This window comes from Pseudophryne corroboree, chromosome 2 (genome assembly GCF_028390025.1).
Source record: "Pseudophryne corroboree isolate aPseCor3 chromosome 2, aPseCor3.hap2, whole genome shotgun sequence".
NCBI classification, from domain to species: Eukaryota; Metazoa; Chordata; class Amphibia; order Anura; family Myobatrachidae; genus Pseudophryne; species Pseudophryne corroboree.
The window spans coordinates 1,802,641-2,090,998 of NC_086445.1; the positions used below are offsets into that span (position 1 = coordinate 1,802,641).

General features: G+C 48.2%; 1 protein-coding gene and 1 long non-coding RNA gene across 2 annotated transcripts; one reads left to right on the forward strand and one right to left on the reverse strand.

Annotated features, from left to right (window-relative positions):
• Window positions 1-16,796: 16,796 nt before the first annotated feature.
• LOC135050437 (uncharacterized) lies at window positions 16,797-17,254 on the reverse strand. Its single transcript, XR_010241611.1, has 2 exons — window positions 17,110-17,254; window positions 16,797-17,000 (listed from the first exon to the last, which is right to left on the reverse strand). It is a non-coding gene; the product is annotated as an uncharacterized LOC135050437 (long non-coding RNA).
• A 24,082-nt stretch (window positions 17,255-41,336) lies between these two features.
• On the forward strand, window positions 41,337-135,834 carry ILK (integrin linked kinase). Its single transcript, XM_063950783.1, has 13 exons — window positions 41,337-41,511; window positions 64,327-64,434; window positions 70,627-70,792; window positions 106,070-106,165; window positions 106,337-106,433; window positions 110,927-111,010; window positions 114,587-114,672; window positions 114,751-114,860; window positions 115,870-115,997; window positions 119,676-119,797; window positions 119,891-119,990; window positions 132,040-132,170; window positions 134,281-135,834. The coding sequence occupies exons 2-13, from the start codon at window positions 64,346-64,348 to the stop codon at window positions 134,428-134,430; spliced, it is 1,359 nt and encodes a 452-aa protein (XP_063806853.1). The 5' UTR covers window positions 41,337-41,511; window positions 64,327-64,345; the 3' UTR covers window positions 134,431-135,834.
• Window positions 135,835-288,358: the final 152,524 nt, after the last annotated feature.

A 288,358-nucleotide genomic window follows, 5' to 3' on the forward strand; every position in this document is an offset into this window, starting at 1 on the left:
CATCCTTAGCCACCGAGGGCCACCACACCGCCCTAGATAGCAACTCCCGAGTTCTGGCAATACCCGGGTGACCTGCCGACTTCTTGGCATGGAATTCCAGGAACACTCGCTGTCTTAACCTAGGAGGCACAAACAAAAGACCTACCGGAAGGTCTGGAGGAGCCTGCTCCTGTGCTCTAAGGACTAATGATAAGAGGTCCTGGGTAATGCCCACTTTAATACATGATGGGGACACAATGGGCAACGGCTCCTCGGTGGTCTCCTGGATTGGAGCAAAACTCCGCGAGAGCGCATCAGCCTTGATGTTTTTTGACCCAGAGCGATATGTTATCAAAAAATTAAAGCGAGCAAAAAACAAAGCCCATCGTGCCTGCCTGGCATTGAGACGCTTCGCTGACTCTAAATATGCCAGATTCTTATGGTCGGTGAGAATTGAGACCACAAACTTAGCCCCCTCAAGCCAGTGTCTCCACTCCTCGAGTGCATCCTTAATAGCCAACAATTCCCGGTTACCCACGTCATAATTCATCTCGGCAGGCGAAAATTTACGGGAAAAGTAAGCACAGGGATGAAGGCGATTATCAGACACTCCCATCTGAGAAAGCACTGCCCCAATACCCATCTCAGAGGCATCCACCTCCACCACAAAAGGACGCTCTGGATCTGGGTGTCGCAGCACCTTGGCCGATACAAATGCCCTTTTGAGATGAGCAAAAGCCGCTTTAGCCTCACAAGACCAGTGAGCAACATCCGCCCCTTTCTTAGTGAGTGCCACCAAGGGCGCCACTATAGACGAAAATCCAGCGATAAATCGTCTATAAAAATTTGCAAAGCCCAGGAAACACTGAAGCGCCTTCAAACTAGTGGGCTGCACCCAATCCAGGACTGCCTGCACCTTGGAACCCTCCATTTGGAAACCTTCTGGGGAGATAATATATCCTAGAAATGCAATTTGCTGAACTTCAAATTCGCACTTCTCCAGCTTCGCCCCAAGCCGGTGGTCTCTGAGTTTCTGGAGGACTAAGCGTACATGCTTCCGATGTTCCTCCAGGGAATGGGAGAAGATTAGGATGTCATCTAAGTATACAACTAAGAATCTATCCAAATATTCCCTGAGCACATCATTCATGAAATCCTGGAAGACTGCCGGGGCATTACAGAGCCCAAAAGGCATCACCAAATATTCATAATGCCCTGAGTGGGTATTAAAGGCAGTCTTCCATTCATCCCCCTCTCTTATTCGGATTAGATTGTACGCACCGCGTAGGTCAATCTTAGAAAAAATGGTGGCAGTACGAAGCTGGTCAAACAAGACCGAAATGAGGGGCAGTGGGTATGAGTTTTTAATCGTGATACGGTTCAATTGCCTGAAGTCGATGCAGGGTCGCAACGAACCGTCCTTTTTACCCACGAAGAAGAACCCCGACCCAACTGGAGACTGTGAAGGTCTGATAAATCCCTTAGCCAAGTTCTCCTGAATGTACTCTGCCATAGCCTGAGTCTCAGGACGTGACAGGGAGTACAACCTGCTTTTGGGAAGCTTAGCATTTGGCAACAAATCAATGGCACAGTCATAGGGGCGATGGGGAGGTAGTACCTCTGCAACTTTTTTGGAGAACACGTCCGCAAAATCTGCATAACACCCTGGCAATCCTGGCAAACTTAGCTGCGAGAGCCTGACTGGAAGGCTCAAGCAACTCCTGAAACAATCAGCACCCCAACTAAGAATCTCCCCAGAGACCCAGTCAAATTGAGGATTGTGGGCCCTTAACCAGGGTAACCCCAACACCAATGGGGCAAAAGTACAGACAGTCACATAAAAGGACAATTTTTCAGAGTGTGTGGCTCCAATAAACAAAGAAATCTGGCTAGTGCAAGAGGTAATTTTACCTTGGGATAATGGTTCCCCGTTTAACCCACAAATCTCAATTTCCGATGCCAAGGGTACTAAGGGAACAGAGTGTTTCAGGGCGAATTGGCGGTCCATAAAAACCCCGTCGGCCCCACTGTCCACAAAGGCCTCAGTCTTGACAGTTTGACCGAGGATCTTCAAGGTCACCGGAATGATAAAAGTCTTCTTGGGAAATTCTGACTTCTGGCCTGACAGGATATTTCCCATCACCCTCAGGCCCTGAAGTTTTCCGGCTTTTCTGGGCATGATACTACCACATGACCTTTATTCCCACAGTACAAACACAACCCCTGCTGTCTCCTCCGCGTCTTCTCACGCGAGGAGAGGCGGGTAGCCCCAATCTGCATAGGCTCCTCGGAAAATTCCTCAGAGTCTGAGGTTCCCTTGGGAAAGAAGGAAACCTCAGTCTCCCTTTCAAGCCTACGCTCTCTCAGCCATCTATCCACCCGGATGGATAACTGCATTAGCTGATCCAAGCTATCAGGCAAGGGATATTGTACCAGTTGGTCCTTTATCTGGTTAGAAAGACCTCTTCGGTACTGGTGTCTCAGGGCTGGGTCATTCCACTGGGTATCATGGGCCAACCTCCGAAACTCCGTACAGTAAACCTCAACTGGACTTCGCCCTTGCTTAAGGATCGAAATCTGAGCCTTGGCTGAGGCCGTCTTGTCAGGGTCATCATACAACATGCCCAGTGCCGTAAAAAAAGCATCAACACTTTTAAGCGACGGACAGTCAGGCTGCAACCCATATGCCCAGACCTGTGGGTCTCCTTGTAGCAAGGAAATCACTATGCCCACCCGCTGAATCTCCGACCCAGAAGACTGAGGCCTAAGCCGGAAGTATAGCTTGCAGCTCTCCTTGAAACAAAAGAACTGCGAGCGATCTCCAGAAAAACGATCCGGGAGATTTACTTTCGGCTCCTTAACCCCTGAAGGTGCTGCTGCTGCGGGAGCTCCGCCAGCGGCCTGGGAGGTGTGCATTTTAATGGACAAATCATTAAATTGTCGAGTCAGGACCTGCACCTGATCGACCACCTGTTGCAACGTATTTTGAGGGGTATGCTCCATATTCCCACAAAATTTCAACAGGAGTATTAGGCTGCTGAATATGTTATGCACACCAGTGACTGCAGGAATGTACTGGTGTCAGAACTGTTATGCACTCCAGTGCCTGCAGGAATGTACTGGTGTTTGAACTGTTATGCACACCAGTGCCTGCAGGAATGTACTGGTGTCTGAACGGATAGGTATGCAAAACAAATGAACTCACAGACAGACTGGGGAATATGACATTACGTACACGGAAGGTGATAGGGTAACAAAATACACACAAAGTGAACAGAGAAGCCCAGAGGCTAAGGAACTGGGTGTCTCCCTAGTATTAGTAATGCTCAGATGGGAAAAGCAAGATGTTGTGTTTTAATACGTAGAGAACCCGAAATGCTGTTGCTAAGGGCAATAGCAAAACCCTAAAGGGTTACCAACGGGTGTGGCAGTAAACTCCTTGGTCAGAGATGGAATGATAGACACAAGGAGAGTCTCCACAATCCTAATTCTCACTTGCAGTGCACAGGTTCAGCTTACTGCCACTAAGCTGACACCTGAACACCTTGCACAGTGAGATATGATTTAGGCAGGCAAGTTTTAGAATACAGCCGCAAACTTGCTAAGTTCACAGAGTAGTAAAAGAACCCCAGCAAGCTAAACGACTGACTCCAGTCTTACTGCTAGGTCTGGATTGGCAGAGTGTAGTACCAAATCCCCAGGCCTATTTGCAGTAAGCAACAACAAATACAAAGCTACACAGTACTGGCTAACTTTCAGAAACTGACTAACCAACAAAGATTCAGCAGCATCTGCTTACCCTGAGAAGAGGCCTTATAAAGCAGGTGCTGTCCACGCCCCACTCAGACCTCACAGACTGTGAGCACAAAAACCAGCACCGGATCCCCTGCCGTGCACAGAGCCTGTAACCACTGCACAGCAAAAGACCCGAACCGGAGTATCAGCTGCGCTCAGGTTACTCCGCTAGCACTTGTCTCCCGGTTGCCATGACGACGTGGCAGCACAGGGCAGGAGACCCTAACAATATCTCCCTCCACATCACACATATCTCCCCCCACATCGCTCATATCTCCCCTCACATCGCTCATATCTCCCCCCACATCGCACATATTTCCCTCCACATCGCACATATCTCCCCTCACATCGCACATATCTCCCCCACATCGCTCATATCTCCCCCCACATCGCACATATTTCCCTCCACATCGCACATATCTCCCCTCACATCGCACACATCTCCCCCATATCGCTCATATCTACCCTCACATCGCTCATATCTCCCCACACATCACACATATCTCCCCTCATATCGCTCATATCTACCCTCACATCGCACATATCTCCCCCACATCGCTCATATCTCCCCCCACATCGCACATATTTCCCTCCACATCGCACATATCTCCCCCATATCGCTCATATCTACCCTCACATCACACATATCTCCCCTCATATCGCTCATATCTACCCTCACATCGCACATATCTCCCCCACATCGCTCATATCTCCCCCCACATCGCACATATTTCCCTCCACATCGCACACATCTCCCCCATATCGCTCATATCTACCCTCACATCACACATATCTCCCCTCATATCGCTCATATCTACCTTCACATCGCGCATATCTCCCCCCACATCGCTCATATCTCCCCTCACATATCTCCCCCCACATCACACATATCTCCCCTCACATCGTTTATATCTCCCCTCAAATCGCACATATCTCCCCTCACATCGTTTATATCTCCCCTCACATCACACATATCTCCCCCCACATCGCTCATATCTCCCCTCACATATCTCCCCCCACATCACACATATCTCCCCTCACATCGTTTATATCTCCCCTCACATAGCACATATCTCCCCCCACATCCTCATACTGTATCTCCCCCAAACATCACGCAGATCCATTGATGACCATCTGAGTAACCTAATGGCTGTGGAGCTGCTTCTGGCGCCATGTCGGTATTGTGAAATGTCTGCACAATTAATGCATAATGAATGTCGGTATTTTGACCGTGTCGGTATTGTGTCCATCTGTAAATCATACTGAACCCCTCTCTAATTTCTCAGTTCTTTCACAGTAGATCTACACCCTGGCACATAATAACCTCTTCCACATGCTGATGGTGCCAGAAGCGGGAGGCAATCAGGATACCGACGCTGGAATCCCAACAGCCGACAATGCCGACAGCCGGAATACCGGCGCACATTGTCAATTCCCACTCGTGGGTGTCCACTACACCAATAGGGTGGGAATAGATCCTGTAACGAGCGCAGCGAGCCGGCAAGGGGACTCATAGCACTCACCCCACTGCTGGCATGGAGGGGGGGATACATATGTATTCCCCAGAAGCAGCTCCTCCCCACCTCCATCACCAGTACGTGGGGCAGCCATATCTACTGTGTAAATAGGATTTTAATTACCTATCAGTAAATCCTTTTGTCGTAGTCCGTAGAGGATGCTGGGGTCCAATTTAGTACCATGGGGTATAGACTGGTCCACTAGGAGCCATGTGCACTTCAAGAGTTTAATAGTGTGGGCTGGCTCCTCCCTCTATGCCCCTCCTACCAGACTCAGTCTAGAAACTGTGCCCGAGGAGACGGACATACATCAAGAGAAGGAAATACACAGATAGTGGTGAGATTCACACCAGCTCAGACATAACAAAAAGGAAAGCCAAGCTAACCAACTTGGAACAATTCAGCAACGGCTGAACCACCAAACTTAACCAAGTAACAATGCAGGAATACAAAGCACTGGGCGGGCTCCCAGCATCCTCTACGGACTACGAGAAAAGGATTTACTGGTAGGTAATTAAAATCCTATTTTCTCTTACGTCCTAGAGGATGCTGGGGTTCCATTTAGTACCATGGGGATGTACCAAAGGTCCCAGAACTAATTGACCAAACTTTAGGTCCTCAGTGGCCAAAGTATCAAACTTGTAGAACTTAGCAAACGTGTTCGACCCTGACCAAGTAGCTGCTCGGCAAAGCTGTAAAGCCGAGACACCCCGGGCAGCCACCCAGGAAGAACCCACTTTACGAGTAGAGTGGACCTTAACAGACTTTGGACACGGCAAGCCTGCCGTAGAACAAGCATGCTGGATAGTAAACCTGATCCAGCGAGAAATTGTCTGCTTAGAAGCAGGAAACCCAACCTTGTTGGGATCATAAAGGACAAACAGTGCGTCCGACTTCCTGTGACGAGAAGTTCTCTTCACATATATTTTCAAAGCCCTCACAACGGACCTTGAGGTAATGAAGGAGTCAGTAGCCACTGGCACCACGATAGGTTGATTGATATGAAAAGCTTACACAACCGTTGGAAGAAACTGCTGATGCGTACGGAGCTCAGCTCTATCTTCATTGAAAATCAAATAGGGGCTCTTACATGACAGTGCCCCCAGTTCAGACACACGTCTAGTAGATACCAATGGCAATAGTGTGACCGCCTTCCAAGTAAGAAACTTGACATCCACCTCCTGTAAAGGCTCGAACCAATCCGAATACAGGAACTGCAGCACCACATTAAGATCCCACGGTGCCGTAGGAGGCACAAAAAAATGGACAAGGACGAAATCTGGACCTTGATGGAGCCCAAGCGTAGGCCCACATCCACACCTGCTTGCAGAAAGAGGAAAAACCGTCCCAGTTGAAACTCCACTGTAGGAAACCTCTTGGATTCACACTAAGACACATACTTTTTCCAAATTTGATGGTAATGTTTAGATGTTACTCCCTTCCAAACCTGTATCAGACTAAGATCTGGGGTTCAACCTTCATACCGTCAAACGTAGCCGCGGTAAGTCTTGGTAGGCGAACGACCCATGTTGAAAAAGGTCCTCGCGAAGAGGAAGAGGCCTCGGATCCTACAACAGTAATTCCAGAAGATCCAAGCCCTTCGTGGCCAGTACGGAGCAATGAGGATCGCCTGAACTCTTGTTCTTTTATTAGCTTGAGAATCCTTAGGATGATTGGAAGTGGAGGGAACACATCAGTGGTGGATCTAGACTTAACTTTTAGGTGGGGCGGTTTAAGAATGATGACTCCTCCCCCTAATCATAGCCCCTCCCACTTAGTAATGCCCTTCCCGTTTGCTTCTAAAAATTTCCTATTGTTGCCATTACTAACAAAATGTTGCCAGTTAGTGGAGAGAACCCTGCGCACTGGTGATACAGACTGGCGAATCGCCATTCCTTCCATCAGGGGTGGTAGAGGCTAAGACAGTACGGCAATTTAAACATGCATGGGATAGACATAAGGATATTCTTACAAAGAAATAAGGATCAGATAAGGTTAGAGATAAAAATAATGTAAAAAAAAAAAAGGGGCAGACTAGATGGGCCAAGTGGTTCTTATCTGCCGACAAATTTTATGTTTCTATAGCACACAGAATGAGCCGAAATTCACATTATAGCACACTGAATGAGCCAAAATTCACATTATAGCACACTGTATGAACCAAAATTCACATTATAGCACACTGAATGAGCCGAAATTCACATTATAGCACACTGAATGAGCCGAAATTCACATTATAGCACACTGAATGAGCCGAAATTCACATTATAGCACACTGTATGAGCTGAAATTCACATTGTAGAACACTGAATGTGCCGAAATTCACATTGTAGCACACTGAATGAGCCGAAACTCACATTGTAGCACACTAAATGTGCCGAAATTCACATTGTAGCACACTGAATGAGCCGAAACTCACATTGTAGCACACTAAATGAGCCGAAACTCCCATTGTGGCACACTGAATGAGCCGAAATTCACATTATAGCACACTGTATGAGCTGAAATTCACATTGTAGAACACTGTATGAGCTGAAATTCACATTATAGCACACTGTATGAGCTGAAATTCACATTATAGCACACTGTATGAGCTGAAATTCACATTGTAGCACACTGAATGATCCGAAATTCACCTTATAGCACACCAAATGAGCCAACATTCACATTGTAGCACACTGAATGAGACGAAATTCACATTATAGCACACTGAATGAGCCGAAATTCACATTATAGCACACCGAATGAGCCAACATTCACATTGTAGCACACTGAATGAGCCGACATTCACATTATAGCACACTGAATGAGCCGAAATACACATTACACCACACTGAATGAGCCGACATTCACATTGTAGCACACTGAATGAGCCGAAAATCACATTATAGCACACCGAATGAGCCGAAATTCACATTATAGCACACCGAATGAGCCGAAATTCACATTACAGTACACTGAATGAGCCAAAATAATGCAGGCACTAGGGGCAAGGGGAATCCTACCCCCATATTAACTTACACTGGGGCAGCGAGGAAAAAAAACACAGGGGGGACACGTGGCACACACACACTTTAGCTAAGAGGGGGGACATATCATACACTTTAGTTAGGAGAAGAGGGGGGAGAAATGGCACACAGACACTTTAGCTAGGAGGGGAGGGGGGAGACATGGAACACAGACGCTTTAGTTAGGAGGGGAGACATGGCACACACACTTTAGCTAGCAAGCTAGGAGGAGAAGGGGGGGTGGAAGATATGACACACACACACACACACACACACACACACTCACACACTTTAGCTAGCAAGCTAGGAGGAGAAGGGGGGGTGGAAGATATGACACACACACACACACACACACACACACACACACACACACACACACACACACACACACACTTTAGCTTGGAGGGGAGGAGACGTGGCATACACTGACACCTACTCATATTTTGTCCGCAGCAGCATGAGGAGTCGGGATGGAGGCCGGGTCCCGCCGCGGTGTTGGGAACGGGGTGGAGACTGGAGAGCGGTGCAGCGTGGCGGGGGAAGGGGAGAGAAAAAGAGCGTCCTGACGCACGTACAGGGAGGAGGGGGCGTGGTCAGAACGGACGGCAGAGGCAGCAGTGTATACAATCACTGTAGCCTGTCCCCGCCGGCCTCTGTTCTGACCACGCCCCCTCCTCCCTGTACGCGCGTCAGGACGCTCTCTCTCTCCCCTTTCCCCGCCGCGATGCACCACTCTCCACCCCGTTCCCAACACCGCGGCGGGACCCAGCCTCTATCCCGGTGCCGGTACGTGTAGGGGGGCGTTCGCCTAAATCGCCACCCGCTAAATTCGCCACTGGAACACATACACTGACTGGAACACCCACGGAGTTACCAGGTCGTCCACCGCCACTGCTTGTGAGTCTCGTGACCTGGAATAGTACCTCCGAAGCTTCTTGTTGAGGCGAGAGGCTATCATGTCTATCTGAGAGACATCCCATTGGCTTGTCACGTCTGCGAACACCTCCGGGTGTAGGACCCATTCTCCCGGGTGGAGATCATGTCTGCTGAGGAAGTCCGCTTCCCAGTTGTTCACTCCGAGAATGAAGCTCGCTGACAACGCCACCGCGTGTTTTTCTGCCCAGAGAAGGATTCTTGTTATCTCTGACGTTGCCGCTCTGCTCTTTGTTCCGCCCTGTCGGTTTATGTAGGACACTGCCCTTACATTGTCCGACTGAACCTGAATGGCCTGATCTTGGAGAAGATGTGCCGCTTGTAGAAGGCCGTTGTATATGGCCCTTAGTTCCAGAATGTTTATCGGAAGGACGGATTTCAGACTTGACCACTTTCCTTGGACGTTTTCCCCTTGGTTGACTGCTCCCCAACCTCTGAGACTTGCATCTGTGGTTAGAAGGATCAAATTCTGAATCCCAAACCTGCGGCCCTCTAGAAGGTGAGAAGTTTGCAGCCACCAGAGGAGTGAAATTCTGGCTTTCGGCGACAGGCGTATCCGCTGGTGCATGTGAAGATGTGATCCCGACCATTTGTCCAGGAGATCCAGTTGGAAGGACCGTGCATGGAATCTTCCGTACTGTAGAGTCTCGTAGGAGGCTACCATATTCCACAGAAGGCGAATGCACTGATGAACCGATACCCGGGCTGGCTTCAGGACATCCCGGACCATTGATTGGATCACCAACGCTTTCTCCACCGGTAGAAACACCCTCTGCACTTCCATGTCGAGTATCATCCCCAGGTAGGGCAGTCTCCTTGTCGGCTACAAATATGACTTTGGAAGGTTTAGGATCCACCCATGATTTTGGAGTAGTCGAGTTGAGAGAGCAATGTTCTGTAACAGCTTCTTCCTGGAAGGTGCTTTTATCAGCAGATCGTCCAGATATGGAATTATGTTCACTCCCCGCCTGCAGAGGAGTAGCATCATCTCTGCCATGACCTTGGTGAACACCCTCGGTGCCATGGAGAGGCCAAATGGCAGTGCCTGTAACTGATAGTGATAGCCCAGCAGCGCAAATCTGAGATAAGCCTGGTGAGGCGGCCATATCGGAAAGTGAAGGTATGCATCCTTGATATCCAGGGATACCAGAAATTTCCCCTCCTCCAGACCTGAGATCACCACTCTCAGAGAGTCCATGTTGAATTTGTATTCCCTCAAGTAGGGGTTCAATGACTTTAGGTTTAATATTGGTCTTACCGAACCGTCCGGTTTCGGTACCACAAACAGGTTTGAGTAATAACCCTTGTGTTATAGGTGAGGTGGAACAGGAACAATGACATTTGTTTGAACCAATTTTTGAATGGCATCCTGTAGCATAGCACTTTCCTGTCAGCGAAGCTGTTAAGCCTGATCTGAAGAGTTTGTGAGGTGGGAGTTCTTGAGACTCCTGTCTGTACCCCTGGACAACAATATCTGTTACCCAGGGGGCCTAGGCATGATGACGTCCAGATGTGACTGAAATCTTTCAGTCCTGCAGATGATTTTGAGGAAGCAGAACTTTCCCTGACCTCTTCTAAAGAAGGTGGAGGGGGGTTTGGATTTTTTAAATTTAGCGGCCCGAAAGGACTGCAGTGTAGATGTAGGATAAGATTTCCTAGTCAGTGGTGCTGCTGAGGGAAGAAAGGTCGACTTACCCGCAGTTGCCGTGGAAATCCACGCATCGACTGCGTCCCCAAACAGAGCCTGACCTGTGAAGTGTAGGTTCTCCACACTTTTCTTGAATCCTGTATCCGCAGTCCATTGACGTAGCCAGAGTCCCCTGCGTGCCGAGATTGCCATGGACGTAGCCCTCGCATTCAGCATGCCAATGTCCTTCATGGCCACCACCATGAAACCTGCAGAATCCTGTATGTGACGCAAAAACACTTCAATGTCACACCTATCCATAGAATCTAATGCTTCTAGTAATGTACCTGACCACTTTACTATGGTTCTATATATCCACGCACAAGCAATGGTGGGCTTTAATGCTACGCCATTAGCTGTGTATAGTGATTTGAGCATAGTCTCAATCTTGCGATCAGCCGGCTCTTTCAAAGCGGTTGAGCCAGGGACAGGTAAAACCACCTTTTTAGACAACCTAGATACAGAAGGGGGTTTTCTCACTTTTTTCGGTCCTCTTCAGGGAAAGGAAAAGCAATAAGTACCCGTTTTGGGATCTGGAATTTTTTCTCTGGGCTTTCCCAGGATTCTTCAAACAAAGAGTTTAACTACTTAAAAGCCGGGAAGGTAAGCGAGGATTTCTTACTGTAAAATAAGATTCCTCTACCTGCTCAGGTACCTTCTCAGTAATATGTAAAATATCCCTAATGGCTTCAATCATTAGTTGCACCCCCTTAGCAAGTGATGCCTCACCCCCCTGCATATCCCCGTCACCGTCCCCTGTATCAGAGTCTGTATCAGTGTCAACTTGCATTATCTGGGCAAGTGTACGTTTTTGTGGGTATGTAGGGGGGGTCTTAGACGAAACAGTGGGGACTGAGTATATCAAACCCTCCACAGATTTTTTCAAAACCTGCGTCTCTTTTTCATTATGTGACATCCTTGATGAAATCTGTGATATCATTCCCCTTAAAGAATCCACCCATGGGGGTTCGGATTCGGAAGGCTGAGAAAGCATATTGCAGTCCTGAGTATATGGAATACAGATGTAGCCTCCGTTATGTTGACTGTTTCTCCACCTAGACGGACGTTTAGTCACACTAAGGTGATAGCTTAGCTTGCTGAGTTTAATCACGGGCAGGCGCGTTGAGGCGATACTAGATACTCAGCATGCATTACACATCTCCACCACTGGGTGGCTAATGCTCCACCAATCCAGTACTTTCGATCGTATAGCGGCAGACTTATCTACAGCTCTGGCAAATGGTCAGTGACGACTGTAATGTTAATAGATGGTGACCAATAGTCAGATGGTGAGAGTTCTCAATATACTGTACTGTATATAGTTTATACAGACACAAACGAACATGTTAAAACACTTGTGTATGCAGACGCAAGTTTGTGTATGGAGACGCAACTAATTGTGTAAAAGGAAGAATGTACAACGCATAAACACTGTGCTTTTGAAATACATGTACATGAGCGTCCAAGTTCCCTAAGGCATAATGGGGAGGGGTCGCTATTTGCAGTACTTTTACACATGAACATGTAAAGCTCTCATCAGGCGTCGTGGGCTAGCAATGAAGGCTTCCACCTTGCACGCTGAGGGTCCAGGGTTCGAGTCCTAAAATTCCAACTTTTTTTTTTGTATGTGTTCCCGTGACATTTACTTACTGTACATATTATTTTTTTTTCTGTGTAAGATAGTCAATGAAAGGGTGCACACAGGTTTCACATAAATCAGAGTAAATCTGCAGGAGCGATTCTTTACGCTAAATGCTGTCAAAGTCGAAAAATATTGCAGTACACACATCAAGTACAAACTACACACAGATGGTCTCCGTGCACATACTTATTCTGCCGTGCGTGCACATATCCGCAATTTGCGTATGGTCAATCCCGCGGTCCTGCGCATTAGCGCATGGTATGGGTATTTACGGTAGAGTTTGTGAACGCATGGAATGCTATCAAAACACATTACATATTTAATCCAAATAGTGCGCAATGTACACATAGTCTCCCTGCACCACATCAGGAAGTTAAAGCAGTTTAAATGGTAACAGAACAAAGGGATTCACCTTTACATGATAGGAGGGGACAGAACAAGGTTATAAGGTGGTGTTTGGTATCCAGATTTAGGGTATTTTAAAGGTAACATTACGGTGTTGGTCTGCAGCAGATCGCCTGTTCCTGCGGATAGTTATGTGCAGGAGCAGAATATAGATATAAACGGTATTTACTGTACATTATGTATGCGGCGGGAATCCAGAGGAGACCACCCACAAGAGCAGTTGGAACAGACATCGCCCACCTATTCAAACCGACCTATGACCTCTCCTGTACTGTAAATGACCATCCCTGTGTCCAATGGACAAAGAGATTACAGTATCCATTGTGTTAGGTTTTGGAAGAATTGTATAAAAAGAGCCTGCTGCAGGCCTGGTCAGACACAAAGACTCACAAAGTTATCTATCTAGATGACGGAGGACCAGACTGGGTAGCGCGGCGAAATCCAAACAAGTATGTAACACTGACTGTAGCCATTATTCTGTTGTATTGTATTATATTGTATTGTATATATTGTAACCCCCTTTCAGTAATAATATGCTGTGGTGTCGGAACCCAGCAGTTTAATTACAATCTGGTGTCATGTCTTCCTTTCCCTGCTAAGGTTTAAAGTGTATTATTATCGCATTGCATAGCTGTTAAGGGTTTGCGGTGTATCTCTGGGTGTGTACTTTGTACCGTCAGTGCGGCGTTTGTGCGCAAAGTCCGTACACAGTACGGGACTCTTTACGCTAATAGCGTAAAGAGTACATAGAGTGTGTATTAAGTATAGCGGCCGCAGCGGCTCCATGGTAAAGTGTATTTAAAGTGGGTTTAAGATATAGCTTTCATCCCTGTATATAAATCAACATTCTCAATTGGGGGCTTTGTCAGGGATTCCACATACACACAGCCTAACAGGTCACAGCAGACTTAATCTATCAGCAAAAGGGTGGACAGAAAGTATCCTACGTAACCTTTTCTTGGTCGGTAGATACACTAAAAACCCTACTTGTATGCTGATTAGATGACGTCTGCTCTGTATGGTTTGTAGAGATTCTGGTAGAACCCGTAAAGTAAACAGGAAAAAAGCTATTTAAAAATCTGTGAATTTTTTTTTGGTGCCAAAAGCGTACACAAAAAAAGGCACCCATACCCTTTGTATACCCTCTCACATTGTTGCCATAAGACTCAAATTGTTAGATTCATTTAGATCTATGTGAAACCATTTTGTTGCTATAAAGTTAAAACTAAAATAAATGTTTAAGGAAGTAAGTGTAAAGCACAAATGCAGTTCTGGCCCAGTCGTAATAGGGTTAAACGGAACAAGTGTGTGTTGTGTTTAGTGGGCAATAGTAGTTTTTATTGCTCACATTTATAGAAATTGTGTGATTTGTTTTATTGCGTACGCACATTGGTACACGTTCTCAGGAAGGGAAATTAGATGCGTAGCGTCTAGTTTTCCTTTACAGCGGGCAGCGGTAACGGGGGGCACCACAGCAGCAGCGGATCTTGCCATGGTGCGGCGCCCTCCAGAAGGCGGCGCCCCAGGCAAAAGTCCTGCTTGCCCGTGGCAAGATCCGCTACTGAATGCACCATATATGCTGTACTATTTGCGTCTGTACTGTATATACCGTATTAAATAATGCAGCGTAATGAGACACTGTATTTACTGTACGCAGCGTAATGAGACGCCTTAGTAAAGTAGTCCTTACTATATATTTCAGTATTGTATTTTACGGGAGACCACACGCATGCGCAGTGGTGATTGCAAAAAGCGACATCTGGTGGATGATCGCAGGTATTACACACAAAGGTAACGCCAAACGCTCTGTCTGCCTCCATGCGATTGGGCACGCCTCTCTGTGATTAGGCGCGCCCCCCTGCGCCCCGGTACGCTGCATATGCTCGATCGGGACTAACGCCTCAGCCAGTCAAGATAACAGAGGCTACATCTGTAGACTCCTCAGGAGAAGATAAACACTCTGCAGCACAGGACACAGCGCCCTTAGACATGGTAATGTGGACACACACACGCGCACACACACACACACGCACACACACACACACACACACACACGAAAATGTCAGACATAGGGGTAAATTTACTAAGATTCGTAATTCTCCCGATTTGGTGGGAGAATAATCACGAATGACATCGAAAGTGTAAAACTGCAACTTTTTGAATTTGTTACGACGGATTTACTAAGCTGTCGTATTCGTATTTTTTATTTTGTCCGATGTCGATGTCATTCGTGGTTTTCTGGTGTAGAATGCGGCCGATTTGGGTGTTTTGCGGCCGTGTTTTTAGTTTATTTTACGACTGCGTCACATGTCTGTTACGGCAGTGATTTTGATGTTGCGGCCGCGTTTTTAGTCCTAAGTTTCGTTTTTGTCACGCGTCCGTGATTGGTTGTATTCGTGATGGAGGAGTGTCTGTGCACATTACTATAAAACCGCCCCAAACACACCGCACCTTGGTGGGTTTAGCTAGTGGAGAGGAGAGAGGAAGGTGTATTTGGAGTTGGTGAGTTTGGTGGAGTTTTTGGTGGATTTGGTGCGGAGTTTTGTGATTGTTGAGTGCTGTACTGTGTGTGTAAGTAGTCTTGTCATATTTGTAGTATTGTTTTTTCACAGTTTGTAAACTTTTTTGTCCTTGTTTTTTTTTTATAGTCTTTTGTCATTGTTTGTGAGTGAGTGAGCGTGTGTGTTGGCTGTGTGGTGTGTAGTAGTAGTAGTGGAGGAGTGTGTTTTCTGTATTGTTTTTTCTGTGTTTTGTGTTGTTTGTCCTCATGTCTGACTCAGAGGTCAGTGTGGTGGAGGAGGTTAGTGAGAGGGAGGCGGTTAGTGAGGTGGAGGCTGTTAGTGAGGTGGAGGAGGTGAGTGAGGTGGAGGGGGTTAGTGAGAGGGAGGAGGTTAGTGAGGAGGAGGAGGAGGAGGGGGTGCCTGTTGCTGCATTCTCCAGTGAGAGTGATGGTGCTGTGGCTCCGCAGCCACGCACCACTACCAAGACTGGCAGGAATATTAAGTTCAGCTATGCTGAAAACATGGCGTTGGTGCGTGAGCTGATGAAGCACCATCGGCAATTGTTTGGGCAGGATGCTGCCAAGGTGTCCTCCCGCAGGAAGTCTGTCCTGTGGGGGAAAGTAATAGTTGCCGTAAATAGTGAGGGTGTGGTGAGGCGGACTGGGGACACGTGTCGCAAGAGGTTCTATGACATAAAGCGCCGTGTCAAGGCCAAGATGGCCAAAGAGGCTAAATCAGCACGCAAAACCGGGGGTGGCCCCCCTTTCCGGGCAACCTATCGGGAGTGGGAGGAGCCTGTGCGGGCACTGATTCCAGCAGAAGTGGTGTCTGCAACTCATGTCCGGGATTCGGACCGACCCATGCAGGATGGTGAGTTTGATAAATCGAAATTATATTTTAAAGTGTGCCAAATGATAATGGTGGTGAAATTATTTTTAAAAAGTATGCATACATTGTTGGTCATGTATTGCAGGCCTATGCACCCTTATGCTGTTTTTGTGTTTTTAAACTGCATTTCCCATCTTGCCTTGGCTGTATTTTTTTAAATTTATAATGCAAAATCAGGTGCAGTGCATGCTGGTATGTGGAGTTGCAATAATTAATATGAGATCTTGCTTGGACATAGCTGTTGTATCTAATAGCAGCTTGTTCTGATGTTTTTTAAAAAAAATCAATTTTTAAATAAACTTTTAATTTACATTTTGGCTCAAGTTGCAAGTAATCAATCTATGCAATATCTGACACATAATTCATCAATGTAACATTTTTTTTGTGTGCAACACCATGTACATTTTTATATACATAACAAATTAAGGAATCACGGAGATCTTAAGCAGAAATTAGTTTAATTTACAATACGTACAAGATGGTTACAGTACACTAAGGCTTTGCAGTTAGCATTTTTTTACAAAGTATGGTCATAATGTTTTTACAACTTTTTCAACAGTCCGACAGACCAGCCGGCCAGACAGGCCACAGACAACTCAGGATGATGCTGGGATTGCAGGTAAGAATTCACTGTAGTCACATATTCTGCAAACACATAGAAGTACAAAATATTAATGTTTATATATTCTCATAGGTTCTGCTTCTGTAAGCCGCCCTCCTCTAAGGCGCCCATCACAGGGCTCGGGGCACTTACCCAGGAGGCCAAGTAAGACACGGCGTCTTGTCTCTGAATCTGCGGCTCCATCTTCCCCACCCAGGCGGCGCGTTTCTGCAGTCTCACCCCAGCCACCACAGGCACTATTGGCGAGTCCACAGAGTGATGAGCCCAGATCACCTCAGTTATCTGGTGAGTCAAAACAAAAACTAAACACATAGCAAATCATCTACACAGTACAGTTACTATGATGTGAGTTGTAGTTGAGCTTACATGTTTGCCATAACAAACAATGTGATGTAACGTCTTAAATTTTTAAAGGTGCAAAAGCAGAATTTATCAATATCTTAGTGGTTGCTATCGCCAACATCAAATTTAAAAATGAACAGACATTTGTTAAAATTTAGGCCACACACGTGCACATAAAAATAACAACACATTACTGGCTTAAAATAAAAAAACAACACCCCCTCCACACCATTATAGTGTTCACACACCTCCCCTGTCCTGTATGTAGACTGCTTACTTGCTCCGCTCCTCGGGAATATCCAGGTAAGCAGTCTATATCCTGGACAGGGGAGGTGACAGAACACTGTAATGCTGTGGAGGGGAGGTAGTTAGGTGAGGATTCCGCAAGTCAGTCTATGTGCACGCCTGTGATGGTATATATGTGTTTGTAAACCAAATAAATTATAAGTTTAAAAACACAACTCAAAATACAAAAATAATGGAGTATTATGAATGTAGAAATGTTTAGAACTAGCAAAAATATTATTTGTAAAGTAAACAGTGCATGTTGTCCACCCCATACAGAGCCAAGCTTGATGCCCGACGTGGACCAGCAGGGACAAGACCAACAGGCAACATTCACACTGCAACTAACATCTGTTGACCCGAGCCAGCCAATACAGCCGCAGGAAATCCCCCAAGCCTCCATGAGTCCCCAACTGGTACAAGCTCCACCCCAGCCACAAATTCCAGATGACTTTTGGTCCAGTTGGACAAGCCAACAGACCCAAAGCAATGCCAGCCTGACCGCACATACCCAACACCTTGCCAGTCTGCCCCATCATCTACTGCGCATTAGTCGCAACTCGGGCAGACTGATTGTCCAAGTAGGCCGAATCGCAACATCGATGGAGCAAATACGGGCAGACAACAACCAAATGCTGGCTCATTTAACGCGCATCATTGATGAGCAACAGCGCCAGCACCAAACACTCATACAACTAATACAGCACAACCAGGTTGTGAATGAATCTTTATCCAGGATTGTAGCCAGCCACACTGCAACCAACACACAACTGAATGCCAGCATAAATAATTTGAGCAACAACATAACATTGATGGCAGCACAACAAGTGACCTCCAGCTCTGGAACCACGACCCCTAGCCAAACGCCAGTAACCTCCCCTGTTCGGCGATCCTCCCGAGCACGTGCCAGTGAGCCAGCACAAAGCACAGCACCCAGCACACACAAGCGCAAAAAATAATACATCAAAAACTTTTGAGTAACGCAATAAAAAACTTGTTTTGACAAACACACAACTTCCTGTGTCCGTCTCAAACATTGTAGAAGCTGCTATGTATGTATGTATGTTTTTATGGGGTAATGAATGACAATGTATTGATAACATAAACTAACTACAATGTACACACCACTATAAACAACAAACAGTAAGTAACAAAACACACAAGTGTTTGTATTGCAAAGTGTTTAGTCAAGGATAATTACATCCAACAAAAACTTACCCGAAAAATACAGATGAATCACTTCTTGCCGTACCTGCCTCCCTACATATGTACTCACACTGTCACCAGATGTTTCTAACTCCTCTGCTTGCTGACTGCTTTCTCCCTCATCATGTGCCAGATGTTGACTTAAACACAGATTATGGAGAAAACAGCAGCAGAACACAATTCTAGTCACCTTTGAGGGACTATACAACAAAAGGCCTGCAGATTTATCCAGACACCGAAACCGTGATTTCAGCAGACCAAAACATCTTTCTATCACATTCCGCGTAGCCTTATGTGCATGATTGTAACTGTGTTCAGCAGGAGAATCAGGTTGGGACAATGGAGTAAGGAGCCAAGAGTAGCAGCCGTAACCACCATCACCTGAAAAACAGATATAGTCAACATTAGTACATGTGTAAGATTATTCATTACCCTAGTCAAAAATAGAGTTTGTTGTTAAAAGACATACACACAACACATTTTAAACATACCCAGCAGCCAGCCATCAGGCATTTGTCCGTCCTCAAATTTATCGAAGAGCGATGACTGACTGAGGATGAAGGAGTCATGGCAGCCACCAGGGTAACCTGCAACAACACTCATAATTTTTAATTTTGCATCACAGACCACCTGGACATTAGTGGATTGGGCCATATGTCTATTAGTATATATATATTGACGGCCCCTAGGTGATCTCAGCTGAACGTGTGTGCAATCTATGGCCCCCAGCACATTGGGCATGCGAGCAAGCTCATAGAAAGCTACCCTGACAGCACGCCACTCCGACTCCTGGGTAGGGAAGCAGATTGAGGCATTAATATGTGGATCCAAGACATCCAAAACCTGAGTGGACATTAAACAATCTAAGGTGAGTGTCATGTTAGGTATTCTATACAATACTGTGTTGTAAGAGCTTACAGAAGCAACACTTAGACATAACCGGCTATGTATTTTTTGACTCACCTGATTCAAATATTTTGAAAAGGTTGGCTGTGAGATACCAATAACGTCGCCTGCCACAGCCTGGAAGCTCCCAGTAGCCATAAAGTGTAACACAGCCAGGAGTTTGTGCAAGCCTGAGACAGAGCGAGAGCGTGCTGTCTCAGGGTCTAGTCCCAGTTTGACAAGGTCATACAGGCGGAAAATGTTGGTTCTATTTAGGCGGAACATCTGTATGACCCTATCATCGGACAATGCGTTTAAGTTTAAACGACCCCTAAAAAAACGTGGCTGGCGCAGCCTCCGCGGCACCTGGACAACCTGCTGACCATGTTCACTTACCTGGCCCTGATTTCTGGAAGCCTCATGGAGCAGTCTAAGGTATCCCACAGCAAACAGAAACTCATTGGCACACACCACAGCAGCCATTTCAGAGTGATAGAATTTCAAAATGTGCCTGGAACACTTTTATAGGGCCAAACATTCAGGTGTGAGTAATGGATAATTGAGTACACATGTAAACACGCTTTTCAAAAGCAGGTGTGTTTTTTTTTTGGACTTTTTTACGATTTGTAGTTTTTCACGGCCGCAAATGCATTTTCACGGCAGACATTACAATTACGAATGGTTAGTAAATGACCGAGATTCATATCTAAACAGACGTATTTTGACCGATGGTGTATTCATTCGTAAATTTTTACAACTACTTCCAAAAAATTACGAATGCCCTCATCTCTGCCGTGATTATTGCTTAGTAAATTACCGAGATGACACTTTGATGAAAAAACGGCATCTCGGTCAAAATCGGGAGCTTAGTAAATTTACCCCATAGTTTCCCCCAGAGTACCTTCAGAGAGTCACAGAGTATAAGGAGCCAGCCACACAGCGCCCCTGTGAGCAGTTATTACAATAAAAGCCCGGTGCTGACTAACCAACCTTAATTAGCACTACCAACACTCTCCCCCTGTCTATAACACCCTGGTACCGCAGAGGATAACTGGAGTTATGTGGAGGGCAGCGTCTTGTTCCTATGATCTGCAGGGAGAAAATGGCGCTGGTGAGTGCTGGATCCGCTCTGTGGAGAAGACCCGCCCCCTGTAATGGCGCACGGCTTCCCGCACACTGGCCTGAGGATTTTGTTGCTAACAGCGGGATTAGCCTCTGTTAGCTGACTGACCAGTGTAGGGTAATAGCGCTGGCTCAGGACGCCTCTCAAGCGCTCACAGCATGTGTTGCTGAGCCTGCACTGGAGCGCAGCCTCAGAGCTGCACTCCCACTTTTGTGCCGCCATTCCACTCCATCTTCTGGCTCTGTTAGGGGGTGGCGGGAGTGAGTGGTTGCCTTGTGGGCTTGCGATCAGCACCCTCAGGAGCTCAGTGTCCTGTCAGCGGAGATAGAGAACCATTCACTTCTAGAGTTGGACACTACTCCCCCCCTAAGTCCCACGAAGCAGGGAGGCTGTAATCTAATAACTCTATTAAAATAAAAAAACTCAGAAAACTCCTAGGAGCTCCCCTGGCTGTGGCCGGTTCCACCGGGCACATTTTGTAAACTGAGTCTGGTAGGAGGAGCATAGAGGGAGGAGCCAGCCCACACTATAAAGTGCCCAGGGCTCCTAGTGGACCCGTCTGCATACCATGGTACTAAATTGGACCCCAGCATCCTCTAGGACATAAAAGAAAATTACTTTGTTATCACCCTTATAAACCCTTATGTTTTTCACATCTTGGAAGCATTGGCCTTGTGTATATACAGTATGTAGCACAGGAGATATCGGTCTCCGTTCCCTCACCCCTGAGTATCCATCTCCCTGGCCCCTCGGTCTCCGCTCCCCCGCCCCTCTGTCTACCCCACCCCTGAGTATCCTTTTCCCCGACCCCTCGGTCTCCACTCCCCTACCCCTGAGTATCCTTCGTCCCGTCCCCTCGGTCTCCGCTCCCCTGCTCCTCTGTCTCCCCCACCCCTGAGTATCCTTCTCCTCGATCTCCATTCCCCCACCCCCTTCTCCCCCACCACGGAGAATCCATCTCCCCGGCCCCTCGGTCTCCGCTCCTCTGTCTCCCCCACCCCTGAGTATCCTTCTCCTCGATCTCCATTCCCCCACCCCCTTCTCCCCCACCACTGAGAATCCTTCTCGCCGGCCCATCGGTTTCCGCTCCCCCACCCCTCTGTCTCCCCTACATCTGAGTATCCTTTTCCCCGGCCCCTCGGTCTCCGCTTTTCTGCCCTTCTGTCTCTCCCACCCCTGAGTATCCTTCTCCCCGGCTACTCGGTCTCCGCTCCCCCGCCCCTGTCTCCCCCATCCCTGAGTATCCTTCTCCCCGACCCCTCGTTCTCCGCTCCCTTGCCCCTCTGTCTTCCCCACCCCTGAGTATCCTTCTCCACGGCCCCTCTGTCTCTCCCATCCCTGAGTATCTTTCTCACCAGCCCCTCGGTCTCCATTCCCCCGCCCCTGTCTCCCCCACCCCTGAGTATCCTTCTCCCCGGGACCCTCGGTTTCCGCTCCCCTTCCCCTCTGTTTCCCCCCACCCCTGAGTATCCTCGCCGGCCCCTCGGTCTCCATTCCCCTGCCTCCCACACCCGAGTATCCTACTCCCCGGCCCTTCGGTCTCCCCCACCCGAGTATCCTTCTCCCCGGGCCTCGGTCTACGCTCCCCTACCCCTGAGTATCCTTCTCCCCTGCCCTGTCTCCCCCACCCTTGAGTATCCATCTCCACGGCCCCTCGGTCTCCACTCCCCTGCCCATCTGTCTCCCCCACCCGAGTATGCTTCTCCCTGGCTCCTCTGTCTCCCCCACCCCTGATTATCCATCTCCCCGGCCCCTCTGTCTTCACTACCCTTGAGAATCCTTCTCCCCGGCCCCTCAGTCTCCACTCCCCCGCCCCTCTGTCTCCCCCACCCCTGAGTATCCATCTCCCCGGCCCCTCTGTCTCCACTCCCCCGCCCATCTGTCTCCCCACCCGAGTATGCTTCTCCCTGGCTCCTCTGTCTCCCCCACACTTGATTATCCATCTCCCCGGCCCCTCTGTCTCCACTACCCCTGAGAATCCTTCTCCCCGGCCCCTCAGTCTCCACTCCCCTGCCCCTCTGTCTCCCCCACCCCTGAGTATTCTTCTGCCTAGCCCCTCAGTCACCGATCCTCCACCCCTCTGTCTCCCCCACCCCTGAGCATCCATTTCCCCGGCCCCTCTGTGTCCCCCACCCCTGAGTATCCTTCTCCCCAGCCCCTTGGTCTCTGCTCCCCCACCCCTGAGTATCTATCTCCCCGGCCCCTAAGTCTCCGTTCCCCTGCCCCTCTGTCTTCCCCACCCCTGAGTATCATCCTCCCTGGCCCCTCGGTCTTCGATCCCCCACCCCTGTCTCCCCCACCCCTGAGTTTCCATCTCCCTGTTCCCTCGGTCTCCGATCCCCGGCCCCTCTGCGTCTCTCACCCCTGAGTATCCTTCTTCCCGGCCCCACTGTCTCCCCCACCCATGAGTATCCTTATTCCCGGCCCCTCTGTCTCCCCCACCCATGAGTATCCTTATTCCCGGCCCCTCTGTCTCCCCCACCCTTGAGTATCCATCTCCCGCGGCCCCTCGGTCTCCACTCCTCCGCCCATCTGTCCTCCCCCACCCGAGTATGCTTCTCCCTGGCCCCTCTGTCTCCCCCACACTTGATTATCAATCTCCCCGGCCCCTCTGTCTCCCTTACCCCAGAGAATCCTTCCTGGCCCCTCAGTCTCCACTCCCCCGCCCCTCTGTCTCCCCCACCCCTGAGTATTCTTCCCGACACCTCTGTCTTCCCCAGCCCTGAGTATGCTTCTTCCCGGTCCCGCTGTCTCCCCCACCCCTGAGTATCCTTCTCCCCGGCCCCTCAGTCTCCGCTCTCCCACCCCTCTGTCACCCCCACCCCTCAGCATCCATTTCCCCGACCTCTCTGTCTCCCCCACCCGAGTATCCTTATTCCTGGCCCCTCGGTCTCCACTCCCCCGCCCATCTGTCTCCCCCTCCCGAGTATGCTTCTCCCCTCGCCCCTCTGTCTCCCCCACACTTGATTATCCATCTCCCCGGCCCCTCTGTCTCCCCTACCCCAGAGAATCCTTCCTGGCCCCTCAGTCTCCACTCCCCCGCCCCTCTGTCTCCCCCACCCCTGAGTATTCTTCCCGACCCCTCTGTCTTCCCCACCCATGAGTATGCTTCTTCCCGGTCCTGCTGTCTCCCCCACCCCTGAGTATCCTTCTCCCTGGCCCCTCAGTCTCCGCTCCCCCACCCCTCTGTCACCCCCACCCCTCAGCATCCATTTCCCAGACCTCTCTGTCTCCCCCACCCGAGTATCCTTATTCCTGGCCCCTCGGTCTCCGCTCCCCCGCCCCTCTGTCTCCCTCACCCCTGAGTATCTATCTCCCCGGCCCTCTGTCTCCGTTCACCCGCCCCTCTGTCTTCCCCACCCCTGAGTATACATCACCCCGGACCCTCGGTCTCCGTTCCCCTGCCCCTCTGTCTTCCCCACCCAAGAGTATCCTTCTTCCCGGCCCCACTGTCAACCCCCCCACCCCTGAGTATCCTTATTCCCGGACCCTCTGTCTCCCCCACCCCTGAGTATCCATCTCTTTGGCCCCTCGTCTCCGTTCCCCGGCCCCTCTGTCTCCATTGCCCCGCCCCTCTGTCTTCCCCACCACAGAATGTATCCTACTCCCCGGCCCCACTGTCTCCCCTACCCCAGAGAATCCTTCTCCCCGGCCCCTCAGTCTCTGCTCCCCCGCCCCTCTGTCCCCCCCCCCCCGAGTATCCATCTCCCTGGCCCCTCGTTCTCCGTTCCCCCACCCCTCTGTCTCCACCTCCCCCACGAGTATCCATCTCCCCGGCCTCTCGGTCTCCGCTCCCCCGCCCCTCTGTCTCCCCCACCCCTGAGTATCCTTCTCCTCGATCTCCATTCCCCCACCCCCTTCTCCCCCACCACTGAGAATCCTTCTCGCCGGCCCATCGGTTTCCGCTCCCCCACCCCTCTGTCTCCCCTACATCTGAGTATCCTTTTCCCCGGCCCCTCGGTCTCCGCTTTTCTGCCCCTCTGTCTCTCCCACCCCCGAGTATCCTTCTCCCCGGCTACTCGGTCTCCGCTCCCCCGCCCCTGTCTCCCCCATCCCTGAGTATCCTTCTCCCCGACCCCTCGTTCTCTGCTCCCTTGCCCCTCTGTCTTCCCCACCCCTGAGTATCCTTCTCCCCCACCCCTCTGTCACCCCCACCCCTCAGCATCCATTTCCCCGACCTCTCTGTCTCCCCCACCCGAGTATCCTTATTCCTGGCCCCTCGGTCTCCACTCCCCCGCCCATCTGTCTCCCCCTCCCGAGTATGCTTCTCCCTGGCCCCTCTGTCTCCCCCACACTTGATTATCCATCTCCCCGGCCCCTCTGTCTCCCCTACCCCAGAGAATCCTTCCTGGCCCCTCAGTCTCCACTCCCCCGCCCCTCTGTCTCCCCCACCCCTGAGTATTCTTCCCGACCCCTCTGTCTTCCCCACCCCTGTGTATGCTTCTTCCCGGTCCCGCTGTCTCCCCCACCCCTGACTATCCTTCTCCCTGGCCCCTCAGTCTCCGCTCCCCCACCCCTCTGTCACCCCCACCCCTCAGCATCCATTTCCCCGACCTCTCTGTCTCCCCCACCCGAGTATCCTTATTCCTGGCCCCTCGGTCTCCGCTCCCCCGCCCCTCTGTCTCCCACACCCCTGAGTATCTATCTCCCCGGCCCTCTGTCTCCGTTCACCCGCCCCTCTGTCTTCCCCACCCCTGAGTATACATCACCCCGGACCCTCGGTCTCCGTTCCCCTGCCCCTCTGTCTTCCCCACCCCTGAGTATCCTTCTTCCCGGCCCCACTGTCAACCCCCCCACCCCTGAGTATCCTTATTCCCGGACCCCCTGTCTCCCCCACCCCTGAGTATCCATCTCTTTGGCCCCTCGTCTCCGTTCCCCGGCCCCTCTGTCTCCATTGCCCCGCCCCTCTGTCTTCCCCACCCCAGAGTATCCTTCTCCCCGGCCCCACTGTCTCCCCTACCCCAGAGAATCCTTCTCCCCGGCCCCTCAGTCTCTGCTCCCCCGCCCCTCTGTCCCCCCCCCCCCCGAGTATCCATCTCCCTGGCCCCTCGTTCTCCGTTCCCCCACCCCTCTGTCTCCACCTCCCCCACGAGTATCCATCTCCCCGGCCTCTCGGTCTCCGCTCCCCCGCCCCTCTGTCTCCCCCACCCCTGAGTATCCTTCTCCTCAATCTCCATTCCCCCACCCCCTTCTCCCCCACCACTGAGAATCCTTCTCGCCGGCCCATCGGTTTCCGCTCCCCCACCCCTCTGTCTCCCCTACATCTGAGTATCCTTTTCCCCGGCCCCTCGGTTTCCGCTTTTCTGCCCCTCTGTCTCTCCCACCCCCGAGTATCCTTCTCCCCGGCTACTCGGTCTCCGCTCCCCCTCCCCTGTCTCCCCCATCCCTGAGTATCCTTCTCCCCAACCCCTCGTTCTCTGCTCCCTTGCCCCTCTGTCTTCCCCACCCCTGAGTATCCTTCTCCACGGCCCCTCTGTCTCTCCCATCCCTGAGTATCTTTCTCACCAGCCCCTCGGTCTCCGTTCCCCCGCCCCTGTCTCCCCCACCCCTGAGTATCCTTCTCCACGGCCCCTCTGTCTCTCCCATCCCTGAGTATTTTTCTCACCAGCCCCTCTGTCTCCACCTCCCCCACGGAAATCAATCTCCCCGGCCTCTTGGTCTCCGCTCCCCCGCCCCTCTGTCTGCCCCACCCCTGAGTATCCATCTCCCCGGCCCCTCAGTCTCTGCTCCCCCGCCCCTCTGCCCCCCCCCCCCGAGTATCCATCTCCCTGGCCCCTCGTTCTCCGTTCCCCCACCCCTCTGTCTCCACCTCCCCCACGAGTATCCATCTCCCCGGCCTCTCGGTCTCCGCTCCCCCACCCCTCTGTCTCCCCCACCCCTGAGTATCCATCTCCCCGGCCTCTCGGTCTCCGCTCCCCCACCCCTCTGTCTCCCCCGCCCCTGAGTATCCATCTCCCCGGCCTCTTGGTCTCCGCTCCCCTACCCCTCTGTCTCCCCCACCCCTGAGTATCCATCTCCCCGGCCTCTCGGTCTCCGCTCCCCCACCCCTCTGTCTCCCCCACCCCTGAGTATTCATCTCCCCGGCCTCTCGGTCTCCGTTCCCTTGTCATGCGGTCTCCATTCCCCCGCGGTATAAACGATTAGTTGGTCAGGAGAGCCAGTCTGAGGGTGGTATTCAGTTCTTTCCACCCCCTCTCACACCTGTTCTGTTTCTGCTGACGGGAGTGGTATCACCATCTCAGCTCGCAGCGCCGACCCTTTACGCAGCTAGACCTGGTTACTATGGGCGCAATAATAAGAATTTACTCACCGGTAATTCTATTTCTCATAGTCCGTAGTGGATGCTGGGAACTCCGTAAGGACCATGGGGAATAGCGGGCTCCGAAGGAGGCTGGGCACTCTAGAAAGATCTTAGACTACCTGGTGTGCACTGGCTCCTCCCACTATGACCCTCCTCCAAGCCTCAGTTAGGATACTGTGCCCGGACGAGCGTACACAATAAGGAAGGATTTTGAATCCCGGGTAAGACTCATACCAGCCACACCAATCACACCGTACAACTCGTGATATGAAACCCAGTTAACAGTATGAAACAACAGAGCCTCTCAACAGATGGCTCAACAATAACCCGATTTAGTTAACAGTAACTATGTACAAGTATTGCAGATAAACCGCACTTGGGATGGGCGCCCAGCATCCACTACGGACTACGAGAAATAGAATTACCGGTGAGTAAATTCTTATTTTCTCTGACGTCCTAGTGGATGCTGGGAACTCCGTAAGGACCATGGGGATTATACCAAAGCTCCCAAACGGGCGGGAGAGTGCGGATGACTCTGCAACACCGAATGAGAGAACGCCAGGTCCTCCTCAGCCAGGGTATCAAATTTATAGAATTTTGCAAATGTGTTTGCCCCTGACCAAGTAGCAGCTCGGCAAAGTTGTAAAGCCGAGACCCCTCGGGCAGCCGCCCAAGATGAGCCCACCTTCCTTGTGGAATGGGCATTGACAGATTTTGGCTGTGGCAGGCCTGCCACAGGATGTGCAAGCTGAATTGTATTACAAATCCAACGAGCAATAGTCTGCTTAGAAGCAGGAGCACCCAGCTTGTTGGGTGCATATAGGATAAACAGCGAGTCAGATTTTCTGACTCTAGCCGTTCTGGAAACATATATTTTCAGTGCCCTGACAACGTCTAGCAACTTGGAGTCCTCCAAGTCCCTAGTAGCCGCAGGCACCACAATAGGCTGGTTCAGGTGAAACGCTGACACCACCTTTGGGAGAAACTGGGGACGAGTCCTCAATTCTGCCCTATCCATATGGAAAATCAGATAAGGGCTTTTACAGGACAAAGCCGCCAATTCTGATACTCGCCTGGCAGAAGCCAAGGCCAATAACATAACCACCTTCCACGTGAGATATTTCAGATCCACGGTTTTTAGTGGTTCAAACCAATGTGATTTTAAGAAACTCAACACCACGTTGAGATCCCAAGGTGCCACAGGGGGCACAAACGGGGGCTGAATATGCAGCACTCCTTTAACAAATGTCTGAACTTCAGGTACTGAAGCTAGTTCTTTTTGAAAGAAAATCGACAGAGCCGAGATCTGTACCTTAATGGAGCCCAGTTTTAGGCCCATATTTACTCCTGCTTGCAGGAAATGCAGAAATCGACCTAGTTGAAATTCCTCTGTTGGGGCCTTTTCGGCCTCACACCATGCAACATACTTCCGCCATATGCGGTGATAATGAGTTGCTGTGACCTCTTTCCTGGCTTTAATAAGCGTAGGAATGACTTCCTCCGGAATGCCCTTTTCCTTCAGGATCCGGCGTTCAACCGCCATGCCGTCAAACGCAGCCGCGGTAAGTCTTGGAACAGACAGGGCCCCTGCTGTAGCAGGTCTTGTCTGAGCGGCAGAGACCACGGGTCCTCTGAGATCATCTCTTGAAGTTCCGGGTACCACGCTCTTCTTGGCCAATCCGGAACCACGAGAATTGTGTTTACTCCTTGCTTTCTTATTATTCTCAATACCTTTGGTATGAGAGGTAGAGGAGGGAACACATAAACTGACCGGTACACCCACGGTGTCACTAGAGCGTCCACAGCTATCGCCTGAGGGTCTCTTGACCTGGCGCAATACCTCTCTAGTTTTTTGTTTAGGCGGGACGCCATCATGTCCACCTGTGGACGACCCCATTGATTTACAATAATTTGGAAGACTTCTGGATGAAGTCCCCACTCTCCCGGGTGGAGGTCGTGCCTGCTGAGAAAGTCTGCTTCCCAGTTGTCCACTCCCGGGATGAACACTGCTGACAGTGCTAGTACATGATTCTCCGCCCATCTGAGAATTCTTGTGGCTTCTGCCATTGCCATCCTGCTTCTTGTGCCGCCCTGTCGATTCACATGGGCGACTGCCGTGATGTTGTCTGACTGGATCAGCACCGGCTGGTGTAGGAGCAGGGATTTTGCTTGACTTAGGGCATTGTAAATGGCCCTTAGTTCCAGAATATTTATGTGAAGGGCAGTCTCCTGACTTGACCATAGTCCTTGGAAGTTTCTTCCCTTTGTGACTGCCCCCCAGCCTCGTAGGCTGGCATCCGTGGTCACCAGGACCCAGTCCTGTATGCCGAATCTGCGGCCCTCCAGAAGATGAGCACTCTGCAGCCACCACAGAAGAGACACCCTGGTTCTTGGGGACAGGGTTATCAAGCGATGCATCTGAAGGTGCGATCCGGACCACTTGTCCAACAGGTCCCACTGAAAAATTCTGGCATGGAACCTGCCGAATGGAATTGCTTCGTAAGAAGCTACCATCTTTCCCAGGACCCGCGTGCAGTGATGCACCGATACCTGTTTTGGTTTTAGGAGGTCTCTGACTAGAGAAGACAACTCCCTGGCTTTCTCCTCCGGGAGAAACACTTTTTTCTGGACTGTGTCCAGAATCATTCCCAGGAACATTAGACGTGTCGTGGGGACCAGCTGTGACTTTGGGATATTCAGAATCCAGCCGTGCTGGCGCAGCACTTCCTGAGATAGTGCTACTCCCACTAACAACTGTTCCTTGGATCGTGCCTTTATTAGGAGATCGTCCAAGTATGGGATAATTAAAACTCCCTTTTTTCGAAGGAGTATCATCATTTCCGCCATAACCTTGGTAAATACCCTCGGTGCCGTGGAGAGTCCAAACGGCAGCGTCTGGAATTGGTAATGGCAATCCTGTACCACAAATCTGAGGTACTCCTGGTGAGGATGGTAAATGGGGACATGCAGGTAAGCATCCTTGATGTCCAGGGATACCATGTAATCCCCCTCGTCCAGGCTTGCAATAACCGCCCTGAGCGATTCCATCTTGAACTTGAATTTTTTTATGTATGTGTTCAAGGATTTCAAATTTAAAATGGGTCTCACCGAACCGTCCGGTTTCGGCACCACAAATAGTGTGGAATAGTAACCCCGGCCTTGTTGAAGTAGGGGTACCCTGCTTATCACCTGCTGGGAATACAGCTTGTGAATCGCTGCTAGCACCGCCTCCCTGTCTGAGGGAGCAATCGGCAAGGCAGATTTTAGGAACCGGTGGGGTGGAGCCGCCTCGAATTCCAGCTTGTATCCCTGAGATACTATTTGAAGGATCCAGGGATCCACCTGTGAGCGAGCCCACTGATCGCTGAAATTCATGAGGCGGGCCCCCACCGTACCTGGCTCCGCCTGTGGAGCCCCACCGTCATGCGGCGGACTTGGAAGAGGAAGCGGGGGAGGACTTTTGTTCCTGGGAACCTGCTGTTTGCTGCAGTCTTTTTCCCCTACCTCTGCCTCTAGACAGAAAAGACCCTCCTTTTCCCCGCTTGTTTTTCTGGGTCCGAAAGGACTGAACCTGATAAAATGGCGCCTTCTTAGGCTGTGAGGGGACATGGGGTAAAAATGCTGACTTCCCAGACGTTGCTGTGGAAACTAGGTCGGAGAGACCATCCCCAAATAATTCCTCCCCTTTATAAGGCAAAACTTCCATGTGCCTTTTGGAATCTGCATCTCCAGTCCACTGGCGAGTCCATAAGCATCTCCTAGCAGAGATGGATAATGCACTTACTTTAGATGCCAGCCGGCAGATTTCCCTCTGTGCATCTCTCATGTATAAGACTGAGTCTTTGATATGGTCAATTGTTAGCAGAATCGTGTCTCTGTCTAATGTGTCAATATTTTCTGACAGTTTATCTGACCATGCAGCGGCAGCACTGCACATCCATGCTGACGCAATAGCTGGTCTAAGTATAATGCCTGAGTGTGTATATACAGACTTCAGGATCGCCTCCTGCTTTCTATCAGCAGGTTCCTTAAGAGCGGCCGTATCCTGGGACGGTAGTGCCACCTTTTTAGACAAACGTGTGAGCGCTTTATCCACCCTAGGGGGTGTTTCCCAACGTAACCTATCCTCTGGCGGGAAAGGGAACGCCATTAGTATCTTCTTAGGAATTACCAATTTCTTATCAGGGGAAGCCCACGCTTCTTCACACACTTCATTTAATTCATCTGACGGGGGAAAAACTACAGGTAGTTTTTTCTCCCCAAACATAATACCCTTTTTTGTGGTACCTGGATGTAAATCAGAAATATTTAACACCTCTTTCATTGCCTCAATCATGCAGTAAATGGCCTTAACGGGTGTGGCCGGAGAGCCCCAGCCACGAGGCAAATGGCCGCTTTGGCACTGAAGGGGTTAAACCCCTAGTACCCGGCACCATTTTGAGGGACAAAGGGCGCTTGGCGCCAGATTTAAAAATGTATGTTGGGCGCTAGGCGCCGTGATGTATAAAATGTGTGCACATGTATTTTTAAACTGTGCCGTGGTCCCGGACCCCTCCGGAGACCACGGCAGGGAGGACAGCCCCCCGGCGCGCTCAGCAGAGTGTGCACGCCGGGGGAGAGGAGGCAGCCGCTGACCGCCGGAGTCCGGGAGCTCCGCTCCCGGCAGCGGTCAGTGTAGCCCCGGGCGCACTGGAGTGTGCGCGCCGGGGAGAAGGGTGAGCGCTGCGGCTGGGAGCTCGGCTCCCGCTGCAGTGCTCTATGTGAGAGCCGCCGCTGGGGGCCGGGAGCTCTGCTCCCAGCGCCTCAGCCCAGCACAGGTGGCCAGCCGCAGCAGCCGGGACGGACGTCCCGGGCTGCTAGCCGGCGAGGGGGGTGCGCTGCAGCCCGGCTCCCCGCCGGACGCTGCAGCGAGGCCACAAGACAGTCAGCGCCGCTCATGGGAGACCGGGCTAGCCGGCTCCCTAGCGGCGTGGGTGAATTAGGCGGGCGAGCAGGATGGTGAGCGCTGGGGTCCGGGAGCTATGCTCCCGGCGCCCCAGCGCTACAACAAAGCCAGAGTCACGGCGGCCGGGACAAGTGTCCCGGGCCGCCGGGCTTAGGTACAGGGGGGTGCGCCGCTGCGTGCGGCGAGGCCACTGGTTAGTGCCACCCTGGGGGGACAGGGAGAGCCAGCTCCCTGGAACCCCAGAGGCAGGAAGGCAGGCTGGAGGATGGGGGAAGCCAGCCCCATACCTCCAGCACTGAGAGGGAGAGCCCTAGCAGCCAGGCTGCAGGGCTAGGGAAGGCACTGCAGTGCCTGAGTATGTAGAGTCTGTGCAGGGCACAGGCTCAGTGTATAGTTACAGGGAAATGTACAGTGTGATTTAAAATGTAATGTATTTAAAGAGAAATTGCACTTACTTGATTGTGTGTCCCAGGAGGGGGGAATCCATGGCTGTGCAGGCTGATGGATTCTCCCAGACCTTTTCCCCAAAAACGGAATGTTTTCCCATCCAGCCTCATAGTTCCCAGGGGTACAGGAAGAGAGAGGAGCAGCTTAGCTGTGAAGCAAGCTGAGTGGTTTCTTGGAGCTCCATGGAGATCAGCCGTAGTGGACCAGAGACCTGGACCGGGGAGCCAGGCTGCCCAGCTCTGGAGCCCAAATCCAGGCTGCAGGCAGTGAGAGGGGTCCCGGGCAGGTTTCTGGAAGTCAGTTTAGGAGGGAAAAACTTCCCCCCAGCCAGACTGAACGGCACCGTGGGAGTATCCTGAATCTCCAAGATAGGGGGGTCAAAGGAGACCGACCACTCCCCACTGTCCATAGGGAACAATGTAAAGGTGTGCATGAGACCAGAGCATGCACAGCTCATGGGTAAACATTGATTGGTTGTACACCACAGGGCGGGCTTACCCCCTGTGGTAAGGGGTCTTGGAGAGGGATAAAAGAAGGGCAGTTGGCCCATAGGATTGTGTATTGTAACATCTTCTTCTGCTGAAACATCTTAATTGTATGCTGTTGCCCCTAGCAATAGGGAGGAGCCTTTTTAAAGGTTATTTGAGCAATAAACACCTTTGCCTCAAGAAGACTGCTTCATCTTGTGACCAACAGGGTTAGGCCAAACCTAGCCCCGTCCTCCGGCTGTCCAGGGAAGCACCTGACGTCTCCAAGCTCCGCCTTCCGCCAGCTACCGGTAGAGGCCTAGCAAGTGGCTAGTGGGGATTCGTCGACACCACACAGGTGTGGTAAAGCAGTGCGTCGGCACATACAGAGCAGAACCGTGGTTCCAAACGCCACGGCAGGTTAGGAGTTTGGTGGTGGCAGCGAGAACCCGCCCACAGCGCAGTGGGTGGAGTCAGTAACAGGCGGTTACTGACGGTAAGCGGGAATCCCCTATGTGGTCAGGCCTCGTGCGGCTTGACCTTCCATTCTGTGCGCAGTCAACGGGACGCGGAAGCTGCGAGTGCTTCCGTACGGTATCGTCCTGTCACAGAAATTGGTGGCATAGTGGTGGGATAATCCCAGGCGGCTTTTCATCACCCGATTGGAGAAGCCGAGTTACTCAGGAGAGGAGTAACTGCAGCGCAGGAGGACGCACAAGATGGCGGAATTCAGCGGAATGTCCAAGGAGGATCTGGAGATCGTATGCCAGGGGAAGGGTGTGGAAATCCCTTCCAACGCGTCCAGGAGCGTCATGCAGGCGGCGCTCAGGAGCTGGGAGGAGTCTCATCGGGCGGAGGTGGAAAGCACTGACGGCGTCAGCATCGCAGAGGACGGCCCAACAGTGGACCTTCGTAAGGAACCGGTGAGAACCACAAGCCCCGCCCTCTCTCACAGCAGCAATGTTTCCCAGCAATCCCTAGCAGGGCCAGGATCCCAACGTCCCAGGGGGGGCGGCCCGGATACCCTAGCAGATCGGCTAGCGGAATTGGGGGAAAGGGCAACGGAGCAAGAGCGCTTGATCATCATCCAGATGTGGCGTGATGAGCGGGCACCACAGGCCGTGGTACCCCGGGAGCCGTTGTCAGCTGTTGTTCACAGATCAGGACGTATTCAGTTTGCCAAGTTTGCAGACAGTGATGGGGACATTGATGGACATTTGCAAGTTTTTGAAAGGACTTGTAAACTACACGATCTACCCAAGTCAGAGTGGGTGAGACACCTTGTGCCCACTCTGCATGGAGAGGCCTTGGAGGCCTATCGAGGAGTGGCGACGGAGGACTGTGGGAACTACGACGAAGTCGCGAAGGCCCTCCTCCAGCGATTCTTCATCACTCCAGAGTCTTACAGGAAGAAGTTCAGAGACTTGCCCAAGAATCCTAGCAGCACCCATGAGCAGTTCGCCACCCAGCTGCGGCAGTACGTGGTGAAGTGGGTGAAGGATTCAGAAGCCACTACATGGGACGCACTGATCGACCTGATCTGCAGGGAGCAGTTCTACCGCCGGTGCGCCCAAGAAGTGAAGGAGTGGGTGCTAGATCGGGAGCCACCCAGCTTAAAGATGGCTGCCCAATTAGCCGACAAGTATGTGGCAATTCGGCCACAGGGGCAGAAGCGCCCCGCCAGCAGCCAGCTCCAACAGACTGTACCACCAAGGGGACCACCCTCTTCAGCTCATCAACCCCAAAGACAAGCATCTTCCAACCCGGGTGCTCTTGGCCAGCAACCGCACCGCAGCGTCCCTGCAACTGATCAGAGATCATCGGTGCCACGACTGGAGAAGAAGTGCTACGGCTGTGGGAAAATCGGACATCTGAGGATGAACTGTCCTGCATCCCAAGCACCCCAGACTCGTGCTCCAAATCCGAGTGCTGGAGCCCGGATCGCTTGTTTGACGAGAGGAGATGAGCCTACAGAGACTGTTCCCCCTCCAGTCAGTCCGATGGAGTGTGGCGAGAGACAGGTGCACTCTGCGGAGAGAGTCACCTGCATGGCCAAACAGCCCCTACACAACATGTGGAGGCACCTGCAGCCAGTCCATGTGGGACCCCTGCAGGGAGAAGGCCTAAGAGACTCTGGGGCCTCAATCACTGTGGTGAGCCCCCACCTTATAGATCCTGCTGCAGTATTGCAGGGTCGCACTGCCACGATCACCCTGGCAGAAGGAACAGAAAAAGCGGTTCCCATGGCAAGAGTCTACCTGGACTGGGGAGCTGGACCCGAGTTGCGAGAAGTTGCCGTCATGGATGGTCTCCCAACTGATGTGGTCCTAGGAAATGATCTGGGTGGTGGGATCGTCACTATGTTTGTTGGCGCCATTCCCCGGAGTCAAGTTCCAAAACCACCATTGACATCAGCTACTCCAGCACCGCCCAGCCCAGAGGAAAAGACTACAGCTGCTAGACAACTGCCAGCACAGCCAACCACAGCATCAACCAGCCCAGAGGAAAAGATTACAGCGGCTAGATCAGCACATCTACCCCGCATGCCTTTTGCCTCTGGTATGCCCACGTCCACTAGCAACGCAGAGGATGTCGGTTCCAGCTCGTTTGATCCTGTGGGGGTGCCCAATGATGCTCCTGACCCAAGTGGTTTGCCAACTCCGGCGGTGAGTATGAGAAACCACATTGACTTTTCCATGACTGACCCCTACCAGACTGACCCTAGTAGTCCCCACCTAGATCCCCCTGTAGAGTGTCCCAATTTAGGAGAGATTGAGGGCCACAGGCAGGAGTTTAGGGAGGCTCAACTCTCTGACCCATCCCCGAAAGGCATGAGGCGCCACTCTGGCAGCGGCCTTGACAGGGTTGGGGCGGGGAGGTTGACCTGGCGGGAAGGGTTAAGGTACAGGGTAGCCAGGAAAGTGGGAGGGGATAGACCAGATAGGGAATGTGTCCAACTGGTCCCCTCAGGGTACGTTCCTGTGCAACCGGTGTCTGTTGCCAGCGAAACCCCTTTGGACAGTAACCCGGAGACAGACCGTACCCTGAAGTGCCTGACACAGAGCTTACCCTGGTCTGGAATGTCGGATGACGCCCAGACCAACTGTAAGGCTGGTGCCATGCGTTGGCAGCCGGGGCACTCCCGCGGTTGTGTTGTCTCTGGGCCTCTGCCCATAGGAGAACCCTTGCAGCAAGTTGCTGTGGACATAGCAGGTCCCCTGCCTGTGCGCAGTAGATCGGGGAAGACACGCAGCCTCACTGTAGTGGTTGCCACACAGGATCCAGAGGCTGGTGGTCTGGCCGCCATCACTGCGGCACAGGTAGCGGACGAGGAGGAAAGAGTAGGCCTAGGTGACAGGGTAGGTTTCCCGAGTCATAGGTCGACAGAAGAGGATTGGAGGGCAGGTCTGACAGTTAGGGCAGACAGTTGCCAGATAGGTATGACGGAGGTGCAGTGCCTGGGGCACCATGTGGGAGGAGACAGGGGTAGGCCCAACCCAGAGGGGGTGGAGGCAACCAGAGGCTGTCCCCGACCTACATCACCCAGACTGGTACTGACCTTAGAACCTGTAAGGCCCTACGGACATGTTGTCATTGACTTTAGTCCTGTAGTGAACCCCTTGACAGAGATGGCTAGGAAGGGCATTCCCAAGTCAGTGGACTTTGCACCCGCTTGCGAGTTGGCATTCCAGTCATTGAAGGAGGCTCGGGTACCCGCTCCAGTGCTGATGGCGCACATTCTTGACCAGGACTGTGTGTTACGAACTATTGCGCCACTGCACGGACTGGGAGCAGTACCGAGCCAGAAAGAGCCATATGGGCAGGAGCACCCTGTGGCCTGTTTGAGCAGAAAACTGCTATTGTGGGAGGTGGGGTATGCCACAGTTGGGACACCGTGGGTGGCACTTGTTTGTAACCGGCCCCCCACCGTGGTGACTTACCACCTACCTGTTAGGTGGCTGCAACCTACCTTGGGGGAATTGGACAGACTTTTGTGGTGGAGCCTTGAACTTGGACTTCAGGTGGACTATTTGAACATTGTGCACCCACGAAGAGAGGCCCACTACACTATGGATGAACTGTCTAGGCCAGAGCCTACACCCCCCAGGTAGCGTCCCCTTCACCCCAACGGACTGCGGGACCAGGACCCAAATCGTTGGGACATGGGTCCCTGGTTGACCCGCTTGAATGGGGGGGGAGGAGTGTGGCCGGAGAGCCCCAGCCACGAGGCAAATGGCCGCTTTGGCACTGAAGGGGTTAAACCCCTAGTGCCCGGCGCCATTTTGAGGGACAAAGGGCGCTTGGCGCCAGATTTAAAAATGTATGTTGGGCGCTAGGCGCCGTGATGTATAAAATGTGTGCACATGTAATTTTAAACTGTGCCGTGGTCCCGGACCCCTCCGGAGACCACGGCAGGGAGGACAGCCCCCCGGCGCGCTCAGCAGAGTGTGCACGCCGGGGGAGAGGAGGCAGCCGCTGACCGCCGGAGTCCGGGAGCTCCGCTCCCGGCAGCGGTCAGTGTAGCCCCGGGCGCACTGGAGTGTGCGCGCCGGGGAGAAGGGTGAGCGCTGCGGCTGGGAGCTCGGCTCCCGCTGCAGTGCTCTATGTGAGAGCCGCCGCTGGGGGCCGGGAGCTCTGCTCCCAGCGCCTCAGCCCAGCACAGGTGGCCAGCCGCAGCAGCCGGGACGGACGTCCCGGGCTGCTAGCCGGCGAGGGGGGTGCGCTGCAGCCCGGCTCCCCGCCGGACGCTGCAGCGAGGCCACAAGACAGTCAGCGCCGCTCATGGGAGACCGGGCTAGCCGGCTCCCTAGCGGCATGGGTGAATTAGGCGGGCGAGCAGGATGGTGAGCGCTGGGGTCCGGGAGCTATGCTCCCGGCGCCCCAGCGCTACAACAAAGCCAGAGTCACGGCGGCCGGGACAAGTGTCCCGGGCCGCCGGGCTTAGGTACAGGGGGGTGCGCCGCTGCGTGCGGCGAGGCCACTGGTTAGTGCCACCCTGGGGGGACAGGGAGAGCCAGCTCCCTGGAACCCCAGAGGCAGGAAGGCAGGCTGGAGGATGGGGGAAGCCAGCCCCATACCTCCAGCACTGAGAGGGAGAGCCCTAGCAGCCAGGCTGCAGGGCTAGGGAAGGCACTGCAGTGCCTGAGTATGTAGAGTCTGTGCAGGGCACAGGCTCAGTGTATAGTTACAGGGAAGTGTACAGTGTGATTTAAAATGTAATGTATTTAAAGAGAAATTGCACTTACTTGATTGTGTGTCCCAGGAGGGGGGAATCCATGGCTGTGCAGGCTGATGGATTCTCCCAGACCTTTTCCCCAAAAACGGAATGTTTTCCCATCCAGCCTCATAGTTCCCAGGGGTACAGGAAGAGAGAGGAGCAGCTTAGCTGTGAAGCAAGCTGAGTGGTTTCTTGGAGCTCCATGGAGATCAGCCGTAGTGGACCAGAGACCTGGACCGGGGAGCCAGGCTGCCCAGCTCTGGAGCCCAAATCCAGGCTGCAGGCAGTGAGAGGGGTCCCGGGCAGGTTTCTGGAAGTCAGTTTAGGAGGGAAAAACTTCCCCCCAGCCAGACTGAACGGCACCGTGGGAGTATCCTGAATCTCCAAGATAGGGGGGTCAAAGGAGACCGACCACTCCCCACTGTCCATAGGGAACAATGTAAAGGTGTGCATGAGACCAGAGCATGCACAGCTCATGGGTAAACATTGATTGGTTGTACACCACAGGGCGGGCTTACCCCCTGTGGTAAGGGGTCTTGGAGAGGGATAAAAGAAGGGCAGTTGGCCCATAGGATTGTGTATTGTAACATCTTCTTCTGCTGAAACATCTTAATTGTATGCTGTTGCCCCTAGCAATAGGGAGGAGCCTTTTTAAAGGTTATTTGAGCAATAAACACCTTTGCCTCAAGAAGACTGCTTCATCTTGTGACCAACAGGGTTAGGCCAAACCTAGCCCCGTCCTCCGGCTGTCCAGGGAAGCACCTGACGTCTCCAAGCTCCGCCTTCCGCCAGCTACCGGTAGAGGCCTAGCAAGTGGCTAGTGGGGATTCGTCGACACCACACAGGTGTGGTAAAGCAGTGCGTCGGCACATACAGAGCAGAACCGTGGTTCCAAACGCCACGGCAGGTTAGGAGTTTGGTGGTGGCAGCGAGAACCCGCCCACAGCGCAGTGGGTGGAGTCAGTAACAGGCGGTTACTGACGGTAAGCGGGAATCCCCTATGTGGTCAGGCCTCGTGCGGCTTGACCTTCCATTCTGTGCGCAGTCAACGGGACGCGGAAGCTGCGAGTGCTTCCGTACGGTATCGTCCTGTCACAACGGGCATTAAATTTGACTCATCGTCGTCGACACTGGTGTCAGTATCCGTGTCGACATCTACTTGTGCCATCTGAGATAGCGGGCGTTTCAGAGCCCCTGATGACTTTTGAGACACCTGGACAGGCACGAGCTGAAGACTCGGCTGTCCCACAGTCGGCATGTCGTCAAATTTTTTATGTAAGGAGTCTATACGTGCACTCATTTCCTGCCATAAACTCATCCACTCAGGTGTCTGCCCCCCAGGGGGTGACATCCCTGCTAAAGGCATCTGCTCCCCCTCCATCATCATTATCCTCCTCAAACATGTCGACACAGCCGTACCGACACACTCCACACACACAGGGAATGCTCAAACAGAGGACAGGACCCACAAAAAGCCCTTTGGGGGGACAGAGTAAGAGTATGCCAGCACACACCAGAGCGCTATATATATACAGGGACTAACTGAGTTATGTCCCTAATAGCTGCTTTTCAATAAAATATAATATATATACTGCCAAATTTAATGCCCCCCCCCTCTCTTTTCCCTCTTACTGGTACTGTAGATTGCAGGGAAGAGCCAGGGAGCTTCCTTCCAGCGGAGCTGTGAGGGAAAAATGGCGCCAGTGTGCTGAGGAGATAGGCTCCGCCCCTTTTTTGCGGCCTATTCTCCCGCTTTTTATGGAATTCTGGCAGGGGTATTTACCTCATATATAGCCCCTGGGGCTATATATTGAGGTATTTTAGCCAGCCAAGGTGTTTTATTGCTGCCTCAGGGCGCCCCCCCCCCAGCGCCCTGCACCCTCAGTGACCGGAGTGTGAAGTGTGAGAGGAGCAATGGTGCACAGCTGCAGTGCTGTGCGCTACCTTGGTGAAGACAGAGTCTTCATGCCGCCGATTTTCCGGACCATCTTCTTGCTTCTGGCTCTGTAAGGGGGACGGCGGCGCGGCTCCGGGACCGAACATCAAGGCTGGGCCTGCGGTCGATCCCTCTGGAGCTAATGGTGTCCAGTAGCCTAAGAAGCCCAATCCGGCTGCAAGCAGGCGAGTTCGCTTCTTCTCCCCTTAGTCCCTCGCTGCAGTGAGCCTGTTGCCAGCAGGTCTCACTGAAAATAATAAACCTAAGACTATCTTTCTTCTAAGAGCTCAGGAGAGCCCCAAGTGTGCATCCAACCTCGGCCGGGCACAAAATCTAACTGAGGCCTGGAGGAGGGTCATAGTGGGAGGAGCCAGTGCACACCAGGTAGTCCTAAATCTTTCTAGAGTGCCCAGCCTCCTTCAGAGCCCGCTATTCCCCATGGTCCTTACGGAGTTCCCAGCATCCACTAGGACGTCAGAGAAATGCGTGATAACGGGGGTCACTTTAGATGGAATGTGCGTGATATATCATTTGAATACCACCATGCGTCTGCGCCTACACGTGGTGCACACGCCATACACACGTAATACACATGGGCGCGCCGTGGTGCCCGCAGACTCCGGCGCTGTGCCTTACACTGGGGAGAGGGCAGTAATAAGAGAGCTAGGAGGGTAAGGGACATCTCCATACCTCCAACATTACCCTCTCCAAGAGGGACAGAATGCTCTGGCTCTGGACTTCCCTCTAACTGTATGATTGCCATCACCTGTAGTGAAACACCTTTCTTATCCATTACCTGTTCAACACAGGTGCTGGCAATCATACATTAAGAGAAAAATCCAGAAGCAGAGCATAGTGTCCCTCCTGGAGAGGGTCATGTTGGGAGGTATGCATCTCTATGACACACACACACCTACTGACATGTTATTTCCATGTCTCATACATGTGCAGTCACTGTGACAGGAATGTCCCACACAGGACGCCGTACTCCCCCACGCCGGGTCACATGGTACCACCCCCCGCCCCCGCTCTCACTGACATGGTATCCCCCGCCTGGTGACGTCACGCGGTCCCTTGGTCCCTCGCCACCTCCCTATATATGGTCAATGAGCTCAGCCGCAGCAGAGGGCGGGGATACAGCTGCGCTCAGCGCCAATTGGCTGACGGCTCGGTAGTGCCCGCCTTGTCATTCATCCTTGCTGCGCCTCGCCTAAAGCCTCATCCTCCTCTTATTGGCTGGTCGTAGCGAAACCACACCTACTGGAGCCAGCTATTGGACCGGAGCCCCCAGTCACCGCCCAACAGAGACACCCAGCTTCGGAATGTGACGTGTCTGCGGGGGCGAGCACGTCACAGGGGCTGCGGGAGCGCGCACTGAGGTGTGTGTAGTATAAGTCTGTGTATGTGTACTGTCTATAGAGGAGTAATAGTGTATATGGGGAATTAATGCTGTATATAGGGGAGTAATACCGTGTATATATCATGTGTATGGGGTAGGGCACTGCCTGTAGGTGGTGTACTGCTGTGTATGGGGGCGTAATAATGTATATAGGGGAGTAATGCTGTGTATGGGGGTGTAATACTGTATATAGGGGAGTAATGCTGTGTATGGGGGTATAATACTGTATATAGAGGAGTATTACTGTATATAGGGGAGTAATGCTGTGTGTTTGGGGGAGTAATACTGTATATAGGGGAGTAATGCTGTGTATAGAGGAGTATTACTGTATATAGGGGAGTAATGCTGTGTGTGTGTGGGGGAGTAATACTGTATATAGGGGAGTAATGCTGTGTATAGAGGAGTATTACTGTATATAGGGGAGTAATGCTGTGTGTGTGTGGGGGAGTAATACTGTATATAGGGGAGTAATGCTGTGTATAGAGGAGTATTACTGTATATAGGGGAGTAATGCTTGTGTGTGTGTGTGGGAGTAATACTGTATATAGGGGAGCAATGCTGTGTATAGAGGAGTATTACTGTATATAGGGGAGTAATGCTGTGTGTGTGGGGGAGTAATACTGTATATAGGGGAGTAATGCTGTGTATAGAGGAGTATTACTGTATATAGGGGAGCAATGCTGTGTATGGGGTGTAATACTATATATAGGGGCGTAATGCTGTGTATAGAGGAGTAATACTGTATATAGGGGAGTAATGCTGTGTATAGAGGAGTAATACTGTATATAGGGGAGTAATGCTGTGTATGGGGACGTAATACTATATATAGGGGTGTAATGCTGTGTATAGAGGAGTAACACTGTATATAGGGGAGTAATGCTGTGTATGGGGGCGTAATACTGTATATAGGGGAGAAATGCTGTGTATGGGGGAGTAATGCTATGTATGGGGGCGTAATACTGGATATAGAGGAGTTATGCTGTGTATGGGTCCGTATTACTGTATATAGGGGTATAATGCTGTGTATGGGGGCGTAATCCTGTGTATAGGGGCGTACTACTGTATATAGGGGAGTAATGCTGTGTATGGGGGTGTAATACTGTATATTGGGGAGTAATGCTATGTATGGGTGTAATACTGTATATAGGGGTGTAATACTGTATATAGGGGAGTAATGCTGCGTATGGGGGCGTAATACTGTATATAGTGGAGTAATGCTGTGTATGGGGGCGTAATGCTGTGTATGGGGGAGTAACACTGTGTGCATATCATGTGTATGGGGTAGGGTGCTGCCTGTAGGGGATGCACGTGGTGTCGTGCTGTGTATGGGGGCGTAATACTGTATATAGGGGAGTAATGCTGTGATTAGGGGGCGTAATGCTGTGTATAGGATATGATATTGTGTATGGGGAAGTAGTATGCACAATATATCATGTGTATGGGGTAGGATACTTCATATAGGGGGTGCATGTAGTGTAATCCTGTATATAGGGTCTAATGCTGTATATAGGACAGTAGTTCAGTGTATATGGGGGTGTAATACCATGTATGTATAATGTGTATAGGGTAGGATACTGCATATTGGGGGTGCACGTGGTGTACTGTTCTATATGGGGGAGTTATACTGTGTATAGGGCAGTAGTTCAGTGTATATGGGGTGTACTGTATATAGGGGTGTAATACCATGTATGTATAATGTGTATAGGGTAGGATACTGCATGTTGGGGGGCATGTGGTGTACTGTTGTATATGGGGGAGTTATGCGGTATATAGGGGTGTTTAGGTTAGTGTGGCTGGAGAGACTAACCAGCCACACGTGTAATGGCGGCTGCGGCACTGAAGGGGTTAACCCTCGTGCCCGGCGCCATGTTGCGGACAATAGGCGCTTTACGTCACTGTTAAATGTACTTACGGCGCTGGGTGCAGACTGTTTACAAATATGTTTAATGATGTGTCTTAACATGTCATATGTAGTGCTCTGTGCACAATTGCAGGAATGCATGTTTAAATGTATTTATATTTAAGATGTGGTCACCTGTATATTTAAAGGAAAAATGCACTGACTATAGATGTTTGAATAATCATCTCCTGTCAGTAGGAAGTGGCATGCTAATGGCCCTGTCCTAGCAGAGAGGTGTGAATGACAAAACCTTTTGATGTGTAAATTCCTTAGAGAGAGATGTTACTCACAGAAATCTCCTTATACCATATTTAAAGTAGTTCTGGCCTTGGAACCTGTTTCATGTAATGATTTAATTGATATATGAACCCTGAATGGCAGATGCAGGAAGGAAGACTGATTGTTGTGTTGCAGCCTTTCCTGTTGTAATCCCAAACACTGGGTTTGCCTGGAGATGTGAATGAGACAGAAACATTTGTATTTTGAAGCTATGTGATAAATTTATCAATAGTGAATGTTAAACTGATACCAAACGTTGTCTGTGTCACAGGAAGGAGGATATTGTTTTATTGCACTTAGCTCCTTTTGAAATGTAATTTATTTACTTGTATTTTCTAAGATATCCTGATTGGATAGAAAGGGCTCAGGGAGGGCATGACCCCCCCCTGTTGTACTGTGTTGAAAATTGACATAAAAAGGAGGTTTGCGTGCCTCCAGAGTGTAATTGTACCATCTTCATTCTGCTGGAACATCTTGCTGTATGCTGTTGCCCCTAGCAATAGGGAAGAGTCTTTTTTAAGACTATTTTTGAGCAAATAAACATCATCTGTCTCAAGAAGATTGCTTCATCTTGTGACCTACAGGGTTATGCCAAACATAGTTCCGTCCTCCGGCTGTCCAGGGAAGCACCTAACGTCTCCAAGTTCCGCCTTCCGCCAGCTACTGGTGGAGGCCTAGCAAGTGGTTAGTGGGGATTTGTCAACACCACACAGGTGTGGAAAGGAAGCGTGTCGACACATACAGAGCAGAACCGTGGTTCCAAACGCCACGGCAGGTTAGGAGTTTGGTGGTGGCAGCATAAACCCGCCCACAGCGCAGTGGGTGGAGTCAGTAACAGGCGGTTACTGACGGTAAGCGGGAATCCCCTATGTGGTCAGGTCCCGTGTGAGCTAACCTTCCATTCTGTGCACAGGTGGCGGGACGCGAGAGCGGCGAGTGCTTTCGTACGGAACCGTCCTGTCACAGGTAGGATATTGCATATAGGGTGTCATGTACTGTTGTATATTGGGGAGTTATACTGTATATAGGGCAGTAGTTCTGTGTATATGGTGTGTACTGTATATAAGTGAGTAATGTTTATATACTGTATAGATGGTGTGCATGGTGAGTAATACTGTATATATAGGGTGTGCATGGTGGGTAATACTGTGTATAGAGTGTAATATTATTATTTTCTCTATCGTCCTAGTGGATGCTGGGGTTCCTGAAAGGACCATGGGGAATAGCGGCTCCGCAGGAGACGGGGCACAAAAGTAAAGCTTTCCGATCAGGTGGTGTGCACTGGCTCCTCCCCCTATGACCCTCCTCCAAGCCAGTTAGATTTTTGTGCCCGGCCGAGAAGGGTGCAATCTAGGTGGCTCTCCTAAAGAGCTGCTTAGAAAAGTTTAGCTTAGGTTTTTTATTTTACAGTGAGTCCTGCTGGCAACAGGATCACTGCAACGAGGGACTTAGGGGAGAAGAAGTGAACTCACCTGCGTGCAGGATGGATTGGCTTCTTGGCTACTGGACATCAGCTCCAGAGGGACGATCACAGGTACAGCCTGGATGGTCACCGGAGCCTTGCCGCCGGCCCCCTTGCAGATGCTGAAGTAAGAAGAGGTCCAGAATCGGCGGCAGAAGACTCCTCAGTCTTCTAAAGGTAGCGCACAGCACTGCAGCTGTGCGCCATTTTCCTCTCAGCACACTTCACACGGCAGTCACTGAGGGTGCAGGGCGCTGGGAGGGGGGCGCCCTGGGAGGCAAATGAATACCTATTTTGGCTAAAAATACCTCACATATAGCCTCCGGAGGCTATATGGAGATATTTAACCCCTGCCAGAATCCGTTAAGAGCGGGAGACGAGGCCGCCGAAAAAGGGGCGGGGCCTATCTCCTCAGCACACAGCACCATTTTCCCTCACAGAAAGGCTGGAGGGAAGGCTCCCAGGCTCTCCCCTGCACTGCACTACAGAAACAGGGTTAAAACAGAGAGGGGGGGCACTAATTTGGCGTTATATAAATATATAAAAAAGATGCTATAAGGGAAAACACTTATATAAGGTTGTCCCTATATAATTATAGCGTTTTTGGTGTGTGCTGGCAAACTCTCCCTCTGTCTCTCCAAAGGGCTAGTGGGTCCTGTCCTCTATCAGAGCATTCCCTGTGTGTGTGCTGTGTGTCGGTACGTGTGTGTCGACATGTAGGAGGACGATGTTGGTGAGGAGGCGGAGCAATTGCCTGTAATGGTGATGTCACTCTCTAGGGAGTCGACACCGGAATGGATGGCTTATTTAGGGAATTACGTGATAATGTCAACACGCTGCAAGGTCGGTTGACGACATGAGACGGCCGACAAACAATTAGTACCGGTCCAGACGTCTCAAAAACACCGTCAGGGGTTTTAAAACGCCCATTTACTTTAGTCGGTCGACACAGACACAGACAGGGACACTGAATCCAGTGTCGACGGTGAATAAACAAACGTATTCCTTATTAGGGCCACACGTTAAAGGCAATGAAGGAGGTGTTACATATTTCTGATACTACAAGTACCACAAAAGAGGGTATTATGTGGGATGTGAAAAAACTACCATAGTTTTTCCTGAATCAGATAAATTAAATAAAGTGTGTGATGATGCGTGGGTTCCCCCCGATAGAAAATTATGGGCGGTATACCCTTTCCCGCCAGAAGTTAGGGCGCGTTGGGAAACACCCCTTAGGGTGGATAAGGCGCTCACACGCTTATCAAAACAAGTGACGGTACCGTCTATAGATAGGGCCGTCCTCAAGGACCAGCTGACAGGAGGCTGGAAAATATCATAAAAAGTATATACACACATACTGGTGTTATACTGCGACCAGCGATCGCCTCAGCCTGGATGTGCAGAGCTGGGGTGGCTTGGTCGGATTCCCTGACTAAAAATATTGATACCCTTGACAGGGACAGTATTTTATTGACTATAGAGCATTTAAAGGATGCATTTCTATATATGCGAGATGCACAGAGGGATATTTGCACTCTGGCATCAAGAGTAAGTGCGATGTCCATAACTGCCAGAAGATGTTATGGACACGACAGTGGTCAGGTGATGCAGATTCCAAACGGCACAAAGGTGTATTGCCGTATAAAGGAAGAGGAGTTATTTGGGGTCGGTCCATCGGACCTGGTGGCCACGGCAACTGCTGGAAAATCCACCGTTTTTTACCCTAAGTCACATCTCTGCAGAAAAAGACACCGTCTTTTCAGCCTCAGTCCTTTCGTCCCTATAAGATCATATCTGCCCAGGGATAGAGGAAAAGGAAGAAGACTGCAGCAGGCAGCCCATTCCCAGGAACAGAAGCGTTCCACCGCTTCTGACAAGTTCTCAGCATGGCGCTGAGACAGTACAGGACCCCTGGATCCTACAAGTAGTATCCCAGGGGTACAGATTGGAATGTCGAGACGTTTCCCCTTCGCAGGCTCCTGAAGTCTGCTTTACCAAGGTCTCCCTCCGACAAGGAGGCAGTATGGGAAAAAATTCACAAGCTGTATTCCCAGCAGGTGATAATTAAATTCCCCTCCTACTACAAGAAAAGGGGTATTATTCCACACTATATTGTGGTACTGAAGCCAGAAGGCTAGGTGAGACTTATTCTAAAAAAAAAAAAAAAAAAATTTTTTTTGAACACTTACAAAGGTTCAAATCAAGATGGAGTCACTCAGAGCAGTGATAACGAACCAGGAAGAAGGGGACTATATAGTGTCCCGGGACATCAGGGATGCTTACCTCTATGTCCCAAATTTGCCCTTCTCACTAAGGGTACCTCAGGTTCGTGGTGCAGAACTGTCACTATGAGTTTCAGACGCTGCCGTTTGGATTGTCCACGGCACCCCGGGTCTTTACCAAGGTAATGGCCGAAATGATGATTCTTCTTCGAAGAAAAGGCGTCTTAATTATCCCTTACTTGGACGATCTCCTGATAAGGGCATAGTCCAGGGAACAGTTGGAGGTCGGAGTAGCACTATCTCGGATACTGCTACAACAGCACGGGTGGATTCTAAATATTCCAAAATCGCAGCTGATCCCGACGACACGTCTGCTGTGCCTAGGGATGATTCTGGACACAGTCCAGAAAAAGGTGTTTCTCCCGGAAGAGAAAGCCAGGGAGTTATCCGAGCTAGTCAGGAACCTCCTAAAAACAGTGCATCATTGCACAAGGGTCCTGGTAAAAAATGGTGGCTTCCTACGAAGCAATTCCATTCGGCAGATTTCACGCAAGAACTTTTCAGTGGGATCTGCTGGACAAATGGTCCGGATCGCATCTTCAGATGCATCAGCGGATAACCCTATATCCAAGAACAAGGGTGTCTCTCCTGTGGTGGTTATAGAGTGCTCATCTTCTAGAGGGCCGCAGATTCGGCATTCAGGATTGGATGCTGGTGACCACGGAGCCCAGCCCGAGAGGCTGGGGAGCAGTCACACAAGGAAAAAATTTCCAGGGAGTGTGATCAAGTCTGGAGACTTTTCTCCACATAAATATACTGGAGCTAAGGGTAAATTTATAATGCTCTAAGCTTAGCAAGACCTCTGCTTCAAGGTCAGCCGGTATTGATCCAGTGGGAAAAACATCACGGCAGTCGCCCACGTAAACAGACAGGGCGACACAAGAAGCAGGAGGGCAATGGCAGAAACTGCAAGGACTTTTCGCTGGGCGGAAAATCATGTGATAGCACTGTCAGCAGTGTTTCATCCCGGGAATGGAAACTGGGAAGCAGACTTCCTCAGCAGGCACGACCTCCACCCGGGAGAGTGGAAACTTCATCGGGAAGTTTTTTTCCACATGATTGTAAACCGTTGGGAAATACCAAAGGTGGACATGATGGCGTCCCGTCTGAACAAAAAACGGGACAGGTATTGCGCCAGGTCAAGAGACCCTCAGGCAATAGCTGTGGACGTTCTGGTAACACCGTGGGTGTACCAGTCGGTGTATGTGTTCCCTCCTCTGCTTCTCATACCTAAGGTGCTGAGAATTATAAGACGTAGAGGAGTAAGAACTATACTCATGGCTCCGGATTGGCCAAGAAGGACTTGGTACCCGGAACTTCAAGAGATGCTTACAGAGGTCTTATGGCCTCTGCCGCTAAGAAGGGACTTGCTTCAGCAAGTACCATGTCTGTTCCAAGACTTACCGCAGCTGCGTTTGTCGGCATGGCGGTGGAAAGCCGGATCCTAAGGGAAAAAGGCATTCCGGAAGAGGTCATTCCTACCCTGGTCAAAGCCAGAAAGGAGGTGACCGCACAACATTATCACCACATGTGGCGAAAATATGTTGCGTGGTGTGAGGCCAGGAAGGCCCCACAAAGAAATTTCAACTCGGTCGTTTCCTGCATTTCCTGCAAACAGGAGTGTCTATGGGCCTCAAATTGGGGTCCATTAAGGTTCAAATTTCGGCCCTGTCGATTTTCTTCCAGAAATAATTGGCTTCAGTTCCTGAAGTCCAGAAGTTTGTCAAGGGAGTATTGCATATACAACCCCCTTTTGTGCCTCCAGTGGCACTGTGGGATCTCAACGTAGTTCTGGGATTCCTCAAATCACATTGGTTTAAAACCAGTCAAATCTGTGGATTTGAAGCATCTCACATGAAAAGTGACCATGCTCTTGGCCCTGGCCTGGACCAGGCGAGTGTCAATTTGGTGGCTTTTTCTCAAAAAAGCCCATATCTGTTTGTCCATTCGGACAGGGCAGAGCTGCGGACTCGTCCCCAGTTCTCTCCCTAAGGTGGTGTCAGTGTTTCACCTGAACCAGCTTATTGTGGTGCCTTGCACCTACTAGGGACTTGGAGGACTCCAAGTTGCTAGATGTTGTCAGGGCCCTGAAAATATGTTCCAGGACGGCTGGAGTCAGGAAAACTGACTTGCTGTTATCCTGTATGCACCCAACAAACTGGGTGCTCTTGCTTCTAAGCAGACTATTGCTAGTTGGATGTGTAATACAATTCAGCTTGCACATTCTGTGGCAGGCCTGCCACAGCCAAAATATGTAAATGCCCATTCCACAAGGAAGGTGGGCTCATCTTGGGCGGCTGCCCGAGGGGTCTCGGCTTTACAACTTTGCCGAGCAGCTACTTGGTCAGGGGCAAACACGTTTGCTAAATTCTACAAATTTGATACCCTGGCTAAGGAGGACCTGGAGTTCTCTCATTCGGTGCTGCAGAGTCATCCGCACTCTCCCGCCCGTTTGGGAGCTTTGGTATAATCCCCATGGTCCTTTCAGGAACCCCAGCATCCACTAGGACGATAGAGAAAATAAGAATTTACTTACCGATAATTCTATTTCTCGGAGTCCGTAGTGGATGCTGGGCGCCCATCCCAAGTGCGGATTATCTGCAATACTTGTACATAGTTACAAAAATCGGGTTATTATTGTTGTGAGCCATCTTTTCAGAGGCTCCGCTGTTATCATACTGTTAACTGGGTTTAGATCACAAGTTGTACGGTGTGATTGGTGTGGCTGGTATGAGCCTTACCCGGGATTCAAAATTCCTCCCTTATTGTGTACGCTCGTCCGGGCACAGTACCTAACTGGCTTGGAGGAGGGTCATAGGGGGAGGAGCCAGTGCACACCACCTGATCGGAAAGCTTTACTTTTGTGCCCTGTCTCCTGCGGAGCCGCTATTCCCCATGGTCCTTTCAGGAACCCCAGCATCCACTACGGACTCCGAGAAATAGAATTATCGGTAAGTAAATTCTTATTATCCTTTATTAATATGGCGCCACAAGGGTTCCACAGCGCCTAATTACAGAGTACTTAAATAATCAAAATGGAAAACTGACTAAAGGTGCCCATACACTAGACGACCTGTTAACGATTTCTCTTGAACTCCCTCGGTAGCTCCCTGACAAACGATCTAGTGCAATACACATAAGCTATATCTTACGATCTGGAAGTGGCTACATCCATGAACATGCTCTTGTGGACTATACAGTAGCTTCAGATCTTCTCTGCAGTAGGGAAGATCAGTAGCTCCGACCAACGACCAGCAGGACTGCGCATTGTGATCGTTCACAGACACTGAACGATCTGCACTATTACGAATGTTTTTTAGTTCCGATCCGTTGGAAATGCCCAAATCGCTCATAATATTGTCTAGTGTATGGGCATCTTTAAAATTGAAGACGGTATAGGACAAGTACAGGGTGAATAAACATAGCTACATCAGCAGATGACACTGGAATAAGTATCAGGTGGCAGAAGACTGCTGGATTTGGTGCTGTTGAAGATTATGTAAGTAAGAAAAGGATAAGCACGTGAGGGAAGAGGGCCCAACTCATGAGAGCTTACAGTCTATAGGGGAGGGGCAAAAAGACAGGGGTGACACAGATGGGGTAGACAGAAAACGTAGGACAGAGGGTTAGGATGAGATTAGGTTTGGTGAAGAAGTGGGTCTTAAAAGCCCATTTGAAGTTTTGTGGAGAGTCTGAGGGGGATAGGTAGAGAATTCCAGAGTAAGGGAGCAGCACGTGAGAAATCTTGGAGATAGGAGTGGGAGGTAGTAATCCGTAGGCAGGAGAGTCAGCGTGCAGAGGGAAGAGGATGGGTGGGAGTGTAAAGGGAGATAAGGTCAGAGATGTAACTGGGAGAGGAATGGGTGAGGGCTTTGTAGGTGAGTGTGAGAAGTTTGAAATGGATTCTGAAATGGAAGGAGAGCCAGTAAAGGGCTTTTAGGAGAGGGGAGGTGGATGTAGTACGTTTGGTGAGGAAAATGAGCCGGGCAGCAGCATTGAGGATAGATTGGAGTGGAGAGATGTATTTGTCAGGGAGGCCAGTCAGGAGGAGATTACAGTAGTCCAGTCTGGAGATGACCAGTGAGTGGATGAGGGTCTTAGTAGTGTCCTGGGTTAGAAAGGGTCTGATCCTGGAAATGTTTTTTAGATGAAAACAGCAGGTTTGTGAGAGGTGCTGAATGTGTGGTGTGAAGGAGAGGGAGGAGTCAAGGATTACTCCAAGACAGCGCACTTGGGGACTAGAGGAGATAGTAGTGCCATCAATAATGATATTGTAGGAGGTGAGGTTATGTGGGAGGAAGGGAAGATGATCAGCTCAGTCTTAGACATGTTAACTTTTAGAAAGGGTTTTGACATCCAAACACAGATAGCAGAAAGACAGTTGGAGATACAAGTGAGGAGAGCTGGGGAGAGGTCCGGAGAGGAAAGGTAGATTTAAGTGTCATCAGCATAGAGATGATATTGGAAGTCAAAAGAACTAATGAGCTCAACTAAAGAGGACGTATAGAGCGAGAAAAGGAGAGGACCAAGTACCGAGCCTTGGGGTACACCTACAGTTAGTGGAAGTGAGGTGGAGCCATGAGAGGAGACAGAGAAGGAAAGTTCAGAGAGGTAGGAAGACAGCCAAGAGAGGGCAGTATCACGCAGACTAATGGAGTGAAGGATTTGCAGAAGGAGAGGGTGGTCCACAGTGTCAGAAGCAGCAGAGAGGTCAAGCAGAATAAGCAGAGAGTAGTGGTCCTTAGATTTGGCAGCATGGAGGTCATTGCAGACTTTTATGAGGGCAGTTTCAATGGAGTGGAGAGGACGGAAGCCAGACTGGAATGGGTCAAGCAGTGAGTGGGAGAAAAGAAAGGAAGTAAGATGGTTGTAGACAATACGCTCAAGGAGTTTGGAGGCAAAAGGGAGGAGAGGATGGTTTGGTAGTTGGAGAGAGTGTTTGGATCAAGGGTAGGTTTTTTAAGAATAGGAGAGACGAGTGCATGCTTGAAGGCAGAAGGGACTGATGAGAGGGAGAGATTGAGGATGGGAACAGGCAAGAGACAGGTAGCGGAGGAGGCGGGAGGGAATAGGGTCAAGTGGGGAGGTGGTGGGGGTGGGAACAGATGAGGGCCACGACTTCCTCATCAGGTACATGGGAGAACGATGTTAGAGTTGGTAAAAAGGGAAGGGTGGCAAGGGATAGGAGGTGGCTGGTTGCTGATGGTCTGGTGGGATGTGATGTCCTGACGAATGGAGTCAATTTTGGATGTGAAGTAAGTGGCAAAGTCAAGAGCAGAGAGCGAGGAGGGGAGACGAGGTGTGGGTGGGCAGAGGAGTGAGGAGGGGAGATGAGGTATGGGTGGGCAGAGGAGTGAGGAGGGGAGACGAGGTGTGGGTGGGCAGAGGAGTGAGGAGGGGAGACGAGGTGTGGGTGGGCAGAGGAGTGAGGAGGGGAGACGAGGTGTGGGTGGGCAGAGGAGTGAGGAGGGGAGACGAGGTGTGGGTGGGCAGAGGAGGGGAGACGAGGTGTGGGTGGGCAGAGGAGGGGAGACGAGGTGTGGGTGGGCAGAGGAGGGGGGAGACGAGGTGTGGGTGGGCAGAGGAGTGAGGAGGGGAGACGAGGTGTGGGTGGGCAGAGGAGTGAGGAGGGGAGACTAGGTGTGGGTGGGCAGAGGAGTGAGGAGGGGAGACGAGGTGTGGGTGGGCAGAGGAGTGAGGAGGGGAGACGAGGTGTGGGTGGGCAGAGGAGTGAGGAGGGGAGACGAGGTGTGGGTGGGCAGAGGAGTGAGGAGGGGAGACGAGGTGTGGGTGGGCAGAGGAGTGAGGAGGGGAGACGAGGTGTGGGTGGGCAGAGGAGGGGAGACGAGGTGTGGGTGGGCAGAGGAGTGATGAGGGGAGACGAGGTGTGGGTGGGCAGAGGGGTGATGAGGGGAGACGAGGTGTGGGTGGGCAGAGGAGTGAGGAGGGGAGACGAGGTGTGGGTGGGCAGAGGAGTGAGGAGGGGAGACGAGGTGTGGGTGGGCAGAGGAGTGAGGAGGGGAGACGAGGTGTGGGTGGGCAGAGGAGGGGAGACGAGGTGTGGGTGGGCAGAGGAGGGGAGACGAGGTGTGGGTGGGCAGAGGAGGGGGGAGACGAGGTGTGGGTGGGCAGAGGAGGGGGGAGACGAGGTGTGGGTGGGCAGAGGAGTGAGGAGGGGAGACGAGGTGTGGGTGGGCAGAGGAGTGAGGAGGGGAGACGAGGTGTGGGTGGGCAGAGGAGTGAGGAGGGGAGACGAGGTGTGGGTGGGCAGAGGAGTGAGGAGGGGAGACTAGGTGTGGGTGGGCAGAGGAGTGAGGAGGGGAGACGAGGTGTGGGTGGGCAGAGGAGTGAGGAGGGGAGACGAGGTGTGGGTGGGCAGAGGAGTGAGGAGGGGAGACGAGGTGTGGGTGGGCAGAGGAGTGAGGAGGGGAGACGAGGTGTGGGTGGGCAGAGGAGTGAGGAGGGGAGACTAGGTGTGGGTGGGCAGAGGAGTGAGGAGGGGAGACTAGGTGTGGGTGGGCAGAGGAGTGAGGAGGGGAGACGAGGTGTGGGTGGGCAGAGGAGTGAGGAGGGGAGACGAGGTGTGGGTGGGCAGAGGAGTGAGGAGGGGAGACGAGGTGTGGGGGGGGCAGAGGAGGGGAGACTAGGTGTGGGTGGGCAGAAGAGGGGAGATGAGGTGTGGGTGGTTAGAGGAGGGGAGACGAGGTGTGGGTGGGCAGAGGAGGGGAGACGAGGTGTGGGTGGGCAGAGGAGTGAGGAGGGGAGACGAGGTGTGGGTGGGCAGAGGAGTGAGGAGGGGAGACGAGGTGGGCAGTAGAGGGAGTTGAGAGTGGCAAAGAGGCGCCGGGTTTGGAAGATTGGGAGGTTATGAGGTTCTTGAAGTAAGACTGTTTAGCGAAGGAAAGGGCAGCACTGAAGGTCCAGAACAAGTTTGAAATGGAGGAAGTCTGCCTTAGATACTTATTATATATTAATACTTAATATAGGGGAGTAATGCTGTATATATACTGTATAAGGGGAAGATAAACTGTGTATATAGAGTGGGATACTACATATAGGGTGTTCATGGGATGTAATACTGCATATAGGGGAGTGATACTGTATATAGGCTGCAGTGCTGTATATAGGGGAGTAATGTGTGTGTGTGTATATATACTTCACATAGGGTAGTATATTGTTTACAGGTGACTAATGCTGTATATAAGGTGTAATGCTGTATAATGTATAGGGGAATAATGTGCATATATATTATATATAGGGTGTGGTACTGTGTATAGGTATAATGTACATGGGATGGGATACTGTATATAATGGAGCAGGGTTGACTGGTTTAAATCAAATTATTATTATTGTTTTTTTTTTTTTTACTATGCTCTGTCTACTGGCATGGTGCCATGACTTCTTAAAAAAAGCCTATTATAAGGCAATCCCGTATTATTCCACATTCTTGTTGCTTATGGTCTTCACACACACACACAACAGAGATATAGGGAGGATGGGAGGGTGATCAATTCAGATAGGTACTAAATGTATTTTTGGTTATTAACAGCTTCCTATATAGCGCAGCATATTCCATTGCTCTTTACAATTGGAACATCATTGATAGAGCAAAACTGGGTAATAACAGACCTAGAGATAGGAAGGCCTAGCATTAGCTAAAACTACACAAACTCCTAGGACAGGAGAAAACCACAACTAAAATTCTCAAACTTATGGTGGTATCCTACGAGCTGTGGTAAATTACACCGGCTAATTAACTTACCCGTGGCTATCTAAATAGCCCGGATGCCGGCACTTATCAGGGATCTGGTATGTAGGAGAAACCAAGTCCGCTATAAGAAGCGCTTTTTCTCCTTCAGGGTCCACAGGTTATCCACAGGATAACATTGGGATATGGATGTAGCGACAGCAGATTGGCACCAACGATTAAAGCTTTCGGCCTCCCAGAATGCACCAGGCCAGTCCCCTATATCCCCGCCTCCTGGCTCAGGCAAATCAGTTTTTTGTTTGGTGCGGCAGGAGCCGGCTGAGCTGGATGCACACTAGGGGCTCTCCTGAGCTCCTAGAAAAGAAAGTATACTTTTAGGTTTTTTATTTTCAGTGAGATCTGCTGGCAACAGACTCACTGCTACGAGGGACTAAGGGGAGAAGAAGCGAACCTACCTGCTTGCAGCTAGCTTGGGCTTCTTAGGCTACTGGACACCATTAGCTCCAGAGGGATCGAACACAGGCCCAGCCTCGGTCGTCCGGTCCCGGAGCCGCGCCGCCGTCCCCCTTACAGAGCCAGAAGCAAGAAGATGGTCCTGGAAATCGGCGGCAGAAGACTTCGGTCTTCAACAAGGTAGCGCACAGCACTGCAGCTGTGCGCCATTGATCCTCATGCACACCTCACACTCCGGTCACTGATGGGTGCAGGGCGCTGGGGGGGGGCGCCCTGAGCAGCAATATTAAACACCTTGCTGGCATAAAACTCACATAATATAGTCTTCGAGGCTATATATGTGAAAAATACCCCTGCCAGATGTCCATAAAAAAGCGGGAGAAGTCTGCCGGAAAAAGGGGCGGAGCTATCTCCCTCAGCAAACTGGCGCCATTTTTCCCTCATAGCTCCGCTGAAAGGATCGCTCCCAGGCACCCTGAGCAGCAATATTAAACAACTTGCTGGCATAAAACTCACATAATATAGTCTTAGAGGCTATATATGTGAAAAATACCCCTGCCAGATATCCATAAAAAAGCGGGAGAAGTCTGCCGAAAAAGGGGCGGAGCTATCTCCCTCAGCACACTGGCGCCATTTTTCCCTCACAGCTCCACTGGAAGGATCGCTCCCAGGCTCTCCCCTGCAGTTTCAAGACTACAAAGGGTAAAAAAGAGAGGGGGGGGGGGCAGTAAATTTAGGCGCAGTAGTATACATATAAGCAGCTATAAGGGAAAATCACTCAGTTATAGTGTTAATCCCTGTGTTATATAGCGCTCTGGTGTGTGCTGGCATACTCTCTCTCTGTCTCCCCAAAGGGCTTTGTGGGGTCCTGTCCTCAGTCAGAGCATTCCCTGTGTGTGTGCGGTGTGTCGGTACGGCTGTGTCGACATGTTTGATGAGGAGGCTTATGTGGAGGCGGAGCAGATGCCGATAAATGTGATGTCACCCCCTGCGGGGCCGACACCTGAGTGGATGGACTTGTGGAAGGAATTACGTGAAAGTGTCAACTCCTTACATAAAAGGTTTGACGACATAGCAGATGTGGGACAGCTGGCTTCTCAGCTCGTGCCTGCCCAACTGTCTCAAAAGCCATCAGGGGCTCTAAAACGCCCGCTACCTCAGATGGCAGACACAGATGTCGACACGGATACTGTATCCAGTGTCGACGACGATGAGACTAATGTAACTTCCAATAGGGCCACACATTACATGATTGAGGCAATGAAAAATGTGTTGCACATTTCTGATGTTACCCCAGGTACCACAAAAAAGGGTATTATGTTTGGGGAGAAAAAACTAGCAGTGGTTTTTTCCCCCATCTGATGAATTAAATGAGGTGTGTGAAGAAGCGTGGGTTTCCCCCGATAAGAAACTGGTAATTTCTAAAAAGTTACTAATGGCGTACCCTTTCCCGCCAGAGGATAGGTCACGTTGGGAAACATTCCCTAGGGTGGATAAAGCGCTCACACGCCTGTCAAAGAAGGTGGCACTACCGTCTCCGGATACGGCCGCCCTAAAGGAGCCTGCTGATAGGAAGCAGGAGGCTATCCTGAAGTCTGTATATACACACTCAGGTATTATTTTAAGACCGGCTATTGCTTCAGCATGGATGTGCAGTGCTGCAGCTGCGTGGTCAGATTCCCTGTCGGAAAATATTGATACCCTTGACAGGGACACTGTATTGCTAACTATAGAGCATATCAAAGACGCAGTCTTATACATGAGAGATGCACAGAGGGATATTTGCCGGCTGGCATCTAAAATAAGTGCAATGTCCATTTTTGCCAGGAGAGGGTTATGGACTCGGCAGTGGACAGGGGATGCAGATTCTAAAAGGCATATGGAAGTTTTGCCTTATAAAGGTAAGGAGTTGTTTGGGGGTGGTCTCTCGGACCTCGTTTCCACAGCGACAGCTGGGAAGTCCGCTTTTCTACCCCATGTTCCCTCACAGCCAAAGAAAGCACCGTATTATCAGGTACAGTCATTTCGGTCCCAAAAAGGCAAGCGGGTTAAAGGCGCGTCCTTTCTGCCCAGAGGCAGAGGTAGAGGGAAAAAGCTGCAGCATACAGCCAGTTCCCAGGAACAAAAGTCCTTCCCCGTTTCCTCTAAGTCCACCGCATGACGCTGGGACTCCACAGGCGGAGCCAGGTACGGTGGGGGCCCGTCTCAAGAACTTCAGCAGTCAGTGGGCTCGCTCACGGGTAGATCCCTGGATTCTTCAAGTGGTATCTCAGGGGTACAAGCTGGAATTCGAGATGTCTCCCCCTCGCCGTTTCCTCAAATCTGCCTTGCCAACAACTCCCTCAGACAGGGAGGCTGTGCTAGAGGCAATTCACAAGCTGTATTCCCAGCAGGTGATAGTCAAGGTGCCCCTCCTTCAACAAGGACAGGGTTACTATTCCACAATGTTTGTGGTACCGAAACCGGACGGTTCGGTGAGACCCATTTTAAATTTGAAATCCTTGAACACATATATAAAAAAATTCAAGTTCAAGATGGAATCGCTCAGGGCGGTTATTTCAAGCCTGGACGAGGGGGATTACATGGTATCACTGGACATCAAGGATGCTTACCTGCATGTCCCCATTTACCATCCTCACCAGGAGTACCTCAGATTTGTGGTACAGGATTGTCATTACCAATTCCAGACGTTGCCGTTTGGTCTGTCCACGGCACCGAGGGTATTTACCAAGGTAATGGCCGAAATGATGATACTCCTTCGAAAAAAGGGAGTTTTAATTATCCCGTACTTGGACGATCTCCTGATAAAGGCGAGGTCCAGGGAGCAGTTGTTGGTCGGGGTAGCACTATCTCGGGAGGTGCTACAACAGCACGGTTGGATTCTAAATATTCCAAAGTCACAGCTGGTCCCTACGACACGTCTACTGTTCCTGGGGATGGTTCTGGACACAGAACAGAAAAAAGTGTTTCTCCCGGAGGAGAAAGCCAAGGAGCTGTCATCTCTAGTCAGAGGCCTCCTGAAACCAAAACAGGTGTCGGTGCATCACTGCACGCGAGTCCTGGGAAAAATAGTAGCTTCCTACGAAGCAATTCCATTCGGCAGGTTCCATGCAAGGACCTTTCAGTGGGACCTGTTGGACAAGTGGTCCGGATCGCATCTTCAGATGCATCGGCTGATAACCCTGTCTCCAAGGACCAGGGTGTCTATGCTGTGGTGGCTGCAGAGTGCTCATCTTCAAGAGGGCCGCAGATTCGGCATACAGGACTGGCTCCTGGTGACCACGGATGCCAGCCTTCGAGGCTGGGGGGCAGTCACACAGGGAAGAAACTTCCAGGGACTATGGTTTCCTCTCATACCCAAGGTACTGAGGATAATAAGAAAAAGAGGAGTAAGAACTATACTCATTGTTCCGGATTGGCCAAGAAGAGTTTGGTACCCGGAACTTCAAGAACTGATCTCAGAGGACCCATGGCCTCTGCCGCTCAGACAGGACCTGCTGCAGCAGGGGCCCTGTCTGTTCCAAGACTTACCGCGGCTGCGTTTGACGGCATGGCGGTTGAACGCCGGATCCTGAAGGAAAAGGGCATTCCGGAGGAAGTCATCCCTACGCTGATTAAAGCTAGGAAAGAAGTGACCGCAAACCATTATCACCGCATATGGCGAAAATATGTTGCGTGGTGTGAGGACACGAAGGCCCCAACGGAGGAATTTCAGCTGGGCCGTTTTCTGCACTTCCTACTGTCAGGGGTGACTATGGGCCTAAAATTGGGTTCCATTAAGGTCCAGATTTCGGCTCTGTCGATTTTCTTCCAGAAAGAACTGGCTTCACTGCATGAAGTTCAGACATTTGTTAAGGGAGTGCTGCATATTCAGCCCCCTTTTGTGCCTCCAGTGGCACCTTGGGATCTCAACGTGGTGTTGGATTTCCTAAAGTCGCATTGGTTTGAGCCACTTAAAACCGTGGATTTGAAATATCTCACGTGGAAAGTGGTCATGCTGTTGGCCTTGGCTTCGGCCAGGCGTGTGTCAGAATTGGCGGCTTTGTCATGTAAAAGCCCTTATCTGATTTTCCATATGGATAGGGCAGAATTGAGGACTCGTCCCCAGTTTCTCCCTAAGGTGGTATCAGCTTTTCATTTGAACCAACCTATTGTAGTGCCTGCGGCTACTAAAGACTTGGAGGATTCCAAGTTGTTGGACGTAGTCAGGGCCCTGAAAATGTATGTTTCCAGGACAGCTAGTGTCAGGAAAACTGACTCGCTATTTATCCTGTATGCACCCAACAAGCTGGGTGCTCCTGCTTCAAAGCAGACTATTGCTCGCTGGATCTGTAGTACGATTCAGCTTGCACATTCTGCGGCTGGACTGCCGCATCCTAGATCAGTGAAAGCCCATTCCACGAGGAAGGTGGGCTCTTCTTGGGCGGCTGCCCGAGGGGTCTCGGCTTTACAACTTTGCCGAGCAGCTACTTGGTCGGGGTCAAACACATTTGCAAAATTCTACAAGTTTGATACCCTGGCTGAGGAGGACCTAGAGTTTGCTCATTCGGTGCTGCAGAGTCATCTGCACTCTCCCGCCCGTTTGGGAGCTTTGGTATAATCCCCATGGTCCTTACGGAGTCCCAGCATCCACTTAGGACGTCAGAGAAAATAAGATTTTACTCACCGGTAAATCTATTTCTCGTAGTTCGTAGTGGATGCTGGGCGCCCATCCCAAGTGCGGTTTGTCTGCAATACTTGTACATAGTTATTGTTTAACTAAAGGGTTATTGTTGAGCCATCCGTTGAGAGGCTCAGTTATATTTCATACTGTTAACTGGGTATAGTATCACGAGTTATACGGTGTGATTGGTGTGGCTGGTATGAGTCTTACCCGGGATTCAAAATCCTTCCTTATTGTGTCAGCTCTTCCGGGCACAGTATCCTAACTGAGGTCTGGAGGAGGGTCATAGTGGGAGGAGCCAGTGCACACCAGGTAGTCCTAAAGCTTTCTTTAGTTGTGCCCAGTCTCCTGCGGAGCCGCTATTCCCCATGGTCCTTACGGAGTCCCAGCATCCACTACGGACTACGAGAAATAGATTTACCAGTGAGTAAAATCTTATTTTTTTCCCCCGAATATTTTTTTCACCGATACTGGGCTGAGGGAAGGAATGTACGCATGATTCCACATTTTTACCCACGTTACACTTCATATCTCATCATATTTTTTTACACTGACTACAATAATGGAGCCTTTTTCTGACCAGATTGTGATGTTCATGAAGTCGAATCCCGGCCGCCCACAATCCGACCATTGGGCCGTTTCCGACCAGAGGCGTGTCTAATCCATTTCAAATTGAATATGTCGAATTCAGTGTCCAGGAATTAAGGTTTTGACAGTCGAATCGGAAAACTGTTGAATCCACTGTGGGATTCGACTCCAATTGAATATACCCCATAACATGTGAGAGTTAGATTTGGGTGGGGTGTGTTCAAACTGAAATCTAACTTGCAGTGTAAAAATAAAGCAGCCAGTATTTACCCTGCACAGAAACAATATAACCCACCCAAATCTAACTCTCTCTGCACATGTTACATCTGCCCCCCCTGCAGTGCACATGGTTTTGTCCAACAGCTACCAAGTTTGCTGCTGCGATCAACTCTGTATTACCCCCTAAGTCTTCATCTACCTTTGAGTACGAATAGTTAGATAAGTGCCTGATGCATATGCGTCTGTAAACTATAGCTGCTGTTTTCTTTCGCTGTGCGACTGAATACGGTTAAGGTCCTATATAAGGTAATGCAGTAATATGTTTCTCCTACATACTTGAAATGTATCTGTAGTTGATGTGTGCTCATATTGCTTATTATACTAATGTATAAAATGTGACTGATTGCTGACTACTATAATTCTGTCTGTTTCTGTGTTTCCGATCCTCAATGCTGGTGCAAAGCAGGGAGGGATCGGATTGTATGTCACTTTAACAAATTTTAAAGTGATTGCAGTCACAAATTGTGTAGTTAACACTGTACATGTGTGATTTATTTATCATGTCTATGAGAGGCAAGGGTGAGGGGGGGAACATTTTGTGTTTGTCTTGCAAAGCTGGGTTAACCTCTCAGGATCTGGTTCAAAATGGATTATGTGTAAATTGTTTTAGCTTCCATCAAAGCCTCCTGAATAATTCAAGGCAGGCTCAGGTTCAAGTTGAACCCCCATGGGCTATTTTTGCAAAGACATTATCTAGTATAGCTGAGCGGATAATGCCAGCTCCGATACCAGGAATAGGTTGCCCTATTAACCCAGACATGCAACATTCCACCTGGGGTTTATCACATCCAGTACAGGAAACGGCAGCCTCTCAACAAAAACAAGCTGAAAGGCCGGTGGTAAGTAAATCACATAGACATGAAACAGCATCTTCACAGTCTACTCATGTTTCCGATGAGGACTCGTCAGAGGATGAGGACTCATCCCACTCCGGGTCTGCAATCAGAGGCGAGGATGAAAGCCTCAGCTCAGTGGACATACCTGAGCTAATTAGTGCTAGGAATGGTATTCTATCCTTAGAGGAGGCAGAAGAGCCTTTGTTAAAATCTAAGGCACCTGTGTTTAAACGTCCCAAAACAGTTAGGGTTAAGTTTCTCGAGTCAGAACAAATGACATAAATTATGCAAGAGGCTTGGGTTACACCCAGTAAGAAGTTTAGATTTCCAAAGAAATGGAATTCCAATTATCCTATTCCAGCTGGGGACTGTTTAAAAAGGGAGGTGGCTCCCAAAGTAGATATGCTCGTCATTCGATTGGTGCGAAAATCTACATTACCTCTGCCTTCAACATCATTAAATTAGGTCACGGATAGGAAGATGGTTTTTTAAAAAACATTTCTGCAGCGGGGTACACTGGTATTCCACAGGGAATAACATTGGGGTGTAGAGTTGGATCTTGATCCAAGGCACCAACAGGCCAAAGCTTTGACTGTTCCCAGGATGCACTGCACTGCCTCCTCTATAGCCCCGCCTCCAGGCACTGGAGCTCAGTTTGTAAGTTGGTGCCTGCAGTGCAGGCAGCTAACAGGTGGGGCTGCGCTAGGCAGCCCTGAAAAGAGCTTTTTAGAAGACTTCAAGGGCCGCAGCACTTTATATGTCTTTATGACATACTGTGCTGCTGCTCCATCACCTCCCTCAGCGGCGCTGCATACTCCGGCGGCTGGGTTCCCGGGTACTTGCAGCAGAGACGCACCGGCTTTAAGGCACACCACCGCTTCCCTCTCCAGAATCGCGTGGCTGCACTACGGGGAGGAGGTAAGAGGGTCTCCCAGGTGGGACTCGCCGATAAATCGTAATCCAGCGCGGTCTCAGGAGACGGACAGCGCCGCTGGTATGACACTGCGACGCACAGGGACCCACTATATCCACCAGGGCAAGGGAGCACAGGTCGGATTTACTAAAACCCGTTTACAATAGGCTCCACAGTACCCGGTGGTGAAGTCCAGCATAGGGGATAAGGCACTGACCTGTAGCCCCTCCTCCAGCCCCAGGCGCCATTTACTGCTGGTGTTCCCGCCCTGGAGCTGCATTTCTCTTTCCCTCACTCCCTGAAGAGATTTTTGCTCCATCTTCACTACTATCTGGGCTGATCTCCGGGACTGCAGGGCTCGGTCTCCTCTGTAAAGCCACCTGTCTCCTCAGCGCTGTGCATTTACAGGCACGTAAGTATTCTACATGTTATTTTAGACAGTGTTAGTTAAGAACAAGTGTACTGCTATCTGAATGTTTAGTACAAGTATTCTGTGATATACATCCAGTAGTTACCGTGCATTGTTATATCTATATACATACATATCTATATGTAGTGGTACTAGTCCAGTGCAATTTTATTGTTTATCTGTAATAACTTCTGCATTGTACCTGTGACTGAGTGTGCCTGTAGCTGCTGTGTGGATTTCATTCTTGTGTATCACACGTATTGCTATCACTATATTCTGTACCCTGGGGGGCCAAGTGCGTCAGGGTCTAATGTAATATATAGTGCTACACAGGATATAGTGTTTTTTATTTTTCACTGTTTCACTGTTTTTCACTCAGTCACCTCACACCGCTTAAATCGTCTGTTTGTGCTCTGTATTTACTGTCACATTAGACAGGGTTATTTGCAGGTTTTGTATTTGTATGGCTATAGTGTACTGTTACGCCCTAATGCTACATTCCCTATAATGTCTGCTACACAGGGCGGGAAATCCGCAGACGCTCCTGCATCATGCAGTGCTGGCTCCACGGATTTACCTGAGGGGGAAGTTTTAGCTGAGGGTTCAGGCACTGGATGCCATACATCTCCCAGTCAGCCAGCAGCACCTGTGGCCAATCAGGACCCACCTTGGGCAGCGTTTTCAAGTTTGCTGACTACGCTTGTAACACGCCTTTCACCCCCAGTGGGACCTTCTGTGCCATTACAGCCACATATTGTCCCTGTAGTTAATCCGCCCCCGACGGATACTCTGTCTAACCAGTTATAGCAATTAAATCAATCTGTGGTTTAACAAAAGTCCACCCCATGCCCTTCTGGGGCCAAGGGGTCATCTGAGCAGGCCATTTCCAAAATCAACCTTTACCCAGCCCAATCCACCATCATCCATCCTTATATCCTGTCTTGTTCCCCTTTTATATGAGTTCTTGTGTGTATATTCTGCATACAATGTGTTACGTATAATCCGTACTTATAAACTCTGCAGGACCTCAACACAAGTCATCATGGATGACATCTTTACCCAGTGCCGCGAAGGTAACGCCGTGGCTGTTCGATTGTGGCTGGATAATACAGAGAATGACTTGAACCAGGGGTGAGTGGTTCCTTGTCCTTTTGTTTCATTCCTTCCACCTGCTCTATCAATAGCCCCCTATGTTCCATCGAGGACCATTCCTTCCCCCCTTGTATAATTCTATCCTCCTATGCTCTAGCACTGGCGATGCCTCCCCACCCTGTATGACCCTTTCCTCCTACGGTTTAGCGTTGGCCATGCCTCCTACCCCTGCATAACCCTGTCTGCCTGTGTTCTAGCCATGACCATGCCTCCACCCGCCGTGTAATTCTGTCTTCCTACATTCTAGTGCTGACCATGCCTTTTCCTCCTCCTGTATAACCCTGTCCTCTGTTCTAGTGCTGACCATGCCTCCTCCTATATAACCCTGTCCTCTGTTCTAGTGCTGACCATTCTTCCTCCTCCTCCTCCATAACCCTGTCCTAGTGCTGACCATGCCGCCTACTCCTCCTGTATAACCCTGTCCTCTGTTCTAGTGCTGACCATGCCGCCTCCTCCTTCTCCTGTATAACCCTTTCCTCTGGTATAGTGCTTACCATGTCTGACTACGATCTAGCCATGCGGCCTCCACCCCATATATGAACCTGTCCCCCCTATGCTCTAGCACTTACCATACCTCCTCCCCCTCTATAACTCTGTCCTCCTACATTCTAGCGATGACCATGCCTCCGCTTCCTGTATTACTCTGTCCCCCTCTGTTCGAGCGCTGGCCATGACTCCACCCCCTGTATTGCCCTGTCCTCCAACATTCTAGCGCTGACCATGCCTCCACCCCCCTGTATTACCCTGTCCCCTTCTGTTCTAGTAATTACCATGCCTTCACCCCATCTATAACTCTGTCCTCATATGTTCTAGCGCTGGCCATGCATGACCCTGTCCTCCCACTGTACATTCTGGCAATGATTATACCTTCACCCCCTATATGACCCTACCCCCCTATGTTCTAGCGATGACTATGCCTCCTCAACCTGTGTGACTATGTCCTATGTTCTAGTGATGACCATGCCTTCACCCCATCTATAACACTGACACCCTCTGTTCTAGCGCTGGTCATGCGTCCTCCCCCTGCATGACCCTGGCCTCCTACTGTACGTTCTAGCAATGGTCGTACCTTCACCCCTGTATGACCCTGTCCTCCTCTGATCTAGCGATGACCATGTCTCCTCCCCCTGTATGACCCTGTCCTCGTCTGTTCTAGTGCTGACCATGTCTCCTCCCCCTGTATGACCCTGTCCACCTCTGTTCTAGCGATGACCATGTCTCCTCCCCCTGTATGACCCTGCCCTCCTCGGTTCTAGCGATGACCCTGTCCTCCTCTGTTCTAGCGATGACCATGTCTCCTCCCCCTGTATGACCCTGTCCTCCTCTGTTCTCGCGATGACCCTGTCCTCCTCTGTTCTAGCGATGACCCTATCCTCCTCTGTTCTAGCGATGACCATGTCTCCTCCCCCTGTATGACCCTGTCCTCCTCGGTTCTAGCGATGACCGTGTCTCCTCCCCCTGTATGACCCTGTCCTCCTCTATTCTAGCGATGACCATGTCTCCTCCCCCTGTATGACCCTGTCCTCCTGTTCTCGCGATGACCCTGTCCTCCTCTGTTCTAGCGATGACCCTATCCTCCTCTGTTCTAGCGATGACCATGTCTCCTCCCCTTGTATGACCCTGTCCTCCTCGGTTCTAGCGATGACCCTGTCCTCCTCGGTTCTAGCGATGACCGTGTCTCCTCCCCCTGTATGACCCTGTCCTCCTTGGTTCTAGCGATGACCCTGTCCTCCTCTTGTTCTAGCGATGACCATGTCTCCTCCCCCTGTATGACCCTGTCCTCCTCTGTTCTAGCAATGACCCTGTCCTCCTCTGTTTTAGCGATGACCATGTCTCCTCCCTCTGTATGATCCTGTCCTCCTCTGTTCTAGCGATGACCATGTCTCCTCCCCCTGTATGACCCTGTCCTCCTCTGTTCTAGCGATGACCCTGTCCTCCTCTGTTCTAGCGATGACCCTGTCTCCTCCCCCTATATGATCCTGTCCGCCTCTGTTCTTGTGATGACCCTGTCCTCCTCTGTTCTAGCGATTACCATGTCTCCTCCGCCTGTATGACCCTGTCCTCCTCCTCTGTTCTAGCCATGACCATGTCTCCTCCTCCTGTATGACCCTGTCCTCCTCCTCTGTTCTAGCGATGACCATGTCTCCTCCTCTGTTCTAGCGATGACCATGTCTCCTCCTCTGTTCTAGCGATGACCCTGTCCTCCTCTGTTCTAGCGATGACCCTGTCCTCCTCTGTTCTAGCGATGACCCTGTCCTCCTCTGTTCTAGCGATGACCCTGTCCTCCTCTGTTCTAGCGATGACCATGTCTCCTCCCCCTGTATGACCCTGTCCTCCTCTGTTCTAGCGATGACCCTGTCCTCCTCTGTTCTAGCGATGACCCTGTCTCCTACCCCTATATGATCCTGTCCGCCTCTGTTCTTGTGATGACCCTGTCCTCCTCTGTTCTAGCGATGACCATGTCTCCTCCGCCTGTATGACCCTGTCCTCCTCCTCTGTTCTAGCCATGACCATGTCTCCTCCTCCTGTATGACCCTGTCCTCCTCCTCTGTTCTAGCGATGACCATGTCTCCTCCTCTGTTCTAGCGATGACCCTGTCCTCCTCTGTTCTAGCGATGACCCTGTCCTCCTCTGTTCTAGCGATGACCCTGTCCTCCTCTGTTCTAGCGATGACCCTGTCCTCCTCTGTTCTAGCGATGACCCTGTCTCGTCCCCCTGTATGATCCTGTCCTCCTCTGTTCTAGCGATGACCATGTCTCCTCCCCCTGTATGACCCTGTCCTCCTCTGTTCTAGCGATGACCCTGTCCTCCTCTGTTCTAGCGATGACCTTGTCCTCCTCTGTTCTAGCGATGACCCTGTCCTCCTCTGTTTTTAGCGATGACCCTGTCCTCCTCTGTTTTTAGCGATGACCGTGTCCTCCTCTGTTGTAGCGATGACCCTGTCCTCCTCTGTTGTAGCGATGACCCTGTCCTCCTCTGTTGTAGCGATGACCCTGTCCTCCTCTGTTGTAGCGATGACCCTGTCCTCCTCCCCCTGTATGATCCTGTCCTCCTCTGTTCTAGTGATGACCATGTCTCCTCCCCCTGTATGACCCTGCCCTCCTCGGTTCTAGCGATGACCATGTCTCCTCTCCCTGTATGACCCTGTCCTCCTCCTCTGTTCTAGCGATGACCATGTCTCCGCCCCCTGTATGACCCTGTTCTCCTCCTCCTCCTCCTCCTCCTCCTCCTCCTCCTCTGTTCTAGCGATGACCATGTCTCCTCCTCTGTTCTAGAGATGACCATGTCTCCTCCTCTGTTCTAGCGATGACCCTGTCCTCCTCTGTTCTAGTGATGACCATGTCTCCTTCCCCTGTATGACCCTGTCCTCCTCTGATCTAGCGATGACCATGTCTCCTCCCCCTGTATGACCCTGTCCTCCTCTGTTCTGGCGATGACCATGTCTCCTCCCTCTGTATGACCCTGTCCTCCACCTCTATTCTAGCGATGACCATGTCTCCTCTCCCTGTATGACCCTGTCCTCCTCTGATCTAGCGATGACCATGTCTCCTCCCCCTGTATGACCCTGTCCTCCTCTTTTCTAGCGATGACCCTGTCCTCCTCTGTTCTAGGGATGACCATGTCTCCTCCCCCTATATGACCCTGTCCTCCTCCTCTGTTCTAGCGATGACCATGTCTCCTCCTCCTGTATGATCCTGTCCTCCTCTGTTCTAGCGATGTCCATGTCTCCTCCCCCTGTATGACCCTGTCCTCCTCTGTTCTAGCGATGACCCTGTCCTCCTCTGTTCTAGCGATGACCCTGTCCTCCTCTATTCTAGCGATGACCATGTTTCCTTCCCCTGTATGACCATGTCCTCCTCTGTTCTAGCGATGACCCTGTCCCTCCTCTGTTCTAGCGATGACCCTGTCCCTCCTCTGTTCTAGCGATGACCATATCTCCTCCCCCTGTATGACCCTGTCCTCCTCCTCTGTTCTAGCGATGACCATGTCTCCTCCTCTGTTCTAGCGTTGACCATGTCTCCTCCCCCTGTATGATCCTGTCCTCCTCTGTTCTAGCGATGACCATGTCTCCTCCCCCTGTATGACCCTGTCCTCCTCTGTTCTAGCGATGACCCTGTCCTCCTCTGTTCTAGCGATGACCCTGTCCTCCTCTGTTTTTAGCGATGACCCTGTCCTCCTCTGTTTTTAGCGATGACCCTGTCCTCCTCTGTTTTTAGCGATGACCCTGTCCTCCTCTGTTTTTAGCGATGACCCTGTCCTCCTCTGTTTTTAGCGATGACCCTGTCCTCCTCTGTTTTTAGCGATGACCCTGTCCTCCTCTGTTTTTAGCGATGACCCTGTCCTCCTCTGTTTTTAGCGATGACCCTGTCCTCCTCTGTTTTTAGCGATGACCCTGTCCTCCTCTGTTGTAGCGATGACCCTGTCCTCCTCTGTTGTAGCGATGACCCTGTCCTCCTCTGTTGTAGCGATGACCCTGTCCTCCTCTGTTGTAGCGATGACCCTGTCCTCCTCTGTTGTAGCGATGACCCTGTCCTCCTCTGTTGTAGCGATGACCCTGTCCTCCTCTGTTGTAGCGATGACCCTGTCCTCCTCTGTTGTAGCGATGACCCTGTCCTCCTCCCCCTGTATGATCCTGTCCTCCTCTGTTCTAGTGATGACCATGTCTCCTCTCCCTGTATGACCCTGTCCTCCTCCTCTGTTCTAGCGATGACCATGTCTCCTCCTCTGTTCTAGAGATGACCATGTCTCCTCCTCTGTTCTAGAGATGACCATGTCTCCTCCTCTGTTCTAGAGATGACCATGTCTCCTCCTCTGTTCTAGAGATGACCATGTCTCCTCCTCTGTTCTAGAGATGACCATGTCTCCTCCTCTGTTCTAGAGATGACCATGTCTCCTCCTCTGTTCTAGAGATGACCATGTCTCCTCCTCTGTTCTAGCGATGACCCTGTCCTCCTCTGTTCTAGCGATGACCATGTTTCCTCCCCCTGTATGACCCTGTCCTCCTCTGTTCTAGCGATGACCCTGTCCCTCCCCTGTTCTAGCGATGACCATGTCTCCTCCTCTGTTCTATAGATGACCATGTCTCCTCCTCTGTTCTAGAGATGACCATGTCTCCTCCTCTGTTCTAGAGATGACCATGTCTCCTCCTCTGTTCTAGAGATGACCATGTCTCCTCCTCTGTTCTAGAGATGACCATGTCTCCTCCTCTGTTCTAGCGATGACCCTGTCCTCCTCTGTTCTAGCGATGACCATGTTTCCTCCCCCTGTATGACCCTGTCCTCCTCTGTTCTAGCGATGACCCTGTCCCTCCCCTGTTCTAGCGATGACCATATCTCCTCCCCCTGTATGACCCTGTCCTCCTCCTCTGTTCTAGCGATGACCATGTCTCCTCCTCTGTTCTAGCGATGACCATGTCTCCTCCCCCTGTATGATCCTGTCCTCCTCTGTTCTAGCGATGACCATGTCTCCTCCCCCTGTATGACCCTGTCCTCCTCTGTTCTAGCGATGACCCTGTCCTCCTCTGTTCTAGCGATGACCCTGTCCTCCTCTGTTCTAGCGATGACCCTGTCTCCTCCCCCTGTATGATCCTGTCCGCCTCTGTTCTTGTGATGACCCTGTCCTCCTCTGTTCTAGCGATGACCATGTCTCCTCCCCCTGTATGACCCTGTCCTCCTCCTCTGTTCTAGCGATGACCATGTCTCCTCCTCTGTTCTAGCGATGACCCTGTCCTCCTCTGTTCTAGCGATGACCATGTCTCCTCCCCCTGTATGATCCTGTCCTCCTCTGTTCTAGCGATGACCATGTCTCCTCCCCCTGTATGACCCTGTCCTTTTCTGTTCTAGCGATGACCCTGTCCCTCCTCTGTTCTAGCGATGACCCTGTCCTCCTCTGTTTTTAGCGATGACCCTGTCCTCCTCTGTTTTTAGCGATGACCCTGTCCTCCTCTGTTTTTAGCGATGACCCTGTCCTCCTCTGTTTTTAGCGATGACCCTGTCCTCCTCTGTTTTTAGCGATGACCCTGTCCTCCTCTGTTGTAGCGATGACCCTGTCCTCCTCTGTTGTAGCGATGACCCTGTCCTCCTCTGTTGTAGCGATGACCCTGTCCTCCTCCTGTTGTAGCGATGACCCTGTCCTCCTCCCCCTGTATGATCCTGTCCTCCTCTGTTCTAGTGATGACCATGGGTTCAGCCCTCTGCATTGGGCGTGTCGTGAAGGCCGCAGTAACATTGTTGACATGTTGATAATGAGAGGAGCCCGAATCAATGTTATGAACAGGGGAGATGACACCCCACTGCACCTCGCTTCCAGTCATGGTCACCGGGACATCGTCCAGAAGGTAAGTCGTGACCCTGGAGTAAGTACTCCCAGTGACCATACAGTTGATATGCAGGGCCCCAACCCTATGTGTCACCATGGTATAGGGCAGTGTGGCGGAATGCAGGACTGTGCTGACCTCAGAGTGTGCAGCCTGACTGGCGCTTATCCTGTACCAGATCTACAGGGGGTTATGTAGTAGGTTCTGATGTTACGGAACCAGCGTGATTCCTGCAAAACCAGCCATATAACGGATTGCCAAAGTCATGCTGGCACTGTCCTCCCGGGACCTAGTACGTAGCCTCCACAGTGTTACCATTTATACGTAGACGTAATGGCTGTGTCTGTGCAGAGAAGTGTTCTCATTGGGACTGTGTATGAACTATGGAGGCAAAACAATTGTCTGTGTTCCGGCATCATGCAAAAAGTAGTGTATGGATTTGGATGGTGTTTTCACTATTTTATAGCTTAGTCACCTAGAAAGAAATGGAGGTCTGTATTATCTCAATGTGACATCAGGGAGAGGAGCAATAAAGGAAAAACCTGATGCTGGACACTCGGTCGTGCCGTGTGCAGGCTCCTCAAGCCAAACATGACTATGGCCCTCATTCCGAGTTGTTCGCTCGTTCTTTTTCATCGCATCGCAGTGAAAATCCGCTTAGTACGCATGCGCAAAGTTCGCACTGCGACTGCGCCAAGTAACTTTACTATGAAGAAAGTATTTTTACTCACGGCTTTTTCTTCGCTCCGGCGATCGTAATGTGATTGACAGGAAATGGGTGTTACTGGGCGGAAACTCGGCGTTTCAGGGGCGTGTGGCTGAAAACGCTACCGTTTCCGGAAAAAACGCAGGAGTGGCCGGGGAAACGGTGGGAGTGCCTGGGCGAACGCTGGGTGTGTTTGTGACGTCAACCAGGAACGACAAGCACTGAACTGATCGCACAGGCAGAGTAAGTCTGGAGCTACTCTGAAACTGCTAAGTAGTTAGTAATCGCAATATTGCGAATACATCGGTCGCAATTTTAAGAAGCTAAGATTCACTCCCAGTAGGCGGCGGCTTAGCGTGAGCAACTCTGCTAAATTCGCCTTGCGACCGACCAACTCGGAATGAGGGCCTATATGTAGGCGACCCATACTATCCCTTTACACTGGGACACTCATGAATTACACAGGTTCTGGGGCTAAAAAAAAACAGGTGAAATACAGACTTGAAGTCAGCCAACCACAGAACCTGTGAAATTCATGAGGTCCTTGTTTATAGGGATAATATGGTAGGCTATATGTATATAAATATATATTTTTGGGACAAATAAACTTCTAGGGACTGTTTATGATCTATAGAGACAATTTTTTTCTGTTAAATTTACATAGGCTCCTAAAGTCCAAAATGACTATATGTATAAAATATATACATATATTGCACACCCGAACGCAAACAGGAGGAAGAGCTCTCAGTAATAACACATATACTGTGTGTGTATGTATTTGTATGTGTGTGTGTGTGTGTGTATATATATATATATATATATATATATATATATATATATATATATAGTCGGGAAAAAGACTGCGGCACTCAGGGTCTTGTATTAGTGTAAAGATGTATTAGAAATACATGACAGAGGATGGATGTTCTCTGTCATGTATTTCTAATACATCTTTTTTTTTTTAAATCAAGTAATTTTTTATTGAGTTTTGTAACACATTGACACAACAAGACAAAACAACAACATTGAAATAAACTATAACAATTGCCATCAATAAACAGGTATTTTCAGATCACAGTTCGGTGTGCGTGTTAATTCTTTTCGCATATGTGTACACGACATAGAATATCAATATTATTACGAATGTCGCTCAAGTGCTCAATACTTGCCCGCCCAGCCATGTGCTACTCCAGCGATCCCACATCTCTGTAAATCGAGAGGTGGAACCCCGTATTTCTCTATCGTCCTAAGTGGATGCTGGGGTTCCTGAAAGGACCATGGGGAATAGCGGCTCCGCAGGAGACAGGGCACAAAAAAGTAAAGCTTTACTAGGTCAGGTGGTGTGCACTGGCTCCTCCCCCCATGACCCTCCTCCAGACTCCAGTTAGATTTTGTGCCCGAACGAGAAGGGTGCAATCTAGGTGGCTCTCCTAAAGAGCTGCTTAGAGAAAGTTTAGTTTAGGTTTTTTCTCTTTACAGTGAGTCCTGCTGGCAACAGGATCACTGCAACGTGGGACTTAGGGGGAAAGTAGTAAACTCACCTGCATGCAGAGTGGATTTGCTGCTTGGCTACTGGACACCATTAGCTCCAGAGGGATCGAACACAGGCCCAGCCGTGGAGTCCGGTCCCGGAGCCGCGCCGCCGACCCCCTTGCAGATGCTGAAGCGTGAAGAGGTCCGGAAACCGGCGGCTGAAGACTCCTCAGTCTTCATAAGGTAGCGCACAGCACTGCAGCTGTGCGCCATTTTCCTCTCAGCACACTTCACTGGGCAGTCACTGAGGGTGCAGAGCGCTGGGGGGGGGCGCTCTGAGAGGCAAATATAAACCTTATACAAGGCTAAAAATACCTCACATATAGCCCATAGGGGCTATATGGAGATATTTAACCCCTGCCTGACTGGAAAAATAGCGGGAGAAGAACCCGCCGAAAAAGGGGCGGGGCCTATCTCCTCAGCACACGGCGCCATTTTCTGTCACAGCTCCGCTGGTCAGAACGGCTCCCAGGTCTCTCCCCTGCACTGCACTACAGAAACAGGGTAAAACAGAGAGGGGGGGCACATTAATGGCTATATATATATATATTAAAGCAGCTATAAGGGAGCACTTAATATAAGGATATCCCTTGTATATATAGCGCTTTGTGGTGTGTGCTGGCAGACTCTCCCTCTGTCTCCCCAAAAGGGCTAGTGGGTCCTGTCTTCATTAGAGCATTCCCTGTGAGTTTGCGGTGTGTGTCGGTACGTGGTGTCGACATGTATGAGGACGATATTGGTGTGGAGGCGGAGCAATTGCCAAATATGCAGATGTCACCCCCCAGGGGGTCGACACCAGAATGGATGCCTTTATTTGTGGAATTACGTGATGGTTTATCTTCCCTTAAACAGTCAGTTGAGGACATGAGGCGGCCGGACAATCAATTAATGCCTGTCCAGGCGCCTCAAACACCGTCAGGGGCTGTAAAACGCCCTTTGCCTCAGTCGGTCGACACAGACCCAGACACGGGCACTGATTCCAGTGACGACGGTAGAAATTCAAACGTATTTTCCAGTAGGGCCACACGTTATATGATTTTGGCAATGAAGGAGACGTTACATTTAGCTGATACTACAGATACCGTAAAACAGGGTATTATGTATGGTGTGAAAAAACTACAAACAGTTTTTCCTGAATCAGAAGAATTAAATGACGTGTGTGATGAAGCGTGGGTTGCTCCTGATAAAAAGTTGATAATTTCAAAAAAGTTATTGGCATTATACCCTTTCCCGCCAGAGGTTAGGGCGCGCTGGGAAACACCCCCTAAGGTGGACAAGGCGCTCACACGCTTATCCAAACAAGTGGCGTTACCCTCTCCTGAGACGGCCGCACTTAAGGATCCATCAGATAGAAAGATGGAAGTTATTCAAAAGAATATATACACACATGCAGGTGTTATACTACGACCAGCTATAGCAACTGCCTGGATGTGCAGTGCTGGAGTAGTTTGGTCAGAATCCCTGATTGAAAATATTGATACCCTAGATAGGGACAATGTTTTACTGTCGTTAGAACAAATAAAGGATGCATTTATCTATATGCGTGATGCACAGAGGGATATTTGCACACTGGCATCTCGGGTGAGTGCTATGTCCATTTCAGCCAGAAGAGCCTTATGGACACGACAGTGGACAGGCGATGCGGATTCAAAACGTCACATGGAGGTTTTGCCGTATAAAGGGGAGGAGTTATTTGGAGTTGGTCTATCAGACTTGGTGGCCACGGCTACTGCCGGGAAATCCACCTTTTTACCTCAAGTCACTCCCCAACAGAGAAAGTCACCGACCTTTCAACCGCAGCCTTTTCGCTCCTACAAAAATAAGAGAGCAAAGGGCTTGTCGTACCTGCCACGAGGCAGAGGAAGAGGGAAGAGACACCAACAGGCAGCTCCTTCCCAGGAACAGAAGCCCTCCCCGGCTCCTGCAAAAACCTCAGCATGACGCTGGGGCCTCTCAAGCGGACTCGGGGACAGTGGGGGGCCGTCTCAAAAATTACAGCGCGCAGTGGGCTCACTCGCAGGTAGACCCCTGGATCCTGCAGATAATATCTCAGGGGTACAGGTTGGAATTAGAGACGGATCCTCCTCATCGTTTCCTGAAGTCTGCCTTACCAACCGTCTCTTCCGAAAGGGAGAGGGTGTTGGAAGCCATTCACAAGCTGTACGCTCAGCAGGTGATAGTCAAAGTACCCCTATTACAACAAGGAAAGGGGTATTATTCCACTCTATTTGTGGTACCGAAGCCGGATGGCTCGGTAAGGCCTATTCTAAATCTGAAGTCCTTGAACCTCTACATAAAAAAGTTCAAGTTCAAGATGGAGTCACTCAGAGCAGTGATAGCGAACCTGGAAGAAGGGGACTTTATGGTATCCTTGGACATCAAGGATGCGTATCTACACGTTCCGATTTACCCCGCACACCAGGGGTACCTCAGGTTCATTGTTCAAAACTGTCACTATCAGTTTCAGACGCTGCCGTTCGGATTGTCCACGGCGCCTCGGGTCTTTACCAAGGTAATGGCCGAGATGATGATTCTTCTTCGAAGAAAAGGCGTATTAGTTATCCCATACTTGGACGATCTCCTAATAAGGGCAAGGTCCAGAGAACAGCTGGAGACAGCTTTAGCACTATCTCAAGAGGTGCTAAGACAACACGGGTGGATTCTGAATATTCCAAAATCCCATTTAATCCCGACAACTCGTCTGCTGTTCCTAGGAATGATTCTGGACACGGTTCAGAAAAAGGTTTTCCTTCCAGAGGAAAAAGCCAAGGAGTTATCCGATCTGGTCAGGAACCTCCTAAAACCAGGAAAAGTGTCAGTACATCAATGCACAAGAGTCCTGGGAAAAATGGTGGCTTCTTACGAAGCAATTCCATTCGGCAGATTCCATGCAAGAATATTCCAAAGGGATCTGTTGGACAAATGGTCAGGGTCGCATCTGCAGATGCACCTGCGAATAACCCTGTCACCAAAGACAAGGGTGTCACTTCTGTGGTGGTTGCAGAAGGCTCACCTATTAGAAGGCCGCAGATTCGGCATTCAGGATTGGATCCTGGTGACCACGGACGCCAGCCTGAGAGGCTGGGGAGCAGTCACACAAGGAAGAAACTTCCAGGGAGTATGGACGAGTCTGGAAAAGTCTCTTCACATAAACATTCTGGAACTAAGAGCAATCTACAATGCTCTAAGCCAGGCGGAACTTCTCCTGCAAGGAAAGCCGGTGTTGATTCAGTCGGACAACATCACGGCGGTCGCCCATGTAAACAGGCAGGGCGGCACAAGAAGCAGGAGTGCAATGGCAGAAGCTGCCAAGATTCTTCGCTGGGCGGAGAATCACGTGATAGCACTGTCAGCAGTGTTCATCCCGGGCGTGGACAACTGGGAAGCAGACTTCCTCAGCAGACACGATCTTCATCCGGGAGAGTGGGGTCTACATCCAGAAGTCTTCAACATGTTAATAGACCGTTGGGAAAGACCAATTGTAGACATGATGGCGTCTCGCCTCAACAAGAAACTGGACAAATATTGCGCCAGGTCAAGAGATCCACAGGCAATAGCTGTGGACGCACTGGTAACTCCTTGGGTGTACCAGTCAGTGTATGTGTTTCCTCCTCTGCCGCTCATACCAAAGGTATTGAAGATCATACGGCAAAGAAGAGTAAGAACAATACTAGTGGTTCCGGATTGGCCGAGAAGGACTTGGTATCCGGAACTTCAAGAGATGCTCACGGACGAACCGTGGCCTCTACCTCTGAGAAGGGACCTGCTACAGCAGGGTCCCTGTCTTTTTCAAGACTTACCGCGGCTGCGTTTGACGGCATGGCGGTTGAACGCCAGATCCTAAAAGGGAAAGGCATTCCAGAAGAAGTCATTCCTACCTTGATTAAGGCACGGAAGGAAGTCACCGTGAAACATTATCACCGCATTTGGCGAAAATATGTAGCGTGGTGCGAGGATCGGAGGGTTCCGACGGAGGAATTCCAACTGGGTCGTTTCCTACATTTCCTGCAATCAGGATTATCTATGGGTCTCAAATTGGGATCCATTAAGGTTCAAATTTCGGCCCTGTCAATATTCTTCCAAAAAGAATTGGCCTCTGTCCCTGAGGTCCAGACTTTTGTCAAGGGAGTACTGCATATACAGCCTCCTGTGGTGCCTCCGGTGGCACCGTGGGATCTAAATGTAGTTTTAGATTTCCTCAAATCCCATTGGTTTGAACCATTGAAAAAGGTGGATTTGAAATATCTCACATTGAAAGTGACTATGTTACTAGCCCTGGCCTCTGCCAGGAGAGTATCTGAATTGGCGGCTTTATCTTATAAAAGTCCTTATCTAATCTTCCATTCGGATAGGGCAGAACTGCGGACTCGTCCGCATTTTCTCCCTAAAGTGGTATCAGCATTTCATCTGAACCAACCTATTGTGGTGCCTGCGGCCACTAGCGACTTGGAGGACTCCAAGTTGTTGGACGTTGTCAGAGCCTTAAAAATATACATTGCAAGGACGGCTGGAGTCAGAAAATCTGACTCGCTGTTTATATTGTATGCACCCAACAAGTTGGGCGCACCTGCTTCTAAGCAGTCGATTGCTCGTTGGATTTGTAACACAATTCAACTTGCACATTCTGTGGCAGGCCTGCCACAGCCTAAAACTGTAAAAGCCCACTCCACAAGGAAGGTGGGCTCATCTTGGGCGGCTGCCCGAGGGGTCTCGGCATTACAACTCTGCCGAGCAGCTACGTGGTCGGGGGAGAACACGTTTGTAAAATTTTACAAATTTGATACCCTGGCAAAGGAGGACCTGGAGTTCTCTCATTCGGTGCTGCAGAGTCATCCGCACTCTCCCGCCCGTTTGGGAGCTTTGGTATAATCCCCATGGTCCTTTCAGGAACCCCAGCATCCACTTAGGACGATAGAGAAAATAAGAATTTACTTACCGATAATTCTATTTCTCGGAGTCCGTAGTGGATGCTGGGCGCCCATCCCAAGTGCGGATTATCTGCAATACTTGTACATAGTTATTGTTAACTAATTCGGGTTATTGTTAAGGAGCCATCTTTAAGAGGCCCTTTCTGTTGTCATACTGTTAACTGGGTTTAGATCACAAGTTGTACGGTGTGATTGGTGTGGCTGGTATGAGTCTTACCCGGGATTCAAAATGCCTCCCTTATTGTGTATGCTCGTCCGGGCACAGTACCTAACTGGAGTCTGGAGGAGGGTCATGGGGGGAGGAGCCAGTGCACACCACCTGACCTAGTAAAGCTTTACTTTTTTGTGCCCTGTCTCCTGCGGAGCCGCTATTCCCCATGGTCCTTTCAGGAACCCCAGCATCCACTACGGACTCCGAGAAATAGAATTATCGGTAAGTAAATTCTTATTTTTATACATATGCCTCTCATGACGAATTACCTCGTTCACCAACGCCCTCCAGTGCTCCACCCTAGGCACATCTGCCGAGAACCAGACCCTAGCAATAACAACTTTTGCCAGCGTAGTGAGACACAGGACATATTTATACAGTAAGACAGAGTGTGTTTCCTCAAGATCTAACCCAAACAAGCATATACCAGGATCTAATGTAGGGAGGGACGGTGCTGTCATGATCACATCACTCCACACTTTACGCCAAAAAAGGGAAATCTCAGGGCAATCCCACAGTAAGTGCCAAAATCCGGCATCGGCTGCCCGACACCTGGGGCAGTTAGAATCTTCCCTAAGACCAGCCCTCTGCATAGTAACTGGAGTACGATAGGCCCTGTGTAAAATATAGAAAAAAACCTGCTTATATCTTATACACGGCGTAGTGTATCTAAGGGAGCTCATAATCTGGAGCCACTGCTCATGGGACAAGCGCCCCAAATCAGTCTCCCATTTAATACGGAGATTATTTAATAGATCGGGGTAGCTTCTATTATTTAAAGCAGCATATATGGTAGACACCCTCCCCCTCTGACTCAGAGAAGTAAGCATCGTCCTAACAGGTGAGTCAACAATCAGTGGTGGGCCATGAGGGAATTGAGTTTGTACAGCATGTCTAAGCCGAAAATACCGGAACAGAGCAGTATTAGGTACATCAAATTCGATCTTCAGTTGCTGAAATGACTTCAGCACTCCATCGTGGTACAGCTGACCCAGCGCCACGACACCCCTAGCAATCCATATATTATCTAGCGACATCTCCTATAGCTCAGGGTATGCACTATTGAACCACAATGGAGTACCGGCATCATGTCCCTCCCAATCATATAAAGTGTGTGCATAGCGCCAGATGAGCAAGGCTTGACGCAACAGGGGAGGTAAGCCAGGCGCTGAGAGACCAGAGAGGAGAAGCTGAAGAGGAGAAAGAGAGAAAGTAGGAGAGCACTCCGCCCGCTCAGCCAGAAATCCCCTCACCGTAGTACCTAGAGAATCCCCGATCCATTCACTCAGATGAGACAGCTGAGCCGCTACATAGTATAGTCTGAGATCAGGGAGACTTGCCCCGCCGGACATCTGAGATCTGCATAATGTCCTGATAGAGACTCTCGCTGGCCTGCCACCCCATATAAATGAGGACAGAACGCCCTCTATAACACTAAAGATCTTCTTGGGGAGGTATACCGGAGAATTGTGTAGAGCATAAAGGAATTTTGGCTGCATCACCATTTTAAATAGATTAACCCGACCCAGGACAGACAACGGTAGTTTCTCTATCGTCCTAAGTGGATGCTGGGGTTCCTGAAAGGACCATGGGGAATAGCGGCTCCGCAGGAGACAGGGCACAAAAAAGTAAAGCTTTTACCAGATCAGGTGGTGTGCACTGGCTCCTCCCCCTATGACCCTCCTCCAGACTCCAGTTAGATTTTGTGCCCGAACGAGAAGGGTGCAATCTAGGTGGCTCTCCTAAAGAGCTGCTTAGAGAAAGTTTAGCTTAGGTTTTTTACTTTACAGTGAGTCCTGCTGGCAACAGGATCACTGCAACGAGGGACTTAGGGGAGAAGTAGTGAACTCACCTGCGTGCAGAGTGGATTTGCTGCTTGGCTACTGGACACTAGCTCCAGAGGGACGATCACAGGTACAGCCTGGATGGTCACCGGAGCCGCGCCGCCGGCCCCCTTGCAGACGCTGAAGAGAGAAGAGGTCCAAAATCGGCGGCTGAAGACTCCTGAGTCTTCATAAAGGTAGCGCACAGCACTGCAGCTGTGCGCCATTTTCCTCTCAGCACACTTCACACAACAGTCACTGAGGGTGCAGAGCGCTGGGGGGGGCGCTCTGAGAGGCAAATAAAAACCTTATTAGAGGCAAAAAATACCTCACATATAGCCCACAGAGGCTATATGGAGATATTTAACCCCTGCCTAACTTCAAAAATAGCGGGAGACGAGCCCGCCGTAAAAGGGGCGGGGCCTATCTCCTCAGCACACAGCGCCATTTTCTCTCACAGAAAAGCTGGAGAGAAGGCTCCCAGGCTCTCCCCTGCACTGCACTACAGAAACAGGGTTAAAACAGAGAGGGGGGGCACTGATTTTGGCGATATTGTATATATATAAAAGATGCTATAAGGGAGAAACACTTATATAAGGTTGTCCCTATATAATTATAGCGTTTTTGGTGTGTGCTGGCAGACTCTCCCTCTGTCTCCCCAAAGGGCTAGTGGGTCCTGTCCTCTGTCAGAGCATTCCCGGTGTGTGTGCTGTGTGTCGGCACGTGTGTGTCGACATGTATGAGGACGATGTTGGTGAGGAGGCGGAGAAATTGCCTGTAATGGTGATGTCACTCTCTAGGGAGTCGACACCGGAATGGATGGCTTATTTAGAGAATTACGTGAGAATGTCAACACGCTGCAAGGTCGGTTGACGACATGAGACGGCCGACAATCTATTAGGACCGGTCCAGGCGTCTCAGAAACACCGTCAGGGGTTTTAAAAACGCCCATTTACCTCAGTCGGTCGACACAGACACAGACACGGACACTGAATACAGTGTCGACGGTGAATAAACAAACGTATTTCTCATTAGGGCCACACGTTAAGGGCAATGAAGGAGGTGTTACGTGTTTCTGATACTACAAGTACCACAAGAAAGGGTATTATGTGGGAGTGGAAAAAACTACCTGTAGTTTTTCCTGAATCAGATAAAATAAAATGAAGTGTGTGATGATGCGTAGGGTTACCCCGATAGCAAATATTGGCGTTATACCCTTTCCCGCCAGAAATTAGGGTACGTTGGGAAACACCCCTTAGGGTGATAAGGCGCTCACACGCTTATCAAGTGGCGTTACCGTCTCCAGATACGGCCGCCCTCAAGGAGCCAGCTGATAGGAAGCTGGAAAAATATCCTAAAAAGTATATACACACATACGGTGGTTATACTGCGACCAGCGATCGCCATCAGCCTGGAGATGCAGTGCTGGGTTGGCTTGGTCGGATTCCCTGACTGAAAATATTTTATTCATGTAGAGCATTTAATAGGATGCATTCTATATATATGTATGTGAGATGCACAGAGGGATATTTGCTCTCTGGCATCAAGATAAGTGCGTTGTCCATATCTCCCAGAAGATGTCAGGGACACGACAGTGGTCAGGTGATACAGATCCCATACGGCAGATGGAAGTATTGCTGTATAAAGGGAAGGAGTTATTTGGGGGTCGGTCCATCGGACCTGGGGACCACAGCAACAGCTGGGAAATCCAACCTTTTTTACCCCAAGTTACATCTCAGCTAAAAAAGACACCGTCTTTTCAGCCTCAATCTTTCCTTTCCCATGAGGGCATGCAGGCAAAAGGCCAGTCATATCTGCCCAGACATAGAGGTAAGGGAAGTAGACTGCAGCAGGCAGCCCTTTCCCAGGAAAAGAAGCCCTCCACCGCGTCTGCCAAGTCCTCAGCATGACGCTGGGGCCGTGCAAGCGGACTCAAGGTGGGGGGGTAGTCTCAAGAGTCTCAGGGCGCAGTGGGATCACTCGCAAGTTGACCCCTAGATCGTACGAGTATTATCCCAGGGGTAAAGATTGGAGAGTCGAGACATCTTCTCCTCGCAGGTTCCTGAAGTCTGCTTTACCAACGGCTCCCTCCGACAGGGAGGCAGCATTGGAAACAATTCACAAGCTGTATATCCAGCAGGTGATAATCAAAGTACCCCTCCTACGACAAGGAAAAGGGTATTATTTTTCCACACTATATTGTGGTACTGAAGCCAGACGGCTTGGTGACACATAGTCTAAATCTAAAATGTTTTGAACACTTACATAAAAGGTTCAAATCGAGATAAAGTCACTCAGAGCAGTGATAGCGAACCGGAAAAAAGGGGACTATATGGTGTCCCTGGACATCAAGGATTACCTCCATGTCCAAATTTTGTCCTTCTCATCAAGGGTACCTCTGGTTCGTGGTACAGAACTGTCAATATCAGTTTCAGACGATGCCGTTTGAATTATCCACGGCACCCCGGGCCTTTTTACCAAGGTAATGGCCGAAAAGATGTTTCTTCAAAGGAAAAAGGCATCTAAATTATCCCTTACTTGCACGACCTAAAAAGGGCAAGTTCCAGAGAACAGTTGGAGGTCGGAAGAGCACTATCTAAAGTAGTTCTTCGACGGCACGACTGGATTCTAAATATTCCAAGAATCGCAGCTGTTTTCCGACGATACGTCTGCTGTTCCTAGGGATGATTCTGGACACGGTTCAGAAAAAGGTTTTTCTTCCCGAGGAAAAAGCCAAGGAGTTATCCGACCTGTCAGGAACCTCCTAAAACCAGGAAAGGTGTCTGTACATCAATGCACAAGAGTCCTGGGAAAAATGGTGGCTTTTTACGAAGCAATTCCATTCGGCAGATTCCATGCAAGAATTTTCCAAAGGGATCTGTTGGACAAATGGTCAGGGTCGCATCCTCAGATGCACCTGCGAATAACCCTGTCGCCAAGGACAAGGGTATATCTTCTGTGGTGGTTGCAAAAGGCTCATCTATTGGAGGGCCGCAGATTCGGCATACAGGATTTGATCCTGGTGACCACGGACGCCAGCCTGAGAGGTTGGGGAGCAGTCACACAAGGAAGAAACTTCCAGGGGGTATGGACGAACCTGGAAAAGTCTCTTCACATAAACATTCTGGTACTAAGAGCAATCTAAAATGCTCTAAGCCAGGCGGAACCACTCCTGCAAGGAAAACCGGTGTTGATTCAGTCGGACAACATCACGGCGGTCGCCCATGTAAACAGACAGGGCGGCACAAGAAGCAGGAGTGCAATGGCAGAAGCTGCCAAGATTCTTCGCTGGGCGGAGAATCACGTAATAGCACTGTCAGCAGTGTTTTTCCCGGGCGTGGACAACTGGGAAGCAGACTTCCTCAGCAGACACGATATTCACCCGGGAGAGGGGGGTCTTCATCCAGAAGTCTTCCACATGCTAATAAACTGTTGGGAAAGACCAATGGTAGACATGATGGCGTCTCGCCTCAACAAGAAACTGGACAAGTATTGCGCCAGGTCAAGAGATCCACAGGCAATAGCTGTGGACGCACTGGTAACACCTTGGGTGTACAAATCAGTATATGTGTTTCCTCCTCTGCCTCTCATACCAAAGGTATTGAAGATTATACGGTGAGGAGGAGTAAGAACAATACTAGTGGCTCCGGATTGGCCAAGAAGGACTTGGTACCCGGAACTTCAAGAGTTGGTCACGGACGACCCGTGCCCTCTACTTCTGAGAAGGGACCTGCTACAACAGGGTCCCTGTCTCTTTCAAGACTTACCGCGGCTGCGTTTGACGGCATGGCGGTTGAACGCCAGATCCTAAAAGGGAAAGGCATTCCAGAAGAAGTCATTCCTACCTTGATTAAGGCAAGGAAGGAAGTCACCGCGAAACATTATCACCGCATTTGGCGAAAATATGTCGCGTGGTGCGAGGATCGGAGTGTTCCGACGGAGGAATTTCAACTGGGTCGTTTCCTACATTTCCTACAATCAGGATTGTCTATGGGTCTCAAATTGAGATCTATTAAGGTTCAAATTTCGGCCCTGTCAATATTCTTCCAAAAAGAATTGGCCTCAGTTCCTGAGGTACAGACTTTTGTTAAAGGAGTACTGCATATACAGCCTCCTGTGGTGCCTCCGGTGGCACCGTGGGATCTAAATGTAGTTTTAGATTTCCTCAAATCCCATTGGTTTGAACCATTGAAAAAGGTGGATTTTAAATATCTCACATGGAAAGTGACTATGTTACTGGCCCTGGCTTCCGCCAGGAGAGTATCTAAATTGGCGGCTTTATCTTATAAAAGCCCTTATCTAATCTTCCATTCGGATAGGGCAGAACTGAGGACTCGTCCGCATTTTCTCCCTAAGGTGGTATCAGCGTTTCACCTGAACCAACCTATTGTGGTGCCTGCGGCCACTGGCGACTTGGAGGACTCCAAGTTGTTGGACGTTGTCAGAGCCTTAAAAATATACATTTCAAGGACGGCTGAAGTCAGAAAATCTGACTCGCTGTTGATACTATATGCACCCAACAAGTTGGGTGCCCCTGCTTCTAAGCAGACGATTGCTCGTTGGATTTGTAACACAATTCAACTTGCTCATTCTGTGGCAGGCCTGCCACAGCCTAAATCTGTTAAGGCCCATTCCACAAGGAAGGTGGGCTCATCTTGGGCGGCTGCCCGAGGGGTCTCGGCATTACAATTCTGTCGAGCAGCTACGTGGTCGGGGGAAAACACGTTTGTAAAATTCTACAAATTTGATACCCTGGCAAAAGAGGACTTGGAATTCTCTCATTCGGTGCTGCAGAGTCATCCGCACTCTCCCGCCCGTTTGGGAGCTTTGGTATAATCCCCATGGTCCTTTCAGGAACCCCAGCATCCACTTAGGACGATAGAGAAAATAAGAATTTACTTACCGATAATTCTATTTCTCGGAGTCCGTAGTGGATGCTGGGCGCCCATCCCAAGTGCGGATTATCTGCAATACTGTACATAGTTATTGTTAACAAATTCGGGTTATATTGTTAAGGAGCCATCTTTAAGAGGCTCTTTCTGTTATCATACTGTTAACTGGGTTTAGATCACAAGTTGTACGGTGTGATTGGTGTGGCTGGTATGAGTCTTACCCGGGATTCAAATTGCCTCCCTTATTGTGTACGCTCGTCCGGGCACAGTACCTAACTGGAGTCTGGAGGAGGGTCATAGGGGGAGGAGCCAGTGCACACCACCTGATCTGGTAAAAGCTTTACTTTTTTGTGCCCTGTCTCCTGCGGAGCCGCTATTCCCCATGGTCCTTTCAGGAACCCCAGCATCCACTACGGACTCCGAGAAATAGAATTATCGGTAAGTAAATTCTTATTTTTTTCCAGCTATGAGCCTTCTCTTTAAATGTCGCTAGAATGGGGTCAATATTTTGGGCCACATAGCTACGCGCCATAGGAGTAATCCAGATGCCTAAATACTTAAACCGCAATGTCCATTGCAAAGGATACGCCCCTTGTGTATTTTCCGGGAGAAGGCCAGAGATGGGGAAAATGTGGGATTTGTCCCAGTTAATTAGTAGACCGGAAAAGATACCTGTAACACTGCTTGTAGGGAGTCATCAGAGTCTTGCAAAAAAAGAAGCATGTCATCCGCGTATAGCGCTACCACATCCACATGACCCCCAATCTCAACGCCCCTGACCCTACCATTACTGCGCAGCAGGCCGGCCAACGGCTCCACGGCGATTGCAAACAGTGCAGGAGATAGGGGGCAACCCTGTCGAGTGCCCCTCTCCAACGCAAAAAGCTCAGACGTGAAACCATTAGCCGTCACCCGAGCCACAGGCAAGGAATACAACAACTGGATAAAGCTAATAAATCGAGGGCCAAAAGCAAATTTCTCCAGCACCCCCCACAGGTACCTCCATTCTACGGAGTCGAACGCTTTGGCCGCATCAAGGGACACCACCACCGCGTCCGACCCCACCACATCACCCCTCTGGAGATGACAGAACAGTCTACGCAAATTTTGGGCCGTGGACTTACCTGGCATAAAGCCAGTCTGGTCCGGGTGAATTATTGTTGCAATTACCAAATTCAATCGAGATGCCAAGATTTTTGCCAGTATCTTGACATCAGTACTGAGGAGGGAAATGGGTCGATAAGACTCGGGGAGCAGGGGGTCCTTCCCTGGTTTCAACAGGACAATTATATTGGCCTCGGCCATAGAGCGCGGGAGAGCCCTACCCTCTAAGAGTAAGTCAAACAATTGTAGGAGATAGGGGGCAAAAAACGTACTGTATTTTTTATAGACTTCCCCCGGAAGCCCATCGGATCCCGGTGCCTTAGACGCCGGGAGAGACAGGATCGCAGCCTCCACTTCTTCCAACGTGATAGGTGCATCCAAAGCCCCCGAGTCCTCCCGGGACAAGCATGGCAAGGTCAACTGGGCCAAAAAATCCCGAAGCTGATCGTCAGAGTAACTGGCTCGGGAGGCATAGAGCGAGGAGTAATAACTACGGAACGTCTCCGCCACCATTGATCCAGAGTAACACAATTGGCCAGCAGAGTTCTTCACACACTGAATTACAGTTCTAGGGGAATCGGACCGGGCCAAAAAAGCCAAGTAGCTGCCATTCATCTCCGCCCGAAAATACTGCTCATGTCCTGCAAAAAGGAGTCTACGCCTGGATTTCTCAAATAAACAATCCGACCACTCGCTCTGCGCGCTCTTCCACAACAGCTCATCAGATCGCAGATGGGTAATAAGGTATTGAGACTCCAACTGCCGGCACAAAGATTCCAACCGCACCTCTTCCCTCTTACTAAACGCTTTAACTTCAGAGATCCGCTTTATAAAGGAGCCTCGCAAAAACGCTTTAAAAGCATCATGTTTTAGCGGCAGATCACTGAATAGTAAATTGTCTTCCTGGAACCCTTCCCAAGCGGCAATCAGGTCTGCACCCTCCCCCAGCAAAGTCAACCAAAAGGGGTTAAGCTTCCACATTTTTGCACCCCGCTCCCAACCAATATTAACTGTAACTAAAACAGGAGAGTGATCCGATATACCCCTAGGGAGATAATCTACCGCCAGCACGTCCGGGGACAGATCAGGAGAAACCAAAACCAAATCAATACGGGAAAAAGCATGATGGGTAGCGGACTGACAGGAGAAGTGAGTAGCTGTGGGATTACGACATCTCCATACATCCTCCAGCCCCAGCTCCCCCACCAGTCTTGCGAACGGGGTAGGGGACGCTAGGGGAGGGGAGGACGCAACAGACTCCCTCCACCTGTCCATACCACCATCCATAACATTGTTGAAATCCCCTAGGCATATTACAGGGGTAGCAGGGGACCGGGCCAGGAATCGGGCAGCATGACGGAGAACCTCATTATTATATGGCGGGGGGACATATACTGCTAATACATGGAACAATCTGCAGTTGATATGGGCTCGTAGGAAGACGTATCTGCCATATTGGTCAGTTTCACAGTCATCCAGGTGAAATTGTACGGACTTTCTAATCATTACAGAAACGCCTCTGGCACTGCTAGAGAAAGTGGAATGATACACGTGACTAACCCATGGTTTTTTAAGTGCCAACACCCTACCTCCTTGCAAATGTGTTTCAGAAAGACAAATTATGTCCGCCTGGTATTTTTTAACCTGAGTCAGGACCAACGATCTTTTAATTTTCTCATTCAATCCCCGAACATTCCAGCTGAGCAGACGAAGCCCCTCAGAAACAGCAGACATGGAAATTATAGAAGGAAGGTGCAACAGGATAGATTAAAGAGACATACATCAAAACCTGGCATCGCAGCAGAGCAAGGCTGAGCAAACAATAAACAGGGACAAGAGCAACCAGTCCCCCTACGCCCCAGGAGACAAAAGAGCACAGAGCAGTATCGTACGGATATAGCGTGTCATTGCACAGTACGCACAGAACTAAAAAGTGATGGCTTAGAAAAAAACAGACTAACCCCCCCCGCACCCACCCTGTATCACCTCGCAAACTTAAGGCATACCTGGATCCCATAACTCCCATTAAGTAACCAAACTAAGGGATAAGGGCCTAACCAAAGAACCTTAGGAAAAGCCCCTACACTATTTTCGGCAAGAGCTCTCCACAACTTGTAGAAAGAAGTAGTACCCCAACCCTGAAAAAAAAAGAAAAAACAACATAGCTAGGCACATGCCCCATTATAAAGCATCAAACAGTAGTAAAACAATGTGGGGCTGACCGTTACCGCCATATCATAACGATGCATAGCAAGCAGTACCATAATTTTGCCCCATTTCTATTCGCCCCTCATCGCATATATCCCCACAGTGCATTTATATTCACAGGAATATGCATCAGATAAATAGAAACAGCGGTGCAAGAAGAATGAAATCAACATCTGAGCAACAACACATCATCAAGGAGAACGTGGTTGACGTTCCAGCCATGCACCAGCATCTTGAGGAGATGTAAAAAAATGAGTGGTGTTGTTAAGCACCACCCGCAACTTGGCTGGAAACAGCATAGCATATTGTATATTGCGGTCTCTGAGCTGACGCTTGACGTGAATAAATTGAGATCGGCTCTTTTGCACCTCCAGGGCAAAATCAGGAAATACGGAAATATTATGTCCATCTTGTTGAATAGGGCCCTTTGTTCGGGCCAGACGGAGCACCGCATCACGGTCCTTGAAATGCAGGAAGCGTGCAATAAATGTTCTAGCCGGGGCCCCCGGCGGCGGCGGCCTAGGTGGAAGCCTGTGCGCCCTCTCCACCGCAAATTGAGAGGTAAATGCCTCCTTGCCAAATAGATCAATAAGCCACCCTTCAAGAAATGACTCCGGGGAGGTGCCCTCCGCTCTCTCGGGGAGCCCGACAAATCGGACGTTGTTGCGCCGCAATCTCCCTTCTATATCTGACATTTTAGCCTGCATAGATGTCACTTGGGCAGACAGGTCCGCCACCTTCAACTGCAAGGGTGGAGCAGCATCCTCCAAAGCCGATATCCGATGTTCAGTTTCACCCACTCGCTCTCGGATCTTCTGCATATCCTGCCTTAGCAGAGAAACATCCATTTGTACTTGCCCAATCCGGTCCGTGACCCTCTGTTCGGACGCAGAAATTGCCTGCAATATTTGCTGGGTAGAATGCACCTGTTCATCATGGTCAGAGGTGTCCCCCTCGGCCGTCGGCGAGGGCGGGTCGGCCTCACCCCGCTTTGTCGAAGTGGATGCCTGCTGTGGTCTGGCAAATTTCTCCAGTTTCGCAGCAGCGTTAGCTGCACTCTGTCCTCCCCTCACCATGGTATCCCTGAACGGGAATGCAGATCCGGAGGAGTATTACAGCAGGTTCTGCACAAGAGTCAGGGCAGAGATGGCACCCCAATAAACGGAGCAAGTATGTGGGCACACTGCAGATAATCAGGAAGCAGGTGTATGTTGTAGAAATTGCAGCAGAGTGAAAGCTGAGTCAGGGGCACCCAAGCTGTCCCCACAGGATAACAGGCAGCTAATGTAGGGCAGCTGGCTCCAGTGAAGTGTATATAGTCCATCCAAAAAAGGGCACTGTGGACAGGTATTAAGCCCAAGAGGGAAACAGGATGGCAACCACAGTCATCGCATCGCACAGCACCTCAGGGGGAGAAGGAGCAGCAGGACTGAAAATGGCGGCTTTTCGCGGGCTTTTTCGCCCGTACTCGGTCTCCAGCGTCACCGCAGTGGGGCCCCAGGCATGCACCTCCACTGGACCCAGCAGGCGACAGGGCCCTCCTCTCTGTAGTCCCCCAGCCGGAGGACCAGCGCTCAGACACCGCCGGGTGCGCGGACACGCGCCGCTCCCGGAGCTCCAACGGCGGCCGGCGGAGGGGTAGGGAGCCGGAGACCGCGCTGGAAGGTCCACAACAGCACACCCGCGCCGCTCACCGGATCAGCAAGGGCAGCAGCAAAGGCAGCACACATTCAGGGGCCAGCTGGCAGGGAACAGGATCCACAGGTTGGGGTAAAAAGGATGGGTTTGCAGGATTTTAGTGGAGAGCTAAGGCTGCACACAGCTACTCCATGCCGATCCAAGCCACGCCCCCATTTCTAATACATCTTTACACTAATACAAGACCCTGAGTGCCGCAGTCTTTTTCCCGACTACCTACAAGTGTTGCTGAGGGCACCGGGGCGCTATATTCAGAGGAGGAGTGCCGGGCCACACATGATCTATATATATATATATATATATATATATATATATATATATATATATATATATATATATATATATATATATATATATATATATATATAATCTCAAGATCTATTTTGGAAGAAAATATGACTATTAATCACTAATCAGGCAGTTTATCTTGACTCATGTAGTTGCAGTACACATGTCAATCCAGTAGATGGTACTCCAAGACAAATACGACATATCAGAGTCACTGCGCATGTTACTTGCAACCTTTCAGTGTTATTGTAGGTTATGTAGCAACGGATTTGGGATCTACAATATAATATTTTTTTGACTACAGTCAGTTTAGACTGGAGTGTGAGGTTGATTGCTCATTGCATTAGATTTTGTGAATTACATATAAAAAATAGGAGAACTGTGGATTACTGCTTATCGGTGTACAGCTCAGGGCTGCAGGTGTGGATCTCAGGACCAGCTGCTTCTCCCATGGGCAGCTTTACGTGGCCTTCTCACCAGTCAGTAGCCCCAAGCATCTTTTTGTTCTAATCCCTGAAGGAAAAACTGCAAATATTGTTTACAAAGACATTTTGTGATCAATGTGTACAATATAAAATATACAACACAATACTAGATGGCACTACTGTCTTTGTAAAAGTAGTTCTGCTAAGCAATAACAGACATCTGTGCGAGCAAAGCCGTGGGCTAACGCTAGTTGTAAATAAATAATAGTACAAGCGTTGTAGTGTTCATTCTAGCACCCTGCACCTTTCAAAATCCGTGCAGTTCCTCTTTCCTGCCTGGGGTGGGGTGTCACTCTCTGCTGTGCTGCTTCTCAGCACACTCTGATCTGTTGCTCAGTGCTGTGATACAGACCTCTGTGTGCTGAGAGGCACCAGAGCAGAGAGTGACACCCCAGGCAGGGAAGAGGAACTGCACAGGATTTGAAAGGTGCAGGGTGCTAGAATGAACACTACGTTGGACAATCTGACCCCTTGTCTGCAGGTGCCTGTAACTAGATCATGGTCTCAGATGGGTTATCTTCTCCAGGGGCAAGATGTAAGACAGAGATGAGACAATGGTGGAATCCGCTTTAGCAGCAAGGTGTGTAGATCAGGGCTTCACAGGTTTTCCTAAAATCAAAGATTTAGCTGAAATAGCCAGATCATCGCCCCCTGTGGGAAGACTTCTATACGGCACCTCACACGCCCCTTCAATGCTCCCTACATACTCCTTAAATGCCCTTCAATCTGCCCCACATGCCCACAGATGTCCCCATGGGCTCCTCTAATGCCCATTAGACCCCCCACGCTCTTACAGATGCTACTCCTGAATACAGTTTCCCAGAAATCCCAGGAATTGGACTGTTTGGGGTGTTCACTAAGCCCCACGGCACCTGTGGGCGACTTACCACCGCAGGCTGGCATACAATGTACAGCATGAAAGCTCCCTGGTCTAGTAGCCGACACATGAGATTCAGCGTAAATGGGCACATTCTCACTTATCAGCAGATGTGACCAAACAGGATAACTGCATGACATACACCGCTACTAGATCTACACAAACGGGGAACATCTGCAGCCTCACAGTTACACACATGTCCGGCCACGTCTTGCACAAGTAGCAGAGACCAGAGATTGTTCCTGTTTACCACGAGGACAGATCAGAGAGCAGCACACACACATGCTGGTGTCCAGCGTCCCCCCCTCTCTCACTGGTGAGCGGCACTATACCGCCGGCTGCAGCATGCTCTGCACTCTCCCTCACTGGTGAGCGGCACTATACCGCCGGCTGCAGCATGCTCTGCACTCTCCCTCACTGGTGAGCGGCACTATACCGCCGGCTGCAGCATGCTCGGCACTCTCCCTCACTGGTGAGCGGCACTATACCGCTGGCTGCAGCATGCTCGGCAATCTCCCTCACTGGTGAGCGGCACTATACCGCTGGCTGCAGCATGCTCGGCACTCTCCCTCACTGGTGAGCGGCACTATACCGCCGGCTGCAGCATGCCCGGCGCTCTCCCTCACTGGTGAGCGGCACTATACCGCCGGCTGCAGCATGCTCGGCGCTCTCCCTCACTGGTGAGCGGCACTATACCGCCGGCTGCAGCATGCTCGGCACTCTCCCTCACTGGTGAGCGGCACTATACCGCTGGCTGCAGCATGCTCGGCAATCTCCCTCACTGGTGAGCGGCACTATACCGCTGGCTGCAGCATGCTCGGCACTCTCCCTCATTGGTGAGCGGCACTATACCGCTGGCTGCAGCATGCTCGGCACTCTCCCTCATTGGTGAGCGGCACTATACCGCTGGCTGCAGCATGCTCGGCACTGCCGGCTGATAGCAAGAGCCCACTGGATCCCCGTGACGCAGGAGAGCACTCATACCCTTTCCTGATTGGCCAACCTGCGTTGAGCTCATCTCATTGGCAGCCCAGGAAGCAGTGATTGGGTGGAGCACGTCTGCGGATCCCACACCGTACGCTCTCCTAGGACTACTCTGCTCCAGTCGCCATGTCTGGAATCTCAGTCTTCCTGGAGACCACTATCTGTTCACAGCGGCGGCGGGATGTAATGGGAGTCCGGGGATGCCGGACCGTCTCGGATGTTTTTTTAAAGGTGCAAACACAAGGCAAAACCATACCTTCCTTGTAAGTAATTGCCCCTTTAAAAAAAGTAAATGATCGGCCTGGCATCCCACACCTCCGACGACACTGGACGCCATTACATCCCGCCGCGGGTGTGAGAACGCATATCTTGTATACACACCTATCTGATGATTATGGGGTCTATGTACTAAGCCTTGGAGACAGAGAAAGTGAATTGAGATAAAGCATCAGACAATCAGCTCCTGTCACTTTTCATACACAGCCTGCAACATGACAGTGAGGAGCTGATTGGCTGGTACTTTATCTTTCTCCAAGGCTACCTAGACCCCTACACATTGGACATTCATTTACATCCCCGCTGCCCACTGGTGGCTGTGATGCTGGGTCAGGAACTCATACTTCATTCCTCCCAAACAAATCACTGAGACCAGGGCTATTCAACATGCAGCTTGCTGGTATATGTAGTTCTACAGCAGGTGGAGAGCATGCTGAATACCTGTGGTATAGACCGTTGAGGTTTGAGCTGTGTAGAGTCAGCATTGCTTTCATTGCACCACTAGGCCAAAGGTTTATTGTGAAATTCAGAAAAATATCTTAAATTAAGTATATTGTAATTATCAGTCACCCTCAGGGTCAGTTATGGGGTGGGGACAGGGCTGTGCTTATCAGTCACCCTCAGGGTCAGTTATGTGGGGGGGACAGGGCTGTGCTTATCAGTCACCCTCAGGGTCAGTTATGTGGGGGGGACAGGGCTGTGCTTATCAGTCACCCTCAGGGTCAGTTATGTGGTGGGGACAGGGCTGTGCTTATCAGTCACCCTCAGGGTCAGTTATGTGGTGGGGGACAGGGCTGTGCTTATCAGTCACCCTCAGGGTCAGTTATGTGGTGGGGGACAGGGCTGTGCATATCAGTCACCCTCAGGGTCAGTTATGTGGTGGGGACAGGGCTGTGCTTATCAGTCACCCTCAGGGTCAGTTATGTGGTGGGGACAGGGCTGTGCTTATCAGTCACCCTCAGGGTCAGTTATGTGGGGGGGGACAGGGCTGTGCTTATCAGTCACCCTCAGGGTCAGTTATGTGGGGGGGACAGGGCTGTGCTTATCAGTCACCCTCAGGGTCAGTTATGTGGTGGGGACAGGGCTGTGCTTATCAGTCACCCTCAGGGTCAGTTATGTGGTGGGGACAGGGCTGTGCATATCAGTCACCCTCAGGGTCAGTTATGTGGTGGGGACAGGACTGTGCTTATCAGTCACCCTCAGGGTCAGTTATGTGGTGGGGACAGGGCTGTACTTCTCAGTTACCCATAGGGTCAGTTATGTGGTGGGGACAGGGCTGCGCTTATCAGTCACCCTCAGGGTCAGTTATGTGGTGGGGACAGGGCTGCGCTTATCAGTCACCCTCAGGGTCAGTTATGTGGTGGGGACAGGGCTGCGCTTATCAGTCACCCTCAGGGTCAGTTATGTGGTGGGGACAGGGCTGTGCTTATCAGTCACCCTCAGGGTCAGTTATGGGGTGGGGACAGGGCTGTGCTTATCAGTCACCCTCAGGGTCAGTTATGTGGTGGGGACGGGGCTGCGCTTATCAGTCACCCACAGGGTCAGTTATGGGGTGGGGACAGGGCTGTGCTTATCAGTCACCCTCAGGGTCAGTTATGTGGTGGGGGACAGGGCTGTGCTTATCAGTCACCCTCAGGGTCAGTTATGTGGTGGGGACGGGGCTGCGCTTATCAGTCACCCACAGGGTCAGTTATGGGGTGGGGACAGGGCTGTGCTTATCAGTCACCCTCAGGGTCAGTTATGTGGGGGGGACAGGGCTGTGCTTATCAGTCACCATCAGGGTCAGTTATGGGGTGGGGACAGGACTGTGCTTATCAGTCACCCTCAGGGTCAGTTATGTGGTGGGGACAGGACTGTGCTTATCGGTCTCCCTTAGGGTCAGTTATGTGGTGGGGACAGGACTGTGCTTATCGGTCTCCCTTAGGGTCAGTTATGTGGTGGGGACAGGACTGTGCTTATCGGTCTCCCTTAGGGTCAGTTATGTGGTGGGGGACAGGGCTGTGCATATCAGTCACCCTAAGGGTCAGTTATGGGGTGGGGGGACATGGCTCAGTTATGTGGTGGGGACAGTACTGTGCTTATCGGTCTCCCTCAGGGTCACTATGTGGTGGGGGACAGGGCTCCGTTATGTTGTGGGGGACAGGGCTGTGCTTAACAGTCACCCTCAGGGTCACTTATGGGGTGGGGGACAGGGCTCAGTTATGGGTGGGGGACAGGGCTGTGCTTATCAGTCACCCTTAGGGTCACTATGTGGTGGGGGACAGGGCTGTGCTCATCAGTCACCCTCAGGGTCAGTTATGCAGTGGGGACAGGGTCAGTTATGTGGTGGGGACAGGGCTCCATTATGTGGTGGGGGACAGGGCTGTGCTTATCTGTCACCCTCAGGGTCAGTTATGGGTGGGGGACAGGGCTGTGCTCGTCAGTCACCCTCAGGGTCAGTTATGGGGTGGGGGGACATGGCTCAGTTATGTGGTGGGGACAGTACTGTGCTTATCGGTCTCCCTCAGGGTCACTATGTGGTGGGGGACAGGGCTCAGTTATGGGTGGGGGACAGGGCTGTGCTTATCAGTCACCCTTAGGGTCACTATGTGGTGGGGGACAGGGCTCCGTTATGTGGTGGGGGACAGGGCTGTGCTGATCAGTCACCCTCAGGGTCAGTTATGGGTGGGGGACAGGGCTGTGCTCATCAGTCACCCTCAGGGTCAGTTATGTGGTGGGGGACAGGGCTGTGCTCATCAGTCACCCTCAGGTTCAGTTAATGGTGTAGGGGGCAGGGCTGTGCTCATCAGTCACCCATAAGGTCAGTTATGAGGTGGGGAACAGGGCTGTGCTCATCAGTCACCCATAGGGTCTGTTATGGGGTGGAGGACGGGGCTGTGCTTCTGAGTGTCAACATGTTTTCTCTGACGTCCTAGTGGATGCTGGGAACTCCGTAAGGACCTTGGGGAATAGACGGGCTCCGCAGGAGACTGGGCACTCTTAAAAGAAAGATTAGGTACTATATCTGGTGTGCACTGGCTCCTCCCTCTATGCCCCTCCTCCAGACCTCAGTTAGAATCTGTGCCCGGCCAGAGCTGGATGCACCTAGTGGGCTCTCCTGAGCTTACTAGAAAAGAAAGTATTTGTTAGGTTTTTTATTTTCAGTGAGATCTGCTGGCAACAGACTCACTGCTACGAGGGACTGAGGGGAGAGAAGCAAACCTACCTGCTTGCAGCTAGCTTGTGCGTCTAAGGCTACTGGACACCATTAGCTCCAGAGGGATCGAACACAGGGCCCGACCTCGATCGTCCGTTCCCGGAGCCGCGCCGCCGTCCCCCTTGCAGAGCCAGAAGACGGAAGATAAAGATGAAAAACGGCGGCTGAAGACTCCTGTCTTCATTAAGGTAGCGCACAGCACTGCAGCTGTGCGCCATTGCTCCCATAGCACACCACACACTCCGGTCACTGTTGGGTGCAGGGCGCTGGGGGAGGGGGGCGCCCTGGGCAGCAATTAGTTTACCTTTTTGGCACAAATAGCACATAATACTGTGTATAACACTGTATATGTGCAAAACCCCCCGCCATTAACATTATAAAAAGCGGGAGAAGCCCGCCGCTGAGGGGGCGGGGCTATCTTCCTCAGCACAGCCAGCGTCATTTTCTCTTCACAGCTCCGCTGGAAGGACGCTCCCCAGGCTCTCCCCTGCAGTATCCAGTACAACAAGGGTAAAAAAAGAGAGGGGGGGGGACATAAATTTAGGCGCAATTTGTGTTAATAAGCAGCTATTGGGAAAAATCACTCAGTATAGTGAAAATCCCTGTGTTATATAGCGCTGTGGTGTGTGCTGGCATATTCTCTCTCTGTCTCCCCAAAGGACTTTGTGGGGTCCTGTCCTCAGTCAGAGCATTCCCTGTGTGTGTGCGGTGTGTCGGTACGGCTGTGTCGACATGTTTGATGAGGAGGGCTACGTGGAGGCGGAGCAGGAGCCGATAAGTGTGATGTTGCCCCCTGCGGGGCCGACACCGGAGTGGATGGATATGTGGAAGGTATTAACCGACAGTGTCAACTCTTTACATAAAAGGTTCGATGACGTAACAGCCTTGGGATAGCCGGCATCTCAGCCCGCGCCTGCCCAGGCGTCTCAGAGGCCATCAGGGGCTCAAAAACGCCCGCTAGCTCAGATGGCAGACACAGATGTCGACACGGAGTCTGACTCCAGTGTAGACGAGGATGAGACAAATGTACAGTCCACAAGGGCCATCCGATGCATTATTACGGCAATGAAAAATGTGTTGCACATTTCTGACATTAACCCGGTTACCACTAAAAAGGGTATTATGTTTGGGGAGAAAAAGCAGCCAGTGACTTTTCCCCCATCTGATGAATTAAATGAATTGTGTGAAGAAGCGTGGTGTTCCTCTGATAAGAAACTAGTGATTTCTAAGAGGTTACTGATGGCGTACCCTTTCCCGCCAACGGATAGGTTACGCTGGGAGACATCCCCTAGGGTGGACAAGGCGCTCACACGATTATCTAAAAGGGTGGCACTGTCGTCTCAGGATACGGCCGCCCTAAAGGAGCCTGCAGATAGAAAGCAGGAGGCTATCCTGAAGTCTGTATATACACACTCAGGTACTATACTGAGACCTGCTATTGCTTCAGCGTGGATGTGCAATGCTGCAGCAGCGTGGTCTGATACCCTGTCAGACAACATTGATACCCTCGACAGGGATGCTATTTTGCTAACCATAGAGCATATAAAGGACGTCGTCTTGTATATGAGGTATGCACAGAGGGACATTTGCCGGCTGGCATCTAGAATTAATGCAATGTCCATTTCTGCCAGGAGAGTATTATGGACTCGGCAGTGGACAGGTGATGCTGATTCTAAAAGGCACATGGAGGTTTTGCCTTATAAGGGTGAGGAATTGTTTGGGGACGGTCTCTCGGACCTCGTATCCACAGCAACAGCTGGGAAGTCGACTTTTTTACCTCAGGTTCCCTCACAGCCTAAGAAAGCACCGTATTATCAAGTACAGTCCTTTCGGCCCCAGAAAGGCAAGCGAGTCAGAGGCGCATCCTTTCTGCCCAGAGGCAGGGGTAGAGGAAAAAAGCTGCACCAGACAGCCAGTTCCCAGGAACAAAAATCCTCCCCTGCTTCCACTAAGTCCACCGCATGACGCTGGGGCTCCACAGGTGGAGCCAGGTGCGGTGGGGGCGCGTCTCCGGAACTTCAGCGACCAGTGGGTTCGCTCACAGGTGGATCTCTGGGTTCTACAAGTGGTATCTCAGGGATACATGCTGGAGTTCGAGGCGACTCCCCCTCGCCGTTACCTCAAATCAGCCTTGCCAGCGGCTTCCAGGGAAAGGGAGGTAGTGCTGGCGGCTATTCACAAGCTGTACCTCCAGCAGGTGATAATCAAGGTTCCCCTCCTTCAACAGGGACGGGGTTACTATTCCACAATGTTTGTGGTACCGAAACCAGACGGTTCGGTGAGACCCATTTTGAATTTAAAATCCTTGAACACTTATGTAAGGAAGTTCAAGTTCAAAATGGAATCGCTCAGGGCGGTTATTGCAAGCCTGGAAGAGGGGGATTTTATGGTGTCGCTGGACATCAAGGACGCTTATCTGCATGTCCCCATTTACCCACCTCACCAGGAGTACCTCAGGTTTGTGGTACAGGACTGTCATTACCAATTCCAGACGTTGCCGTTTGGTCTGTCCGCGGCACCGAGGGTATTTACCAAGGTAATGGCCGAAATGATGATACTCCTTCGGAAGAAGGGAGTTATAATTATCCCGTACTTGGGCGATCTCCTTATAAAGGCGAGGTCCAGGGAGCAGTTGTTCGTCGGAGTAGCACTATCTCGGGAAGTGCTGCAACAGCACGGCTGGATTCTGAATATCCCAAAGTCGCAGCTGATTCCTGCGACGCGTCTGCTGTTCTTGGGCATGATTCTGGACACAGAACTGAAGAAGGTGTTTCTCCCGGTGGAGAAGGCCCAGGAATTGTCATCTCTGGTCAGGGACCTCCTGAAACCAAAACAGGTGTCGGTGCATCACTGCACGCGAGTCCTGGGAAAGATGGTAGCTTCTTACGAAGCAATTCCCTTCGGCAGGTTCCATGCAAGGATCTTTCAGTGGGATCTGTTAGACAAGTGGTCCGGATCGCATCTTCAGATGCATCGGCTGATCACCCTGTCCCCGAGGGCCAGGGTGTCTCTGCTGTGGTGGCTGCAGAGTGCTCATCTTCTCGAGGGCCGCAGATTCGGCATACAGGACTGGGTCCTGGTGACCACTGATGCAAGCCTCCGAGGTTGGGGGGCAGTCACTCAGGGAAGGAACTTCCAAGGACAGTGGTCAAGTCAGGAGACTTCCCTTCACATAAATATTCTGGAACTAAGGGCCATTTACAATGCCCTGAGTCATGCAGAACCCCTGCTTCAAAACCAACCGGTGCTGATTCAGTCAGACAACATCACGGCGGTCGCCCATGTAAACCGACAGGGCGGCACAAGAAGCAGGATGGCGATGGCAGAAGCCACAAGGATTCTTCGATGGGTGGAGAATCACGTGCTAGCACTGTCAGCAGTGTTCATTCCGGGAGTGGAGAACTGGGAAGCAGACTTCCTCAGCAGGCACGACCTCCACCCGGGAGAGTGGGGACTTCATCCAGAGGTCTTCACGCTGATTGTAAATCGTTGGAAACGGCCACAGGTAGACATGATGGCGTCCCGCCTCAACAAAAAGCTAAAAAAATATTGCGCCAGGTCAAGAGACCCTCAGGCGATAGCTGTGGACGCACTAGTGACACCGTGGGTGTACCAGTCGGTTTATGTGTTCCCTCCTCTTCCTCTCATACCCAAGGTACTGAGGATTGTAAGAAAGCGAGGAGTAAGAACTATACTCATCGTTCCGGATTGGCCAAGAAGAACTTGGTACCCAGAACTACAAGAAATGATCTCAGAGGACCCATGGCCTCTGCCTCTCAGACAGGACCTGTTACAGCAGGGGCCCTGTCTGTTCCAAGACTTACCGTGGCTGCGTTTGACGGCATGGCGGTTGAATGCCGGATCCTAACGGAAAAGGGCATTCCAGATGAAGTGATTCCTACGCTGATAAAGGCTAGGAAAGACGTGACAGCACAACATTATCACCGTATATGGCGAAAATATGTTGCTTGGTGTGAGGCCAGGAAGGCCCCTACAGAGGAATTCCAGCTGGGTCGATTCCTGCACTTCCTACAGTCAGTGACTATGGGCCTAAAATTAGGATCCATAAAGGTCCAGATTTCGGCCCTATCTATTTTCTTTCAAAAAGAACTGGCTTCACTGCCTGAAGTTCAGACGTTTGTTAAGGGAGTGCTGCATATTCAGCCCCCTTTTGTGCCTCCAGTGGCATTTTGGGATCTTAACGTTGTGTTTGATTTCCTGAAATCCCACTGGTTTGAGCCACTTAAGACCGTGGAGCTAAAATATCTCACGTGGAAAGTGGTCATGCTATTGGCCTTAGCTTCGGCTAGGCATGTGTCAGAATTGGCGGCTTTGTCGTGTAAAAACCCTTATCTGATCTTCCATATGGACAGGGCAGAATTGAGGACTCGTCCCCAATTTCTCCCTAAGGTGGTATCAGCGTTTCATTTGAACCAACCTATTGTGGTGCCTGCGGCTACTAGGGACTTGGAGGACTCGAAGTTACTAGATGTAGTCAGGGCTTTGAAAATCTATGTAGCCAGGACGGCTGGAGTCAGGAAAACTGACTCGCTGTTTATCCTGCATGCGCCCAACAAGCTGGTTGCTCCTGCTTCAAAGCAAACTATTGCGCGCTGGATCTGTAACACGATTCAGCAAGCTCATTCTGCGGCAGGATTGCCGCATCCTAAATCAGTAAAAGCCCATTCCACAAGGAAGGTGGGCTCTTCTTGGGCGGCTGCCCGAGGGGTCTCGGCTTTACAGCTTTGCCGAGCTGCTACTTGGTCGGGTTCAAACACATTTGCTAAGTTCTACAAGTTTGATACCCTGGCTGAGGAGGACCTTGCCTTTGCTCATTCGGTGCTGCAGAGTCATCCGCACTCTCCCGCCCGTTTGGGAGCTTTGGTATAATCCCCATGGTCCTTACGGAGTTCCCAGCATCCACTAGGACGTCAGAGAAAATAAGAATTTACTCACCGGTAATTCTATTTCTCGTAGTCCGTAGTGGATGCTGGGCGCCCGTCCCAAGTGCGGACTCTCTGCAATACATGTATATAGTTATTGCTTAACTAAAGGGTTATTGTTATGAACCATCTGTTACTGAGGCTCAGTTGTTGATCATACTGTTAACTGGGTAAGGTTATCACAAGTGATTGGTGTGGCTGGTATGAGTCTTACCCGGGATTCCAAATCCTTTCCTAGTAATGTCAGCTCTTCCGGGCACAGTTTCCCTAACTGAGGTCTGGAGGAGGGGCATAGAGGGAGGAGCCAGTGCACACCAGATATAGTACCTAATCTTTCTTTTAAGAGTGCCCAGTCTCCTGCGGAGCCCGTCTATTCCCCATGGTCCTAACGGAGTTCCCAGCATCCACTATGGACTACGAGAAATAGAATTACCGGTGAGTAAATTCTTATTTTAGGATTGGCAGCCACCAGCTCTGGTATTTGTCTACCACATTGATCGTAAATAATTTGATTGGTCTTGGACCACCTACCCAAGGCCCCACTGCAACTGTCTTACTGCACCCAGGGGGGAACCACTGTCGTAATGGAGCGAGGTATGATGTTAGCAGGCGCTAAGGTGTAGTCAGAAGATGGTGATAGGTGCAGGAGACCAGGGTAATAAGAGTGGTCTTCATGCTGACAATCCTTTATCACGCCCTGATCTGTGTGGCTCATCTCCAGTCCTGATCACACCGTAGGAGGGAATAGCAGTGTACAGTTATTGTACCATATTGTACTGTACAGGTAATCCAGTAAATGTGTATTAATCCCATATAAAGAATTAAATAACACATAAAGAGGTTCAAACCGTAGCGGAATGAAGCTGTATAGAAGCATGGAGTAAGGTGACATAACAGGTTCCGGATACCAATTTGCCAATCTCGCAGGCTCTCCTCCTCCTCCTGGTTTGGCAGATCCCTCTACGGTAATAGTTCCCCACTAGCGGGCTGATGCGTTTCATCAGGTGCTCTTTATCATCCTGTTGAAATAATCCTCTGTCCTGTGTAGCACTACTGCCACCTGCAGGTTACTGGGAGAATGCATCCATTGGTATAACCCTCCGTCCTGTATAGCACTACTGCCACCTGTAGGTTACTGGGAGAATACATCCACTGGTATAACCCTCTGTCCTGTGTAGCACTACTGCCACCTGCAGGTTCCTGGGAGAATACATCCACTGGTATAACCCTCTGTCCTGTGTAGCACTACTGCCACCTGCAGGTTACTGGGAGAATACATCCACTGGTATAACCCTCTGTCCTGTGTAGCACTTCTGCCACCTGCAGGTTACTGGGAGAATACATCCACTGGTATACCCTCTGTCCTGTGTTGCACTACTGCCACCTGCAGGTTCCTGGGAGAATACATCCACTGGTATAACCCTCTGTCCTGTGTAGCACTACTGCCACCTGCAGGTTACTGGGAGAATACATCCACTGGTATAACCCTCCGTCCTGTATAGCACTACTGCCACCTGTAGGTTACTGGGAGAATACATCCACTGGTATAACCCTCTGTCCTGTATAGCACTACTGCCACCTGCAGGTTACTGGGAGAATACATCCACTGGTATAACCCTCTGTCCTGTGTAGCACTACTGCCACCTGTAGGTTACTGGGAGAATACATCCACTGGTATAACCCTCTGTCCTGTGTAGCACTACTGCCACCTGCAGGTTACTGGGAGAATACATCCATTGGTATAACCCTCCGTCCTGTGTAGCACTACTGCCACCTGCAGGTTCCTGGGAGAATACATCCACTGGTATAACCCTCCATCCTGTGTAGCACTTCTGCCACCTGCAGGTTACTGGGAGAATACATCCATTGGTATAACCCTCCGTCCTGTGTAGCACTACTGCCACCTGTAGGTTACTGGGAGAATACATCCACTGGTATAACCCTCCGTCCTGTGTAGCACTACTGCCACCTGTAGGTTACTGGGAGAATACATCCACTGGTATAACCCTCCGTCCTGTGTAGCACTACTGTCACCTGCAGGTTACTGGGAGAATACATCCACTGGTATAACCCTCTGTCCTGTGTAGCACTTCTGTCACCTGCAGGTTACTGGGAGAATACATCCACTGGTATAACCCTCCGTCCTGTGTAGCACTACTGCCACCTTCAGGTTACTGGGAGAATACATCCACTGGTATAACCCTCCGTCCTGTGTAGCACTACTGCCACCTGCAGGTTACTGGGAGAATACATCCACTGGTATAACCCTACGTCCTGTGTAGCACTACTGCCACCTGCAGGTTACTGGGAGAATACATCCACTGGTATAACCCTCTGTCCTGTGTAGTGCTACTGCCACCTGCAGGTTACTGGGAGAATACATCCACTGGTATAACCCTCCATCCTGTGTAGCGCTTCTGCCACCTGTAGGTTACTGGGAGAATACATCCACTGGTATAACCCTCTGTCCTGTGTAGCACTTCTGTCACCTGCAGGTTACTGGGAGAATACATCCACTGGTATAACCCTCTGTCCTGTGTAGCACTTCTGTCACCTGCAGGTTACTGGGAGAATACATCCACTGGTATAACCCTCCGTCCTGTGTAGCACTACTGCCACCTTCAGGTTACTGGGAGAATACATCCACTGGTATAACCCTCTGTCCTGTGTAGCACTACTGCCACCTGCAGGTTACTGGGAGAATACATCCATTGGTATAACCCTCCATCCTGTGTAGCACTACTGCCACCTGCAGGTTACTGGGAGAATACATCCACTGGTATAACCCTCCGTCCTGTGTAGCACTACTGCCACCTGCAGGTTACTGGGAGAATACATCCACTGGTATAACCCTCTGTCCTGTGTAGCGCTTCTGCTACCTGCAGGTTACTGGGAGAATACATCCACTGGTATAACCCTCCGTCCTGTGTAGCGCTACTGCCACCTGTAGGTTACTGGGAGAATACATCCACTGGTATAACCCTCCGTCCTGTATAGCACTACTGCCACCTGTAGGTTACTGGGAGAATACATCCACTGGTATAACCCTCCGTCCTGTATAGCACTACTGCCACCTGTAGGTTACTGGGAGAATACATCCACTGGTATAACCCTCTGTCCTGTGTAGCGCTTCTGCTACCTGCAGGTTACTGGGAGAATACATCCACTGGTATAACCCTCCGTCCTGTGTAGCGCTACTGCCACCTGTAGGTTACTGGGAGAATACATCCACTGGTATAACCCTCCGTCCTGTATAGCACTACTGCCACCTGTAGGTTACTGGGAGAATACATCCACTGGTATAACCCTCCGTCCTGTATAGCACTACTGCCACCTGTAGGTTACTGGGAGAATACATCCACTGGTATAACCCTCCGTCCTGTATAGCACTACTGCCACCTGTAGGTTACTGGGAGAATACATCCACTGGTATAACCCTCTGTCCTGTGTAGCGCTTCTGCTACCTGCAGGTTACTGGGAGAATACATCCACTGGTATAACCCTCTGTCCTGTGTAGCGCTTCTGCTACCTGCAGGTTACTGGGAGAATACATCCACTGGTATAACCCTCCGTCCTGTGTAGCACTACTGCCACCTGCAGGTTACTGGGAGAATACATCTACTGGTATAACCCTCTGTCCTGTGTAGCGCTACTGCCACCTGTAGGTTACTGGGAGAATGCATCCACTGGTATAACCCTCTGTCCTGTGTAGCGCTTCTGCCACCTGCAGGTTACTGGGAGAATACATCCACTGGTATAACCCTCTGTCCTGTGTAGCACTACTGCCACCTGCAGGTTACTGGGAGAATACATCCACTGGTATAACCCTCCGTCCTGTGTAGCGCTACTGCCACCTGCAGGTTACTGGGAGAACACATCCACTGGTATAACCCTCTGTCCTGTGTAGCACTACTGCCACCTGCAGGTTACTGGGAGAATACATCCATTGGTATAACCCTCCGTCCTGTGTAGCACTACTGCCACCTTCAGGTTACTGGGAGAATACATCCACTGGTATAACCCTCCATCCTGTGTAGCACTACTGCCACCTGCAGGTTACTGGGAGAATACATCCACTGGTATAACCCTCTGTCCTGTGTAGCGCTACTGCCACCTGCAGGTTACTGGGAGAATACATCCACTGGTATAACCCTCCGTCCTGTGTAGCGCTACTGCCACCTGCAGGTTACTGGGAGAATACATCCACTGGTATAACCCTCTGTCCTGTGTAGCACTTCTGTCACTTGCAGGTTACTTGGAGAATACATACATTGGTATAACCCTCTGTCCTGTGTTGCGCTACTGCCACCTGCAGGTTACTGGGAGAATACATCCACTGGTATAACCCTCCGTCCTGTATAGCACTACTGCCACCTGCAGGTTACTGGGAGAATACATCCACTGGTATAACCCTCTGTCCTGTGTTGCGCTACTGCCACCTGCAGGTTACTGGGAGAATACATACATTGGTATAACCCTCTGTCCTGTGTTGCGCTACTGCCACCTGCAGGTTACTGGGAGAATACATCCACTGGTATAACCCTCCGTCCTGTATAGCACTACTGCCACCTGTAGGTTACTGGGAGAATACATCCACTGGTATAACCCTCTGTCCTGTATAGCACTACTGCCACCTGCAGGTGACTGGGAGAATACATCCACTGGTATAACCCTCTGTCCTGTGTAGATCTACTGCCACCTGCAAGTTACTGGGAGAATACATCCACTGGTATAACCCTCTGTCCTGTGTAGCACTACTGCCACCTGCAGGTTACTGGGAGAATGCATCCATTGGTATAACCCTCCGTCCTGTGTAGCACTACTGCCACCTTCAGGTTACTGGGAGAATGCATCCATTGGTATAACCCTCCGTCCTGTGTAGCACTACTGCCACCTGCAGGTTACTGGGAGAATGCATCCATTGGTATAACCCTCCGTCCTGTGTAGCACTACTGCCACCTGCAGGTTACTGGGAGAATGCATCCATTGGTATAACCCTCCGTCCTGTGTAGCACTACTGCCACCTGCAGGTTACTGGGAGAATGCATCCATTGGTATAACCCTCCGTCCTTTGTAGCACTACTGCCACCTGCAGGTTACTGGGAGAGGCTGACCTAACTTCTCTCTCTCTCTCTCTCTCTCTCAGCTCATTCAGTACAAGGCGGATGTGAATGCGGTGAATGAACATGGTAACTCCCCTCTACACTACTCCTGTTTCTGGGGACAAGATGACGTTGCAGAGGTGAAGACTGACCCCTCTGGTTTTCTGTAGGCCATGTGATATAATTGGGTGGTATACGGTAGATATACAGCTTGTTATTCGTTGATCTGAGGGGTCCCTGGGAGAAGTCTGATAGAACTTTATATATTGATAATGTGTACGTATAGCGAGTAAAGCTTGTTTCCTCCCTAGGACTTGGTAAATAACTCTGCACTGATCTATATCTGTAACAAATATGGAGAGACCCCGCTCGATAAAGGGAAACCCCACCTGCGAGAACTTCTGCGGGGTATGTACCAGGAAATAAGTACAGTGTCATATTATTACCAGGTGGCTGCATGTGAGACATTATTACATGACCTGTGTGTCATATTATTACCAGATGGCTGCATGTGGGACATTATTACATGACCTGTGTGTCATATTATTACCAGATGGCTGCATGTGGGACATTATTACATGACCTGTCATATTATTACCAGGTGGCTGCTTGTGGGACATTATTACATGTCCTGTCTGTCATATTTTTACCAGGTGGCTGCATGTGAGACATTATTACATGACCTGTGTGTCATATTATTACCAGGTGGCTGCATGTGGGACATTATTACATGACCTGTGTGTCATATTATTACCAGATGGCTGCATGTGGGACATTATTACATGACCTGTGTGTCATATTATTACCAGATGGCTGCATGTGGGACATTATTACATGACCTGTCATATTATTACCAGGTGGCTGCTTGTGGGACATTATTACATGTCCTGTCTGTCATATTTTTACCAGGTGGCTGCATGTGAGACATTATTACATGACCTGTGTGTCATATTATTACCAGGTGGCTGCATGTGGGACATTATTACATGACCTGTGTGTCATATTATTACCAGATGGCTGCATGTGGGACATTATTACATGACCTGTGTGTCATATTATTACCAGATGGCTGCATGTGGGACATTATTACATGACCTGTCATATTATTACCAGGTGGCTGCTTGTGGGACATTATTACATGTCCTGTCTGTCATATTATTACCAGGTGGCTGCATGTGAGACATTATTACATGACCTGTGTGTCATATTATTACCAGGTGGCTGCATGTGGGACATTATTACATGACCTGTCTGTCATATTATTACCGGGTGGCTGCATGTGAGACATTATTACATGACCTGTCTGTCATATTATTACCGGGTGGCTGCATGTGGGACATTATTACATGACCTGTGTGTCATATTATTACCAGGTGGCGGCATGTGAGACATTATTACATGACCTGTGTGTCATATTATTACCAGGTGGCTGCATGTGGGACAATATTACATGACCTGTGTGTCATATTATTACCAGATGGCTGCATGTGAGACATTATTACATGACCTGTGTGTCATATTATTACCAGGTGGCTGCATGTGGGACATTATTACATGACCTGTGTGTCATATTATTACCAGGTGGCTGCATGTGGGACAATATTACATGACCTGTGTGTAATATTATTACCAGGTGGCTGCATGTGAGACATTATTACATGACCTGTGTGTCATATTATTACCAGGTGGCTGCATGTGGGACATTATTACATGACCTGTGTGTCATATTATTACCAGGTGGCTGCATGTGGGACATTATTACATGACCTGTGTGTAATATTACCAGGTGGCTGCATATGGGACATTATTACATGACCTGTCTGTCATATTATTACCTGGTGGCTGCATGTGGGACATCATTACATGACCTGTATGTCATATTATTACCAGGTGGCTGCATGTGGGACATTATTACATGACCTGTGTGTCATATTATTACCGGGTGGCTGCATGTGGGACATTATTACATGACCTGTGTGTCATATTATTACCGGGTGGCTGCATGTGGGACATTATTACATGACCTGTGTGTCATATTATTACTAGTGATGTGCACCGGATATTATTCGGGTTTTGTGTTTTGGTTTTGGATTCGGTTCCGCGGCCGTGTTTTGGATTCGGACGCGTTTTGGCAAAACCTCACCGAAATTTTTTTGTCGGATTCGGGTGTGTTTTGGATTCAGGGTTTTTTTCCAAAAAACCCTAAAAAACAGCTTAAATCATAGAATTTGGGGGTCATTTTGATCCCATAGTATTATTAACCTCAATAACCATAATTTCCACTCATTTCCAGTCTATTCTGAACACCTCACAATATTATTTTTAGTCCTAAAATTTGCACCGAGGTCGCTGGATGGCTAAGCTAAGCGACACAAGTGGCCGACACAAACACCTGGCCCATCTAGGAGTGGCACTGCAGTGTCAGGCAGGATGGCACTTCAAAAAAATTGTCCCCAAACAGCACATGATGCAAAGAAAAATGAGGTATACCACAGGTATAGAATGTAGATGTATAGTATACTTGACGACACAGAGGTAGGTACAGCAGTGGCCTTCCGTACCGTACTGCTATATATACTGGTGGTCACTGTGTCAGCAAACTGCACAACTGAAATGCACCACAGGTATAGAATGTAGATGGATAGTATACTTAATGAATGACGACACAGAGGTAGGTACAGCAGTGGCCTTCCGTACCGTACTGCTATATATACTGGTGGTCACTGTGTCAGCAAACTGCAAAACTAAAATGCACCACAGGTATAGAATGTAGATGGATAGTATACTTAATGACGACACAGAGGTAGGTACAGCAGTGGCCTTCCGTACCGTACTGCTATATATACTGGTGGTCACTGTGTCAGCAAACTGCACAACTGAAATGCACCACAGGTATAGAATGTAGATGGATAGTATACTTAATGACGACACAGAGGTAGGTACAGCAGTGGCCTTCCGTACCGTACTGCTATATATACTGGTGGTCACTGTGTCAGCAAAACTCTGCACTGTACTCCTCCTATATAATATTATACTGGTGGTCCCGACTCCCCAGTCCCCACAATAAAGCAGCACACTGAGCACAGATATGGAGTGTTTTTCAGGCAGACAACGTATACTGGTGGTCACTGTCAGCAAAACTCTGCACTGTACTCCTGCTATATAATACAGGTGCTCCCCAGTCCCCACAATTAAGCAGTGTGAGCACAGATATATGCAGCACACTGAGCACAGATATGGAGTGTTTTTCAGGCAGACAACGTATACTGGTGGTCACTGTCAGCAAAACTCTGCACTGTACTCCTGCTATATAATACAGGTGCTCCCCAGTCCCCACAATTAAGCAGTGTGAGCACAGATATATGCAGCACACTGAGCACAGATATGGAGTGTTTTTTTTCAGGCAGAGAACGGATAAAACTGGTGGTCACTGATCAGCAAAACTCTGCACTGTACTCCTCCTATATTAATATAAAGCTGCTCTCCAGTCCTCCCCACAATGATATAAGCAAGCACAAATATTTGCATCAACTCAACAATGAATAAACGGAGAGGACGCCAGCCACGTCCTCTCCCTAACATTTCCAATGCACGAGTGAAAATGGCGGCGACGCGCGGCTGCTTTTATAGAATCCGAATCTCGCGAGAATCCGACAGCGGGATGATGACGTTCGGGGCGCGCTCGGGTTAACCGAGCCATATGGGAGAATCCGAGTTTGGCTCGGACCCGTGTAAAAAGGGTGAAGTTCGGGGGGGTTCGGTTTCCGAGAAACCGAACCCGCTCATCACTAATTATTACCAGGTGGCTGCACGTGGGACATAATTACATAACCTGTGTGTCATATTATTACCAGGTGGCTGCATGTGGGACATTATTACATGACCTGTGAGTCATATTATTACCAGGTGGCTGCATGTGGGACATTATTACATGACCTGTGTGTAATATGACCGGGTGGCTGTACGTGGGACATTATTACATGACCTGTCTGTCATATTATTACCAGGTGGCTGGTTGTGAGACATTATTACATAACGTGTGTCATATTATTACCAGGTGGCTGCATGTGGGACATTATTACATGACCTGTCTGTCATATTATTACCAGGTGGCTGGTTGTGAGACATTATTACATGACCTGTGTGTAATATTATTACCAGGTGGCTGCATGTGGGACATTATTACATAACGTGTGTCATATTATTACCAGGTGGCTGCATGTGAGACATTAGTACATGACCTGTCTGTCATATTATTACCAGGTGGCTGCACGTGGGACATTATTACATGACCTGTGTGTAATATGACCGGGTGGCTGTACGTGGGACATTATTACATGACCTGTGTGTGATATTACCAGGTGGCTGCATGTGGGACATTATTACATGACCTGTGTGTGATATTATTACCAGGTGGCTGCATGTGGGACATTATTACATGACCTGTGTGTCATATTATTACCAGGTGGCTGCATGTGGGACATTATTACATGACCTGTGTGTGATATTACCAGGTGGCTGCACGTGGGACATTATTACATGACCTGTGTGTGATATTACCAGGTGGCTGCACGTGGGACATTATTACATGACCTGTGTGTGATATTACCGGGTGGCTGCACGTGGGACATTATTACATAACCTGTGTGTGATATTACCGGGTGACTGCACGTGGGACATTATTACATGACATGTGTGTAATATTACCGGGTGGCTGTACGTGGGACATTATTACATGACCTGTGTGTGATATTACCAGGTGACTGCACGTGGGACATTATTACATGACAAGTGTGCATTAGTATTACCTGGTGTCTGTGTGTGGAGTCTGGAGTAGCTTGTACTGTATAATACAGGTATTCATCATACGTGATAAGAGACGCATGATTTATTCCCTGCAGAACGGGCCGAGAAGATGGGTCAAAGTATGAGCAGGATCCCATACAAAGATACTTTCTGGAAAGGAACCACAAGAACCAGACCACGTGAGGACTGACTACTACCTCTCTCATCAATACCCCTTCCTGTACCTCAGCCTCCTCATCAGGCACTCTGCACCTCCTACCTCTGCTATCACTGCCCCTTCCTTTACCTCAGCCCCCTCATCAGGCACTCTGCACCTCCTACCTCTGCCATCACTGCCCATTCCTGTTCCTCAGCCCGCTCATCAGGCACTCTGCACCTCCTACCTCTCTAATCACTGCCCCTTCCTTTACCTCAGCCTGCTCATCAGGCACTCTGCACCTCCTACCTCTCTAATCACTGCCCCTTCCTGTACCTCAGCCCCCTCACCAGGCACTCTGCACCTCCTACCTCTCTAATCACTGCCCCTTCCTTTATTTCAGCCCCCTCATCAGGCACTCTGCACCTCCTACCTCTCTAATCACTGCCCCTTCCTTTATTTCAGCCCCCTAATCAGGCACTCTGCACCTCCTACCTCTCTAATCGCTGCCCCTTCCTGTACCTCAGCCCCCTCATCAGGCACTCTGCACCTCCTACATCTCTCATCAATACCCCTTCCTGTACCTCAGCCCTCTCATCATGCACTCTGCACCTCCTACCTCTCTAATCACTGCCCCTTCCTGTACCTCAGCCCCCTCATCAGGCACTCTGCACCTCCTACCTCTCTAATCACTGCCCCTTCCTTTACCTCAGTCCGCTCATCAGGCACTCTGCACCTCCTACATCTCTCATCAATACCCCTTCCTGTACCTCAGCCCCCTCATCAGGCGCTCTGCACCTCCTACCTCTCTAATCACTGCCCCTTCCTTTACCTCAGTCCGCTCATCAGGCACTCTGCACCTCCTACATCTCTCATCAATACCCCTTCCTTTACCTCAGCCTGCTCATCAGGCACTCTGCACCTCCTACCTCTCTAATCGCTGCCCCTTCCTTTACCTCAGCCCCCTCATCAGGCACTGTGCACCTCCTACCTCTCTAATCACTGCCCCTTCCTTTATTTCAGCCCCCTCATCAGGCACTCTGCACCTCCTACATCTCTCATCAATACCCCTTCCTGTACCTCAGCCCCCCCATCATGCACTCTGCACCTCCTACCTCTCTAATCACTGCCCCTTCCTGTACCTCAGCCCCCTCATCAGGCACTCTGCACCTCCTACCTCTCTAATCACTGCCCCTTCCTTTACCTCAGCCCCCTCATCAGGCGCTCTGCACCTCCTACCTCTCTAATCACTGCCCCTTCCTGTACCTCAGCCCCCTCATCAGGCACTCTGCACCTCCTACCTCTCATCACTGCCCCTTTCTTTACCTCAGCCCGCTCATCAGGCACTCTGTACCTCCTACCTCTCTAATCACTGCCCCTTCCTTTACCTCAGCCCCCTTATCAGGCACTCTGCACCTCCTACCTCTCTAATCACTGCCCCTTTCTTTACCTCAGCCCGCTCATCAGGCACTCTGTACCTCCTACCTCTCTAATCACTGCCCCTTCCTTTACCTCAGCCCCCTCATCAGGCACTCTGCACCTCCTACCTCTCCTGCTTCTACTGCAAGGCATGATAGGTGCTAGTGGGGCTGATTTTGTGCAGTGTGAATGCAGTGTATTCTGGGCTGAGTTTGTGCAGTGTGAATGCAGTGTATTCTGGGCTGAGTTTGTGCAGTGTGAATAGAGTGTATTCTGGGCTGAGTTTGTGCAGTGTGAATGCAGTGTATTCTGGGCTGAGTTTGTGCAGTGTGAATGCAGTGTATTCTGGGATGAGTTTGTGCAGTGTGAATGCAGTGTATTCTGGGCTGAGTTTGAGCAGTGTGAATGCAGTGTATATTGGGATGAGTTTGTGCAGTGTGAATGCAGTGTATTCTGGGCTGAGTTTGTGCAGTGTGAATGCAGTGTATTCTGGGCTGAGTTTGTGCAGTGTGAATGCAGTATATTCTGGGCTGAGTTTGTGCAGTGTGAATGCAGTGTATTCTAGGATGGGTTTGTGCAGTGTGAATGCAGTGTATTCTGGGCTGAGTTTGTGCAGTGTGAATGCAGTGTATATTGGGATGAGTTTGTGCAGTGTGAATGCAGTGTATTCTGGGCTGAGTTTGTGCAGTGTGAATGCAGTGTATTCTGGGCTGAGTTTGTGCAGTGTGAATGCAGTGTATATTGGGCTGAGTTTGTGCAGTGTGAATGCAGTGTATTCTGGGCTGAGTTTGTGCAGTGTATTCTGGGCTGAGTTTGAGCAGTGTGAATGCAGTGTATATTGGGATGAGTTTGTGCAGTGTATTCTGGGCTGAGTTTGTGCAGTGTGAATGCAGTGTATTCTGGGCTGAGTTTGTGCAGTGTATTCTGGGCTGAGTTTGAGCAGTGTGAATGCAGTGTATATTGGGATGAGTTTGTGCAGTGTATTCTGGGCTGAGTTTGTGCAGTGTGAATGCAGTGTATTCTGGGCTGAGTTTGTGCAGTGTATTCTGGGCTGAGTTTGAGCAGTGTGAATGCAGTGTATATTGGGATGAGTTTGTGCAGTGTATTCTGGGCTGAGTTTGTGCAGTGTGAATGCAGTGTTTTCTGGGCTGAGTTTGTACAGTGTGAATGCAGTGTATTCTGGGATGAGTTTGTGCAGTGTGAATGCAGTGTTTACTGGGCTGAGTTTGTGCAGTGTGAATGCAGTGTATTCTGGGATGAGTTTGTGCAGTGTGAATGCAGTGTATTCTGGGCTGAGTTTGTGCAGTGTATTCTGGGCTGAGTTTGTGCAGTGTATTCTGGGCTGAGTTTGTGCAGCGTGAATGCAGTGTATTCTGGGCTGAGTTTGTGCAGTGTGAATGCAGTGTATTCTGGGCTGTGTGACATACTCTTGGAGTCCTGGATATCAGACACCTCCGTAGTAAGAAGTGTGTCCTTCTTCATACAGGCCGTTCTCGGGCAGGATAGCAGGAATCCATGTGCTGAGTAAGAGGGTGTAACGGTTACAGTGATGTCATCCTGTCGCCCTGGTGTGTGACCCGCCACATACTGTACAGAGAACCTCCGCCCTCCTACATTATGTATAATATGACCCGACTGACCCACATCAATCCATAAACACAAAATACACAGCAGTTACTAATTGTGTTTTACATTTAATAAACTAATAAATAAGGTAATGAAACCAGTTAATGAGTCTGGCTGTACTAAGCGCAGCATTGTCTCGTACTGTGCGCTGGCTCCGCAGACATCAGCGCGGCGTAATGGGAACATCCCTTGTGTATGTCTCATTCTGCGTCTCCGCCTTACTGCATCTGCAATGAGGAAAAGGGATAACTAGAGTCAGTGTTTGGGAAACTGCTTTGTAATTTCTGCAGTTGGTTATCCCAGAGACTTGTTACACAGCACCCCGATGGCCTGCGAGGATTTCCACGGTGAAATGCGTGGCTGCTGCAGAAGAGTGTGTTATATTGTGTGTCTGTGCTGGATTGTCAGGATTGTAACACAGTCAGTGGGGCTGGTAAGACATCTGTAGGTTATATGTATAATGCAGGGTATGCCGGTAACATTCACCTGTGGCCCCTGTAAGCCATCTGTGCTGGCCCCTATCCTTATATTCCAGCTCTACCTCTAACCCTATAACCAGAGCCTTTACCCACAGGCAATGGAACCCTGAATAAGCAGGCCGGCATTGATTACAAGCAGCTGACCCTCAGCCACAAGATCCACGACAACCATTCTGGGGAGGTGAGTACCGGCGATGATCCGTATCTGTGTATGTAATAACACCTGTCGCTAGTAGTAATAAAGCTCTTCTCCCAGTAGCTGTGGAAGGGGCGCTGGCAGGGGAACGATATTATCATCAAAGTCCTCAAAATACGAGACTGGAGCACGAGGAAAAGCCGAGATTTCAATGAGGAGTATCCGAAACTGAGGTGAGTCCTACGCTGAGCAATCATACTGTCCTGACACGTGGCCAGCACTGAGTATTTGTACCGATCAGACACGTGGCCAGCACGGAGTATTGGTACCATTCAGACACGTGGCCAGCACTGAGTATTGGTACCGTTCAGACACGTGGCCAGCACTGAGTATTTGTACCGTTCGGACACGTGGCCAGCACTGAGTATTTGCACCATCCTGACACGTGGCCAGCACTGAGTATTTGCACCATCCTGACACGTGGCCAGCACTGAGTATTTGCACCGTTCGGACACGTGGCCAGCACTGAGTATTCGTCCCGTCCTGACACGTGGCCAGCACTGAGTATTCGTCCCGTCCTGACACGTGGCCAGCACTGAGTATTTGCACCGTTCGGACACGTGGCCAGCACTGAGTATTTGCACCGTTCGGACACGTGGCCAGCACTGAGTATTTGCACCGTTCGGACACGTGGCCAGCACTGAATATTTGCAACGTTCGGACACGTGGCCAGCACTGAGTATTTGCACCGTTCGGACACGTGGCCAGCACTGAGTATTTGCACCGTTCGGACACGTGGCCAGCACTGAATATTTGCAACGTTCGGACACGTTGCCAGCACTGAGTATTTGCACCGTCCTGACACGTGGCCAGCACTGAGTATTTGCACCGTCCGGACACGTGGCCAGCACTGAGTATTTGCACCATCCTGACACGTGGCCAGCACTGAGTATTTGCACCGTTCAGACACGTGGCCAGCACTGAGTATTTGCACCGTCCTGACACGTGGCCAGCACTGAGTATTTGCACCGTCCTGACACGTGGCCAGCACTGAGTATTTGCACCGTCCTGACACGTCGCCAGCACTGAGTATTTGCAGCGTCAGACACGTGGCCAGCACTGAGTATGCGGCGTGGTCACATGCTGTAGGCAGCGCACCTGATCAGTACGTTATTCTAGGTCATTATGACGTGGCTGACGCTTTATATCATTATCCTCCTCTTTTTGTCTCGCCCTGCACAGGATATTTTCTCATCCCAACGTTCTCCCGGTTTTGGGCGCCTGTCAGTCACCTCCCGCCCCTCATCCTGTGCTCATCACACATTGGATGCCGTACGGATCCCTGTATAATGTTCTGCATGAGGGGACCAGTGAGTATTGACGCTGTATCCATGATGAAAAGAGTAATGAAGGAGGCAGTTGAGGGGATTAAGAGTGGGAAAGAGTGGGGGCCGGGAAGCAGTGGAGGAAGGGGGGATGATGTAATGTCAGGAAGCAGTGTGCTGTTTGAAATGATGTTGGGAATAAGAAGTGATGGGGGAAGCAAAGTTTGGTGGGGCTAGTGATGGGGGGGAAACTGTGGCATGGGGAGAAGTGATGGAGGAAGCCGGAGGGTAAGGAGAAATGATGGTGGAAGCAGTGGGGGTGGGGAGAAGTGATGGAGGAAGCAGTGGGGGGTAAGGAGAAATGATGGAGGAAGCAGTAGGGGTGGGGAGAAGTGATGGAGGAAGCAGTGGGGGGTAAGGAGAAATGATGGAGGAAGCAGTGGGTGGTAAGGAGAAATGATGGAGGAAGCAGTGATGGAGGAAGCAGTGGGTGGTGGGGAGAAGTGATGGAGGAAGCGGTGGGTGGTGGGGAGAAGTGATGGAGGAAGCAGTGGGTGGTGGGGAGAAGTGATGGAGGAAGCAGTGGGGAGTAAGGAGAAATGATGGAGGAAGCATTGGGAGGTAAGGAGAAATGATGGAGGAAGCAGTGGGTGGTGGGGAGAAGTGATGGAGGAAGCAGTGGGTGGTGGGGAGAAATGATGGAGGAAGCAGTGGGTGATGGAGGAAGCAAAGTTTGGTGGGGTTAGTGATGGGGGGTGTGACAGGACGGTTCCGTACGAAAGCACTCACCGCTTTCGCGTCCCGTCTCCTGTGCACAGAATGGAAGGTTAGGTCACACGGGACCTGACTACATAGGGGATTCCCGCTTACCGTCGGTAACCGCCTGTTACTGACTCCGCCCACTGCGCTGAGGGCGGGTTTATGCTGCCACCACCAATCTCCTAACCTGCCGTGGCGTTTGGAACCACGGTTCTGCTCTGTATGTGCCGACACACTGCGTTTCCACACCTGTGTGGTGTTGACGAATCCCCACTAGTCACCTGACAAGGCCGCTGGCGGAAGGCGGAACTTGGAGACGTTAGGTGCTTCCCTGGACAGCCGGAGGACGGGGCTATGTTTGGCATAACCCTGTAGGTCACAAGATGAAGCAATCTTCTTGAGGCAGATGATGTTTATTTGCTCAATAATAGTCTTAAAAAAGACTCTTCCCTATTGCTAGGGGCAACAGCATACAGCAAGATGTTCCAGCAGAATGAAGATGGTACAAATACACTCTGGAGGCACGCAGGCCTCCTTTTTATGTCAATTTTACACACAGTACCACAGCGGGGGTAAGCCCTCCCTGTCTTATCCAACCAATCAGGTTATCGCAGAAAATATAAATAAATACAAGTTACATTTCAAAAGTTCTTCATATATAACCAAATCAGTGTGCTTTCCCAAACACAATCTGATTACCATGTTCCTGTCTCTTTCACAAATGTAAATGTAACTTGCATTTCAATTGCATTCACCCTCTCACACATAGACAACGTTCTTATACTGTAAATTAAACATAATCTGCATCACACATAATGCAGCCTAAGAAATGTTACATAAAACTGTTGGTAAACGAAACACACTAGTTTGCATTCATAAAACACAATCTGATTTAGCAGCAACTTGTGTCTCCATGCAAAACCAGTTCACACAATATTCAGAGAAGACCGCAAACAAATCCTCTCACCTGCATGTGTCTATAAAGTTACACAGACACATCTCAATCTCAAAGAAATGGCTTGTCCATACACCCCTTTCCAGGTGCCAGGGTCATCAGCATCTCAATTCCTAGGTGAGAAGCTTCCAAGGCCATTTGTCCTCAAACGTAAATGCATTTTAAAACCAACACAGCTTACACATTCCTTCTAAGTGCTGGCATTTGCTGCATTGTAAATGTACAATCCTACAACTGTGCCTAGAGCAATTAACTATAACATGGTGAAAACACAGAATTAAATATATTTTTAAATACCCGGTGCCTAGCACCCACAATACATTTAAAGATGGCGCCTAGCACCAGTGCACAGTTTAAAAGTGGCGCCAAGCGCCCATTGTCTTCCTAATGGCGCCGGGCACTAGGGGTTAAACCCCTTCAGTGCTGCGGCCGTTATTACACGTGTGGCTGGTTAGTCTCTCCGGTCGCAGGGGGAAACTGTGGCGTGGGGAGAAGTGATGGAGGAAGCGGGAGGGTAAGGAGAAATGATGGAAGCAGTGGGTGGTGGGGAGAAGTGATGGAGGAAGCAGTGGGTGGTGGGGAGAAGTGATGGAGGAAGCAAAGTTTGGTGGGGCTAGTGATGGGGGAAACTGTGGCGTGGGGAGAAGTGATGGAGGAAGCGGGAGGGTAAGGAGAAATGATAAAGGAAGCAGTGGGTGGTGGGGAGAAGTGATGGAGGAAGCAGTGGGTGGTGGGGAGAAGTGATGGAGGAAGCAAAGTTTGGTGGGGCTAGTGATGGGGGAAACTGTGGCGTGGGGAGAAGTGATGGAGGAAGCGGGAGGGTAAGGAGAAATGATAAAGGAAGCAGTGGGTGGTGGGGAGAAGTGATGGAGGAAGCAGTGGGGGGGGGTAAGGAGAAATGATGAAGGCTACAGTGGGGGTGGGAAGAAGTGATGGAGGAAGCAGTGGGGGGTGGGGAGAAATGATGGAGGAAGCAGTGGGGGGGTAAGGAGAAATGATGAAGGCTGCAGTGGGGGTGGGAAGATGTGGTGAAGGAAGCAGTGGGGGATGGGGAGAAGTGATGGAGGAATCAGTGGGGGTTGGAAAGAAGTGATGGAGGAAGCAGTGGGGAGAAGTGATGGAGGAAGCAGTGGGTTGGTGGGAAGAAGTGATGGAGGAAGCAGTGGGTGCAGGGGGAGAAGTGTTGGAGGAACCGGTGGTAGATGAGGAGAAGTAATGGAGGAAGCAGTGGTGGGGGTGGGGAGAAGTGTTGGAGGAATCAGTGGTGGGGAAGAAGTGATGGAGGAAGCAGTGGTGGGGGTGGGTAGAAGTGATGGAGGAAGCAGTGATGGAGGAAGCAGTGGTGGGGGTGGGTAGAAGTGATGGAGGAAGCAGTGATGGAGGAAGCAGTGGTGGGGGTGGGTAGAAGTGTTGGAGGAAGCTGTGGTGGATGAGGAGAAGTAATGAAGGAAGCAGTTGTGGGGATGGGGAGAAGTGTTGGAGGAATCAGTGGTGGGGGTAGGGAGAAGTGTTGGAGGAAGCTGTGGGGGGGAAGAAGAGTTGGAGGAAGCAGTGGGGGGTGGTGAGCAGTGTTGGAGGAAGCAATGGTGGGTGGAGAGACGTAATGGAGGAGGCTGTGTGGTGGTGGGGAGAAAGTGATGGAGTAAGCAGTGAGGGGTGGGTCGAGGTAATGGAGGAAGCAGTGGTGCGTGGGGAGTAGTGGTAGATCATTCGCATCCTGTGAAGAAGTATTAGTTCATGTGGGTAAGGGGCCTGGAGGTGGATAGTTATGTCTGTTGGCCAGGTCCTTCCTTTATGGTCTCTCAGGCCATGTGGCAGGTACTTTTGTGGGGTATATGTTCAGAGAAAATGCAATATTAGGTGGTGGGCTATGATGAGTCCTGCGAGCAATATGTGATCACCTTTGGGAGACACTGGTAAAAGTGCAGGAGAATAGGGTTTGTGTGAAGAGGCATGTCGGGGTATTTCTGAGGAAGACGTGGTAGTGATGTGACCGTATGTCTCCACAGATCTGGTGGTGGATCAGTGCCAAGCAGTGAAGTTTGCGCTGGACATTGCCCGTGGCATGGCGTTCCTTCACACATTAGAGCCTCTTATTCCTCGGCATTACCTGAACAGCCGCAGCATCATGGTGAGTCATGTAGATGTGGCTTCTTCCCGTTACTACTGGTGATACCCGCTCGCCCTTGTTTTTTCAACATCCTTTCTTTGATTCTCTCTACAGATTGATGAAGATATGACGGCCCGTATCAGTATGGCAGATGTGAAGCTGTCCTTCCAGTGTCCTGGTCGCATGTATTGCCCAGCATGGATTGCACCAGAAGGTGACGTACACAGTTCTCCCAACTTCACTTCTCACACTGCACTTTCTCCACCTGTTCCTTATTCTCTTCAGACCTTCAGTCCATGACTGCATGCTCCTGTCTCTACACTGCCCTGTTCCTCTTTTGTCTTCCTATCTACCTCCGTATAACACTGTCCTCATGGTCTCTACACCGCCCCGTTCCTCTTCTGTCTTCCTATCTACCTCTGTAAAACACTGTCCTCCTGGTCTCTACACTGCCATGTTCCTCTTCTGTCTTCCTATCTACCTCCATATAACACTGTCCTCATGGTCTCTACACTGCCATGTTCCTCTTCTGTCTTCCTATCTACCTCCATATAACACTGTCCTCATGGTCTCTACACTGCCATGTTCCTCTTCTGTCTTCCTATCTACCTCCATATAACACTGTCCTCATGGTCTCTACACTGCCATGTTCCTCTTCTGTCTTCCTATCTTCCTCCATATAACACTGTCCTCATGGTCTCTACACTGCCATGTTCCTCTTCTGTCTTCCTATCTACCTCCATATAACACTGTCCTCATGGTCTCTACACTGCCATGTTCCTCTTCTGTCTTCCTATCTACCCCCATATAACACTGTCCTCATGGTCTCTACACCGCCTGCTCCTCTGCTGACTTCCTGGAATTGGAGTTGGAATCTCTATAAGAAGCGTTGCGATGCAGCTTTTCTCTAACGTCCTAGTGGATGCTGGGGACTCCGTCAGGACCATGGGGAATAGCGGCTCCGCAGGAGACAGGGCACAAAAGCAAGCTTTTAGGATCACATGGTGTGTACTGGCTCCTCCCCCCATGACCCTCCTCCAAGCCTCAGTTAGGTTTTTGTGCCCGTCCGAGCAGGGTGCAATCTAGGTGGCTCTCCTAAAGAGCTGCTTAGAAAAAGTTTTTAGGTTTATTATTTTCAGTGAGTCCTGCTGGCAACAGGCTCACTGCATCGAGGGACTTAGGGGAGAGATTTTCAACTCACCTGCGTGCAGGATGGATTGGAGTCTTAGGCTACTGGACATAGCTTCAGAGGGAGTCGGAACACAGGTCACCCTGGGGTTCGTCCCGGAGCCGCGCCGCCGATCCCCCTTACAGATGCTGAAGATCGAGGGTCCGGAAACAGGCGGCAGAAGGCTCTTCAGCCTTCATGAAGGTAGCGCACAGCACTGCAGCTGTGCGCCATTGTTGCTACACACTTCACACTGAACGGTCACGGAGGGTGCAGGGCGCTGCTGGGGGCGCCCTGGGCAGCAATATTTAATACCTTTGATGGCAAAGAATACATCACATATAGCCATTGAGGCTATATGTATGTATTTAACCCAGGCCAGATATCTCAAAACCCGGGAGAAAAGCCCGCCGGATAGGGGGCGGGGCTTATTCTCCTCAGCACACAGCGCCATTTTCCTGCTCAGCTCCGCTGTGAGGAAGGCTCCCAGGACTCTCCCCTGCACTGCACTACAGAAACAGGGTAACAAAGAGAAGGGGGGCATATTTTGGCGATATTTATATATTTAAAGCGCATATAACAAAAACAACACCTTTTAGGGTTGTTTATATACATTTTATAGCGCTTTTGGTGTGTGCTGGCAAACTCTCCCTCTGTCTCCCCAAAGGGCTAGTGGGGTCCTGTCTTCGATAAGAGCATTCCCTGTGTGTCTGCTGTGTGTCGGTACGTGTGTGTCGACATGTATGAGGACGATGTTGGTGTGGAGGCGGAGCAATTGCCGGTAATGGTGATGTCACCCCCTAGGGAGTCGACACCGGAATGGATGGCTTTAATTATGGAATTACGTGATAATGTTAGTACATTACAAAAGTCAGTTGACGAAATGAGACGGCCGGAAAACCAGTTAGTACCTGCTCAGGCGTCTCAGACACCGTCAGGGGCTGTAAAACGTCCCTTACCTCAGTCAGTCGACACAGGTACCGACACAGATGAATCTAGTGTCGACGATGAAGAAACAAACGTATTTTCCAATAGGGCCACACGTTATATGATCACGGCAATGAAGGAGGCTTTGCAGATCTCTGATACTGCAGGTACCTCAAAAAGGGGTATTATGTGGGGGTGAAAAAACTACCTGTAGCTTTTCCAGAATCAGAGGAATTGAATGACATGTGTGATGAAGCGTGGGTTAACCCAGATAGAAAACTGCTAATTTCTAAGAAGTTATTGGCATTATACCCTTTCCCACCAGAGGTTAGGGCGCGCTGGGAAACACCCCCTAGGGTGGATAAAGCGCTCACACGTTTATCAAAACAAGTGGCGTTGCCGTCTCCAGATACGGCCGCCCTCAAGGATCCAGCAGATAGGAGGCTGGAAACTACCCTGAAGAGTATATACGCATACTGGTGTTATACTCCGACCAGCAATAGCCTCAGCCTGGATGTGCAGTGCTGGGGTAGTGTGGTTGGATTCCCTGACTGAAAATATTGATACCCTGGATAGGGACAGTATTTTATTGACTCTAGAGCAATTAAAGGATGCGTTTCTTTATATGCGAGATGCTCAGAGGGATGTTTGCACTCTGGCATCGAGAGTAAGTGCGATGTCCATATCTGCCAGAAGAAGTTTATGGACGCGACAGTGGTCAGGTGATGCGGATTCCAAAAGGCATATGGAAGTATTGCCATATAAAGGAGAGGAATTATTTGGGGTTGGTCTATCGGATCTGGTGGCCACGGCAACTGCCGGCAAATCCACTTTTTTTACCTCAGACCCCCTCCCAACAGAAAAAGACACCGTCTTTTCAGCCGCAGTCCTTTCGCTCCTATAAAAACAAGCGGGCAAAAGGACAGTCTTATCTGCCACGAGGCAGAGGAAAGGGTAAGAGAGGGCAGCAAGCAGCCCCTGCCCAGGACCAGAAGCCCGCCCCGGGTTCTACAAAGCCATCAGCATGACGCTGGGGCTTTACAAGCGGACTCAGGAGCGGTGGGGGGTCGACTAAAGATTTTCAGCAATCAGTGGGCTCGCTCACAGGTGGACCCGTGGATCCTGCAGATAGTATCTCAGGGTTACATGTTGGAATTCGAAAGATCTCCCCCTCGCCGTTTCCTAAAGTCTGCTTTACCAACGTCTCCCTCAGAAAGGGCGACGGTATTGGAAGCCATTCACAAGCTGTATTCTCAGCAGGTGATAGTCAAGGTACCCCTCCTACAACAGGGAAAGGGGTATTATTCCACACTATTTGTGGTACCGAAGCCGGACGGTTCGGTAAGACCTATTCTAAATCTGAAATCCTTGAACCTGTACATACAGAAATTCAAGTTCAAGATGGAGTCACTAAGAGCAGTGATAGCGAATCTGGAAGAAGGGGACTTCATGGTGTCCCTGGACATAAAAGATGCTTATCTGCATGTCCCAATTTACCCCTCACACCAAGGGTATCTCAGGTTCGTGATACAAGACTGTCATTATCAGTTTCAAACGCTGCCGTTTGGTTTGTCCACGGCACCTCGGGTCTTTACCAAGGTAATGACCGAAATGATGGTTCTTCTACGAAGAAAAGGCGTATTAATTATCCCTTACTTGGACGATCTCCTGATAAGGGCAAAGTCCAGAGAACAGCTGGAAGTCGGTGTAGCACTAACCCAAGTAGTGCTTCAACAACACGGGTGGATTCTGAATCTTCCAAAATCTCAATTGTCCCCGACAACACGTCTGCTGTTCCTGGGAATGATTCTGGACACGGTTCAGAAAAAGGTGTTTCTCCCGGAGGAGAAAGCAAGGGAGTTATCCGAACTTGTCAGGAACCTCCTAAAACCAGGAAATGTGTCAGTACATCAATGCACAAGAGTCCTGGGAAAGATGGTGGCTTCTTACGAAGCAATTCCATTCGGCAGATTCCATGCACGAATATTTCAGTGGGATCTGCTGGACAAATGGTCCGGATCGCATCTGCACATGCATCAGCGGATAACACTGTCACCAAGGACAAGGTTGTCTCTCCTGTGGTGGTTGCAGAGTGCCCATCTGTTAGAGGGCCGCAGGTTCGGCATACAGGACTGGGTCCTGGTGACTACGGATGCCAGCCTACGGGGCTGGGGAGCAGTCACACAGGGAAGAAACTTCCAGGGTGTATGGTCAAACCTGGAGACGTCTCTTCACATAAATATACTAGAGCTAAGAGCGATCTACAATGCTCTAAGCTTGGCGAAACCGCTGCTTCAGGGTCAGCCGGTGTTGATCCAGTCGGACAACATCACGGCAGTCGCCCACGTAAACAGACAAGGCGGCACGAGAAGCAGAAGAGCAATGACAGAAGCTGCAAGGATTCTTCGCTGGGCGGAAAATCATGTCATAGCACTGTCAGCAGTGTTCATCCCGGGAGTGGACAACTGGGAAGCAGACTTCCTCAGCAGACACGACCTTCACCCGGGAGAGTGGGGACTTCATCCGGAAGTTTTCCACATGATTGTGAACCATTGGGAAAAACCAAAGGGGGACATGATGGCGTCTCGCCTCAACAAAAAACTGGACAGATATTGCGCCAGGTCAAGAGACCCTCAGGCAATAGCGGTGGACGCTCTGGTAACACCGTGGGTGTACCAGTCAGTGTATGTGTTTCCTCCTCTGCCTCTCATACCAAAGGTACTGAGAATTATACGGAAAAGGGGAGTAAGAACAATACTAGTGGCTCCGGATTGGCCAAGAAGAACTTGGTATCCGGAACTTCAAGAGATGCTCACGGAAGATCCGTGGCCTCTACCTCTAAGAAGGGATCTGCTTCAGCAGGGACCTTGTATGTTCCAAGACTTACCGCGACTGCGTTTGACGGCATGGCGGTTGAACGCCGGATTCTAAAAGAAAAGGGCATTCCAGAGGAAGTTATTCCTACCTTGATTAAAGCTAGGAAGGAAGTGACCGCACAACATTATCACCGCATTTGGAGAAAATATGTTGCGTGGTGTGAGGCCAAGAAGGCCCCAACGGAAGAATTTCAATTGGGTCGATTCCTACATTTCCTGCAGGCAGGATTGTCTATGGGCCTCAAATTGGGGTCTATTAAAGTTCAAATTTCGGCCTTATCAATCTTCTTCCAGAAAGAATTGGCTTCAGTGCCTGAAGTACAAACTTTTGTCAAGGGTGTACTACATATACAACCCCCAATTGTGCCTCCAGTGGCACCGTGGGATCTAAACGTAGTTTTGGAATTTCTCAAATCTCATTGGTTTGAGCCTCTCAAATCGGTAGATTTGAAGTATCTTACATGGAAAGTAACCATGCTATTGGCCCTGGCTTCAGCCAGGAGAGTTTCAGAGTTGGCGGCTTTATCGTACAAAAGCCCATATCTGATTTTCCATTCGGACAGGGCAGAACTGCGGACACGTCCTCATTTTCTCCCTAAGGTGGTTTCGGCTTTTCACTTGAACCAGCCTATTGTGGTGCCTGCGGCTACTAGCGACTTGGAGGACTCCAAGTTACTGGACGTTGTCAGAGCATTGAAAATATATATTTCAAGGACAGCTGGAGTCAGAAAATCTGACTCGTTGTTTATCTTGTATGCACCCAACAAGATGGGTGCTCCTGCGTCTAAGCAGACGATTGCTCGTTGGATCTGTAGCACAATTCAACTTGCACATTCTGTGGCAGGCCTGCCACAGCCTAAAACTGTAAAAGCCCACTCCACAAGGAAGGTGGGCTCATCTTGGGCGGCTGCCCGAGGGGTCTCGGCATTACAACTTTGCCGAGCAGCTACGTGGTCAGGGGAGAACACGTTTGTAAAATTCTACAAATTTGATACTCTGGCTAAAGAGGACTTGGAGTTCTCTCATTCGGTGCTGCAGAGTCATCCGCACTCTCCCGCCCGTTTGGGAGCTTTGGTATAATCCCCATGGTCCTGACGGAGTCCCCAGCATCCACTAGGACGTTAGAGAAAATAAGAATTTACTTACCGATAATTCTATTTCTCGTAGTCCGTAGTGGATGCTGGGCGCCCATCCCAAGTGCGGATTGTCTGCATTACTTGTACATAGTTATTGTTACAAAAATCGGGTTATTATTGTTGTGAGCCATCTTTTTTAAGAGGCTACTTCTTTGTTATCATACTGTTAACTGGGTTCAGATCACAAGTTGTACGGTGTGATTGGTGTGGCTGGTATGAGTCTTACCCGGGATTCAAGATCCTTCCTTATTGTGTACGCTCGTCCGGGCACAGTACCTAACTGAGGCTTGGAGGAGGGTCATGGGGGGAGGAGCCAGTACACACCATGTGATCCTAAAAGCTTGCTTTTGTGCCCTGTCTCCTGCGGAGCCGCTATTCCCCATGGTCCTGACGGAGTCCCCAGCATCCACTACGGACTACGAGAAATAGAATTATCGGTAAGTAAATTCTTATTTTTTGTGAAAAGTTGCCATGTGAGTTTGTACTTGTGTAAAACTAATTCCTGCATGATAACATCGCAGCCCGGCATCTCTGATGCACTGAGAGTGGTGTTTCGCTACATATGGGATGTGAATAAGACTCAAAATATAAAGAAAGCTGCAGCTCAGGCACACAGGGCTTTTGGCGCCGTGTGGCATGTTGAGTCTACGTGTATGAGGACACATCTGTACCACTGTCCGCATGGTCTCCTTCACCCTATTCTCCGTCTAGCTTCCTGCCTAATGCTGTATACTCTGTCCGCCTGTTTCTGCATATTCCCCTAGCCACCCTCTGCAGGGGTACTTCCACCAGCCACATCCTCCTCCTCCTCCTCTCTATGAAGTCTATGTCTAAGCCTTGCACTGGGTGCTCTCTTGCTGACCATAATATTCACTTTTCCTACCCATGTAAATGGCACACTAGGGATTTGTCATCATGGTAGCAAAATGGAAAATAGTGATAGGCCTCTAGGCCATCATGTCTCCTGGCCACATCTTCTGTTCTGTGTAATCTGTAAGTACTCTGAAGTAACCGAAACGGAGTGAATATCAGCACCATGCTGTGCCCAGAGCATGCCGGCGCTGCGCTCTGCCCCAAGCGTTGAGTGCGTCGCTACGTTACACAGGAATTGTGTCCTGTATCACATTTGGTACCAGGTACATACAACAGAACCCCTGCCCCCTGGCTGCCTTCTCCGCTCATACGTACAGTTACATCCAAGGATACTAAAAGAACTTAGATGTGCTGGTAGCACCATTAACAGAATTATTCAACCAGTCATTAGCTACAGGAGTTATTCCAGAGGACTGGAAAAGTGTGAACGTAGTCCCACTGCACAAAAGTGAAAGCAAGGAAGAGGCAAACAACTACAGACCAGTGAGTCTTACATCCGTGATGGAAACACTCTTAAAAGAAAGAGTTGTAGATAATCTCAAATTACAGGATCCCAAACAGCATGGATTCACTGGGGGGAGTTCATGTTAAACAAACCTTATTGACTTTTTTTGACTGTGTGACTAAAGTGATGGTTAAAGGTGGAGCCGTGGATATAGCTTACCTAGACTTTAGTAAGGTTTTTGACACTGTCCCACATCGTAGACTGCCAAATAAACTTGAAAGCTTGGGATTGGATACTAGGATTATTGAATGAATAAGATCTTGGTTGCAGGATAGAAAACAGAGAGTTGTGGTAAATGGAGTGCATTCACAGGAGGGAAATGTTACCAGTGGAGTACTCCAGGAATCTACTTGGACCAGTGCTTTTTAAAATCTTTATTGGTGACATTGCAAATGGCATTAAAGGGATAGTATGTCTTTTTGCAGATGACACAAAGGTATGCAACAGGGTAGACACACCATGTGGTGTAAAACAAATGATTGTGGATCTAGGTAGACTAGAGGAATGGTCAAGAGTGTGGCAATTACAGTTTAATGCCAAAAAATGTTAAATCATGCACTTGGTTCTCAAAAATCCAAAGGCTAAATATAGTATTAATGGCACTATACTGGAAACTACTGAGGAGGAAAGGGATCTAGGAGTCACTATTTCAGGTGACATAAAGGATAAATATAGTATTAATGGCATTATACTGGGAAATACTGAGGAGGAAAGGGATCTAGGAGTCACTATTTCAGGTGACATAAAGGATAAATATAGTATTAATGGCACTATACTGGGAACTACTGAGGAGGAAAGGGATCTAGGAGTCACTATCTCAGGTGACATAAAGGATAAATATAGTATTAATGGCACTATACTGGTAACTACTGAGGAGGAAAGGTATCTAGGAGTCACTATCTCAGGTGACATAAAGGATAAATATAGTAATAATGGCACTATACTGGGAACTACTGAGGAGGAAAGGGATCTAGGAGTCACTATTTCAGGTGACATAAAGGATAAATATAGTATTAGTGACGCTATACTGGGAACTACTGAGGAGGAAAGGGATCTAGGCGTCACTATCAGGGGGAGGGAATCAGGGGGAATGTGAGGAACAATTACTTCACAGAAAGGGTAGTGGACAAGTGGAATAGCCTCCCAGCAGAGGTGGTAGAGGATAAGTGAAAAAACTGGCAAATATCCCGCACCAGACTGCAATATGATAAATTATTCAGAGAAAAAACCAACTGACACAGATTAGACCCCAATGGATAGCTATCCGTTATGTTGGATGTGCTCCAGGAATAATGTAACAACTACACAAATAACCGACGTGTGTGGTAAAGCCCACAGAACACCGATAAAAGAAAATTCCTTTGTTTGGAGCACTCTTTTTTAAACAAATATAAATGTGTAATGATGAAATGTTGAATCTAAATTAAAACATAACCTTTATTTATCTAATTTAGACTAAAATATATGAGGGGTAATATAACTCAAATAATGTATACACAATTCCCCCAGAAAAATAATAATATTGGACATAAAATTTGTCCTTGTGGCAAAAATTTAGACAAAATCATATGTAATCATAAAATATTGAGTCTATAATTCATCTACAACTCAAAAGACAGTAATCTGTCTGTATTCCAGCCAGTAGCATACATGATATATTAACGGTCATCGAATCCTGTGGCTAGGAGAGGATATGCAAATACAATTAACATGTTCATCTGAATCCTAGTTTAAATAACACAGTTATGAAAGTTGAATTGGCACTCCTCCCCTGTGGCTACCCAACCTGCTGGCTGGGCATATCATGAAGAATATACAATATATACAATCAAGGATTAACATGGCATGATCTCCCTTTTTGCAGAGCAATATAATATTGTGCCGACCCTACATTGATAAATTTAATTGTGGTATCATGAATATCACGTGTGCATGTGACTATTCGCACATGATATCTAGGCAAGACAAATGAGACAGAATGGTAGAAAAATGGGCACTCTAGTTCACTTATCCCTTCTGCTGTCTGACCTCATCTGAGAGCGGAGGGCAGATGAGAGTGGGAGGGTGAGCTGTGTCCAGAAAAAAACGAGATGCACGAATACCTTTAATCCTCACGTGGTGTTAGGTGAACCTTGATGCCAAAAGGCATTGCAGGGTCCAAATGCGCCACTGGACAAATGATAATTGTACATATGGAAAAAATAGAAATGAGAGAAGAAGAAAGATTTGGAAATTGAAAAATCCCCCAAACAGCCTATTGAATTAGCTGATTGAGATGACAATTGAATACACACAAGTGGCCTGACAAGCTAGTTAGATGTGTTGGCAACAGTTGGCAAGATCATATTGTATAAGTTCCTGCCGCATAGTTAAATCTGCTTGAAAAAATCCCCCAAACAGCCTGATTGATTAGCTGTTTGAGATAACAATTGAATGCACACAAATGGCCTGACAAGCTAGTAAAGTGTGTTAGCAACAGTTGGCAAGATCATATTGTATACATTTCTGCCGCATAGTTAAATCTGCAAGGCAGTATCAAATTGTATGTGTACTGCCAATTATATTTCAATATAACACATGAATTAAACTGCTATTAAGTTGCCATGCAGAAGGGGAAAATTCCCACTTGTAGAGAAATATAAATGATTAACTGTGGAAAGTGGAGAAAGAAAATAAGGGAACCGAAGAAAGAGAAGGAACTGTGAGCACTTTATCCGGGGATCTCTTCTGCTATCTGACCTCATCCGAGAGCGGAGGACAGATGAGAGTGAGACCGCGGGTGGTGCCGTGAGAGACAGGAAGAGAACTGGCGGCGGCTCGTGGTCCCGTAAGTGGTGTTAGGCGAACCCTGATGCCGAGGCCTTGCAGGATTCGGATGCGCCACCGAGCCAGAGCCTGCGTCAAAACCGGAAAAGGGAGAGAGAAGAAGGGGATACCGTTCGGCCGTTGTCCACCATTCAAAGCCACTTATGCCGGATAGGACGTACGTTTCACCACAAAGGCTTGCTCACCTTGCAAGGTGAGCAAGCCTTTGTGGTGAAACGTACGTCCTATCCGGCTACATGGGCTCCCCACTGCAGGGGGAGCCGTGACCAGCAGCATGAGCATACAGCGGCATAAGTGGCTTTGAACGGCGGACAACGGCCGAACGGTATCCCCTTCTTCTCTCTCCCTTTTCCGGTTTTGACGGAGGCTCTGGCTCGGTGGCGCATCCGAATCCTGCAAGGCCTCGGAATTTTCCCCTTCTGCATGGCAACTTAATAGCAGTTTAATTCATGTGTTATATTGAAATATAATTGGCAGTACACATACAATTTGATACTGCCTTGCAGATTTAACTATGCGGCAGAAATGTATACAATATGATCTTGCCAACTGTTGCTAACACACTTTACTAGCTTGTCAGGCCATTTGTGTGCATTCAATTGTTATCTCAAACAGCTAATCAATCAGGCTGTTTGGGGGATTTTTTCAAGCAGATTTAACTATGCGGCAGGAACTTATACAATATGATCTTGCCAACTGTTGCCAACACATCTAACTAGCTTGTCAGGCCACTTGTGTGTATTCAATGGTCATCTCAATCAGCTAATTCAATAGGCTGTTTGGGGGATTTTTCAATTTCCAAATCTTTCTTCTTCTCTCATTTCTATTTTTTCCATATGTACAATTATCATTTGTCCAGTGGCGCATTTGGACCCTGCAATGCCTTTTGGCATCAAGGTTCACCTAACACCACGTGAGGATTAAAGGTATTCGTGCATCTCGTTTTTTTCTGGACACAGCTCACCCTCCCACTCTCATCTGCCCTCCGCTCTCAGATGAGGTCAGACAGCAGAAGGGATAAGTGAACTAGAGTGCCCATTTTTCTACCATTCTGTCTCATTTGTCTTGCCTAGATATCATGTGCGAATAGTCACATGCACACGTGATATTCATGATACCACAATTAAATTTATCAATGTAGGGTCGGCACAATATTATATTGCTCTGCAAAAAGGGAGATCATGCCATGTTAATCCTTGATTGTATATATTGTATATTCTTCATGATATGCCCAGCCAGCAGGTTGGGTAGCCACAGGGGAGGAGTGCCAATTCAACTTTCATAACTGTGTTATTTAAACTAGGATTCAGATGAACATGTTAATTGTATTTGCATATCCTCTCCTAGCCACAGGATTCGATGACCGTTAATATATCATGTATGCTACTGGCTGGAATACAGACAGATTACTGTCTTTTGAGTTGTAGATGAATTATAGACTCAATATTTTATGATTACATATGATTTTGTCTAAATTTTTGCCACAAGGACAAATTTTATGTCCAATATTATTATTTTTCTGGGGGAATTGTGTATACATTATTTGAGTTATATTACCCCTCATATATTTTAGTCTAAATTAGATAAATAAAGGTTATGTTTTAATTTAGATTCAACATTTCATCATTACACATTTATATTTGTTTAAAAAAGAGTGCTCCAAACAAAGGAATTTTCTTTTATCGGTGTTCTGTGGGCTTTACCACACACGTCGGTTATTTGTGTAGTGGTAGAGGATAAGACAGTAGAGCAATGTAACATGCATGGGATAGACACAAGGATATTCTTACACAGAAATGGGGATCAAATAAGGTTTGAGGTAAAAATATGGGCAGACTAGATGGCCGAGTGGTTCTTTTCTGCCGTCACATTCTCTGCTCCATGCTTCTCACCCTGTACATAGCTCTGCATCAACCCCAGCCTTATTTTATCCCTCACACATCCTTCTCCAGCTCTGCAGAAACGTCCTGAGGACATTAATCGTCGCTCTGCAGACATGTGGAGCTTCGCTGTTCTGCTGTGGGAGCTGGTGACTAGAGAGGTTCCTTTCGCTGACCTGTCCAACATGGAGATTGGCATGAAGGTGAGTTATAGCTCTCCTCTGTTTATATGGTACAGATGTTATGATGGATATAAAGCACAGATGTGGTAGCTAGGTTATACTGTAGCTCATCTCTGTTATGTTGGTTAGAAGGCATATATGTGGCAGGTAGGTTATAGCTCACCTCTGTTATGTTGGTTATAAGGCATATATGTGGTAGGTAGGTTATAGCTCACCTCTGTTATGTTGGTTTATACAGCATATATGTGGTAGGTAGATCATAGCTCATCTGTTATGTTGGTTATAAGGCATATATGTGGTAGGTAGGTTATAGCTCACCTGTTATGATGGTTATAAGGCATATATGTGGTAGGTAGGTTATAGCTCACCTGTTATGTTGGTTATAAGACATATGTGGTGTCTAGGTTATAACTCACCTCTGTTGTGTTGGATATAAAGCACAGATGTGGTAGGTAGGTTATAGCTCACCTCTGTTATGTTGGTTATAAGGCATATATGTGGTAGGTAGATCATAGCTCACCTGTTATGTTGGTTATAAGGCATATATGTGGTAGGTTGGTTATAGCTCACCTCTGTTATGTTGGCTATAAGGCATATAAGTGGTAGGTAGGATATAACTCACCTCTGTTATGTTGGTTATAAGGCATATATGTGGTAGGTAGATCATAGCTCATCTCTTATGTTGGTTATAAGGCATATATGTGGTAGGTAGATCATAGCTCATCTGTTATGTTGGTTATAAGGCATATATGTGGTAGGTAGATCATAGCTCACCTGTTATGTTGGTTATAAGACATATATGTGGTAGGTAGGTTATAGCTCACCTCTGTTATGTTGGCTATAAAGCACAGATGTGGTAGGTAGGTTATAGCTCACCTCTGTTGTGTTGGCTATAAAGCACAGATGTGGTAGGTAGGTTATAGTTCACCTCTGTTATGTTGCTTATAAAGCACAGATGTAGGTAGGTTATAGCTCACCTCTGTTATGTTGGTTATACGGCATATATGTGGTAGGTAGATCATAGCTCACCTGTTATGTTGGTTATAAGACATATATGTGGTAGGTAGGTTATAGCTCACCTCTGTTATGTTGGCTATAAAGCACAGATGTGGTAGGTAGGTTATAGCTCACCTCTGTTGTGTTGGCTATAAAGCACAGATGTGGTAGGTAGGTTATAGTTCACCTCTGTTATGTTGCTTATAAAGCACAGATGTAGGTAGGTTATAGCTCACCTCTGTTATGTTGGTTATACGGCATATATGTGGTAGGTAGATCATAGCTTATCTGTTATGTTGGTTATAAGGCATATATGTGGTAGGTAGGTTATAGCTCACCTGTTATGTTGGTTATAAGACATGTGGTAGGTAGGTTATAACTCACCTCTGTTATGTTGGATATAAAGCACAGATGTGGTAGGTAGGTTATAGCTCACCTCTGTTATGTTGATTATAAGGCATATATGTGGTAGGTAGATCATAGCTCACCTGTTATGTTGGCTATAAGGCATATATGTGGTAGGTTGGTTATAGCTCACCTCTGTTATGTTGGTTATAAGGCATATAAGTGGTAGGTAGATTATAACCTCTGTTATGTTGGTGATAAGGCATATATGTGGTAGGTAGATCATAGCTCATCTGTTATGTTGGTTATAAGGCATATAAGTGGTAGGTAGATTATAACCTCTGTTATGTTGGTGATAAGGCATATTTGTGGTAGGTAGATCATAGCTCACCTGTTATGTTGGTTATAAGGCATATATGTGGTAGGTAGATTATAGCTCACCTGTTATGTTGGTTATAAGACATATATGTGGTAGGTAGGTTATAGCTCACCTCTGTTATGTTGGCTATAAAGCACAGATGTGGTAGGTAGGTTATAGCTCACCTCTGTTATGTTGGATATAAAGCACAGATGTGGTAGGTAGGTTATAGTTCACCTCTGTTATGTTGCTTATAAAGCACAGATGTGGTTGGTAGGTAGGTAGGTTATATATCACCTCTGTTATGTGGTACAGATGTGGTAGGTAGGTTATAGCTCACATGTTATGCTGAATATAAAGCACAGATGTGGTAGGTAAGTTATAGATCCGCTATACTGATACAATACTGAGCTACATTTGGGTGTGTTGTAGGTGTCCCTGGAAGGTCTGCGACCCACAATTCCTCCTGGGATCTCTCCGCATATCTGTAAGCTCATGAAGATTTGCATGAACGAGGATCCTGCTAAAAGACCCAAGTTTGACATGATTGTGCCCATCCTGGAGAAGATGCAGGAGAAGTGATGACCTCTGCTTATATTGTCCCGTTCAGACTATGCTACACAACCACAACTGCTGCCCAAACGTGCAGAGACCGCTGCCCAAACGCGCAGAGACCATCTCACAGCTACATACGCCAAAAGCAGACACAACGCAGAGCAATCTGCCCCCAGTCTAAACCGTCACTCCAGCTATAAGCCACCAAGTGCCTTCTGGGAGACTGGGGCTCATTCTTCTGTACCAGAACGAGATGGTGACCTGGACAACAGCCATATTCCGAATATTCCACTATCACTCCTATATCCATTGTCCAATGCCGGACAGGTTACTGAGCAGTGTTATATAATACCAGTATTCAGTTGTCCTGCACATTCATAGTCTGTATGTTCCTAATCTTCCCATGACATTTCATAAGATGGCCACATATTATGGCAGGTCCTCCATGACCCTCCTGACCATTTCCCTGCTCCAGTCCGGTGGGCGCAGTGCGGTGACCACGTCCGTTCCGCACGGTAATCTGTGATTGGATTTTGATGTGTTAGTTTGGGCTGTGTGAGCATTTCATGCTAGCGTTTTCTTTATATGTCTCAGGGGCTCCTTAACAGGACCAATTGCCCCTTGGTACCCCCCTGCAAAATGCTGTCCACTGCGGATTTAGAGGCTTGGATCCATGACATTTCAGTGCGGTAACAAATGCAGTGAATGGTACCTGGAACGGTGGCCTCCGGGTGGGGAGAACAGGACTATACCATAACGTGAGGGGTCCATATCTAACCATTTTCAATATATTGAACGATTATTAATGTAGGGTTCAGAAGGTTGGAACCATAATTGGTATATTACAAGGTAGTGACGACTGATGGTTCTAGAGTGGAGACAGCGGTAGGATTCCCTTTGTCAGCTGTAATGAAGAACAGCGGAAGCGATGGGGTTTTATGCTACAACCAGCGTTTAAGATTTTCTAATAGTTAGAGCTGGACACTCTGCTAAACCACCCTGCTCAGTGGTACCGCCCCCGAGGAGCAGATGCACTGCTCAGTGGTACCGCCCCCGCGGATCCAATGCACTGCTCTGTACTGACTGCCCCCGAGGACCAGATGTACTGCTCTGTATTGACCGCCCCCGAGGATCACATGCACTGCTCTGTATTGTTGTTGCCTATGATATCCCTGGTGCTTTCGCCATGTGCCTAGGGCAGTGTACTGTACTAATTACCCCCTCATACCTTGCCTCCACACCTCTATATAGCAATGCTCTGCCAATGTATAAATATGTAATATCACTGTAACGTATTATATCTTGGAGGGTCTGCTCCTCACCTCCAGTTGCCTTCTGTCATTAAGCAGGAGTAGAAAAAATGTATTTTTTATATATATCTAAATTAATCATGCGCACCTTGTGAAAGCTTAATAAATATTATTCTACAAATCCCAGACTATGCTGCCTTCATCAGGGGGGGGAGTCACTAGCACTGGCTGGTATAACGTATGTGTGTCAGATGTCAGCAGCAGTTTCCTCCTCAGTTGCTCCTATCAGTTATCGGCTTCCTGCACAGGCTGCCGGCTACAGATAAGTACATTACATGATCCCTTCTGTACTGCAGACTATAGGTTCTGTGAGCAGTCAGTGGTGCGACTTATAATCACAAACAAACACCAACACTGTTTTCCTAGGCTGTATGGGACACAGACGCCACAGTGTTTCCACACTATCATAACTGCTCCATAATCTCATTCTATATAATTATTTTGAAAGAAGAAACAAAAGTATTCCAAAAGGACAAATAGACTGATTTATCTTTCAGCATTAAAAAATAGGATTTTAGTACCTACCAGTAAATCTTTTTCTCGTAGTCCATAGGGGATACTGGGGTGGTCTTTGTACCATGGGTATAGCTGGGGTCCATTGGAGCCTTGGCACTTTAAATTTCGTCAGATTGTGCTAGCTCCTCCCCTCTAGGCCCCTCCTGCAGACTCAGTTTAGGAAAACTGTGCCCGAGGAGACGGACATACTTTGAGAGGAGTAAAATAGACAAAGTGGTTAGAGAACGAACCAGCCCACTACAAAACAAGAGGATAGCAACGCTAACCACAACTTGAAAATAGGGACAGCAACAGCAGACACAGCTACCAACACACAAGAACAACTCTTGTAGGAAAATAACGAAGCACAGAGGCGGGCGCCCAGTATCCCCTACGGACTACGAGAAAATGATTTACCGGTAGGTATTAAAATCCTATTTTCTATAACGTCCTAGGATATACTGTGATAGTCTTAGTACCATGGGGAAGTCCCAAAGCTCCCAGACCAGGTGGGAGAGTGCTGAGACCCCTGCAAAAATGATTGACCAAACTGAAGGTCCTCAGTAGCCATGGGGTCAAACCTGTAAAACTTAACAAACGTGTTCAAACCCGACCAAAAAGCTGCCCGGCATAACTGCAAGACACCTGCATAAGTTGAGACACCCTGGCCAGCCGCCCAGGAAGAACCCACTGACCGTGGAGAGTGGGCCTGATCAGACCTCTGCAGCGGCGAAGCCACCAAAGAGTAAGCCCATTGGATCGTAACCCTGATCCAACATGCAATAGACTGCTTCGAAGTAGGACAACCAATCTTTGAAGCATCATAGAGAACAAAAAACAAGTCTGATTTACTGAGACGAGCTGTCCTCTTGACATATATCTCCAAAGCCCAAACCACGTCCAAGGACTTTGGTGTAACAGGTGCGCCAGTGACAACCGGAACCACTATCGGCAAATTGATATGAAATGCTGACACCACCTAAGGCAAGAATGTCTAGCAAGTTCTGAGCTTCGCTCTATCCTCATGAAACACCAGATAAGGACTCTTAAAGGATAAAGCCCCTAATTCCGAAACACGCCTCGCAGAGGCCAAGGACAAAAACATGATAGCCATCCAATACTCCATGTCCACCTTGTGGAAAGGTTCAAATCAATCCGATTGGAGAAAGATCAGAACCAAATTGAGATCCCATGGCGCTGTGGGAGGCACAAAGGGGGGTCGAATATGAAGGACACCCTTCAAGAATGTCTGGACTACTGGGAGAACAGCCATTTTTCGATTATAGTCGAGATAACCTTGCCCGGAATCTTTTTCCTGGCAAAAACCTCCCAATCAACTTCCATTCCATCAAACGTAGCCATGGTAAGTCTGGTTAGACTAACGGCCCTTGTGTAAGAAGATCATCCTGAATTGGCAAAGGCCAGGGGCCTTTGAGTGACCAGGCTAGGAGGTCTGCATACCAGGCCCTGCTGGGCCAGTCTGGGGCAATCAGAATTGCCTGAACTCTTAACCATTAAGTCCTTCGAGAAAACTCTGGGAATTAGAGGAATTGGAGGAAACAAGTACACCAACTGGTAAATCCACGACGGCGTCAGAGCGTCCACTGCTGTGGCCTGTGGATCCCTCATCCTGGAACAGGAACGCAGAAGCTTCTTGGTGAGCCAAGAAGCGAACATGTCGAGTTGCGGGAAGCCCCACCGATTAAATATTTGCTGAAACACTTGCGGGTGGAGGCCCCATTCCCTCGGGTGCAGATCATGTCTGCTGAGGAAGTCTGCTCCCGAATTGTCTCCTCCTGGAATGAGTATGGCGGAAATTCACTTGGCATTCCGCTCAGCCCAGGGGAGTATCTTGGACACCTCTCTCATTGCAGCTCTGCTGTTTGGACCTCCTTGTCGGGTCATGTACACCACAGTTGGTGGGTTTTCCGACCGCGCCTATATGGCCCGATACTGAAGGATAGAAAAGGCTTATAGAAGGGCATTGTAAATCGCCCTGAGTTCCAAGAACATTTATCGGAAGGGAGGCCTCTTGATCCAATCACTTACCGGGGGACCGAGCCCCTTGGGTCACTGCACCCCAACCTCGGAGGCTCACAACCATTGTCAACAGAATCCAATCCTGAATTTTGAAGTGTCGACCCCCCCCCCCACCAGGTGGGAGATCTGCAGCCACCGTAAGAGGCAAATCCTGGCTTTTGGTGAAAGATCTATCATCTGGAGCATGTGCAGATGTGACCCTGACCGTTTGTCCAGCAGATCCAGCTGGAATGGTCGTGTATGAAATCTACCGTACCGAATTGCCTCGTTGGAGGCCATCATCTGTTCCAGTAGGCATATGCAAAGATGTACCGAGATTTTGTCGGCTTCAGAATGGAACGAACCATTGTCTGTATTGTCTGTGCCTTGTCCATAGGAAGGAACACTTTCTGAGACACCTTGTCCAGAATTATTACCAGGAACCGAAGCCTCTGCTTCGTTTCTAGGTGGTATTTCTGCAGATTGAGAATCCACCCATGTTCCGTGAGAAGTCGTGTTGTATGACTGATGCTTTCCATTAACTGTGCTCTGGACATAGCCATTATGAGGAGATCGTCCAAGTATGGAAAGATGTTCACTCCCTGCTTGTGGAGTTGTAGCAACATCTCTGCCATCACCCCTGTGAACACCCTCAGTGCCGTTGAGAGACCGAAAGGCAAGGCCTGGACCTGGTAGTGACTGTCCTGCAGTGCAAACCTGAGGTAACAAAGAAAGAGGGAAAGACAACTCTATTTTATTGGGGCACTCTTGAAAGTATTTAAAACTTAACTTTTATTTATTATATCAATAAAGTGACTAACACAGACATAACAACATATAACGTATAGTGATGAGACCAAAAATCTTGGGCACTCTCCTATTAAATGTTGTATTGTAAACAATTGAATTACTATTATAAATGAATAGTCTATTAAGTCTTATAAGGATAGATATATAATATTTTGGACACCTATTTGGAATGTCTGGAATGTTCTAGCATAACAAGGTTTATGCAGAGTTGTTTGCTTCTAGAATGTATTATTATATGTCTAGGAATAGCATAAACAGGTTCATGCAAAGTTGAGTGCTCTAGAATAAATTATTATTATTGTGTGTCCAAAGAATATATATATGGTAACAGTTTATTAAAGTATAACTGATTGAGACTCGAATATAATCATCTACTAGTCTCAGAAACAGAAAACATTTATGATTGGACACATTGGCCCTCATTCCGAGTTGTTCGCTCTGTAAATTTTTTCGCATCGCAGCGATTTTCCGCTTAGTGCGCATGCGCAATGTCCGCAGTGCGACTGCGCCAAGTAAATTTGCTATGCAGATAGGAATTTTACTCACGGTCTTTTCTTCGTTCTGGTGATCGTAATGTGATTGACAGGAAGTGGGTGTTTCTGGGCGGAAACAGGCCGTTTTATGGGTGTGTGCGAAAAAACGCTACCGTTTCTGGGAAAAACGCGGGAGTGGCTGGAGAAACGGAGGAGTGTCTGGCCGAACGCTGGGTGTGTTTGTGACGTCAAACCAGAAACGACAAGCACTGAACTGATCGCAGATGCCGAGTAAGTTTGAAGCTACTCAGAAACTGCTAAGAGGTGTGTATTCGCAATTTTGAGAATCTTTCGTTCGCAATTTTAAGAAGCTAAGATTCACTCCCAGTAGGCGGCGGCTTAGCGTGTGTAAAGCTGCTAAAAGCAGCTTGCGAGCGAACAACTCGGAATAAGGGCCCTTGATTCCATTACTGGCTCTTAGGCCTCAATTTGCAGAGCAATGTTGCATGATCTTACTATACATATAGCTTCCTTTATTAAACAGGTAAGTGATGATAGAAAATAGCAGTCAGAAGGAAGAGGGATGTATAACGTGTGACTGGTTTCTGCTTTAGAAAATCTGCTAAATAGCATAGAATTTTCAATGAGAGAACCGTATTGGCACACGTATAGATCCCAAGATCTGCACCTGCTTTTAACCTGTCAGGTGACCAAAGGTCAAAACAGGTCAATGAGAGTGCAGAGGAGAGATCCCTTATAGAAAGAGGTAATTTATAAAAAAAAAATGCCCACCGAAAAATAGTGTGTTTCAACATTAATATAAAAACCTATAGGAATTTTTAATCCAAAATTCTGAAAATGATTTGGATTTGTGTATATGAGGTAGCAGTTAAGATAATATTACTAGAAGGAAGTTTCACATGGACATAACATCAATGGTTTCTACTGTCCACAATCATATCAAAGGACATTGAATTGTAGATGAGAGGACCAAGTAATGCTTGTCCAAGGAATCAGGTGTGCTTCTACTGTCGGTATCCAGAAACCCAGAGACCGATGAGAGGGCACAGAAAAATATGATGAAAGGAAATAGGTGGCCTAGCAATTCCTATTGACTGAATTTGACATTATGTATTATGTTTCACAATGTATATTGCCAATAGCAATTTTGGCTGTATTTAAATACAATATGCAATTGCCACCATATTCATAAACATCCTCCATGTATAAATTATATACCATATGGATATAGAAAATTAATTTAAACAGGTCCTCATTGGAAGGTGTCAAAGTCGAAAAATATTGCAGTACACACATCACGTACAAACCACACACATGCCCGCTGCGCGTGCACTTGTTCCGCCATGCGTGCACATATCCGCAAATTGCGTATGGTCGCACCCGCGGTCCGGCGCATTAGAGCGTGGTACGAGTAATTACAGTGGAATTTGTACTCATGGAAAAGCAACAAAGATATATCATAGATCTAATATATATATATTGTAAAAATCCCACACTGTCTGATTTTTCTTCTAAATAGCATGAAGGTCAGTCACACATAAATTAAAACTCCCAGAGACTAAAATACAATGGCCTTATTTACACTAAGCTTTGAAATTCTATGAAGAAGGCAAACACCTTTGTTTACTGGGATAGCCGAGTTTCTATTTAAAACAATGAGTACTGGATTGTCATTGTCTCACCTGAAGGCAAAAACAAAAGAAGAGACAATAGCCAGGAACCAAAGCTGTTTAAGAAAATCAATTAACAATAGCTAACCAAAACACAAGACCAGACGGTTAGAAATCTAAGATATTAACATTCGTAGTCTAAAACTCATGGAAATGTGGGTGTTTATATATATATATATATATATATATATATAATTCCTAACAAATTGTAATAGCAGGAGTATGTGTGTGTGTGTGTGTGTGTGTATATATATATATATATATATATATATATATATGTATACAGTCAACAATTGGACCCCGGCACTCCGGACTGACGCAAGTACTGCTCCGGTGCCTTCCCTTCAGAGCTTGTCACCTCTGTTAGCATATGGAACCTTGGAGAGGACGACACTCAGAGACTTGATGAAACGGTTTTAAGTGAAAAAACCCCGCAGGGCAATCTTTAATGTGACGTTTCGAGGACTAGCCCCTTCCTCAGACAACAAATGTGAACAAAAAACGGTGTTTAAATACATACAACAATTAAGACAATCTTACCCTCCTGTGTGTTCCCCGGCATGCCCGGCCGCCGTTCAGTAGCGGCACTTCTGGCCGCGGGACCCCCGTCGCGCCGGAAGATACGTCACCCGTCCGGCTTGGCTGCCATGGCAACACACCTCCTCTCCAGTGTGCTCCCTGGTATGCCCGGCCGCCGTACTGCAGCGGTACCTCCCGACGCGGGACCCCCGTCACGCCGGAAACGACATCACCCGTTCGGCCCGGCTGCCATGGCAACTCACTGTAACAACAAAGAGGGACAACATATGTCAAAACAAAAATGTGCATTGTAAAACATTGAATAACAGTACAATCATGAATGAAGAGGACATTATAAAATAGTGTATACTAGTGAACAGTGTTATCTTCATGTGCCCAGTTTGCTAAAAAAAATTATATATAATACATGACTACAAAATAATTCTAGTAAAATCTCCTAGACGCAAAATTTAAAGTGCTGGTGCTAACAACATTTTAAATATTTGTGAAATATTAAAATTCCTGCAGTTAAAGACACTATACTAGCCTTGTATGGGTAAGCAAATAAATATCTCGACAATATTGCCCTCTTGTGGTGAAAACTAGAAGCTGCTGCCTAAGTTGCTGTTATTTAAAATTAATTAAAATTATTTTTTTTATTTTTTTTACTCTAAAGGAAATATTCAATTTACAAGAAGTGTGACAGGCCCAGTGACTCATTGAGACCCTTAGGAGATAAACAGTCCAACCTGAAAATCCATCGGGATTCCAGTTGTAATAGTTTTCTCCCTCGGTCACCACCCCGGCGTGATGGAGGTATATGATCGACAGCCTTGTATCTCAAACTTGCCAGGTTGTGTTTATGTTGGACTACACAGCTGTTAGCCGTGCAGCGCATGCGCAGTGTGACACTCCGGCGTCATTTGGTTACCATGGATACGCGATACTTCCGGCCTGTACCGGAGTCTCCCGCCGTGTGCAGTGGAACTCACTGGCACTAGCGTTATACACAGCAGCCAGTTCTGGGCCATAAAAGTAGTGTGTATATGTGCATAAGTTTGACCTTATCTGCATCCTATACATTATATCTGCCGTACACACTTCCGGGGACACCGGAAGTGACGTAATTGCGCTCCACTGGTGCGTTCCACAGCACCTTCACAATGAGGGGGGCGTGACCAAAAGACCAATTAGTGCTGGTATAAAACTGGGGCCGGTGAGGCAGCATCTCTGGTTCCAGTTATTTTGCACTGCTGATCTATGATGTTATGCTGACCATCTGACTGAGCTGTTAACTCCTTGACAAAGGTCCTGGTGTGGACCAAAACGTTGGAGGAGGAAATCGCCTTATGGAACTGTGAGATTGACCTTTACATTAAATATCGTTCACTTGGTTGATTAAATCTAGAGAGTGCTATTCTTTCCACGGCTGTGGAAAATACTGTATTGTACTTTGGGTCACACCCCTTAGGGGGTTCTGACTTTGATTGGCACCCTAGTAGCTGGCTGTGGTCTGTGAGAGTGCAGGGACCCCTGTCTTTATATATATATATATATATATACATATATATATATATTTATGAATATGTGGATATATGTATATCTTGAGGATTGAAATAGATAATCATATCATGTGTGGGATCATATTGTTCAGAGTCACGTAAACATTAATCTGGTGGGAATAAGAACATTATTATATATTACCTCATTGAGTTATTAATAATACCAGATTTATGTATGATTAATGTGATGGGTTTAACTGGTCATGGGGCGGGAACTCAGATGTAAACAACAGAAACCACATCTCAAGTCCTAGCCATCGCCCACTTCTTGAACTGTCCAATGGTCCCCGGTGCACAGGATATGTCCCACCCCCGAACCAATGGAAGAAGAGCACACAGTGTCTATTGTATTATGTTTTGATCTACTGAATAAAGAGCGAGCTGCAGGCCAGGTCACTATCACAAGACTCTCAACGCTTTCAACCTGAATAGCGGAGGACTGGACCAGGAAGCGCATGCGATTATTCTCACGTATGTACATTGACTGTAGCCATTATTCTGTTGTAGATTTATCTTGTTAGCCTTGTAGTGTATAATTTGTATTGTTATCCCCTTTCAAATAATCCACTGTGGCGTTAGAACCCAGCGGTTAACTACAAATCGGTGTTGTGTCCTCATTTCCCTGCTAAGGTTTAAAGCGTATTACATTACCTAACTGTATAAGGTTTAAAAGTGTATTGATAAGGTGTGTACGCGCTGCGGGTACTTTGTACCCTCAGCGCTGCATAAGGTTTAAGGTGTAACATCATTGCAGTGTTTTGCTGCATAAGGTTTAAAGTGTAATCATATCATTACATTGTATTACTAATAAGGTTTAAAGTATATCAATTGAGTGTGTACGCGCTGTGTGTACTTTGTACCCCCAGCGCGGCTTTTGTACGCAAAGTACGTACACGGTGCGGGACTCTGTACCCAAATAGCGTACGAAGTACGTAGCATGAGTATTAAGTCTAGCGGCCGCAGTGGCTCCATGGTAAAGGTGTGATTTAAGGTATAGCTTTGTGTTTTAAGGTAATATCGACATTATCAAAGGTAATACACAAAAGACTGACATATGTAACTACCAGCATGGATCATTCTGTCTTTGTAGAGTGATAGATTCCAGCTTAATTGACTGGTTAGACATAGGTACACATGTGTCTGAATTAATTTCTTAGGTATTATATATATATATATATATATATATATATATATATATATATATCTCCAAATAATTAATTTCTTAAGTATCAATTAATTTGTATATACACATTTTCAATATTCAAAGATATTCAGTTAGTAAAAAGAATTCATGGGTTGTAAGCTGATATAAGTAATTGGTTTCTTAAATATTAATTCATATATATTTGCCCATGTTCAATATTCAAACAATTTCATTTATAAGGATAATTCATAGGTTTGACTTAATATAGATAATTAATTTCTTAGATACTGATTTATATATATATACACACACCTATATTCAATATTCAAACACAATTAATTTGTAAGAGAAATATATATCCACATAGAGGGGGTAATTCCAAGTTGATCGCAGCAGGAACTTTTTTTTAGCAGTTGGGCAAAACCATGTGCACTGCAGGGGGGCAGATATAACATGTGCAGAGAGAGTTAGATTTGGGTGTGGTGTGTTCAAACTGCAATCTAATTTGCAGTGTAAAAATAAAGCAGCCAGTATTTACCCTGCACAGAAACAAAATAACCCACCCAAATCTACCTCTCTCTGCACATGTTACATCTGCCTCCCCTGCAGTGCACATGGTTTTGCCCAACTGCTAACAAAGTTCCTGCTGCAATCAACTCAGAATTACCCCCAGAGTCTATTCATATGTGTGTTCCCAATTAACTTAATTTAATCCTATTGATTTCAATTATCAATATACACACACAATTGATAGTTTAAATTATATCAGCATATTTTATGCAATAAAAGCATGGTAAAAAAACAAGAAAAGTGGACGCCGTGCCACTAAACCACCTTACCCTTTATTTGGTAATAAGACATATGAACCCGGAGGAGCATCAATTTCCCTATAGGATAATATAAGACCCCAGCTTAGTACGAAATGCAAATACTTATCTCAATGATTAGTGTCTGTGCTAGTATGCCGGGGGAGCAGCCGCTTCGTACCCCCGTGCCCTGAAACGGGGAATGTAGAGACCGTGCCACTTGAGGTCAATTTTCTGTACTACGGTGCCGGGGAGCAGCCGCTCCGTGTCTCCATGCTCTGGTGCGGGGAATAAAGAGGCAGTGCCACTTCAAGATAATTGTCCGTATAGGTGTGTCAAAGAGCAGCCGCTCAGTGTCTCTGCGCCTTAATAAGGGATGTGCAGGGGGGGTGCCGCTCACAGACAATTGTCAGTGCCGATGTACTGGAGATGTAATTGCTCCGTATCCCCATGCCCTAATGCAGGAGATGCAGGAGCAGTGCCGCCTTTAAGAAAATTGTCTGTTAGAGATAATTCAAAGGAGCACTATCTCAATGTAGTGTCTCCATTTCTCAGTATGGGAGATAGAGGGAAGGTGGTCGTGTGCACGGACGTCGTCCGACGTGCACGTTTCACTGGGCGGCTTCGTCTGGGACTGTTTCGGTCATGTTCGATTGCAGACTCTATCAGGGCAACTACCAATTTGGCAGAGAGGTTTGCACTCTGGTCCTCAATGCCTCCTTCAGTCCATCCATTAGTACAGAGACAGCTACCTCCCTGTGGTTGGCATTTTCCTTAATATCCTCTATCCCAGTGTATCTAGCCATTTCCTGCAGTGCTCTATGGAAATACTCGGATGCCATTTCACTGTCCTTCTGTCTTATGGAGAAGATTTTGTTCCACTTGACAACAGTGGGGAAATACAATCCTAGTTGTTGATGTTAATTTGCCAATACATTCTCCTGATTGTACTCATCAGTGAGAGGCAATTCTACATCTAGTTTACAATCAGTTATGAATTTTGGGATGTCAATGGTTGAGGGTAGACTCGCTCTTAACACTATCTGCCAATCTTTGTTCGTGGGCTCATGGGCATTGCCCAATTCTTTAATAAATTTCTGGCATCCGACTAGATCTTTTCTGGGATCGGGGAATTCTGACATGATTGACCTCAGTTCTGTTCGGGACCATGGACAATGGATTGCAATGTTCCTGATGGGGGTTACTCCAAATCAGTTCTCCCATTGGGGACTGCAATCACCCTGACTGGGTTTAACTCAACCACATCATTTCTGTTTGTCTCTATAATTCGGGGGGCTAGTGTATTTGCATAATGGACGGTCCCATACATACCGCTGGATATGACCTCACCCGCCCCTCTACTGGAGGCATTGCCACCGCTCTTACTGGTTGGGCCGTGCCCACATGAGTGTCCTGTATGGTAGCTGCTAGGGAGAGGGCTGAGATCATGCTGGGCTCGTCATTTTCCTCAAAACTACAACCTTGGGGAGAATTTAAAACCGGGTACAACTTGCAGTGATTAGGATTAGTACAATTGTTATGCATGTTCCTATTATTTACCGATGTACCATTGGTTGTAGCTGTCTTCTCTCCATCGACATATGGCGGTGGTGGTGCACTCGCATTCACCTTCCTGTCTGGGTTGGAACTTGCTGTGCGAGCAAGCTCCCTTTGCATGTCTCCCTCTTGTTGCCATATGTTCAAACAGTCGTTATGTCTGATCCTTTGTTTCTTAGATTTGATCTAACATATTCTATTCCTTACGTTCTGCAGCACCTCTGGTTCAAAACTACCAACCTTAGGAAATTATGCCCTATCATCAGCAGTCATACGTACCCACTCATCACAAAAAGCCTCTCCGTGTGGACCATACTTCCCACACATTATCAACCGAGCTGACCCTCTTGACCTCAGCTCTCCAGCCTGAACCCTGGCTGCCGAACGTCCCTCGCTTGTGCACCTGGCTCCCATCGTGGGCTTTTTATACACGATCCCCAAATAAACAATACGAGCAAATGGTGAAAGTCCTCACAGTTCTCTCACCAACTCCTTCTCCGCTGGCCGTTCCCGCATGCTTACCACACGTAACGTGCCACGTGTTCACCGTGCGTTCGCGCCTAAATATACCACACTTATCACGATAAATGTGAGCAACAAAAAAAAAAATGCTACTGCCCACTTACACAATACACAGTTGTTCCTCACACTCGCCGGAAGTCGCCCACAAGGGTAATCCTCCTTTCAGTGTTTACCTAAACTTTTAGGCCGGAACTGTGTTTCGTGTTATTTATAATTACTCCCTTAACAAACTATATCAAATATATACCAAATAAACGTATCCGATTCTATGCAGATCTATAATAACTATTACAACCTATGACAACAATATGTGAGACTATATGCAAACTATTAGTACGCTTTGTACGCGTTTTCGCGCCAAAAATTACACACAAAAAATAATGAATTACTTTTTTCCTGTTTGACCCTCGGTTCGCACCAGCACCTCTAAGACTATACAGAACAGACGTGGTCTAACAACACAAGATAGTTTTAAACACGATACAAATTTACTTAAGGCGCGTCTCCACCCTTTGTTGGAAGAACAAAGTCTGTTAGGCCCTGCAAGTCCGTGAGTATTTGGTGAAACGGACGAGCCTCCAACTGTTAAGTTCGCCTAACTTACAGGAAAAAGCAATACTTTATTACACAAGGGTTCAGGCCGCTGCGGCCGCTAAGTGTATGCGATAAACCTCTATGATATGTATGCACGTTGCGTTGGCACGCCGGCACGCTGTGAGCACAATGCAACAACACGTGTGGCTGAATACACCTTAAACCCCTAACAGAAATGCAATGCGACACCAGTTGTATATGTTATGTTGTGGTCCAACGCAGCAACAAATATTTACTAAAAGGGGTATACACAGAAATACAACAAGATCACAAGAGAAGAGCTACAACCAATAGTACATACGTTTGTTCGCCTGCACCACCCGGATCCGGTCCTCAGTCAGTCTAGCAAGATGACCCTCAGAGAATTAGACTGAGACCGGCCAGGAGGCCTGGCTTTTATACAATAGTCTAAAACATAATACAGAGGAAACTGTAAGCTCTTCTTCCATAGGTCAAGGGGCAGGTCACTTACAGTACGTGAGGGGTCATAGGTTGGTTTGAATTGGTGGGCTATGCTTGGTCCAGGTGTACTTGCAGACATCCTCCACTGGGTTCCCGCCGAATATCAGGAGTACAGTAATTACAGTAAGTTATGAATATTGTATTCCTGCGCATATCTATGCGCAGGAACATATTATTTGCTAACTGTGATCGGAATATTGCCCTTGAAATACTGTACATCTGGATACCAAACACCACCTCCTAACCTAATTCTGTCCCCTCACATCCTGTAAAGCTGGATATCTCTATTGTTCTATTCCCTAAGTAAATGTAACTTGCTGGTGTGGTGTGTGGAGACTATGTGTAAATTGTGCACTATGTGGCTAAAATATAGAATATGTCTTTGTGGCTTTTCTATGCGAATGCGTATGCTACCGTATTTACTCATACCATGTGCTAAAACGCAGGACTTCGCGAGCCAATGTACGCAGCGTGCAGGTATGCGCACGCACGTCAGAACACGTGCACGCACAGAGACCACTCTGTGTGGTGTTTACACGTGCTGAGTGTAGGTATAATATTTTCGACTTCGACAACTCCCTGAGACAGTACCATCCCCCATATCTACATCCACCTCCCCCCTTCCAGATCTGGCATCTCGTCATCAGAGACAGACTGGAGAACCTGGGGTAATGTACTTTCTCTAGCATCCAAAATTTTTGGGAATCTAGTACGATGAGGTCCAAAGGAGTCATGCACTTTAAATTGCACTGGGGGGTGTCCCGCTAGAGCCCCCCATGTAGACTGGCTTACAAAGCTTGAACTAGCACATGTGTGACGTTTTTAAGTCACACAGGAGACTTTGCCAGTATAAAAGTTCATGATAGCTTCGGCGCCATTGGAGGGGGCGGAGCTAACTCAGAGCGGGACCTGAGGCATTTTGGTGCCTTCCTCTGCTTAATGCAGCCACAAACTGCACACAGCGCTTCCTGCCTCACAATACACGCTGGAAATCTGGTACAGGGTGTAGCAAAGGGGGAGAATTTCCTAGTATTTACTGTGTTATAGTTAGCTGTCAGCCTCACTGGGGCTGTGTAGCCAGGGGTGTGCTGGTGTGTCTCTCTCACATAGTCAGGCTTGCAAAGTATAACTATCTGTGTGTATGTTATTGTGCTTACTATGAACCATGGGTAAACACAAGCTGTGCAGTGTATGCCACACCAGATTCTCTCCATTATCATCTGATTCTGTTTCATGTGAACAATGCAGCCAATCTTCTCAGATCAGTGAAGGGGCTGTGGGAGAGGGGCCAGAGCCCTCCTGGTTATGTCCTCTAAAACTATGATGTCTGATATGTCATCCCAGCTCACTGCTAATGTACAGAAAACTCAGCTACTACAGCAGGCTGTTGCAGATTTAGCTGCTAGGGTAGATACACAGCCCCCACCCCCTCTCTCATGCAGGTCCACAAAAGCGTGGTTTACCTGCTGTACTCTCTGATACAGATGAGGATATACAGGAGGAGGATGGGCAGAACTTGGATCCCGTTAGTGGGGATTCCAATTCTGCTCAGGGTATTGAATCCCTCATTCTGGCTATACGGGACGTGTTGAAGCTCCCTCTAGAGGACGCTGCTTCACAGCAGTCATTTTTCTTTACACAGAACAAGCCTAATGTCACTTTCCCTGATTCTGCAGAGTTAGATGACCTATTCAAGCTAGCCTGGAAAAATCCAGACAAAAAATTTCAAGTGTCAAAAAAGTTTTTGCGCACTTTCCCATTTACTCCTGAAGGTAGAAAGTTTTGGGAGGCACCCCCAGGGGTTGATGTATCAGTCTCTTGACTGTCTAAAAATACGGTGCTGCCTGCCCCGGGCTCCTATACCATAAAGGATCCTGGGGACCGGAAAATAGAGACTACGCTAAAATCTATTTACATGGCAGCAGGTGTATCGCAAAGGCCGGTCATAGCAGAATGACCCATGCTATTCACTCGTGGGCTACTCAAATTCAGGAGGGCCTCTCCGGGGCTATGCCTCTGGTCACTATGGTGACTCGCCTTAAGCACATTCAGGACACTACACGCGTCCTGTGTGACTCGCTCAAGGAAATGGGAAATATTAATGCTAGGACTTCAGCCATGGCAGTGTCAGCATGCAGGGCTTTGTGGTTGCGTCAGTGGATAGCGGACGCAGAATCAAAGTTCAGTGTGGAATCGCCCCCCTTTTCGGGGAGTTGGATATGTGGATTTCCAAAGTCACAACTGGGAAATCCACGTTTCTCTCCTCTGGGTCCCGCCAGTGAGACGCTCCTGTCCGGGGCCGTCTGTACATTCCTTTCGGTCTAACAGATTTCGATCTAAGGCCAGAGGTGCCTCGAATGCGAATAGAGGCACCAGAGGTAAGTCAAGAAAACCTGCAAGCACCAGCTCTCAGGAACAGACCACCAGTTCTGGTTACACTAGGGCCTCAGCATGATGGTGCCCACCCACCTCGAGGGGATCTCGAGGTGGGAGCATGACTGTGTAACTTCAGCCGTGTCTGGGAGGCTCCTGCCAGGATACCTGGGTCAGGGATCTCATTTCTCAAGGCTACAAGCTGGAGTTCGACGCTGCTCCTCCCCAATGATTTTTAAAATGAAGCTTACCAGCTTTGGAAGATATGCAGGTTATGTTGAAACAGGCCATCCTAAAGTTGGTCCAGTCCCACGTCATTGTTCCAGTACCTATACCACAATGAGGCAAGGGTTATTACTCCAACCTGTTTGTGGTACCAAAACCGGACGTTTCGGTAAGACCCATTTCTCTAACGTCCTAAGTGGATGCTGGGGACTCCGTAAGGACCATGGGGAATAGCGGCTCCGCAGGAGACTGGGCACATCTAAAGAAAGCTTTAGGACTAACTGGTGTGCACTGGCTCCTCCCCCTATGACCCTCCTCCAAGCCTCAGTTAGATTTCTGTGCCTGACGAGAAGGGTGCACACTAGGGGCTCTCCTGAGCTTCTTAGTGAAAGTTTTAGTTTAGGTTTGCTATTTTCAGTGAGACCTGCTGGCAACAGGCTCACTGCATCGAGGGACTAAGGGGAGAAGAAGCGAACTCACCTGCGTGCAGAGTGGATTGGGCTTCTTGGCTACTGGACATTAGCTCCAGAGGGACGATCACAGGTCCAGCCTGGATGGGTCCCGGAGCCGCGCCGCCGGCCCCCTTACAGAGCCAGAAGAGCGAAGAGGTCCGGAAAAATTGGCGGCAGAAGACGTTCCTGTCTTCAATAAGGTAGCGCACAGCACTGCAGCTGTGCGCCATTGCTCTCAGCACACTTCATACTCCGGTCACTGAGGGTGCAGGGCGCTGGGGGGGGGGGCGCCCTGAGACGCAATAAAACATTACAGAAATACCTTACATGGCAAAAAATGCATCACATATAGCTCCTGGGCTATATGGATGCATTTAACTCCTGCCAGAATATACAAAAAAACGGGAGATAAGGCCGCCGAAAAGGGGGCGGAGCCTATCTCCTCAGCACACTGGCGCCATTTTCCCTCACAGCTCAGTTGGAGGGAAGCTCCCTGGCTCTTCCCTGCAGACAGAAAGGGTTAAAAAAAGAGAGGGGGCACTAATTAGGCGCAGTATTAAAACATACAGCAGCTATAAGGGGAAAAACACTTATATAAGGTTATCCCTGTATATATATAGCGCTCTGGTGTGTGCTGGCATACTCTCCCTCTGTCTCCCCAAAGGGCTAGTGGGGTCCTGTCCTCTATCAGAGCATTCCCTGTGTGTGTGCTGTGTGTCGGTACGTTTGTGTCGACATGTATGAGGAGAAAAATGATGTGGAGACGGAGCAGAGTGTCTGTAACAGTGATGTCACCCCCTAGGGGGTCGACACCTGAGTGGATGTACTGTTGAAAATTACGTGACAGTGTCAGCTCTATATAAAAAAAAAACAGTGGTTGACATGAGACAGCCGGCTACTCAGCTTGTGCCTGTCCAGACGTCTCATAGGCCGTCAGGGGCTCTAAAGCGGCCGTTACCTCAGATGGCAGATACAGACGCCGACACGGATACTGACTCCTGTGTCGACGGTGAAGAGACAACCGTGATTTCCAGTAGGGCCACACGTTACATGATTGAGACAATGGAAAATGTTTTTATACATTTCGGATAATACGAGTACCACCAAAAAAGGGGTATTATGTTCGGTGAGGGAAAAACTACCTGTAGTTTTCCTGAATCTGAGAAATAAATGAGGTGTGTGATGATGCGTGGGTTTCCCCCCGATAACAATTAATAATTTCTTAAAAAGTATTGGCTGCATACCCTTTCCCGCCAGAGGTTAGGATGCATTGGGAAACACCCCCTAGGGGGGATAAGGCGCTCACACGCTTGTAAGAACAAGGGCTCTACCCTCTCATGAGATGGCTGCCCTTAAGGATCCTGCTGATAGAAAGCAGGAGGGTATCCAAAAAAGGTATTTACACACATACTGGTGTTATACTGCGACCAGCTATCGCCTCAGCCTGGAGGTGCAGTGCTGGGTTGGCATGGTCGGATTCCCTGACTGGAAATATTGATGTCCTAGATAAGGATAGTATATTATTGCCTATAGAGCATTTAAAAGATGCATTTCTATATATGCATGATGCACAGCGGAATAATTGCCGACTGGCATCAAGTATAAGTGCGTTGTCCAATTCTACCAGTAAAATGGTCAGGTGATGCGGATTCCAAACGGCATTTGGAAGTATTGCCTTTGAAAGGGGACATTTGGGGTCGGTCTTTTAGACCTGGTGGCCACGGCAGCAGCTGGGAAATCCACGTTTGTACCCCAGGTCGCCTCTCAAAATAAGACGCCGTATTATCAGGCGCAGTCCTTTGTTGGCAAGCGGACAAAAGGTTCCTCTTTTCTGCTCGTGACAGAGGGAGAGGAAAAAGGCTGCAGAGATCAGCCAGTTCCCAGGAACAGAAACCCTTTCCCGCCTCTGCCAAGCCCTCAGTATGACGCTAGGGCTTTACAAGCTCAGGCACGGTGGGGGCCCGTTCTCAATGAATTTCAGTGCGCAGTGGGTTCACTCGCAAGTAGACCCCTGGATCCTTCAGGTAATATCTCAGGGGTACATATTGGAATTCGAGACGTCTCCCCCTCGCCGTTTCCAAAAGTCGACTTTACCGACGTCTCCCTCTGACAGGGAGGCAGTTTTGGAAGCCATTCACAAGCTGTATTCCCAGCAGGTGATAATCAAGGTACCCCTCCTGCAACAGGGAACAGGGTATTATTCCACACTATTGTGGTACCGAAGCCAGACGGCTCGGTGAGACCGATTCTAAAATCTAAAATCTTTGAACACTTACATACAGAGGTTCAAATTCAAGATTGAGTCACTCAGAGCAGTGATTGCGAACCTGGAAGAAGGGGACTACATGATGTCTCGGGACATCAAGGATGCTTACCTTCATGTCAAAAATTACCCTTCTCACCAAGGGTACCTCAGGTTATGGTACAGAACTGTCACTATCAGTTCAGACGCTGCCGTAGGGATGGTCCACGGCACCCCGGGTCTTTACCAAGGTAATGGACGAAATGATATCCCTTCGAAGGAAGGAAATTTTAGTTATCCCTTACTTGGACGATTCCCTGATAAGGGTAAGATCCAGGGAACAGTTGGAGGTCGGTGTAGCACTATCTCAGGTAGTGTTGCGGCAGCACGATTGGGTTCTCAATGTTCCAAAATCGCAGCTGGTTCTGACGACTTGTCTTCTGTTTCCTAGGGATGATCCTGGACACAGTCCAGAAAAAAGGTGTTTCTCCCGGAAGAGAAAGCCAGGGAGTTATCCGAGCTAATCAGGAACCTCCTAAAACCGAACCAAGTCTCAGTGCATCAATGCACAAGGGTTCTGGGAAAAAATGGTGGCTTCCTACGAAGCAATCCCATTCGTTAGATTCCACGCAAGAACTTTCCAGTGGAACCTACTGGACAAATGGTCCGGGTCGCATTTTCAGATGCATCAGCGGATAACCCTGTCACCAAGGACAAGGGTATCCATCCTGTGGTGGTTGCAGAGTGCTCATCTTCTAGAGGGCCGCAGATTCGGCATTCAGGACTGGGTCCTGGTGACCACGGATGCCAGCCTGCGAGGCTGGGGAGCAGTCACACAGGGAAGGAATATCCAGGGCTTAGGGTCAAGCCTGGATACATCACTTCACATAAATATCCTGAAGCTAAGGGCCATTTACAATGCTCTAAGCTTAGCGAGACCTCTGCTTCAAGGTCAGCCGGTGTTGATCCAGTCGGACAACATCATGGCAGTCACCCACGTAAACAGACAGGGTGGCACAAGAAGCAGGAGGGCAATGGCAGAAGCTGCAAGGATTCTCCGCTGGGCGAAAAATCATGTAATAGCACTGTCAACAGTATTCATTCCGGGAGTGGACAACTGGGAAGCAGACTTCCTCAGCATGACCTCCACCCGGGAGAGTGGGGACTTCACCCAGAAGTCGTCCACATGATTAAAAAACTCGACAGGTATTGCGCCAGGTCAAGAGACCCTCAGGCAATAGTTGTAGACGCTCTGGTAACACCGTGGGTGTACCAGTCAGTGTATGTGTTCCCTCCTCTGCCTCTCATACCCAAGGTACTGAGATTGATAAGATGGAGAGGAGTAAGCACTATATTCGTGGATCCGGATGGGCCAAAAAGGACTTGGTAACCGGAACTTCAAGAGAGGCTCACGGAGGATCCGTGGCCTCTACCTCTAAGAAGGGACCTGCTCCAGCAAGGACCCTGTCTGTTCCAAGACTTACCGCGGCTGCGTTTGACGGCATGGCGGTTGAACACCGGATCCTGAAGGAAAAAAGGCATTCCGGATGAAGTCATCCCTATCCTGATCAAAAGCCAGGAAGGATGTAACCGCAAAAACATTATCACCACAATTGGCGAAAATATGTTGCGTAGTGCGAGGCCAGTAAGGCCCGACGGAGGAAATTCAACTGGGTCGATTCCTACATTTCCTGCAAACAGGAGTGTCTATGGGCCTGAAATTGGGGTCCATTAAGGTTCAGATTTCGGCCCTGTCAATTTTCTTCCAAAAAAGAACTAGCTTCAGTCCCTGAAGTTTAGACGTTTGTAAAAGGGGTACTGCATATACAGCCTCCTTTTCTGCCTCCAGTGGCAATTTGGGATCTCAATGTAGTTTGGGTTCCAAAAGTCACATTGGTTTGAACCACTTAAATCTGTGGAGTTAAAATATCTCACATGGAAAGTGGTCATGCTGTGGGCCCTGGCCTGGGCCAGGCGCGTGTCAGGATTGGCGGCTTTATCCTGTAAAAGCCTTATCTGATTTTCCATTCGGACAGGGCGGAATTGAGGACTCGTCCTCAGTTTCTCCCTAAGGTGGTTCCAGCGTTTTCACCTGAACCAACCTATTGTGGTGCCTGCGGCTACTAGGGACTTGGAGGAATCCAAGTTGCTGGATGTTGTCAGGGCCCTGAAAATATGTTCCAGGACGGCTGGAGTCAGGAAATCTGACTCGCTGTTTATCCTGTATGCACCCAACATGCTGGGTGCTCCTGCTTCTAAGCAGACTATTGCTCGTTGGATTTGTAGTACAATTCAGCTTGCACATTCTGTGGCAGGCCTGCCACAGCTAAAATCTGTAAAAGCCTGTTCCACAAGGAAAAGTGGGCTCATCTTGGGCGGCTGCCCGAGGGGTCTCGGCTTTACAACTTTGCCGAGCAGCTACTTGGTCAGGGGCAAACACGTTTGCTAAATTCTACAAATTTGATACCCTGGCTGAGGAGGACCTGGAGTTCTCTCATTCGGTGCTGCAGAGTCATCCGCACTCTCCCGCCCGTTTGGGAGCTTTGGTATAATCCCCATGGTCCTTACGGAGTCCCCAGCATCCACTTAGGACGTTAGAGAAAATAAGAATTTACTTACCGATAATTCTATTTCTCGTAGTCCGTAGTGGATGCTGGGCGCCCATCCCAAGTGCGGATTGTCTGCAATACTTGTACATAGTTATTGTTACAAAAATCGGGTTATTATTGTTGGGAGCCATCTTTTCAGAGGCTCCTCTGTTATCATACTGTTAACTGGGTTCAGATCACAAGTTATACGGTGTGATTGGTGTGGCTGGTATGAGTCTTACCCGGGATTCAAAATCCTTCCTTATTGTGTACGCTCGTCCGGGCACAGTTTCCTAACTGAGGCTTGGAGGAGGGTCATAGGGGGAGGAGCCAGTGCACACCAGTTAGTCCTAAAGCTTTCTTTAGATGTGCCCAGTCTCCTGCGGAGCCGCTATTCCCCATGGTCCTTACGGAGTCCCCAGCATCCACTACGGACTACGAGAAATAGAATTATCGGTAAGTAAATTCTTATTTTTGAATCTCAAATCCTTGAACCCTTACCTAAAGGTGTTCAAGTTCAAAATGGAATCCTTGCGAGCAGTGATTGTGGGCCTGCAGGAACAGGAATTCATGGTTTCCTTGGATATCAAGGTTGCCTACCTTCATATTCCGATATGGCAACCTCATCAAGCGTTCCTGAGAGATTTGCCCTGCAGGACGATCACTACCAGTTCCAGGCCTTACCCTTTGGCCTGTCCACAGCTCCGAGGGTATTCTCGAAGGTGATGGCGGAGCTGATGTTCCAGCTTCGGGTCCAGGGGGTCAATGTGGACCCTTACCTGGACAATCTTCTGATAAAAGCAAAATCCAGGGAGCTTTTATTGCCCCATATCGACCACACTATCCAACGTCAGTCACACCATGGGTGGATCCTCAACTTACAGAAGGCCCACCTGGAGCCAACTCAGTGGCTCCTGTTCCTGGGGATGTTGCTGGAGACTGTGGCCCAGAAGGTGTTCCATCCAGAGTACAAGGTGAGACCACTTAAAGAGATGGTCCGCATGGTGCTTCGACCTACTCGAGTGTCCATCCATCTTTGCATAAGATTGTTGGGAAAGATGGTCACCTCATACGAGGCGATCCAATATGGGAGGTTCCATGCCAGAACATTTCAGTTGGATCTCCTGAGCAAGTGGTCCGGATCACATCTGCAGATGCACCGGATGATTCGGTTGTCACCTCAGGCCAGGATTTCCCTCCTGTGGTGGCTGGAGTCCTCCAATCTCCTAGAATGCAGGAGTTTCGGGATTCAGGATTGTACCCTCCTCATGATAGATGTGAGTCTAAGAGGATAGGGAGCTGTCACCCAAGGGGCGCAGTTCCAGGACAGATGGTTAGCCCACGAAAGCCTCCTTCCGATCAACATTCTGGAGCTTTGGGCAATCTACAATGCTCTGCTTCAGGCCTCTCCTCTGCTCAAGGATTACACGATCCAAGTACAGTCGGACAACGCCACAGTAGTGGCGTACATCAATCGGCAAGGAGGGACAAAAAGCAGAGCCTGCATGCGAGAGGTTTTAAAGATACTCCTCTGGGCAGAAAGAAATGCAAGAGCAATGTCCACAATCTTCATTCTGGGAGTATATAACTGGGAAGTGGACTTTCTGAGTCATCACGATCTCCACCCGGGGGAGTGGGGTCTCCACCAGCAGGTGTTCCAGCAGATCATCCACCGGTGGGGATGCCCACAAACAGACATGATGGCTTCTCAACTCAACAAGAAGCTTCACTGGCATTGCTCATGAACCAGGGACCCTCAGGCGAGGGCAGTGGATACACTAACGTCACCTTGGCCTTACTGGCTGGTCTTCCTATTTCCTCTGATTCCGTTGTTCCCAAGGGTGCTGAAGCGAATCAGAAATCAAGGAGTCCAGGCAATTCTGATTGCCCCGGATTGGCCTCGGAGGGAGTGGTACACAGATCTTCTGTACATGTCCGTCGAAGACCCTTGGCCTCTACCACTAAGAAGAGATCTTCTTCATCAAAGACCGTTCGTCTACCCAGACTTACGGCGGCTTCGTTTGACGGCATGGAGGTTGAGCGGAACATAACATCCTAGCTCACAAGGGCTTTTCCAAAAAGGTTATTGCTACCATGGTTCAGGCCAGGAAACCGGTGACGCCAAAACACTATCATCATATCTGGAGAAGATATGTCTCCTGGTGCGAGGAACGCACATATCCACCTGCAGAGTTCCACTTGGGTCGTTTCTTACATTTCCTGCAGGCTGGTGTGGATAAGGGCTTACGTTTGGGTTCCATTTTGTGCCACCTACGGCACCCTGGGATTTGAATGTAGTGTTGGATTTTCTACAGTCCTCCTGGTTTGAACCTCTGATGACGGTAGAAGACAAGTACCTCACGTGAAAAACGGTGATGTTACTGGCCCTAGCTTCTGCTCGGCGTGTCTCAGAATTGGAGGCCTTATTGTGTAAAAGTCCATACTTGGTCTTTTATGAGGACAGAGCAGAGCTCCAGACTCGGCAGCAGTTCCTGCCGAAGGTTGTCTCTGCGTTTTACCTGAATCAACCTATTGTGGTTCCGTCAAGTTCTGACACCTCTGCTCCTCCGGAGACATTGGATGCTGTGCGAGCCTTGAAGATCTATGTCAAGCGAACGGCTCAGATCAGAAAAACTGATTCCTTGTTCGTGCTGTATGATGCGCAGAAAAAGGGTTGTCCTGCATCAAAGCAGTCCATTGCTCGTTGGCTTAGGCTTACTATCCAACAGGCCTATGTGTCAGCAGCCTTACCTGTTCCTAAGTCTCTAAAGGTCCACTCTACAAGATCGGTGGGCTCTTCCTGGGCGGCTGCCCGTGGAGTCTCGGCCTTGCAGCTATGCCGAGTAGCTACCTGGTCGGGGAAGAACACTTTTGTTAAGTTCTAAAAGTTTGATACCCTAGCCAAAGAGGATACCCAGTTTGGGCAGGCAGTGCTGCAGTAGTCTCTGGACGTTCCCGCCCATTCTGGAGGCTTTGGGACGTCCCATCGTACTAGATTCCCAAATATCCCTTATGGATGCTAGAGAAAATAGGATTTTAATTACCTACCGGTAAATCCTTTTCTCGTAGTCCATAAGGGATATTGGGCGCCCGCCTCAGTGCGTTGACTTTTCTGCAGGTTCTCGTTTACGTGGTAACCTGTTCAGCTGTTGCTGTTTGGTTTCCAGCCGTCGCTGGTTATTATATGTTCGAGGCGTGCTGGTGTATAAATCTCACCACTCTTTGTTGTCCTATTTCCTTCTCTCATATGTCCTTTCTCCTTCGGGCACTGTTTTACCTATAACTGCCTGTGGGAGGAGGCATAGAGGGGAGGAGCTAGCACACCCAGTGAAGAAATTTAAAGTGCACTGGCTCCTTTGGACCCCGTCTATACCCCATCATACTAAATCACTCCCAATATCCCTTATGGACTATGAGAAAAGGATTTACCGGTAGGTAATTAAAATGCTATTTTTGAAGGGTTAATGGTCCCGTTCCCCGCTGACAGGACACTGAGCTCCTGAGGGAACTATTCGCAAGCCCCACCACGGCGAGCGTACAGTCCCGCAGCACGCCGCCACCCCTAACAGAGCCAGAAGAATGAAGAGTGGTGAGTACTAAGCCGGCGTCCTGGTTAGTGGGTTGCCGGCCATTATGGCGGCATTAGGGTACAGAGACACACGGCTTCTACATGGGGTGGCTGGGTCTCCAGACTCTGTACAGAAATGAGTCTCAGTACACTCTACACAGTACCCACACTGGCAAACACAGACTTAAAACTGATCTGACTCCTCAGCAAGTATAAATAAAGTGGGAAGACCGTGCGCCATTGAGGGGGCGGGGCTTCACTATGAGCGGATCCAGCAGCTCACCAGCGCCATTTTCCCTCTGCAGTGGACATAGACGCTGACTGACAGGGACGCGCAGCTCCTCCAGAGTGACTCCAGATTGCCTCAGGGGTACCAGGGGCTCATAGCAGAGGGGGAGCGATTATTAGTGTACTAAGTCCCAAATCTGGGTACTTAGTCTGTGACCCGGCTAAGCTTGGCATTAGCTTTAAGGGCGCCGTGTGCTGGCTCCAAAATATGTCTGTCTCTCTCTGGAAGGGCTACTTTGTGGATTAATTGTGCTTTTAACCTTTTCCTGTGTGTGTGTGTGTGTACTGTCACATTACAATATGTCAGGCAAAGAGTGTGTTTTATGTACAGCAGAGTGTTCCTCTTCTCCAGGGGGTTCGCTACTGTGTACTCAGTGTAGTGCACCTCCCCAGAATAGTGGGGCAGAGCCAGCATGGCTGGATTCCATTAAAGGAATGATTTCCAATATTTCTACTAAATTGTCCTGTAATGAGAAAGAGACGCAATACTTAAGACAGTCTGTGGATGAGTTTATAAACAGAGACTCAGTCCCCAAACCAGCGTCTCAGACCCCTACCATTTGTCCGCAAAAACGTACTCTGGCCCATATCCTGCAGTATGACTGACGCTGAGCGGTCAGACATGGAGGAGGGTGAGGTGGACTCAGAGAGGGGGATGCTGCTCTGTCACAGGGAATAGAGGCTCTTATAGAAGCTATCAGAGACGTTCTGCAAATTCCTGATAAGGTGACAGAGGAGTGTGAGGAATCTTATTTTAATCTAAATAAGAAATCCTCTGTCACTTTTCCTTTGTCAAAGGAACTGAATACCCTGTTTGAAGAACCGTGGGTTAGTCCTAAATCCCTAAGAGGTTACTCTCATTCTTTCCTTTTCCTCCTGAGGATAGGAAAAAATGGGAAAATCCACCGATAGTGGATGCATCAGTATCCAGGCTGTCACGGAAAATAGTATTGCCTGTCCCTGGTGCAGCCTCCCTGAAAGACATGGCTGATCGTAGAATTGAGACCACACTCAAATCCTTGTACACAACTGCTGGGGTGGCCCAGAGACCCACTATAGATGGTCAGGTAACCTAATTGAAGAGTTAGATTCCTTATCTAGGAGGGAGATTGTTTTACTCCTGCAACATATACAGGACTCTGCGAACTTTATGGTGGAAGCCATAAAAGAAATCGGCTTGCTTAATGCACGCACCACTGCTATGGCAGTGTCAGCACGCATGGGCTTATGGCTACGCCAGGGGACTGCTGATGCGGACTCCAGGAAAGGCGTGGAATGCCTACCATTCACGGGTGAGGCCTTATTTGGAGATAAACTAGATAAATGTATCTCCAAAGCTACTGCGGGTAAGTCCACATATCTTCCTTCGGCAGCCAGGAAGGCTTACTCAGCTTCTAATTTGCAGACCTTTCGGACAGCCAAGTTTAAGGGCAAAACCAGAGGTTCTTCTACAGCCACCAGAGGCGCAAGAGGTAAACCACGCAAACCAGCAACTGCCGGTTCTCTGGAACAGAGTTCAAGCTCTGCTTCCTCAAAGCCTTCAGCATGATGGTGGACCACTAGGCCTGAAAGTCCGGCTAAAATTCTTCAGTCACATCTGGACAAGTTCGTGCCAGGATCCCAGGGTTGTAAATCTTATTTCCCAGGGCTACAGACTGGAGTTCCAGAAGCTCCCACCTCACAGATTCTTGAAATCAGGCTTACCAGTTTCACATGAGGCAAGTATAACTTTACAGGACGCGATTTAAAAACTGGTGCAGACTCAGGTCATTGCTCCAGTTCCACCTCGTCTGCAAAACAAGGGGTACTATTCCAACTTGTTTGTAGTACCGAAACCGGACGGTTCGGTAAGACCAATTTTGAACCTCAAGTAGTTGAACCTATACTTACGAGTGTTCAAATTCAAGATGGAGTCTCTGAAAGCGGTGATCTCAGGTCTGGAGGAAGGGGAATTCCTAGTGTCTCTGGATGTCAAGAATGCGTACCTTCACATGACGATCTGGCCGCCTCATCAGGCTTATCTATGGTTTGCACTGCAGGACTGTCACTACCAGTTCCAGGCCCTGCCATTTGGTCTCTCCATGGCACCGAGGGTGTTCACTAAGGTGATGGCAGAGATGATGTTTCTCCTCCGCAAACAGAGTGAACATAATTCCATACCTGGATGATCTTCTGAAAAAGGCGCCATCCAGGGAGAGGTTGTTGGACAGCATTGCCCTCTCAACCAGACCAGATTCTGATCCTTTCGAAATCTCACCTAGAGCCAACACGGAAGGGCTTCCATTCCTGGGAATGATACTGGACACAGAGTCGCAGAAGGTGTTCCTTCCGTTGGAAAAGGCATTGGTAATCCAGTCGATGGTTCGGGATGTCCTGAAGCCAACCCGGATATCGGTGCATCTATGCATTCGCCTTCTGGGAAAAATGGTAGCCTCTTACGAGGCACTTCAGTATGGAAGGTTTCACGCAAGACCCTTCCAGCTCGATCTGTTGGACAATTGGTCCGGATTGCATCTTCACATGCACCAGAGGATCCGTCTGTCACCAAAAGCCAGGATTTCTCTTCTATGGTGGCTTCAGACCTCTCACCTAATCGAGGGTCGACGGTTCAGGATTCAGAATTGGATTCTGCTAACCACAGACGCAAGCCTCAGAGGTTGGGGAGCAGTTACCCAGGGGGTGCAGTTTCAGGGAAGATGGTCAAGTCAGGAAGTCATCCTTCCAATCAACATTCTGGAACCCAGGGCTATATACAACGCCCTTCTGCAGACCTCATATCTTCTTCAAGATCAGGCCAATTAGGTCCAGTCGGACAATGTGTCGGTGGAGACGTACATAAACTGACAGGGCGGAACAAAAAGCAGAGCAGCAATGTCAGAGGTGTCAAGAATTCTCCTTTGGGCAGAAAAACATGCTGTGGCATTTTCAGCGGTCTTCATTCCGGGAGTAGACAACTGGGAAGCAGACTTCCTCAGCAGACACGACCTGCACCCGGGAAGGTGAGGCCTTTACCCGGAGGTGTTCAGTTGCTTGACACGTCGGTGGGGATATCCACAAATTGACATGATGGCCGCTCAAGTGGTATTGTTCCAGGTCGAGAGACCCTCAGGCAGTGGCAGTAGACGCTCTGACGACTCCATGGGTATATCAGATGGTGTACGTGTTTCCTCCACTTCCTCTATCCCAAGAATTCTAAAAAGAATAGAAAGGGAAAAGGTTCAAGCAATTCTCATTGCTCCAGACTGGCCAAGAAGGGCCTGGTACACGGACCTTCGGGAGATGCTCCTCGAAGATCCGTGGCCTCTGCCTCTTCGCGAGTATCTTCAGCAACAGGGCCCGTTCGTCTATCAAGACTTACTCTGGCTACGTTTAGCGGCATGGAAGTTGAAAGGCTGTTTCTAGCCAGGAGAGGGATCCCTGACAAGGTTATCCCGACTATGATCCAAGGTGGTCATTCCGAGTTGTTCGCTCGCTAGCTGCTTTTAGCAGCATTGCAAACGCTAGGCCGCCGCCCTCTGGGAGTGTATCTTAGCTTAGCAGAATAGCGAATGAAAGAGTAGCAGAACTGCTACTAAATATTTTCTTGCAGTTTCTGAGTAGCTCCAGACCTACTCCTAGATTGCGATCAGCTCAGTCCGTTTAGTTCCTGGTTTGACGTCACAAACACGACCTGCGTTCGGCCAGCCACTCCCCCGTTTCTCCAGAAACACTCGCGCGTTTTTCCCTGACACGCCTGCGTTTTTTAGCACACTTCCGTAAAACGCTCAGTTACCACCCAGAAACGCCCCTTTCTTGTCAATCATTCACCGATCAGCACTGCGACTGAAAAGCGCCGCAAGAACACCAGCAAATCTACTAAGTTTTGTGTAAAATAACTTAGCGCATGCGCTCTGCGTACCATGCGCATGCGCATTTAGCAACAAATCGCAGCATAGCAAAAATCGGCAATGAGCGAACAACTCGGAATGACCTCCCAAGCCAGGAAGGGGGTAACGTCTAAACATTACCACCGTATTTGGAAGAAATACATCTCTTGGTGTGAGAGCAGACAATATTCTGCAGTGGAATTTTATCTGGGACGTTTCCTGCTTTTTCTCCAGTCAGGTGTGAATGTGGGCCTACGTCTGGGCTCCTTAAAAGTCCAGATTTCGGCCTTGTCCATTTTCTTTCAGAAACAATTGGCTTCTTTCCCTGAGGTCCATACATTCTTGAAAGGTGTTTTGCACATCCAACCTCCCTTTGTGCCTCCCACGGCACCTTGGGATCTCAATTTGATGCTGCAGTTCCTACAGTCGGACTGGTTCGAACTTTTACAGGAGGTAGACGTAAAATATCTTACGTGGAAGACTGTCACACTTTTGGCCTTGGCTTCATCAAGATGTGTGTCGGAGCAGGGGGCGTTGTCTCACAAGAGCCCCTACTTTATTTTCCATGAGGACAGAGCTGAACTCAGAACTCGTCAGCAATTTCTTCCTAAAGTGGTGTCTGCGTTTCACATCAACCAACCTATTGTGGTTCCGGTTGTTACCGACACCTCTGCTACTTCACAGTCTTTGGATGTTGTGAGGGCTTTGAAGGTGTAGGTAAAGAGAACAGCTTGTCACAGAAAATCAGACTCGTTGTTTATTCTTTATCATCCCAATAAGATTGCGTGTCCTGCTCCAAAGCAGTCCATTGAGCGCTGGATCAGGTTCACTATCCAGCATGCTTATCTCCCATGGCAGGATTACCAGTTCCAAAATCTGTACAGGTCCATTCTGCTAGGTCGGTGGGTTCTTCCTGGGCGGCTGCCCGGGGTGTCTCGGCTTTACAGCTCTGCCGAGCTGCTACTTGGTCAGGTTCGAACACGTTTGCTAAGTTTTACAAGTTCAATACTTTGGCCTCTGAGGACCTTCAGTTTGGTCAATCAGTTCTGCAGGAACCTCAGCACTCCCACCCGGTTTGGGAGCTTTGGTACTTCCCCATGGTACTAAATGGATTCCCAGTATCCTCTAGGACGTAAGAGAAAATAGGATTTTAATTACCTACTGGTAAATCATTTTCTCATAGTCTGTAGAGCAGTGTTTCCCAACCTTGGTCCTCAAGGCACACTAACAGTCCTGGTTTTAGTGATCTCCAGGCTTAAACACAGGTGACTTAATTAGTACCTCAGTTATTTTGATTTAACCATCTGTGCTGTAGCCTGGATATCACTAAAACCTGCACTCTTGGTGTGCCTTAAGGACCATGGTTGGGAATGCCTGCTGTAGAGGATACTGGGCGCCTGCCCGGTGCTTCGTACTTTCTGCACTGTCACTTGATTCAGTATTGTTGTTGGTTCAGCCATTGCTGTTACTTGTTTCAAGTTTGGTTAGCATGGCTTTCCTCTTGTTTCATGTGTGCTGGTTCGGAATCTCACCACTATCCTTTTATATCCTTCTCTCAAAGTATGTCCATCTCCTCTGGCACAGTTCCTGGACTGGGTCTGGTGGGGGGAGGAGGGGGGAAGGGGGTAGGTGCATGGAGGGAGGAGCCAGCACGCACTATCAAGTTCTTGGAGTGCCCATGGCTCCTAGTGGACCGGTCTATACCCCATAGTACTAAATGGATTCCCAGTATCCTCTACGGACTACGAGAAAAGGATTTACCGGTAGGTAATCAAAATCCTATTTTCTGCAGCAGGGTACATAGGGTTCCACAGGGAACATCGGGGTGTAGTGGATGGATCAGGAATCTGGGCACCAAACAGTTAAAGCTTTAGCTGTCCCAAAATGCTCTGCTTCACTCCTCTATAACCCCACCTTTAGGCACAAGCAACTCAGTTTTAAGTTGGTGCCTGCAGAATAGCAGGTGCACTGAACAGTGGACTCCTGATGCAGCTCTAAAAGGTTTTCATTTTTTTATCAAACTACTATTTTTCCTTCAGGGCTGGCAGCGCTGTAAGTCTAGGTGACTTCAGCGCTGCAGCTCCATCACCCCCATGCTGGCACTGCATACTCCCACTGGCAGCACCCGGGTACTTGCGGCAGGAAAATCGGCGTCTCTCGCACCGCTATGGTTTTGGACCCAGGAATGCGTGGCCACACCTTGGGGACAGGTAAGAGGGTTCTCATTGCGGGACCTGCTGTTATATCGTGGTGGGGAGTCTCTGGTGTGGACACTGTCTTAGAGTAGGTGACCCTACTAGACCAACAGGGCAGGAGGTCACAGGTCCAGGTGTTTTAAACACCTGTTTTAATAAGGCCCTGCAGTACCTGGGGTTGAAGTCCAGTATAGGAGAGAGGGCGCTTTGACCTGTAGCCCCTCTGGGCGCCATCTGCTGCAGATTTCCTGACCTTGAGCTGCCTCACTCTCCCTCTGCCCTCACAGTAACCGGGCAGCCATCTTACAGAGAGCAGCAAGCAGGTCTTCGTGATTGCTGGGCTATGTCTCCCTGTAAAAATGCCTAACAGGCCAGGTTTTTACATCACTTTATTGTCCTACCTGCCTCATAAGGCTGTGTAGTTGATATAAGTTTTGTCTGCAGTTATATTGTACAAGTTATCCTACCTGCCTCAGGGCTGAGTAGTTGATATAAGGGCCCATTGCAGTATTATTGTGTAATTTTCTGCATCGTGTGTGCCTTTTCTGCTGTCTGGTTTAACTTTCAGTGTATCTCCGATATCTATCCCAGTTATTTCATACCCTCGGCTGCGGTGCTGTTTGGGTTATAACTCACAGAATATATCTATATAAGAATAATATATCTGTGTTTCAGTCACATAATACCCTGTACTAATTTTATTGCATATATTTAACTGGTACGTCCACTTTGTTTTGCTAATACCGTAAGTCTAACAAACAGGAGCGCAGACAGGCTGAAGCTCCTGTGTTACTCTCATGCAGAGTTTGTTCAGCCGGTGTATCTGAAGAGGACATGTTAAAAGATGGTCTCGGTACTATATGTTACACACCCCCCAGCCAGTCTGCTGCTCTTGCCCCCGTGCAGGAGCCCCCATGGACAGCTTTTTCCACACTGTTAGGTACTCTGGTAGATCGCCCTGCGCCTCCTATGGGTCCGCATGTGGCTTTGCCTCCTAATGTAGTTCCTATTGTGAATCGTCTGTAACCGGAAAATTGGTCTAATCAGCTGCAACAACTAAATCAGTCCCTGACTAGACATAAGGCTCCAACATGACACAAACGTATCACTGGTCATTCTAAGCAGGCTACTTCATCCTCACAATCCACAATCCTCTCTGATGTCTCCTCTGAAGAGCAGGGGGAGCATACAACTCTATCTGACACGGACTCCTGTGCTGCAGATGATGAAGCTCCTATGTTAGTAGATGTCCCTGCCCTGGTGGATGCCATTAAGTATATTCTCCATGTCTCTGAGGAGGAGGAATCCACTACTGTGGCTAAGACTACTGATATGTTGAAGAAGCAGAAGGTGGTTAAATCTGAGTTACACCATTCTGATTATTTGTTGGACATTTAATTAGACGGGAACCCAGGACTACTCCAAGTAAGAAGTTTCCTGTATCTAAAAGGGCTTTAGCTCGTTATCCTCTACCAGCAGAGATATGTAACAAATGGGAAAATCCACTGCCGGTGGACTCTCACATCACCCGCCTTGTAGTGTCATCCACTCTGCCTGTTACTATGGTCACCTTCCTGAGGGAACTGACAAATAAACTTATTGAGGGTTGCCTGAAATCTATTTATTCCCTTACAGGGGCCATACATAGACCCACTATAGCCGCAAAGACTATAGAAGCTTGAGGAGGAGCTGCCTGAGGATATTTCTGAGGAAGGCAGACTATATCTGTCTCATTTTAAAACTCCTTCTTGCTATATTCAGAAAGCCTCATCTGAGGCTGGGGTGTTGGCCGCCAAGGCATCTGCTACGTCCATTCTGGAGCGCCGTATTCTGTGGTTAAGACCTTGGAAGTTGGACCTAGATTCCAAGAAAACTTTGGAAATTCTCCCCTTCACAGGTGATATTCTTTCTGGGGAAGAACTAAATAAGATTGTGTCTTCTTTGGCGGCGGCCAATAAAGCCTTTCTACCACCGACTAACCCTGCTCAGAAGGCTAAAAGTTCCACTTTTTGCTCCTTTCGGCCACAAGGAAAGGCGAATGATCAGTCATTTCCTAGACAATCTCGCCCTTCTAAATCCTCAAAGCCCAAGGCCAAACTGTCCTGGGCTGCATTTCAGCCTGCCGCAAAAACAGACAAGACCACAGCCTGATGGGACGGGCCTCTGCCTGGGGAACCCCAGGGTGGGAGGACGACTTCTGCACTTCGTTCAGGCTTGGCACACGACCACTTCAGACACTTGGGTGCTAGAAGTTGTCTCTCATGGGTATGCCATCTTGTTCAAGGGACGGTCCTTCACAGGTATTTCGCCACAGACCTACCATCTGTCAGGCTCCGGAGCCTTACCTCCGGCGGGTGCTCTCGCGGGTAACCCTCCCGCTGGTTGGCGCGGCTGTGGGGGCAGGGAGCTGCTGGCGGCGGGTCCTCCTGGGCAGATGTGCGGCTGCCAAGGGCCAGGGGCCGAGGGTCTGGAGAGCCGGGCGCCGCAGCGGGGATCGCTGCGGTAAGGTCCTCTGGTGATGACACAGTATAGTGTGTCAGACAGAAGCTGGCTAAAGCTGTGTGCTAACAGCTAAGTATGTCTCCTGTGCTGGGGGCAGCCATGTTGGAGACCAGAGTATTACCAATGAAGTTCCCAATCTGTGTCCAGCCAATCCTGCGTATTCTCCCCTTACAAAAGGGGGCTGGCTCAGAGAGAGAGTGCCAGTGCTTCAAGTTACCTCCTTGTGAATGGTTCTCCTGCTCTGTGCTCCCAGGTTACTTCTGGTTCCCTGGTCTTGGTTGCTCTCATCTATCGGTTACCTAAATGCTGCTACAGTCCTGCTGTCTAAGTCCGTTGCCACTTGTGGAAGCGCTCACGGGGTCCCAGGTTGTAGAGGAGCTCCAGGTGCTAACGGCGGTTCCCACAGACGTCTTAATTTCTTCAAAGTCCAAGTTCTTCAGCCTCGTCTTTCAATCACAAACCATGGGGTACATTTACTAAGATGGGAGTTCTATTTAAGATGGGATGTTGCCCAAAGCAACCAATCAGATTCTAGGTATTATCTTCTAGAGGGTGCTAGATAAATGAGAAGTAGAATCTGATTGGTTGCTATTAGCAACATCCCATCTTTAATAGAACTCCCATCTTGATAAATTTACCCCCATGTCTTTATTTCTTCAAAGTCCAAGTACTTCAGCCTCGTCTTTTAATCATAAAACACAGTCTTCAGTTCTTCTTTACCGGAGTTCTTCAGCTTCACTCTTCAAGTCATTTAACCATAGACTCTAATTCTTCCAGTTTCTTCAATTTCTCCAATTTTCGTGTACAGCCTGATTATTCATTAAAACTACAGTTATCTTCCTACAAAGTCCTCCTTTTCTTTACGCCCTCCGGCCAATGTTAACACTTAGTTTGGCTTCCACCCCATGAGGAGGAATTACATTTAGCCACCTCGTTTACTCCCCACAGATAGCTGTCCCTTCAGCCAAAACTCGGTTGTCGGAACCCCAACTTACGCCGAGCGTGACACCATCGGACCCAATAAAGGTGCAAATCTGGCAAACTGTGGTCAGTTCTTTCCTTCACTCCGGAGTGATTGTGCCGGTTCCTCAGTCCTAAAGGGGCAGAAGTTACTACTCGACCCTTTTTCTGGTTCCAAAACCCAATGGGTCGCACCGGCCAATTATCAACCTTAAATCTTTTAAGAAGTTTGTGAGAGTATCCAAGATTCGTTTTGGAAACTTTGCATTTAATAGTTCTGGCTGTGGAGCCTGGGGACTACATAATTTCCCTGGATATACAGGATGCATATCTGCATATTCCTATTGCCACTTCGCATCAGCAGTTTCTGCGTTTGCTTTTGGCAATCTACATTACCAATTCCAGGATCTGCCGTTCGGACTGGCTACGGCTCCTTGCATCTTTACCAAGGTCATGGCTGTTATGACGACTCATCTTCATCACCAGGGGGTATGAATTTTTCCATACCTGGATGACTTGCTGTTTCTGGTAAACTCTTGGGAAGTTCTCCTTAGTCATCTCCAACTGACTGTAACCTTCCTACAAGCTCACGGTTAGCTGATAAATTGGACAAAGTCCACCCTGGTTCCGTCTAAAAGCATGGTACACCTCGGAGTGCTTCTGGATACTCACAGTCAAAGACTGTATCTGTCGCCAGACAAATTCCTGAAAATGCATTACAAGAATCTGTACACTTGGCTATGCAAATTCTCGGTCTGATGGTGTCGTCTTTCGACATGATCGAGTATGCTCAATTTCGTTCCTGATTTCTGCCAAATGGCTTACCTCACCGGATCAGATCTCAAATGATCTCCTTGACTCCAGAGGTTCGTCTGTAACCGGCCTGGTGGTTTCAGGACCAGTGACTGACCATGGGCCATCTCTTCTGAATCCCCAACTGGGTCCTTCTAACAATGGACGTCAGTCTTCGTGGTCGGATAATGCTGACAGGGCAGGGCTCATTTCAGCGTCATTGGACTAGGGAAGAAGCTCTGCTTCCAATCAATATACTGGAGTTGCGGGCAGTGTTCAATGCATTGACTCTGCTCAACCTTTTCTACAGAACAGACATGTTCAAGTTCAGTCGGACAATGCCATCATGGTGGCCTATATCAACCATCAAGACGGCACTCGCAACCGCATGGCAATGAGGGAAGTGTCCAAGATTCTGCGTTGGGTGGAACGCTATCTATGGACCATATCTATAGTATTCATCTCAGGTGTACTCAACTGGGAAGCAGACTTCCTCAGTCATAAGGATCTTCATGCAGGAGAGTGGGCTCTGCATCCCGAGGTCTTTCAACTCCTGGTAGACAGATGGGGTCTTTTGGATGTGGATCTCATGGCCGCTCATCACAATCACATGGTTCCGGTCTTCAGATCTTGAACCAGGGATCCTCAGGCAGCGTTTATGGATGTGTTGGCGATCCTGTGGACCTTTCACCTGCCTTACATCTTCCCTCCAGTGACACTTCTGCCCCGAGTTCTTCAGAAGTTCAAACAAGGAGGAAATCTTGTGTGGCCCAGACGTCACTGGTTCTAAGACCTCCAGGGCCTCTCGGTGAAGTAACCCCTTCTATTTCCTCAGCTTTGGGATCTTCTGCTGCAAGGTCCACAGGTTTTTCAGAGGCGGTCATGCAGACTTTGCTGAAGGCATGCAAACCGGCCTCTGCCCCTATATACTATAGAGTATGGCATGCTTACTTCACATGGTGTGCTGCTAAGTGTTATGATGCCACTAAGTTCAGAACTTCCAGAATTCTGGCATTTCTTCAAAGAGGTTTAGACTTAGGCCTTCATCTTGCCTCTCTCAAGGTACACATTGTCTGGTTCCAATGCAAGATTGCCTCCATTCCTGATGTAAACATGTTTCTTCAGGGTGTGAGTCGCATTAAACCTCCCTATGTCCCTCCGGTGGCTCCATGGGATCTGTCTATTGTATTGGAGGCTCTTCAAGAAGCCCCAGTCGAAACTCTTGAATGGACCTTAAATGGTTGATGACCAAGGTTGTCTTCTTACTGGCTATTGCCTCGGCAAGGAGGGTTTTGGACTTAGGTGCATTGTCCTGTCCCCCTCCCCCTTTTGATTTTCCACCGTGACAGGGCAGTTCTCCGGACTAGACCTGGTTCCCTCCCTAAGATGGTTTCCTCTTTTCACCTTAACCAAGAGATTGTGGACCCAGCCTTTATCTCTTCACACCTGTCGGCTAAGGATCATTCTTTAGATGTGGTTAGGGCCATATGTATCTACGTGGACCGTACAACCTCTGTCAGATGCTCTGATGCCCTTTTTTGTTCTTTTTGGATTTCACAAGGGTGGCTGGCCTGCTAATAAGCAAACCCTGATCTGATGGATTAGAATGGTGATTGCACATGCTTACATTCTGGCTGACCTTTCAGTTCCAGCCTCCATTTCAGCCCATTCTACTCATTTGGCAGCACCTTCTTGGGCGGTATGCCGCATGGCGTCTGCCAAACAACTGTGCAAGGTGGCTATTTGGTCTTCGGTACACATGTATCTTAGGTTTTATGCCTTTGATAACTTCGCCTACCAGGATGCTTCCTTTGGGTGCCGGATTCACTTATCTGCTCAGGCTCGTCCCCTCCCTTGATATACTGCTTTGGGACATTCCTGATGTTCCCTGTGGAACCCTATGTACCCTGCTGCAGCAAAGGAGAGTTATGGTAGACTTACCTTTGTTAACTATCTTTCTGCAAAGTACACAGGGTCCACAGGGTACCCACCTTGACGCACCTAGCGTCTCTGGGTTTGTATGGCATTGGCCTCTGGTTCCTTCATTCAGTGAAAATGTGTTCTTATGTGCCTAACATCTTTCTTCTCTCCTTCCTGCTTTCTGCATTGAACTGGCTGAAAAAATTGAGGTACCTGTGCCTGGAGGCGGGTTTATAGAGGAGTGAAGCAGAGCATCTTGGGACAGCTAAAGCTTTAACTGTTTGGTGCCTTGATTCCTGACCCACCCACTACACCCCAATGTTTCCTGTGGACCCTATGTATTTTCGCAGAAAGAGAGTTAAAAGTAAGTCTACCATAACTCTCCTTTTTTCAAACCCGTAATGATTGGCTGGTGTGTTATCATCTTCCACTTATCACTTCTTTATCACTTCTTTAGGCTTAATACATCTGCCCCTATATGTGTAGTAACCACCTGATTGCTGGCTGGAATCCATGGAAAAGGAGACTAACTTGGGAAATCTTCTTATTAAATTGAAAGGGTCCTCTGACCTACTTGTTCCTCACTGTAATATGGAAATGTTTCCGGAACTGGGACAATGTGTCCGTTCCCAGCGCCGAGAGAGTTATGTCCCAAGCAGGACATTGCCATGGACTCTTGATCACAGCACTGGTAGTGCAGCAGCAGCGGGTGTCCACAGCCAGGACCATATATTGGTTCCTGGCTCCTGTCTTTCTACAGAGACGGGCAGTGCCTTGGGAAGGACGCTTCAAACTTGGCACCAATTGGAAGCACTGGAGGCAGTATTTTAAATCCAGCGCTCTCCGTGATCCAGTCTCGGCTTGCGAAGCGGCAGCTAATGAATAGCGGCCACGGCGAATCAATCAGGGCTCAACATGTCAGAGAACACCCCGGCGTGCGACGTCAGACGCTGCCGGTGTCAAAGTCGAAAAATATCATGATGCATATGCCTTGTACTAACCCCTCATGCACATGCCCGCTGCGCGTGCACACACTCTGCCGTGCATGCACATATCTGCAATTTGCGTAAAGATCGCTCCGGCGATCACGCGCGTGGTATGCGCATTTACGGTAGAGTTTGTAAGCGTCTAGCGTGCGACTCAATCGTAGCATATTTAACCCATATAGTGTGTTTTGTATTAAATATTCCCCTAGACAATGTCAGCGAGTATGTTTAGTTTAAACTGTTCCTGGACAGAGAGATTCCTCTTTACATGATAGGAAGGGTCAGACAAAGGTTGAAAGGTGGTGTCTAGTATCCAGCTGTAGGGTATTTTAAGGGTAACATTCCGGTGTTAGTTAGGAAAGGATCGCTCGCTTCTGCGTATAGTTATCTACAAATGTAGTTTATGAACATTAACTGTACTTGCTGTAAATTACACATGCGGCGGGAATCCTGAGGATACCTCCCACCAGAGCAGTTGGGGAAAGACACAGCCCACCTGTTCAAATCCACCTATAGAAACATAGAATTTGTCGGCAGATAAGAACCACTTGGCCCATCTAGTCTGCCCCCTTTTTTTTTTTTTATATTATTTTTATCTCTAACCTTATTTGATCCTTATTTCTTTGTAAGGATATCCTTATGTCTATCCCATGCATGTTTAAATTGCTCTACTGTCTTAGCCTCTACCACCTCTGATGGGAGGCTATTCCACTTGTCCACTACCCTTTCTGTGAAATAATTTTTCCGCAAATTTCCCCTGAACCTCCCCCCCTCCAGTCTCAGTGCATGTCCTCGTGTCCTATTGCTTCTCTTCATTTGGAGAATGTTTCCCTCCTGGACTTTGTTAAAACCCTTGATATATTTGAAAGTTTCTATCATGTCCCCCCTTTCCCTTCTCTGCTCCAAACTATACATATTGAGATTTCTTAGTCTTTCTTGGTATGTTTTGTGATGTAGGCCATGCACCATTTTAGTTGCCCTCCTTTGTACAGTTTCTAATGTATTAATATCCTTTTGAAGATATGGCCTCCAGAACTGAATACAGTATTCTAGATGAGGCCGTACCAATGACCTATACAGTGGCATTATTACTTCTTTCTTTCTGCTGCTGATTCCTCTCCCAATGCAGCCAAGCATCTGACTAGCCTTCCTCATTGCCTTGTTACATTGCTTACCTGCCTTTAAGTCATCTGAAATAGTGACTCCTAGATCCCTTTCCTCCTCAGTAGTTTCCAGTATAGTGCCATTAATACTGTATTTAGCTTTAGGATTTTTGAGACCCAAGTGCATGATTTTGCATTTTTTGGCATTAAACTGTAATTGCCAGACTCTTGACCATTCCTCTAGTCTACCTAGATCCTCAATCATTTGATTTACCCCACCTGGTGTGTCTACCCTGTTGCATACCTTTGTGTCATCTGCAAAAAGGCATACTTTCCCTTTAATGCCATTTGCAATGTCACCAATAAAGATATTAAAAAGCACTGGTCCATGTACAGATCCCTGGGGTACTCCACTGGTAACATTTCCCTCCTGTGAATGCACTCCATTTACCACAACTCTCTGTTTTCTATCCTTCAACCAAGATCTTATCCATTCAGTAATCCTAATATCCAATCCCAAACTTTCAAGTTTATTTAGCAGTCTGCGATGTGGAACTGTGTCAAAAGCCTTACTAAAGTCTAGATAAGCTATATCCATGGCTCCACCTTTATCCATCACTTTAGTCACACAATCAAAAAAGTCAATAAGATTTGTTTGACATGATCTCCCCCCAGTGAATCCATGCTGTTTGGGATCCAGTAAATTGCCAGATTTGAGACCTTTGCTATAATGTGGAGACACATTCCTGTGTCCAATGAACAATGAGATTACAAGGTACAGTACCATTGTATTGTGAATGTATGTTGTGCTATATAAAGACCACCATTGCCTGGCCAGCCTCACTCTCTCTGAAGGCTTTCTCCCTGAATGCTGAGGACTGGATCCAGGTCGCGCTTGCGAATTATCCCCACGTATGTATTATTCTCTGTAGCCATTTTGTTCGCCATTTATGTTCTCATTTGTTCGCTCTTGTTTGCAATTGTTCGCCATTGTTCACATTATTTTCTGTTATTCTGTTTAGATTTCTATGTTAGTTTGTAGTGTATAACTTGTATTGTGTTTCCCTTTTTCTCTAAACCATCCACGGCGGTGTTAGAGCTGCTGTGGTTTTTAAATCCAAACCAGGTCTTGTGTTTTCACTGTTTACTGCAAAGGGCTTTTCTTAGCGTCTCAATCGCTCAAACAGCATACACATTGTTAAGGTTTTTAAGCGTTACATCATTGTAGTATCTGACTACTAAGGTTTAGAAAATAAGCATATTCTTACTGCGTTTTATTAATAAGGTTTACTGCGTATCATTCTGTGAGCATCTGCGCCGCTCGTGTCTCACTCTCACGGCGCAGCGTCCGCTACGCCAATAGCGTAGCAGTACGGTACTCGGTACGCCTATAGCGTGCTTGATACGGAGCGTGAATCCGTGAGCGTACGTGTCGCTCGTGCATCGCGCCCACGGCCTAGCGTCTGTTACGCTAAGTACGTACCCCTACGGTACTCAGTACGCAAATAGCGTACTCAGTCTGTAATAGTGTATAGCTTTATGTTTAATGGTAATAATTGACATTATCAATTGAGGGCTCGTCCGGTCCTCATATCTGCAGCCTAGCAGGACAAGGCAGACTTCTATCTATCAGCAAAGGGCGGGAAGGTAGTATCCCCTGTTAGCCGTTTGGTGGTCGGGGATACAGTAGTGCTGATTAGATAAGCGTCTGCTCCGCTTGGTTTGTAGGGATGCTGGTGGGATCCGGATCCAAAAGGTAAGAACGTTAAGCTATTGTCTTTTAAATCTGTTAAATTTCTGTTTGGTGCAAACTGCACACGTAACACACGCACGTACCTGTATTTTCATTTGTGTATTTTCGCATATCTACCCTCTTGTTTGCTATAAGCATTGATCACGTGCAGAGAAATTTGTTGCTATTTAGTTAAAAGTAAAGGGTAATACTTAAGGGAGTAATTGTAAAGCACACACGCAGCCTGACCCAGTTATAAAGGTTTATACAGGAGATACTGTGCGGTGCTTGGTAAGCGATTATAGTTAAATATCGTTTACATTTTATAGAAGCGTGTTATTTGTGTTACTGCGGACGTATCCGGCCTGTGTACACGTGTCTCTGACCGCGTGCGAGACTGCGTACGCAACGCAAAGGCCTACACACGTGGCGTATATTACGCAACATGCGTACGGATACGCCCACTAAATACAAATCACACGATAGCATTGTTTTAGTCTAGTAGATACGGAAGCCACGCGATAATAGCACAAAGTTGTTCAGTTTCCAAAATTTTAGTTTAAAAGATCCTTCTCTTATTGCATCACCTCTGGGATTAGCCTGTTTCACCTGAATGAAAGTAATTTTCTGTACATAAAAATCTAAGTGTATATGAGTGAGCAGGAGTGAGTGTGAAAATAAAGGTTTTGTGAACCCATAATTCTGGATCCCGTCGGTGACCACATCAGGTGAGTGGACACTTGGTGGCGTGGGAGTGGCTTTCTCACGTTAACATTGTATAAGGTACAAAGGAGCAAGGTAGCAAGTTTACCACAGACCAGCAGGTCGGTGAAGCTCTGAATACTGCGGCCTGAGAGGTCAGCAGAGAGATATCGCAGCCCCGGGGGGTTGGCGAGATACCCATATAGGCCCATTTTGAGGATACGCTCCGGCTGAGGTTTTGCAGCCTAAACAATCGATTCCGCTGGTCGTTCGGCGGATAAGTAATAGTTACTTATACGCAATGCGACTGTACCGCGCGTTAGTGTGTGCTTTAGTTAGTTCACCTTGATACCCACTCAAATTGCGGGATCATTGACGCTAATTGTACACTTAACGTGATTTGTGTAACAGTTTTTTTATTTTAAGGGAGTTTCGCTGGTCACTCAGGAAATCTCCAACAACTGATATTTACTGGGAGGGGTAGCATACTCCCATTCGCTCTCAGTAAATAACGGTTACACAGGAGCCCGAGGTTGGGTACAACCGGCATTGGGCACAGTGTTCGGTGTATTGGCCAGCAGGGGCGTGGGTGGGTGAGAGCACTTGGAGAACTTTCACCGTTGCCTTATATTGAGTAATTTGGTTTTTGTAGGAATTCGCTGAGAAGGCAATACCTGCAAAGAATGGGGGCCAGTTGCTCAAGTAAGGGACGATCAACCAGGGTTCACGTTGATATTCAGCGGCCCAAAGGGTCGGCGAGGTACATAATGTGTGAGAAATATGGATCACACGCAGAGGTCTTGTGCAATGAGTGGGAACGTATGACTGTGAACGATGGGGAACAGTTCCCTAGGGTAGGCAGTTTTAATCCTGAGGTTTTGCAAAATTTAAGGAGAAGGATATGTCTGATAATATCCGGAAAGCAACGGATTAGACATTATGATTATTTACAGTTATGGCAACAGGAAGGTGAGATACAAAGGGGATTAGCTCAAGCAGCTGGTTCCAACCCTAGCAGGAAACTGATAGCAACAGCACCACCACCACTATACATGACAGGAGAGAAAATGGCTACAGAGAATGGCATACTGGTATATGATAAAAGTGCACTTAATAAATGTATTAATGATAAGAGTAAAGTAGATAAGTGTATTGATGCTAATGCTAACCCGTGCAAGTTGTATCCCATCTTAAACTTCCCTCAGGACTGCGACCAGGAAGATGAGCCCACAACGATATCGGCACTCTCTTTAGCAGCCACCATACAAGAGACTACAGTGGGCACGGCCCAACCAGTAAGAGGAGTAGCGAAGGCCCCTAGTGGAGGGATAGGTGAGGTCGTGTCCACGGGTAAGTACGGAACTGTACATTATGCGGAAACAATTACACCTCACATTGTAGAAGAAACACAGAGTGATGTAATTGAACTTAATCCTGTCAGGGTGATCGCAGTCCCAAATGGAAAGACTGACGCTCAGGGAGTCACTCCCATCAGGAACATTGCGATGCATTGCCCCTGGTCCCGGACAGAATTAAGGACAATTATGTCTGAATTTCCTGATCCCAGGAAAGATCTAGCCGCATGTCAAAGGTTCATTAAAGAACTAGGTAACGCCGCCGAACCCACTAACAAAGATTGGCGGACAGTACTGCGGGCATGTTTGCCCTCTACTATTGACCCTTTGAAATTCATCTGTAAGTTAGATGAAGAGAAACCTCTCACTGATGCATACAATCAGGAAAATGTTAAACAGATCAATCTGCAGTTAGGAGTATATTTCTCAACTGTTGTCAAGTGGAACAAAATTTTCTCCATTAGACAAAAAGAAGGTGAAACTGCTTCTGACTATTTCCATAGGGCATTAGAGGAAATGGCTAGATACACTGGAGTTGTAGACATTGAGGAAAATGTGCACCATAGGGAAGTAGCGGTTTCTGTATTAATGGATGGGTTAAAGGAAGTGTTGAGAACTAGGGTACAAACCACTCAACCTAACTGGAGAGGTACAGTATGTCGGTGGCTGCTTTGAGAGAGACCGCTGTCGGGCATGATCGGAACATCATTAGACACAGGGAGTCACAGGGCGATAAACTGATGGCAGTAAGTATACAGGCCCTTACAACAAGGCCACCTCAGCCTAAGCCCCAGGCCCCTGACGGTAAGTCGTATGTGGTAAAATGTTATAACTGTCAGAAGGAAGGACATTATGCACGAAACTGCATCTATAGAAACCAACATAAGGTATATCGACCCCCTAGACCGGAACATGACACACAGTATGACGCACGCAAATGGGATCAGGGACCGCAGAGGAGGAGTTATGAGCCACATGCAGGGGAAACAAAGAGGTACCCTCCAAAGAGAGACTGGCAGGTCTCTGAAAATTCTCTGTTACCCCCCTCACATATTGTAGCTGCCAACGCGCTGCGGGAGGGCCACAACTTACAATAGAGGTCAGGCCACACCTGTAGTCTGCAGCCAGTGAAATTAATTGCGAGCCTTGGAAGTGTACCCGAGGTCACAATTGATGTAGCTGGTAGATCACTACCTTTCCTTGTAGATACGGGGGCGGCCAAGTCAGTGTTAAATTCAACAGTGGGTATGAAAACCACTGGTAAAACAATTCCAGCCATGGGAGTAACAGGAGTAGTACAACACTACCCTTTAAGTAAACCAGCAGAGATTACGATAGGGCCTTTGCAGACCAAGCATTCCTTTTTGCTAGCTGCATCGGCTCCGACTAATCTACTTGGGAGAGATTTACTGTGTAAGATGGGGTGTGTCATATATTGTACTCCTGGAGGTGTGTTCTTAGATATACCCGAGAATCACGCTCAGGAAGTGCAGGATATGTTATACTCCCCTCAAAGGTTAATGTCACACTCTGCTGTTACAGACAGGTGTCCATCCAAGGTAGAGGAAATGATCTCCCAAATACCGGAGTCACTTTGGACCAAGGATGGACAAGACACTGGATTGATGGCAAATATAGCTCCTGTAGTAGTTCAAGTAAAAGATGGTAGGATAGCTCCAAAAATCCCACAGTATCCTCTGAAGCCAGAGGTGGAGTTAGGAGTTTACCCAGTAATAGAGCGCTTGCTACAACAGGGCATTCTGGTTAGGACGTCCAGTACTGCCAATAGTCCCATCTTCCCTGTGAAAAAGAGTGGGGGGAGGGGTTACAGGCTAGTGCAGGATCTAAGGGGGATCAACAAAATAGTTGAGAGCCAATTCCTCGTAGTGCCAAATCCAGCTGTCATCCTTATGCAAATCCCTCCCGCTGCGAAATTTTTCACTGTGATTGACCTCTGCTCCGCTTTCTTTTCGGTTCCTCTGCACCCTGATAGGCAATTTTTGTTTGCATTTACATACAGAGGAGTACAGTACACCTGGACTCGTTTACCACAAGGTTTCATTGACAAAATTCCAATTGTTAGAAACTTTTGCGCTATATTGTAAATTTATATGATATGGCTGACAAAAATAACAGACTCCTATTGAATTAAAAATATTTAATAATATATGAATAATCACAAATCATAAAACAAGACCGGTCTTAGTAGTTTAAACATCTAAGATGACAAGTATATATACTTTCCAATAAAAGGAGGTGGACTTAAGCATATTCTGTGCACAGAGGTGTAAAAACTAGCTCTATAGCTAAATGACTTGATTTACAAAGTAAAAAAAATAGATCAAGTGTAGCTGCTGGTAGAACCCGTATAATAGATGTTTCCAATAGACAGTCACTTTGAGGAAGCCCCTGTGGGAGGAGCGAAACGCATCAGAAGCTGAACTGTTGGACCCCAGCTGGAGTTAGACCCGTAGTACATACCGGCCACAGCATTCATCTGCTGGTTGTTTATTCTTCAGTGGAGAGGAGCCGCTCACTGGTGCCCGCAAACGGCACGTAGAGGTGGAGACCTGTGGAGCATTCAGACCGAGCAGGACAGGTTGTAGCAGGCGCCAGTGCAGGTGCCGTTTTCCCCGCAGCTAGAAGCCAGTGTGGTGGACGTCGGGATGTACTCCTGCTGATACTACTTGCTCACACCTCACGTAAGATTCCGGTTGAAAACGGCTCTCATTCATTTTACTGACCTATGTTGGATTATTATATTCAAAGGAACTTTGATACAAAGTGACTGTCTATTGGAAACATCTATTATACGGGTTCTACCAGCAGCTACACTTGATCTATTTTTTTGACTTTGTAAATCAAGTCATTTAGCTATAGAGCTAGTTTTTACACCTCTGTGCACAGAATATGCTTAAGTCCACCTCCTTTTATTGGAAAGTATATATACTTGTCATCTTAGATGTTTAAACTACTAAGACCGGTCTTGTTTTATGATTTGTGATTATTCATATGTTATTAAATATTTTTAATTCAATAGGAGTCTGTTATTTTTGTCAGCCATATCATATAAATTTACAATATAGCGCAACAGTTTCTAACAATTGGAATTTTGTGGTTAATTGCACTTGGGTGGCCCAGTGCAATTTGATTGACCTGCTAACCCCAGGTCATTAACTTTTTGCAGCTGATTGTTATTATATCCAAAAGGGTTTTTTATAGCATTTGATATTAGCGCCTGATAAAAAAGGTTTTTTCAAGGTTTCATTGACAGCCCAAGTATTTTCTCACAGGCTTTGCATGATTGTTTACAATCCTTTCAACCTGAGAGCGGATCAGTATTAATACAGTATGTAGATGACTTACTGCTGTGTTCTGATTCACTCGAAGCGTCCTTGAGAGACACGAAACAGCTTTTGTTTCATCTTTCTAATACGGGACACAAGGTTTCAAAGGATAAGTTACAGTTATGCCAGATCAAGGTAAAATATTTGGGACATTGCTTGACACAAGGACTGAGACACCTCACCGCTGATAGAATACAGGCGATTCGCGACATGACTCTGCCACAAACCCAGCAACAGATTCGCACTTTCCTAGGAATGTGTGGGTACTGCCGCAACTGGATCCCAGGGTTTTCCATACTGGCCTTACCTTTACAAGAGATGGTCTCATCAAACAAACCAGATCGGATTTCGCACACAGATGAGTCCGAACTGGCATTTGAGAGACTCAAACAGTACCTATCGCAGGCACCAGCATTAGGTATGCCAGATTATGGGAAACCCTTTGAACTGTACGGTACGGAAAGTGCTGGGTGTGCGGCAGGTGTTTTAACCCAGAAACATGGTGATGCCAGCAGGCCGGTAGCCTACTACAGCGCTCGGCTAGACACCGTAGCACGATCTCTCCCCACATGCTTGCGAAGTGTTGCAGCAATAGCATTGCTAGTGAGTAAAAGCGAAGATGTAGTGTTAGGTCACAACCTGACCATCCATACACCTCATGCAGTGTCAGCCTTACTTAATTCTGCCGAAACCAGACACGTCTCATCTGCACGGTTTACAAGGTGGGAATTAGCACTAATGGCCCCTGTAAACATCACCATAAGGAGATGCAGCGCACTAAATCCTGCAACGTATCTCCCAGGTGTGCCTGGACAGGCACAAAGGGTGGGGGATGAGAGTGATGGTGAAGGAGGATTTAGTACAGACACTGACACACATAATTGTATGGAATATTTGACCCAAAATTTCACTGCAACGCCTGACATTAGTGACAAACCACTGGAAGGTGTAGATTTTACTTTTTACACTGACGGTAGTTGCCACAGACAGACGGACTCGGGAGACTTGTGTACTGGATACGCAGTCGTAGATGAAAAAGGTACCATAGAAGCGGAACCCCTGGGCCCACCTCACTCAGCACAAGTTGCTGAGCTGGTCGCCCTAACCAGAGCGTGTGAATTGGCTAAGGGTAAGTCACCCAATATTTACACGGATTCTAGGTATGCATTTGGAGTAGTGCATGATTTCGGGGCCCTATGGCGCCTCAGAAATATCATGACGGCAGCTGGCACACCCGTGGCGCATGCGACCCACATCAAAAGACTTCTAGCAGTGATACAGGAACCTGACAGAGTGGCTGTTATCAAGTGTAAAGCCCACACATACAGCCAAGACCCAGTGTCACTTGGTAACAGCCGGGCAGAAGAAGCTGCTAAATCAGCAGCCAGCACCCCCATACAGACAGACATCACACAACTGATGGTATTCAATACCGTCAACACACAGAAATTGAGTGAAATGCAAAATTTGAGTTCCCCACAGGAAAAGGCAGTCTGGAGGTCAAAAGGATATGGCCAGGAGTCCTCAGGACTCTGGACAGATGGACAGGGTAAGTCAGTGGCACCCAGAGCATACCTTCCAAGTTTAGCTGAGGCGGCACATGGTTTGACTCATCTAGGCAAAGAAGGTATGTGCAAGTTGGTAAGAGCCTACTGGTGCGCACCAGGATTTTCTTCCCATGCAGGTAAGAGAGCAATGACATGCCTCACCTGCTTGAGGAAGAATATTGGAAAGGCAATACCAACTGAACCATCCCATATCCCGCCAACGGACGGCCCTTTTTAGGTAATACAAATTGATTTCATACAATTGCCACCTTCTAGAAATTTAAAGTGTGTATTGGTTTGTATTGATGTGTTTTCAAATTGGGTTGAAGCGTTCCCCGCTGCCACAAATACTGCTACCTTTACTGCAAAGAAAATTGTGCAGGAATTTGTGTGCAGGTATGGTATCCCAAAGATAATTGAAAGTGATAGGGGTACCCATTTTACAGGTGTAGTCTTTCAGGTAATGTGCAAATTAATGGGAATTAATAGTAAGCTGCATACTCCGTACCGCCCACAGGCGAGTGCGAAAGTGGAAAGAGTAAACAGCACTATTAAGAACAAGTTGAGCAAAGTAATGGCTGAAACTGGATTGTTGTGGCCAGAAGCTTTGCCACTTGTACTGTACAGCATCAGAACCACTCCCAGGTCCCCTCTTAACCTGTCACCCTTTGAGATTCTTTTTGGTCGACAACCCCATGTAATGATTGACCCCCAGGATGATTTGAAATGTAACAATGAAGTAACTGTAAAGTATTTGGTTAAGATGAGCAAGCAGTTGAGGAATCAAAACTAAAGCTAGTGATTCCTGATCTGCCAGACAGCAATTGTCATGACATTGAACCTGGGGATTATGTAATGATTCAAAACTTTCTACGCTCAGGTTGTCTGATTGACCGTTGGGAAGGACCGTACCAAGTCTTACTGACCAGCACAACAGCATTGAAAGTTGCAGAGAGAGAGACTTGGGTCCACTCGTCCCACTGTAAGAAGGTCGCTGACCCAGAGAAAGCCCGTGACAAAGAGCAGAGTGTGGAGGAAACCATATCACTGGAGTGTCTGCTCCGGGAAGGTTGAGAGGCAGGACTGTTGTCACGGCACCTGAGCACAGAGAACTACAGGATCAGAGGCGGTTGTCGCACCAGTTTTCTTTCCCTCCTAATTATTTTCTTTTCCCCCATTACAACTCTTTCTTTCCCCTCCTGCAAGATGGACTTGCTCCAAGAGACTGCATTCCATGTTTTCCTGTTAACCCTGTTGTTGACCAGAGCAGTCTGTTTCGGTGAGAGTACCAGAGAGGTCGAGAAGTGATCTGGAATGGGTTCTGATGACAAGGATGGATTCGTAGAATTCCAAGAGCAACACAATCACCGAGCAAAGGCGAGTATCAGAAAACGATCTGGTAGTCATGACACTAAGAGACATTGCAAAGGATTGTTAGCTGAAGAGAATTGTATCTGTAGGAATTGTGAAAACATAGTTGAGGACGGGTGCATCCAGAGATGTCAGTACAGCCTTAATATCAACATGGACCGTCATCCATTGAGTGACTATCACTCATTAGTGAGTAAGGTTTTAAACCAAACGGAATGCTGGGTGTGCTCACAAGTACCTCAAGGTCATAGAAAGTCAGGACTAGTGCCATACGCTTTAATGATAGATGAGGTACTTGAATTAAGGGGTGGGAGACCGGTGGACAAGAAATTTAATATTTCTAAGCCTCCTAGTTTGAAGCTCCACCAATATCATGTGGATAGGTCCTTAATATGTTTTCTCTATCGTCCTAGTGGATGCTGGGGTTCCTGAAAGGACCATGGGGAATAGCGGCTCCGCAGGAGACAGGGCACAAAAAGTAAAGCTTTTTCCGATCAGGTGGTGTGCACTGGCTCCTCCCCCTATGACCCTCCTCCAGACTCCAGTTAGATTTTTGTGCCCGGCCGAGAAGGGTGCAATCTAGGTGGCTCTCCTAAAGAGCTGCTTAGAAAAAGTTTAGCTAGGTTTTTTATTTTACAGTGATTCCTGCTGGCAACAGGATCACTGCAGCGAGGGACTGAGGGGAGAAGGAGTCAACTCACCTGCGTGCAGGATGGATTGGCTTCTTGGCTACTGGACATCAAGCTCCAGAGGGACGATCACAGGTACAGCCTGGATGGTCACCGGAGCCACGCCGCCGGCCCCCTTGCAGATGCTGAAATCAGAAGAGGTCCAGAATCGGCGGCTGAAGACTCCTGCAGTCTTCTAAAGGTAGCGCACAGCACTGCAGCTGTGCGCCATTTTCCTCTCAGCACACTTCACACGGCAGTCACTGAGGGTGCAGGGCGCTGGGAGGGGGGCGCCCTGGGAGGCAAATGATTACCTATAAAGGCTAAAAATACCTCACATATAGCCCTAGAGGCTATATGGAGATATTTAACCCCTGCCTAATTTTTCTAAATAGCGGGAGACGAGCCCGCCAGAAAAGGGGCGGGGCCTATCTCCTCAGCACACGGCGCCATTTCCTCTCACAGCTCCGCTGGTCAGGACGGCTCCCAAGTCTCTCCCCTGCACTGCACTACAGAAACAGGGTAAAACAGAGAGGGGGGGGCACATTTATGGCGATATTTTGATATAACAAAGCAGCTATAAGGGAGCACTTATTATAAGGCTATCCCTGATATATATATAGCGCTTTTGGTGTGTGCTGGCAAACTCTCCCTCTGTCTCCCCAAAGGGCTAGTGGGTCCTGTCTTCGTTAGGAGCATTCCCTGTGTGTCTGCTGTGTGTCGGTACGTGTGTGTCGACATGTATGAGGACGATATTGGTGTGGAGGCGGAGCAATTGCCAAATATGAGGATGTCACCCCCTAGGGAGTCGACACCAGAATGGATGCCTTTATTTATGGAACTACGGGATAGTGTCAACACGCTAAAGCAGTCGTTTGACGACATGAGGCGGCCGGACAAACAATTAGTGCCTGTCCAGGCGACTCAAACACCGTCAGGGGCTGTGAAACGCCCTTTGCCTCAGTCGGTCGACACAGACCCAGACACAGGCGATGACTCCAGTGGTGACGGTGACGAATCAACCGTATTTTCCAGTAGGGCCACACGTTATATGATTTTGGCAATGAAGGAGGCGTTACATTTAGCTGATACTACAGGTACCACTAAACAGGGTATTATGTGGGGTATGAAAAAACTACCTATAGTTTTTCCTGAATCAGAAGAATTAAATGACGTGTGTAATGAAGCGTGGGTTGCCCCTGATAAAAAGCTGATAATTTCAAAGAAATTATTGGCATTATACCCTTTCCCGCCAGAGGTTAGGGAGCGCTGGGAAACACCTCCTAGGGTGGACAAGGCGCTAACACGCTTATCTAAACAAGTGGCGTTACCCTCTCCTGAGACGGCCGCACTTAAAGATCCATCAGATAGGAGGATGGAAAATATCCAAAAAAGTATATACACACATGCAGGTGTTATACTACGACCAGCTGTAGCGACTGCCTGGATGGGCAGTGCTGGGGTAGTTTGGTCAGAGTCCCTGATTGAAAATATTGATACCCTGGACAGGGACAATATTTTACTGTCGTTAGAACAAATAAAGGATGCATTTCTTTATATGCGTGATGCACAGAGGGATATCTGCACACTGGCATCACGGGTAAGTGCTATGTCCATTTCGGCCAGAAGAGCTTTATGGACGCGACAGTGGACAGGCGATGCGGATTCAAAACGGCATATGGAAGTTTTGCCGTATAAAGGGGAGGAGTTATTTGGAGTCGGTCTATCAGATTTGGTGGCCACGGCTACAGCCGGGAAATCCACCTTTCTACCTCAAGTCACTCCCCAACAGAAAAAGGCACCGACTTTTCAACCGCAGCCCTTTCGTTCCTTTAAGAATAAGAGAGCAAAGGGCTATTCATATCTGCCACGAGGCAAAGGTCGAGGGAAGAGACAGCAACACGCAGCTCCTTCCCAGGAACAGAAGCCCTCCCCGGCTTCTACAAAAGCCTCAGCATGACGCTGGGGCTTCTCAAGCGGACTCGGGGACGGTGGGCGGTCGTCTCAAAAATTACAGCGCGCAGTGGGCTCACTCGCAGGTAGATCCCTGGATCCTGCAGATAATATCTCAAGGGTACAGGTTGGAATTAGAGACAGAGCCACCTCGCCGTTTCCTGAAGTCTGCGTTACCAACGTCCCCCTCCGAAAGGGAGACGGTTTTGGAAGCCATTCACAAGCTGTACTCTCAGCAGGTGATAGTCAAGGTACCTCTTCTACAACAAGGGAAGGGGTATTATTCCACTCTTTTTGTGGTACCGAAGCCGGATGGCTCGGTAAGGCCTATTCTAAATCTGAAGTCCTTGAACCTGTACATAAAGAAGTTCAAGTTCAAAATGGAGTCACTCAGAGCAGTGATAGCGAACCTGGAAGAGGGGGACTTTATGGTATCCTTGGACATCAAGGATGCGTATCTCCACGTTCCAATTTACCCCTCACACCAGGGGTACCTCAGGTTCGTTGTACAAAACTGTCACTATCAGTTTCAGACGCTGCCGTTCGGATTGTCCACGGCACCTCGGATCTTTACAAAGGTAATGGCCGAGATGATGATTCTTCTTCGAAGAAAAGGCGTATTAATTATCCCATACTTGGACGATCTCCTAATAAGGGCGAGGTCCAGAGAACAGCTAGAGATGGGATTAGCACTGTCTCAAGAAGTGCTAAAACAGCACGGGTGGATTCTGAATATTCCAAAATCCCAGTTAATGCCGACAACTCGTCTGCTGTTCCTAGGGATGATTCTGGACACGGTTCAGAAAAAGGTTTTTCTCCCGGAGGAAAAAGCCAAGGAGTTATCCGAGCTTGTCAGGAACCTCCTAAAACCAGGAAAGGTGTCTGTACATCAATGCACAAGAGTCCTGGGAAAAATGGTGGCTTCTTACGAAGCAATTCCATTCGGCAGATTCCACGCAAGAATTTTCCAAAGGGATCTGTTGGACAAATGGTCAGGGTCGCATCTTCAGATGCACCTACGGATAACCCTGTCTCCAAGGACAAGGGTGTCTCTTCTGTGGTGGTTGCAGAGTCCTCATCTATTGGAGGGCCGCAGATTCGGCATACAGGATTGGATCCTGGTGACCACGGACGCCAGCCTGAGAGGCTGGGGAGCAGTCACACAAGGAAGAAACTTCCAGGGAGTATGGACAAGCCTGGAAACGTCTCTTCACATAAACATTCGGGAACTAAGAGCAATATACAATGCTCTAAGCCAGGCAGAACCTCTGCTTCAGGGAAAACCGGTGTTGATCCAGTCGGACAACATCACGGCAGTCGCCCATGTGAACAGACAGGGCGGCACAAGAAGCAGGAGTGCAATGGCAGAAGCTGCAAGGATTCTTCGCTGGGCAGAGAATCATGTGATAGCACTGTCAGCAGTGTTCATCCCGGGAGTGGACAACTGGGAAGCAGACTTCCTCAGCAGACACGATCTTCACCCGGGAGAGTGGGGACTTCATCCAGAAGTCTTCCACATGCTGGTAACCCGTTGGGAAAGACCAATGGTGGACATGATGGCGTCTCGCCTCAACAAAAAACTGGACAGGTATTGCGCCAGGTCAAGAGATCCGCAGGCAATAGCTGTGGACGCGCTGGTAACGCCTTGGGTGTACCAGTCGGTGTATGTGTTTCCTCCTCTGCCTCTCATACCAAAAGTATTGAGAATTATACGGCAAAGAGGCGTAAGAACGATACTAGTGGTTCCGGATTGGCCAAGAAGGACTTGGTACCCGGAACTTCAAGAGATGATCACGGAAGATCCGTGGCCTCTACCTCTAAGGAGGGACTTGCTTCAGCAGGGTCCCTGTCTGTTTCAAGACTTACCGCGGCTGCGTTTGACGGCATGGCGGTTGAACGCCGGATCCTAATGGAAAAAGGCATGCCGGAAGAAGTCATTCCTACTTTGATTAAAGCAAGGAAAGAAGTAACCGTGCAACATTATCACCGAATTTGGCGAAAATATGTTGCGTGGTGCGAAGATCGGAGTGCTCCGACGGAGGAATTTCAACTGGGTCGATTCCTACATTTCCTGCAATCAGGATTGTCTATGGGTCTCAAATTGGGATCTATTAAGGTTCAAATTTCGGCCCTGTCGATTTTCTTTCAAAAAGAATTGGCTTCAGTCCCTGAAGTCCAGACCTTTGTTAAGGGAGTGCTGCATATACAGCCCCCTGTGGTGCCTCCAGTGGCACCGTGGGATCTCAATGTAGTTTTGGATTTTCTAAAATCTCATTGGTTTGAACCACTAAATAAGGTGGATTTGAAATATCTCACTTGGAAAGTGACCATGCTTCTAGCCCTGGCTTCTGCCAGGAGAGTGTCAGAATTGGCAGCTTTATCTTACAAAAGCCCATATCTGATTTTCCATTCGGACAGGGCAGAACTGCGGACTCGTCCGCATTTTCTCCCTAAGGTGGTGTCAGCATTTCATCTGAACCAGCCTATTGTAGTGCCTGCGGCTACAAGTGACTTGGAGGACTCCAAGTTACTGGACGTTGTCAGAGCATTAAAAATATATATTGCAAGAACAGCTGGAGTCAGAAAATCTGACTCGTTGTTTATATTGTATGCACCCAACAAGATGGGTGCTCCTGCGTCTAAGCAGACGATTGCTCGTTGGATCTGTAGCACAATCCAACTTGCACATTCTGTGGCAGGCCTGCCACAGCCTAAATCTGTAAAGGCCCACTCCACAAGGAAGGTGGGCTCATCTTGGGCGGCTGCCCGAGGGGTCTCGGCATTACAACTTTGCCGAGCAGCTACGTGGTCAGGGGAGAACACGTTTGTAAAATTTTACAAATTTGATACTCTGGCTAAGGAGGACCTGGAGTTCTCTCATTCGGTGCTGCAGAGTCATCCGCACTCTCCCGCCCGTTTGGGAGCTTTGGTATAATCCCCATGGTCCTTTCAGGAACCCCAGCATCCACTAGGACGATAGAGAAAATAAGATTTTACTTACCGATAAATCTATTTCTCGGAGTCCGTAGTGGATGCTGGGCGCCCATCCCAAGTGCGGATTATCTGCAATAATTGTACATAGTTATTGTTAACTAATTCGGGTTATTGTTGAAGGAAGCCATCTTTCAGAGGCTCCGCTGTTATCATACTGTTAACTGGGTTTAGATCACAAGTTGTACGGTGTGATTGGTGTGGCTGGTATGAGTCTTACCCGGGATTCAAAATCCTCCCTTATTGTGTACGCTCGTCCGGGCACAGTACCTAACTGGAGTCTGGAGGAGGGTCATAGGGGGAGGAGCCAGTGCACACCACCTGATCGGAAAAAGCTTTACTTTTTGTGCCCTGTCTCCTGCGGAGCCGCTATTCCCCATGGTCCTTTCAGGAACCCCAGCATCCACTACGGACTCCGAGAAATAGATTTATCGGTAAGTAAAATCTTATTTTAACATTTCCAATCCCCGAAAGCCGGGAAATTGGGAAGTGACATGGAACAACGAAACCATGACATTCTCACACAGAGCCGATAGAATGCCCATAGACTCAGAGCTTATACGCCAAATAGCCAACGGTGGGAGATATTTTCAGTATAGGTACACTCTAGGAAGTAGGACCATGCGAGTTGGAGAAGTATCACCAGGATACTGTGCGCATATCATACAGCCTGATACGTGTACTAGACAAATGAGAGAGTTAGGGATAGGATTTTTCACCTGGAAGGTTTGTAATATGGTGATGTCATATTCTGTCCCATATGTCCTCCCCGATGATGCATATTTCATATGTGGGAGGAAGGCGTATAAGTGGCTTGCCCCAAACTCAGAGGGATTGTGTTACATTGGAAGAGTGTTGCCAGAAGTAATGACCATTACCCATGATAAAATGAAAGACGTTCACCGCAATGCTCAAGCTCCTTACACTCACACTCACTACGAACACATTGTTAAGAGACACCTTATAGATAGGACAGAGCATGCAGCCTCTGATTTGATCCACGAATCCACCGGGATTCAATTCCTACTCGCGCTAGATATCACCCGTACCGCCAGAGGAGTTATAAATTTTAGGTATATAACTGCGCTAGCGAACCTGATAGACAATATCACCGAGATGTATGATGACACCTTCAGGTATACTGGGAGAGAATTGCAAGCTTACAAAACGGAACTGATCCAGCACAGGATGGTTCTCAATTACATCACAGCGGTGACAGGCGGGTATTGTGTCACCCTAGCAACTCAGTATGGTGTGAAGTGCTGTACATATATCACAAACAGCACTGATGACCCAACCGAGGTCATAGATCAAAAGATGGACGATATCTTGCAATTGAAGTGGGAGTTCCGAAGGAGGCACAACCTTACCCTTACTTCTGTGAGTAATGAACTGACCGGCTGGGTATCATGGTTGAACCCACGCAATTGGTTCTCAGGTTTAGGAGAATGGGCTCAAAATGTTATCGTTAATGTAGGGAAATTTCTCTTATGTATCCTAGGAGTTGTCATAATGATTGGTTTGATATTTAGATGTGTTCGGATTTTAATGAATTGCAAGCGCAGTACCAAATTGATGAGTTTGAGGAGTGAGGGCATTGTTACAACAACTGGTTTAATTTATGACCCATCAATCGAGACAATGCTGTGATAAAATGTGATTCCACGGTCCGTTTCTTTCACCCATTTCTCCTTTGTTTTTCTCCAAGAAAAAAAAAAGACATCCACTCGGAAGAAGATTTTGATGACCCTTTATACAGACCATTGATGAACTTTTTCACAGACATTTGATGAACTTTTAGAGACTTTAACTTTCTATGGACACTTGAAAAACTTTGCTTGCCACTTACAGCAAAGATACAGCAACCCGGACAAGACATCAACAAGACATCCATGGACAATTACACACATTACCATATGAATGCATTTATAACGCATGCTTCTTATCTTCATCTCTACGATCTTCAGGTAGTGACACACATAGTCGACAGGTAATATAGGTCCATATATTAGCACTCACATATTTTCCCCCTTCATAGTAACATAGTAACATAGTATCTGAGGTTGAAAAAAGACAATTGTCCATCGAGTTCAACCTATTTGTGGTCTCCTATGCATGATGATTTGACTAAAATTTCTGACTGATGCTGCTGTCAGCCGTTGCATTTTATCCCTATTTATAGTAACTATAATGCATGACTATGCACCATACCCCTGGATATCCTTATTCATTAGGAATTTATCTAACCCATTCTTAAAGGTGTTGACAGATTCCGCCATTACAACTCCCTCGGGCAGGGAATTCCAAACACGTATTGTCCTTACCGTGAAAAAGCCTTACGCCGTATTATGCGGAATCTCCTCTCCTCTAACCTGAGCGAGTGTCCACGAGTCCTCTGTGTTGATCTAACCAAAAACAGTTCCCGGGCAAGCTCTGTGTATTGTCCCCTTATATATTTGTAGATGTTGATCATATCCCCTCTTAGTCTCCGCTTTTCCAATGTAAACATGCCTAGTCTTTCAAGCCTTTCCTTGTATTCCATCGTCTCCATGCCCTTAATTAGTTTGGTCGCCCTCCTCTGTACCTTTTCAAGCTCCAGGATATCCTTTTTGTAGTACGGTGCCCAGAATTGGACACAGTATTCAAGGTGTGGCCTCACTAGTGATTTATATAACGGGAGTATAATACTCTCGTCCCTAGCATCAATACCCCGTTTTATGCATGCTAACATCTTATTAGCCTTCTTTGCTGCAGTCCTACTTTGGGTACTACTGCTTAGCTTGCTATCTATGAGGACACCCAAGTCCTTTTCCAGTACAGAATCCCCTAATTTCTCTAACGTCCTAAGTGGATGCTGGGGACTCCGTAAGGACCATGGGGATAGCGGCTCCGCAGGAGACTGGGCACATCTAAAGAAAGCTTTAGGACTATCTGGTGTGCACTGGCTCCTCCCCCTATGACCCTCCTCCAAGCCTCAGTTAGATCTCTGTGCCCGAACGAGAAGGGTGCACACTAGGGGCTCTCCTGAGCTTCTTAGTGAAAGTTTTAGTTTAGGTTTTTTATTTTCAGTGAGACCTGCTGGCAACAGGCTCACTGCATCGAGGGACTAAGGGGAGAAGAAGCGAACTCACCTGCGTGCAGAGTGGATTGGGCTTCTTAGGCTACTGGACATTAGCTCCAGAGGGACGATCACAGGCCCAGCTTGGATGGGTCCCAGAGCCGCGCCGCCGGCCCCCTTACAGAGCCAGAAGGCAGAAGAGGTCCGGAAAATCGGCGGCAGAAGACGTCCTGTCTTCAACAAGGTAGCGCACAGCACTGCAGCTGTGCGCCATTGCTCTCAGCACACTTCACACTTCGGTCACTGAGGGTGCAGGGCGCTGGGGGGGGCGCCCTGAGACGCAATAAAAACACCTTGGATGGCAAAAAATGCATCACATATAGCTCCTGGGCTATATGGATGCATTTAACCCCTGCCAGAATACATAGAAAAACGGGAGATAAGGCCGCCGATAAGGGGGCGGAGCCTATCTCCTCAGCACACTGGCGCCATTTTCCCTCACAGCTCCGTTGGAGGGAAGCTCCCTGGCTCTCCCCTGCAGTCACTACACTACAGAAAGGGTTAAAAAAGAGAGGGGGGCACTAATTAGGCGCAGTATTAACTATACAGCAGCTATAAGGGGAAAAACACTTATATAAGTTTATCCCTGTATATATATAGCGCTCTGGTGTGTGCTGGCAAACTCTCCCTCTGGCTCCCCAAAGGGCTAGTGGGGTCCTGTCCTCTATCAGAGCATTCCCTGTGTGTGTGCTGTATGTCGGTACTTTTGTGTCGACATGTATGAGGAGAAAAATGATGTGGAGACGGAGCAGATTGCCTGTAATAGTGATGTCACCCCCTAGGGGGTCGACACCTGAGTGGATGAACTGTTGGAAGGAATTACGTGACAGTGTCAGCTCTGTATAAAAGACAGTGGTTGACATGAGACAGCCGGCTACTCAGCTTGTGCCTGTCCAAACGTCTCATAGGCCTTCAGGGGCTCTAAAGCGCCCGTTACCTCAGATGGCAGATATAGACGCCGACACGGATACTGACTCCAGTGTCGACGGTGAAGAGACGAATGTGACTTCCAGTAGGGCCACACGTTACATGATTGAGGCAATGAAAAATGTTTTACACATTTCTGATAATACGAGTACCACCAAAAAAAGGGGTATTATGTTCGGTGAGGAAAAACTACCTGTAGTTTTCCTGAATCTGAGAAATTAAATGAGGTGTGTGATGATGCGTGGGTTTCCCCCGATAACAACTGATAATTTCTAAATGTTATTGGCATTATATCCTTTCCCGCCAGAGGTTAGGGTGCGTTGGGAAACACCCCCTAGGGTGGATAAAGCGCTCACACGCTTGTAAGGGCTCTACCTTCGCCTGAGATGGCCGCCCTTAAGGATCCTGCTGATAGAAAGCAGGAGGGTATCCTAAAAGGTATTTACACACATACTGGTGTTATACTGCGACCAGCAATCGCCTCAGCCTGGATGTGCAGTGCTGGGTTGGCGTGGTCGGATTCCCTGAATGAAAATATTGATACCCTAGATAGGGACAGTATATTTTTGCCTATAGAGCATTTAAAAGATGCATTTCTATATATGCATGATGCACAGCGGAATAATTGCCGACTGGCATCAAGTCTAAGCGCGTTGTCCATTTCTACCAGTAGAGGGTTATGGACACGTCAGTGGTCAGGTGATGCGTATTCCAAACGGCATTTGGAAGTATTGCTTTATTAAGGGGAGGAGTTATTTGGGGTCGGTCTTTCAGACCTGGTGGCCACGGCAACAGCTGGGAATTCCACGTTTGTACCCCAGGTCGCCTCTCAACATGAGAAGACGCCGTATTATCAGGCGCAGTCTTTTCGTGGACAAGCGGGCAAAAGGTTCCTCATTTCTGCCCCGTGACAGAAGGAGAGGAAAAAGGCTGCAGAAATCAGCCAGTTCCCAGGAACAGAAACCCTCTCCCGCCTCTGCCAAGCCCTCAGTATACGCTGGGGCTTTACAAGCAGAATCAGGCACGGTGGGGGGCCCGTCTCAATGAATTTCAGCGCGCAGTGGGCTCACTCGCAAGTAGACCCCTGGATCCTTCAGGTGATATCTCAGGGGTACAAATTAGAATTCGAGACGTCTCCCCCTCGCCGTTTCCTAAAGTCGGCTTTACCGATGTCTCCTTCTGACAGGGAGACAGTTTTGGATGCCATTCACAAGCTGTATTCCCAGCAGGTGATAATCAAGATACCCCTCCTGCAACAGGGAACGGGGTATTATTCCACACTGTTGTGGTACCGAAGCCAGACGGCTCGGTGAGACCGATTCTAAATCTAAAATCTTTGAACACTTACATACAGAGGTTCAAATTCAAGATTGAGTCACTCAGAGCAGTGATTGCGAACCTGGAAGAAGGGGAATACATGATGTCTCGGGACATCAAGGATGCTTACCTTCATGTAAAAAATTTACCCTTCTCACCAAGGGTACCTCAGGTTTATGGTACAGAACTGTCACTATCAGTTCAGACGCTGCCGTATGGATGGTCCACGGCACCCCGGGTCTTTACCAAGGTAATGGCCGAAATGATGATATTCCTTCGAAGGAAGTGAATTTTAGTCATCCCTTACTTGGACAATTCCCTGATAAGGGTAAGATCCAGGGAACAGTTGGAGGTCGGTGTAGCACTATCTCAGGTAGTGTTGCGGCAGCACGATTGGATTCTCAATATTCCAAAATCGCACCTGGTTCCGACGACGTGTCTTCTGTTCCTAGGGATGATCCTGGACACAGTCCAGAAAAAGGTGTTTCTCCCGGAGGAGAAAGCCAGGGAGTTATCCGAGCTAGTCAGGAACCTCCTAAAACCGAGCCAAGTCTCAGTGCATCAATGCACAAGGGTTCTGGGTAAAATGGTGGCTTCCTACGAAGCAATCCCATTCGGCAGATTCCACGCAAGAACTTTCCAGTGGGACCTGCTGGACAAATGGTCCGGGTCGCATCTTCAGATGCATCAGCGGATAACCCTGTCACCAAGGACAAGAGTGTCCCTCCTGTGGTGGTTGCAGAGTGCTCATCTTCTAGAGGGCCGCAGATTAGGCATTCAGGACTGGGTCCTGGTGACCACGGATGCCAGCCTGCGAGGCTGGGGAGCAGTCACACAGGGAAGGAATATCCAGAGCTTATGGTCAAGCCTGGAGACATCACTTCACATAAATATCCTGAAGCTAAGGGACATTTACAATGCTCTAAGCTTAGCAAGACCTCTGCTTCAAGGTCAGCCGGTGTTGATCCAGTCGGACAACATCACGGCAGTCACCCACGTAAACAGACAGGGTGGCACAAGAAGCAGGAGGGCAATGGCAGAAGCTGCAAGGATTCTTCGCTGGGCGGAAAATCATGTGATAGCACTGTCAGCAGTATTCATTCCGGGAGTGGACAACTGGGAAGCAGACTTCCTCAGCACGACCTCCACCCGGGAGAGTGGGGACTTCACCCAGAAGTCTTCCACATGATTAAAAACTCGACAGGTATTGCGCCAGGTCCAGGGACCCTCAGGCAATAAGCTGTAGACGCTCTGGTAACACCGTGGGTGTACCAGTCAGGGTATGTGTTTTCTCCTCTGCCTCTCATACCCAAGGTACTGAGATTGATAAGATGGAGAGGAGTAAGCACTATATTCGTGGTTCCGGATTGGCCAAGAAGGACTTGGTAACCGGAACTTCAAGAGATGCTCACGGAGGATCCGTGGCCTCTACCTCTAAGAAGGGACCTGCTCCAGCAAGGACCCTGTCTGTTCCAAGACTTACCGCGGCTGCGTTTGACGGCATGGCGGTTGAACGCCGGATCCTGAAGGAAAAAAGGCATTCCGGATGAAGTCATCCCTATCCTGATCAAAGCCAGGAAGGATGTAACCGCAAAAACATTATCACCGCAATTGGCGAAAATATGTTGCGTGGTGCGAGGCCAGTAAGGCCCGACGGAGGAAATTCAACTGGGTCGATTCCTTCATTTCCTGCAAACAGGAGTGTCTATGGGCCTGAAATTGGGGTCCATTAAGGTTCAAATTTCGGCCCTGTCAATTTTCTTCCAAAAAGAACTAGCTTCAGTCCCTGAAGTTCAGACGTTTGTAAAAGGGGTACTGCATATACAGCCTCCTTTTGTGCCTCCAGTGGCACTTTGGGATCTCAATGTAGTTTTGGGTTCCAAAAGTCACATTGGTTTGAACCACTTAAATCTGTGGAGTTAAAATATCTCACATGAAAAGTGGTCATGCTGTTGGCCCTGGCCTGGGCCAGGCGCGTGTCAGAATTTGCGGCTTTATCCTGAAAAAGCCCTTATCTGATTTTCCATTCGGACAGGGCGGAATTGAGGACTCGTCCTCAGTTTCTCCCCAAGGTGGTTTCAGCGTTTCACCTGAACCAACCTATTTGTGGTGCCTGCGGCTACTAGGGACTTGGAGGCCTCCAAGTTGCTAGACGTTGTCAGTGCCCTGAAAATATATGTTTCCAGGACGGCTGGAGTCAGGAAATCTGACTCGCTGTTTATCCTGTATGCACCCAACAAGCTGGGTGCTCCTGCTTCTAAGCAGACTATTGCTCGTTGGATTTGTAGTACAATTCAGCTTGCACATTCTGTGGCAGGCCTGCCACAGCCAAAAATCTGTAAATGCCCACTCCACAAGGAAGGTGGGCTCATCTTGGGCGGCTGCCCGAGGGCTCTCGGCTTTACAATTTTGCAGAGCAGCTACTTGGTCAGGAGCAAATACGTTTGTAAAATTCTACAAAATTAATATCCTGGCTGAGGAGGACCTGGAGTTCTCTCATTTGGTGCTGTAGAGTCATCCGCACTCTCCCGCCCGTTTGGGAGCTTTGGTATAATCCCCATGGTCCTTACGGAGTCCCCAGCATCCACTTAGGACGTTAGAGAAAATAAGAATTTACTTACCGATAATTCTATTTCTCATAGTCCGTAGTGGATGCTGGGCGCCCATCCCAAGTGCGGATTGTCTGCAATACTTGTACATAGTTATTGTTACAAAAATTGGGTTATTATTGTTGTGAGCCATCTTTCAGAGGCTCCTCTGTTATCATGCTGTTAACTGGGTTCAGATCACAGGTTATACGGTGTGATTGGTGTGGCTGGTATGAGTCTTACCCGGGATTCAAAATCCTTCCTTATTGTGTACGCTCGTCCGGGCACAGTATCCTAACTGAGGCTTGGAGGAGGGTCATAGGGGGAGGAGCCAGTGCACACCAGATAGTCCTAAAGCTTTCTTTAGATGTGCCCAGTCTCCTGCGGAGCCGCTATCCCCATGGTCCTTACGGAGTCCCCAGCATCCACTACGGACTATGAGAAATAGAATTATCGGTAAGTAAATTCTTATTTTTACCCCATTTAGTAGGTAGGTGTAATTTTTGTTCTTGTTACCACAGTGCATTACCTTACACTTGTCTGTGTTGAAGCGCATTCTCCATTTGGCTGCCCATGCTTCTAATTTAACTAAGTCGTTCTGAAGAGACTCGGCATCCTCCTCTGTATTTATAGCCTTACACAATTTGGTATCATCTGCAAAAATTGACACCATGCTCTCTAGACCTTCTGTTAGGTCGTTAATGAAAATATTGAACAATAGCGGTCCTAATACTGAGCCTTGCGGCACACCACTTAGCACTTCAGTCCAAGTTGAAAAAGATCCATTAACCACAACGCGCTGCTCCCTATTATCTAACCAGTTTTTGACCCAAGTGCATATTGTGCTTCCTAGCCCTGATTCTTGTAGCTTGTAGATAAGTCTCATGTGTGGTACAGTATCGAACGCTTTGGCAAAGTCTAAAAAGATTACATCCACGTCTTTACCCTGATCTAGGTTTGCGCTTACTGTTTCATAAAAGCCAAGTAAGTTGGTTTGACAGGATCTGTCCTTCATAAACCCATGTTGATTCCTTTTAATGACCTTATTGACTTCAAGGAACTTCTGAATACTATCTCTTAGAATACCTTCCAATACTTTCCCCACTATAGATGTAAGACTAACTGGTCTATAATTACCTGGTTCAGCTTTACTTCCCTTTTTGAATATAGGCACTACTTCCGCTATACGCCAGTCTTTGGGAACCATACCTGATATAACTGAATCCTTAAAGATCAAAGATAGCGGTTTTGCCAGTTCAGAGTTAAGCTCCATTAGAACCCTTGGGTGAATACCATCGGGCCCTGGTGATTTATTCATCTTTAAATGTTTTAATCGGTCACAGACTACTTCCTCGCTTAAATAAGTACCTATCAGTGGGATATTCTCATTATTGAGATTGTGTGTCAGTCCCTGAAATGGGTCCTCTCTAGTGAATACTGTTGAAAAAAACTCATTTACTGTGTCCGCTATGTCATTATCATTTTTGCTTAAGACTCACAACTTGTCTTTTAAAGGGCCTATACTCTCCTTCTTTAATCTCTTGCTATTAATGTATTTAAAGAATTTTTTGGGATTCGCTTTGCTTTCCTTTGCTACTAGTTTTTCAGTTTCTACTTTAGCCGCTCTTATTTCCTTTTTGCAAATTTTGTTACATTCCTTATAGTGCTGAAATGACTCTGCTTCCCCGTCAGATTTGTATTTTTTAAATGCTCGCCTTTTCTTGCCCGTAAGTTCCTTAATCTTTTTGTTAAGCCACATCGGTTTATGATTTTTATTCCTTTTTTTGCTACTCATAGGAATAAATTTGAATGTATTTTTAGCTAGCAGGAATTTTAGTACCTCCCATTTCTCCGTAGTATTTTTTCCTAAAAACAAACCTTCCCATTCAATATCCCTGAAAAATACCCTCATCTTTTCAAAATTTGCTTTGCTAAAGTTTAGAGTCCTAGTTGAGCCAGTATAGGGCTGTTTATGGAAACTGATATTGAATGTGACCATATTGTGGTCGCTGTTTCCTATGGGTTCCCCTACTATAATACCTGATACCAAATCCCCATTGTTTGTTAATACCAGGTCTAAGATTGCATTGTACCTAGTTGGTTCCTCAATTAGTTGGACTAAGTAGTTATCATTAAGTGTGTTTAAAAACATATTTCCCCTAGCAGTATCACATTAATCGTTTTTCCAGTTTATCTCTGGATAGTTAAAATCTCCCATCACTACTATGTCTCCTACTCCTGCTGCTCTTTCAATTTGCTTTAGTAACAATTCCTCATCAGATGCGTTGATACCAGGCGGCCTATAGCATACACCCAATACTAACTTTTTTATTCCTTTTTCCCCGCATGCAATTTCTACCCATAATGTCTCGACAGTGTCTACAGTCCCCTCCTGAATATCTTCCCGTATATCAGGTTTTAAAAACAGCTTTACGTAAAGACACACCCCTCCACCCTTTTTATTTAGTCTGTCTCTCCTAAACAGTGTATAGCCCTCCAGATTGACTGTCCAATCATGAGATTCATCCCACCAAGTTTCAGTAATGCCTATAATATCATACTGTTTGCTTGCTGCAAGTATTTCTAGTTCACCCTTTTTACCAGTAATGCTACTGGCGTTTACATACATACAACTAAGATAAGTATTTTCCCTTGCGTTAGGGACATCTTTCACCTTATGTAGCAATGATGACCTGTAATCGTCATTGGTTAGTGCTTTGGTAAAATCCTTTTTAGTACCCATGTTAGTAACCTTACCGCCTGCTCTTACCCTCCCCCCAACTTCTCCACCACTTCGTTTACTACCGCCATCCCCACTATTCTCACTGCATGACCCGTAGTTTCTAGCTAAACCCTCCCCCCAGGCTCCTAGTTTAAAATCTCCTCCAACCTTCAGTCCATCCTTCCCCCCCAGCACCGCTGCCCCCTCCTCATTCAGGTGCAATCCGTCACGACAAAAGAGATGGCGCCTGACTGAGAAGTCCGCCCAGTGTTCCAGGAACACAAACCCCTCTTTCCTGCACCAATCCCTAAGCCACACATTTACCTCCCTAATCTCCCTCTGCCTCCCTGGACTAGCGCGTGGCATGGGTAATAATTCCGAGAATATTACCTTAGATGTCCTTGCCTTCAGTTTCTTTCCTAAGTCCCTATAGTCTTTCTTAAGGACATCCCACCTTCCGCTAACTTTGTCATTGGTGCCAACGTGCACCAAGACCGCCGGGTCTTTCCCAGCCCCTCCCAACAATCTATCTACCCGGTCCGCGATGTGCCGTACCCGAGCACCCGGGAGACAACAGACTGTACGGCAATCACGGTCCCGGTAGCAGATTGCCATATCTGCCTTCCTGATGATAGAATCCCCTACCACCACCATCTGACTAGGTACCTCTCGATCTTTTATCCCAACCGCGCCAGAGGGACCGCTCCTCTGGATGCTAGAGGGAGCAGTCTCCTCCGGCACCGTCATTTCTTCACTATCATCCTCCGATTCCTCGTCCAATCGGGCAAATTTGTTCGGGTTTGATAGTTCGGAGATGTCGAGCCTCCCCCTCTTTTTCTTCCTTCTAACTGTGACCCAACTGGCTACCTGATCATCATCCTCTTCTACCAGTGACCCCTCCCGCAACTCCTCCACCGTTCTGTCTAAACTACGCTCGAGATTGTGAATCTCCCTCAGTCGCGTAACGGTTTGCTCTAGATCAGTTACCTGGGCTTCCAGGGCAACAGTTCGCACACACCTCGTGCAGATGTAATCACACTGGGCCGGTAGCTCCAGGTGTGCATACATCTTGCACGACATGCACTGAGTGAGGTCCCCAATCACAGCCCCTCCCATATTGTTTGTAAGGTCTAACTCCCTGTTACTCTCAAAGAAAAAGTAGCAAAAATAAAAAGTAGAAGACAAACAATCTCACTTATACAATAATTAAGCTGGCTTATACTTATCTATCTTTGTGCGGGTCTTGGTCCTTCACTTTTATGCAGCCGTAGTACTCTCTCCTGCTGCACCTGTACTCCACTTAGCAGTTGCAGTTGTTCCAGCTCACTGCACCTCCTTTTCACTCGGCTTCCAGCTCACTTAGAAATCCAAGCAGCACTTAAAAAAGACAAGCTTTTCCACAGAGCATCAACTATGATACAGAGCATGTATCATCAACTAATGTGCACCCCATTTGTTGGAACTAAAAGCCGAAAAGAGCTCGGTAGAGTTTGTTAGCCCACTTACAGACCCTTAATACGGGATAAGAAGGATTCAATGTATACTTCGCAATACCTCGAAGCTTGTACGGCACGAGGATACATGACCCTCAGACATGAATTTCATACATACATGCTTTTACTATCCCACTAGGTCATACATTTCCCACCTTCTCCTCTCCTCCCTACACCCAATCATATATAGGTATTTCACGGTATTATATATTTTTCTGCTTAAATTGTGTAGATAGTGGCAGTTATTGTTGACTGCCAAAGGGTGGACTGTCAAAGTCGAAAAATATCATGATGCATATGCCTTGTACTAACCCCTCATGCACATGCCTGCTGCGTGTGCACACACTCTGCCGTGCGTGCACATATCCGCAATTTGCGTAAAGATCGCTCCGGCGATCACGCGCGTGGTATGCACATTTACGGTAGAGTTTGTAAGCGTCTAGCGTGCGACTCGATCGTAGCATATTTAACCCATATAGTGTGTTTTGTAGTAAATATTCCCCTAGACAATGTCAGCGAGTATGTTTAGTTTAAACTGTTCCTGGACAGAGAGATTCCTCTTTACATGATAGGAAGGGTCAGACAAAGGTTGAAAGGTGGTGTCTAGTATCCAGCTGTAGGGTATTTTAAGGGTAACATTCCGATGCTAGTTAGGAAAGGATCGCTCGCTCCTGCGTATAGTTATGTACAAATGTAGTTTATGAACATTAACTGTATTTGCTGTAAATTACACATGCGGCGGGAATCCTGAGGATACCTCCCACCAGAGCAGTTTGGGAAAGACACAGCCCACCTGTTCAAATCCACCTATGACCTTTGCTATAATGTGGAGACACATTCCTGTGTCCAATGAACAATGAGATTACAAGGTACCATTGTATTGTGAATGTATGTTGTGCTATATAAAGACCACCATTGCCTGGCCAGCCTCACTCTCTCTGAAGGCTTTCTCCCTGAATGCTGAGGACTGGATCCAGGTCGCGCTTGCGAATCATCCCCACGTATGTATTATTCTCTGTAGCCATTTTGTTCGCCATTTATGTTCTCATTTGTTTGCTCTTGTTTGCAATTGTTCGCCATTGTTCACATTATTTTCTGTTATTCTGTTTAGATTTCTATGTTAGTTTGTAGTGTATAACTTGTATTGTGTTTCCCTTTTTCTCTAAACCATCCACGGCGGTGTTAGAGCTGCTGTGGTCTTTAAATCCAAACCAGGTCTTGTGTTTTCACTGTTTACTGCAAAGGGCTTTTCTTAGCGTCTCAATCGCTCAAACAGCATACACATTGTTAAGGTTTTTAAGCGTTACATCATTGTAGTATCTGACTACTAAGGTTTAGAGAATAAGCATATTCTTACTGCGTTTTATTAATAAGGTTTACTGCTTATCATTCTGTGAGCTTCTGCGCCGCTCGTGTCTCACTCTCACGGCGCAGCGTCCGCTACGCCAATAGCGTAGAAGTACGGTACTCGGTACGCCTATAGCGTGCTTGATACGGAGCGTGAAACCGTGAGCGTACGTGTCGCTCGCGCGTCGCGCCCACGGCCTAGCGTCTGTTACGCTAAGTACGTACCCCTACGGTACTCAGTACGCAAATAGCGTACTCAGTCTGTAATAGTGTATAGCTTTATGTTTAATGGTAATAATTGACTTATCACCGGGCAGCAGTGAAGTCAGTGTTCAGCGCTGTAAGAAGATGGGCATTGCGTAAAGAGCTCCTGTGGCTGCAGAAGAGGCCAGAAAATGCAGGGAAGAGAAGATGTGGCACGACTGGCCAGGACGGGCCAGCGGCAGAATAGCGCGGTTGAGGACCGGAGAGGGCTGTAGTGGTGTGATGAAAATGAGCCCAAAGAAGTATCTGATTACAGTCTCTCCCTACATTACAGGTAGGCCCTCGTTGAGCCCACGTGTTACCTACCCCCTCCCTGGACCACCATGGCAGTCAGGCACTAGGCCTGTGGGCACAATCAGTCTAAGGCTTGTTGCATGGTAGGTGGGCATTAGGCCTATGGGCAGGATTCAGCCCTCAGGACTGTGTACCTTTAGGTGGGCACTAGGGCCTATTTGATTAGTGCCGTCCCAAGTGAGAAAGGTGATCTGGGTGTGGCATACTGGAATGTTAACAGATTTTGGAAAGTTCCAAAAGCCATTTGATTCTTATCAGTAAGTGGAGGAGTTTATGGCCCCAAAACCTGTTAAACCAGTTACTTGTAGACCCTGCCACATGTAGGGAGTTAGGACAGGAAGTGTAGGGGGTTTTTAGTAGAAAGAACAAAGCACAGGCTAGGGGCAGTGTGAGCTGAGGACTGAGATGGAGGGCACAAGCTAAGTGACCAGGAGAAACGCAGTCTGGGGACTGTGGAACAAGCATGGTACTCCACAGCCCCTGGCATTATGGAGAGAAGAGCAGTGTGTGGGTGTTGCTATGAAGAGAGGGAGAGCCCATATCTGCAGTGTAAGAGGAGAGCCAGCAGCTTCAGTGAGAGATGGAGAGTGCAGTGTGAGAACCACAGTATGCAGAGTACAGTGGAAGGAACCAGGAACAAAGGTGATCCCCACCTTCAGGGGTACTCTAGAAGCAGGACTGGAGGTGTGAGTCTTCGGGAGAGGACTATCTGGGTAAGTGGTAGGAAACCACGTGTGGCGAAAGGCCCCCAGTAACGTGTCCATGAGATATCCTGTTTAGATAGAGCCCCCAGCGAATAGTGGAGAGCGCACCAAAATGAATCTCAGTTTGCGGACGCCGCACTACTGATTCCCAGAGACTGCACTGGTATGTACTGTAATACTGTCCCATCATTGTTTGAGCTGCCATTGCTGTTGCCATTGAAGCAAATTAAAGGAAATGTAACCTGAGGTAACCCATATGAATATTGTGCTGGAGAGAAGAACAAGAAATTAAATGTTATTGTCATGATAACTCCGTCTGAACTGTGAATAAACTGCTTGCTTATGTGATTAGACGGCCTGGCATGCAATGCTTTAAAATGACTGATGGATCTGCCGCTGCCTGGCTATCACATGGGCATTAGGCCCTGGTCACTAGAAGGCGATTAAATGTAGGCATGCTGCATTGGACGGAATGCTATCTACCGGCCATATCTGCAGTATTCATCCCGGGTGTACTCAACTGGGAATCAGACTCCCTCAGTCATCAGGATCTTCACGCAGGAGAGTGGGCTCTCTCAACTAATGGTAGACAGATGGGGTCTCCCGGATGTGGATCTCATGGCCTCTCGTCACAATCACAAGGTTCTGGTCTTCGGATCACGAGCCAGGGATCCTCGGGCGCCGGTATATCAACACCAACCCCTCCACACACGTAGTAGTCACCCGTTTTCTTCAAGTGGATGACTGCCAGGTCCCACGTTATATAACAGTGTCCTGTAACAGCCGGGAGACAGGAAAGGGGTTGGCCAGCTCTAGGTAGGTAGGGATTGCTGTAACAGCATGTGTAGGTGGAGACATAAATAGACAGGACGTTGCTTTATATTGTACTGGTGCATGTTTCCGTGCAAGGCCAACTTTGTAGTAAATGAGTGTTTTATCGTTTGTTCTGCGCCACACTCCCAGAGTTAGTGTGAGGGCTCTGATGTTGTAGTTGGGTGGTCTTCAGTATGCCAAATGTCGGGATCCCGGCGCACAGTATACCGGCGCCGGGATCCCGACAGCCGGCATACCGACAGATATTCTCCCTCGTGGGGGTCCACGACCCCCCTGGAGGGAGAATAAATAGCGTGGCGAGCACAGCAAGCCCGCAAGGGGTTCCTTTGCGCTCACCACGCTGTCGGTATGCCGGCGGTCGGGCTCCCGGCGCCGGTATGCTGGTCGCCGGGAGCCCGGCCGCCGGCATACCATACTACACCCGTTGTAGTTACAGTAGCTTAGCGGTGATCCACTAGGTGAGGTTTAGGCCTTGCATAGTTGTTGTGGTGTTTTTGTAGGTGATGCAGATCTGATCGCTGGGCTGCGTTTTTTGCTGTCCTGCGATCAGATAGTCCCCGCCCCCAGGGGAGTGTATATTCGGCGTGCAAGGTGTAGCAGAGCTGCAAAAATCCACTTTGTGTAGTGTGTGCGCAGCCCAGGACTTTCTCCTCCAGTGCGATGAGAACAGGATGATCGGAGCCGGAGCTGACGTCAGACACCCGCCCTGACAACGCTTGATCCCGCCTGCGTTTTTCCAGACACTCCCTGTTAACGGTCAGTTACCACCCACAAATGTCCCCTGCCTGTCAATCTCCTTGCGAACGCCCGTGCAATCGGATTTTTTGCACCATCCCATCGCTGACCAGCGATGCCCGTTGTTGTTGTCCGACGCTCGTGTGCATTGCGATTCATACACATGCGCAGTTACTACCTGATCGCCCACTGTGCAAAAACGCACAGCAGCGGTCAGATCTGAATTACCCCCTTTGTCTCCTTACCGGGACCTCTAGTGGCGATGCGGAGGGTGTACAAGATTAGCAACATCTACGTCCGTCTTGTCTTTGTTTCTCCCGATCTATCCTCCATTGCAAGGTTAAATCTTCACCTGGTGCGCGAGTACCAGTAGGTGAGAATTCGGGGTCTGAAACCGAGAGTGCTGGTGATGACCTTCACCTAAACCCGAAATCTCTATTGTGGGAAACCTGGGGGTCATTCCACTGCAATCAGATAGTCGTCGCCCACAGGGGAGTGTATTTTCACTTTTCAAGCGTGCGATCGCATGTGCAGCCGAGCGGTAGAAAAAAGTTTTGTGCAGTTTCGCAGTAGCTCAGAACTTACTCAGCCGCTGCGATGACTTCAGTCTGTCTGGTTCCGGAATTGACATCAGACACCCGCCCTGCAAACGCGTGGATGTGCCTGCATTTTTCCAACCACTCCCAGAAAACGGTCAGTTGCCACCCACAAACGCCTTCTTCTTGTCAATCTCCTTGCGATCCGCTGTGCGAATGGATTCTTCATTAAACCCAGCACAGGGCTAGTCCACCCAGCGTCTATTCACGGCAGAGAGGGACAGGGGGCATGACCAGCAGCTCTCACAGCGCTGTTCATGATGAAAATGGGGACGTGGCTTGCGATCGCGGCACTTGCCGCAAGGCCATGTCCCTTTTCATTAGGCCACACCCCCTAAAATCCTCCGCTGATGCCAAAGTTGGGAGGTATGCACCCCGCATGGCACGCCCCCTCCCGCCCCGCTACCGCCTCTACCTGTCGATCAGGCAGAACATTTTTACACCTGTTTAATACAATTTGGATTCTACTTGGGAGTCATCATTCAACAATGGAAAGAAGTAGAAATTCCATGAATATAAGAGAGAATTTATTCAAGTTGAAACAAGAATAAAAACATCAGCACAAACCAGAAATAAATTGTCATATCAAGAACAAGATGTTCATTTTTTTAATTTAATGCAGTAATTTTTTTACTTTTTGTATATTGTTACATGGCTTTGTTTCAGTTTGCACAATAATTGATAAACCATTGCATAGTAGTATAGAGCCATGTTACAATACACCCATCCATTACAAAGGGTGGAAAGGGCACATAACCACCTGTATTACTGCCTCACAGCACTGAGGTCATGGGTTCAATTCCCACTATGTGTTCCCACATGTTCAATTCCCACTATAACTGTGTGGAGTTTGTATATTCTCCCTGTGCTTGCGTGGGTTTCCTCCGGTACTCCAGTTTCCTCCCAAAATACAAAAATATACTGGTAGGTTAAATGATTGGTTTGTTTGGGCCCTCCCAAAAAAAGAAGCAATTAATCCCCCCACCAAAAAAGAAGTAATTAATCTATCCTTGCACAAACTGACTCTACAGAGGCAAGATGTCGACCTCCTCCTCATCCTCTGATTCCTCACCCCTTTCAGTGTTTACATCCTCCTCCTCACAGAGTATTAATTCATCCCCACTGGAATCCACCGTCACAGGTCCCTGTGTACTTTCTGGAGGCAATTGCTGGTAAAGGTCTTCCTTGAGGAATTTATAATTCATTTTGATGAACATCATCTTCTCCACATTTTGTGGAAGTAACTTCCTACGCCGATTGCTGACAAGGTTACTGGCTGGCTGGCTGGCTGGCTGGGGGGGGGCAACTTAGGTAAAATAAAGCCAGTTTTTGCAAGGGCCTCCAAATTGCCTCTTTTTCCTGCCAGTATACATACGGACTATCTGACGTGCCTACTTGGTTGCTGTCCCCCATATAATCCTCCACCATTCTTTCAATGGTGACAGCATCGTATGCAGTGACAGTAGACATGTCAGTAATAGTTGGCAGGTCCTTCAGTCCGAAGCAGATGTCAACACTTGCTCCTGACTGCATCACCACTAGAGGGTGGGCTTGGAAATGTTTTCCTTTTCCTTGCAGCCGCAGTTGCGGGAGAAAATGAAGGAGGAGCTGTTGACGGGATGCGTTCCGCTTGAGTTGACAATTTTCTCACCAGCAGGTCTTTGCACCTCTGCACACTTGTGTCTGCCGGAAAGAGAGATACAACGTAGGCTTTAAACCTAGGATCGAGCACGGGGACCAAAATGTAGTGCTCTGATTTCAACAGATTGACCACCCTTGAATCCTGACAAAGCGATTAAAGGGCTCCATCCACAAGTCCCACATACTTAGCGGAATCGCAAAAGCTTGATGAGGGGAATGACCTGACTCAAGCTGGCAGTGTCTGAACTGACTTGACGTGTGGCAAGTTCGAAGGGTTGGAGAACCTTGCACAAGATGGAAATCATTCTCCACTGCGCTTGAGTCAGTTGCAAGCCTATATCGTAGGTGGATGTATAGGCTTGAATGGCTTATTGCTGCTCCTCCATCCTCTGAAGCATATAGAGGGTTGAATTCCACCTCGTTACCACCTCTTGCTTCAGGTGATGGCAGGGCAGGTTCAGGAGTGTTTGCTGGTGCTCCAGTCTTCAGCACACGGTGGCTGAATGGTGAAAGTCCACAATTTTTTGAGCCACCAACAGCATCTCCTGCATACCCTGTCATTTTTCAAAAAATTCTGCACCGCCAAATTAATTGTATATGCAAAACATGGAACGTTCTGGAATTTGCCTAGGTGTAATGCACGCACAATATTGGTGGCGTTGTTCGATATCACAAATCCCCAGGAGAGTCTAAGTGGGGTAAGCCATTGTGCGATGATGTACCTCAGTTTCTGTAAGAGGTTGTCAGTGGTGTGCCTCCTACGGAAACCGGTGATACACAGCGTAGCCTGCCTGGGAACGATTTGGCGTTTGTGAGGTGCTGCTACTTGTGCCGCTGCTGCTGTTGCTGCTGTGTGAGGCAATACATCTACCCAGTGGGCTGCCACAGTCATGTAGTCCTTAGTTTGCCCTGCTCCACTTGTCCACAGTTAAGTGGACACTGGGTACTACCACATTTTTCAGGACACTGATGACACTTTTCTTTATGTCCCTGTTTAGTCCGGGAATCGCTTTCCTTGTGAAGTGGAATATATAGACGGGATTTGGTACCGGGGACACAGTACGTCCATCAACTGTCTAAGTCCCACTGCACTAATGGTGGATACTGGACGCATGTCGAACACCAGCATATTTGTTATGGCCTCAGTTATCCACTTTGCAACAGGATGACTGCTGTCATATTTCATCTTCCTTGCAAAGGACTGTTGGACAGTAAATTACTTAGTTGAAGTAGTACAAGTGGTCTATCAACTTCCCTTCTGGGATGATGATGGACTTCCAGCAGCGGCAGCAGTAGGCATACCCTCAGGGTTCCTCCGGAGGAATCCTGGTTAGGAGAGGACTCGTCAGTCATGCCAGTGACATGGCCTGCAGGACTACTTACATTCCTGACTGAGGAGGAAATTGACAATGAGGGAGTTGGTGGTGTGGCTTGCAGGAGCTTGGGTACAACAGGAAGAAGGGTTTTAGGTGTCAGTGGACTGCTTACGCTAATACCCAAAGTTTCACAACTTTACAATGACTTCTGATGAATGCGCTGCAGGTGACATATAAGGGAGGGTGTTCTTAACATCCTTACCTCTACTTATTACGGATTGACAAAGGCAACACATGCCTTGACACCGGATTTGTGGAGAAATAATTCCACACCAAAGAGGTGTCTTTTTTGGTATTTTGCCCTGGCATGACGATTGGCTTTTTCATCCCATGGACAACAACCGTCTCCACTGGTGCCGTATTCAAACAAACCACCATCAGAATCCTCATCATCAACTTCCTGCTCATCGCCAGCTACACCAATATCCTCCTCATCCTGGTGTACGTCTACAGTGACATCCTCAATCTCAATATCAGCAACTGGACTTTCGGTGCTCTTCCCAGCACTTGCAAGGGGCATGCAAATGGGCGTAGGGGCCTCCTCTTCCCATACAGTCTTGGGAAGATCAGAACTAGACATTGCAACCGCGTACACACTTGGACTCTCCTTTGGGATTTGTGATATCTCTGAACGCACAGTTTTTTTCCTGTGCTTTAACAAGCTTCATTTTTTTTTATTTTTCAAGAGGGTGGAGGGCTTCCATTCTCATGAGAAGCTGAGCTACCAGTCATGAACGTAGGCCAAGGCCTTAGCCTTTGCTTACCACTTCGTGTCGTGAAAGGCATATTGGCAATTTTACGTTTCTCGTCAGATAATTATTTTTTTCTGATTATTAGTTTTTGCTTTTTGGATTTTACACGCCCTCTATGGCATTGGGCATTGGCCTTAGCAGACGATGTTGATGGAATTGCATCTTCAATGTCATGACTGGTGGCAGCAGCAGCTTCAGCACTAGTACTAGGAACTGGAAGTGGTTCCTGAACTTCAACTCTTTTTTCCTCCAAATTGTTGTTCTCCATTTCACAGGACAGCACCCCTTTATTATTACTGCACACAGAACAGCACCCCTTTATTTTCATAGTGCCCCTGTATTCTTACAGCATACAGGATCAGTGTAATGTTATTTGAACAGCAGCACCCCTATATTTTACAGGAGCAATGTGCTTTTAATTTTTTTTTTTTTTAAAGTATAACATTTTTATTATTAAAACATTGCTTCACGTTACAAAGTCGGTTGCATTGGCAATAAACAGATACACAAATAGCGTCACAACATGATGAAAAGAGAACATTAAATGATCATTAGTGGATTGTCTAGTACATGTTACGCAGTCTCATAGACATCATATAAAAGCAAATGCAAAGCAAAAGTATATACTAAAGACCTGCCAGTCTAATCGTAGCAGAGACATGAGGAGGCTGAGGCCCCGCGGCACCCCCCACCCCTAATCTGTCAGTACTATGGGAGGATCTCCAATTGCCATTCTTGTTTCGAACCATTCAGTGTTTTTTAGTGAAGTTTGGATTCTAGTTTGGAAATCTACCGGGAGAGTAGCCACGTAGCTTTCCCAGGATTCAAAAAATTGCTCTACTAGCTTGTCTTTTTGCAATGATGTTTCTATCCAGTGCATCTGAAATATATGATGCAGCTTCCCTTTGAAGAACGATAGAGTAGGAGGATCCTTATCTATCCAGGATTGTAGGATTGCTTTACGTGCTGCTGCACTAATTGCCAGCAGCAATCGTCTACCCCCCTTCGTTATTCTTTGCCCAGTTGGGATTATTCCAAACAATGCCCATTCTGCTGTAAAAGGGATAAAATTTACCAGATGTTCCATAGCATATTGGCGTATCAAAAGCCAAAAGCGACGAAGAAGTGGGCACGACCAGAAACAATGCAATAGATCCGCTTTGGGAGCGTGACATTTCAAACAATTGTCCGAATCCCTCATACCCGCCTTATGTTGTTTATATGGGCAGAAGTAAGCTCTGTGAACTATATTATAAAACATCTCTTGGTATTGTGCTGAGGGCAAAAGTTTGCAGGAGTGTAGCAAACTTTGTAGTAGTATATCACATGTCAGGTCAGGGAAGTCAGATATCCATTTGTGTATTCCTGAGTCTGAATGAGAATGATCTAGCTGAGTGCTTAAACGTTTATAATGCAGTGAAAGGGCCCTCTTCGTGGCCGGAGGTGTGCGCAACAGAGTATCTAGTGTGTTATTCAAGTCCTCCTTCGACAATGTCCTAAGAACCGAACTGGTATAATGTTGCAACTGGAGAAAGGCCAACAGATAATCTCGTAGGAATGGAAATTTTTCTTGCGATTGGGTAAATGTGAGAGGTTTCCCTGTGTCTGTGTTGACTAGTTGTCCTATGTCCTGCAGACCCTCATCGTGGAACATCCTAAAGGGGAACCCCGCCTCCCCATGCTGGAAGTCAGGATTACCCAGAAACCGTAGAAACAAGGATTTATGTCTCCCTAAGTTTCCGGATCTTCTCAAGGAGTGCCAAAGGCGATAGACCGACCACAGAAGGGGATTATCTTGTAGATCCCGATCGTAGTCCGCCTCCATACAGTGAAGGAAGTTTGTCAAGTTTTTAGATTTTATGAATTGTGCCTCAAGGTGTGTATTAGCATAAGTATCTGTGTCGTTTAACCAGTCTCTCAAGAACCTCAATAAAGATGCGTGGTTATAAAGCAAAACATTCGGGAAATTAATTCCGCCATTAGATTTTGGTTGTTGTAGCTTATGCATGGCAATACGGGCTCTCTTGCCTTTCCATATAAACTGTCGGAACAGCTTAGTTATGTGTGACAGGTCTGATCTACTAAGTAATATTGGGAGGGATTGTAACAGATATAATAATCATGGAAATGTACACATCTTTATCAAGGCAGCTCTCCCTAAATACGAAAGCATTAAATGGTTCCATCCTTCAAGTTCCTTCGTAATGAGAGTTATTGTCGTCTTAACATTCAGCCTATATAGTTCCGAAGGATATTTCGGAAGGTTAATGCCCAGATATGTTATGTAAATATTAGCCCATTTTATAGGGATCCGTTTCCCCCATCCCGGGCGCTTTACCCCGTGTTTCGAATATAGCACTATGGATTTTGAAAGATTAATCTGGAATCCCGAAATTTGGCCAAAGTTGTCCAATACAGCTAAAATGTCCTGCAAGGAATCTTTGGGGTTCCCAATATAGACTAACACATCATCCGCGAATGCTGACAGTTTTATCTCTTTATCCCCAATTGGGATACCTTGATAGATCATCGAGTTCTGTAGTACCCGGAAGAGGGGGTCTATGGATAAGTTAAATAGAAGTGGTGACAGGGGACACACCTGTCTTGTACCTCTTTGCATCGAAATCCGAGGACCCCGTTTACCGTTGACCAGCAAAGAGGTCGTCGGAGCGGTATAGAGATATTTAATGATATTGATCAAATTCTCTGTAAACCCTCTGTAATGTAACACGTTAAACAGATGATGCCATGACACAGTGTCAAAGGCCTTGTGTGTGTCTAGGCTTAAGAGCATGTGTTCCGCATTAGGGGCACTTCTGGACGCCACTGTCGCCGCAATGGCTGTACGAATTGCCTTGACTGAGTGGCGGCCACGTACAAAACCATACTGATGTTCCGTCAATAAATCTGGGAGAATTAGTTGCAGTCTATTTGCTATGATCTTTGTGAAAATTTTAAAATCAGAGTTCAAAAGAGTAATGGGTCTATAAGAATCCGCTAGCAGTGGATCTTTGTCTGGTTTAAGAATAAGAGTAGTGTATGCTTGAGAGAATGTCATATATATGGGATGTTCCCGATAGATTTTGTTATAAAGTTCCAATAATGTCGGCATGAGTTTTTGCTGTAGTAGTTTATAATAAGTCCCAGTAAACCCATCGGGTCCCGGTGACTTGTTGGGTTGCAGTGACTTTATAACCGTTTTAATTTCGTCGTCCCGAATGTCCCCTTCTAATGTTTCTTTCTGTTCTGAGCTAAGTGTCGGTAAATTTGCCTGAGTCAAAAAAAACCTCTGCAACTCCTCCTGTGGGGCGATAGGATTATATAATTCAGTGTAGAAGTCACTGAGATGTGCCAAAATATCAGTAGTTTTAGTGTGGGTTACATTCCGAGTGCTATCTTTTAGGGCTGTAATAAAGGAACGCTTCCTTCTAGCTTTGGACATAGTGGCCAGCAACTTCCCAGTTTTATTTCCCCATTTGTAATAGTGAAACTTAGTAAAGCCTAAACGTTGTTGTGCCTGGGCCGTTAAAAAAGCATCAAGTAATTTTCTATCTCGCAGATATATTTCCAAGAGATTCTCAGAAGGGTCAGTTTTGTAAGCGGTAAAACAATGGGACATGGCTGCATATAATGCATGATACTGTTTGGAACTTTCTTTCCTTTTTTTCGCTACATAGCCAATTATATGACCCCGCAGCACCGCCTTTGACGTCTCCCAGAACAACACAGAGTTATCCCAATGCTCTATATTATCGTCCACGAAATTATTCCAAGAGTGCAGTAGAAATTTCCGGAAATCATCCGAAGTGCACAAATAGTCAGGGAAACGCCAAAGGCAGTCCGCACCTGCACGGGAGCCAGCATATATCTCCAATCGCACCGGCGCATGGTCCGAGATGAGTATGTCATCTAAAGCAGCGCCTCTGGTCTGATCTAGAAAGTGGTCTGCCAGGAGAATATAATCTATCCTTGACAATGAACCGTGTGCTCTGGATAGATGGCTATAGGATCTGTCTGTCTGATGTAATAGGCGCCATGGATCACTCAAATGCAGAACCTCCCTCATTTCCCGTAGGTATTGCCAGCATGGGGAGGATGGCCTCGATATGTGAGACGATTTATCCAATGCAGGGTCATCTACTGCATTGAAATCCCCACCCACCACTAGGGTGAAGTTAACCCTGCTAGCCAAGACCTGAGTAAGGTGGCATAAAAATTCTCCAGTTGCAACATTGGGTGCGTATAGGTTTACTAGTGTAAATTTGTTGCCCTCGATCAGTGTATCTAGTATTAAGTAGCGGCCCTCAGGATCTGCTATAGATTGTAGGATTTCGTATCTCAAATGTTTGTGAAATACAATCGCCACCCCTCTGGATTTAGAAGAGTGAGAGGCTTGTACACATTCCGCTATCCAGGGGGCGCGTAGTGTAGACCCATCCCCCAGTCTCCAGTGAGTCTCCTGTAAGAAGGCTATCGAGGGGCGTATCCTACGGAGGTGAGTAAGGATCTTTTTTCTTTTAATTGGGGTGTTCAGTCCTCCCACTTTCCAGGATAATATGGAACAATGGGAGTCATCCCTAACGTTAGGGATGTCAGAGTTATCACCCGCCATTAGTAACAAATAAGGGAGAGAAATAGCCACGATCCAACCTTCCTCTCGTAGTCACAAGAAAAAACTTCCCCACATCTAGGAGGGGTATTGGGTAGGTCTGGAGTGTTAGGGGGCCCGGGCCCCAGCCTCCCCCCTCCACCTCATATCTCTGAGTCCCTAACACAGAAAAAAGGCAGGCCAGTACAATTAGGCAATGAAATTGAAGCAATGTATCAACTTTTTTTGTATAAACATCTGAAACTGGGTCAACTAACAGACCCAGACTAAACCACTGAGGATCCCCAGCTCCATCGGAGGGGATGCTCCGGTCTGTCAATAACCTTAATACAAGTAATAAAAACCGCATCAACATATTTTGGAAGTGACAAAACAATATCAAGTTAGAGTAATAAAAAATAAAAGTAAATAAAAACGAATTAGAAAACAGAAACATTCAAGGTCACATATTATGACTTTGTTGTAAAATAAGATTCAAGAACAGGGGTCTGAGGATTCATTCGGAAACCTCTCAGGGAACCCTTTGGAGGGTCTGGTAGATCAGATCTAGTAGCAGCGATAATGGTAACTCTCCCCGATCAGTAGGTCTTAGTACACCCAGACCCCCTTCAATTAGTAGCATTCCCATAAGTTAGGGAAAATCCATATAATCAGTTATCAGCACTAACGTCGGAACGAACCGGTGAAGGTGGGCCGTCCCTTAAGAAGTGTGATTTCGCTTGCTGGGGGTCAGTGAATAACTGAATACGGCCATTCTCCACAACCCTCAGTTTGGCCGGGTAGAGCAGTGCGAATTTGATCTTTTTGTTTACCAAGAACTTACAAACCTCCGAGAAGGCCTTACGTTTTTGAGAGACCAGGACAGAAAAGTCCTGGAACACCAAGATTTTTTTGCCCTCCACCCTAAGTTCAGAGGTTGCGCGATATGCCTGCAACAGCCGCTCTTTGTCCCTATAGTCGAGGAATTTGGCAATAGTCGGTCTGGGTTGTGCACCCCTGTCTCTGCGTTGCGCACCCAATCTATGTGCTCTTTCCACCGGCACCGGAGGGTCCGTATCTGGAAACCCCAGCGCCACCGGAACAAGAGTGCTGATGTAAGCCTGCAACTGTGTATCCGATACCGACTCAGGGATGCCTATAAAACGTAAATTACATCTTCTATTTCTATTTTCTAAATCATCAAGTTTCTCCATCATAACGTGGATAGTTTGAGACTTAGGGGCAAGTTCCTGTTGCAAAGCATGTATCGAGTCCTCTGTGTCGCTGGTTCTCTGTTCTAGAGTGTCAAGTCTAGCTGTGTTTGCTTCTATCTTAGCCAAAGAGGTGTCTAGTCTAGCATGTAAATCCTCAAATTTCTTATCTATAAGGGGCATCAGCATGTTAATAACCTCCTTAGCATTCTCAGCCGGCGATGGGAAGGTAATATTGCGAGGATATGACTGAGAATTAGAGTCCTCCCCTCCGGATACTGGAGAGGGAGGAGCAGGCGGCTGAGATGCATTTCCCTTTTGGGCGGTTTGGCGTTTATAGGTTGATTTCGCATTAGACGTAGGCATGTCTGCTGAGTTTTGATTTTTTTCTAGAAATTTGTCCATAACACTATGGACCCAAACAGCGGGAAAAAAAAGAGTCGTAGGGCAGGCCCACGCTCACAGGTTGGTGGCAGAGCCCTAAGGAATGCGTTATAGTCTTACTAAAAAGTGCAGAATAGACCTTGTTGTTTCACTCTAAATCTACATGTCACATAATGAAAAAGAAGAAAAAAAAACAAAATAATTTTCAATCTAACCACTTGGTGGCAGTGTAGTTACATATAAGGAAATCTCTAGACTCCTGAAGAGAGGGAATATGCATGTATAAAAGCAAATATTAAATATGTCAGTGAAGTAGAAAATAGATTCCGTTTGTCATTAGTCACAAAATGGAGATATATCAGCCTCAAGCATACAAATCGCTCAATAAACACATGGGAAATGTGAGACGATCAAACGAGTAATGCCGGGTATAATACTCTGGACAGTATTTGGGATACTAATTCTGAGACTTAAAGAAATATCATATAAAACTTAGAATATAACAGTGGGTCTATCCCAACATAGCAATGCTGACTATATATCAGTCAAACCATACCCCATCTGAGACGTATGTCTGAGGCATATGGGTAAACGATTGATGTGGTAATGTCAGAAGCCGCAATAGGGAGTGTTTGTAGCAGCTTTCCAAAAATATACCATGCAGACCAGGGCAGAGTATTAGAAGGGCGTAATAATAATGAGATTAAGGCACACTTGGAGCAATGTCTGCATCTGGTGTAGTTACAGCATATATTCCCTTTCGGGGTGTAACATCAAACTGTTCCCGGAAAACCTCTGTTTGGAGGAATATGAGCTCACAAGCAGGCAGAGGCACACGTGTTCAGGAGTCTGTGCGGGAGCAGTGAAAACGGGTCATCAGTAGGGAAAGTGGAATAGAGAGGGAGGGGGTGCGAGGGGGGGATGCGGATCTCACAGAAGGGGGGACGGAATAAAGTGGATGGGAGATGTAGATATTTTGGAGGGTGTTAAGAGAGGTGCACACACATGATGTTAGTACCTGGGGGGAAGGGGAAATAAGTCCAGGAACCACAGGACTGGGATGTGCTGTAAGGAGATAGCTGGGTCCGTCAGAGAGGTCCAAGCCCTACAGCCGGTGACACTCCAGGAGACCTCCGGCCAGGATCATTCACCCCTGTAGTAGCTCCGTGTGTAATTGCGGTCAGGTGTCCCAGCTAGCAGGTCCGTCCAGGCGGCTATGATGGCGTCCCCGCCACGAGCGGCACACCACTTAGTGCGATCCCTGTTGTCGATGGTCTGCACACTGAAGCGCGCCGCCACGTCCCCAGGGTCTTCAGCGGTGGTTTCCGGAGGATAGGGCCGGGTAACCAGCAGCCGCGCTATCTCAGTATATGAGACGTTGCGCTCCTCCTCGATGCAGGGATCTCCCCCCGTGCAGATCGCGGAAGCCAACAGCAGGATGATGTCGGAAGCCTCCCCGCTCGGCGCCCGCAAGGTGTCCGTCCCAGTCACTGGTCTCCTCACTGTTCAGCACGCACCAGCCACAGCTCCCCAGGCTGGATCCACAGCAGGCACCCGCCACGTCGCACGGGTCGAGTCAGCCACAGCTCCCCAGGCTGGATCCACAGCAGGCACCCGGCAGTACCAGGGATAGTCTGCTCACTGGTTAGTTAAAGGGAGCACCCGGCCACTGCCAGCAGAATAAATCAATTATTGCACGGGTGTATAGGTTCTGTCACGATCCGGGTATCTGGACGCCATTACCTACCCTTCAGATGCCTCCTAAGGCTGGCTCAGCGTTCCAGGACCGGATCCCATCTGTTATACTGATGTCCACATTCCTGCCTCCTCTCCTGTCACTCTGAGACGCGGTCACCGCGACGCCTGTTACATCCGGAATGGCGTCTCCCGCAGCCTCCGCCGCTGTTCCTGAGTTTCTACATGCAGAATGTCAGAGTGGCGATTACGTCAGCCGCGGCCTCCGCTGTGCCCGCGTGGTTAAATGTGCACTTATCAGTCTGGCGTCTCCTGTCTCCTGTGGCCGGCGCCGCCATTACTGTTTTAATTCCCACATGGATTACAAACCAAACTTCCCTCCAAGTGTCTGCATGGGCGCAGCCATCTTGGATTCTGTCATCTGTTCATTTCCACCAATCTGCTGTCTGCATTGTTAATCTGCATAATTGCCTAGCCAATCCCTTCCTTGCTGCAGGTATAAGTAATCTGTGCCTGAGCAAGGAAGGCGTCAGTGCTTTGGTTGTCAAACCTAGTTCCAGTTTGTGTCTCTCCTGTGGTTGTTTTCCAGGTTCCAGCTCCTATCTCCACACTTCCACTAAAGAGACCCGCACCAGCATTTCCACCTGCGGTGTAGCCTGACTCTCCTATCCATTTGGATTCATCTGCTTCCAGCTACAGATCCACCTGCTTTCAGCATCCAGCTTCCAGCAGAGGTCAGCTCTTCTTAAAGTGCCGGTACCCTTTTCTGCAGATTATCATTTATCATCTGCATTATTATTTCACCGCTCTCAAGCTCCAAACATCACTTCATATTTCATCGCTCTCAAGCTACATTTATTATTTAACTGGTTCCAGCCAGTATTCACTCCGTGTCAACATCGGTCTGGTTTCAGCCAGTAGCCACAGCAGCCGTTTTACCCACAGCAGCCCAGCTTTTCCTGGAACACCAGCTGGTACGATCCTGGGCTATTTCCATTGCTACAGTCGGGCCTGGTAAGGACTTTCCACCTAGAAGATTATTAAGAACTATCTCATACTACCAGAGCCCTGTGGTCCTTGCCACCCTGTAGTACCCAGGAACTGTATTATTTCCCTGCTGAGTTTTATGTTTTCTTATTTGCTGCTGTGTTACGGAGTATGTCATAATAAACATCATTGACTTTTATCCTGGTTGTCGTGGTCACGCCTTCGGGCAGTTATTCTACATGTTACTTACATGTCTAGGGGTCTGATACAACCTCCCAGGTTCCGTTACATCTCAGCCCCTACAACTGAGGCTGCCTCCCGTCAGCTCAGGCCCTCAGTTGTGACAGTAAGCACTGACCATATGAATCCAGCCGGAGACCAGGATCAAGCGGCCAGGCCGATGCAAGAACTGGCAGCCCGACTTGAACATCAGGAGGCTGCACAGGGCCACATCGTCCGCTGTCTCCAGGATCTCTCTACTCGGCTGGATGGGATTCAGACAACCCTCCGTGGATCAGGCGTGTCCAGTGCGTCAACCACAGTGACTCCAGCTATAACCCCACCCACCTTACCCATTTCTGCTCCCCGTCTTCATCTTCCAACGCCAGCAAAATTTGACGGATCTCCAAGATTCTGCAGGGGATTTCTCAACCAGTGTGAAATTCATTTTGAGCTACAACCTGGCAATTTTCCCAGTGACCATACTAAAATTGCCTACATTATCTCTCTTCTCAGTGGCTCAGCCCTTGATTGGGCATCACCGTTATGGGAGAGATCCGACACCCTGCTATCCTCCTACACTGCATTCGTGTCAACATTCAGGCGTATCTTCGACGAGCCAGGCCGGGTAACTTCAGCTTCATCTGAGATTCTCCGTTTACGCCAGGGATCACGTACTGTAGGACAATATCTTATACAGTTCCAGATCCTGGCATCCGAACTGGCATGGAACGACGAGGCCCTGTATGCTGCATTTTGGCATGGCTTATCTGAGCGTATTAAAGATGAGTTAGCTACCAGAGACTTACCTTCCAAGTTAGATGAGCTAATCTCACTCTGCACGAAAGTTGATTTACGTTTCAGAGAGAGAGCAACTGAGCGTGGAAGATCATCTGCTCCAAAATCTTCTGCTCCTCCTCCTCGCCAACTGTCACCATCTAAAGACGAGCCCATGCAAATTGGCCGTTCCCGTTTAACTCCTGCTGAGCGCCGAAGACGTCTCTCTGAGTCTCTTTGTCTTTATTGTGCAGCTCCGTCTCACACCATTAATGCCTGTCCCAAACGTCCGGGAAACTCCAAATCCTAGCTCGCCAAGGAGAGGGCCGGCTAGGAGTAATGATCTCCTCTCCATCTCCTCATGATTGTAATCTCCCAGTCTCGCTTCAAGTTGCTCAACGTTATCGGAACGTCATTGCCCTCCTTGATTCCGGAGCAGCTGGGAACTTTATTACCAAAGCCTATGTTAAACGGTGGTCCCTACCCACCGAGAGACTTCCTTCGTCCATCTCCTTAACTGCCGTGGATGGCAGCAAGATTTCTGATGCAGTTATTTCTCTAAGGACTCTACCAGTTCGTCTGAGAGTGGGAGTTCTTCATTCTGAATTTATTTCTTTTTTAGTGATTCCACGAGCCACACATCCTGTGGTCCTGGGCCTTCCATGGCTCCGTCTTCACAATCCTACAATTGATTGGACGACTACGCAAATTCTGGCATGGGGTTCCTCCTGTGCTGAGACATGTTTGTTTAAAGTATTGCCTGTCTGTTCTTCCTCCCCTAGGTCGTCTGATGTTCCACCTCCTCCATATCAAGATTTCACGGATGTGTTCAGTAAAGCTTCTGCTGATATCCTTCCTCCTCATAGAGAATGGGACTGCCCGATTGATCTCGTTCCAGGGAAGGTTCCACCTCGAGGCCGAACTTATCCGTTGTCTCTGCCTGAGATGCATTCTATGGAGGAATACATTAAAGAGAACCTAGCAAAGGGGTTCATTCGACCTTCCTCTTCTCCAGCCGGCGCAGGCTTCTTTTTCGTAAAGAAAAAAGATGGTGGTCTGCGGCCGTGCATCGACTACAGAGGTTTGAACGACATTACCATCAAGAACCGCTATCCTTTACCCCTGATTACTGAGCTCTTTGATAGAGTTAGCGGAGCTACCATCTTCACAAAGCTGGACTTGAGAGGTGCATACAATCTCATCCGGATCCGTGAGGGTGACGAGTGGAAGACCGCCTTTAACACCCGTGACGGACATTATGAGTACCTCGTCATGCCCTTCGGATTGAGCAATGCTCCAGCTGTCTTCCAGCATTTTGTCAATGAGATCTTCAGAGACATTTTATACCGTCATGTCGTGGTCTATTTAGATGATATCCTCATTTTTGCCAACAATTTAGAGGAACATCGTTTTTGGGTAAAAGAGGTTCTGTCCCGTCTCCGTGTCAATCATCTCTATTGCAAATTAGAGAAATGCGTCTTTGAAGTCAAGTCCATTCCGTTTCTGGGTTACATTGTGTCCGGTTCCGGACTAGAGATGGATCCTGAGAAACTACAAGCAATCCAGAATTGGCCGATACCCTTAACCCTCAAAGGGGTCCAGAGGTTCTTAGGGTTCGCCAATTATTACAGAAAGTTTATACGAGACTTTTCCACCATTGTGGCGCCTATTACTGCTTTAACTCAGAAGGGTGCTAACCCGTCCAAGTGGTCTGAAGAAGCTACGCAAGCTTTTCATCTTTTAAAACAACGGTTCATCTCTGCACCAGTTCTGAGGCAGCCCGACGTCGACTCTCCTTTCATCTTAGAGGTGGATGCCTCCTCCGTTGGAGTAGGAGCGGTGTTGTCTCAGAGGGCTAAAGATGGTCATTTATACCCTTGCAGTTTCTTCTCCCGGAAGTTCTCCCCAGCTGAGCGCAACTATGCCATTGGCGACCAGGAGTTGCTAGCCATCAAGCTCGCTCTAGAGGAGTGGAGGTATCTGTTGGAGGGAGCTTCTCATTCAATCACCATACTTACGGACCACAAGAATCTTTTATATCTGAAAGGCGCACAATGTCTCAATCCTCGTCAGGCCAGATGGGCACTTTTCTTTTCCAGGTTCGACTTTAAACTCCAGTTCTGTCCGGGCTCTCAGAATCGTAAGGCCGATGCCCTTTCCCGCTCATGGGAGCAAGAAAATGAGTCGGAGTCTTCAGACAAGCATCCTATTATTAATCCGTTGGCATTCTCCACGGTAGGGATGGACTCTACGCCCCCACTAGGGAAAAGTTTTGTGAAGCCGGTGCTAAGGAAGAAGCTCATGCATTGGGCCCATGCTTCCCGTTTTGCCGGACATACAGGTATCCAAAAAACCCTGGAGTTTATCTCTAGGTCCTATTGGTGGCCAACTCTGAAAAAGGACGTCACTGAGTTTATTGCATCTTGCCCAAAGTGTGCCCAACATAAAGTATCCCGCCAGTCGCCTGCGGGGCAACTGGTTCCACTATCCGTTCCCCGTCGACCATGGACCCATCTGTCGATGGATTTCATTACAGACTTACCCATGTGCAACAAGTTCAATACCATCTGGGTGGTAGTTGACCGGTTCACCAAGATGGCACACTTCATTCCTCTCACCGGTCTTCCGTCAGCTTCCAAGTTGGCTCAAGTGTTTATACAAGAGATCTTCCGACTCCACGGTCTTCCTGAAGAAATTATCTCAGATCGAGGAGTCCAATTCACAGCCAAATTCTGGCGAAGTTTATGTCAAGTCCTCCAAGTCAAACTAAAGTTTTCCACGGCTTACCATCCTCAGACCAATGGTCAAACTGAGAGGGTGAATCAGGACTTGGAGGCCTTCCTCCGCATCTATGTGTCTTCCTCTCAAGATGACTGGGTTCAATTACTTCCCTGGGCCGAGTTCTGTCATAACAATCAGTATCATTCCTCATCTTCTTCAACACCATTCTTCACCAACTTTGGATTCCACCCTAAAGTCCCTGAATTCCAACCGCTCCCAGCAACTTCTGTTCCAGCAGTGGATATCACCTTGCATCAGTTTGCAAACAACTGGAAGAGTGTACGAACAGCTCTGCTCAAGGCATCGTTCAGGTATAAGAAGTTTGCGGACAAGAAGCGTAGAGCGGTTCCTGCTCTCAAGGTGGGTGATCGGGTATGGTTATCCACGAAGAATTTGAGGTTAAGAGTTCCCAGTATGAAGTTTGCACCTCGCTACATTGGTCCTTTCAAAATTGAGCAAGTCATCAATCCTGTTGCTTACAGACTTCAGTTACCTCCCTTCTTAAAAATACCCAGGACATTCCATGTTTCCCTGTTGAAACCGCTGATCCTGAATCGGTTTCATTCCTCACTTCCTCCAACTCCGAAAGTCCAAACTCAACGAGGCGTTGAGTATGAAGTGGCCAAGATCCTGGACTCACGTCACCGTTACGGTCAACTACAGTATCTTATTGACTGGAAGGGTTACGGCCCTGAGGAACGCTCATGGACCAATGCTTCTGATGTCCATGCTCCTGCCTTGGTCCGGAAATTCCATTCCAAGTTTCCTCAAAAGCCAAAGAAGTGTCCTGGGGCCACTCCTAAAGGGGGGGGTGCTGTCACGATCCGGGTATCTGGACGCCATTACTTACCCTTCAGATGCCTCCTAAGGCTGGCTCAGTGTTCCAGGACCGGATCCCATCTGTTATACTGATGTCCACATTCCTGCCTCCTCTCCTGTCACTCTGAGACGCGGTCACCGCGACTCCTGTTACATCCGGAATGGCGTCTCCCGCGGTCTCCGCCGCTGTTCCTGAGTTTCTACATGCAGAATGTCAGAGTGGCGATTACGTCAGCCGCGGCCTCCGCTGTGCCCGCGTGGTTAAATGTGCACTTATCAGTCTGTCGTCTCCTGTCTCCTGTGGCCGGCGCCGCCATTACTGTTTTAATTCCCACATGGATTACAAACCAAACTTCCCTCCAAGTGTCTGCATGGGCGCAGCCATCTTGGATTCTGTCATCTGTTCATTTCCACCAATCTGCTGTCTGCATTGTTAATCTGCATAATTGCCTAGCCAATCCCTTCCTTGCTGCAGGTATAAGTAATCTGTGCCTGAGCAAGGAAGGCGTCAGTGCTTTGGTTGTCAAACCTAGTTCCAGTTTGTCTCTCTCCTGTGGTTGTTTTCCAGGTTCCAGCTCCTATCTCCACACTTCCACTAAAGAGACCCACACCAGCATTTCCACCTGCGGTGTAGCCTGACTCTCCTATCCATTTGGATTCATCTGCTTCCAGCTACAGATCCACCTGCTTTCAGCATCCAGCTTCCAGCAGAGGTCAGCTCTTCTTAAAGTGCCGGTACCCTTTTCTGCAGATTATCATTTATCATCGGCATTATTATTTCACCGCTCTCAAGCTCCAAACATCACTTCATATTTCATCGCTCTCAAGCTACATTTATTATTTAACTGGTTCCAGCCAGTATTCACTCCGTGTCAACATCGGTCTGGTTTCAGCCAGTAGCCACAGCGGCCGTTTTACCCACAGCAGCCCAGCTTTTCCTGGAACACCAGCTGGTACGATCCTGGGCTATTTCCATTGCTACAGTCGGGCCTGGTAAGGACTTTCCACCTAGAAGATTATTAAGAACTATCTCATACTACCAGAGCCCTGTGGTCCTTGCCACCCTGTAGTACCCAGGAACTGTATTATTTCCCTGCTGAGTTTTATGTTTTCTTATTTGCTGCTGTGTTACGGAGTATGTCATAATAAACATCATTGACTTTTATCCTGGTTGTCGTGGTCACGCCTTCGGGCAGTTATTCTACATGTTACTTACATGTCTAGGGGTCTGATACAACCTCCCAGGTTCCGTTACATCTCAGCCCCTACAACTGAGGCTGCCTCCCGTCAGCTCAGGCCCTCAGTTGTGACAGGTTCGCGCCAACGCAGTGCTGGCGGTCATGCGGGCCGTCTCTACCGATGGCCTGACTTCAGGGCAATTCTCCACTATTCATCCCCATACAGAGGTATCTGTATTCAGCACAGTCTCTGCAGCAGGGGGGGACAATTTTTCTCCTTGTTGAGTCCTTAAAGAGAAAGGATTGCTCGTGATGGTTGGTGCAACGTGGGGGAGCTGTATTAAAAAGCGGCCATGCTAGCTGGCCCCGCCCCCGGAAGTCTGCTTTTAATTTTTAACAACTGCACCCCCGATTTTTTATAGCATACAGGGCCAACAGCACCTAAAAATTTTCCAGTATACAGGAGGACAGTGCCCCTGCACCCTGTACAACACAGTGACAGCCAGGACAGCAACACCCATGTACAGCTGCAGCATCCCTAACAGCACATGAAACACCAGCGACAGCCAGGACAGCACCCCTAACACAGCACACACTGACCCCACTTGACGCCACCACCCACAGAGAGACAGAGGTCTGTCTCCCTCACTCTCCAAGTCCGGAGTGAAAATGGCGGCGACGCGCGGCTGTTTATATGGAATCCAAATCCCACGAGAATCTGACAGCAGGATCATGATGTTTTGCCTAGTTCTGGTTTCCGAGTCTGGCGGGAAGTACCAAGCCGGACACGCATCTGGGCTCGGAGCGTAAAGTTCGGGGAGTTCGGTTCTCAGGGAAGCAAACCTGCTCATCTCTAGCTCTAATACTTCTCTCCCTGTGAGGAATGTCTCCCTCCTGTACCGTGGTGATACCCCTGATATATGTGACAGTCTCTCTCATGTCCTCGTGTCCTATTACTTCTCTCCCTGTGAGGAATGTCTCCCCTGTACCGTGGTGATACCCCTGATATATGTGACAGTCTCTCTCATGTCCTCGTGGTCTAATACTTCTCTCCCTGTGAGGAATGTCTCCCCCTGTACCGTGGTGATACCCCTGATATATGTGACAGTCTCTATCATGTCCTCGTGGTCTAATACTTCTCTCCCTGTGAGGAATGTCTCCCCCTGTACCGTGTTGATACCCCTGATATATGTGACAGTCTCTATCATGTCCTCGTGTCCTATTACTTCTCTCCCTGTGAGGAATGTCTCCTCCTGTACCGTGGTGATACCCCTGATATATGTGACAGTCTCTATCATGTCCTCGTGGTCTAATACTTCTCTCCCTGTGAGGAATGTCTCCCCCTGTACCGTGGTGATACCCCTGATATATGTGACAGTCTCTCTCATGTCCTCGTGTCCTATTACTTCTCTCCCTGTGAGGAATGTCTCCCCCTGTACAGTGGTGATACCCCTGATATATGTGACAGTCTCTATCATGTCCTCGTGTCCTATTACTTCTCTCCCTGTGAGGAATGTCTCCTCCTGTACCGTGGTGATACCCCTGATATATGTGACAGTCTCTATCATGTCCTCGTGTCCTATTACTTCTCTCCCTGTGAGGAATGTCTCCCCCTGTACCGTGGTGATACCCCTGATATATGTGACAGTCTCTATCATGTCCTCGTGTCCTAATACTTCTCTCCCTGTGAGGAATGTCTCCTCCTGTACCGTGGGGATACCCCTGATATATGTGACAGTCTCTCTCATGTCCTCATGTCCTATTACTTCTCTCCCTGTGAGGAATGTCTCCTCCTGTACCGTGGTGATACCCCTGATATATGTGACAGTCTCTCTCATGTCCTCGTGTCCTAATACTTCTCTCCCTATGAGGAATGTCTCCTCCTGTACTGTGGTGATTCCCCTGATATATGTGACAGTCTCTATCATGTCCTCGTGTCCTATTACTTCTCTCCCTGTGAGGAATGTCTCCTCCTGTACCGTGGTGATACCCCTGATATATGTGACAGTCTCTCTCATGTCCTCGTGGTCTATTACTTCTCTCCCTGTGAGGAATGTCTCCCCCTGTACCGTGGTGATACCCCTGATATATGTGACAGTCTCTATCATGTCCTCGTGTCCTATTACTTCTCTCCCTGTGAGGAATGTCTCCTCCTGTACCGTGGTGATACCCCTGATATATGTGACAGTCTCTATCATGTCCTCGTGTTCTAATACTTCTCTCCCTGTGAGGAATGTCTCCTCCTGTACCGTGGTGATACCCCTGATATATGTGATAGTCTCTCTCATGTCCTCGTGTCCTAATACTTCTCTCCCTGTGAGGAATGTCTCCTCCTGTACCGTGGTGATACCCCTGATATATGTGACAGTCTCTATCATGTCCTCGTGTTCTAATACTTCTCTCCCTGTGAGGAATGTCTCCTCCTGTACCGTGGTGATACCCCTGATATATGTGATAGTCTCTCTCATGTCCTCGTGTCCTAATACTTCTCTCCCTGTGAGGAATGTCTCCTCCTGTACCGTGGTGATACCCCTGATATATGTGATAGTCTCTCTCATGTCCTCGTGTCCTAATACTTCTCTCCCTGTGAGGAATGTCTCCTCCTGTACCGTGGTGATACCCCTGATATATGTGACAGTCTCTCTCATGTCCTCGTGTCCTAATACTTCTCTCCCTGTGAGGAATGTTTGCCCCTGTACCGTGGTGATACCCCTGATATATGTGACAGTCTCTCTCATGTCCTCGTGTCCTAATACTTCTCTCCCTGTGAGGAATGTCTCCTCCTGTACTGTGGTGATTCCCCTGATATATGTGACAGTCTCTATCATGTCCTCGTGTCCTATTACTTCTCTCCCTGTGAGGAATGTCTCCTCCTGTACCGTGGTGATACCCCTGATATATGTGACAGTCTCTCTCATGTCCTCGTGGTCTATTACTTCTCTCCCTGTGAGGAATGTCTCCCCCTGTACCGTGGTGATACCCCTGATATATGTGACAGTCTCTATCATGTCCTCGTGTCCTATTACTTCTCTCCCTGTGAGGAATGTCTCCTCCTGTACCGTGGTGATACCCCTGATATATGTGACAGTCTCTATCATGTCCTCGTGTTCTAATACTTCTCTCCCTGTGAGGAATGTCTCCTCCTGTACCGTGGTGATACCCCTGATATATGTGATAGTCTCTCTCATGTCCTCGTGTCCTAATACTTCTCTCCCTGTGAGGAATGTCTCCTCCTGTACCGTGGTGATACCCCTGATATATGTGATAGTCTCTCTCATGTCCTCGTGTCCTAATACTTTTCTCCCTGTGAGGAGTGTCTCCCCCTGTACCGTGGTGATACCCCTGATATATGTGACAGTCTCTATCATGTCCTCGTGTCCTAATACTTCTCTCCCTGTGAGGAATGTCTCCCCCTGTACCGTGGTGATACCCCTGATATATGTGATAGTCTCTCTCATGTCCTCGTGGTCTAATACTTCTCTCCCTGTGAGGAATGTCTCCTCCTGTACCGTGGTGATACCCCTGATATATGTGACAGTCTCTCTCATGTCCTCGTGTCCTAATACTTCTCTCCCTATGAGGAATGTCTCCTCCTGTACTGTGGTGATTCCCCTGATATATGTGACAGTCTCTATCATGTCCTCGTGTCCTATTACTTCTCTCCCTGTGAGGAATGTCTCCTCCTGTACCGTGGTGATACCCCTGATATATGTGACAGTCTCTCTCATGTCCTCGTGGTCTATTACTTCTCTCCCTGTGAGGAATGTCTCCCCCTGTACCGTGGTGATACCCCTGATATATGTGACAGTCTCTATCATGTCCTCGTGTCCTATTACTTCTCTCCCTGTGAGGAATGTCTCCTCCTGTACCGTGGTGATACCCCTGATATATGTGACAGTCTCTATCATGTCCTCGTGTTCTAATACTTCTCTCCCTGTGAGGAATGTCTCCTCCTGTACCGTGGTGATACCCCTGATATATGTGATAGTCTCTCTCATGTCCTCGTGTCCTAATACTTCTCTCCCTGTGAGGAATGTCTCCTCCTGTACCGTGGTGATACCCCTGATATATGTGACAGTCTCTATCATGTCCTCGTGTTCTAATACTTCTCTCCCTGTGAGGAATGTCTCCTCCTGTACCGTGGTGATACCCCTGATATATGTGATAGTCTCTCTCATGTCCTCGTGTCCTAATACTTCTCTCCCTGTGAGGAATGTCTCCTCCTGTACCGTGGTGATACCCCTGATATATGTGATAGTCTCTCTCATGTCCTCGTGTCCTAATACTTCTCTCCCTGTGAGGAATGTCTCCTCCTGTACCGTGGTGATACCCCTGATATATGTGACAGTCTCTCTCATGTCCTCGTGTCCTAATACTTCTCTCCCTGTGAGGAATGTTTGCCCCTGTACCGTGGTGATACCCCTGATATATGTGACAGTCTCTCTCATGTCCTCGTGTCCTAATACTTCTCTCCCTGTGAGGAATGTCTCCTCCTGTACTGTGGTGATTCCCCTGATATATGTGACAGTCTCTATCATGTCCTCGTGTCCTATTACTTCTCTCCCTGTGAGGAATGTCTCCTCCTGTACCGTGGTGATACCCCTGATATATGTGACAGTCTCTCTCATGTCCTCGTGGTCTATTACTTCTCTCCCTGTGAGGAATGTCTCCCCCTGTACCGTGGTGATACCCCTGATATATGTGACAGTCTCTATCATGTCCTCGTGTCCTATTACTTCTCTCCCTGTGAGGAATGTCTCCTCCTGTACCGTGGTGATACCCCTGATATATGTGACAGTCTCTATCATGTCCTCGTGTTCTAATACTTCTCTCCCTGTGAGGAATGTCTCCTCCTGTACCGTGGTGATACCCCTGATATATGTGATAGTCTCTCTCATGTCCTCGTGTCCTAATACTTCTCTCCCTGTGAGGAATGTCTCCTCCTGTACCGTGGTGATACCCCTGATATATGTGATAGTCTCTCTCATGTCCTCGTGTCCTAATACTTTTCTCCCTGTGAGGAGTGTCTCCCCCTGTACCGTGGTGATACCCCTGATATATGTGACAGTCTCTATCATGTCCTCGTGTCCTAATACTTCTCTCCCTGTGAGGAATGTCTCCCCCTGTACCGTGGTGATACCCCTGATATATGTGATAGTCTCTCTCATGTCCTCGTGGTCTAATACTTCTCTCCCTGTGAGGAATGTCTCCCCCTGTACCGTGGTGATACCCCTGATATATGTGATAGTCTCTCTCATGTCCTCGTGTCCTAATACTTCTCTCCCTGTGAGTAATGTCTCCTCCTGTACCGTGGTGATACCCCAGATATATGTGACAGTCTCTCTCATGTCCTCGTGTCCTATTACTTCTCTCCCTGTGAGGAATGTCTCCTCCTGTACCGTGGTGATACCCCTGATATATGTGACAGTCTCTCTCATGTCCTCGTGGTCTAATGCTTCTCTCCCTGTGAGGAATGTCTCCCCCTGTACCGTGGTGATACCCCTGATATATGTGACAGTCTCTCTCATGTCCTCGTGTTCTATTACTTCTCTCCCTGTGAGGAATGTCTCCTCCTGTACCGTGGTGATACCCCTGATATATGTGACAGTCTCTCTCATGTCCTCGTGTCCTATTACTTCTCTCCCTGTGAGGAATGTCTCCTCCTGTACCGTGGTGATACCCCTGATATATGTGACAGTCTCTCTCATGTCCTCGTGTCCTAATACTTCTCTCCCTGTGAGGAATGTCTCCTCCTGTACTGTGGTGATTCCCCTGATATATGTGACAGTCTCTATCATGTCCTCGTGTCCTATTACTTCTCTCCCTGTGAGGAATGTCTCCTCCTGTACCGTGGTGATACCCCTGATATATGTGACAGTCTCTCTCATGTCCTCGTGGTCTACTACTTCTCTCCCTGTGAGGAATGTCTCCCCCTGTACCGTGGTGATACCCCTGATATATGTGACAGTCTCTATCATGTCCTCGTGTCCTAATACTTCTCTCCCTGTGAGGAATGTCTCCTCCTGTACCGTGGTGATACCCCTGATATATGTGACAGTCTCTCTCATGTCCTTGTGTCCTATTACTTCTCTCCCTGTGAGGAATGTCTCCCCCTGTACCGTGGTGATACCCCTGATATATGTGACAGTCTCTCTCATGTCCTCGTGTCCTAATACTTCTCTCCCTGTGAGGAATGTCTCCTCCTGTACCGTGGTGATACCCCTGATATATGTGACAGTCTCTATCATGTCCTCGTGTCCTAATACTTCTCTCCCTGTGAGGAATGTCTCCCCCTGTACCGTGGTAATACCCCATATATATGTGACAGTCTCTATCATGTCCTCGTGTCCTAATACTTCTCTCCCTGTGAGTAATGTCTCCTCCTGTACCGTGGTGATACCCCAGATATATGTGACAGTCTCTCTCATGTCCTCGTGTTCTAATACTTCTCTCCCTGTGAGGAATGTCTCCTCCTGTACCGTGGTGATACCCCTGATATATGTGATAGTCTCTCTCATGTCCTCGTGGTCTAATACTTCTCTCCCTGTGAGGAATGTCTCCCCCTGTACCGTGGTGATACCCCTGATATATGTGACAGTCTCTCTCATGTCCTCGTGTCCTAATACTTCTCTCCCTGTGAGGAATGTCTCCTCCTGTACTGTGGTGATTCCCCTGATATATGTGACAGTCTCTATCATGTCCTCGTGTCCTATTACTTCTCTCCCTGTGAGGAATGTCTCCTCCTGTACCGTGGTGATACCCCTGATATATGTGACAGTCTCTCTCATGTCCTCGTGGTCTATTACTTCTCTCCCTGTGAGGAATGTCTCCCCCTGTACCGTGGTGATACCCCTGATATATGTGACAGTCTCTATCATGTCCTCGTGTCCTATTACTTCTCTCCCTGTGAGGAATGTCTCCTCCTGTACCGTGGTGATACCCCTGATATATGTGACAGTCTCTATCATGTCCTCGTGTTCTAATACTTCTCTCCCTGTGAGGAATGTCTCCTCCTGTACCGTGGTGATACCCCTGATATATGTGATAGTCTCTCTCATGTCCTCGTGTCCTAATACTTCTCTCCCTGTGAGGAATGTCTCCTCCTGTACCGTGGTGATACCCCTGATATATGTGACAGTCTCTCTCATGTCCTCGTGTCCTAATACTTCTCTCCCTGTGAGGAATGTTTGCCCCTGTACCGTGGTGATACCCCTGATATATGTGACAGTCTCTCTCATGTCCTCGTGTCCTAATACTTCTCTCCCTGTGAGGAATGTCTCCTCCTGTACTGTGGTGATTCCCCTGATATATGTGACAGTCTCTATCATGTCCTCGTGTCCTATTACTTCTCTCCCTGTGAGGAATGTCTCCTCCTGTACCGTGGTGATACCCCTGATATATGTGACAGTCTCTCTCATGTCCTCGTGGTCTATTACTTCTCTCCCTGTGAGGAATGTCTCCCCCTGTACCGTGGTGATACCCCTGATATATGTGACAGTCTCTATCATGTCCTCGTGTCCTATTACTTCTCTCCCTGTGAGGAATGTCTCCTCCTGTACCGTGGTGATACCCCTGATATATGTGACAGTCTCTATCATGTCCTCGTGTTCTAATACTTCTCTCCCTGTGAGGAATGTCTCCTCCTGTACCGTGGTGATACCCCTGATATATGTGATAGTCTCTCTCATGTCCTCGTGTCCTAATACTTCTCTCCCTGTGAGGAATGTCTCCTCCTGTACCGTGGTGATACCCCTGATATATGTGATAGTCTCTCTCATGTCCTCGTGTCCTAATACTTTTCTCCCTGTGAGGAGTGTCTCCCCCTGTACCGTGGTGATACCCCTGATATATGTGACAGTCTCTATCATGTCCTCGTGTCCTAATACTTCTCTCCCTGTGAGGAATGTCTCCCCCTGTACCGTGGTGATACCCCTGATATATGTGATAGTCTCTCTCATGTCCTCGTGGTCTAATACTTCTCTCCCTGTGAGGAATGTCTCCCCCTGTACCGTGGTGATACCCCTGATATATGTGATAGTCTCTCTCATGTCCTCGTGTCCTAATACTTCTCTCCCTGTGAGTAATGTCTCCTCCTGTACCGTGGTGATACCCCAGATATATGTGACAGTCTCTCTCATGTCCTCATGTCCTATTACTTCTCTCCCTGTGAGGAATGTCTCCTCCTGTACCGTGGTGATACCCCTGATATATGTGACAGTCTCTCTCATGTCCTTGTGTCCTATTACTTCTCTCCCTGTGAGGAATGTCTCCCCCTGTACCGTGGTGATACCCCTGATATATGTGACAGTCTCTCTCATGTCCTCGTGTCCTAATACTTCTCTCCCTGTGAGGAATGTCTCCTCCTGTACCGTGGTGATACCCCTGATATATGTGACAGTCTCTATCATGTCCTCGTGTCCTAATACTTCTCTCCCTGTGAGGAATGTCTCCCCCTGTACCGTGGTAATACCCCATATATATGTGACAGTCTCTATCATGTCCTCGTGTCCTAATACTTCTCTCCCTGTGAGGAATGTCTCCCTCCTGTACCGTGGTGATACCCCTGATATATGTGACAGTCTCTATCATGTCCTCGTGTCCTAATACTTCTCTCCCTGTGAGGAATGTCTCCTCCTGTACCGTGATGATACCCCTGATATATGTGACAGTCTCTCTCATGTCCTCGTGTCCTATTACTTCTCTCCCTGTGAGGAATGTCTCCTCCTGTACCGTGGTGATACCCCTGATATATGTGACAGTCTCTATCATGTCCTCGTGTCCTATTACTTCTCTCCCTGTGAGGAATGTCTCCCCCTGTACCGTGGTGATACACCTGATATATGTGACAGTCTCTCTCATGTCCTCGTGGTCTATTACTTCTCTCCCTGTGAGGAATGTCTCCCCCTGTACCGTGGTGATACCCCTGATATATGTGACAGTCTCTATCATGTCCTCGTGTCCTATTACTTCTCTCCCTGTGAGGAATGTCTCCTCCTGTACCGTGGTGATACCCCTGATATATGTGACAGTCTCTATCATGTCCTCGTGTTCTAATACTTCTCTCCCTGTGAGGAATGTCTCCTCCTGTACCGTGGTGATACCCCTGATATATGTGATAGTCTCTCTCATGTCCTCGTGTCCTAATACTTCTCTCCCTGTGAGGAATGTCTCCTCCTGTACCGTGGTGATACCCCTGATATATGTGATAGTCTCTCTCATGTCCTCGTGTCCTAATACTTTTCTCCCTGTGAGGAGTGTCTCCCCCTGTACCGTGGTGATACCCCTGATATATGTGACAGTCTCTATCATGTCCTCGTGTCCTAATACTTCTCTCCCTGTGAGGAATGTCTCCCCCTGTACCGTGGTGATACCCCTGATATATGTGATAGTCTCTCTCATGTCCTCGTGGTCTAATACTTCTCTCCCTGTGAGGAATGTCTCCCCCTGTACCGTGGTGATACCCCTGATATATGTGATAGTCTCTCTCATGTCCTCGTGTCCTAATACTTCTCTCCCTGTGAGTAATGTCTCCTCCTGTACCGTGGTGATACCCCAGATATATGTGACAGTCTCTCTCATGTCCTCATGTCCTATTACTTCTCTCCCTGTGAGGAATGTCTCCTCCTGTACCGTGGTGATACCCCTGATATATGTGACAGTCTCTCTCATGTCCTTGTGTCCTATTACTTCTCTCCCTGTGAGGAATGTCTCCCCCTGTACCGTGGTGATACCCCTGATATATGTGACAGTCTCTCTCATGTCCTCGTGTCCTAATACTTCTCTCCCTGTGAGGAATGTCTCCTCCTGTACCGTGGTGATACCCCTGATATATGTGACAGTCTCTATCATGTCCTCGTGTCCTAATACTTCTCTCCCTGTGAGGAATGTCTCCCCCTGTACCGTGGTAATACCCCATATATATGTGACAGTCTCTATCATGTCCTCGTGTCCTAATACTTCTCTCCCTGTGAGGAATGTCTCCCTCCTGTACCGTGGTGATACCCCTGATATATGTGACAGTCTCTATCATGTCCTCGTGTCCTAATACTTCTCTCCCTGTGAGGAATGTCTCCTCCTGTACCGTGATGATACCCCTGATATATGTGACAGTCTCTCTCATGTCCTCGTGTCCTATTACTTCTCTCCCTGTGAGGAATGTCTCCTCCTGTACCGTGGTGATACCCCTGATATATGTGACAGTCTCTATCATGTCCTCGTGTCCTATTACTTCTCTCCCTGTGAGGAATGTCTCCCCCTGTACCGTGGTGATACACCTGATATATGTGACAGTCTCTCTCATGTCCTCGTGGTCTATTACTTCTCTCCCTGTGAGGAATGTCTCCCCCTGTACCGTGGTGATACCCCTGATATATGTGACAGTCTCTCTCATGTCCTCGTGTCCTATTACTTCTCTCCCTGTGAGGAATGTCTCCTCCTGTACCTTGGGGATACCCCTGATATATGTGACAGTCTCTCTCATGTCCTCATGTCCTATTACTTCTCTCCCTGTGAGGAATGTCTCCTCCTGTACCGTGGTGATACCCCTGATATATGTGACAGTCTCTATCATGTCCTCTTGTCCTATTACTTCTCTCCCTGTGAGGAATGTCTCCCCCTGTACCGTGGTGATACCCCTGATATATGTGACAGTCTCTATCATGTCCTCGTGTCCTATTACTTCTCTCCCTGTGAGGAATGTCTCCCCCCTGTACCGTGGTGATACCCCTGATATATGTGACAGTCTCTCTCATGTCCTCGTGTCCTATTACTTCTCTCCCTGTGAGGAATGTCTCCTCCTGTACCGTGGTGATACCCCTGATATATGTGACAGTCTCTCTCATGTCCTCGTGGTCTAATACTTCTCTCCCTGTGAGGAATGTCTCCCCCTGTACCGTGGTGATACCCCTGATATATGTGACAGTCTCTCTCATGTCCTCATGTTCTATTACTTCTCTCCCTGTGAGGAATGTCTCCTCCTGTACCGTGGTGATACCCCTGATATATGTGACAGTCTCTCTCATGTCCTCGTGTCCTATTACTTCTCTCCCTGTGAGGAATGTCTCCTCCTGTACCGTGGTGATACCCCTGATATATGTGACAGTCTCTCTCATGTCCTCGTGTCCTAATACTTCTCTCCCTGTGAGGAATGTCTGCCCCTGTACCGTGGTGATACCCCTGATATATGTGACAGTCTCTCTCATGTCCTCGTGTCCTAATACTTCTCTCCCTGTGAGGAATGTCTCCTCCTGTACTGTGGTGATACCCCTGATATATGTGACAGTCTCTATCATGTCCTCGTGTCCTATTACTTCTCTCCCTGTGAGGAATGTCTCCTCCTGTACTGTGGTGATACCCCTGATATATGTTATAGTCTCTCTCATGTCCTCGTGGTCTATTACTTCTCTCCCTGTGAGGGATGTCTCCCCCTGTACCGTGGTGATACCCCTGATATATGTGACAGTCTCTATCATGTCCTTGTGTCCTATTACTTCTCTCCCTGTGAGGAATGTCTCCTCCTGTACCGTGGTGATACCCCTGATATATGTGACAGTCTCTCTCATGTCCTCGTGTCCTATTACTTCTCTCCCTGTGAGGAATGTCTCCCCTGTACCGTGGTGATACCCCTGATATATGTGACAGTCTCTATCATGTCCTCGTGTTCTAATACTTCTCTCCCTGTGAGGAATGTCTCCTCCTGTACCGTGGTGATACCCCTGATATATGTGATAGTCTCTCTCATGTCCTCGTGTCCTAATACTTCTCTCCCTGTGAGGAATGTCTCCCCCTGTACCGTGGTGATACCCCTGATATATGTGAGAGTCTCTCTCATGTCCTCGTGTCCTAATACTTCTCTCCCTGTGAGGAATGTCTCCTCCTGTACCGTGGTGATACCCCTGATATATGTGATAGTCTCTCTCATGTCCTCGTGTCCTAATACTTCTCTCCCTGTGAGGAATGTCTCCCCCCTGTACCGTGGTGATACCCCTGATATATGTGACAGTCTCTATCATGTCCTCGTGTCCTAATACTTCTCTCCCTGTGAGGAATGTCTCCCCCTGTACCGTGGTGATACCCCTGATATATGTGATAGTCTCTCTCATGTCCTCGTGGTCTAATACTTCTCTCCCTGTGAGGAATGTCTCCCCCTGTACCGTGGTGATACCCCTGATATATGTGATAGTCTCTCTCATGTCCTCGTGTCCTAATACTTCTCTCCCTGTGAGGAATGTCTCCCCCCTGTACCGTGGTGATACCCCTGATATGTGACAGTCTCTCTCATGTCCTCGTGTCCTATTACTTCTCTCCCTGTGAGGAATGTCTCCTCCTGTACCGTGGTGATACCCCAGATATATGTGACAGTCTCTCTCATGTCCTCATGTTCTATTACTTCTCTCCCTGTGAGGAATGTCTCCTCCTGTACCGTGGTGATACCCCTGATATATGTGACAGTCTCTCTCATGTCCTCGTGTCCTATTACTTCTCTCCCTGTGAGGAATGTCTCCCCCTGTACCGTGGTGATACCCCTGATATATGTGACAGTCTCTCTCATGTCCTCGTGTCCTATTTACTTCTCTCCCTGTGAGGAATGTCTCCCCCTGTACCGTGGTGATACCCCTGATATATGTGATAGTCTCTCTCATGTCCTCGTGTCCTAATACTTCTCTCCCTGTGAGGAATGTCTCCTCCTGTACCGTGGTGATACCCCTGATATATGTGACAGTCTCTCTCATGTCCTCGTGTCCTATTTACTTCTCTCCCTGTGAGGAATGTCTCCTCCTGTACCGTGGTGATACCCCTGATATATGTGACAGTCTCTATCATGTCCTCGTGTCCTAATACTTCTCTCCCTGTGAGGAATGTCTCCCCCTGTACCGTGGTAATACCCCATATATATGTGACAGTCTCTATCATGTCCTCGTGTCCTAATACTTCTCTCCCTGTGAGGAATGTCTCCCTCCTGTACCGTGGTGATACCCCTGATATATGTGACAGTCTCTATCATGTCCTCGTGTCCTAATACTTCTCTCCCTGTGAGGAATGTCTCCTCCTGTACCGTGATGATACCCCTGATATATGTGACAGTCTCTATCATGTCCTCGTGTCCTATTACTTCTCTCCCTGTGAGGAATGTCTCCCCCTGTACCGTGGTGATACACCTGATATATGTGACAGTCTCTCTCATGTCCTCGTGGTCTATTACTTCTCTCCCTGTGAGGAATGTCTCCCCCTGTACCGTGGTGATACCCCTGATATATGTGACAGTCTCTCTCATGTCCTCGTGTCCTATTACTTCTCTCCCTGTGAGGAATGTCTCCTCCTGTACCGTGGTGATACCCCATATATATGTGACAGTCTCTCTCATGTCCTCGTGTCCTATTACTTCTCTCCCTGTGAGGAATGTCTCCCCCCTATACCGTGGTGATACCCCTGATATATGTGACAGTCTCTCTCATGTCCTCGTGGTCTAATACTTCTCTCCCTGTGAGGAATGTCTCCTCCTGTACCGTGGTGATACCGCTGATATATGTGACAGTCTCTCTCATGTCCTCGTGTCCTATTACTTCTCTCCCTGTGAGGAATGTCTCCTCCTGTACCGTGGTGATACCCCTGATATATGTGACAGTCTCTCTCATGTCCTCGTGGTCTAATACTTCTCTCCCTGTGAGGAATGTCTCCCCCCTGTACCGTGGTGATACCCCTGATATATGTGACAGTCTCTCTCATGTCCTCGTGTCCTATTACTTCTCTCCCTGTGAGGAATGTCTCCCCCCTGTACCGTGGTGATACCCCTGATATATGTGACAGTCTCTCTCATGTCCTCGTGTCCTATTACTTCTCTCCCTGTGAGGAATGTCTCCCCCCTGTACCGTGGTGATACCCCTAATATATGTGACAGTCTCTCTCATGTCCTCGTGGTCTAATACTTCTCTCCCTGTGAGGAATGTCTCCTCCTGTACCGTGGTGATACTGCTGATATATGTGACAGTCTCTCTCATGTCCTCGTGTCCTATTACTTCTCTCCCTGTGAGGAATGTCTCCTCCTGTACCGTGGTGATACCCCTGATATATGTGACAGTCTCTCTCATGTCCTCGTGTCCTATTACTTCTCTCCCTGTGAGGAATGTCTCCCCCTGTACCGTGGTGATAACCCTGATATATGTGACAGTCTCTCTCATGTCCTCGTGTTCTAATACTTCTCTCCCTGTGAGGAATGTCTCCCCCTGTACCGTGGTGATACCCCATATATATGTGACAGTCTCTCTCATGTAATCGTGTCCTATTACTTCTCTCCCTGTGAGGAATGTCTCCCCCTGTACCGTGGTGATACCTCTGATATATGTGACAGTCTCTCTCATGTCCTCGTGTCCTATTACTTCTCTCCCTGTGAGGAATGTCTCCCCCTGTACCGTGGTGATACCCCTGATATATGTGACAGTCTCTCTCATGTCCTCGTGGTCTAATACTTCTCTCCCTGTGAGGAATGTCTCCTCCTGTACCGTGGTGATACTGCTGATATATGTGACAGTCTCTCTCATGTCCTCGTGTCCTATTACTTCTCTCCCTGTGAGGAATGTCTCCTCCTGTACCGTGGTGATACCCCATATATATGTGACAGTCTCTCTCATGTCCTCGTGGTCTATTACTTCTCTCCCTGTGAGGAATGTCTCCCCCTGTACCGTGGTGATACCCCTGATATATGTGACAGTCTCTATCATGTCCTCGTGTCCTATTACTTCTCTCCCTGTGAGGAATGTCTCCTCCTGTACCGTGGTGATACCCCATATATATGTGACAGTCTCTCTCATGTCCTCGTGTCCTATTACTTCTCTCCCTGTGAGGAATGTCTCCCCCCTATACCGTGGTGATACCCCTGATATATGTGACAGTCTCTCTCATGTCCTCGTGGTCTAATACTTCTCTCCCTGTGAGGAATGTCTCCTCCTGTACCGTGGTGATACCGCTGATATATGTGACAGTCTCTCTCATGTCCTCGTGTCCTATTACTTCTCTCCCTGTGAGGAATGTCTCCTCCTGTACCGTGGTGATACCCCTGATATATGTGACAGTCTCTCTCATGTCCTCGTGGTCTAATACTTCTCTCCCTGTGAGGAATGTCTCCCCCCTGTACCGTGGTGATACCCCTGATATATGTGACAGTCTCTCTCATGTCCTCGTGGTCTATTACTTCTCTCCCTGTGAGGAATGTCTCCCCCTGTACCGTGGTGATACCCCTGATATATGTGACAGTCTCTATCATGTCCTCGTGTCCTATTACTTCTCTCCCTGTGAGGAATGTCTCCTCCTGTACCGTGGTGATACCCCTGATATATGTGACAGTCTCTATCATGTCCTCGTGTTCTAATACTTCTCTCCCTGTGAGGAATGTCTCCTCCTGTACCGTGGTGATACCCCTGATATATGTGATAGTCTCTCTCATGTCCTCGTGTCCTAATACTTCTCTCCCTGTGAGGAATGTCTCCTCCTGTACCGTGGTGATACCCCTGATATATGTGACAGTCTCTCTCATGTCCTCGTGTCCTAATACTTCTCTCCCTGTGAGGAATGTTTGCCCCTGTACCGTGGTGATACCCCTGATATATGTGACAGTCTCTCTCATGTCCTCGTGTCCTAATACTTCTCTCCCTGTGAGGAATGTCTCCTCCTGTACTGTGGTGATTCCCCTGATATATGTGACAGTCTCTATCATGTCCTCGTGTCCTATTACTTCTCTCCCTGTGAGGAATGTCTCCTCCTGTACCGTGGTGATACCCCTGATATATGTGACAGTCTCTCTCATGTCCTCGTGGTCTATTACTTCTTTCCCTGTGAGGAATGTCTCCCCCTGTACCGTGGTGATACCCCTGATATATGTGACAGTCTCTATCATGTCCTCGTGTCCTATTACTTCTCTCCCTGTGAGGAATGTCTCCTCCTGTACCGTGGTGATACCCCTGATATATGTGACAGTCTCTATCATGTCCTCGTGTTCTAATACTTCTCTCCCTGTGAGGAATGTCTCCTCCTGTACCGTGGTGATACCCCTGATATATGTGATAGTCTCTCTCATGTCCTCGTGTCCTAATACTTCTCTCCCTGTGAGGAATGTCTCCTCCTGTACCGTGGTGATACCCCTGATATATGTGATAGTCTCTCTCATGTCCTCGTGTCCTAATACTTTTCTCCCTGTGAGGAGTGTCTCCCCCTGTACCGTGGTGATACCCCTGATATATGTGACAGTCTCTATCATGTCCTCGTGTCCTAATACTTCTCTCCCTGTGAGGAATGTCTCCCCCTGTACCGTGGTGATACCCCTGATATATGTGATAGTCTCTCTCATGTCCTCGTGGTCTAATACTTCTCTCCCTGTGAGGAATGTCTCCCCCTGTACCGTGGTGATACCCCTGATATATGTGATAGTCTCTCTCATGTCCTCGTGTCCTAATACTTCACTCCATGTGAGTAATGTCTCCTCCTGTACCGTGGTGATACCCCAGATATATGTGACAGTCTCTCTCATGTCCTCATGTCCTATTACTTCTCTGCCTGTGAGGAATGTCTCCTCCTGTACCGTGGTGATACCCCTGATATATGTGACAGTCTCTCTCATGTCCTTGTGTCCTATTACTTCTCTCCCTGTGAGGAATGTCTCCCCCTGTACCGTGGTGATACCCCTGATATATGTGACAGTCTCTCTCATGTCCTCGTGTCCTAATACTTCTCTCCCTGTGAGGAATGTCTCCTCCTGTACCGTGGTGATACCCCTGATATATGTGACAGTCTCTATCATGTCCTCGTGTCCTAATACTTCTCTCCCTGTGAGGAATGTCTCCCCCTGTACCGTGGTAATACCCCATATATATGTGACAGTCTCTATCATGTCCTCGTGTCCTAATACTTCTCTCCCTGTGAGGAATGTCTCCCTCCTGTACCGTGGTGATACCCCTGATATATGTGACAGTCTCTATCATGTCCTCGTGTCCTAATACTTCTCTCCCTGTGAGGAATGTCTCCTCCTGTACCGTGATGATACCCCTGATATATGTGACAGTCTCTCTCATGTCCTCGTGTCCTATTACTTCTCTCCCTGTGAGGAATGTCTCCTCCTGTACCGTGGTGATACCCCTGATATATGTGACAGTCTCTATCATGTCCTCGTGTCCTATTACTTCTCTCCCTGTGAGGAATGTCTCCCCCTGTACCGTGGTGATACACCTGATATATGTGACAGTCTCTCTCATGTCCTCGTGGTCTATTACTTCTCTCCCTGTGAGGAATGTCTCCCCCTGTACCGTGGTGATACCCCTGATATATGTGACAGTCTCTCTCATGTCCTCGTGTCCTATTACTTCTCTCCCTGTGAGGAATGTCTCCTCCTGTACCGTGGGGATACCCCTGATATATGTGACAGTCTCTCTCATGTCCTCATGTCCTATTACTTCTCTCCCTGTGAGGAATGTCTCCTCCTGTACCGTGGTGATACCCCTGATATATGTGACAGTCTCTATCATGTCCTCTTGTCCTATTTCTTCTCTCCCTGTGAGGAATGTCTCCCCCTGTACCGTGGTGATACCCCTGATATATGTGACAGTCTCTATCATGTCCTCGTGTCCTATTACTTCTCTCCCTGTGAGGAATGTCTCCCCCCTGTACCGTGGTGATACCCCTGATATATGTGACAGTCTCTCTCATGTCCTCGTGTCCTATTACTTCTCTCCCTGTGAGGAATGTCTCCTCCTGTACCGTGGTGATACCCCTGATATATGTGACAGTCTCTCTCATGTCCTCGTGGTCTAATACTTCTCTCCCTGTGAGGAATGTCTCCCCCTGTACCGTGGTGATACCCCTGATATATGTGACAGTCTCTCTCATGTCCTCATGTTCTATTACTTCTCTCCCTGTGAGGAATGTCTCCTCCTGTACCGTGGTGATACCCCTGATATATGTGACAGTCTCTCTCATGTCCTCGTGTCCTATTACTTCTCTCCCTGTGAGGAATGTCTCCTCCTGTACCGTGGTGATACCCCTGATATATGTGACAGTCTCTCTCATGTCCTCGTGTCCTAATACTTCTCTCCCTGTGAGGAATGTCTGCCCCTGTACCGTGGTGATACCCCTGATATATGTGACAGTCTCTCTCATGTCCTCGTGTCCTAATACTTCTCTCCCTGTGAGGAATGTCTCCTCCTGTACTGTGGTGATACCCCTGATATATGTGACAGTCTCTATCATGTCCTCGTGTCCTATTACTTCTCTCCCTGTGAGGAATGTCTCCTCCTGTACCGTGGTGATACCCCTGATATATGTGACAGTCTCTCTCATGTCCTCGTGGTCTATTACTTCTCTCCCTGTGAGGAATGTCTCCCCCTGTACCGTGGTGATACCCCTGATATATGTGACAGTCTCTATCATGTCCTCGTGTCCTATTACTTCTCTCCCTGTGAGGAATGTCTCCTCCTGTACCGTGGTGATACCCCTGATATATGTGACAGTCTCTATCATGTCCTCGTGTTCTAATACTTCTCTCCCTGTGAGGAATGTCTCCTCCTGTACCGTGGTGATACCCCTGATATATGTGATAGTCTCTCTCATGTCCTCGTGTCCTAATACTTCTCTCCCTGTGAGGAATGTCTCCTCCTGTACCGTGGTGATACCCCTGATATATGTGATAGTCTCTCTCATGTCCTCGTGTCCTAATACTTTTCTCCCTGTGAGGAGTGTCTCCCCCTGTACCGTGGTGATACCCCTGATATATGTGACAGTCTCTATCATGTCCTCGTGTCCTAATACTTCTCTCCCTGTGAGGAATGTCTCCCCCTGTACCGTGGTGATACCCCTGATATATGTGATAGTCTCTCTCATGTCCTCGTGGTCTAATACTTCTCTCCCTGTGAGGAATGTCTCCCCCTGTACCGTGGTGATACCCCTGATATATGTGATAGTCTCTCTCATGTCCTCGTGTCCTAATACTTCTCTCCCTGTGAGTAATGTCTCCTCCTGTACCGTGGTGATACCCCAGATATATGTGACAGTCTCTCTCATGTCCTCATGTCCTATTACTTCTCTCCCTGTGAGGAATGTCTCCTCCTGTACCGTGGTGATACCCCTGATATATGTGACAGTCTCTCTCATGTCCTTGTGTCCTATTACTTCTCTCCCTGTGAGGAATGTCTCCCCCTGTACCGTGGTGATACCCCTGATATATGTGACAGTCTCTCTCATGTCCTCGTGTCCTAATACTTCTCTCCCTGTGAGGAATGTCTCCTCCTGTACCGTGGTGATACCCCTGATATATGTGACAGTCTCTATCATGTCCTCGTGTCCTAATACTTCTCTCCCTGTGAGGAATGTCTCCCCCTGTACCGTGGTAATACCCCATATATATGTGACAGTCTCTATCATGTCCTCGTGTCCTAATACTTCTCTCCCTGTGAGGAATGTCTCCCTCCTGTACCGTGGTGATACCCCTGATATATGTGACAGTCTCTATCATGTCCTCGTGTCCTAATACTTCTCTCCCTGTGAGGAATGTCTCCTCCTGTACCGTGATGATACCCCTGATATATGTGACAGTCTCTCTCATGTCCTCGTGTCCTATTACTTCTCTCCCTGTGAGGAATGTCTCCTCCTGTACCGTGGTGATACCCCTGATATATGTGACAGTCTCTATCATGTCCTCGTGTCCTATTACTTCTCTCCCTGTGAGGAATGTCTCCCCCTGTACCGTGGTGATACACCTGATATATGTGACAGTCTCTCTCATGTCCTCGTGGTCTATTACTTCTCTCCCTGTGAGGAATGTCTCCCCCTGTACCGTGGTGATACCCCTGATATATGTGACAGTCTCTATCATGTCCTCGTGTCCTATTACTTCTCTCCCTGTGAGGAATGTCTCCTCCTGTACCGTGGTGATACCCCTGATATATGTGACAGTCTCTATCATGTCCTCGTGTTCTAATACTTCTCTCCCTGTGAGGAATGTCTCCTCCTGTACCGTGGTGATACCCCTGATATATGTGATAGTCTCTCTCATGTCCTCGTGTCCTAATACTTCTCTCCCTGTGAGGAATGTCTCCTCCTGTACCGTGGTGATACCCCTGATATATGTGATAGTCTCTCTCATGTCCTCGTGTCCTAATACTTTTCTCCCTGTGAGGAGTGTCTCCCCCTGTACCGTGGTGATACCCCTGATATATGTGACAGTCTCTATCATGTCCTCGTGTCCTAATACTTCTCTCCCTGTGAGGAATGTCTCCCCCTGTACCGTGGTGATACCCCTGATATATGTGATAGTCTCTCTCATGTCCTCGTGGTCTAATACTTCTCTCCCTGTGAGGAATGTCTCCCCCTGTACCGTGGTGATACCCCTGATATATGTGATAGTCTCTCTCATGTCCTCGTGTCCTAATACTTCTCTCCCTGTGAGTAATGTCTCCTCCTGTACCGTGGTGATACCCCAGATATATGTGACAGTCTCTCTCATGTCCTCATGTCCTATTACTTCTCTCCCTGTGAGGAATGTCTCCTCCTGTACCGTGGTGATACCCCTGATATATGTGACAGTCTCTCTCATGTCCTTGTGTCCTATTACTTCTCTCCCTGTGAGGAATGTCTCCCCCTGTACCGTGGTGATACCCCTGATATATGTGACAGTCTCTCTCATGTCCTCGTGTCCTAATACTTCTCTCCCTGTGAGGAATGTCTCCTCCTGTACCGTGGTGATACCCCTGATATATGTGACAGTCTCTATCATGTCCTCGTGTCCTAATACTTCTCTCCCTGTGAGGAATGTCTCCCCCTGTACCGTGGTAATACCCCATATATATGTGACAGTCTCTATCATGTCCTCGTGTCCTAATACTTCTCTCCCTGTGAGGAATGTCTCCCTCCTGTACCGTGGTGATACCCCTGATATATGTGACAGTCTCTATCATGTCCTCGTGTCCTAATACTTCTCTCCCTGTGAGGAATGTCTCCTCCTGTACCGTGATGATACCCCTGATATATGTGACAGTCTCTCTCATGTCCTCGTGTCCTATTACTTCTCTCCCTGTGAGGAATGTCTCCTCCTGTACCGTGGTGATACCCCTGATATATGTGACAGTCTCTATCATGTCCTCGTGTCCTATTACTTCTCTCCCTGTGAGGAATGTCTCCCCCTGTACCGTGGTGATACACCTGATATATGTGACAGTCTCTCTCATGTCCTCGTGGTCTATTACTTCTCTCCCTGTGAGGAATGTCTCCCCCTGTACCGTGGTGATACCCCTGATATATGTGACAGTCTCTCTCATGTCCTCGTGTCCTATTACTTCTCTCCCTGTGAGGAATGTCTCCTCCTGTACCTTGGGGATACCCCTGATATATGTGACAGTCTCTCTCATGTCCTCATGTCCTATTACTTCTCTCCCTGTGAGGAATGTCTCCTCCTGTACCGTGGTGATACCCCTGATATATGTGACAGTCTCTATCATGTCCTCTTGTCCTATTACTTCTCTCCCTGTGAGGAATGTCTCCCCCTGTACCGTGGTGATACCCCTGATATATGTGACAGTCTCTATCATGTCCTCGTGTCCTATTACTTCTCTCCCTGTGAGGAATGTCTCCCCCCTGTACCGTGGTGATACCCCTGATATATGTGACAGTCTCTCTCATGTCCTCGTGTCCTATTACTTCTCTCCCTGTGAGGAATGTCTCCTCCTGTACCGTGGTGATACCCCTGATATATGTGACAGTCTCTCTCATGTCCTCGTGGTCTAATACTTCTCTCCCTGTGAGGAATGTCTCCCCCTGTACCGTGGTGATACCCCTGATATATGTGACAGTCTCTCTCATGTCCTCATGTTCTATTACTTCTCTCCCTGTGAGGAATGTCTCCTCCTGTACCGTGGTGATACCCCTGATATATGTGACAGTCTCTCTCATGTCCTCGTGTCCTATTACTTCTCTCCCTGTGAGGAATGTCTCCTCCTGTACCGTGGTGATACCCCTGATATATGTGACAGTCTCTCTCATGTCCTCGTGTCCTAATACTTCTCTCCCTGTGAGGAATGTCTGCCCCTGTACCGTGGTGATACCCCTGATATATGTGACAGTCTCTCTCATGTCCTCGTGTCCTAATACTTCTCTCCCTGTGAGGAATGTCTCCTCCTGTACTGTGGTGATACCCCTGATATATGTGACAGTCTCTATCATGTCCTCGTGTCCTATTACTTCTCTCCCTGTGAGGAATGTCTCCTCCTGTACTGTGGTGATACCCCTGATATATGTTATAGTCTCTCTCATGTCCTCGTGGTCTATTACTTCTCTCCCTGTGAGGGATGTCTCCCCCTGTACCGTGGTGATACCCCTGATATATGTGACAGTCTCTATCATGTCCTTGTGTCCTATTACTTCTCTCCCTGTGAGGAATGTCTCCTCCTGTACCGTGGTGATACCCCTGATATATGTGACAGTCTCTCTCATGTCCTCGTGTCCTATTACTTCTCTCCCTGTGAGGAATGTCTCCCCTGTACCGTGGTGATACCCCTGATATATGTGACAGTCTCTATCATGTCCTCGTGTTCTAATACTTCTCTCCCTGTGAGGAATGTCTCCTCCTGTACCGTGGTGATACCCCTGATATATGTGATAGTCTCTCTCATGTCCTCGTGTCCTAATACTTCTCTCCCTGTGAGGAATGTCTCCCCCTGTACCGTGGTGATACCCCTGATATATGTGAGAGTCTCTCTCATGTCCTCGTGTCCTAATACTTCTCTCCCTGTGAGGAATGTCTCCTCCTGTACCGTGGTGATACCCCTGATATATGTGATAGTCTCTCTCATGTCCTCGTGTCCTAATACTTCTCTCCCTGTGAGGAATGTCTCCCCCCTGTACCGTGGTGATACCCCTGATATATGTGACAGTCTCTATCATGTCCTCGTGTCCTAATACTTCTCTCCCTGTGAGGAATGTCTCCCCCTGTACCGTGGTGATACCCCTGATATATGTGATAGTCTCTCTCATGTCCTCGTGGTCTAATACTTCTCTCCCTGTGAGGAATGTCTCCCCCTGTACCGTGGTGATACCCCTGATATATGTGATAGTCTCTCTCATGTCCTCGTGTCCTAATACTTCTCTCCCTGTGAGGAATGTCTCCCCCCTGTACCGTGGTGATACCCCTGATATGTGACAGTCTCTCTCATGTCCTCGTGTCCTATTACTTCTCTCCCTGTGAGGAATGTCTCCTCCTGTACCGTGGTGATACCCCAGATATATGTGACAGTCTCTCTCATGTCCTCATGTTCTATTACTTCTCTCCCTGTGAGGAATGTCTCCTCCTGTACCGTGGTGATACCCCTGATATATGTGACAGTCTCTCTCATGTCCTCGTGTCCTATTACTTCTCTCCCTGTGAGGAATGTCTCCCCCTGTACCGTGGTGATACCCCTGATATATGTGACAGTCTCTCTCATGTCCTCGTGTCCTATTTACTTCTCTCCCTGTGAGGAATGTCTCCCCCTGTACCGTGGTGATACCCCTGATATATGTGATAGTCTCTCTCATGTCCTCGTGTCCTAATACTTCTCTCCCTGTGAGGAATGTCTCCTCCTGTACCGTGGTGATACCCCTGATATATGTGACAGTCTCTCTCATGTCCTCGTGTCCTATTTACTTCTCTCCCTGTGAGGAATGTCTCCTCCTGTACCGTGGTGATACCCCTGATATATGTGACAGTCTCTATCATGTCCTCGTGTCCTAATACTTCTCTCCCTGTGAGGAATGTCTCCCCCTGTACCGTGGTAATACCCCATATATATGTGACAGTCTCTATCATGTCCTCGTGTCCTAATACTTCTCTCCCTGTGAGGAATGTCTCCCTCCTGTACCGTGGTGATACCCCTGATATATGTGACAGTCTCTATCATGTCCTCGTGTCCTAATACTTCTCTCCCTGTGAGGAATGTCTCCTCCTGTACCGTGATGATACCCCTGATATATGTGACAGTCTCTATCATGTCCTCGTGTCCTATTACTTCTCTCCCTGTGAGGAATGTCTCCCCCTGTACCGTGGTGATACACCTGATATATGTGACAGTCTCTCTCATGTCCTCGTGGTCTATTACTTCTCTCCCTGTGAGGAATGTCTCCCCCTGTACCGTGGTGATACCCCTGATATATGTGACAGTCTCTCTCATGTCCTCGTGTCCTATTACTTCTCTCCCTGTGAGGAATGTCTCCTCCTGTACCGTGGTGATACCCCATATATATGTGACAGTCTCTCTCATGTCCTCGTGTCCTATTACTTCTCTCCCTGTGAGGAATGTCTCCCCCCTATACCGTGGTGATACCCCTGATATATGTGACAGTCTCTCTCATGTCCTCGTGGTCTAATACTTCTCTCCCTGTGAGGAATGTCTCCTCCTGTACCGTGGTGATACCGCTGATATATGTGACAGTCTCTCTCATGTCCTCGTGTCCTATTACTTCTCTCCCTGTGAGGAATGTCTCCTCCTGTACCGTGGTGATACCCCTGATATATGTGACAGTCTCTCTCATGTCCTCGTGGTCTAATACTTCTCTCCCTGTGAGGAATGTCTCCCCCCTGTACCGTGGTGATACCCCTGATATATGTGACAGTCTCTCTCATGTCCTCGTGTCCTATTACTTCTCTCCCTGTGAGGAATGTCTCCCCCCTGTACCGTGGTGATACCCCTGATATATGTGACAGTCTCTCTCATGTCCTCGTGTCCTATTACTTCTCTCCCTGTGAGGAATGTCTCCCCCCTGTACCGTGGTGATACCCCTAATATATGTGACAGTCTCTCTCATGTCCTCGTGGTCTAATACTTCTCTCCCTGTGAGGAATGTCTCCTCCTGTACCGTGGTGATACTGCTGATATATGTGACAGTCTCTCTCATGTCCTCGTGTCCTATTACTTCTCTCCCTGTGAGGAATGTCTCCTCCTGTACCGTGGTGATACCCCTGATATATGTGACAGTCTCTCTCATGTCCTCGTGTCCTATTACTTCTCTCCCTGTGAGGAATGTCTCCCCCTGTACCGTGGTGATAACCCTGATATATGTGACAGTCTCTCTCATGTCCTCGTGTTCTAATACTTCTCTCCCTGTGAGGAATGTCTCCCCCTGTACCGTGGTGATACCCCATATATATGTGACAGTCTCTCTCATGTAATCGTGTCCTATTACTTCTCTCCCTGTGAGGAATGTCTCCCCCTGTACCGTGGTGATACCTCTGATATATGTGACAGTCTCTCTCATGTCCTCGTGTCCTATTACTTCTCTCCCTGTGAGGAATGTCTCCCCCTGTACCGTGGTGATACCCCTGATATATGTGACAGTCTCTCTCATGTCCTCGTGGTCTAATACTTCTCTCCCTGTGAGGAATGTCTCCTCCTGTACCGTGGTGATACTGCTGATATATGTGACAGTCTCTCTCATGTCCTCGTGTCCTATTACTTCTCTCCCTGTGAGGAATGTCTCCTCCTGTACCGTGGTGATACCCCATATATATGTGACAGTCTCTCTCATGTCCTCGTGGTCTATTACTTCTCTCCCTGTGAGGAATGTCTCCCCCTGTACCGTGGTGATACCCCTGATATATGTGACAGTCTCTATCATGTCCTCGTGTCCTATTACTTCTCTCCCTGTGAGGAATGTCTCCTCCTGTACCGTGGTGATACCCCATATATATGTGACAGTCTCTCTCATGTCCTCGTGTCCTATTACTTCTCTCCCTGTGAGGAATGTCTCCCCCCTATACCGTGGTGATACCCCTGATATATGTGACAGTCTCTCTCATGTCCTCGTGGTCTAATACTTCTCTCCCTGTGAGGAATGTCTCCTCCTGTACCGTGGTGATACCGCTGATATATGTGACAGTCTCTCTCATGTCCTCGTGTCCTATTACTTCTCTCCCTGTGAGGAATGTCTCCTCCTGTACCGTGGTGATACCCCTGATATATGTGACAGTCTCTCTCATGTCCTCGTGGTCTAATACTTCTCTCCCTGTGAGGAATGTCTCCCCCCTGTACCGTGGTGATACCCCTGATATATGTGACAGTCTCTCTCATGTCCTCGTGGTCTATTACTTCTCTCCCTGTGAGGAATGTCTCCCCCTGTACCGTGGTGATACCCCTGATATATGTGACAGTCTCTATCATGTCCTCGTGTCCTATTACTTCTCTCCCTGTGAGGAATGTCTCCTCCTGTACCGTGGTGATACCCCTGATATATGTGACAGTCTCTATCATGTCCTCGTGTTCTAATACTTCTCTCCCTGTGAGGAATGTCTCCTCCTGTACCGTGGTGATACCCCTGATATATGTGATAGTCTCTCTCATGTCCTCGTGTCCTAATACTTCTCTCCCTGTGAGGAATGTCTCCTCCTGTACCGTGGTGATACCCCTGATATATGTGACAGTCTCTCTCATGTCCTCGTGTCCTAATACTTCTCTCCCTGTGAGGAATGTTTGCCCCTGTACCGTGGTGATACCCCTGATATATGTGACAGTCTCTCTCATGTCCTCGTGTCCTAATACTTCTCTCCCTGTGAGGAATGTCTCCTCCTGTACTGTGGTGATTCCCCTGATATATGTGACAGTCTCTATCATGTCCTCGTGTCCTATTACTTCTCTCCCTGTGAGGAATGTCTCCTCCTGTACCGTGGTGATACCCCTGATATATGTGACAGTCTCTCTCATGTCCTCGTGGTCTATTACTTCTTTCCCTGTGAGGAATGTCTCCCCCTGTACCGTGGTGATACCCCTGATATATGTGACAGTCTCTATCATGTCCTCGTGTCCTATTACTTCTCTCCCTGTGAGGAATGTCTCCTCCTGTACCGTGGTGATACCCCTGATATATGTGACAGTCTCTATCATGTCCTCGTGTTCTAATACTTCTCTCCCTGTGAGGAATGTCTCCTCCTGTACCGTGGTGATACCCCTGATATATGTGATAGTCTCTCTCATGTCCTCGTGTCCTAATACTTCTCTCCCTGTGAGGAATGTCTCCTCCTGTACCGTGGTGATACCCCTGATATATGTGATAGTCTCTCTCATGTCCTCGTGTCCTAATACTTTTCTCCCTGTGAGGAGTGTCTCCCCCTGTACCGTGGTGATACCCCTGATATATGTGACAGTCTCTATCATGTCCTCGTGTCCTAATACTTCTCTCCCTGTGAGGAATGTCTCCCCCTGTACCGTGGTGATACCCCTGATATATGTGATAGTCTCTCTCATGTCCTCGTGGTCTAATACTTCTCTCCCTGTGAGGAATGTCTCCCCCTGTACCGTGGTGATACCCCTGATATATGTGATAGTCTCTCTCATGTCCTCGTGTCCTAATACTTCACTCCATGTGAGTAATGTCTCCTCCTGTACCGTGGTGATACCCCAGATATATGTGACAGTCTCTCTCATGTCCTCATGTCCTATTACTTCTCTGCCTGTGAGGAATGTCTCCTCCTGTACCGTGGTGATACCCCTGATATATGTGACAGTCTCTCTCATGTCCTTGTGTCCTATTACTTCTCTCCCTGTGAGGAATGTCTCCCCCTGTACCGTGGTGATACCCCTGATATATGTGACAGTCTCTCTCATGTCCTCGTGTCCTAATACTTCTCTCCCTGTGAGGAATGTCTCCTCCTGTACCGTGGTGATACCCCTGATATATGTGACAGTCTCTATCATGTCCTCGTGTCCTAATACTTCTCTCCCTGTGAGGAATGTCTCCCCCTGTACCGTGGTAATACCCCATATATATGTGACAGTCTCTATCATGTCCTCGTGTCCTAATACTTCTCTCCCTGTGAGGAATGTCTCCCTCCTGTACCGTGGTGATACCCCTGATATATGTGACAGTCTCTATCATGTCCTCGTGTCCTAATACTTCTCTCCCTGTGAGGAATGTCTCCTCCTGTACCGTGATGATACCCCTGATATATGTGACAGTCTCTCTCATGTCCTCGTGTCCTATTACTTCTCTCCCTGTGAGGAATGTCTCCTCCTGTACCGTGGTGATACCCCTGATATATGTGACAGTCTCTATCATGTCCTCGTGTCCTATTACTTCTCTCCCTGTGAGGAATGTCTCCCCCTGTACCGTGGTGATACACCTGATATATGTGACAGTCTCTCTCATGTCCTCGTGGTCTATTACTTCTCTCCCTGTGAGGAATGTCTCCCCCTGTACCGTGGTGATACCCCTGATATATGTGACAGTCTCTCTCATGTCCTCGTGTCCTATTACTTCTCTCCCTGTGAGGAATGTCTCCTCCTGTACCGTGGGGATACCCCTGATATATGTGACAGTCTCTCTCATGTCCTCATGTCCTATTACTTCTCTCCCTGTGAGGAATGTCTCCTCCTGTACCGTGGTGATACCCCTGATATATGTGACAGTCTCTATCATGTCCTCTTGTCCTATTTCTTCTCTCCCTGTGAGGAATGTCTCCCCCTGTACCGTGGTGATACCCCTGATATATGTGACAGTCTCTATCATGTCCTCGTGTCCTATTACTTCTCTCCCTGTGAGGAATGTCTCCCCCCTGTACCGTGGTGATACCCCTGATATATGTGACAGTCTCTCTCATGTCCTCGTGTCCTATTACTTCTCTCCCTGTGAGGAATGTCTCCTCCTGTACCGTGGTGATACCCCTGATATATGTGACAGTCTCTCTCATGTCCTCGTGGTCTAATACTTCTCTCCCTGTGAGGAATGTCTCCCCCTGTACCGTGGTGATACCCCTGATATATGTGACAGTCTCTCTCATGTCCTCATGTTCTATTACTTCTCTCCCTGTGAGGAATGTCTCCTCCTGTACCGTGGTGATACCCCTGATATATGTGACAGTCTCTCTCATGTCCTCGTGTCCTATTACTTCTCTCCCTGTGAGGAATGTCTCCTCCTGTACCGTGGTGATACCCCTGATATATGTGACAGTCTCTCTCATGTCCTCGTGTCCTAATACTTCTCTCCCTGTGAGGAATGTCTGCCCCTGTACCGTGGTGATACCCCTGATATATGTGACAGTCTCTCTCATGTCCTCGTGTCCTAATACTTCTCTCCCTGTGAGGAATGTCTCCTCCTGTACTGTGGTGATACCCCTGATATATGTGACAGTCTCTATCATGTCCTCGTGTCCTATTACTTCTCTCCCTGTGAGGAATGTCTCCTCCTGTACTGTGGTGATACCCCTGATATATGTTATAGTCTCTCTCATGTCCTCGTGGTCTATTACTTCTCTCCCTGTGAGGGATGTCTCCCCCTGTACCGTGGTGATACCCCTGATATATGTGACAGTCTCTATCATGTCCTTGTGTCCTATTACTTCTCTCCCTGTGAGGAATGTCTCCTCCTGTACCGTGGTGATACCCCTGATATATGTGACAGTCTCTCTCATGTCCTCGTGTCCTATTTACTTCTCTCCCTGTGAGGAATGTCTCCCCCTGTACCGTGGTGATACCCCTGATATATGTGATAGTCTCTCTCATGTCCTCGTGTCCTAATACTTCTCTCCCTGTGAGGAATGTCTCCTCCTGTACCGTGGTGATACCCCTGATATATGTGACAGTCTCTCTCATGTCCTCGTGTCCTATTTACTTCTCTCCCTGTGAGGAATGTCTCCTCCTGTACCGTGGTGATACCCCTGATATATGTGACAGTCTCTATCATGTCCTCGTGTCCTAATACTTCTCTCCCTGTGAGGAATGTCTCCCCCTGTACCGTGGTAATACCCCATATATATGTGACAGTCTCTATCATGTCCTCGTGTCCTAATACTTCTCTCCCTGTGAGGAATGTCTCCCTCCTGTACCGTGGTGATACCCCTGATATATGTGACAGTCTCTATCATGTCCTCGTGTCCTAATACTTCTCTCCCTGTGAGGAATGTCTCCTCCTGTACCGTGATGATACCCCTGATATATGTGACAGTCTCTATCATGTCCTCGTGTCCTATTACTTCTCTCCCTGTGAGGAATGTCTCCCCCTGTACCGTGGTGATACACCTGATATATGTGACAGTCTCTCTCATGTCCTCGTGGTCTATTACTTCTCTCCCTGTGAGGAATGTCTCCCCCTGTACCGTGGTGATACCCCTGATATATGTGACAGTCTCTCTCATGTCCTCGTGTCCTATTACTTCTCTCCCTGTGAGGAATGTCTCCTCCTGTACCGTGGTGATACCCCATATATATGTGACAGTCTCTCTCATGTCCTCGTGTCCTATTACTTCTCTCCCTGTGAGGAATGTCTCCCCCCTATACCGTGGTGATACCCCTGATATATGTGACAGTCTCTCTCATGTCCTCGTGGTCTAATACTTCTCTCCCTGTGAGGAATGTCTCCTCCTGTACCGTGGTGATACCGCTGATATATGTGACAGTCTCTCTCATGTCCTCGTGTCCTATTACTTCTCTCCCTGTGAGGAATGTCTCCTCCTGTACCGTGGTGATACCCCTGATATATGTGACAGTCTCTCTCATGTCCTCGTGGTCTAATACTTCTCTCCCTGTGAGGAATGTCTCCCCCCTGTACCGTGGTGATACCCCTGATATATGTGACAGTCTCTCTCATGTCCTCGTGTCCTATTACTTCTCTCCCTGTGAGGAATGTCTCCCCCCTGTACCGTGGTGATACCCCTGATATATGTGACAGTCTCTCTCATGTCCTCGTGTCCTATTACTTCTCTCCCTGTGAGGAATGTCTCCCCCCTGTACCGTGGTGATACCCCTAATATATGTGACAGTCTCTCTCATGTCCTCGTGGTCTAATACTTCTCTCCCTGTGAGGAATGTCTCCTCCTGTACCGTGGTGATACTGCTGATATATGTGACAGTCTCTCTCATGTCCTCGTGTCCTATTACTTCTCTCCCTGTGAGGAATGTCTCCTCCTGTACCGTGGTGATACCCCTGATATATGTGACAGTCTCTCTCATGTCCTCGTGTCCTATTACTTCTCTCCCTGTGAGGAATGTCTCCCCCTGTACCGTGGTGATAACCCTGATATATGTGACAGTCTCTCTCATGTCCTCGTGTTCTAATACTTCTCTCCCTGTGAGGAATGTCTCCCCCTGTACCGTGGTGATACCCCATATATATGTGACAGTCTCTCTCATGTAATCGTGTCCTATTACTTCTCTCCCTGTGAGGAATGTCTCCCCCTGTACCGTGGTGATACCTCTGATATATGTGACAGTCTCTCTCATGTCCTCGTGTCCTATTACTTCTCTCCCTGTGAGGAATGTCTCCCCCTGTACCGTGGTGATACCCCTGATATATGTGACAGTCTCTCTCATGTCCTCGTGGTCTAATACTTCTCTCCCTGTGAGGAATGTCTCCTCCTGTACCGTGGTGATACTGCTGATATATGTGACAGTCTCTCTCATGTCCTCGTGTCCTATTACTTCTCTCCCTGTGAGGAATGTCTCCTCCTGTACCGTGGTGATACCCCATATATATGTGACAGTCTCTCTCATGTCCTCGTGGTCTATTACTTCTCTCCCTGTGAGGAATGTCTCCCCCTGTACCGTGGTGATACCCCTGATATATGTGACAGTCTCTATCATGTCCTCGTGTCCTATTACTTCTCTCCCTGTGAGGAATGTCTCCTCCTGTACCGTGGTGATACCCCATATATATGTGACAGTCTCTCTCATGTCCTCGTGTCCTATTACTTCTCTCCCTGTGAGGAATGTCTCCCCCCTATACCGTGGTGATACCCCTGATATATGTGACAGTCTCTCTCATGTCCTCGTGGTCTAATACTTCTCTCCCTGTGAGGAATGTCTCCTCCTGTACCGTGGTGATACCGCTGATATATGTGACAGTCTCTCTCATGTCCTCGTGTCCTATTACTTCTCTCCCTGTGAGGAATGTCTCCTCCTGTACCGTGGTGATACCCCTGATATATGTGACAGTCTCTCTCATGTCCTCGTGGTCTAATACTTCTCTCCCTGTGAGGAATGTCTCCCCCCTGTACCGTGGTGATACCCCTGATATATGTGACAGTCTCTCTCATGTCCTCGTGGTCTATTACTTCTCTCCCTGTGAGGAATGTCTCCCCCTGTACCGTGGTGATACCCCTGATATATGTGACAGTCTCTATCATGTCCTCGTGTCCTATTACTTCTCTCCCTGTGAGGAATGTCTCCTCCTGTACCGTGGTGATACCCCTGATATATGTGACAGTCTCTATCATGTCCTCGTGTTCTAATACTTCTCTCCCTGTGAGGAATGTCTCCTCCTGTACCGTGGTGATACCCCTGATATATGTGATAGTCTCTCTCATGTCCTCGTGTCCTAATACTTCTCTCCCTGTGAGGAATGTCTCCTCCTGTACCGTGGTGATACCCCTGATATATGTGACAGTCTCTCTCATGTCCTCGTGTCCTAATACTTCTCTCCCTGTGAGGAATGTTTGCCCCTGTACCGTGGTGATACCCCTGATATATGTGACAGTCTCTCTCATGTCCTCGTGTCCTAATACTTCTCTCCCTGTGAGGAATGTCTCCTCCTGTACTGTGGTGATTCCCCTGATATATGTGACAGTCTCTATCATGTCCTCGTGTCCTATTACTTCTCTCCCTGTGAGGAATGTCTCCTCCTGTACCGTGGTGATACCCCTGATATATGTGACAGTCTCTCTCATGTCCTCGTGGTCTATTACTTCTTTCCCTGTGAGGAATGTCTCCCCCTGTACCGTGGTGATACCCCTGATATATGTGACAGTCTCTATCATGTCCTCGTGTCCTATTACTTCTCTCCCTGTGAGGAATGTCTCCTCCTGTACCGTGGTGATACCCCTGATATATGTGACAGTCTCTATCATGTCCTCGTGTTCTAATACTTCTCTCCCTGTGAGGAATGTCTCCTCCTGTACCGTGGTGATACCCCTGATATATGTGATAGTCTCTCTCATGTCCTCGTGTCCTAATACTTCTCTCCCTGTGAGGAATGTCTCCTCCTGTACCGTGGTGATACCCCTGATATATGTGATAGTCTCTCTCATGTCCTCGTGTCCTAATACTTTTCTCCCTGTGAGGAGTGTCTCCCCCTGTACCGTGGTGATACCCCTGATATATGTGACAGTCTCTATCATGTCCTCGTGTCCTAATACTTCTCTCCCTGTGAGGAATGTCTCCCCCTGTACCGTGGTGATACCCCTGATATATGTGATAGTCTCTCTCATGTCCTCGTGGTCTAATACTTCTCTCCCTGTGAGGAATGTCTCCCCCTGTACCGTGGTGATACCCCTGATATATGTGATAGTCTCTCTCATGTCCTCGTGTCCTAATACTTCACTCCATGTGAGTAATGTCTCCTCCTGTACCGTGGTGATACCCCAGATATATGTGACAGTCTCTCTCATGTCCTCATGTCCTATTACTTCTCTGCCTGTGAGGAATGTCTCCTCCTGTACCGTGGTGATACCCCTGATATATGTGACAGTCTCTCTCATGTCCTTGTGTCCTATTACTTCTCTCCCTGTGAGGAATGTCTCCCCCTGTACCGTGGTGATACCCCTGATATATGTGACAGTCTCTCTCATGTCCTCGTGTCCTAATACTTCTCTCCCTGTGAGGAATGTCTCCTCCTGTACCGTGGTGATACCCCTGATATATGTGACAGTCTCTATCATGTCCTCGTGTCCTAATACTTCTCTCCCTGTGAGGAATGTCTCCCCCTGTACCGTGGTAATACCCCATATATATGTGACAGTCTCTATCATGTCCTCGTGTCCTAATACTTCTCTCCCTGTGAGGAATGTCTCCCTCCTGTACCGTGGTGATACCCCTGATATATGTGACAGTCTCTATCATGTCCTCGTGTCCTAATACTTCTCTCCCTGTGAGGAATGTCTCCTCCTGTACCGTGATGATACCCCTGATATATGTGACAGTCTCTCTCATGTCCTCGTGTCCTATTACTTCTCTCCCTGTGAGGAATGTCTCCTCCTGTACCGTGGTGATACCCCTGATATATGTGACAGTCTCTATCATGTCCTCGTGTCCTATTACTTCTCTCCCTGTGAGGAATGTCTCCCCCTGTACCGTGGTGATACACCTGATATATGTGACAGTCTCTCTCATGTCCTCGTGGTCTATTACTTCTCTCCCTGTGAGGAATGTCTCCCCCTGTACCGTGGTGATACCCCTGATATATGTGACAGTCTCTCTCATGTCCTCGTGTCCTATTACTTCTCTCCCTGTGAGGAATGTCTCCTCCTGTACCGTGGGGATACCCCTGATATATGTGACAGTCTCTCTCATGTCCTCATGTCCTATTACTTCTCTCCCTGTGAGGAATGTCTCCTCCTGTACCGTGGTGATACCCCTGATATATGTGACAGTCTCTATCATGTCCTCTTGTCCTATTACTTCTCTCCCTGTGAGGAATGTCTCCCCCTGTACCGTGGTGATACCCCTGATATATGTGACAGTCTCTATCATGTCCTCGTGTCCTATTACTTCTCTCCCTGTGAGGAATGTCTCCCCCCTGTACCGTGGTGATACCCCTGATATATGTGACAGTCTCTCTCATGTCCTCGTGTCCTATTACTTCTCTCCCTGTGAGGAATGTCTCCTCCTGTACCGTGGTGATACCCCTGATATATGTGACAGTCTCTCTCATGTCCTCGTGGTCTAATACTTCTCTCCCTGTGAGGAATGTCTCCCCCTGTACCGTGGTGATACCCCTGATATATGTGACAGTCTCTCTCATGTCCTCATGTTCTATTACTTCTCTCCCTGTGAGGAATGTCTCCTCCTGTACCGTGGTGATACCCCTGATATATGTGACAGTCTCTCTCATGTCCTCGTGTCCTATTACTTCTCTCCCTGTGAGGAATGTCTCCTCCTGTACCGTGGTGATACCCCTGATATATGTGACAGTCTCTCTCATGTCCTCGTGTCCTAATACTTCTCTCCCTGTGAGGAATGTCTGCCCCTGTACCGTGGTGATACCCCTGATATATGTGACAGTCTCTCTCATGTCCTCGTGTCCTAATACTTCTCTCCCTGTGAGGAATGTCTCCTCCTGTACTGTGGTGATACCCCTGATATATGTGACAGTCTCTATCATGTCCTCGTGTCCTATTACTTCTCTCCCTGTGAGGAATGTCTCCTCCTGTACTGTGGTGATACCCCTGATATATGTTATAGTCTCTCTCATGTCCTCGTGGTCTATTACTTCTCTCCCTGTGAGGGATGTCTCCCCCTGTACCGTGGTGATACCCCTGATATATGTGACAGTCTCTATCATGTCCTTGTGTCCTATTACTTCTCTCCCTGTGAGGAATGTCTCCTCCTGTACCGTGGTGATACCCCTGATATATGTGACAGTCTCTCTCATGTCCTCGTGTCCTATTACTTCTCTCCCTGTGAGGAATGTCTCCCCTGTACCGTGGTGATACCCCTGATATATGTGACAGTCTCTATCATGTCCTCGTGTTCTAATACTTCTCTCCCTGTGAGGAATTTCTCCTCCTGTACCGTGGTGATACCCCTGATATATGTGATAGTCTCTCTCATGTCCTCGTGTCCTAATACTTCTCTCCCTGTGAGGAATGTCTCCCCCTGTACCGTGGTGATACCCCTGATATATGTGAGAGTCTCTCTCATGTCCTCGTGTCCTAATACTTCTCTCCCTGTGAGGAATGTCTCCTCCTGTACCGTGGTGATACCCCTGATATATGTGATAGTCTCTCTCATGTCCTCGTGTCCTAATACTTCTCTCCCTGTGAGGAATGTCTCCCCCCTGTACCGTGGTGATACCCCTGATATATGTGACAGTCTCTATCATGTCCTCGTGTCCTAATACTTCTCTCCCTGTGAGGAATGTCTCCCCCTGTACCGTGGTGATACCCCTGATATATGTGATAGTCTCTCTCATGTCCTCGTGGTCTAATACTTCTCTCCCTGTGAGGAATGTCTCCCCCTGTACCGTGGTGATACCCCTGATATATGTGATAGTCTCTCTCATGTCCTCGTGTCCTAATACTTCTCTCCCTGTGAGGAATGTCTCCCCCCTGTACCGTGGTGATACCCCTGATATGTGACAGTCTCTCTCATGTCCTCGTGTCCTATTACTTCTCTCCCTGTGAGGAATGTCTCCTCCTGTACCGTGGTGATACCCCAGATATATGTGACAGTCTCTCTCATGTCCTCATGTTCTATTACTTCTCTCCCTGTGAGGAATGTCTCCTCCTGTACCGTGGTGATACCCCTGATATATGTGACAGTCTCTCTCATGTCCTCGTGTCCTATTACTTCTCTCCCTGTGAGGAATGTCTCCCCCTGTACCGTGGTGATACCCCTGATATATGTGACAGTCTCTCTCATGTCCTCGTGTCCTATTTACTTCTCTCCCTGTGAGGAATGTCTCCCCCTGTACCGTGGTGATACCCCTGATATATGTGATAGTCTCTCTCATGTCCTCGTGTCCTAATACTTCTCTCCCTGTGAGGAATGTCTCCTCCTGTACCGTGGTGATACCCCTGATATATGTGACAGTCTCTCTCATGTCCTCGTGTCCTATTTACTTCTCTCCCTGTGAGGAATGTCTCCTCCTGTACCGTGGTGATACCCCTGATATATGTGACAGTCTCTATCATGTCCTCGTGTCCTAATACTTCTCTCCCTGTGAGGAATGTCTCCCCCTGTACCGTGGTAATACCCCATATATATGTGACAGTCTCTATCATGTCCTCGTGTCCTAATACTTCTCTCCCTGTGAGGAATGTCTCCCTCCTGTACCGTGGTGATACCCCTGATATATGTGACAGTCTCTATCATGTCCTCGTGTCCTAATACTTCTCTCCCTGTGAGGAATGTCTCCTCCTGTACCGTGATGATACCCCTGATATATGTGACAGTCTCTATCATGTCCTCGTGTCCTATTACTTCTCTCCCTGTGAGGAATGTCTCCCCCTGTACCGTGGTGATACACCTGATATATGTGACAGTCTCTCTCATGTCCTCGTGGTCTATTACTTCTCTCCCTGTGAGGAATGTCTCCCCCTGTACCGTGGTGATACCCCTGATATATGTGACAGTCTCTCTCATGTCCTCGTGTCCTATTACTTCTCTCCCTGTGAGGAATGTCTCCTCCTGTACCGTGGTGATACCCCATATATATGTGACAGTCTCTCTCATGTCCTCGTGTCCTATTACTTCTCTCCCTGTGAGGAATGTCTCCCCCCTATACCGTGGTGATACCCCTGATATATGTGACAGTCTCTCTCATGTCCTCGTGGTCTAATACTTCTCTCCCTGTGAGGAATGTCTCCTCCTGTACCGTGGTGATACCGCTGATATATGTGACAGTCTCTCTCATGTCCTCGTGTCCTATTACTTCTCTCCCTGTGAGGAATGTCTCCTCCTGTACCGTGGTGATACCCCTGATATATGTGACAGTCTCTCTCATGTCCTCGTGGTCTAATACTTCTCTCCCTGTGAGGAATGTCTCCCCCCTGTACCGTGGTGATACCCCTGATATATGTGACAGTCTCTCTCATGTCCTTGTGTCCTATTACTTCTCTCCCTGTGAGGAATGTCTCCCCCCTGTACCGTGGTGATACCCCTGATATATGTGACAGTCTCTCTCATGTCCTCGTGTCCTATTACTTCTCTCCCTGTGAGGAATGTCTCCCCCCTGTACCGTGGTGATACCCCTAATATATGTGACAGTCTCTCTCATGTCCTCGTGGTCTAATACTTCTCTCCCTGTGAGGAATGTCTCCTCCTGTACCGTGGTGATACTGCTGATATATGTGACAGTCTCTCTCATGTCCTCGTGTCCTATTACTTCTCTCCCTGTGAGGAATGTCTCCTCCTGTACCGTGGTGATACCCCTGATATATGTGACAGTCTCTCTCATGTCCTCGTGTCCTATTACTTCTCTCCCTGTGAGGAATGTCTCCCCCTGTACCGTGGTGATAACCCTGATATATGTGACAGTCTCTCTCATGTCCTCGTGTTCTAATACTTCTCTCCCTGTGAGGAATGTCTCCCCCTGTACCGTGGTGATACCCCATATATATGTGACAGTCTCTCTCATGTAATCGTGTCCTATTACTTCTCTCCCTGTGAGGAATGTCTCCCCCTGTACCGTGGTGATACCTCTGATATATGTGACAGTCTCTCTCATGTCCTCGTGTCCTATTACTTCTCTCCCTGTGAGGAATGTCTCCCCCTGTACCGTGGTGATACCCCTGATATATGTGACAGTCTCTCTCATGTCCTCGTGGTCTAATACTTCTCTCCCTGTGAGGAATGTCTCCTCCTGTACCGTGGTGATACTGCTGATATATGTGACAGTCTCTCTCATGTCCTCGTGTCCTATTACTTCTCTCCCTGTGAGGAATGTCTCCTCCTGTACCGTGGTGATACCCCTGATATATGTGACAGTCTCTCTCATGTCCTCGTGTCCTATTACTTCTCTCCCTGTGAGGAATGTCTCCCCCTGTACCGTGGTGATAACCCTGATATATGTGACAGTCTCTCTCATGTCCTCGTGTTCTAATACTTCTCTCCCTGTGAGGAATGTCTCCCCCTGTACCGTGGTGATACCCCATATATATGTGACAGTCTCTCTCATGTAATCGTGTCCTATTACTTCTCTCCCTGTGAGGAATGTCTCCCCCTGTACCGTGGTGATACCTCTGATATATGTGACAGTCTCTCTCATGTCCTCGTGTCCTATTACTTCTCTCCCTGTGAGGAATGTCTCCCCCTGTACCGTGGTGATACCCCTGATATATGTGACAGTCTCTATCATGTCCTCGTGTTCTAATACTTCTCTCCCTGTGAGGAATGTCTCCTCCTGTACCGTGGTGATACCCCTGATATATGTGACAGTCTCTCTCATGTCCTCGTGTCCTATTTACTTCTCTCCCTGTGAGGAATGTCTCCCCCTGTACCGTGGTGATACCCCTGATATATGTGACAGTCTCTATCATGTCCTCGTGTTCTAATACTTCTCTCCCTGTGAGGAATGTCTCCCCCAGTACCGTGGTGATACCCCTGATATATGTGATAGTCTCTCTCATGTCCTCGTGTCCTATTACTTCTCTCCCTGTGAGGAATGTCTCCCCCCTGTACCGTGGTGATACCCCTGATATATGTGACAGTCTCTATCATGTCCTCGTGTTCTAATACTTCTCTCCCTGTGAGGAATGTCTCCTCCTGTACCGTGGTGATACCCCTGATATATGTGACAGTCTCTCTCATGTCCTCGTGTCCTATTTACTTCTCTCCCTGTGAGGAATGTCTCCCCCTGTACCGTGGTGATACCCCTGATATATGTGACAGTCTCTATCATGTCCTCGTGTTCTAATACTTCTCTCCCTGTGAGGAATGTCTCCCCCAGTACCGTGGTGATACCCCTGATATATGTGATAGTCTCTCTCATGTCCTCGTGTCCTATTACTTCTCTCCCTGTGAGGAATGTCTCCCCCCTGTACCGTGGTGATACCCCTGATATATGTGACAGTCTCTATCATGTCCTCGTGTCCTATTACTTCTTTCCCTGTGAGGAATGTCTCCCCCCTGTACCGTGGTGATACCCCTGATATATGTGACAGTCTCTCTCATGTCCTCGTGGTCTAATACTTCTCTCCCTGTGAGGAATGTCTCCTCCTGTACCGTGGTGATACCGCTGATATATGTGACAGTCTCTCTCATGTCCTCGTGTCCTATTACTTCTCTCCCTGTGAGGAATGTCTCCCCCCTGTACCGTGGTGATACCTCTGATATATGTGACAGTCTCTCTCATGTCCTCGTGTCCTATTACTTCTCTCCCTGTGAGGAATGTCTCCCCCCTGTACCGTGGTGATACCCCTGATATATGTGACAGTCTCTCTCATGTCCTCGTGGTCTAATACTTCTCTCCCTGTGAGGAATATCTCCTCCTGTACCGTGGTGATACCGCTGATATATGTGACAGTCTCTCTCATGTCCTCGTGTCCTATTACTTCTCTCCCTGTGAGGAATGTCTCCTCCTGTACCGTGGTGATACCCCTGATATATGTGACAGTCTCTCTCATGTCCTCGTGGTCTAATACTTCTCTCCCTGTGAGGAATGTCTCCCCCTGTACCGTGGTGATACCGCTGATATATGTGACAGTCTCTCTCATGTCCTCGTGGTATAATACTTCTCTCCCTGTGAGGAATGTCTCCCCCTGTACCGTGGTGATACCCCTGATATATGTGACAGTCTCTCTCATGTCCTCGTGTCCTATTACTTCTCTCCCTGTGAGGAATGTCTCCCCCTGTACCGTGGTGATACCCCTGATATATGTGACAGTCTCTATCATGTCCTCGTGTACTATTACTTCTCTCCCTGTGAGGAATGTCTCCCTCCTGTACCGTGGTGATACCCCTGATATATGTGACAGTATCTATCATGTCCTCGTGTCCTATTACTTCTCTCCCTGTGAGGTATGTCTCCCCCCTGTACCGTGGTGATACCCCTGATATATGTGACTGTCTCTATCATGTCCTTGTGGTCTAATACTTCTCTCCCTGTGAGGAATGTCTCCTCCTGTACTGTGGTGATACCGCTGATATATGTGACAGTCTCTCTCATGTCCTCGTGTCCTATTACTTCTCTCCCTGTGAGGAATGTCTCCCCCTGTACCATGGTGATACCCCTGATATATGTGACAGTCTCTCTCATGTCCTCGTGTCCTAATACTTCTCTCCCTGTGAGGAATGTCTCCCCCCTGTACCGTGGTGATACCCCTGATATATGTGACAGTCTCTCTCATGTCCTCGTGGTCTAATACTTCTCTCCCTGTGAGGAATGTCTCCCCCTGTACCGTGGTGATACCGCTGATATATGTGACAGTCTCTCTCATGTCCTCGTGGTCTAATACTTCTCTCCCTGTGAGGAATGTCTCCCCCTGTACCGTGGTGATACCGCTGATATATGTGACAGTCTCTCTCATGTCCTCGTGGTCTAATACCTCTCTCCCTGTGAGGAATGTCTCCCCCCTGTACCGTGGTGATACCCCTGATATATGTGACAGTCTCTCTCATGTCCTCGTGTCCTAATACTTCTCTCCCTGTGAGGAATGTCTCCCCCCTGTACCGCGGTGATACCCCTGATATATGTGACAGTCTCTCTCATGTCCTCGTGGTCTAATACTTCTCTCCCTGTGAGGAATGTCTCCCCCTGTACTGTGGTGATACCCCTGATATATGTGACAGTCTCTCTCATGTCCTCGTGGTTTAATACTTCTCTCCCTGTGAGGAATGTCTCCCCCTGTACTGTGGTGATACCCCTGTTATATATGTGATAGTCTCTCTCATGTCCTCGTGTCCTATTTACTTCTCTCCCTGTGAGGAATGTCTCCCCCTGTACCGTGGTGATACCCCTGATATATGTGACAGTCTCTCTCATGTCCTCGTGGTTTAATACTTCTCTCCCTGTGAGGAATGTCTCCCCCTGTACCGTGGTGATACCCCTGTTATATATGTGATAGTCTCTCTCATGTCCTCATGTCCTATTACTTCTCTCCCTGTGAGGAATGTCTCCCCCTGTACCGTGGTGATACCCCTGATATATGTGACAGTCTCTATCATGTCCCCACTTTCCCTTCTCTGCCCCACACTATACATATTGAGATTTCTTAGTCTTTCTGGGTAAGTTGTGTGATGTCGGCCATGCACCATTTTAGTTGCTCTTCTTTGTACAGTGTCTAATGTATTAATATCCTTCTGGAGCTATGGCCTCCAGAACTGGACACAGTATTCTAGATGAGGTCGTACCAATGACCTATACAGTGGCATTATTACTTCTCTCTGCTGCTGATTTCTCTCCCTATGCACCAAGCATCTGACTAGCCTTCCTCATTGCCTTGTTGCATTGCTTACCTGCCTTTATGTCACCTGAGTTAGTTGGTATACAGTTTGTTGTGCTCAGAGAAGACGAGTTCTTCTTCCCACCACCGGAGGTACAGATTGGTGTACATTGGAGCACAAGTATCTCGGGTTTGCACGTAACATCTTTCATTAAAGGCAAAATATTTTATTTATTTTTTGTCAGGAAAAATTGCAATATTCATCAAATTTATTTTTCTCCTTCATGTTTAGGAAATATGCCACAGCTTTTATACCATTATCGTGATTGATACTGGCATAATGTGACTCTACGTCACAAGTACAAAGTAATGTTTCAGATGTAACAACCAGGACAGGAGGGCAATTCTATGACAAATCCTTGCAAATGTTTAAATAAATGTCCCGGCTTTTTCCATCAATCCCCCTATGCCTGACCCTATGGGTCTTCCCAGATGTTTTTCTGTGTTCTTATGAACTTTTGATGTTGCATAGAAACTAAGTGACGACTATTGGATGTTCCATCCACAGAGATTCTTTCTCTCTTTTGGTGGTAGTTCCATCAGAATTTTTTTTTTCAGTCAGATTTTGATACACCTTTAGAAAGTTTGCTGTGGGGTTAAAGATCAGCTTCTGGTTTCATTCCTCATTATTTAATTGTCTCATTACTTCTGTGATGTAAAGCTCTTTGTTCCAGATTATGATGTTCCTGCCTCTATCTGAAGCTTTTATTTCCACATCATCCCAGCCTTCAATTTCTTGGAGCGCTTTGACTTCTTCTTTTGTAAGATTGGGGTTGGGGATCTTCTTTTTATTAATAAAACATGTATCTGTTAGTAACTCTAGTGCTACTTGTGTGAAAACCCTAGAGCCGGTGAGAGGGTCTTCCACCAATGACAGCCCCCGATGTTCCCTTAGTACACGACACGTACACTGGTACTTAGGTTTCCACCTGGACTTAGACCTCTAGAAGTAGTGGCTCACACAATAGACTAGAGACCACGAGACACAAACTGGGGATCACACACAGGACCATGGAGGGTAAGGTCAGAAGTGGGTCAGGATCTCAGCCAGAGCAGGTGAGGCACTGCGGAAAGGAGTACGGGCACTGTGCAGAGGACTTGCAGGCACTGTACTGTACAGATGGTATGGGACGCAGTGCAGTTTGTATGTGTTTGCGGACTGAGAACAGATACTCTGGAGAGGCAGATTAAGGGTTAACACACTAGGCTGGAGGTAGGTACAGGCAGGGCAGGGACAGTGTCGGACTGGGGTATGAAGGGCCCACCGGGGGAATGCAGTGATAGGGGCCCATACTTAGGGATGTGGTCAGCCTACAAAGGGGGTGTGGCCAACCTCCACATAGGCTTGAAATACACAATAGTTTAGTGCAGTGTAATACAACATATCTACCATGTATAATACAAGTGCACAGTCTGGAACCTGATCCCTAGAGGAAGGAGTGGGCCCCCAGGCAGTGCTGCCCACCGGTGGTTTCCCTGGTACCCCTGTGGGCCAGTCTGACCCTGGGCAGGGACCAGGACACGAATGAGCAGTAAATCCGGCAGAGTATCCACAGGCCAGCAAGGTCTGGAGACCAGAACAGCAGCTTATCATAATTTATAATGCTGATAGTTATCAGTCAGTTCTCTTATCAGCGCTCTCTCATTGCTGTAAGTGTCTCTTTTATTTACTGAGATTTATCACTTCCAGGAATAATCCTGTATCTCCTCTGTGTTATACAATGCTGCAGGTATTTATACATTTATTGGCATTCCGCTACTCCCTAATTATAGAGGCTGCAGCATTGTTATTATGTAGTATTATTATTATTATTAAACAAGGAGGAGATACAGGACTATTCGTGGAAGTGATAAATCTCAGTAAATAAAAGAGACACTTACAGTAATGAGAGAGCGCTGATGAGAGAACTGACTGATAACGATCTGAGTATAATGTGTCGCGTCTCTCACACTGTATATTAATATGTCACCATTTCCTGTGACAGACGTACACCCAGAATTCTAATACATATCAGTAAAGATCTGACGTTTATACTGTTATTTGGTGCTTTCGTCTCCTCTCTTTGTGATGTGTGTTACATAAGAGCGGATTATCACTAACAAGAATAACTAACCTTTACCTATAATATGTATCTATGAGGAAGGGACCTGTGAGACTCTCCTATTATATCTCATTCCTGGTGCGGCACTGGTTCCGGTGTGTGTATACATTGGCTGCATTACTATGCTATACCAGGGTTTCCTACAATCCCAGCCCTGGATGCAGTCAATTTACCTACAATCAAAATCCCAACGTCACAATCCTGACAACCATTGACTGATGGTCAAAATACCGACATTTAAAATGCCGACAAGCTCAAAATACCGACATCTAAAATGTTGACAGGTCAAAAAGTTGACATGAGTTTTTCATTGAAACCATCCCAGTGGACCTGGAGGGGGAATATAACAGGGACGTGCAGTCAGGGCCGGCAGTGCCTCCCCTGTTACTAATAATTAAAATAATACAAAGAAGATACTAATGACACATAGTGCCAAATGTAACAGAGTGAGAGTGTCAGAATGTGAGAGATTTGGTAAGGGGGGTTTTGCAGTATTTTAATTTAAAGTGGCAATCATTTACACTGCAAGATCAACCTGGTTCTGCTGTGTAAATGATTGCCACTTTAAAAAAAACTGCAACCCCCCTTACCAAATCTCTCACTTTCTGAAACTCTCACTCTTACGTTTGGCCCATATTCTGTGTCATAATAAGTATCTTCTTTAAATCATTCTAATTATTTTAATACATTTAGGGCGGGATGTACTATCCTTCGCCCCCGAGTTAAGTGCTCTCCGTTCACAATCACCGCTCCACTGCCCGCTGCTTTCCCTTAACTCCCCCGTCCGCTTTCTTATTTCCCTCTTCCTCCTCTTCACCGCCGCGGCCACGGAGTTCTCCTCTCGCAGCGCTCCCCATGGTGGTTGGTGCATGCGCAAGGCCGGAAGCTGCAACTGCGGCGCAGGAAGCCTCCAGGATCCGTCCAGGAAGGCTATGTGCGCATGCCCGAAAAAAAAAAACAAGTGTGTGGTGCGCATGCGCCAACCGCCAGAGGGAGCGCTGTGATAGTAGAACTCAGTGGCCGTGGAGGTGAAGAGGAGGCAGAGGGAAATAAGAAAGCAGACGGGGGACCTAAGAGGAAGTGGCAGGCAGCGGAGCGGTGATTGTGAACGGAGAGAAAACGGCACTTAACGCGGGGGCGAAGGATAGTACATCCCGCCCTTAATCAGTTTGGGAGGCACCAATGGCAGTGCCTTCCGTAGATAATGGTAACAGGGATAGAGCGGGGGGCGGGGCTGAACTATGGGCTGTAAAAACCCATTGGGAACAGCAGTGAAAGTGGCACTAGTATAAGTGCCTCGTTGACAGGGATACCACGACCCTGTCAGCGAGGCAGATGTGATTGGACAGCGGATCCAGCGCCATACGCAGTGGTGGGACAAGACGGATGTAAATAATGACCTCTTCTAATTCCCCTCGCTGCTGGTGGTGGCTGGGAGCCTGACATTAGCTGCAGCCGCGCGGTGATCTCCCCCATACGCGCATCGCAGCTGACTGATGATTTTATTTTTTGGATCAGTGTAATTTAGTACGCCCCCGCCGCAGCGGCCGCCTCCCTTACACACCACTGACAGCGAGAGGCTTGCTGCTGGCATGTAGGGGGAGCAGCTCCTCTCAGTTGGCTCTCGCGTGCTGCGGCCGTGGCATGAGGGGTGAAAAGTGGATGGTAGTGGCACTGTCTTCACCCCCCACTGCCCTGAACTCCTGTGCAGCAGAATATGCGAGCGGGTGGCGGTATTCAGTTATAATAATATTATGCCCCTTGACCTGCGTGAGTGCAGGGGGTGATGGTGTCTGTGCCGGTGTTCAATATTAAATGATGCTCCTTTATGGGATGGGGGTGGGGTCGTGTCAGCCACCAGTCAGCATTTTATTTTATAACAGACGCCTCTCCTCCTTATTTTTATTCCACCTGCACGAAGCAAATGAGGAGGACAGGCGTCTGCTGTAAAATAAATAACATCTGCATCTGGGTTCTAGTCCCAAAACCCCACCAGCACCCAGATCATATGGTAATTATTATAATACTACCAGCATGCGAGCAGGCTCCTCTCCTCACACCATCTTGTGCAGAGTCTGACACATCCCCCCCCCCCACACACAGACTTCCCCCCCTTCCCTCCCTTCCACGGACTGCCTCCTACAGTCAGGTTACTCGGGCACCCGGTCTTTCCCCACCATCCCCGACGGATTGCTGTCTGCACGTGGGTGACTCGGCCAGGATCCCATCCGATCTGTGGCACATGCCTGGGCGTCTGGCAGGAGAAACGTCTCAACCTCCACACAGAGACCACCAGGTAACTGCTCTCCCCGGCATCTCACAGCTCTGAGTGCTCAGTCTTCCTGCTGCTGATAAACCCGTCTCTCTCGCTATGTTGCTCTCGCTTTCTCTACATGTCTTTTTCTCAGACTCTCACCATGGGGTTTATTTACAAAGATTTGTGTTTTTGCCGTTATGAAGGGTGTTTGATCTCGAATGGTATCGGGTGCATTTTACTGCAACTTTTTGAATCCTGATACGGTCATTCACTAAGCTGCCGACTTTTCCAAATTCGTATTTTCCGATGTCGATGTGATTCGTAATATCAGGCAGTGTTTTACGGGAGTGATGAGTAAAACACTGCCTGACAAAACACAAGGAATCCCGGCCGGATCTGTGAGATCCGTGCAGGGCTTCATTGTGTACCTTAAAAAGGTTTTTAAAGTGTTTAAAATTCTGGAAAAAAAAAGTGTGGGGTCCCCCCTCCTAAGCATAACCAGCCTCGGGCTCTTTGAGCCGGTCCTGGTTGACAAAATATGGGGGAAAAAATGACAGGGGTTCCCCCATATTTCATCAACCAGCACCGGGCTCTGCGCCTGGTCCTGGTTCCAAAAATACGGGGGACAAAAAGCGCAGGGGTCCCCCGTATTTTTGAAAACAGCACCGGGCTCCACTAGCCAGGTACATAATGCCACAGCCGGGGGACACTTTTATAGTGGTCCCTGCGGACCTGGCATTACATACCCAACTAGTCACCCCTGGCCGGGGTACCCTGGAGGAGTGGAAACCCCTTAAATCAAGAGGTCCCCCCCCTCCAGCCACCCAAGGGCCAGGGGTGAAGCCCGAGGCTGTCCCCCCCATCCAAGGGCGGCGTGGTCGGGTTTCCGTTTTTTTTGTTTTGCCAAGTACGTGGATTATACAAAGGACAGAATCTACACTGGATTATGCGAGTATAATTTTTTTCACAGGTACCCCAAGGATTCTTCAGGGAGAAGACGACCGAGCCTCGTGGGAACATAGGTAAGTATGTATGTATAGAGGTGTGCATGTATGTAATAAACTTATACTTTCACGGTGTGTGTGTCCTGTGTTTTGTTGGGTATTTTTTTGTAGTAGTACTACAGGTACCAGCGGGCCCGGTTTTCCACCGCATGCTGGTACTTGTGGTTCTCCAAGTACCAGCTTGCGGAGGAGGCTTGCTGGGACTTGTAGTACTGCTACTGAAAACAATATTCTGATTTTTGACACTTGGCTATCAGCCCCCCATCCGCCGCCCTTGGATGGGGGGACAGCCTCGGGCTTCACCCCTGGCCCTTGGGTGGCTGGAGGGGGGACCCCTTGATTTAAGGGGTTCCCACTCCTCCAGGGTACCCCGGCCAGGGGTGACTAGTTGGGTATGTAATGCCAGGTCCGCAGGGACCACTATAAAAGTGTCCCCCGGCTGTGACATTATGTACCTGGCTAGTGGAGCCCGGTGCTGGTTTCAAAAATACGGGGGACCCCTACGCTTTTTGTCCCCCGTATTTTTGGAACCATGACCAGGCGCAGAGCCCGGTGCTGGTTGATTAAATATGGGGGAACCCCTGTCATTTCATTTCCCCCCCCATATTTTGTCAACCAGGACCGGCTCAAAGAGCCCGAGGCTGGTTGTGCTTAGGAGGGGGGACCCCACGCAATTTTTTTTCCTGTTTTTACACTAAACAGACCCTTTCCCATAGATAACCATGCACAGATCTCACTGATCCGTGCATGATTATCCAAACTCGACTGGAAAAAGCAGGTCTATTTTTTTGCTGCTTTTTTTAACGAATCGAAAAAAAATAGACCCGCACTTGAGCACTCAGAGACTAACACCCAAATACGAATGAATAGTGAATGCCCGTATTGTATGAAATAACAGCCGCATTTGACCGATGGTCTATTCATTCATATTTCAGAACTTTGCCAATCAAACCATTACGAATAGACCAGACACTGCCGAGATTTCTGCTTAGTGAATTCCCGGATTGGGACTTAGAAAAAAAACAAAATACTGGCCCATGTCTCTCTCTCTCTCGCCATGTCTCTCTCTCTCTTGCCATGTCTCTCTCTCTTGCCATGTCTCTCCCCTGCTCTCGCCATGTCACTATGTCTCTCTCACCATGTTTCTCTCTCACCATATCTTTCTCTCTCTCACAACATGTCTCTCTCTTTCACTATGTCTCTACCTCTCGCGTAATTTCTCTCTCGCCATGTCTCATACCTCCCAACTTTTACCTTCTCTAAAGAGGGACACACGCACGGCAAAGCGGAGGACCCGCGATCGCGAGCCACGCCCCCATTTTCATCAGTGAGGGGGCATGCCCAGCGCTCTGTGAGCCGCTGGCATGCCCCCTCTCCCTCTGACTCCAGTGAATAGACGCTGTGCGCATGCGCACAGCGTCTGTTCACCGCTGCTCTGCTAAGCAGGGCAGCGAGAGACAGAGCCTCCCAACTCCCCCCCCCCCCCCCCCACCGCGGGACACTGCGGCCCGCGGGTGGGACAGTGGGACAGTCCCCAAAAAATGGGACTGTCCCGCGAAAATCGGGACAGTTGGGAGGTATGATATCTCTCTATCTCTGCTATGTCTCTCTCTCTCTCTCTTGCCATGTCTCTCTCTCTCTTGCCATGTCTCTCTCGCTCACGCCATGTCTCTCTCACCATGTTTCTCTCTAATCATATCTTTCTCTCTCTCTCACAACATGTCTCTCTCTTTTACCATGTCTCTCCCTCTCGTAATTTCTCTCTTGTCATTTGTCATGTGTTTCTATCTCACTAATTCACCATGTCTCTCTCTCTCCCTCCCTATGTCTCTCTCTTTCTCTTCCTCCCTTCCCATGTGTCTCCCTCCCCCCATGTCTCTTTTTGTCTTCCTCCCTTCCCATCTCTCTCTCTCTCTCCCTCCCCACATCTATCTCTTTCTCCCTTCTCATCTCTCTCTCTCTCTCTCTCTCTCTCTCTCATTCTCTCTCTCTCCCCCCTACTCTGGTTCTGTGCTCTCTCTCTCTTGCTGTGCTCACCAGCAGTGTATACTTGCTATGGTGCCCTGTAAGGAATAATGACCCCCGAAATATCCAGCAAGATGGCGGCTCTCGTAGACTTGATATAGTGCAAAAAGGTGCCGTTTATTACAATAAACATAACCTTTTTGCACTTGCATCTTGCTAGATACAATATACACATATATATATATATATATATATATAAATATTGTTTCTTTAGGGGGCGTCTAGTATTTATAGATTTCTAGTGATTAGTATCCTTTCAATTTATATCTATTACATATAAAGTAGGATATCAAACCTCTTATACCAATCTAATAAATTAGTAAAATGGTATTAGTCTTTTCTTTTCCAAGGTATATATACATTTATTAAAAATACTTTCTTAAAATATTCGTAGAATAATTTTTACTAAAACCCTATTGCAGTAAAACAATAGTTGGAACACAAATACAATTGAGTTTTTCAGTAAGTACTTAGTAGACAACTTTTTTCTTTTCCTTTATGGATCTGAATACTATATCACCCAACGCGTTTCATCATCTATGACTTCATCAGGGGAGTCTTTAGTATATATCAGAGCAATAGATAATTGACTGTTAACAGTGTGGTCCCCTCGGTTAATCTTTTGTTCACATTAATATCAGTAGCTGGGCGGTATCTTTAGCTGCTACCTCCTATCCTGTAATACGTAGCTACCTGAAGATTTTCCCTCAGGAAAGTTCTTTTCCTTTCTAAGGTTCTAGTTTCCCAGATTAGTGTTCTCAACCTCCTATCCTGTATTCAGTTGGGTGGCTGCCCGAAGGGTTGACCTCTGGGACGTATATTTCTCTAGTTTTCCAGATCTGTGTTCTGAGCCAATTTTGTAGGAAAGTAAAAAAAAGTCCCACTAATTTTTTAAATCCTTTAGAATATAGATCCCTCTCCTGGATCTGAAAAACTAGAGAAATACGTCCCAGTTTTACATTTGAATCCAGCACGAGAAGGCACCTTGGCGATCATGAAGGAGTGCCAGTAGTGTGTGTATATATATATATATATATATATATATATAGATATATAGATATATATATATAGATAGATAGATATATAGATATATATATACACATCCTAGATCGGAATGAATGAATATTCTTATTAAATACTTTGTTCTTTACATAGTTGAATGTGCTGTCAACAAAATCACACAAAAATTATCAGTGGAAATCAAATTTATTAACTCATGGAGGTCTGGATTTGGAGTCACCCTCAAAATGAAAGTGGAAAAACACACTACAGGCTGATCCAGCTTTGATGTAATGTCCTTAAAACAAGTCAAAATGAGGCTCAGTAGTGTGTGTGGCCTCCACGTGTCTGTATGACCTCCCTACAACGCCTGGGCATGCTCCTGATGAGGTGGCGGATAGTCTCCTGAGGGATCTCCTCCCAGACCTGGACTAAAGCATCCGCCAACTCCTGGACAGTCTGTGGTGCAACGTGGCGTTGGTGGATGGAGCGAGACATGATGTCCCAGATGTGCTCAATTGGATTCAGGTCTGGGGAACGGGCGGGCCAGTCCATAGCATCAATGCCTTCGTCTTGCAGGAACTGCTGACACATTCCAGCCACATGAGGTCTAGCATTGTCTTGCATTAGGAGGAACCCAAGGCCAACCGTACCAGCATATGGTCTCACAAGAGGTCTGAGGATCTCATCTCGGTACCTAATGGCAATCGGGCTACCTCTGGCGAGCACATGGAGGGCTGTGCGGCCCCCCAAAGAAATGCCACCCCACACCATTACTGACCCACTGCCAAACCGGTCATGCTGGAGGATGTTGCAGGCAGCAGAACATTCTCCTTGGCATCTCCAGACTCTGTCACGTCTGTCACATGTGCTCAGTGAGAACCTGCTTTCATCTGTGAAGAGCACAGGGCGCCAGTGGCGAATTTGCCAATCTTGGGTGTTCTCTGGCAAATGCCAAATATCCTGCACGGTGTTGGGCTGTAAGCACAACCCCCACCTGTGGACGTTGGGCCCTCATACCACCCTCATGGAGTCTGTTTCAAATTGTTTGAGTAGACACATGCACATTTGTGGCTTGCTGGAGGTCATTTTGCAGGGCTCTGGCAGTGCTCCTCCTGTTCCTCCTTGCACAAAGGCGGAGGTAGCAGTCCTGCTGCTGGGTTGTTGCCCTCCTACGGCCTCCTCCACATCTCCTGATGTACTGGCCTGTCTCCTGGTAGCGCCTCCATGCTCTGGACACTACGCTGACAGACACAGCAAACCTTCTTGCCACAGCTCGCATTGATGTGCCATCCTGGATGAGCTGCACTACCTGAGCCACTTGTGTGGGTTGTAGACTCCGTCTCATGCTACCACTAGAGTGAAAGCACCGCCAGCTTTCAAAAGTGACCAAAACATCAGCCAGAAAGCATAGGAGCTGAGAAGTGGTCTGTGGTCACCACCTGCAGAACAACTCCTTTATTGGGGGTGTCTTGCTAATTGCCTATAATTTCCACCTGTTGTCTATTCCATTTGCACAACAGCATGTGAAATTGATTGTCAATCAGTGTTGCTTCCTAAGTGGACAGTTTGATTTCACAGAAGTGTGATTGACTTGGAGTTACATTGTGTTGTTTAAGTGTTCCCTTTATTTTTTTGAGTAGTATATATATATATATATATATATATATATATATATGTAAAATCATATATCTGGAAACGCCCCTTTTAAAATCCTGCATTTGCTCCTGGTCCCCTTTGTCCTCCCACCGGGGGCAGAGCCAAGTTCAGCCACGCGCAGTGATCCCCTCGTGGGCATGCTGTGCTGTGGGCCCGGTGGCGAGCTTTGCTTTGCTCACCATACTATTATATTCCCCCTCGGGTGGTGGCGTGGACCACCACCCGAGTGGGAATACAGGCCTTTGGTTGGGATTTCGACAGCATTTCCCCTGCTGTTGGGATTCCAGCGTCGGTATTTTGAACACTGGGATCCCATCATTCGGGAAATTAACTGCATCCCCCCTCAAACGATGCAGCATTTTTTCCCATTTAGATTGCAGGCTGGACTCCGATGTGTGAGGGCCTCTGGGAGCCCACTCCATTCACCCGCCGTCCTATATTCTGGCCCTGAGGATGGGGCTTCACTTGGTGCCTCCCCAGCCATTGACCTCACCGCACGTCACTGGAATATAATAGTGTACCGAGCACAGCGAGCGATGCGGTACACTTATATGGTGTCCATGTCAACCTATGTCGACATACACACCAAAAACAATGTAAAACTCGTTTCGACCTTTTGACCTGTCAACATTTTAAATGTCAGTATTTTAACCTTGTCGGTATTTTAAATGTCGGTATTTTGACCTTGTCAGTATTAAAAATAAAAAACTAAGAAATCACATTTACATAAGTATTCACAGCCTTTGCCACGACACTCAAAATTGAGCTCAGGTGCATCCTGTTTCCACTGATCATCCTATGGAACACTGATGTTCCTACAGGTTAATTTGAGTCCACCTGTGGTAAATTCAGTTGATTGGACATCATTTGGAAAGGCACACACCTGTCTATATAAGGTCCCACACTTGACAGTGCATGTCTGAGCACAAACTAAGCATGAAGTCAAAGGAATTGTCTGTAGACTGCCGAGACAGGATTGTCTTGAGGCACATGTCTGGGGAAGGGTACAGAAAAACATATGTTGCTTTGTAGGTCCCAATAAGCACAGTGGCCTATATCATCCATAAATGGAAGAAGTTCAGAACCACCAGGACTCTTCCTAGAGCTGGCCGGCCATCTAAACTGAGCGATCGGGGGAGAAGGGCCCTAGTCAGGGAGGTGACTTTGAACCCGATGGTCACTCTGTCAGAGCTACAGCCTTCCTCTGTGGAGAGAGGAGAATCTTCCAGAAGGACAACCATCTCTGCAGCAATCCACCAATCAGGCCTGTATGGTAGAGTGGCCAGATGGAAGCCACTCCTTAGTGAAAAGCACATGTCAGCCCACCTGGAGTTTGCCAAAATGCACCTGAAGGACTCTCAGACCATGAGAAACAAAATTCTCTGGTCTAATGAGACAGAGATTGAACTCTTTGGCGTGAATGCCAGTCGTCATGTTTGGAGGAAACCAGGCACCGCTCATCATCAGGCCAATACCATCCCTACAGTAAAGCATGGTGGTGGCAGCATCATGCTGTGGGGTTGTTTTTCAGCCACAGGAACTGGGAGACTAGTCAGGATAGAGGGAAAGAGGAATGCAGCAATGTACAGAGACATCCTGGATGAAAACCTGCTCCAGAGCGCTCTTGACCTCAGACTGTAGCGATGGTTCATCTTTCAGCAGTACAATGACCGTAAGCACACAGTCAAAATATCAAAGGAGTGGCTTCAGGACAACTCTGTGAATGTCCTTGAGTGGCCCAGCCAGAGCCCAGACTTGAATCTGATTGAACAACTTTGGAGAGATCTGAATATGGCTGTGCACCGACACTTCCCATCCAACCTGATGGAGATTGAGAGGTGCTGCAAAGAGGAATGGGCCAAACTGCCCAAAGATAGGTGTGCCAAGCCTATGGCATCATATTCAAAAAGACTTGAGGCTGTAATTGCTGTCAAAGGTGCATCAACAAAGTATTGAGCAAAGGCTATGAATACATATGTACAGTACATGTGATTTCTTAGTTTTTTATTTTTAACAAATTAGCAAAAATCTCAAAAAAACTTTTTCCATGTTGCCATTATGGGGGTATTGTGTGTAGAATTTTGTGGGGGGAAAAATGATTCCATTTTGGAATAATGCTGTAACATAACAGAATGTAGAAAAAGTGAAGCGCTGTGAATACTTTCCGGATGTACTATATATTTCCACTGTTGAGTTAGAGGACAATCTGAAAGAAGGGTGGGAAGACACCTTACTCAATTGTTCTAAAAATGTGATAAATATACTAATCAGACATGGTGATAACAAAATAAAACAATATAATGATTAAATATTCATAATATGAAAAAAACAGAAACAATATGAAAATCTGGAACAAATAAAAAAATGTACCTAAAATCTAAAAATGAAATGGACAATGGCGAGAAAAATATAATCGAAAGAAAGCAACAAAAAATTCTGAGGTATAAAAAAGGACTATTTAAACGGCACCATCTTTAGGTGGAACATTAAAAGAACCTACAGAACAGACAGAGGAAAAGAAAGAGGATACTCCACATGTGAAGTAGAAACATCTGAAGGAGAAATGTCAGATTTATCGCTGGGGAATAATCGAACTCCAAATAGGAAACAACATTTTTTAAGAGAAGACCCCAACACATCTATAGAACCAGGCCCTTGAAGAGAACTAGGAGGGGACGGAACAGCAAAAAATCAAAGAAGAGGGGAACAGGAGAGACTGGGGGAACAATCCTCAAAGAAAATGTAACTCCTTCCAGAGGTAATTGTGAAGGACACTTTGAGAATAATACATTTATGTGAAAGAACACTAAATGAACATTACCATAGTGTCTTTGCTAAAGGACTCTTTTTTTCCTCCAACAAAAACAATGGATAGATTCACAATAGAAAAAGACCTTAATCTGTTTGTTAGATAAAAACTTAATAAGAATACGGAATCACACATTCAAACTACAAATGATAATCCTACTTTAGAATAAGATGATAATGAAGTAATTTCTGCCTTTGAGGATGTATTACAAGAAAATCAAGGGATACAAACTTATGAAATAACAGAGGCTCGGGATATAGGTCTGGGGGTCATTCTGAGTTGTGCGCTAGCAGATTTCGGTCACTGCGCAGCGATCAGGCAAAAAATCGGCACTTCTGCACATGCGGCGCAATGCGCACGTACGTCGTACTATTACAACGAAGATGTAGTTTTACACAAGGACTAGCGAAGCTTTTCAGTCGCACTGCTGGCCGCAGAGTGATTGACATGAAGTGGGCGTTTCTGGGTGTCAACTGACCGTTTTCAGGGAGTGTTCAAAAACACAGGCGTGCCAGGAAAAATGCAGGCGTGGCTGGGCGAACGCAGGGCGTGTGTGTGACGTCAAAACAGGAACTGAATAGTCTGAAGTGATCGCAAGCGCTGAGTAGGTCTGGAGCTACTCTAAAACTGCACAAATTTTTTTTGTAGCCGCTCTGCGATCCTTTCGTTTGCACTTCTGCTAAGCTAAAATACACTCCCAGTGGGCGGCGGCATAGCATTTGCACGGCTGCTATAAACTGATAGCGAGCGATCAACTCGGAATGACCCCCATAAGCCTAAGAAAGAAATCATAATTTTTCCCTAATGTTTAAACTTGTCCACAAGTCAAAATATATTTTGATTTAGTATCGAGAGATCTTGACACACTTTTTATTAATAAAAATAAATCCCCAACCCCAATCTTACGAAAGAAGGATTCAAGGCGCTCCAAGAAACTGAAGCCTGGGATGACGTGGAAATAAAACTGTCAGATAGAGGAGGGAACATCATAATTAAGAACAAAGAGCTTTACATCGAAGAAGTAGTGAGACAATTAAATAATGAGGAATGCTACCAGAAGCTGATCTTTAACCCCACAGCAAACTTTCTAAAGATGTATCAAAATCTGATGAAAAAAATAATTCTGATGGAACTACCACCAAAAGAGAGAGAGAATATTTGTTGATGGAACATCCAAAAGCCTCTACTTTCTATGTCTTACCAAAAGTTCATAAGAACACAGAAAAACCATGTATTGACAAATATTTACAAGAATTGGTCATAGAATTGCCCTCCTATTTTAGAGATACACTAGACATTCTTGGAAAAATACTAAATCTGCTCGTTACATCTGAAACATTGCTTTGTTCTTGCGACGTAGAGTCACTTTATACCAGTATCGCTCAGGATAATGGTATGACAGGTGTGGTATATTTCTCCAACATGAGGGAAAAATATATATTTGATGAATTTATTGTACAACTATTGCAATTTTTCCTGACAAAAGTCTGGTCCTCGGAACAGTTCTGTTTAATCTTAAAGGGATTCACCTTTTGGCAGACCTTTCAGGACTGGGGGGTAGTGTGAGCCTTCACTATGCAAAATACTGTTAGTTGAAGTTTTTTTTCTGGGCAGGTCCGATGAAAAGTGCCCATCTTTTTCTATGGTCAGAGAGGAAAAAATAATTTTCTTCCTACTGGCTTCATGTGTCAGTTTCAAATTTAGATTGTTAGTGTTTAATTTGGTCTGAAATTCCTCAAAAAGCCGTATCTCTCCTTCCCAAATTATCAGAAGGTCATCAATGTAAATTAGCCACAAGATGAAATGATCTGTGTAGATGTCCTCATTGAAAACCCACTCCTTCTCCTCATTGATAACCCACTCCTTCTCCTCATTGAAAACCCACTCCATGCATTTCAAAATGCAAGAAGTGATTCCAAAAATTCAAGAATGTCACACCCATTGCAAGACACTTCCTGAAACATCATGGTTGCAATCTCTAGGGTTTGAAAGTGCTTGGTATGGAGAAGGTATCCTTGGGTAAAAGAGGGGGTGCCTTGGACAAAGATTTACTTAGGAAAGCTAGATGGATTTTTCTGATGAATAGCTTCTCTCCAGTAGGCCTCAATGAGGCCAATAACTACTCAGTCTTTTTAAGACAGCAGGAACCATCAAAAGGAAAACCATTTATTATTAGATTGGCATCTCCTTCAATCTTCCTTCTGGTTCTCTTTACTGTACTAAGTATCTTTACAAGGAACAGTTAAATCTGATTGAATGGCACTTTTGGAAAGTCTTATAAATTAGAATCTACTTGATATACTTATACCCATGGTGAATGATCGTGTATTGGATGGCTCAGTGAGCTTTATGACCAACTAGAAATGACATTGATGTATTTGTGGAGAAGAATGGATCATATGCTTGGATTATATTGTTATCACCCAGTTTGTTATATCATTGTTATTTCCAATTGTAAAGTGCAACAGAATTTGCTGTGCTATATAAGAAACTGTAAATAATAATAATAATAATAATAATAATAATAATAATATACAGTATATCATATCTACTGTTATGTCTAGTTATACAAGGGGATGATGATGTATACTAATAACATTTATTTATTACGAACAAGAGACCCATGATCCCTGGGATACCATCATAAGATAGAATTTTGGGAATATTAATGTGTAAACACAAGAATACTCTGGACCTGAAATTTGGGAATATATACCATTAATACCATATACAGTAATCATATGAGACACATAGAACATGGATTTCATTTCAGGCGTGAAATGAATTTAATTTCTTTCAGTAATATTATTTATATGGTAGAATAGCTATATTATGCAGATTGCTCTATTTAGGGGCCTGTAGAAGTTTCATTATAATTATATATATATATATATATATATATATATATATATATCTTATATATATATATATATACATATATATATTTGTGACATACACGGCTTAGAAGTGTTACATCTTATCTGTATTGTTATTGTCAGAACTCATTGTTTCAGTGTATTTGCCATAATTCTTTATGGTGATTATATCACATTGACTCACTCAATCTATAAAATAATACTATTGTATCTCAGTTCACTTTAATGATATATTTGAACACACTGTATACTTTTAGCCATTAATATACCTTCAAAATCTGATAATTATTTCCTTTTGGATAAGTAGTTTGTTACATTTCACCTGTGTGGTTTATTAAAGTTTGACACACTTAAATTAAAACCTTTTTTCTCCTTTTAAAAAAAATAAATAATACTATTTATCCACTAATATATATATATATATTGAAAAAGGGGCTACGAGCCTCGAAACGTCAGTTTTTTTCCCCATGGAAGACCCTAAATGCTGCTGTTTATTCTGTAGTATACCTCCACCCCACGGAGGGCACCCGGACAATGTTTACAGACCAAAGGGAGCGCCGCTGAGCATAGGGGGAACATGCCTTATATACGGTAAGATTTTTGTTGCTTGTTTGTATACCTGAGAATAAAATGCTTTATTATAACTGGCATTGAAACGTCGTAATTTATACTGCCGACCCAAGAGACTTATTTTGTGAGACACCTGGAGTGCCGCGTCTGCTGCTTGTCTATTTCTGTGATTACGGAGGCACCCGGTGCAGAGCATATGAGTAAAGGAGAGCCGGACCGCACAAATTGTATATTTGTAAGTTGTTAGTTGAGAGGAGGCGCTGAGGAGGAGGAGGAGACGCTGATGAAGCGGAAGTGACAAGGAAGTGCGGGAGGAGGCAGGGAGTCAGGAAGCGGCGCCGAGCTGAGCGGCGCCGGGCTGCGTACAGCGGAGTGGGCAGCGGAAGATCGATGTTGCTGCCACTGCTGTGTGTGTACTGTGTGTGCGCTGCCACTGCTGTGTGAGTGTGTGTGGGAGTGAGTGAGAGGGCACAGCCAGACCGCTGCAGCTACCGCAGCTTGTGGTGGGAGTGAGCAAGTAAGTGCGTGTGTGTGTAAGTGTGAGGAAATGTGAGAAAGAAGGCAAGTGTGAGTGCTGCTGCAGGGTTAGTGACTGAGTGTGCGCTGCGGGGGGTGAGAGAGTGTGAGTACTGCTGCTGGGTGAGTGACTGAGTGTGCGCTGCAGGGCGGTGAGAGAGTGTGAGTGCTGCTGCAGGGTTAGTGACTGAGTGTGCGCTGCGGGGGGTGAGAGTGTGTGAGTGCTGCTGCTGGGTGAGTGACTGAATGTGCGCTGCAGGGCGGTGAGAGAGTGTGAGTGCTGCTGCTGCAGGGTGAGAGTGAGTGTGAGAGTGCTGCTAGGGGTGAGAAAGTGTGTGAGGGCTACTGCTACTGGGTGAGTGAGTGTGCGCTGCTGCAGCCACAGCCTGCGTGAGAGAGGTCTGTAGACTGTGGATGAACTAGGTGCTGGAAGCCGAGTGAGAAGGGGATGCGGCAACTGCAAGGAGGAGTATCGGTGACGCAGGAGAGGGCCCACTCAGATAAGTATTGATTACTGTATTGTGTATGTGATTGCATTGGCTATTTCTGCTGTGTTGTGAATATTGATTCTCTTCACAGCCAGGTCATAGTCAATATCGTATTCCATAGTTTGTATAGTTTTGCATTGTCTGCGGAAGGTAATAGGGAGTTAGTTTCAATCAAATGGGAGGGGTCGTGATTGAGAATCTCACTTAGTGCGTGTCGTGCAAGATGTATGCACACCTTGAGCAGCCAGCCCAGTGTGATTACATCTGCATGAGGTGTATGCGAATGGTTGCCCTGGAAGCCCAGGTAACTGATCTAGAGCAAACCGTTACGCGACTGAGGGAGATTCACAATCTCGAGCAAGGTTTAGATAGAACGGTGGAGGAGCTGCGGGAAGGGGTCACTGGTAGAAGAGGATAATCAGGTAGCCAGCTGGGTCACTGTTAGAAGGAAGAAAAAGAGGGGGAGGCTCTGATCTATCAAACCCCATCAAATTTGCCCGATTGGACGAAGATTCGGTGGATGAAAGTGACGAAATGACGGAGCCAGAGGAGACTGCTCCCTCCAGCAACCGGAGGAGCGGTTCCTCTGGCTCAGATGGGATGAAAGCAAGAGAGGTGCCCAGGCAGATAGTGGTGGTAGGGGACTCTATCATTAGGAAGGCAGATAGGGCAATCTGCTACCGGGATCGTGATCGCCGTATGGTCTGTTGTCTCCCGGGTGCTCGGGTACGGCACATCGCGGACCGGGTAGATAGATTGTTGGGAGGGGCTGGGAAAGACCCGGCGGTCTTGGTACACATTGGCACCAATGACAAAGTTAGTGGTAGGTGGGATGTCCTTAAGAAAGATTATAGGGACTTAGGTCAGAAACAAAAAAAAAAGGACATCTAAGGTAATTTTCTCCGAAATATTACTAGTGCCACACGCTAGCCCAGGGAGACAGAGGGAGGTTCGGGAGGTAAATATGTGGCTCAGAGATTGGTGTAGGAAAGAGGGGTTTGTGTTCTTGAAACACTGAACGGACTTCTCAGTCAGGTGCCATCCCTTTTGTCACGATGGATTGCACCTGAATGAGGAGGGGACTGCTGTTCTGGGGGGAAGGATGGTTAATAGGTTGGAGGAGCTTTTAAACTAGGAGCCTGGGGGGAGGGTTTAGCTAGAGATTATGGATCATGCAGTGAGAATAGTAGGGATGGTGGTAGTGAGATAAATGGGGGTGGAGAAGGGGGAAGTGAAAGAGCAGCCGGCAAGGGCAAGGGTATTTACATGGGTTCTAAAAAGGGTATTAATGAAGGTATTGCCAAAACATTAACTAACAACAATTATGTGTCATCATTACAGCATATATAAAATGAAGTATGGAGTATAAGGGAAAACACATGTAAAAGCGGAGAATTTAGACAGAAACATTGGGTTGCCCAAAGAGAAGAGTAAGGTGGGCATTATTAAGTACGGTGGGGTTGGAGAGGGAGCGAGAAGGACAGTCAGTAAGAGTAACTCTAGGGAGGCTCTAGTAAACCAGGATAGGATATCTTTAAAAAAACAAACGGACAAGGGAACCGCTAAACTAAAATGTATGCTTGCAAACGCAAGAAGTCTAGCAGGCAAAATGGGGGAATTGGAATTGTTAGCATCAAAGGCTGAGTATGACATTATAGGTATTACGGAAACATGGTGGGATGACTCTCACGACTGGGTTGCAAACTTGGAGGGGTATTCTCTTTTCAGGAGGGACAGGGCTAACAAAAGAGGAGGAAGTGTATGTCTTTATGTTAAACCATCACTTAAACCATACCTAAAGGAGGTTATCTATGAAGAGACTGGCGATAATGTGGAGTCACTATGGGTAGAAATCTCAAGTGGGGGTATTGATGCAAAAAAACTAGTCATAGGCACGTGCTACAAACAGCCGGATATTAGCATACATGAGGAAGAACAACTCTTGCAGCAAATCAAAAGGGCTGCTGGATTGGGGGACATCCTTGTGATTGGGGATTTTAATTATCCTGATATAAATTGGAGTAACGATTCATGTTAAAGCGAGGGGCAACAGGTTCTTAAATATGTTAAAAGGTCACTACTTGTCACAATTAGTCAAGGACCCAACTAGGGGTAAAACTACTCTGGATCTAGTAATTACTAATAATGTGGACATTATATCAAACACTAAAGTTGGGGAGACTTTGGGTATCTGTGATCACTATATGATCACATTCGACATCAGTTTCAGGAAACATAGCTACAAGGGTTCAACCAAAACATTTAACTTTAGGAAGGCTAATTTCAGTTGCTTAGATGTGCACTTAAGTACATTGAGTGGGAAGTTGTGTTTCATGGTAAGAACACATCGGAAATGTGGGATGCTTTAAAAGGGTTGCTAGATAGCAATATTCACAAATTTATTCCTATTGGTAGTAAACACAGGAGTACTAAACTCAAACCGATGTGGCCTAACAAGAAGGTCAAGGCAGAAATGGATAAAAGAGGCGTGCTTTCAAAGCATTTAAATCTAATGGAAAGGAGGAGTAATTCAAGTATTACAAGGAATGCAATAAAAAATGCAAAAAAGCAATAAGAGCAGCTAAAATGGAAAATGAAAAGCAAATAGCTACAGAGAGTAAAACCAATCCTAAAAAGTTTTTTAAATACATAAACCGTAAAAGGTTAAAAAGGGAGAACATAGGTCCAATAAAAGATGAATATGGAGTATTGATAAATGATGAAATAAAAGCGGAAATATTGAACACATTTTTTTCATCAGTGTTCACCAGAGAAGAACTGACGGTGGGAGTACAGCATAACAATTGTGACAGTAATGATTCATGGTTAGATACTTGTTTAAGTGAAGAAGTAGTCCGGGAGAGACTAAGCAAAATTAAGATTAACAAATCACCTGGTCCTGATGGACATCACCTGAGGGTTCTTATGGAGCTTAGGTCAGAACTAGCAAGACCCCTATACTTGATTTTCAATAGTTCAATTAGATCAGGCATGGTACCGAAGGATTGGCGTTTAGCTGAGGTACTGCCATTATTTAAACAGGGGTCCAAAATTCATCCGGGTAACTACAGACCGGTTAGTTTGACGTCTATAGTGGGGAAAATATTGGAAGGTATCCTAAGGGATAGCATACAGGAGTATCTCCGCTATGATAATTAGCAAGAACCAACATGGGTTTGTGAGGGACAGATCATGTCAAACTAACTTAATTAGCTTCTACGAGGAAGTGAGCAATAATCTCGACCAGGGAAAAGCAGTGGATGTGGTCTACTTAGATTTTGCAAAAGCCTTCGATACAGTGCCTCATTGGAGACTGATCATCAAATTAAAGGAGCTTGGCCTAAGAAAAACTGTTTGCACATGGATAAGTAACTAGCTTGATAACAGGGTACAGCAAGTAGTGGTCGACGGGAAGTCCTCAAGCTGGACCCCAGTAGTCAGTGGAATACCACAAGGGTCCATACTGGGGCCACTACTGTTCAACATATTTATCAGTGACCTAGAAATAGGCCTGGAAAGCAGAGTGTCAATCTTTGCAGATACTACTAAACTGTGTAGGGTAATTAATTTGGAAATAGATGTGGAGTCTCTGCAGAATGATCTATCTAAACTTGAAACCTGGGCGTCTAAATGGAGAATGAGGTTCAATATAGAAAGATGCAAGGTTATGCATTTCGGGACTAAAAACAAACTTTCATTCTACATATTAAATGGGGAAAGTCTAGGGGTAACAGTTTTGAAAAAGAT

Bases quoted from the DNA above. Each gene is read 5' to 3' on its own strand.
- ILK (XM_063950783.1), top strand. From the start codon at position 64,346: ATGGATGACATCTTTACCCAGTGCCGCGAAGGTAACGCCGTGGCTGTT. The intron at 64,435-70,626 runs GTGAGTGGTTCC...CCTCTGTTCTAG, and splicing joins GAGAATGACTTGAACCAGGG to TGATGACCATGGGTTCAGCC. The intron at 119,798-119,890 runs GTGAGTCATGTA...TTCTCTCTACAG, and splicing joins TGAACAGCCGCAGCATCATG to ATTGATGAAGATATGACGGC.